General features: G+C 44.3%; 3 protein-coding genes across 4 annotated transcripts; all 3 read right to left on the bottom strand.

Moving 5' to 3' along the window:
* Positions 1 to 7926: 7926 nt before the first annotated feature.
* CSGALNACT2 (chondroitin sulfate N-acetylgalactosaminyltransferase 2) lies at positions 7927 to 80516 on the bottom strand. Its single transcript, XM_081953762.1, has 8 exons — positions 80337 to 80516; positions 46802 to 47971; positions 33127 to 33343; positions 26401 to 26502; positions 24668 to 24846; positions 17720 to 17814; positions 13226 to 13307; positions 7927 to 9773 (listed from the first exon to the last, which is right to left on the bottom strand). Exons 2-8 carry the CDS (start codon positions 47454 to 47456, stop codon positions 9481 to 9483), a joined length of 1623 nt encoding a protein of 540 aa, XP_081809888.1. The 5' UTR covers positions 47457 to 47971; positions 80337 to 80516; the 3' UTR covers positions 7927 to 9480.
* On the bottom strand, positions 56028 to 56444 carry LOC309393952 (metallothionein B-like). The gene has a single exon (XM_081956572.1). It carries the CDS (start codon positions 56364 to 56366, stop codon positions 56175 to 56177), a length of 192 nt encoding a protein of 63 aa, XP_081812698.1. The 5' UTR covers positions 56367 to 56444; the 3' UTR covers positions 56028 to 56174.
* A 10584-nt stretch (positions 80517 to 91100) lies between the features above and the next one.
* Positions 91101 to 237582, bottom strand: RET (ret proto-oncogene). Of its 2 annotated transcripts, XM_081953742.1 has the most exons (20): positions 237105 to 237582; positions 160638 to 160871; positions 150854 to 151141; positions 148774 to 149015; positions 145401 to 145602; positions 143019 to 143218; positions 134056 to 134314; positions 130407 to 130532; positions 128586 to 128696; positions 126404 to 126523; positions 125277 to 125530; positions 118329 to 118476; positions 113559 to 113666; positions 112257 to 112471; positions 111679 to 111801; positions 108535 to 108605; positions 104033 to 104170; positions 101110 to 101209; positions 95552 to 95699; positions 91101 to 93452 (listed from the first exon to the last, which is right to left on the bottom strand). In XM_081953742.1, exons 1-20 carry the CDS (start codon positions 237148 to 237150, stop codon positions 93301 to 93303), a joined length of 3285 nt encoding a protein of 1094 aa, XP_081809868.1. In that variant the 5' UTR covers positions 237151 to 237582; the 3' UTR covers positions 91101 to 93300. The 2 variants fall into 2 exon arrangements, with proteins under 2 accessions (XP_081809868.1, XP_081809869.1); XM_081953743.1 differs by lacking the exon at positions 91101 to 93452 and having other exon boundaries at positions 94215 to 95699.
* Positions 237583 to 247802: the final 10220 nt, after the last annotated feature.

Below are 247802 nucleotides of genomic sequence, written 5' to 3'. Positions count from 1 at the left end.
TTTGGGATGAACACCTGAAGTTGCGATGGCACTGAAAAAAGTGACATTTTTCTGTCAGAGTGCACACAGTGTGACTAGTTTGAGACAACCCAGGAACAAAATACAGTAAACAGAGATTTGTCTTTCAAATAGTGGTTTATCTACAAGGAATATATACATACCTGTATTAGGCAAAGTCAGGCAATCAACCATCAACTATAGCATGGAAGCACACATGGGGGGGAGAGAGAGAGACACCCTCACAGGGCCTCTCTTATGTCTACAACATCAGCCCTCAAAACCTTGATGACTCATTCCCTGCCTTATATAATTGTAGCAGCTATTTCCTCGACATTTTCACAGTTATGACCTTCCCAGCATGGCCATGGTCATGTGTTTGACATTCAGATGCTTGCCAACTGATTCACATTTACGATGGTTGCAACGTCCTGGGATAATGAGATTCCTTTTTGTGACCTTCTGTCAACCAAAGTCAATGATGGGGAACTTTACAGCCATGTTACTCATTGAACAACTGCAGTGATTCGCTTAACGACCGTGTCAAGGAGAACCATAAAGCCTACAAACGTGAAATTTGGTGCGTATGTTCTTGGCTTCTAGGTGCTTGTTAAGGAAGTATTTTTTCAAAATGACCATCAGATCATTAGTATTTCTTATACAGTAATCAACATACTCTGATGCTAAGGAGTTCTACTCTGTTCCCTACTGAAAAGAACTCTCTTCCAATTGCCAGTTGCCTCACATTCCGTTACCTCAGTTCAAACTGGCAGACGTTCCACTCCTTCACTCAGGAGCAGTCTGGGGCTCCTTACAGAACTAAACATCGGTACCTCAATATGTCTACGCCTTCCACCTATGGGAACTGCTTCCAGACTCAAGGCAGTGGGAATGATATTCCCTTATGTGTTTCAATCCCCGACCACCACTAAACCAACAGATTGTGAACCAAATTTCTCCTGCATAGCCTGATCACATAGTTTCGTTGCAAAGCACAGGTATAGTATTTCTTATACAGTAATTAACACACTCTGATGCTAAGGAGTTCTACATTAGAGGAGCAATATTTCCTTATGTGTTTCAATCACCAACCACCATTGAACCAATGGATTGAACCGGATTTCTCTTGCAATACCCAATCACCTAGTTTTGTTGCGAAGCACAGATAGCCAGCTAGTAATACATAAATTATACAATTTTTTTTCATTCCTATAGCAAATTGTTTATAGCAGACCACAACTGTAAAAGAGTTTTTAAGCAACATTTCAAGAATTACTCAGGATTAGCTCAGCGTAAACAAAGGGCATTTGATGGGCGTAATGCAAACACCATGGAGATAACAGTTTGTCCCAGACCATTCAAAAAATCAGTATTAAACTTCTATTACCAAACATCCATGTCCTATAACAGTGTTTCTCAAACTTGGCGACTTTAAGTCCTGTAGACTTCAACTTCCAGAATTCCCCAGCCAGCTATGCTGGCTGGGGGATTCTAGGAGTTGAAGTCCACAGGACTTAAAGTCGCCAAGTTTGAGAAACACTGTCCTATACAGTTAGCAATCCCCCGATATTTAAAAACAAAAAACAAAGTTAGAAGAAATATTAAGAAAACAAACTCACTCTCTGGCATAATCATAGTTTCCTTCCCAACCAGATTTAACTCTCTCTTGCTCTTAGAAGTAGATATAATTGCAGTTCTAAAATACATGGTTTAGAAAATGAACTAAAGCAAGAGCAGAACATTTATTGGACAATAGGTTTTTCAAATCATAAATATTCACTTACTTTTTGTCAAGCAGCGTGTCCCTCAGGCAGACTAAACACACCACTGGTGCTTTTATTGCGGAGCAATAGTTCTTCAAGTTGAATTTCAGGTGCTGCAATTTTTTAAAAAAAGGAGGAATAGGAATAGAATTGAAACAGGAATAGGAATTGGAACAGGAAGAGGAATTGGAATAGAATTGGACCAGGAATTAAAATTGGGAGATTTTAATTGGCTTCGGTCGCTCAGGTCCTCGAATTCCTGCAACATGGGCTGTCCCATAATACGTTGAAGAGACAGACAGCGGCCCTGTCCTCAGTCCTAGCAGGGGAGGGGCCTTGGTCATTAACCCAGTCACCTTTGGTGAAACGCTTCCTCAAGGGCGCAGCTAATCTGTGTCCGCCCCCTGTACATAGGTTTCTCACATGGGATTTGACCCTGGTCCTTAGAGCCCTGACGGGGGCTCCTTTTGAGCCCCTGAGGACGGTGCATCTTAGATTCCTTACCCTGAAAGTGGTTTTCCTTGTGGCTGTCTTCTTCTGTGTTCTATAATATGGAATATTATTTCATGGTATTCTAGGAAAATACCAACAGTCTCCTAAAACATATAAAGAATGGTTGCTTGAATTGGGTACATCTAGTTTAATGAAAAGAAAGACTAGGTGTGAAATGCAGCAGTGTTCCAATATCTCAGGGGTTGCCCCAAAAGAAGAGGGGGTCAACTTACTTCCCAAAGCATTTGAAAGCAGGACAAGAAGCAACAGATGGGAACTAATCAAGGAGAAAGCAACCTAAAACTAAGAAGAAATTTCCTGATAGTTAGAACCATTAAGCAGTGGAACTGCTTAAAAATAGAATTTTGGGGTGGCACAGTGGTTCTGGAGGCTGAGGAGGCAAAAAACGAACCTGTTTTGGAGTGGCACAGTGGTTCTGGGGGCCGAGGAAGCCAAAAATGGCCCCGTTTTTACATGTCAGAGTGGTTTTGGGGGCCGAGAAAGCCAAAAATGGCCCCGTTTTTATATGTCAGAGTGGTTTTGGGGGCCGAGAAAGCCAAAAACGGGCCCGTTTTTGCGTGTTAGTGATTCTGGGGACCGAAAAAGACATAAATGGGCCTGTTTTTGCGTGTCAGTGTGGTTCTGGGCCAGAAGCCCCTCAGACACACCTTAAAGCAGCCACATCCCTTCACTAACCTGCTTTTCATCCCCATAACAAATTAAAGTTTAATTTGTGTGTAGTTTTAATGCACTTCTAAACATCCCCCCAGCCAGTTCCCCCCCCCAACAGTCTGAGGGACCATGAATTGGCCCCTTGTTTCAAAAGTTTGAGGACCCCTGCTCTAGAATTTTAGGTTGAGACAGTCACTATAAACTGTTGTAAGACAAGAGCTGTCTGTAAAGTGTGAAATTCCCTTTTGTTTCATACTTGTTCTACTTCTAGATTAAATAAAAGTCTCTTAAATTAATTATTTTGCCATTATTCCAAGGGCAGACAACAGGGGTCTAGCTTTACATCAAAATATTTCTTTTCGTAAGCAATAGGAAGCTTTGTAAAAGATGCCACAAGAAAAAAAATGGGATCTATTGTGCTAAAATGTACATAATCCCACTTAAATATGCAAGGCAGTTACACCACCTAGTGGGGACTGGGGAAAAATACCATTATTGGAGGTTGTTTTTTTTTCCTGGGTAACAAAAACTGCAACTGTTAACCCTAACTTCCATTGAATTCATTAAAGCAGCAATGTTGGTATCTATTACGCTTCCCTGCAAGGCAGAAAAATGAGGTGGCTACTTTAAGAGTCTCATTAAAATTTCACTCCTTTCATTATTTGATTCTTCTTTGCACAGGAGTCTGGGGGAAAAAACAAAGGCCGTACAGCTAGTCCTTGAGTTACAACATATTTGTTTAGGAACCGAAGTTACAATGGCACTTGGGTGTGTGTGTGTGACTTTTCCATTTCCCTCCCATTTCAGAGACAGGCTTACCTTGTGAGCAAACTGGACAAAACAACAACTGGACTCATGAAGGTCTCCTACAAATTGGAGCAGCTGATTTTGGAGTTTTTCTGTCCAGCAGGACAATGTCCAGTGATGTCCCAGTGGTGCTTGGCTTCTCCTTTCCCATGAAAATCAAGCATATTTTTTTAAGGAAGGGAGTTCAGGAAACAGAAGGTTCCCCCCTGTAGCAGTTTGCTTCCTAGTTGAGATGACTCCCCCCTGTAGGACCTGCAAGGTCCCTTCTAGCCCTGGGGTTCTAGGATTCTATGGTCTCCAGCTGTGGCAACTTATGAGCTGCAGGTGCAACCGCTCTGTAGTTTCCTGGGGAAGGAGGTGGCTGCCAGATTCTTATGGAGAACACTAAGAATAGAATATTCTTTATTGGCCAAGTGTGATAAGGAATGGAATGGAATGGAATGGAATAGAATATTCTTTATTGGCCAAGTATGATAAGGAATGGAATGGAATGGAATAGAATAGGGAATGGGAATAATGGGAATGGAATGGAAATAGAATAGAATATTCTTTATTGGCCAAGTGTAATTGGACACACAAGGAATTTGTCTCCGGGGCAGAAGCTCTCAGTGTACATACAAGCAACAAATGATATCATAAGATACAAGAGTCATGGATAGCCATAGGATACTAAGCAATCAACATAAATCATGAGATACAAACAACAAAATTATAGTCGTAAGAAGTTAAGGAAAGAGGTGATAGGAAAGATGAGAAGGATAATAGTAATACTGCAGCCCTACTAGGTGGTTTGATAGCCTAGGGCATAAGACAGTGTTGTGGAGATTAATTGTTTAGCAGAGTGATGGCATGGGAGGCAAAACTTCCTTTAAAGGGAGCCATTTGCTTCAGATGTGGTATTCAGCAGGTTCTGACCAGTTCTGGAGAATCGGTAGTGGAAATTTTGAGTAGTTGGGAGAACCAGGAAATACCACCTCTGACTGGCCCTGCCCCCATCTATTCTCTGCCTCCCGAGTCCCAGCTGATCGGGAGGAAATGGGGATTTTGCAGTATCCTTCCCCTGCCCCACCCACCGAACCGGCGGTAAAAATAATTTGAATCCCACCACTGATTTGCTTCCTCTGAATTACCACCAAAGCACTTTCAAAACTTTGCGTCAGGCCTTCAAAGATCTCATGAAAACCCAATTTGCCTTAAAGGGTGGGGCATGGTGGGTCTAATCACCCATTCCAGGTAGACATCAATGGCAACAGCTCATTTAACCACCGTTCAACGTTTACGACGACACTGAAAAAAATGACCTACAACCGTTTTTCACACTTATGTCCATTGCAGCAGCCCCGTGATCACATTTTCAGATGCTCATCAACCGATTCATATTAATGACAGTTGCAATGTCCAGGAGGGGAGGGGTGTTTGTTACACGATCCGCTTTTGCAAACTTATGAGAAGCAAAGTCAATGGAGAAGCTGTATTCACTTAACAACCATGTTCCTCACTTCACCAATGCAGCGATTCATTTAACAGTGGCAAGAAAGGTCTTAAAATGGGGCAAAACTCTGTCTCACTCAGTAACATTAAATTTTGGGCTCAATTGTGGTCGCAAGTCAGGAATGCCTGTGTTTTCTACAGAGATGCATATCTCTGTAGACTTCTCTTCAGGATGTTTTCCACGTTATCCTAAGTATTCATGTTATCCATCACGTATCCATTCATAGGGGCTATCCCCACCTTTGGTGACTCAGCTGAGAAGATATAGGTGAATAAAGTGCAGGGGAGGGTGGGCAGGTCCACTTGATCGCCGGAGTGAACCGGTTTGCTCCCAGCTGATCGTCGGAGCTACCGGTTCCGCCAAACCAGTCCAAACCGGCTGAATCCCACCTGTCAATAACCCCAGGAAAGGAAAAGTCTGTCTCAAAACTTCCCTCTACCGAACTGTGAGCTGACAGTCAATTTGTTAAGAAGGCTCCCAACAGGGAGTTCCGGTTCCGGCGGCGGCAGCGACAGGCAGCTCTTTGCCCGCTCCGGCTCCCCGGTGGGCTTCCCCACTCCTTGGGGGGCACAGGACACCCCGCAGAGGGGTCCTGCCGGAGGGGCGGCATCGCGGAGGACTCCTGCAGCGGCGGCGGCCGGCGGGAGGTCTCTTGCGCGCCCAAGGCACCGGGGAGCAAGCTCGGAGGGCGCTTCGCGTTCCTACGCCTCGCGCCTCGCTATAAGCCGACTGTAGAATGCAACAATTGAAGGAAGCAGCTGCAGTGCGGTGAGGTTGCTTCTCTCTTCATCCCATATTCTGCATGAAGATGTACTCAGCCTTTTAAAACTTTAAAATAACTTTCGGAGCATTTTGGAGGTGCGGCTGGAGGGAGGGGGGTTCCCCCCCCCCTTGGACAAGCGGTGAGGAACAATTTTGCTCTCAGCCCCCGGGGAAGGAGGAGGGGGGAGAGCCAACGAATGAAGCCTCACTCAGGCTGAGATGATTTTCTTTTCAATTTAATCCTACATATTACAATGATTTGAGGACTTTTGGAACTTTTTAAAACTTTGTTATGCCTCTGTGCCCAAAACTGGCAGGGCAAGATGGCACACTTCCGTTGTCTTTATGAACTCTGAAACCTGACTCCACCTTTAAAATTCAGGCTTCCGGTCTTTGTCTCCGTGTCTCCCAGAGGAATCTCTTGTGGATTGGTATTTTTTAAACCTTCTAGGGGAAATTTTCTATCTATTGCCAGACTTATTGGAGAGACTCTCTTCTGCCTGGTTCTTCTGCTCCCGGATTCACCTGGCTACCCTTCTTTTCTAACTGTTTACTTCATATTTGGACTGAACTTCTAACGTTATAAAGGATGGCATCCAAAAGACCCCCTCCTGGAAAACCTGGCTTTGCCACTTCTGCTCCAACATCCGCAACATCCAGTCCAGCCACACAGTCAAAGATAACAGAACTGATGCAACATAAGACTACAGAGATGGACTTTCAACAAATGCTTCAACAAATTTTACAGGGCCAGGAGGAAATCAAGAAACAGCTAAGGGAAATGAAAGATGAAATTAAAGAAAATCAAGCCCAAATATATAAGAACTCACAAAGACTGAATCTTGTGGAAGGGGGGGTGGAGGAGGTGAGGGGGGGGGGGTAGAAGCTGTGCAGAAAGGGAACAAAGATCTTGACATCCAACAGATGAAAACAGAATTTGAGAGAATGTCCTATTACCTTAGATTTCAAAATGTTATAGAAGAAGATGGGGAAAACATAAGGGACATCATGATAAACATCCTGGCTGACTACACACATAAAGAAAAACAACAGATGGGGTGGGATATAGACCTGGTTTATAGAGTGAACTCAGCTTATGCTAGAACTCACAATGTACCCAGGGAGGTTCACATTAAATTTCTTAGAAAAAGCACAAGAGATGAAATTCTGGGTGTACAAAGGGGGCAAGCATTGACATACCATGATATGGAGATAACCATTCTGAAGCAGATCCCTAAGAAGATTAGAGAAAAAAGGAAGAATTATTCGCAATTAGCGAATAAATTATACCAGAAAGGGGTGTGGTTTAGATGGTTGATGCCTGAAGGTATGCTGATATTCTGGGAGGAGACAAGAATTAGAATCAATTCACCCATAGAGGCGCAGACCTTTATGGAAAAAAACAGAACACTCCTAGAAAAAACACGAGACACTACAGCGGACACGCAGGACACGGGAGGGGCCAGAGCTCTGCCAGTGGAGGGAGATGGGGCAACAGCAAGAAGACTCAGATCACAAAAATAAACAAGAAAATCATATTATTATAAACTGACCGAAAGTGATAATGGAATTATATCTGGATTTTATATTGTAATGTCTAATCTGATTGAATTTAGTAACAGAACTAATATGCTGATTGTAATCAATTATATACCAATGCATTATATATAAATGTATACTATGAGTATGGAGAGAGGGGCGCCTGTCACACTTTGCAACTGCCATAATTTGTATACCTGTCCATTTACCCTTTTCCCTATAAATGTTGAAAAACCAATAAAAAAATTTTGAAAAAAAAAAAAAAGAAGGCTCCCAACAGACCATTCTCCAAACTGGCCTCACAAACGCCTCACAATTTGAGGTTCTTTGATGTAGCTGTTCCCACTTTTCCTATCCTCTTCTCCCAGGTTGAAACTCCAAGGAAGAGAAACCAGGCAAATATTAAAAGAGAGGAATATTCAATTTATTTATAAAGACACGACAACAGCAAGCCCCGTGACATTCTCTCCAAGTCAGATAAATAATATTTGTTCTCCACAATGTTATATAAAAGCGAACTACATGTTAAAAAGGGATGGGCCCAAATAGTATACGGCGGTTCAGACCGAGAAAAACTCCAACCTGTCCTCCTCCTCCCCCCACCCCCCCTGTTATCCAGGAATTTGTTGGGAGCGTTCTGGCGTCTCTTTGACAAATCCTGTTTGAAATGGTTAGATTAAATTTTTTAAAAAAAGATAGACAGTATAATTCCACTTTTCTGCCACTAGTATTCATTGCAATTCAGCCTGAAAAGACGGACTTGTGCGCCCAACACTAAGAAATATAAAAAGAAGATAGTTAGCAAAGTTGACATCTGTCTAACTTTCAGGACCATTTTCTGATGCTATCCGCCTCAGTCAAGGGACAGAAACATTGCGACTTTCCTCTGAAGAGCCAAGAGGATCAGAATTGAACTATTGAAACCCTTGTTTTATTCTAGGTTCCCAAACATGCAGAAGAAAAAGAAAAATTGGCCAGTAGCTAGGTTAAGCAAATAGCGTATAAAGCTCAACTCATGTACAATCTGCTAAAGTATGGCACGGCGACCGTATTGCAAACTCCTGAAAGGTCTTTTTATTTTTATTTTTTTAGAAACCTGACATCTAGATTTTTTTTTTTTTTTTGCAAGTTGGATGGATGTTCCTGATAAGGCAAACTCAGCGGTTCTAGCTGCAACGATGTGTCAGGCAGCACAATCACACCACCTTTTGTCTCTTTCCATTGAAGCAGGGGTGAAATGCTACCGGTTCGGACTGGTTCGTCCAGTCCGGTAGTAAAAAAAAAATGCTACCGGTTCAGGTGAATCGGCTTTTCTGACGATCAGCTGTGCCATGTGATTTAAATTAGCTAGAAAGCAGGATTTCCTGCTCTCTAGCTAATCTAAATCACGTAGCACAGCGGATTCCCCCCCCTTTGCTGGTTGCTTACTTTGCAGCTCGGTAGCAGGCTCCGCCCACCCCACCCCGGATGTCATTTTGACGCTCTGCGCATGGACGCGCGTGCTCACATTGCTACCCAACTAGTAACAAAGGTAAGTGGGTTTCACCCTGCATTGAAGGGATATGTATCGTGTCCATTCTTAAAAAAAAAGAAGGAAAGGAACAATGCAGAATAACCGCAGAAAACGGAGAGGTGTGATCTACACCTTCGTGGAATGCAGGTTGGAGAACCCAAGGTATGAAAAGTGGAAAGTGGAACAGAGGCGGTCTTCTTCTCTCCACTCCACCTCACGTGTACCGTCCAATTTGTCGAAGTGAAGGGTAAGACACCCCTTTTGGGTGAACGCCTCCTCTGGTGAGGACCTTAGTGACACTTGGCCGCAGAAAGAGATCTTTCGAAAGACAGAGAGAGAGAGGAGAGGCACTGCATGTTTGTAAGCTGAGTTAATTAAGGCTTCCGAACCAAACCTGGTTCATAGCAGCTACGGGGGTCTGAAGGTTGCCCCCGGGGATCGTTCTAGCCAATGGCTTCACTGTCAGTCTTGTAGGCTTGCTTACGCAGATGGGTTTCAATCTCCTCCCGGAAAACAAGCATGCCAAGGTGCGAGTGAGAGGCCTCGTTCATGGCTTTCGACTGGATGCACATGCGGTATTGCTCGGGAGTCAATTCATCGGCACAGTGCTTCTCATGCCAAAGGTGAAAGAGTCCAGGCACAGGGGTCCTGACTACCATCAGGCTGCTGTGCAGGTACTTCCGGTAGAGGTGAACGTCTTCTCCGCCCCACCCTTTGACTTCCAGATCGAAGCCTCCTGTGGGAAATCAGAGAGAGGGGGTCAGGAAGGAACCTTTTGAAGAATCATGGAAGACGGAGGCTGAATCAAAAGGGATGGGCGTCAATCAGTTTATTAAAATAACTAGCTGATAACCCGGCGCTGTCCGGGTATTTATTGATCCTCCTTCCATGAACATCACTGCAATTTCTAATGTTGGCTTTCCCCTCTTACCAGAGGGAGCCCCCTTGTGGAGTACTGTGAAGCTGATACCATGGCAACTTCACGGCGCTGTACAGTAGAAGCCATTTTTAAGGCAGTTCGGTAGAAGTCATTTTAAGGCACAACAGGCTCTTAACAGAACACACACACCAAGGGGTGTTAGGGGTGCCTTGCCCCCACAGAATTTGTTTCCAGAGAGTAAGTAATCTGTGTACCAAGTTTGGTTGAAGTTGCTTGAAGCATTTCAGAGTTATGCTGGAACACACACACACACACATACACACACACAGAGGCAGGCAGACAGATATATTCAGCAGAGTGGGGGAATCTCCAGTTAGATGGCACGTACGTGAGGGGTCAAGGTTAAAGTCCTTGCACTGGAGAAAGCAACACTGACCTGACCTCCCTCCAGAATTCCTGAAGTATTCTGATTGTTCCCAAGGAAATAGAGTCGGCTTGGTGAGATTCTTGCAACATATTGTCAGTGACTTAACAATAAAGCTTCTGATTGAAACTGCTAGCAACTTCAACAATACTATGAGGCCACCATAAAACTTCTAGCAAAACAATTATATTTCAATATTTCATTCGATATCTTAAGTCATTGTTTCTCTTGATAGAGGGGAATATTTGTAGCTCAGGGTTGACATATGAGATCCTTGCCGCTCTCTGAGATTGGTTGTTTTCTTGTGGACGTTTCATGACCCAAGCTGGGTAAAATCATCAGTGCTAGAAGGGAGTGGGATGGTGATGATGATGGAGGAGGAGGAGGAGGGAGGAGGAGGAGGAGGAGGAGGAGGAGGAGGAGGAGGAGGAGGAGGAGGAGGAGGAGGAGGAGGAGGAGGAGGACGACGACGACTGTGGGGTCCTTGGTGCTCTCTGAGCTTGGTTGTTTTCTTGAAGACCTTTCATTATCAAACTAGGAAACATCATCAGTGCTAGAGGGGAGGGGGATGGTGATGGTGGAAGGGGAGGAGTGGAAGGAGGAGGACAAGAAGGAAGATGAAAAGAAGGGGGAAGGAGGAAGAGGAGGAGAAAGACTGGGAGGTCCTTGGTGCTTTCTCATGCTTGGTCGTTTTCTTCCAGGTAGGTAGCACTGATGATGTTACCTAGTTTGTTAATGAAACATCTCCAAGAAAACAACCAAGGTTCAGAGAGTAACAAGATCCCTTCAACTGTTTATTTAAAAAAAGAGGGGGGGGGAGACAAAGATTGAGAACCCTCTTGTGAAGGGATAGAATGCAACAGCTATATTTCTAGGGATTAAAATACTACAGAATTTTTTTTAATACATTGCATGCTAATTTAGATATATCATGTGATAATTTCTCCTAGAGAAAATCAACCCTGACTGCTCCTTAGAAGGCCAGATCCTGAAGAGGAAACTCAAATACTTTGTCCACCTAATGAGAAGGAAGGACTCACTGGAGAAGAGCCTCATGCTGGGAAAGACTGAGGGCAAAAGAAGAAGGGGACGACAGAGAATGAGGTGGCTGGATGGAGTCACCAAAGCAGAAGGCCTGAACTTAAATGGACTCTGGGGGATGGCAGAGGACAGGAAGGCCTGGAGGAACATTGTCCATGTGGTCTCGATGGGTCAGACACAACTTTGCGACTAACAACAACAACAATGCTAATTTACAGTAGATACGCAAGAAAGGCAATTATTCCTGTTACTGAAATAAGATGTTTACATTTTGCTCTAGGATTTGTATACTTTCCATTAATAAATCCTGTACTCAAGAAGGCGTGAAAAATCTGTATTGTGCCATTCTGGAAAAGCAAACATGGACGAACCTCACAGTTTTCACTTAGGATAATTTACCTAGCAAATGAAGTGGTTTCTAGTTTCACCTATTTTACTGCAACGTATTAGAATTTACATGGAGGCATAATCTCTTTTGCTGAAAAATTCTGTTGAGCCATATGATGGCACCAATGTACAAAATGAAAAAATAATAATTTGGGTTGCTCATGCTAGTTTTCCGTTTTTTTTAAAAAAAGTTATGTGCACGGTAATAAATGTTTAACAAAAGTCCAAAATCAGAATATTGCATCCAGGAAATCCCGGCAAGAATTAATTAATTTACACTTGATAAATAACTAATTGAAAGCTCATGCTTGCTCACCCATCCTTTAGATTTAACCACCCACACTTTAGATCAGGGGGTGTCAAACTCAATTTCATTGAAGGGCGCATCAGGCCTGTGGTTGACCTTGGGAGGTCGGACGTGCTGGGTGGATGTGCCCCACTGGGTGGGCATGGCCAGCCTGACACCATTCCCCAAACAGCTGGCATGTTTCCTCTTCACATTGGGCAGACCAGACTGAAGTTACACTGGCCCGATCTTTCCTCTTTGTATTGGGTAGACCAGGGCAGCCCCATGGGCTGGATCTGATCACATCACGGGCTGGATCCAGCCCATGGGCCTTGAGTTTGACACCCTGCTTTACATCAAAAGTTGTGAGCCGTGTATTTCAGCAGAAAATCCATTAGCTACAATAAAACAGCGATAAATAAAAGAGAAAGCATTTGGGCCAGGTGGATAAAAATCGTTTTTTGTAAAAAAAAAAAAAAATCAGATTTTTTTAAAATTTAAATTATATTTTTTATTTAAATCAGATTTTTAATTTTTTTTATCAAATTCATTTTAATAAAATGCTTTTGGAGTAAAAAAAAATCTATCTAAAGATAGTTTTCTATTTAAGATGCATTCATAATTTAGTTTATTCAGCATGAAACGGAGCTTAGTTATGTAGCATCAGGGTGTATATTCTGCAATATTGAGACTGTTGGTGAGTAAAGAGCGGGTCAGAGGAAGAGCCTCTGCGGGACAGAGATGACAGTTGCTCTTTAAAAATTATGATTTAAATATGAATAACTAGAAGATAAGTAATAGAATTTATTGCAATATGTATGTCGAGATTAGAAGTTGGAAGACTATGATTTTATATCTAACCAATTTCGTTGTATTTCTTTTGTACAATGACAATAAAGACTATACTATTTAATTTTATTATTACGGTAAGTACCGTGTACAAAACACATTGACCCAATACATTGTCCACAAAATATGTAAGGATGTTAGAGGAAAATTACAAATAAAACATGTAAAACTATATATGATTTAAACTGAGTCGATTTAAATCAAGCCCTTTCACTAGTGATTTAAATCATGATTTAAATCGTGATTAGATTTAAATCAAATCCACCCTGATTTGGGCACCATCTCAACCAAAATCAGAAGCGAGGCAGTTATACATCTTACCAATGGCCAAGAAATCTGTTCGATACTGACACATCATCCCGAAGCCAAAATCTCTCCAGAATCCGGAATCTTTTTTGTGGACCTGTTACAGAAATAGACACAGAGTTTTAGCTTCAGGAAAGAGCAAAACAACAAGAAATGACCTGAAATGAAACCCACTTCAGCACTGCCTGATTGTAAGGAAAGAAGAAGAAGGGACGTAGACATTAACCATCAACAGAGGGGAGGGGTGTTTAGAAGTAGATTATTAAAGATATTAATAATATATATTATTGAAGGAGAAACAGAATACCACTCAATATGGGAGTTATGGTATAATTGGCTAGACAATAGGTGCAGAGGTTAGAAAATTAATAATGAAAGAAGATTAACAAACTAGAAACAAATACAGGTGCAAAGTTATACAGAAGAATATATATTGCAAGCAATATTATTATCGGACTGTACACAACTATAAATCAAAATGTACAGAGTGATAAATATATAGAGTGTTATGTTATAAATATGGAAATAATGGATACAACTATGATGTACAATATTACGCATTTAAAAATAAACTATATATATGATCAGTGACGTGCGGTGAGGTTTATGTTCTCGTATGTTTTTTTTTTCTTTTCATGATGTGGTGAGGCTGTGTCTCACTTGCCTCACCTGACTGCACATCACTGTAATATGATTAAGAGAAAAAATGTCATGATTAAGGTGCATAACATCATGTACATTTTAAAAGGATTTGATACCACCAGTATACTGCTGTTGCAAAATTGAAATTGTGATGTGGGCGACTGGTCTTTGTTTTTCCTCGAAGATGTTTCACTTCTCATCCAGGAAGCTTCTTCAGTTCAGAACGGAAGAGCTGAAGAAGCTTCTTGGATGAGAAGTGAAACGTCTTCAAGGTAAAACAAAGGAAGTCCAGTTGACTCTTGACTAAACACACATTGACTTGGATGGCTGAGATTCTCCATAGACATTATTGCATCAAGTTCTGTTTGGGCTTCAGGAAGAGATCCTAAACATTCAACAGTGAACTCACTAAGGAAAGGTCCCATCACAGCTTCCAAGATTCTCTCTTTGACCTCTAATTCTGCTCCTTATTGAAATCTGTCTGTAGGCGAACTGTAGGCAGAGGTCAGGGATGGAGCTAAATGCACCATCAGTCTAGGCCCAATTCCAGACCTCCCCCCTTGAATTCCACTGAGCTTTCTCCACTTTTGATTTAATGCTTACTATGAGTGGATCAGATCCTTGTGAATGGGTTTGAATAAATCTTCTATACTGCACTCCAAAGGTTAAATCGTGGTAACTGGACGAAGGTTTACTCATCCAAGTCACTTCTTCAGTCGCAATGAAAAATTTTGGAGAGGCAGAGTGTTGTTGGAATGAACCGTCTCTTGCCATACAGACTGCAGGGCGTTTCTCCCCAAAATGAATTTACATTTCATTTATAGCTATCAATCATCGAATCTATCTATCTATCTATCTATCTATCTATCTATCTATCTATCTATCTATCTATCTATCATCTATCTATCTATTTATCCATCCATCCATCCACACACCCATCATTTATCTTATCTAATTAGTCTGTCTGTACATCCATCCATCCTTTATCTTATATCATTAATTAATCAATCCATCCATTCATCCATCATTTATGTTATCTAATTAGTCTGCCCGTCTGTCCATCCATCCATCATTTATCTTATATCATCAATCTATCTATCTATCTATCAATCATCTATCTACCTACCTACCTACCTACCTACCTACCTACCTACCTACCTACCTACCTACCTATCTATCTATCTATCTATCTATCATCTATCTATCTATCTATCCATCCATCCATCATTTATCCTATCTAATTAGTCTGTTTGTCCGTCCATCCATCCATCCATCCATCATCCTATATCATTAATTAATCAATCAATCCATCTATCCATCCATCCACCCATCTTTTATTTTATCTAATTAGTCTGTCTTTCTGTCCATCCATCCATCCTTTATCATATCATCTATCTATCTATCATCTATCTATCTATCATCTATCTATCTATCTATCTATCTATCTATCTATCTATCTATCTATCATCTATCTATCTATCTATCTATTATCTATCTATCTATCATCATCTATCTATCATCTATCTGTCTGTCTGTCTGTCTGTCTGTCTGTCTATCTATCTATCATCATCTATCTATTTATCTATCTGTATCTCTCTGCCCCATCCATCGTTTATCTTATATCGTCCGTCTGTGTGTCTGTCTGTCTATCTATCTATCTATCTATCTATCTATCTATCTATCTATCTATCTATCTATCTATCATCTGTCTGTTTATCATCTATCTATGTGTCTATTATCTATCTAATTTATTTATTTATTACATATAAATAAACCTTAACCCCTATAAAGTGACTAAAATAAATAAATACCGTGTTTCCCCAAAAATAAGACAGGGGCTTATTTTCTTTTGCCCCACGAAATATGGCCTTGGGTTTATTATAGGGGAGGGCTTATTATTTTCTGGGGCAGGCGAGAAGTGAAGCGCGCCTTTTACCTTTCCAGCTCCGTCGTGTTCCTCGCCATTGTGCTCAGGGAAGCGGCTGGTTTAAAAAAAAAAACCTCCTGAGTTCAATCAAACTTCTTGAACTCGCGAGAGGTTTTTTTTTTTTACCAGGGCTTCCCTGGACACAATGGCGAGGACTGCGACGGACCTGGAAAGGTAAGAGGCGCGCCTCGTGGCCCAACACCGCCCACCTTGCCCCAATGGTAAAGGCAGCCTGCCTAGTTCCCTTCCCTGCCGCCCCTTGAGCGAGGGGTGGCAGGTGGGGGGAGGAGAAGCGAAGAGCGCCTTTTACCTTTCCAGCTCCGTCGCGTTCCTCGCCATTGTGCTCAGGGAAGCGGCTGGTTAAAAAAAAAAAACTTCTCCCGAGTTCAATCAAACTTCAAAAGGAAGAGAAGGGGGGAGGGAGGGAAGGGAAAGGAAGGCAAAGGACAGAGAAAGAAACATTCTCCCCCCCTTCTCTTCCTTTCCTGTTTCTTTCTCTGTCCTTTGCCTTCCTTCCCCCCATTCACTTCCTTTGCTCTTTCTTTCTCTGTCCTTTCCCTTCCTTCCCCTTCCTTCCCCCCCATTCTCTCCCTTTCCTGTTTCATTCTCTGTCCTTTGCCTTCCTTTCCCCCCCTTCTCTTCCTTTCCTGTTTCTTTCTCTGTCCTTTGCCTTCCTTTCCTTCCCCCCCTTCTCTTGCTTTCCTGTTTCTTTCTCTATCCTTTGCCTTCCTTTCCCTTCCCTCCCTCCCCCCTTCTCTTCCTTTTCTGTTTCATTCTCTGTCCTCTGCCTTCGTTCCCCCCCCCCATTCTATCATTTGTTTGGAGTCTCATTTGTAGCAACGTTTACCAATGTAGGGGGGGGAGCCGCCAGGCGCGTGTCCTAGAGCTACCGGAGATTGACAGCTCCGCTGCGTTCTTTCGCCCATTGAAGCCCCTTGTTAAAAAAAACCTCGCTAGTTGAACTCATGTTTTTTTTTTTTACATAGGGCTTCCCTGGACGAAACGGCAAGGAACGCAGCGGAGCTGTCAATCTCTGGTAGCACTAAGATACGCGTCGCTTTCCCCCCCCCACTGCTACCCCCTCCCTAAAGGGAGGTTGGGGAAGGGAAGCAGCCAGGCAGCCGTTATCATTGGGGCTTGGTGGGAGTTGTTCTTTTTGCTTGGGAGGGAATGCGGTGCGAGAGGGATCAGGTGGGGGAGGGGGGGATTGCATTGCTGGACTCTTTTTGCAGCGGACTCTTTTTTTCATGGGACGGAATGGGGCGCGAAGCACTTTGCTTTGCCTGCTGCTCCTTTTGCGCTGGGCTCTTTGCAAGGGAGGGAACAGGTTTTTTTTGAAGTGCATTGCTGCCGCGGGATCGGGACAGAACAGGGTTTTTTTTGAAGCGTATTGCTAGCCTACCGCTCTTTTTGCGGTGGGCCCTCTTTTTGCCCGGCAAACTGTACCCGTAGGTACGGCAAGGGCTGTGGGGTGCGTGGGGCATGTCCCCCCCCTCTTCCCACTCCGGTTTGGGGGGGCTTATTTTGGGGGGAGGGGCTTATTTTGGCGCATGCTCTGAAAAACCCGATTGGGTTTATTAGCAGGGCGTGGCTTATTTTCGGGGAAACACGGTACTAATAAAATTGACTTGAACACCCCCCCCCCCAAATAATAATAATCCCCAGGGTCCAAGAAAAGTAAAACAAATGGAAACTTGCTAAATGTTAATCTGATAAGCTAAGAACAAGTTTCTCTCTTTGGTTCCTGTCATTTGAGGACAACAAGTCCTTTCACTCATGTTGTCTGGGGAAAATTCAATGAAGCCCAGGAAAGGACAGATCCATTGCAACGAGGGAAACTTCATTTTTAAAGAAGTTCCAGGAAATGATACATTGCACGGTGTTGTTGTTACTATGGAGAGTAATGTTTTTTAAAGCTTCTTTGGACCCCAGTCTCTTACCAATTGCTGTTCCACTGGAGGTGGCCCGTCTTGATTAGCGTAGACAATGGCAGGATTATAAAGGCTGAAAACCACCGGATAAAAAACCTTCTTGCCTGCGAAAAAGGGGAAAGTTTCCATGTGAATGACTGATGAAGAAAAGGCAGCCATGTGTCCTGGGTTTTTTTTTAAATTAACCGTTGAACTACCCGTGTTTTTGGACTATAAGACGCACCGGAGTATAAGACGCACCATGATTTTGAAGAGGTAATTTTTTTAAAAAAAGTGTTTGCATTGAGAGGAGGAGCTGAAGTCGCGACGACGTGTGATGTCAATGCTCTGAGATCGCAGTCGATACTTTTGCCGCTGGGTGGTCCAAACGGACCTAAATCGTCCCACAGAGATGGTGAACAGGAAGAATATGTCTTGCTGATCTCAGGAACATCGCAAAGTCCCTGGAGATTAACCTGGTTCCTTCAAAATTAATTTCATGTCCCGTAGCTTTAAGGTACTGCGTTTTGTGTTCTGTGATGCGTGCATTTATTCTCCTGTTCGTTTGTCCTATGTATGTTGCAGGGCAGATTTTGCATAGGACAAACATACAGAGGACAAATGAACAGGAGAATAAATGCACGCATCACAGAACAGAAGAACGCAGTAGGAAAAAAAAGAAAAAAACTTCCTCCCTTTTCCAGCACCTTAAAGCTACAGGACATGAAATTAATTTTAAAGGAACCAGGTTAATCTCCAAAACAGAACACTTCAACAAGAGAATAATTATGGAAGCTATCAACATAGAGAAACACCCCCACAACATGAATAAATGTGACGATACCTCCTGCCTACCAAACATCTGGCAACCAGCCCTAGTCAACAAACAAGCCCCACCCACCACCCAGGCCATTACAACACGAAACAACAATGTACACATAGCCAGCACCAATCAGCACCAATCTACCAATCATGATACAACCACACAACCAATCATTCCACTCACTGAAACAAAGCCAGCACTCCATACCACCACTCCCCAACCAAGATTTATAGAAAGACGGCAGCTCCGATCACACTTTAAGCCCAAAACCCAGCCTGATATGAATCAGTGGTGGGTTCTGGATCCCATTGCAACCAGTACGGTGCAACAGGGCTGGACATCCACCACATGCACGCGTGAAGTGCGCACATGTGTACTTACCACCCGCGACCCTACAGCTGCTCGGCAAAGCATCGCGCAGGCGCCATACGCTCCATGCGCGTAATCCCCGATTGGCTCAAATGCAGATAAGGAGGGCGGAGCACCGTACCAAAACGGCACCTTGTGCTCCCAGCACCAGCTCCCCGCCCGTACCGGGGCGTACCAGTCATATCCCACCACTGCCATGAATGGTGTGTGATGAAGTCTACTCTATGCCATGTTCAGAAGAGAAACCCTCTATATAAATATAATAAATGAAACGAAAACAACCACTGTCTTATGCCCTTTCCCAAGTAATTTTCCCAGATGTCTAGGATTAATTCAGCAGTTTATGAAAGATCAGCTGTTCCCAAGGAAATTATATGACTCTATCAGGACTGAAGAAACCATGAGAAATGAAATGCCTTGGGAAAATTTACAATTCAGGAGGATATATTTTTGCAGTATAAGGCTTCATCATACTGGGAAAAAGGGAATGATCCAAAATGAGGGAAGGGGGAATGGGAAAAGGAAGATGGGGATAATGTTGCAATTAGTAGGACTTATATGTCCACTTTTTAGAAGCATCAGCTACAAAGGTAGGGCAGTTTCTTGGGTTGACAGGTACATTCTGAGAAGATGTGATGGCTACTTCATTCAATTTACTTACTAATGTAATTTTCCACACCAGCTGACAAAGGATTAAAAGAGCAAAATAAGAAGGTTGAAAAACAGTAAAATAGAATAGGAAGGAATAGAATAGAACAGAACAGAACAGAACAAGGAATAGAATAGAATAGGATTGAGCTGGAAGGGACCTTGGGGATCTTCTAGTCCAACCCCCTGCTCAAGCAGGATAAAATATACTATTTCAGAGAAGTGACTGTCCAGTCTCTTCTTAAAAACATCCAGTGACAGAGCATCCACAATTTCTGAAGGCAAGTTGTTCCACTGGTTAATTGTCCTCACTGTTAGGAAGCGCCTTCTTAATTCCAGGCTGCTTCTCTCCTTGATTAGTTTCTATCAAATTGTTTCTTATCCTGCCTATTTGTGCTTTGGAGAAAAATCTGACCCCCTCTTCTTTGTGGCAGCCCCTCAAATACTGGAACACTGTATCATGTCACCCCTAATTCTTCTTTTCTTTAGATTAGCCAAACCCAAATCCTGTAGCCGTTATTCATGTGTTTTAGTCTCTGGGCCTTTGATCATCTTAGTTGCTCTTCTCTGAATTTTTTCCAACGTCTCAACATCTTTTTTTTAGCATGGTGACCAAAATTGGTTGCAGTATTCCGGGTGTGGCCTTATTAAGGATTTATAATTCAGTACTAATGCTTCACGTGATCTTAATTCTATGGCTCTGTTTATACAATCCAGAATTGTATCAACTTTTTTGGCGGTGGCTGCACACAGCTGGCTCAGATTCAAGTGATCAAGAAGACATAGTCCAACTGAATCGAATTCCTAACCCCATACCACTACATAGAAGCTTGTCCAATGACCAGAGCAGGGTGGATAAAAACCAATGATTTTTCTATTTAAATCAGATTTTTTAAAAATTTAAATCGATTCTTTTTTTATCAAATTTTTTTTAATGCAATGCTTTTGGAGTAAAAATCTATCTAAAGATAGTTTTCTAATTAAGATACATTAATAATTTAGCTTATTTAGCATGAAATGGAGCTTAGTTATGTAGCATGAGGGTGTATATTCTGCAATATTTACATTTTTGGTAAACTCGTTCAATAAATCCAAGCTCTGCTTGCTAAATAGGAAACCTTCATTTTGTTTGCAAATAATAATATTAAAGATTCTAACTGCCAGCAACAATGAGTCCTTACATTTAAAGAGTACCTGTCATTTCAGATCCATCATGGCAGCGCATGTTAAGAGGACATTGACTCACCTGTGGCCTGCTACGTCCCTCAACTTGTTGTGTCACTGCCACACACCAGCCGCCCCATTAAAGTGAATGGGACTGTCGGTGAGTCAACAGCGGGCAGAGGAGGAGCCGCTGTGGGACAGAGATGACAGTTGTTCTTTAAAAATTATGATTTAAATTGAGTTGATTTCAACGTGCGGTCTCGACACTCTGAGACCGCCATTGACACTTTTGCCGCTGGACAGTCCAGCTGGACCTAAACCGTCCCTAGAGATGGTGATCAGGAAGACAAAGCCTTGCTGGTCTCAGGGACATCGCAAAGTCCCTGATTGACCCAAGGGAAGTTATTCAAGCCGGCGGTAAACAGGCAGCCCCCAGGCTGATGAAGCAGGATACTCCGGAAGGAAGTGAAAAGAGAAAGTGAGTCCATCTGGTGAGACCTTTTTACTATTTTGGAAAAACTGCCCAAAGAAACCTTTTTTTTAAAAAGCCAAATCAGATCCTCAAGCAAGAATTAAGCTGCAAAATTAATTAATTAATACTGGGCTGCATTGGAAAGTTTTTTTTTCTTTGTAACCATATTTTGTGGATTGAAATGCTCGTAACATTGTTCGTTTCTTCTCTTAAAGTGAACGGATCAACCTTTTTTTTTCCTCTGCTCTTTGTTACTTTATTTTTTGGATTTCTGGAGTAAAACCTTCCTTTTTGTCTTTAACAATCCTTCCTATTACTTGTTGTTAAATTTTATTAAAGAACTTTATTTCATCTAAGCCTGAGATAGTCAAAGTGGAAAGTAGCAACTAGCCACTCGGAAGTCAGAAGCTGAAGTTTTTGAAACAATGTATCTCTCATTTTTTTCTCTTTATTTTCACTGACTTTGTAGCAGAAGGGTTTGTAAATTGTTTATACAAACTGATAAAGCGCCAAGGGCACAAATTGTTTTTACAGGTGCCTGTGAGAACTTTTTTGGCAGGGAAGAGAAAGGGAGAAAAAAACAAAATAAAATAGAACCCTTCTCTTTTGAAGAGCACCAAAAAAACAAAAAACAAAACCCTTGTGCTTAAATCAACCTAAAAATAAAAAATAAAAGAGGCTTCGACGACTAGAGTGGCAGTGGCTATTAGTTTCTCTTTTCTTTTCTTTCTTTTTTTTTGGAAACATGGATCAACATTCAGAGGAGGAAACCTTAAAATTTCAAAATATTTTGGCTGGAATTTTAAATTTATTGGAAGGATACGGGATAATTGAGAAGAAGTTGGAAAAATTAGTATTTCTCCCATAAAAAGATGAAGGGGCTAGAGCCCCAAAAATTAAAGGGAAGAATGAAGATATAAAAGATAAAGACAAGGCAACTGATGATTTTATTAATGGAGCAAATGTGGGTGAAAGTGGAATGAAGGGAACATGGAAGAGGGATTTCGATGAATTGGAGCTCTACCCCAGACTTCAAGATATAGAAGAGGAAAAACGGGTAATGATGATGGACTTAAAAAAAGAAACTCTTCCAGAAGCACAATTGATAACCAAACACAAGCTAATTTTTAAAATAATTGGAGGGCAACGAGATTACCTGAGAGATCCATTAAGCAACAAAGTGCGGAGAGAAATCTATAAAAACCTTATAAAGGAGATAAAAAGAAAACTGACACCACAATTGGCCAGAGAGATAAGACTGTTTTTTAATTGGAAAGATACAGGTTGACAATGAAAGTTCTTAATAAAAAAATAATCAATTTTGGTTGAGCAACAAGTAGGAATTTAGTAACTTTTAGATTGTTTTATATTGTTATTAAATGTTTATTCGTTAACAATTAAATAACTATAATTAACAATAATGGAATGGTAATGGATACAACTTAATGATATATATTATGTACTGCTAAACTAGTAAAAGAAATCTGGATATAGATTGCAAATTGTGACCTGGGAAAAAGACCTATACATTTTACCAACAAACTTCTATTTAGGTTTTGTCATAAAAGTGTAATGTTTTATTATTATTTTGGGTGTGACGAGAGGAATTGGGATATAAATAGTAAAGCACTTTTAGCTAATTATAATAACAACAAGGAAATGTTAATGGATATTGTTTAATAATATATACATGCTCTGGTATTGGTAAAAGCAACTTGGATATAATATTTTAAACAGTGGGGGGGGGAGCTTAGAAACTTTATTAATTGATTTTTACTCAGAATATGTCATAAAAGTGTAATGTTATTAGAGGATTTTTGAAATAGCTAACAAGTGCCATTATATGGTTGTGTTTTTAAGAATGAATAAGTTCAGGCAGAAGCAAGGTCAAATAATTCTAGTCAAATGAGAATTATGATATATTGATGGTAAGATATATAAAGATTTTTGATTTAAAGTGTATAATTTATTATGAACTACAAGTAATGACTATGGAAGAAATGCCCGAAAGCTATTTGTAACCAATCGACATGCTTTCTACAAGATGTATTGAAGGATGATTCTTTGTTTGTGTTTTTGTTCAAATAAAATAAAAAATTCTTTTAAAAAAATGAGTTGATTTAAATCAAGCCTTTTTACTAGTGATTTCAATCGTGATTTTAATTGTGATTTAACTCCACTTGATTTAAATCAAATCCACCCTGGACCTGACCAATGACTGGGGGATACAGGCATTACAGAATGGACTCTTTACCAGTTTACAAAGTGGCTGCTTGCAACCATCAAGCATGCTCATTTTCTGACCTAGGCTTCCCCAGAAGCACGAAGCTAAGTCCTCGTCCTGATAAACATGTTTTATTTAATTTACAGTGAATTCCTCTCCAGCAAAGTCCTGGCCCACAGTCTTTCAAGACAGTTCACAATTACCAACCTTTATCAGGCTTGGAGAGTGGCCAGGCCGATATCTTTCAGATGCCGCAATATTTGGCAAGAATGCAGGAATGAACTAATTGTCTCCTGCAAACGCCCCTCCCCTTTCTCTCCTCTTTTATTCCCTATGGGAGTAGCCATTCACTGTCCACTTGTGGCTTTACTCCCGAGTCGACCATTGTTCCTTAGCTGTTCCCTTCTCCTGACAGCTCTACACATGCGCACACTGGGAATAGGCTCAAGCTGTTTGTCAGCCTCACTGATGTCCGAGTCTGAAGGCAGCTGATAACTGTCAGACAGCTCTGGCCCCCTCTCTGCCTCCAACACAGAGCCCTCATCAGAGCCTTCCCCAGACTCCAGGACTGGCCCATGTTCCTCCCAACCTCCTCACTGTCCGAATCTGCTGCCAGCTCTGCTGGCCACTGGCGGGCCACAACACCAAGTTGAGAGAGGGCTAATGTATCCACAGGAAACCTCGTCAATTAAGAGGGGGCTAAAAGCTATTGATCACTGTAGCAATCACTGGCCTGGATTGAAGCTAGGCCCAAGTACAAGATAAGTTTCGTTCTTCTATAAGTTTCTATTCCTGAACATTTACAAGATTTCCTGTAAATCATATGACCATGAACAAGCTATGTGTAGTATCATGTTTCTGTATATGTGGCAGTAGTTATCTATGCTTATGCTTGGCTCTCTGACCAATAGAATGTTACTTCTTTGTCTAAGCTTGCTAATAAAAGGGGTCGGACGGAGCAATCCATGTGCACCCACCTCGAGGACTTCATGGTGTCGAGTTGTTCTTGAGCCAGGTGCCCCCGTGCTATTTATGGCACGCACCCTCGCGAGGGTCCCCGGAGAAGCAAGCCTCCCCCCGGTCCTTGTAGGTGTCAAGGATCCCCAACACCAGTCCAGCTACGCAGATCACCTCTCTGTAATTATCACCCTAATTTTATTATGTGGGTAAGAAACCTTACTAGGGGCCAAGGAAGTTGGACCCTATCACAAGGATCTCAACGGGGACCATGTTAGCCTAACTCTTCTCCATTCTCTTCAGGATATAAAGGGAACCTACCTGGTTCTGTATTCAGGCGACAGCTGTTCAAGAACTCAGCCGTGAAATAAATATCCACATCGCAGAAGAACATCAAGACTTCCCCTTTCTCCCAAGCCCGGGCACCCACATCCAGTCCTTGGCCACGGTTGAATTCTTCATTCAGAGAAACCAGAGTGTAGTTATGGAAGTCAGCCTCTCTAACGAGAGAAAGAATCAAGAGTTTGGGACAGTCAAGTTCTCGGTTTCACGGCCGGCTCCATGTCTTACATTTCACCCTTACAGAGTTGCTATTGGAAAGAAGATCTGTGATGGGTTCCCTGCGAAGCAAAGTGGCTGACCAGTCTCTTCTTGAAAGCCTCCAGTGATGGAACAGCCACAACATCTGAAGTCATTAGATCAAGCTCAGTTCAAGAGAATTTTTTTTGATGGATGATTAATTGGTATAATTAATTAATAAATTAATGAATCATAAATGAATAAATAATTGAGTCTCAGTGCCACAGTGGTTAGAGTGCAGCACTGCAGGCTACTTCTGCAGACTGCCGGCTGCCTGTAATTTGGCAGTTCAAATCTCATCGGGCTCAAGGTTGACTCAGCCCTTCCTCCTTCTGAGGTGAGTAAAATGAGGACCCAGATTGTTGGGAGCAAATAGGCTCAGAGAGGGCTGCAAAGCACTGTGAAGCGGTATATAAGTCGAAGTGCTATTGCTATCAAATGAAAATTATGTTTTGTCTCCTGCAATGTCACGGAATAATTTTTCTACAGTTTACTGCCTTCGGTCCTGGCAGCTGAGGATTCACTTTGATGAGATGCATTACTCAAAAGAAAATACAATGAATTCCCCCTGGGTGCAGAAGGGCCTCAGTCAAGACCAGAGGGGGTATTCAGCAGGTTCTGACCAGTTCTGGAGAACCGGTAGCGGAAATATGAATATGAAGAGAACCAGTAAATACCATCTCTGACCCCGCCCCTCATCTATTCACTGCCTCCCAAGTCCCAGCTGATCAGGAGCGAATGGGGATTTTGCAATATCCTTCCCCTGGAGTGGGGAGGGAATGGGGATTTTACAGTATCCTTCCCCTGGAGTGTGGAGGGAATGGAGATTTTACAATATCCTTCCCCTGGAGTGGGGAGGGAATGGGGATTTTACAGTATCCTTCCCCTGGAGTGGGGAGGGGGATTTTACAGTATCCTTCCCCTGGAGTGTGGAGGGAATGGAGATTTTACAATATCCTTCCCCTAGAGTGGGGAAGGAATGGGGATTTTACAGTATCCTTCCCCTGGAGTGGGGAGGGGATGGGGATTTTGCAGTAACCTTCCCCTGGAATGGGGAGGGAATGGGTATTTTGCAGTATCCTTCCCCTGCGACGCCCACCAAGCCACGCCAACAGAACCAGTAGTAAAAATTTTGAATCCCACCCCTGGTCAAGACCAAAGGCAGAACTGATCTCTCCGAATGAGAGGTTTTATTACGGGGGAGATTTTTATGTGTGCCAGTGAAGCACTGCATCCATCTGAGAAACTGGGGGCTGTTTTATTTTGCACGGAAAAGGTGAACAGGCCTCTTTCCAAGAGCCACACAAACTAATTGTTTTCAAACTAAACGAAGGACATGACTTTGCCCCTAAAATGAAACCAAAACGTATCACAAATCATTTCAAGAGAATGTCTCTGCAGGGGAGGGATTCAAACCACTTTCCACTTGTGGTTTCCTTCCTATCGTCATGTTCGCATGACTCCTTGAGACTCACCTCGCAACCGATTCTAAGATGCTTTTGACTTCGGAAAGCCCCTTCTGTCCAAAATACACCACGGTGAGATGAATTCGCTTGTCTTGATTAATGCAAACGTCCCTGGGAGCAAAAGAGATTATTAGTGAATCGGTAACTTCCAAGATCCAAGTATCTCCTCTACTGGCCAACAGATGTTTTCAGAGTCAGAATTCTCCAAATGGATTGATCAGCCGAAATCTCGGAAAGATCTAATCTCACTAGGGCTGTTCACAAATCATCTGAGCTACCCATGTTGGCTTTGTTACGAATACACTTCGATTAAAAAACAGCTAGATTTCTTAAAAGGTTTGGCCTCGCCGTAATTGAGTCCATAGCAATTGGAATCAGGGGTTGCCACAAAGAAGAGAGAGTCAAGCTATTCTCCAAAGCACCTGAGGGCAGGACAAGAAGCAATGGGTTGAAACCATCAAGGAGAGAAGCAACCTAGAACTAAGGAGAAATTTCCTGACAGTCAGAACAATTAATCAATGGAACAACTTGCCTGCAGAAGTTGTGAATGCTCCAACACTGGAAGTTTTTAAGAAGATGTTGGATAACCATTTGTCTGAAATCCTTCAGGGTTTCCTTCCTAAGCAGGAGGTTGGACTAGAAGACCTCCAAGATCCCTTCCAACTCTGTTATTCTATTCTATTCATTCTCCAGGGAAAGTTCTTCCTGAGAATTATTGTCTAATTAATTAAGTACTATGAGTCATTGATACAAAAAGCTGCATACCTTGGAATCTTCCAAGATCAGATCGAGTTGGATTTTATTTATTTACTTACTTACTTATTTTACTTACCATGTTTTTCACTCCATGAGACACACTTTTTTGTCTCCCCAAAATGAGTGGGAAAGATCTGTGAGTCTTATGGAGTGAATATTGCCAAAGCCCACCCGCTGTCCCCCACCCTTTGGCCATTTTTGGACTCCATTTGTCCCATTTTTGGCCTCCATGCACCCCGTTTTTGGCCTCTGTGCGTCCCATTTTTTGCCTCCTAAAATGAGATGCACAGAGGCCGAAAACTGAATGCGTGAAGGCCAAAAACGGGCTGCGCGAAAGCCAAAAATGTGGTGTGCAGATGCCAAAAATGGGCTACACAGAGGCAAAAAACTGGGCGCACAGAGGCCAAAAATGGGATGTGCGGAGGCAAAAGACAGGGAGCATGGAGGCTGAAAACAAGGTGAGCAGAGGCCAAAAACAGGACATGCAGAGGCCAAAAACAGGGAGCCAGAAAATGGGATGCGTGGAGGCCAAAAATGGTGCATGTGTAGGCCAAAAATGGGAGTGTGTCTTGTGGTCAGGTGTGTCTTATTGTGTGAAGAATACAGTACTTATTTGTGGATGAATAGATGGAGTGCAGCAGAGCAGGGATTAATGTGCTGAGTAATTTAGAGAAAACGATATAGCAGAATCATGGGAGAAACAAAGATATGATTGCCATGTTCTTATCCTTATCTATTAAATGTGGGATCGGAAGTTTTCTCTTAAGATTAAGTCTGATGCAGCCAGTCAGTTCCTGAATTTGTTTTTACCAGAAGTAGGCTTAAACAAGGCTGTACAATGGCTGTACGGCCATTGAGTCGAAAATTTCTACTGAAACATTTGTTAAACAAGTTTTGCCCCTTTTTGACGATCTTGCTGTCCGCACTCGTTAAGCGAATCACTCCAGTTGTTAAATGAGCAACAAGGTTATTAAGTGAATCTGGCTTCCCCACTGACTTTGCTTGTCAGACGGTCGCAAAAGGGGATCACATAACTCTGGGGATAGTGCAAGGGTCGCATGTGTGAAAAACGGCCATAAGTCACTTTTTCCAGCACCGTTGGACCACTTTGAATGGTCACGGAATGGATTGCTGTTAAATTGAGGACTACTTGGGTTAATTTTTTTTATACGCATTTCACAATCCCATTTACCCCTCAATCAGAATGTCAGTCTCCAAATATCGCAAGCAGATGCACCACAGAGCTATTATAATCTAGAAGATACAGAAAGTCTACCGCTAGCATTGGCAGGATAAAAGAGGAGATTGTGAAAGCTATGCTTTCTTCTACAACAAGGCCTGTCAAACTCAAGGCCTGCGGGTTGCTTAAATCCGTCCTCCGGGGCTGGCCTGGAAATATCAAAAGACCAGCCCGCCGTGCCTCTGCTGACTAAAATGGGCCATGTGCGCCCCCCACCCCCACCCCCGGTGCCTGTTTTCGGCCTCCATGGCCTCCTACAGCACTTTGCTAGCAAAAACAGGCTGAAAACGGTTCAAAAACGGGCCAGGCAGAGGCCCCATGTGGCCTGTTTTTGGCTCTATGTCCTCTAGCAGCACCCTGCCGGCCAAAAATGGGCCATGCAAGGGCCTTGCGAGCCCCCCCCCTCCTCCTCGCAGCCCATTTTCGGCTTCCCTGGCTCCAGCAGCACTCTGACAGCCATTTTCAGACCGTTTTCAGCTGATAAAGTGCTGTTTAGGCCGAAAACGGGATAGAGTTTTGGCTGACAGGATGCTGGCAAGAGGCACCCATTCTGTCTCTCCTCCCCCACTCCACCCCTCCGCCTGCTGGCCCATGGAGAACTACAATGCTGATCCGGCCCTCAAAGAAATCCAGTTTGACACCTCTGTTCTACAACATACACCATTAATAGAAGTTTTTCAAACGTGGTGACTGTAAAAGTCTGCCAGCTCCAAATTCCCAGGATTCCCAAGCTAGCATCCTGGTTGGAGAATTCTGGGAGTTGAAGTCCATTGCAGTCCCTAAGCTGCCACATTTGAAAAAACACTGATTTATAGTTAAACTTCAACAAAAGGAACGGCAGGATGCTTTCAAAGGACACTGACTTGCATAAATGGATAGATTTGAGTTGGGATCTCGTTTAAGAAATGAACTTTCCAAATCTACTGAGAAACAGAAGGCTCATTCTTTCTACGTAGATGAAAGATTTACAACAGCTGTGTATTCTTTGTTCTTTTTCCATTCAAAGGGAACATGATGTATTCCATTTAAACAGAATTAGGATTAATTTAGAACAACAGAGTTGGAAGGGACCTTGGAGGTCTTCTAGTCCAACCCCCTGCTTAGGCAGGAAACCCTACACCACTTCAGACAAAAGGTTATCCAACATCTTCTTAAAAACTTCCAGTGTTGGAACATTCACAACTACTGGAGGAAAGCTGTTCCACTGATTAATTGTTCTAACTATCAGGAAATTCCTCCTTAGTTCTAAGTTGCTTCTCTCCTTAATTAGTTTCCACCCATTGTTTCTTGTTCTGCCCTCAGTGGTTTGGAGAATAGTTTGATTCCCTCTTCTTTGTGACAGCTCCTGAGATGTTGGAACATTGCTATCATGTCTTCCCTAGTCCTTCTTTTAATCAAACTAGACATACCCAGTTCCAGCAACCGTTCTTCATATGTTTTAGCCTCCAGTCCCCTAATTCTCCTTACTGCTCTTCTCTGCACTCTTTCTAGAGTCTCCACATCTATTTTACATCCTGGCGAACAAAATTGAATGCAGTATTCCAAGTGTGGACTTTCCAAGGCATTATAAAGTGGTATTAATACTTCACGTGATCTTGATTCTATACCTCGGTTTATGCAGCCTAGAGCTGTGTTGGCAAAAGACTGACTGGTATTGTAAGAAGCCCACAGAATTGTTCCATGGAGTATGAAGTCTTAGTCAAAGATTCGTTTTTGGATTTTATATTGTTATTCTGAAACTTCAAGTAGGTGATGCCAGTGTTGTGGCGCACCGGTGTCCAGCAGAGCTGGCAGCAGAGTCAGACAATGAGGAGGTTGGGGAGGAATATGGGCCAGTCCTGGGGACTGAGGAAAGCTCAGACAAGGGCTCTGCGTCGGAGCCAGAGAGGGAGCTAGAGAGCAGTGATGCAGAGGAACAGCTGGAGCCTGTTCCCAGTGTGCGCATGCACAGAGCTGCCAGGAGAGAAGAACAACTAAGAAAGCAGGGTCGACTTAGGAGTAAAGCCACACCTTGGAGGTGATTGGCCCTTCCCATAGGAAACAAAAGAGGAGTGAACAGGGAGGGGGCTTTTGCAGGAAACAATTTATTCATTCGGTCGTTTCAAGAGTGGAAAGTTCTTTTCGTGACTATAAGAGACTCTGTGCCACGTTTTGCCTTGCCCTGCGTTTGGAAACTAGTTATCTGGCAGCTCTCCCAACGAGATAAGGTTCGTGTTGATAAATATTCCTCGGAAAGACTGTTTGCTAAGCCTTGCTGACTGTTAATGAAAGAAATTCACAGTTGTGCAAATAAAAGGGGTTTTGCCGAGACCCTGCTTCTTGCTTTTTAAGGACACCTAGGTCAGAACAGCCAGTATGATGCAGATGGTAGTTTTAGCAACAGCCCAGTGGTGGATTAATTCAGGATTTTAGCATCTCAATAATAAAACATACAAGATTCTTTCTAATTGCTAATTCCCTCCATATGTTAGCATGCCGTAGTTTTGAAATAGAATCAGTGATGCTTTTGAGGGTTTTAGCATTTAGCGATCGTATTTACATTCTGCTTTTATTTATTTTATGTAGCTATGTCATTTGTTGAAAGCATTTCTTTTGATTTTCATCTGAATCTCATCGTTTCCCCTGAAACTGAAACAAGATCTAATCTATTATCGCAGTGTTTCTCAAACTACAGGACTTAAAGTCGCCAAGTTTGAGAAACACTGTATTATCGTAACAAATGACAGCATCCGGGGTCTATTGATGGGAGCCGATTAGCAAAGGTCAATTCTCAACCAACTATTTTTGCATTCAGAATTGCTAAATACAAAAACACAGTTTGGGCTGCCTCTATCAATGCTGATTTCTTGCAGTCACCCCGTGTCCGTGCCTGATTTAACAACTTTTTTCTAGCAGTTAAGTGAACGCCAGAGTTGCTAAGTGAACGCATTACCCACGATTGGTACAGTAGAAAATTGTGATTTTCTGGCAAAACAACTGTCAGAAACTGTGGTCACACGACACTGTAAACGGCCATACTTGCAGGCTGGTTGCTAAGCACCCAAAATGCAATCACTTGACTACAGGGCCGCAAAGGAACCAGTCGTAAATTGAGGACTACCATATTTTCTCCAAAATAAGATTGGGTCTTATATTAATTTTTGCTCCAAAAGACGCATTAGGGTAGTGTTGGTGAACATGAGTTAGTGAACATGAGGGCGCCGGGCGGCTTCTCTTCCGGATTCCGGCATGCGCACCAGTCACCTAGTCTTCCAGTTTCTAGCTCGCATGTCACCAGCCAGCTGGTCTTTATGCATGTGGGAGCACCAGAAACCGGAAGAGCAGCAGCCTGGTTGCATGCGCTGGAAGACCAGGTGCCGGTGCGCATTTGTGCTGGAAACCGGAAGATTATCTTCCTGGTGCACGCATGCGCACTGAACGGCTGCTTTTCCTTTATCCAGTGCACATGAAGACCAGCTGGCCAGCGACCTGGGAGAGCAACGGATGATGGCTCATGTGCCCGAAGAGATGGCTCTGCGTGCCACTTCTGGCACACGTGGCATAGGTTCACCATCAGAGTATTAGGGGTTATTTTCCCGTTAGGTCTTGTTTTCAGGGAAATATGGTTCTAAAATGCATGCGTCTGGCTGACTATCTTAACTGAGGCTTATTTTTGGTGTAGGGCTTATATTATGAGCATCCTAAAAAAAATCATGCTAGGGCTCATTTTCCTCTTGGGTCATATTTTCGGGAAAACACGGTACCTGTACTACTACTCTGCTTTCTCCAATTAAAGGCCTATATATCGGAACCTGAAAGAATTTTTATTTTTCTCGCTGTCTTTATTTTTTAACCTCTTCTGTGGATAGCTTTTAGATGTCCTATGGCATTACTGTCTCATTTGGAAGTATTATTGCAGGAAAGCGGTGCAGAGAATACTGAGGATGGCAGAAAAGATTACTGGCAGTTCACGCCCTTCTATCCAGGATACGGCATATAAGCAATACTTAAATAGGGTCTGTAATATCATCCGGGATGCTACACATCCTCTTCATGATGTGTTTTCCTTGTTACCTCCTAGGAGGGGGCTTCGTGGTACCAGAAACAGTACATCCAGATTCAGTCAATTTTGTTCCATATAAAGGAGAATAGAATAGAATAGAATAGAATAGAATAGAATAGAATAGAATAGAATTCTTTATTGGCCAAGTGTGATTGGACACACAAGGAATTTGTCTTTGGTGCATATGCTCTCAGTGTACATAATATCAACCTTGTAAATGCTGAAGTTTCCTCTTTCTACTATGTATTCAAAATGGACTGTGGTTTATATTGTGTGTATGTGTATATGTGCCTGCCTGCCTGCCTGCCTGCCTGCCTCTATCATCTATCTATCTATCTATCTATCTATCTATCTATCTATCTATCTATCTATCTATCTATCTATCATCTATCTATCTATCTATCTATCATCTATCTATCTATCTATCTATCTATCTATCTATCTATCTATCTATCATCTATCTATCATCTCTATCTCTATTTCTCTATCTGGGTGTAAGGGTGTGGTGTGTGTGGGTGTGTGGGTGTGTGTATACATGTATACATATATCATATGTATATGTGCACTATGTATGTGTATTGTTAGATATATTATTTCTTTGGAGAGCAGGCAATAGAATTTGATTTTTAATGTGTGCTCACAGCAAAAAAAAACCATGATAATAAAGGTGATCTTAATTTATCTCTTATGTACTTACCTGAAATTTTGCATGAATTGGGCAAAAACCTCCGTCCTTCCTGCTAGAGGAACTATAATATTGATCATCGACTGGGAGATGTCCACCGTCTCTGTCTTCACTTTCATGAGAGGACCAAACGGACGAAACAACGAAACGTGTCGGTATTCCATTTCGTCTGCTTTCTTGTAGAATAATTCATACTGGGAGCCTTTGTCTCTCTCTGTGCGGTAATAACCTGGTGGAAAATGCAAAAGACGGAATCAACTCAGTCATAGATTTTACAGGCAGCAAGAAAAGGCTGGGAAACACATCCTGGTGCATTTCCTAAGGAAATTTGTCTTTGACTCAATGCTACATTTAATCCGCAACTTACAACCATTTGTGGTGGCGCAGTGGTTGGAGTGAAGTACTGCAGGCTACTTCTGCTGACTGCCAGTTGTCTGCAATTCGGCAGTTCAAATCTCACCAGGCTCAAGGTTGACTCAGCCTTCCATCCTTCCGAGGTGGGTAAAATGAGGACCCAAATTGTTGGGGGGAAATAAGCTGACTCTGTAAATCGCTTAGAGAGGGGCTGTAAAGCACTATGAAGTGGCATATAAGTCTAAGTGCTACTGCTATTTGTTTAGTGACTGTTTGACAGTTAAAACGGCACTGAAAAAATGACTTATGACATTTTTTTTGCATTTATGACTGTTGCAGCATCCCTATGGTCAAATTTGTGTGCTTGGCAAGTGGCTCATATTTATGATGGCTGCAATGTACCTGGGGTCACTAGACCCCCTTTTGCGATCTTCTGACAAGTAAAGTCAACTGGGAAGCCAGATTCATTTAATGATCTGACCGAGGCTTCCCAAGAGCATGAAACAAACTCCTTGTCCCAGCAAAAAACCCTTTTATTAATTGACTGTGAATTCTGCTCATTCACATTCAGGAAAGTTTTTTAAGGGAAGATTTACAGTCACAGACCTTATCTGGCTTGGAGAGCTGCCAGGCCGATATCTGCAAAACTTGGCAAGGAGTCTTGGAGAGTCACGAACCAATTAAGCGAACTAATTGTCTCCTGCAAACTCCACTCCCCTTTCACTCCTCTTTTATTTCCTATGGGAGGGGCCATTCAACGTCCACCTGTGGCCTTACTCCCAAGTCGATCCCTGTTCTTTGTCTAGCAACTCTGTGCATGTGCACACTGGGAACAGGCTCTAGCTGTTTGTCTGCCTCACTGATGTCTGACTCTGAAGGCAGCTGATAACTGGCATACGGCTCTGGCCCCCTCTCTGCCTCTGACACAGAGCCCTCTTCAGAGCCTTCCCCAGACTCCAAGACTGGCCCATGTTCCTCCCCCACCTCCTCACTGTCCAAATCTGCTGGCAACTCTGCTGGCCGCTGGTGGGCCACAACACTTAGCAACCCTTCAACACTGCAATGATTCACTTAACAACGGTGGCAAGAAAGGTCATAAAATGGGGTAAAATTCAACAACTGTCTTACTTGGCAATGGAAATATTGGCTTCAATTGTCATTGAAGTTGAGAACTCTCTATATGCATGAACCCCCTCAACAACTAGCCAACCAATGATGGCTTTAAACATTTGCAACTTAGCGTGACCTATCATTCATACATTAAACTCAGAATTTATAGACTTGGCTTAGAATCCAGCCAGGTCCATATTTTAAAAACTGCCTTAAAACATTAAACAAAAAATGGAAACAGAACCAAAAGAAATATGTCATTCATACATACAAGGATGTCAACTGTTTCAAGGTCTTTATCCAACTAAGCCAAGTTTTTGGTCAAATCTTACTTCCAGCTAAAGTAGGTGAGATATGAATCTACAAAGCAGCTCTTGCAACATCAGTATTAAGGGGAAATTTTTTTCCCCCTTTCCAGAAAACATGACTCTCCCGCTGTAAATTCTGGTATGCAAAAATAACAGTCCAGGAAGGAAAGTTCAGAATGAGATCATCTGGCACATTGGGTAATTTATGGAACGATTTTGGGCGATTTTTAGAGAAACAGGGATGACTTGAGTCAGCTTGTTTTAAGTTGCACATTTGTTCTTACATCGTAAGCAACATTTGTACCAACCAATTTATAAAATTCTGTGGCTGCCACTGCATTATCTATATTAGCAAACATTAAAGAAGAAGAAGAAGAAGAAGAAGAAGAAGAAGAAGAAGAAGAAGAAGAAGAAGAAGAAGAGGAGGAGGAGGAGGAGGAGGAGGAGGAGGAGGAGGAGGAGGAGGAGGAGGAGGAGGAGGAGGAGGAGGAGGAGGAGGAGGAGGAGGAGGAGACAGAGGAGGAGGAGACAGAGGAGGAGGAGACAGAGGAGGAGATAAAGAAGGAATGATACTTCCATTCAATTGGGAGGAGGGGGGCTTTGGAGTCAATTTATTATCAGTGCCTGTGACAACTGATATTTTACAATTGACTCCCTGGTGCTGAAATGCCTGAAATCCCATCATCTTAGTGACCTGGGCTGTGCACCGCCCCGGGGGCTAATGGCAACCGCACCTAGCCCCACCAGGCTTTCTGTGAGTCTCCAGATACTCACTCAGGCAGTTGATGGTAATATTTGCGCTTTTTAAAAAAGTCTCTAGTTTTTTCCTTAGGATTCTCAGGAGTTCCAGGATGGCATAACCGCCCAGTTGAGGGCTGAGTCAATAACTGGGTAGTACCCCGGTGACCAGGGTGTAACCCAAAGAGCTTATCTGACTCAGCCCAATCAATGAGAGGACAAGGTCAACTCATCCTGGATACTCCCCCCCCCCCTATGGAGAAGGTTCCTTTTGAAATACTCCATTTCAAGAGTCTTCACTTTCTTAAGTTAGGAGAGGAGCCCTTACAAGGTGACCACGTTCACTGCCTCCTGCACCTCAAAAATAAGACCTCTCCGAAAATAAGGCCAAGTGCTTATTTTGGGAGGTCAAAAGAAAATAAGACGCTATCTTATTTTTGGGGAAACACGGTATGCTGAATTATATAAAACATGAAAACCCATCACTCTTCAAATTTCTAGGTTCTATCGTATCTCAAGATCTAAAATGGACACCTAACATCAAAAACGTCTTCAAAAAAGCACAACAAAGAATGTTTTTTCTGTGCCAACTCAGGAAGCTCAAACTGCCCAAAGAGCTGCTGATTCTGTTCTACAGAGGAATTATTGAGTCTGTCATCTGCACCTCCATAACTGTCTGGTTTGGCTCTGCAACCCAACAAGACAGACACAGACTCCAACGGATAATTAGAACTGCAGAAAAAACAATTGCTACCAACCTGCCTTCCATTGAGGACCTGTACACTGCAAGAGTCAAAAAGAGGGCTGTGAAAATATCTACAGACCCCTCACATCCTGGACATAAATTGTTTCAACTCCTACCCTCAAAACAATGATATAGAGCACTGCACATCAAGACAACTAGACACAAGGACAGTTTTTCCCCCGAATGCCATCACTCTGCTAAACAAATAATTTCCTCACCACTGTCAAACCATTCACTAAGGCTGCATTACTATTAATCTTCTCATAGTTCCTATCACCCAACTCCTCCCACTTAGGACTGTATGACTGTAACTTTGTTGCTTGTATCCTTACGATTTATATTTATATTGATTGTTTCCTGATTGCTTATTTGTACCCTATGACTATTATTAAGTGTTGTATCTTATGATTCTTGATGAATGTATATTTTTTCCTTTTATGTACACTGAGAGCATATGCACCAAAGACAAATTCCTTGTGTGTCCAATCACACTTGGCCAATAAAGAATTCTATTCTATTCTATTCTATTCTATTCTATTCTATTCTACTCTATTCTACTCTATTCTACTCTATTTGCTATTTCCATTCCATTCCATTCCATTTCCTATTCCATTTCCTATTCCTATTCCTATTCCATTCCATTCCATTCCATTCTATTCTATTTTATTCTATTTCCTATTCCTAGTCTATTCCATTCTATTCTGATTCCATATTCTATTCTATTCTCTTATGCACACCGTGGAGGGTTTATCCTAAGTAAATGCAGTGTGGAGATCAAATTTAACCTCCAACCTAGACAGGAATGCAATACATTCTGTGCGGTTTTTAAAAAATGTATTTTATGATGCATCTTTTGAACAAGAGGGAAAATGAGTAACACAAAACAACAGACAATTGGAACCAGAATGAATTTAAGACTGGCAATGAACTTCAATTGGCTTTCAGATAAGCTGAGGGTTGTTTTTTTGTTCTTGTTTTCCTAGGTTCAAGAATTTAAATTTAATCGCCATCACAAAGGCTGCATAGAATTCCGCGGTAAAAGAATCATATACAGTTTGAGAACAAAAGTTTCAAGGAAGAATTTTATGAAAAGTTCTTTCACATAAGCTAAATGTTCCCCTTGCACATATGTGCTAGTCGTTCCCAACTCTAGAGGGCGGTGCTCATCTCCGTTTGAAAGCCAAAGAGCCAGCGCTGTCTGAAGACGTCTCCGTGGTCATGTGGACAGCATGACTAAACACCGAAGGCACACGGAACGTGGTTACCTTCCCACCAAAGGTGGTTCCTATTTTTCTACTTGCATTTTTATGTGTTTTTGAACTGCTAGGTTGGCAGAAGCTGGGACAAGTAACGGGAGCTCACTCCGTTATGTGGCGCTAGGCTAGGGATTCGAACCGCCAAACTGCCGACCTTTCTGATCAACAAGCTCAGTGTCGTATCCATGAGCCACCGCTTTTCACATACCAATATCAATTACTATTGAAAATGATGAATGAAATCAAGTAATAAAAGAAATACTCCAGACACGGGAAGATGGATACCTAACTTCAACACACAAAGGGAAGCAAAAGTTGAGGTTTCTTCTTTAAAATTCCGTTTACTTCATTACAACAATAGGTTTGTGGTGATTTCTGCTGATTTTGTTCCAGATGTTTTATTGTTTAATAAGTGGAACACACACACAAACAGAGACGGAGAGAGAGAGACCCAAAGGGCTGCATAATTCCCATTGCAGGGTGTATCTGATGTTAATCCTGGCATGTAAAACTTAATGCCAACTGGGCACCTTGAAACAGAATGATGAGGTTTGTTATCTCGCATGTAGAGTAAGCAGAAAATTAAATAAGTTTTGGCTACAGTACTGAGACATGTCCATGACCTTCCACTCCTTATCAAACTCTTCTTCTGTTCCTTCTTTGCAACCTTCAATTTTAACAAACTTTTTTTTCCCTTTTGTGTTACTCTGTTTAGTAAGCCCTCAAAAGCATTAGTTAGGATACAGGATAAAACCCCAAATTTAAGAAGAGAATGATTCTTTCTCCAAAGGGTTATGATTATCTGACCTTTGAGGCAATGGCGAAATTTATTTATTTTTACTATCGGTTCTGTGAGTGTGGCTTGGTGGGCTTGACAGGGGAAGGATACTGCAAAATCTCCATTCCCACCGCACTCTGGGCCCAGCCAGAGGTGGCATTTGCAGGTTCTCCAAACTACTCAAAATTTCTGCTACCGGGTCTTCGAATTACTCAAAATTTCCGCTACCGGTTCTCCAGAACCTGTCAGAAACTGCTGGATTTCACCCCTGCTTTGGGGACCTGGCCAAATTCATCAGAGCCCTAATATCATTTAATTTCTTAAGAGGAATGAGGCTTTCTAATATCTTTAGTTCTGCGGTGAAATGCTACCAGTTCGGACCGGTTCGCTCAAACCAGCAGTAAAAAAAATGATTTTTCGACGATCAGCATGATTTATATTAGCTAGAAAGTAGGATTTCCTGCTCTCTAGCTAATCTAAATCGCGTGGCACAGCAGACTCCCACCCTCGCTGTTCGCTTATCTTTGCAGGTATGCTCTGCACATGAGCAGAAGATCCTGCAAATGCACGGAGGTGGCGAATGCAAGCAAAGGGGGTGTGTGTGCGCTCACATTGCTATCCAACCGGTAGCAAAGGTAAGTGGATTTCACTCCTGTTTTAGTGCTTTAGCAAATCTAGTACGTTTCCCAAATTATCTTTTCCCTCCCAAGGCCCTATTTATGAACTGCTGAGTATTTGGAGTGAGAGGTGTGTGACTGGAGGATCCATATTGATTTTTTTGTTATTGACAGAAAGAGGGAGAGAGAGGGAGAAAGGAAGCAAGGAAGGGAGGGAAGGAGGGAGGGAGGGAGAGAGAAAGAGAGGGAGGGAGGAAGGGAAATAAGAAGGTAAAGAGGAAAATGGATGGAATGAAGAAAGGATGGAATGAAGGGAGGGGAGGAGGGAGGGAGTGAAAGAGAGAGGGAGAGAGAAAGAAAGAAAGAAAGAAAGAAAGAAAGAAAGAAAGAAAGAAAGAAAGAAAGAGGAAGGAAAGGTGAAAGGAAAGTAAGAAGGAGACAGGGAAAAATGGATGGAAGGAAGGAAGGAAGGAAGGAAAGAAGAAAGAAAGAAAGAAAGAAAGAAAGAAAGAAAGAAAGAAAGAAAGAAAGAAAGAAAGAAAGAAAAAAGAAAGAAAGAACCAGTAGCTTACTCTAGTGGTTAAAGCACCCTACTACAAGCCAGGAGACTGTGTGTTCTAGTCTTGCCTGAAAGTCAGCTAGGAGACTTTGGGCCAGTCCCTCTCTCTCTCTCAGTCCAAACCACCTCACAGGGTTGTTGTGAGGGAAAAAGAGGAGGAGGAAGGTATGTTGGATATCTCAAAGATTGGCTGCCTTGAGTTATTTGTAAAAAAATAATAAAGGAGGGATACAAATGAATAAATAAAATTGGAATCCTATTCCATTAAGACCAAACTTTCATTGGTCTTGAACCTTGCTATATTCTTCTGAATGATACATGGGCTGTCTCTGATCCCCCCAGTACTGCTACTCACCCAAACAGGGCCTGAAGTCCAAGCAGACAGAATTTAAAATTCAACCTCCACTAGCAATGTAGGAATTTTATTTCCTCCAATTACATGTTACCGTAAAGCTTGAGAGACTCATTTCAGCAATGATTTCAATGCAACTCAAATCTTTGGAAGGGTTGAAAAGCTGAAGCCAGTCTTTGCTTGGGGTTATTGGATTTTTTGAGCATGATATACTCTGTTCTTTAAGAAAACATTAAGAAAACTAAGATCATAGCTTCCAGCCCTTTCAATTCCTGGCAAATAGTTGGAAAGAGCATGGAAGGAATGACAGATTTTATTTTCCTGGGCTCCAAGATCACCACAGATGGGGACTGCAGCCAAGAAATTAAAAGACGCTTGCTCCTGGGGAGGAAAGCTATGGCAAATCTAGACAGCATCCTAAAATGCAGAGACAGCACCCTGCCAACAAAAGTGCATATAGTCAAGGCTATGGTTTTCCCAGTTGCAATGGATGGCTGTGAAAGTTGGACCATAAGAAAGGCTGAGTGCTAAAGAATGGAGGCCTTTGAACTTATGGTGCTGGAGAAGACTCCTGTGAGTCCCTTGGACTGCAAGGCGATCAGTCCTAGAGGAGATCAACTCTGACTGCTCTTTAGAAGGCCAGATCCTGAAGAGGAAACTCAAATACTTTGGCCACCTAATGAGAAGGAAGGACTCACTGGAGAAGAGCCCAATGCTGGGAATGATTGAGGGCAAAAGAAGAAAGGGACGACAGAGAACGAGGTGGCTGGATGGAGTCACTAAAGCAGTTGGTGTGAGATTAAATGGACTCCAGAGGTCCATTTAGAGGACAGGAAGGCCTGGAGGAACGTTGTCCATGGGATCATGATGGGTCGGACATGACTTCGCGAGTAACAACAACAACACGCTGCTCCTAAAGTTTAAACCGTTGGCATTGGCATTAAAATAGCAGATTGGTCAAAAATAGTTACTTTGTGGGGAACATCTCACCTTGTAGCTAACTGTAACCAGGAACAGGGAATTCCTGTTTCCCCTGAAACAAGTCAGTAGTGCTTCAACTCAATTACAAAACGCCAAACTCATCCTGTTGAAATCTAAAAAGGAGAAGAGAGAAGTACCCGTTGACCCACAAACCATCTCAAGCAAGCTGACCAAAATGGTTTTAAAGGGGGCCCCATTTCTTCACCAAACTAAAAAAAAAACTGACAAAGGAAGGAAGGTTGGAGTTTACAAAAAGAAGCAGTAAGCTCTAAAAATTTACTGCCTGAACTGCTTTCCCCACAAGGATTGCGGAATGGTTCAACAATACCTACAAACTCCAGAGTCTGCAAACATCTGGCTTCGGCTAATTTTCAGTTTAAGGCCTTGTGCAATAGGAAATTACACTAGGAAGACAAAGTCAGAACGCAACAGACATATATTTCATGGCTATTCAAGAGTGCAACTCATGCATGAAAATGTTGTAATTCTGAGGGGAGGTATTCAGAGTGGAGTATGAATCTCAACCATCATTTTAAATAACTGCAGATATTTACTACTAGGGAGCTACGGAGGAACTGATCTCACATCTTGGAAATGTCCCAATGCAATCGCCACCATAAACATTTTTAGTGAGCCAATAAAATCAGGTTTCATGGGTGTGCTTTTGGAATTCAAGTGGGACCCAGAAGAGAATTCCTCAGTTCTGCTGTCTGAAGATCTAGGGATCAAGCGTGGCTATCACTAAGCCCGTGATAGTGAAACTATGTCACACGTGCTACAGGTGGCATGCAGAGCCCTCTCTGAGGGCATGCCAGCCATCACCCCAGCCCAGCTCCACCGCGCATGCGCCCGCACCTCCCACCAGCCAGCTGGTCTTCGTGTCTCTGCTGCACATGTGGGGGGGGCAGGGGTCATGTGGGGGATGCGCGTGTCCATGCATGGGGGGATGGGCCACATGTGCGGGGCACTCGTATTGCATTTTGGGACCTTGCGCAGCCCTGCATCGTGTTTTGGCTTCCAGGTTGGTGTAGGAGGCCTTCCAGGCCCCAAATGAGGCATGGAGGGGCATGTACCCCCTCCCGCTCCCCGTTTTGGGCCTGGAAAGCCTCCTGCACCAACCTGGAAGCCAAAAATGGGCAAAGGGGAGCAGGGTGCATGTGCGGGGCAGCGGGTGGGGGGGTCACGTGCGTATTGCATTATGTGTGTGGGTGCACACATGCACTGTCATACGTATGTGCGCGCACTTTCGACACGCGATGACAAAAAGGTTAGCCATCACTGCACTAAGAGGTCTATGGAGATTCTCAATCATCCAGGTCATGGTTGTCCCAAAGGTGATTTTTTTCCCCAAAAGGCAGCTGGACTTTCTTGGGGGCGTTTTTTCATCTTTGAAAATGTTTCACTTCTCATCCGAGAAGCTTCTTTGGTTCATGGAAAAAAAAAAGACTTTGGAAAAAGTGCGAAGAAGAGCAACTAAGATCATTAAAGACCTGGAGACAAAAACATATGAAGAACAGTTGCAGGATTTGGGTTTGGCTCATCTAGAGAACAGAAGGCCTGGGGAGGGGACAGGGACATGATAGCAGCCTTCGAGGGACTGCCAGAAAGTGGAGGGGGTCAATTATTCTCCAAAGCACCTGAAGGCAGGATAAGAAGCAATGGATGAAAACTAATCAAGGAGAGAAGCAACCTGAAACTAAGGAGAAACTTCCTAACAGTGAGGACAATTAACCAATGGAACAGCTTGCAACCAGAAGTTGTGGAGGTTTTTAAGAAGAGACTGGACAGCCACTTGTCTGAAATGGTATAGGACAGCGATGGCGAACCTTTTTTGGCTCGCGTGCCACAAGTGGGGGGAGTGCAGGGGGGTCGTGTGCAAACGTGCCACACCCATAATGCAATGCGCGACCCCCCCCCGTGCGCATACGCGCACTAGAGGTGTGACCCCCATTTTTGCATGCTTTTTTCGCCCTCCCCAGGCTCCAGAGATAGGAGCCTGGGGAGGGCGAAAAAAGCCTCCCCGCCCCCCCGGAGACCCTCCGGAGGCTTCAGGAACTGTCCGGAGGCTTCAGGGACGGTCCGGAGGCTTCCCTGACGCCTTTGGAGCGCTCAAAACGACCCCCTGAGCAAACCGGTTTTCTTGGAGGATCGTTTTGAGCGCTCCAAAGGCTTCAGGGACAGTCCGGAGGCTTCCCTGATGCCTTCGGAGCGCTCAAAACAACCCTCCGAGCAAACTGGAAGTCACTTCCAGTTTGCTCGGAGGGTCGTTTTAAGCGTTCCGAAGGCTTCAGGGAAGCCTCCGGACCGTCCCTGAAGCCTCCGGAGGGCCTCCGGGGGGGGGCTCTTTTCGCCCTCCCCAGGCTCCTATAAATCCTGGGGAGCCTGGGGAGGGCGAAAAGTGGCTTTTAAAAAGGGTGAACTTGCGTGCCCTGACAAATGGCTCCACAGGCTCCACATGTGGCACGCGCGCCATAGGTTCACCATCACTGGTATAGGATCTCCTGCTTGAGCAGGGGGCTGGACTGGAAGAACTCCAAGGTCCCTTCCAGCTCTATTCTGATTTGCCTTCTTGGAAAAAAATCACCTTTGGGATCACCACTATAAGCTTCTTATAGTTAGGCTTATGGTTAGGCTGTTTCCCATCTCTCTTATGCATTGGTCTTGAATAGTTGTCTTCTCTTTCCATGCATTTCCTATATTAGCTTCTAAACGCCACACCAAGTGAAGAAAATCCAATTTATTCATGGGTCTCGAGTAAAACATTAAAAGCATTCGAATTCACTGACTATTAACATGAATCACTGTCTGGGAAACTAGCAAAGGAACTGGAGGAAGAGAAGCAGCAGATCAGAGAATGAAGACTGGTGTGTTTTGCCAAAGCAAACTCTGTGTTTCATTAATATGTCATCAGCAAGAAATATTTAAGGCTCTAAGTACACCTAGCTTAAGATTCCTAGAATAGATAGCAAACACCGAGCAAGATTTGTCATTAAGTAATAGATAGTTAATGGACCTGCTGGCAGAAACTGTAAAGCATAACCCATGAGCCACGTGTTGTGACCTACTCAGTATTTGATAGTTCATTTGGCATACCAATCTTAGATAGAGTTATGGTGGGCAATCATGTGTGGCAGGTAAGTCACAACCTGTGACGGTGTAGATTTCTAGTTTAGAAAACATTAGATGGCCAACAACAAGAAGAAGAAGAAGATGGAAGAGAATCTTTGTAGCTCGGGATTGAAATGGGGAGTCCTCGGTGCTCTCGGTGGTTTCTTGCAGACGTTTCATTACCAAACTAGGTCACTTCATCAGTGCTGTGATGTTGATGGACATTAATGATGAATCAAGCTCAGAGATTTCCCCCCCTCCCCAAAGAAGTATGAAACTGGATTATTGTTACTTTTTTCAGGTAGTCCTCAATGATCTATGGCTGTGATGGCGAACCTATGACACACATACTACAGGTGACATGCAGAGCTCTCTCTGCAGGCATGGGAGCTGTCGCCCTAGTTCAGCTCCACCGCGCATATGCGCGTGTCTCCTGCTGACCAGCTGGTTTTTGGGTCTCTGTCGCGGATGTGCGGGGGGCAGGAAGGCGGTGCGTGCATGCCTGGGGGCAGGGGGAGCAAAGGGGGATGTGTTGTGTCCCCCCCCACGTGGCCCATTTTTGGTCCCCCACGCCCCGTTTTGAGCCTAGTAGGCCTTCCTGGAGCCTCCTTGGACCCAAAATGAGCCACATGGGGTGGGGAGGAATGCCGCATTCCCCTGTGCTCCCCCCACCCCCAGGCATGCGCACACAGCCTTCCTGGTGTGCAGGGGTGTCACACGGGCATTGTGTAATACACACTCTTTTAGCATGCAACAACAAAAAGGTTAGCTGTCACTGTCCTATATTTTTAATTTAAAAAATAAACTTTAAAAAACATTTCTACCCAATCTTGTGCTTTGGGGGGGAGATGGTTATATATAGTTCTCAATAACTCCTTCAACTCTCCAAGGTGGAGGAAGATTATAAGTGATGACTTGAATTATTGGGAAGGAAAGCCCTAAAAATAACTGTATCTGAAGCTGGCTTAGACTTTAAGATAGCTGAGATTTTCAGGATTAAGGATGGGCTGAAAACAGTATCCATCATCAAGCTGTCGTTAATTCTGCCAATATCACGTATGTTAGAATCTGGACACAATAAAGCTGAACAGACTCTTTAACTGGCCTATTCTCAACACAAAAGCTTACGAACACACCTGCTGTACTGTACATATTATCATATTTCTCAGTGTGACCCCCAACACCTGTTTAAACATTTTTAGCATCCGATCATAATCAAACTCTTTGTAAGCAAGTAAACAGCTCCGTCTTTTGTTTTGTAATCTGTCATACAGGCAGGTCCTTGATTTACAACCGTTCATTTAGTAACCATTCAAAGTTACAATGGTACTGAAAAAAGTGACTTATGACCGTTTGTCACACTTAACAACCGTTGCAACATCCCTGTGGTCAAGTGCCAGCTTAGCAACTGGCAGAAAAAACAATTGCTACCAACCTGCCTTCCATTGAGGACCTGTACACTGCACGAGTCAGAACGAGGGCTGCGAAAATATCTACAGACCCCTCACATCCTGGACATAAATTGTTCCAACTCCTACCCTCACAATGACACTATAGAGCACTGCACATCAGAACAACTAGACACAAGGACAGTTTTTCCCCAAATGCCATCATTCTGCTAAACAAATAATTTCCTCACCACTGTCAAACTATTCACGACTAATATTATTAGTCTTCTCATCGTTCCTGTCACCCATCTCCTCCCACTTACGACTGCAGGACTGTAACTTTGTTGCTTGTATCCTTACGATTTATATTGATATTGATTGTTTCCTGATTGCTTATTTGTACCCTATGACTATCATTAAGTGTTGTACCTTATGATTCTTGACGAATGTATCTTGTCTTTATATGTACGCTGAGAGCTTATGCACCAATGTTAAATTCCTTGTGTGTCCAATCACACTTGGCCAATGAAGAATTCTATTCTGTTCTATTCTATTCATATTTATGTTGGTGGCAGGGTCCCTGGGTGTGTGTGTGGGTGCCACGTTGATCCTTTTTGGACCTTCTGATAAACAAAGTCAACGGGGAAGCCAGATTCACTTAACAACTTCTGTGAGTCACTTAACAACTGTGGCAAGATCAATCGTAACATGGGGAAGAAAACTCACTTAACCATGGTCTCACTTAGCAATGGAAACTTGGGGCCCGATTGTGGTCGTAAGTCGAGGACTACCTGTGCGTGATCGGGGCAGAATGCCTTCCTGCAAACTCTGATTTCCAAGGCTAGTGCTGTGGTCTGTCGGCCACTGGCCCCTCCACCAGCCGAATCAGATGAGGAGGAGAAATGGGAGTCAGGGCCAGCATCAAGGCAACCTGAGATCTCCAAGGTGGAAGAGGGAATGGAGCTGGCAGAGAGAGAGACAGAGGCAGAGCCTGGGCCATCTGTCAGCCCACAGATGGAGAATCAACAGCCCCCAGGTCTGGAAGTGGCTGATGAGGAAGAGTAGAACAGCTGGGTCCAGTGCCTGATACGTGGGTGCGCAGAAGGCAGAGGAGAGCAGAGCAAGGGAAATCTATGGGCCGGTCCTTGGGTTGAAGAGCCACCGCTGCTAGCGAAGCCTCACCCTACTCTGGGGATAAAAGGCAGGGGGCGGAGATGAATAGATGTGTCAGACAACTATTCCTCTCCCTGCCGGATGGACTTATTAGCCTGCGTTGAGAGATAAACTTTTTGCCGGGGCTACCGGGGCTCCTAATAAAGGAATCATAGCTTCAACTACAGAGGATTTGCCGTGTTTGGGGAGCTGGGTCAGAAGGAGCCAGGTGGAAACATACCTTCTACGAAATCACTTTCGCTGTAAAGCTGCCGCTCCCCGATTCCGTCGTCTTCCTCTTGTCCTTCTTCGTCGGGATTATTGATCACCTCCAGGCCCGCCTCAATCACTTCCACCAACTCATCCCGCTTATCTTTCCGGACAGGCTTCTCCTCCGGGTGACGGGTGAGTCCCATCTCCAACTGGTACACCTTCATGGAGGTAAAACTCTCAAAAGGAATCACGGCGTATTCGCTGGGCAGCTTGGCGCCAATGCTCACTTCGGCTTTGTCTATTTGGGAATGCAGGTATTCTAAGAGATCGTTGGACGTTTGTTCCTTGATGCCCGGCGAGCCCATGCTCTGGACTTTGGGGTTTTTCTTATCCTGCAAGAGCTTCAATTTCTCGCTCATCTCTTGAAGTTCCAGCTTCAGTTGGGCGATCTGACGCTTCAGGCTGGCGGCCCTGTCTTGGTAGTGTTCTTCCTGCTCTTGAAGAAGGGCCTGGTAATGCTCTTTACCAAAATGATCCCCGCTGAGGCCAGGAAGCGATCGGTTGCTTTCGGTTGGTGGGGCGCACTCCAGGAGATACATGATCAGTAACAGACTCAGCAGCAAAGCTAACCCGACCAAAAGCCATCGCGTTCTGGCTTGAAATATTAATCCTCTCCTGGGCATCCTTAGAGTGCTACGGTCCTATTCCAAAACACAAAGCTGATCTTTGCAGGTCATTCCTTGCCATCTGAAAAGAGCCATCATTTTGGAGGTGAATCCACTCGGCTGTTACAGCCACATTTCAACAGCCCTCTTCTTCATCTCCAAGCTGAGCTTAAATCCCCAAACGAAGCTCCCTTCCATTCCTGCCAGCCGCTGCCTGCATCCAATTGGCTGACGCGGCTCTCGTTTAAATAAGCGCCGTTTCGCACCAGTAGGGAAAGCTTGCCGTTATAACAAAGTCACCTGCTTTTCGTTTTCCACCGTGAGACCCTTAAGTTTATCGATCAACAAGTATGAAAAAATTAAGAAGAAACCCGTTCTTACTGGCCCTGGAGTAGGTTTGAGCTCCTCCATGAAGGATGAGAGAAGCCAAAAAACAGAAGTTAGTATTTCAACAACACCAGAGAGTCAGCATTCTTCTTCTTGGAAATCCAGGATCTGAGTCAGCAAAATGCAGGAAAAGCCTAATATTAAATCTGGGGGAGGAAAAAAAAATATTTGGTTAGAACTACAAAGCAACCAGACAGATGGAAAGCACATAAAGGCAATGCTTAATATCCTAAAAATCTAAATGTAATGAATTGCATATAAATTTATGGCTAGGCTAGAATAGGGGAAAATGACAATGCTGACATATTTTCTACTTTACTCATCTACAAGCGCCTTCTTGGGCAACAGATTTTTTTTTTAAAATTATAACTGGTCTGTCAAAACTCATTCCATTTTGACTTTTCCAAGAGGCTTTTTTTTTTAATTTGCTAAATAAAATCTGGAAAGGAAAAGAAAAGCCAGCAAATTCTTCATTACCAATTGAAAAGGACTTTTAAATGCAAGAATTTTAGAATGTCGAAAAGTTTCGTAACTTCTACAGCTGCCCCTCCCTCCCCCCAAATAATAATAAAAAGATGCTAGAGAAATATCAACTGCGGTATTGGCTTTCAGATGTTGGTTATTTCAAGAATAGTTGGGGAAAGCACCACAGTTGCTTTAGGAATTAATAAAAAATGTTCCAGAATACGGAATAACAGGGAGATGGAAGGCAACTTGGAGTCTTCTAGTCCAAATCCTCTGCTCAAACAGGAGGCCATATATATACCCGTGATGGTGAATCTATGGCACGCATGCCAGAGGTGGTACATAGAGCCCTCTCTGTGGGCACATGTACTGTCGCCAGCTGCTCTTACTGGTTCCGTCGCAGGCATGCATGTCGGCCAGCTGGTCCGGTGCGCATGCGTGCAACAGCCAGCTGTTCTTCGGGGTTCATGCACATTGGCCAGCTGCTCTTCACATGAAGACCAGCTGGCCGGTGCGCGCAACCCAAAAGAGAGCAACTGGCCAGTGTGCATGCGCACAACAGAACCCGAAAGAGCAGCTGCCACATGCATGCCCACCGCCCAGCTGCTCTCTTCTGGGTTCTGGCGCTCCAGTTTCGGTACTCGGTGTCGAAAAGTTTAGCCATTACTGCCATATACCATTCTGGGCAAATGATTGTCCAGTCTGTTCTTGATAACCTCCAGTGATAAGCTGTCCCACTGATTGTTTTCAGAGTTAGAAACTTTCTTCTTATTTCTGGGTTTGATCTCTCTTTATTAAGCTTCCACTCTTGTTCTGCCTTAGATACTTTGGAGAAGAGATCGGTCCCCTCTTTTCTGTGACAACCCCTCTGTGACTACTATCATGTCATCCGATTATTCCTTTCAGTAGACTAGACATGCCTAGTTCCCACAACTATTCATCATATCTTTTAGCCCTCAGCCCACTAATCATCAATGTTTGCTCTTCTCGGCACTCTTTCTAAAGTCTCAACATCTTTGTAGCATGACCAAAACTGAATGCAGCATTCCAAGTGTGGTCTTACCAGTGTAGTGGTAATTGTTCACATGATCTTAATTGTTCACATGATCTTGATCCTTAATCAAATTGATCTTGAGAACCTTGATCCTTAATCAAATTGGTCTTGAGAACCTTGATCCTTAATCAAATTGGTCTTGAGAACCTTGATCCTTAATCAAATTGGTCTTGAGAACTTTGACAGGCAGGGGTGGTATTCACTCACCTTCCCTACCGGTTCACAAATGTGAGCGCACATGCCCCGTCTGTGCGTGCGCTCAGCCTTCTGCGCATGCGCTTTGACTTTAAAAAGTGCCTAAATGGGAAGGCATAGAGCCTGTGAGGGTGAGAGGGTGAACGGGCATTGGGGGGGCACCAACGATTTCCGCTACCGGTTCGTGCCTGTTGACAGGTAATAACAATCTTCAACTGAATGTCTTAACTCTCCACCACAGGATAGGACTCGAGATGGAATCGCTTCTACGATAAACTTCTAAATCCAGATCAAGATGGAATACAAAGACCAAACTTCCTTCCCATAATACTCTTTGAGTTGTCTGCACTGACATCTGCAAAATTAATTGTACAGTTTTGCTGTATGAACAGCTCAATTGCCCACTTCTTTCTGCGAGTCTCTAAAAACCGTTTCAAACTTGGGCTGAGTCCTGCCATAGTTAGAGTGTCAAGACCTTTACTCTGGACTGCTAACAATTATCACATAATTCCTACCAAAACAAAAACCAAAAACCAACCATGCATGGATTTACACTGTTACCAATTAATAGCATTGACTGCAAATTGTTATATTTGACAAGCAGAAAGGAAAAAAAAAACAAGTTTAATATGTTGACAAAAGAAGAGTTACAAAAATCCAGACTCCTCTTGGTAGAATCCTCCCCATATTAGCTCATGTTCTGAGGGTAATAACATTTCTACAGAAGTGGTCAATTCTGTTGCATTTAACATTTTTATTGAGTTGCTAGCTGATAACCCAGTGTTGCCCGGGTATTTATTTATCCTAATCCTGTATTAGACAGGAAAAACCCTGATTTCGGCAACGATTAGTTACAAATGTTTTTCCTGTGCCCTCAGAAGTCCTCAAAAATAATCAAAGCCTTGTTGAAAATGTCTGGACCAAACGTAATTTCTAATGTTGGATTTCCCCCCTACCAGAGGGAGACCCCTTGTGGAGTACGGTGAAGCCATTACCATGGCAACTCCACTGTGCTGTACAGTAGAAGTCATTTTACAGCAGTACAGTAGAAGCTATTTTAAGGCACAACAGGCTGTATCTTAACAGAACACACACCCTGAGGGGGTATTTTTCCCTCACAGTATTTGTTTCCAGAGATTAATAAGCCATCTGTGTACCAAGTGTATCAAGTTTGGTTGAAATTGCTCAAGGAGTTCCAAAGTTATGCTGGAACACACACACACACACAGAGACATTTTTATGTATATAGATAAAGTACTATAAAATACAAAATCGGTTGCCATCGAGGATTTGGACAGGTTGCGTGGACGTCTGCGACCTACCACATGTTTATTGGACCCGTGTCCCTCCTGGCTTGTACTGGCATCCTGGGAGGTTACGCGCGACTGGCTCCTGGGCCTAGTGAACGCTTCGTTGGGTGAGGGGTTTCTACCGGCCGCCTTGAAAGAGGCGGTGGTGAGGCCCCTGCTCAAGAAGCCTTCCCTGGACCCAACGGATCTAGTCAACTATCGTCCAGTCTCCAACCTTCCTTTTTTAGCGAAGGTTGTAGAGAGTGTGGTGGCACAACAGTTCCCACGTCACCTGGAGGAAAATGATTATCTAGACCCGCGCCAGTCCGGCTTCCGACCCGGGCACAGCACGGAGACGGCCTTGGTCGCATTGGTTGATGATCTCTGGAGGGCCAGAGATAGGGGTTGTTCCTCTATCCTGGTCCTATTAGATCTCTCGGCGGCGTTCGATACCATCGACCATGGTATCCTGTTGCTAGAGGGGCTGGGAGTCAGGGGCACCATTTTACGGTGGTTTGGCTCCTACCTCTCTGACCGGACGCAACGTGTGTTGGCAGGGGAGCAGAGATCGACCCGGAGGCCACTCACATGTGGAGTGCCACAGGGATCGGTGCTCTCGCCTCTCCTGTTCAACACATACATGAAACCGCTGGGCGAGATCATCCGTGGTTTTGGGGTGGGATATCATCTGTATGCTGATGATACTCAGCTATACATTTCCACCCCGAACCACCCCAATGAGGCCGTGGAAATGATGTCCCGGTGTTTGGAGGCCGTACGGGTCTGGATGGATGGCAACCGACTAAAACTCAACCCTTCCAAGACGGAGTGGCTGTGGCTTCCGGCCTCCCGGTTCAACCAGTTGCTTCCATCTCTGGCCATCGGGGGCGTGCAACTGGCCCCCATGGAACAGGTGCGCAATTTGGGCGTCCTCCTAGATGCCCGGCTGTCCATGGATGACCATGTAACAGCCGTGGCAAGGGGGGCGTTCCATCAGGTTCGCCTGATGCGCCAATTGCGCCCCTTATTGGACCGGGATGCCCTACGCACAGTCACCCATGCGCTAGTGACGTCTCGCCTGGACTACTGCAATGCTCTCTACATGGGGCTTCCCTTGAGATGCACTCGGAGACTACAGTTGGTCCAAAAATAAATAGAAAAGCAGTGTGGACGGGAGAGAAGTGAGGAAAGATAAGGGGGGAGGGAAGAAAAAGAAGCATTGACTTCCAACTCTCTCTGTTACAGTAAAATAAGGCATCAAATCACAACTTTTTGCTTTTTCATAATAATATGAAGTATCAAGCCTTTTTCTATAAAGATCTATCAATCTACACGGTAAAACCCAAAGTCAGAATTTCATTCTTCTCCACATCAAGCACGAAGTTCAGAAGCAGTCTCCATGTGGAAACAAAAGTATTTACCATATTTTTCGGTGTATAAGACACACCGGAGTATAAGGCACACTAAGATTTTGAAGAGATAAACTAAAAAAAAAAAAGTTTTTGCACTCTGCAGGGCTTTCAAACCCTCTGCATGCCTCATTTTTGGTGAAAAATGGGGCATGCAGAGAGTTTGAAAGGCCTGCAAAGTGCTCCTAGGGACTGGGGGGACAAAAATGAGCAAAAAAGGGCCCGTTTTTCACGAAAATGGGCCATTTTTTCCCAAAACACAGGGCATGCATGGGCTTTGGGAGGCTTGTAGAGTGCTCCTGGGGGATGGGAGGGGGGAATGAGCAAAAACGCCCCATTGTTTGCTCCTTTTTGCCCTCCCCAGCCCCCAGGGGCACTTTGCAGGCCTCCCAAACCCTCTTCATGTCGATTTTTGCGAAGGGGGGGGGGTTTCGGGAGGTCAAAAATTCAGTGTATAAGACGCACCCAGATTTTCACCCTCTTTTTTGGGGGGATAAAGGTGTGTCTTATACTCTGAAAAATACGGTATGTTCTTTTCTTTCATCAAAGTCGTTCATTTTGCCATTTCAGCCAACTCCATCAACCTCTGCAACCATTTGTCCAAGGTAGGAATTGAAGCGTCCCTCCGTTTTTGTGCATACAATAATAGTCCTGCTCCTGTCAACATATATAATAATAAAGTTCCAGATTTTTTTTCTCCTGTTCTTTTTCCATTAGGCCCAAAAGGAAAAGTTCTGGTTTCATTAGTATCTCCATTTTCAAAAAATTTCTGTATTAAAATATGAATCATACTCCAGAAACTTTTTTGCTTTATCACAGGGGTGTCCAAACTTGGGAACTTTAAGACTTGTGGACTTCAACTCCCAGAATTCCCCAGCCAGCATGTCCACAAGTCTTAAAGTTCCCAAGTTTGGACACCCCTGCTTTATCACATGTCCACTATAGATGATTCAAAAGTCCCCGCTTAATTTACTTTTACACTTCCAACATTCATTTGACGTACCTTCATGCATCTTATCATCAGATAACTTATCTGGTGTTAAATACCAACAATGCATAGAAGCGGCCAATTCTTTTGCAACCAACGCACAGAGGCACATAACTTCAAGGGATCTTAAAAAACTAACAAATGTTATAATCAAAAGCTTTGTGGCCCATCTCATCAGATACCGGAATTCAATTACCAAATGCAGAACAGAGGTGATGGAGAAGAAAGAGATGGAGTGATGGAGGGAGTAAGAAACTTTCCTATCATGCGCATTGGTCTTCAACTACAATAACCCTATACACCAGTGATGGCTAACTTTTTTGCTGCCAAATGGCCAAAGCGCACGCACAAGCCCCAAAAATGCAATGCGAGTGTCCCCCATGCATACGCCCCACCCCCACACATGCACCTGACCCTCTGCATATGCATGCATGTCCGCTGCACATGCGCTCCCCCGCCCGCCCATTTTTAGCTTCCAGGTTAGTGCAGGTGCTTTTCCAGGCCCAAAACAGAGCATGCGGGGGGGGGGGCTTGCGTGGTGCCCCCACACCCTGTTTTGGCTTCCAAATTGGTGGGGGATGCCTTCCAGGCCCAAAATGGGGTGCAGGGGGGGCGCCCACACACGAACCCCCAAAATGCAATGTGAGTGCCCCCCGTGCATGCCCCCCTCCACACATGCGCAGCAGAGAACCGAAAATCAGCTGACCAATGGGAGGCCTGTGCGCATGCACGGTGGAGCTGGGCTGGGGCGATGGCTGGTATGCCCGCAGAGAGGGCTCTGCGTGCCACCTGTGGCACACGTGCCATCGTTTTGTCATCACGGCTATACAACAACGCACAAAGTATTACACATCCACAAAGTACTACACACCAACACACAAAGTACTATACACCGACACACAAAATATGAGGAATAACAGAATAACAGTTGATAATGGGTATGGAAGATACTGCAATGGTTGTTAGTCATAAGTCCCTTTTTTTCAATGCTGTGCAACTTCAATCACTAAATGGACTTCCTGCATTAGAGAACAGTAACGAACATGTAGAACGTAGCTGCTTCTTTTAAAATTTAATTAAATTAATTTAATTTAATTTATTAGATTTCTAGACCGCCCCCTCTCCCCGAAGGGACTCGAAAATTTCTTGACTAAGCTCTCACATTGCAAGTGTGCAAACACTCTGAATCTAATGGTTCATTTTTTACCTCCTTTAACTTCTGACTTCTTAGGCTTGATGGGGTTTTTTTCTGAATTTTTTAGTTTATTCAAAGGAAGTTAAAATACAAAATGCCAAAATATTTTTTAAAAGAGCAATTAAAAACAAACAAACAAAGACGACATTCAAAAATGTCTTAAAAAATAATAAAAAAGACATACACACATAGCTTCCTTCCTGACATTAAAAAGATGGCTATCTTAAGAGCAGAGGAAAGAAATATTTATGCATTCACAAGTCAGGTTGATCTTTATAGTGTGACAAAATGCTTCATTTTAAATCTCCACATTTATTTGCCTTTGTTACTATTCATGGATCTTCCTACAGCCTATGTAGCACCTGCAAACATTAAGTGGTTTGCTTAGCATTTCATTTAAACAAAGTTCCTCTGCTTCAATCATGAAATGTTTTACATAATTCATCATTTGGAACCAACTTAAGTTCCCTTGAAGTAGAATATACATCCCTTCTCCAAAAATCCTGTTCCTAACTCTGTGTTGTGGCCCACAAGCTGCCAGTGGAGCTGGTGGAAGACGTGGACAATGAGGAGGTTGGGAAAGAACTCGGGCAGTTCTGGCATCTGGGGAAAGCTCTGATGGATGTGCTGTGTCGGACACAGAGATAGAGCCAGGGCCGTCCGACATTCCCCAGCCATCGGAGAGGCAGCTGCCTTTGGAGGAGGAAGAACATCTGGGGCCTGCTCCAGATGCACGTATCCCCAAAGCTGTCAGGAGAGGAGAACAACGGAGGACAAGGAATTGACTCTGAAAGCAAAGCACACATGGACACTGAATGGCTCCTCCCTGGATGGGGAATAAATAGAAGGAAAGGGGAGTGTTTGTTGTAGGAGACAACAGTTCGTATTTTTGAAGATTTTGCTCATTGTGTTTCGTGCCTCAGAAACTGCTTACCAGAACTTAATTTGCAGCTTTGTGGCTGGGAGCTCAAGGCTTGGCAATTATCTCAAGGAACTGATAAGGTCTGTACTGCAGTTAACTCTTTGAAGGACTATTGCCTGGACTTTTCGGTGTGTGAATGCAATTAATTCACAAGATGTAAACAAAGAAGGGGTTTTCAGGACAAGGAGTCTGTTTCTTGTTTCTCCTAAGGCTGGGTCAGAACACTGTTGTGAACTTAGGCAGCCTGGGCTGGTAGGTTTACATCCTTCAGCAATTCTTTTGTAATGCTACACAATTTCTGCTAAGGTGGACATGAAACTACTACCAGTAACAACCTTCTTCGGGTATGAAATAAAAACATGAGTGTAAGCTTTCTGCTAATGGCTGATGACGGCCAGCGATATCTTCTTGTTAAATCCTTGAGTAGGAACCATGTGATAAGAAGGCAGACAGATCTACATAGAAAGTTGATAAATAGAAGCCAGATAAATGTCAAGGTTCAGAAAGACATACTAACATTCAAGGAAACAGCTGAATGGGATGGTAACAACAGACATTGGGGCCACTTAGAATTGCCAGATGTCAGATGAGGAAGACAGCAAGGTTGTCTGAACCATGATGCACCCCTGAATTCTCAGACAGGGGATGGTATTTTCTTTTTTTTTTTTTTTTTTTTTTTTTTTTTTTTATTTTTTGTCTGAAGTCAGCTTTATTTTCATGCTCTCAGGCTTTTAAAAAAACAAGGGCAACACACACGTCGCTGTAGCCTGAAAAAATCATTTTGACTGCACAACAGATTTCACCTAATTACAAAAAGAGGAAGGGTGGGGGTTCAGGGGCAGCAGCTGCATTTGTTCAGGGAAGGGTCTTTGCAGACACAGCCTTTTGCGCAGTTGTCACAACTGGCAGGGCAGCAAGAACAACAGCTTTTTTTGCATGAAGTACATTTGCAGTTTTTGCATTTGCACGATCCATTGCAGGAGCAAGAGGTGCCGGTGGCACAGCCGCAATTCTGGGGATCCATCACAAGTCGAGAGAGACGAAAAGAAGCGCAAACAGCCCAAGGCGGAGGAAAGATGCACGGATGCTCAGGGGATGGTATTTTCAAAGCCAGATATCTACACGAGCATTTAGCTCTGGAAACCAGAAATCAGGTTTTATGGACCGAAGAAGACATCCAACTGTAAAGCAGAGGGGAAGATCAGCCCTGTCTAGTACCTGGGATGCAAGACTGTCCTCTCAGGCTAGGTGGCAGAAGAGATAGCGGAGATCTTTGAAAGCCAATCAACTTGAGAAAAATGAACTGTAGCCAGGAAATTGAGATACAGTTTGGTGTAGTAGCAGGGGTGAAATCCAGCAGGTTCTGACAGGTTCTAGAGAACCGGCAGCAGAAATTTTGAGTAGTTCAGAGAACCAGAAAATGCCACCTCTGGCTGGCCCCAGAGTGGGGTGGCAACGGAAATTTTGCAGTATCCTTCCCCTGCCACGCCCACCAAGTTCACGCCCACCAAGCCACAACCACAGAACCAGTAGTAAAAAAAATGAAATTCACCACTGTGTAGTAATCATCATTTTTTAAATCCATCCTGCCTATAGATACAGCAGGGGTGTCCAACCTTGGCAGCTTTAAGACCCGAGGACTTCATCTCCCAGAATTCCTAGCTGGGAATTCTACTCATGGCTGATGACTGCCAGCTGGGAATTCTGGCAGATGTCCAAAGGTCTTAAAGTTGCCAAGGTTAGACACCCCTGCTGTATCTATAGGCAGGATGGATTTAAAAAATGATGATTTTTTTAAAAAATGGATTTTTTAACATTTAAGTCAGATTTTTTTTTTATTTAAATCGGATTTTTTTATGGAGTAAAAATCTATCTAAAGATAGTTTTCTATTAAAGATACATTCATAATTTAGTTCATTCAGCATGAAATGCGAGTTTAATTATGTAGCATGAGGTTGTATATTCTGCAATAGTGGGACTGTCGGTGAGCCAACTGTGGGTCAGAGGAGGAGCTGCTGCAGGACAGAGATGACAGTTGCTCTTTAAAAATTATGATTTAAATCAAGTATTTTTTTACTAGTGATTTAAATCCCGATTTAAATTGTGTTTTTAAACGACTTGATTTTAATCAAATCTACCCTGTCTATAAGGCACCAGGCAAGGAACTGGAAGATCTGAGTTACAGTCTTGCCTTAGGCGTGAAAACAACCACCATCCAACATCTGGGTGACTTTGGGCCAGTGCTTCTCCCTTAGTCCTTGGAATCAGGCAATGGCAAACCACTTCCAAGAAATCTTTCCATCAAAACTGCAGGGATTAGTTAACACTCATTCAAAGTCACAAAATAACGACAACAAAACACATCAGCCAACCACCTGCGCTTCAATTCTTCTCCTTTGAAGACGACTAATTCTATTTAAGATTAAAGATGACCTGGGCTCCATAGTGGCTGAGATCCAACATTCAATACCCATCTCTGTCTAATCAAACTGGATCAAACTTGGGGAATAAAAGCAATTAAAATCAAGCTATGTACAGATAGGCCTCGACCTACGATCACAACTAAGCCCAACATTTCTGCTGTTAAGTGAAACATTTGCCCAGGGAGTTTTGCTCCATTTTATGAACTTTCCTGCCACAGTTGTTAAGTGAATCACTGAAGTGGATAAATTAGTAACACGGTTGTTAAGTGAAACTAGCTTCCACATCGACTTTGCTTGTCAGAAAGTCACAAAAGGAGATCTTAGGACCGTGACCTTGGGACATAGCGACAGTCACAAGTATGAACCAGTTGCCAATCGTCTGAATTTTGATCCCACGATCACGGGGCTGCTACAAAGGTCGTAAGTATGAAAAAGGGTTGTAACTTTGGTTACAATTTAACTAGGCATTCCTAGTTAAAAGCAAAACAGAACGGAGCAGTCATTGGCAATATTCACTTTATTTGAGCTGTCATTCACTTTATTTCATTATTTCAAAACTATTCTATTGTAAAATAAAGCAAATACAGGGAGCCCTCCACTTACAACAGTTCACTCAGTGACGGTTCAAAGTCATGACAGCACTGGAAAAAGTGACCAATGACTGTTTTTCAGACTTATGACCCTTGCAGCATCCCCGTGGTCACGTGATTAAAATCCAGATGCTCGGCAACCGACTCGTATTTATGACGGCTGCTGTGTCCTGGGATCACGTGATCCCCTTTTGCGACCTTCTGACAAGCAAAGTCCCCGGGGAAGCAGGATTCGCTTAAGAACCGTGTTATTAACTTAACAACTGCAGTGCTTTGCTTAGCCAGGGCGGTCATGAAATGAGGCAAAGCTCACTTAACAACGGCCTTGCTTAGCAATGGAAATTTGGGGGCTCAATTGTGGTTGTAAGTCAAGTATTACCTGTATAACAATGAAGGTTTTCCCCTAAGATCGGTATCTTCCAAAAATGCTACTGAATGTTAACGGGATTGACTTTTTAATTCAGCCAAGTGCAGGGGCTGAACAAAGGCCTTCTTAAATCAATACTACACAACTTTCTGAAATCAGATGGCTTTTATTCATGTTCAGAAACCCAGGATCCTCTACCCTATTCTGCAGCTACACTACTAAGCCATTCACAGTTCACAATAACTGGAAACAAAACAGAGAAATCCGACATTTACACATACGTAAGACAGGCCCAGAGTTACCATACAGTGCCATGCTATCCCCTATTCTATTATTTTTGAACATTAAAAAAATCTCTCTCTACATACACACACGGTGTCTGTCTGTCTGCCTCTCTCATCTCTCGTCTGTCTGTCTGTCCATTGATCCATCCATCTTTTACATCCATCATCTCCAGAAGCATTCTGCGGGACAAAAACAGGCAAAAAGGGCTCCTTTTTTTGGCCCAAAACCGGCCGTTTTGCTAGTTTTCTGGCCTTCTGGGGTGTCTGTCCATCCTGTTTTTCACCTCCCCCACCCCCAGAACATCTCTGAAGACCAAAATTGTTGGCCTTACCTTTCAGTTCCAGCCCACGGGGGCCGTGAAGGTAAGTCCTGCACTCGGCCAAAGGGTGGGGCAGGGTGATGTGGGTGGGGTAGCCTTGTGGTCCTGCGCGGGCTGGATTAATGGCCGTAGTTTGATCTATAATCTCTCATTTATATTCCATCCATCCATCCATCCATCCAAAAATGTTATTTACAACCCGGTCTCCAAATTATAACTGCTGCACAGAATGCATTTTGGGCACTTTGCATTTATGACTGGTTGCCACTCACTAATTTGTCACTCGCATTTTGACACCTCTGTGGAAGTCCCGATCAATGCACGAACCAGAATCAAACACTTCTTTGGTATTCATGTATCTCAAAAGGACACATGAATTCAATCACAGAAACATTTTCAAAAAATGCAAGTGAAGTGTGTGGGAGGAATGCTCAATTAAATAAAAAGCAGGAAAGGTAATAAAGGGTTGGCAAATCTCTTTATGTTTATGAAAATGCCAACTTCCTTTTAATACCGCATGAAAAAACAGAGAAGGGATAAAAAGAAGAGAAGGAAGGAAGGCAAAATGAGTAATCAGAACTAAAAGATCCATCCATTTCTAATGGGGAGTTTTCCTTCACTTGCTAATGTTCTAATGAGTCTAGAAATCTGAAAGGGCTGGAAGCTTGTGGCAGAGAGTCTTTGCCAACATATACACTGATTCAAATTCATCACAGTAGGCTATCTTCAGTTGAACAGCAGGGAAGGGAAGGGAAGGGAAGGGAAGGGAAGGGAAGGGAAGGGAAGGGAAGAGAAGAGAAGAGAAGAGAAGAGAAGAGAAGAGAAGAGAAGAGAAGAGAAGAGAAGAGAAGATTCTTTATTGGCCAAGAATGATTGGAGACACAAGGAATTTGTCTCCGTTGCAGAAACTCTCAGTGTACATATAAGCAACAAGTGATAAATTATAATCATAAAATACAGTCATCATAAATCATAAGATACAACACTCAGTAATAGTCGTAGGACATTAAATAAGCAATAAATGTAGAATTATGAGACACAAATAGCAAAGTTATAGTCATAAGAAGTTAAGGAAAGAGGTAATAGGAAAGATGAGAAAGATAATAGTAATAATACAGCCCTACTCGGTGGTTTGATATCCCAGGGCATAAGACCAGGTTGTGGGAATTAGTTGTTTAGCAGAGGGATGGCATGCAGGAAAAAAACTGTCCTTGTGTCTGGTTGTTTTGGCGTGCAATGCCCTATAGCTGTGATGGCAAACCTATGGCAGCCATTGTCCCAGTTCAGCTCCACCACGCATGTGTGTGCGCCTCCCGCCAGCCAGCTGGCCTTCGGGTCTCTGCCATGCATGCGCCAGGGCAGGGCACGTGTGGATGAGCAGGTGACAGGGCATGCACAGGGGCTCATGTCCACATGTGTGGGGGCATGGAGTGCGTGCAGGGGGGGGGTGCATGCATGCTTTGGCCACTCAGTCCGGAAAAAGCTAGCCATCACTGTCCTATAGCATCATCTTAAGGGAAGAGTTGAAACAATTTATGTCTGGGATGTGAGGGGTCTGTAGATATTTTCACAGCCCACTTTTTGACTTGTGTAGTATACAGGTCCTCAATGGGTGGCAAATTGGTAGCAATTGTTTTTTCTGTAGTTCTAATGATCCATTGAAGTTTGTGTCTGTCTTGCTTGGTTGCTGTGCCCTTATAAGACCCCTTCTCTATCACACACATAAAGCCCACCCGTTTTCCAGCCCCCACCAGCCCATGACCTCTGTTGGCTGCCTTTTCACTGCTAAACGTAGAGTGATAAACTGTTCCAGGAGTGTGATGGGACCTCATCTGGTCCAACTCCCTGCTCAGTGCAGGGTCTGAGCTCAGAGACCGCAGAACTGAATAGCATCCCGAAGTCTCCTTCGCTGGAAGAGTTCATTACTGCCAGAGTGAAGCCTGCGGTTGTTGGCGAGTTGCACACAAGAACCTTGGCAAAGCTGGGAATTTTTCACTAGGCCTTCGGAAAGTGACCAGAGAAGAACAAACAGGATCTCTAACCATCAACTCAGAAGACCAAATTCTCCGTCACTTTCTCCTCCTTTGGAACTCTGGGGAAGACTGAAGACAAGGGGGAAGGAGCTTGTCTTTGACTTCCTCTTTCTTTCTTTTTCTTTCCTTCCTTCCTTTTTCTCTCTCTTTCTTTTCTTTCTTCTTTCTTTATTTCTCTCTCTTCCTCCCTCCCCCTTTTTTTCTCACTCTTTTTTCCTTTCTTCCTTTCTCCCTTTTCTTTCTTCTTCTTTTTTCTCTTTCTTTATTCTCTCTCTTCCTCCCTCCCACCCTTCCTCTCTTTCTTTTTCTTTTCTTTCTTTCTCTCTCTTCCTCCCTCCTTCCCCCTCCCTCTTTATCTTTCTTTCTCTCATTTTCTTCCTCTCTGTCTGTCTGTCTCTGTCTCTGTAAATGGGATAAAAGAGAGAGAAGGAACAGTGATGCATGGCATGTGACTCAGCCTGTAAAAACCTTGAGATGGAAACTTGCTTCCTCTGGGATCCATAAATGAAGCCTGTCCATGACACTCTTCCTGTAAACTGCAGATTGCATGCATATCATGGTTTCCTCTATGAATCACCGGTTTCATTTAGAGGGTCAGAGTGGGCCCCACAGCCGCTATGACTCCAGCAGATGCCCCTTGACCTCCAAAGTTATAACCAATACATTAAAAAAATGTATTAATTTCCAGGGTAGGAACACAGATCTTGGAAAATGTAACTGGGTTCTCACACAAGGCCTTATAAAACTCTGACCCTATCAAAGATATAAGTACATATTAGGCAATATAAGTACTGGCTCAAGAACAGTAACTGCGAGAGGGGCATTGGAGTCCTAGTGGACGATCCCTTAAACATGAGCCAGCTGTGTGCGGCGGCAGCCAAAAAAGCCAATACAATCCTTGGTTGTATAAACAGAGGCACAGAATCAAAATCACCAGAAGTATTACTACCGCTTTATAAATCCTTAGTAAAACCACACCTGGAATGCTGCATCCAGTTTTGGTCACCACATTACAAAAAAGACGTTGAGAGTTTGGAAAAAGTGCAAAGAAGAGCAACTAAAATGATCAAAAGCCTGGAGACTAAAACATATGAAGAACGGCTGCAGGATTTGGGTATGGCTGGTCTAGAGAAAAGAAGGCCTGGGGGGACAGCAGTATTCTAGTATTTGAGGGCTGCCACAAAGAAACTAATCAAGGAGCGAAGCAACCTGGAATTAAGGAGAAACTTCCTAACAGTGAGGACAATTAACCAGTGGAACTGCTTGCCACCAGAAATCATGGGTGCTCCATCACTGGAGGTTTTAAAGAAGAGACTGGACAGTCACTTCTCTGAGGTGTATAGGTTCTCCTGCTTGAGCAGGAGGCTGGACTAGAAGACTTCCAAGGTCCCTTCCAACTCTCTTATTCCACTCCACTCCACTCCATTCCATTCCATTCTATTCTATATTCTACATTATTTCTTGCAGCAAAATTTACATCGGCTATCTGTCTCTTGTGCTTCCAAGCCAAAGGCATTTGCAGTTTTCTCTCTTCACCCAGCCATCTCAGTGCCTTTTAACCCTTTACACAACCATATAAAAGAACAATTTGCTCAAAATTGTCTAATGAACTTTGTGATTGCCATTTCAGCCTGGAATTCACACTCGTCTGGCATTTAATCCTGCAACCTAATCTCTCACCGAAACAGCCCTAAACTCTAGTTAGTTTTTAAACTAACTTGCACTTTTTTCCCCAGGCAAGGAAAGCAACTCCCTCTGATAAAAAGCTGGTGAATTCTCAGACTACAGATAATCCTCGTCTTACAAGCGTTCATTTAGCGACCGTCCAACATTACGATGACACGAAAAAAGTGACATGGCCGCTTTTCAGTTACAACCTCTGCAGCATCCCCAAGGGCCATGTGATCCAAATTCAGAGGTTTGGCAACTGGCATGTACTTAGGACAGTTGTAATGTCCCAGGGTCCTGTGATCCAATGGTGAGTTCCTACTGGTTTGGACCGGTTTGGCCAAACTGGTAGTAACTTGGTGGCCTGGGTCGCAGGAACCGGCAGCAACCAAGGCCTGCCACGCCCCTGAACCAGTTTTCTTGGCGGTGCCATAGGCGCCGCCATTTTATTTTTTGCTTCTGTGCATGCGCAGAGCATTTTTTTTGTACTGTGCATGCACGCACAGCACGCATCAAGTGCACGCATGGTGCATCCCTGAGTGAACCGGCAGTAGCGGCTGCCGGAACCCACCCCTGCTGTGATCCTCTTTTACGACCTTCTGACAAGCAAAGTCAACGGGGGAAGCCAGATTCACTTAACAACCGTATTACTAATTTAACACCTGGTGTGATTCACTTAACAACTGTGGCAAGAAAGTTCATAAAATGGAGCAAAATTTACTTAACGACTGTCTTGCCTAGCAACAGAAATGTTGTGGACGTGAGTGACACAGTGAACTATTCTTTTAATATCGTGTTCTGACCTAGGCTTCACCAAATCACAAAACAGACTCCCCATCCTGGGGGGGGGGGGGGAGAACCTTTTTATTTGGCTAATGTGAATTCCTAGCATATACATCCGGCAAAGTCCCGGCAAACAGTCTTTCAAGGGTGAATTGCAAACACAGACCTTATCAATCCTTGGATAACTGCAAGGCCAAGAGCTTCCAGTCGCAAGGTTGTACAAGGAAATATTTGGCAAGGCATCTCTCAGAGAAGCAAATCTTCACACTAACAAATTGTCTCCTACAAGCACCACTCCCCTTTTGCTCCTATTTATTTCCTATGGAAGGGGGCATTCAGCATCTCCTTGTGCCTTTACATCCAAGTCAACCCCTGTTCCTTAATTGTTCCCTTCTCCTGGCAGCTCTGCACATGCGCACACTGGGAACAGGCTCCAGTTGTTCTTCTGCCCCACTGATCTCCGATTCTGAAGGTAGTTGATAACTGTAGGACGGCCCTGGTCCCATCTCTGTCTCAGACACAGAGCCCTCAACAGAGCCTTCCCCAGACTCCAGGACTGGCCCATGTTCCTCCCCAACCTCCTCACTGTCCGACTCTACCGCCTGCTCCACTGGCTGCTGGCAGGCCATAACATATCCTCTCTTAGCTACCGTATTTTTCAGAGTATAAGACGCATCAAGATTTTGAAGAGGTAAATTTTTTAAAAAGGTTTTTGCAATCTGCAGACCTCCCAAACCCCCATTTTTTGTGAAAAATGCTCCTGGGGGCTGGGGGGGGGGGGCAAAAACAAGCAAAATTTGGCCTGTTTTTTTGCGAAAACGAGCCTGGCTTTTGCCAAAAAAAGGGGGGCATGCATAGCTTTTAGGAGACTTGTAGAGTGCTCCTGGGGGCTGAGGGGGGGAAAGAGCAAAAAACGGCCCATTTTTCACTCATTTTTGCGCTCCCCAACCCCCAGGAGCACTCTGGAAGACTTCTAAAGGCTATGCACATCCATTTTTGCAAAGGGGGTGGAATTTCGGGAGGCCAAAAATGCTGTATTCAGCATATAAGACGCACCGAGATTTTCACCCTCTTTTTTGGGGGAAAAAGGTGTGTCTTATATTCCAAAAATTATGGTACTTTCAGCAATCAAGAAACTATACAAAGTTTAGGGAGAACAAGGTTAAGTCCACATAGAAAAAAAATGAGATGACCCCGGGAAATAAGATAACTTTGCTTATTTTTTTTTAATCCCACATTTGCTCTTACAAAACATAAAAAGCAAACTGTTCTTCTCTCAGAGTTTCAGCTCAAAACGACGTTTTTAGCTTTCTATTACCCAAGAGCAGGGAACAGAACTCTAATTTATCCGACTCCAGCCACAAAAAATAGCAATAAAAATAAATAAATGCATTTCTCCAAGCAGAGTCCTGGATCTCACTTTCATTTTATAAAACATTTACCACTCTGCGTTCATCTCCCATTTGGTCTGGGGCTCTTCTTACACGATCTGTGTACTGTTACTTCACACATGACCTACATAACAGGATTCACACAGGCATTTCTTGCAGTTAACTTGCTAATTTTGAGAGCAGAGAGGTAACTTTAGATCTTGTTTTCTCAGCCTCAAAGACACAACATTAGAACATGAGACATGTTGTGATTGTTTCAGCCTTACAAAAGAAAAGTGAAAAGTGAAGGAGAGAAAGAGAGAAAGGAAGAGGAGAGAAGACAAATAAGAGAAAAGAGAAAGAGAGGGAAGGGAAGAGAAGAGAGAGAAAAGAGAACAGAGAATTGCAAGAAAAGATAGAAAAGAGAGAGGGGGGGAGGGAAGGGAAAGAAAATAGAGAAGGGAAGAGAAGAAAGAAAAAGAGAAAAGAGACAGAGGGAGGGAAAGGGAGAAGAGAAGAGAAAAGAAGAGAAGAGAGGGAAGGGGAGAGAAGAGAGAGAAGGAAGGGAAGGGACAGGAAGAGAAGATAAGAGAAAGAAGGAAAGAGAAGTGAAAGAAAAGAGAAAAGAGAGAGGGGAAGGGAAGGAAAAAGAGAAGAGAAAAGAGAGAAAAGAGAGAGGGGAAGGGAAGAGAAAAGAAAGAAAAAAGAGAGGGGGAAGGGAAAAGAGAAGAGAGAAAAAAGAGAGAAAGAAGAGAAGAGAAGAGAAGAAAAGAGAAGAGAAAAGAGAAAAAAGAGAAAAAAGAAAGGGGGGAAGGGAAGGGAAGGGAAGAGAAGAGGAAAAGAATTTCACCCTCTGTAGGTATTGAGGACTGATAACACTGAGCTTTTAAATATGGATTTTAACACAGACAGCAAACTGAGATTTAGACAAACCACTTCAGGTTTCATCAGAGGCACTTGCCGAGGGGTCCCAAAATTCAAGATCGTGGCCATGACTTTGCAATTGGAGCGATGCATTTTATACCTGAGCTTCCCCCCAAAATGTGCATTTCCTATTCTGCACACCCCACATAAACATTAACCATGAAAGCTCAAGAGCAATGTTTGGTCATCACGGTCCAAATTACGAAATTTTGTTTGAGACATTTGCTTCCTCAGTTTTCCTACCTTTGATCTTTGGGGCAAGTTCAATCTTCTTCACAAAGCTTTCTTTTTTTTTTTTTTTTTTTTTGGAATTGGAGGCCCAAATTCAACCCACCACGGAAGCTGACCCCTTCTATCAAAGCAACTCAGCCCCACAGCATTGACCAAACGCAAAATGAAAACATTACTTTGCAAGGCAAAATAGACCTATTCTCAAATACAGCTCATCTGTCTGGAACACGCACTGCATATCGGACATTAATACAATCGAGCGAGTCCAGAGGTATTTCACGAGAAGAGTCCTCCACTTATCTACACACAACAAAATGCCCTATGCCACCAGGTTTGAAATTTTGGGCTTGGACAACCTAGAACAGTGATGGCTAACCTTTTTGCCGTCACGTGCCAAAAGCAGGGGGAGCAGGGGTGGGGGGTCATGCGCATATGTGACCAGACCCATAATTTTATGTGTCCGCCCTCACGCATGTGTGTGTGACCCCCCCCTGCGCTCCCCCACTTTGCACGCAATGGCACGGTGGACCTGTTCACTCTCCCCAGGCTCCAGAACTTTCCCGAGCCTTCCAGAGGCCAAAACCGGCCCGTTTTCTGACTTCCGGTCAGACCAGAAGGTTCGTTTTTTGCTCTCCCCAGGGTCCAGAGCCTTCCTAGGAGCCTGGGGAGGGTGAAAACAGCCTTCCCCACTCCCCTGGAGGCTCACTGGAGGTCAAAAACAGCCTGTTTCCCGACTTCTGCTCGGCCCACAAGGCTTGAAAATCAGCTGGAGCTGAGTTCACGTGCTCACTGATTTGGCTCCGCATGCCACCTCATAGGTTAATACAATAATACAATAATACAATAGTAGAGTTGGAAGGGACCTTGGAGGTCTTCTAGTCCAACCCCCTGCCTAGGCAGGAATTCCTATACCGTTTCAGACAGATGGCTATCCAACATCTTCTTAAAGATTTCCAGTGTTGGGGCATTCACAACTTCAGTTCTAGGTTCGCCATCACGGACCTAGAACTTCGCCATCTTCAATCCAACCTAAGCGTAGTACATAAAATTATCTGCTACAATGTTCTACCTGTCAATGACTACTTCAGCTTCAACCACAACAACAGACAAGCACACAATAGATGCAAAAGTAATGTAAACCGCTCCAAACTCGATTGCAGAAAAGACGACTTCAGCAACAGAGTGGTCAATGCCTGGAATGCTCTACCTGACTCTGTGGCTTCTTCCCCAAACCCTCAAAACTTTAACCTCAGAGTGTCTACTGTGGATCTCACTCCATCCCTAAGAGGTCTGTAAGGGGCGGGCCTACCATCCCTGTCCTAATATTCCTTTGTATTCATTCATTTCAGGTATTCATAATCATGTTTATACTTATATCTGTTATCTAATTCATGCTTGACGAAATAAAAAAATAAACACAGTCTTGACTTCTTCTTCCAACCAGAATAAACAAAGACAGGAAGAACTGTGTGTTGGGGGGGGGGGGGGAGTGTCTGACAGCAATACAATATAAGACCCGTTGGAAAAACTACCTTCAATTTTTATGATGTGTGAGATCGCAAACTCCCAAAAAAGGAGCTGGGGGAGGACAAGAAATAAATTTGATTCCATCTACATTAGGTTCAAGTTAAATTGATTTCATTGCCATAATATAATTCTTCCCAGACATGATTTTAATTGGTTCCTTAAAAATTACAACTTGTTGACAACTAGGAGAAGGCTTCCTGAAGACTGCACTCAAGATTTTGGTGACATGTTTTGCCCTGAGCCTTCAGGTTGGGTGAATTCTGGCTATGGTTCAGAGAAGCAGCAGCTGTCTCCTATTGACTCTCTCAAGCTTCTGGCTTGGACAAGCCCAGGAGAAGGGAAGAGGCCCTGGCTACCCTTGGAAGGATACAATAAAACTGCTGACGGTTAGCAGTGCAGAAGGCTTTTGGGTAATTTAATGAACTGTGGGAATCAGAAGAGAAATATGAAAGGGCATGGAAGGAGAAGAGTGATGGAGGGGAAAGGAGAAAGAGGAGAGGTAGAAGAGCCATAAGAGAAAGAGGAGAAGTTCTAGAGGACGGAAGAGGAGGAGGAGGAGGAGGAGGGGCAGAAGGAAGAGAGAAAGAAATAAGGAGGAAGAGGAGAATGGGTAGAAGGAACAGGAAGAGAGATAGAAACTAGAAGAGGATGAGGAAGAGGAGGAGAAGGGGTAGAAGAAGCAGGAAGAGAAATAGGAACTGGGAAAAGGAAGAGGAGGAGGAGAACAAAGAGGAGAATGGGTGGAAGGAACAGGAAGATGGATAGAAAATAGAAGACGGAAGAAGTGGAGGAAGAGGATGAGAAGGAATAGAAGGAACAGGGGGAAAAATAAACTAGAAGAAAGAGAAGAGGTAGAATGAAAAAGAGGAGAGAGAAACTAGGAGGAGGAGGAGCAGGAGGAAAAGGGGTAGAAGGAAAAGAAAAAGGGGACGACATGGGACTGAATGAGGGAAATAAGGAATAGAAGGAGGAGGAACAAAAGAAGGAGAAGGAAGAAAGACAGAAAACAGTAGAAAAATATTAAAATTATGTTCATATCAGATCCTTGTTACTTTTCCAAGACCGAATCTGTAACCTCACTTCAAAACCTAGTTTTGCACCTACTAAAGAAGATGGGAGCCAAGAGTGGGCCCAGAATTCAATGCAGTGCATCCCTGCCTCCTGCAGGAACAATCATCAGAGAGTCCTGCCATTAAATCAGGTTCATTAAACCAGGTTCGTGATGCTCCGGTTTCCACACTTTGACCCAGGCAAAGGATGACTGCTGAAATTTTGCCAGCCGCTGAGCTCACACATCGCACTACTTCGTGGTGTCTCTTTTGCTCCGTGGTTTGGTGACCAAATCACAGTCAGGCTCCCTCCCCCACAGGCCACTGCAGCCAGCCCACAACTTACAATCATTCACTTAGTGACCGTCTGAAGTTATAACCCCGTGATGGCGAACCTATGGTGAGAAGCAAAACGTCTTCAAAGAAAAACCAGAAAGTCCAGTTGCCTCTTGAAAAAAGCACCTTTGGGATATTATACACTATGCATGTGCTAAGTTCAAGTCTCGTGCTGTTCGAAAAGTAATGAATGGGCCAAGGGCTAAATTAATTTGAAATAAAATAATCTTCCTTCCTTCCTTTCCCTTTATTCTTTCTTTCCTTTCCCTCCCTCCATTCTCCATTTCTTCCTTTACCTTCTTTTCTTCCTTCCTTCTTTTCCCTCCCTTTCCCTTCCTTTCCCTCCTTCCTTCCTTCCCCCTCCTTTCTTCCTTCTTTCCCTTCCTTCCCTCCCTCCTTCTCTCTCTCTCTCCTTCCTTCCTTCCTTCCTCCCTCCATCCTTCCTTCCTTCCTAGCTTGGTACTGCTTGTATCTGTTTTGAAATGCTCTAAAATGACTCTCTGCTTCAAACAAAACCTCTCCGGAAACATAGTTTAGATACGAATCCGCTTCTTTTGACCGACACCCACTCTGATAGATTTCTTAGCCTTGTTAATAAAAACGAGATTACAGAGCTATTGATTGCATCTCTTCCTTCAGGGCATTTCACACTACAGGTAAGGTTCTGCCGTGGCTCATAAGGGAACAACAACAGAGAGACAGTATCAAGGTCTCATGAAATGTTAATACTGCTTTATACTGTTTTGGTAAGACCTCACTTGGAATCCTGCATTCAGTTTTGACCACCAAGAAATAAAAAAGATGTTGAGACTCTTTAGAAAGAGTGCAGAAAAGAGCAACAAAGATGGTCAGCAGACTGAAGGCTAAAACGTGCAATGAACGATTGAGGGAACTAGGTATCTGTAGTCCCATAATGGTAAACCTATGACACGCGTGCTACTGGTAGCACACAGAGCCCTCTCTGCGGGCATGCAAGCCGTCATCCCAGCTCAGCTCCATCACGCATGCGTGAGGGGGGCAGGTGCCCCCCCCGCAGGCTGTTTTTGCTCCCAGGAGGCTGCAGGGAGGCCTACTAGGCCCAAAACGGGGCACAGGGGGAGGGTCGCACATGCATTGCTTTTGGCACACAGCAGCAAAAAGGTTAGCCATCCTTGGTCTAGTCTAATGAAGAGAATAATTAGGGGTGATATGATAGCAGTCTTCCAATATTTGAGGGGCTGCCACAGAGAAGAGAGAATCAATCTTTTCTCCAAAGCACCTGAAGGCAGGACAAGAAGCAATAGATGGAAATTTATCAAAGATAGCTCCAACCTACAATTAAGGAGAAACTTCCTATCAGTAAGAACAATTACCAGTGGAACAGTTTGCCTCTGGAAGTTGTGGGTGCTCCATCACTGGAGGTTTCCAAGAAGAGACTAGATAGCCATTTGCCCAGAATGGTATAAGGGAGGGGTGTCAAACTCGATTTCATTGAGGGCCACATCAGTTGGAACAGAGTTCTTTTCAGGTGAGGAGGGGAGGTAGAATGTTTAATTCCTTGGCATCAGAGCAATCGGATCAGCTACCAGACAGAGCGATCCATCGAAAACCACTCACCTTAATAGCTGTGAGACATATAAACTTTACCGTCTGTTCAAAGGCGCGATGTTCCAACATCCTCTCAAAAAGGAAATGCTGAGAGAACAAAAATGGTGTGCCCAATCTTTGATTAAGCAAACAAGAGGGTCTCCATTCTCTGTTTCCAGTTTTGGAAACATTGCAAGTGGAATGGAATGGAATGGAATGGAATAGGAATAGGAATGGGAATAGGAATGGGAATAGAATAGAATAGAATAGAATAGAATAGAACAGAACAGAATTCTTTATTGGCCAAGTGTGATTGGACACACATGGAACTTGTCTTGGGTGCATATGCTCTCAGTGTACATAAAAAGGAAAAAAATATATTCATCAAGAATCAAAAGATACAACACTTAGTGATAGTCAGAGGTTACTGAACAAGCAATCAAATCATACTAGGAAACCAATAAATCGTAGAGATAAAAGCAACAATCAGCAATCAGCAGAATAAAGTTTGGATGGAATTGTATCTATCGCACTGCCGTTTAGCCGGCGTGACAGACGCCTGTTTAAATCCCCTGAAGGAAGACCAAAACATGCACACTCCCTCACACAAAAACAGATGTTTGGAAAGAACTAGGCTACAATCCAACCTTCCTGAAATGTTTTATTCATGTCTTCTCCTTCGACACTTCAGGGCCATGTAAAAGAAATGTTTTGAATGAAGGAGCCTGCAAAAAAAAAAAAAAAAACAGCCAGATGGACCTCTCCTTGTCTTGACTGAACCAACTCTTTCCTATTCCTGGAGATCATTTCTGCTTTCGTTCCAGCTCTCCTAGCTAACCTCTGCTTCCTTGGCAAAAGCTTGGACTGGCCAAAATGCCTGGGGTTTTGGGATGGCCTCTTATGGTAATCTCAACCAGATCTGTCCTAGCTTAGCTCTTTCAAGATCAGCCAAGCCCAGAGCAAAAAGGAAAGGACAGGACAGAATGCAGAATAGAATGCAGAATAGAGTGGAATGGAATGGAAATAGACTAGAATGGAACAGGATAGGATAGGATAGGGAATAAGGTAGAGAATAAAGTAGGGTATGATAGGATAGGGGATAGGATTGGGGTTTAGGATAGGATAGGGCAATGATGGTGAACCTATGGCATGCGTGCCACAGGTGGTATGCAGAGCCATTTGTCAGGGCACGCGAGGCGCTGCCCTGTCAGCTGTTCACCTTTTTTTAAAGCCATTTTTCGCCCTCCCCAGGCTCCAGAGGCTTTATAGGAGCCTGGGGAGGCCGAAAAGAACCTTCCCCCCCCCCCCCCGGAGGCCCTCCGGAGGCTTCATGAGCTTCCCTGAAGCCTCCGGAGTGCAAAAAACCAGCCCTACGGGAAAACCGGAAGTTTGGAAATTGACTTCCTGTTTGCTCGGAGGGTCATTTTGACTGCTCCCGAGGCTTCAGGGAAGCCTCCTGAAGGTCCCTGAAGCCTTCGGAGCACTTAAAACGACCCTCCGAGCAAACCAAAAGTCACTTCCAGTTTGCTCGGAGGGTCGTTTTGACTGCTTTGGAGGCTTCAGGGAAGCCTCCTGAAGGTCCCTGAAGCCACCAGAGGGCTTCCAGGCGGGCGAGGGAGGCTGTTTTCACCCTCCCCATGCTCCTATAAAGCCTCCGGGGAGGGCAAAAAAAGCATGCAAAAATTGGGGGGTCGCCCCTGTAGTATGCGCATGTACGCACTAGGGGGAGTTTGCGCATTGCATTATGGGTGCGGCACGCCTACACACGCCCCACCTGCGCTCCCCCCACTTATGACACATGAGCCAAAAAAGGTTTGCCATCGCTGGGATAGGGGATAGGGGATAGGACAGGACAGAATAGAAAGAGCTGGAAGGGACCTTGGAAGTCTTCTAGTCCAGCTTCCACCTATACCAGTGATGGCTAACCTTTTTTTCGTCTTGTGCTGTAATAATGCAGTGCATGCCCCCTGCGCTCCCCCTATGCATGCGTGCACAACCCCCCGTGTCCCCCCGCACATGTGTTCGTGACCTTCCCCCATGCCCCGTTTTGGGCCTAGTAGGCCTCCTTGCAGCCTCCTGGGACCAAAAGCGGGCCCACTTCACATGAGTGGCAGAGCCCCCCGTTTTGGGCCTAATAGGCCTCCCTGCAGCCTCCTGGGACCAAAAACGGGCCCACTTCACATGAGTGGCAGAGCCCCCAAAATCAGCTGGCCAGCAGGAGGCAAGTGCGCATGTATGGTGGAGCTAAGCTGGGGCAACAGCTCGCATGTCTGCAGAGGGCTCTGCATGCCATCTGTGGCATGCGTGCCATAGGTTCACCATCACGGACCTATACTATTTCAGTTAACTGACTGTCCAGTCTCTTCTTAAAAACCTGCAGTAATGGAGCACTCACAATTGCTGGTGGCAAGCTGTTCTATTGGTTAATTGTCTGCTAGGAAGTTTCTCCTTAATTCCAGGTTGTTTCTCTCCCTGATTAGTTTCCAACCATTGTTTCTTGTCATGCCTTCTGGTGCTTTGGAGAATAATTTGACCTCGACTTACGGCCGCCATTGAGCCCAAAATTCCTGTTGCTACGCAAGTCAGTTGAGAAATGAGCTCTGGCCCTCTTTACAACCTTTCTTGCCGCAGTGGTTAAGTGAATCACTGCACTTGTTTAGTCAGTCACACGGTTGTTAAGCAAATCTGGCTTCCACACTGACTTTGCTTTACAGAAGGTTGAAAAAAGTGATTTCATGCCCGCAGGCCTCTGCAACCATCATCAATGGTCGTAAGTGTGAAAAACGGTCACGTGTCCATTTTTCAGGGCCTTCATAACTTCAAACCATCCCTAAATGAATGGTTGCAAGCCCTGGAAAATTGGCAATGACAAACTTATTTTTGAAAAAAACTGCAGGGACTTATCCAGACTTGAGCGAATGGAAGAAAAAATAATAATTCCAGAGAATATTACAATGCCATAGACCAGCGATGGCGAACCTTTTTTGGCTTGCGTGCCATAAGTGGGGGGAGCGCAGGGGGGTCGTGTGCAGGCATGCCACAGCCATAATGCAATGTGCGACCCCCCCAGTGCGCATGCGCGCACTACAGGTGCAACCCCCCCCCATTTTTGCATGCTTTGTTCGCCCTCCCCAGGCTCCAGAGGCTTTATAGGAGCATGGGGAGGGTGAAAACAGCCTCCCCCACCCCCTCTGGAAGCCCTCTGGAGGCTTCTGGGACCTTCAGGAGGCTTCCCTGAAGCCTCCGAAGCAGTCAAAACGACCCTCTGAGCAAACCAGAAGTCACTTGCGTGCATGCCCACTTGGCAGGTTGTCTTCTGGGGAGCATCCCAAACAAGCGCACATGCGCTCCCTTTTCGGCACTTGGTGCCAAAAAAGGTTTGCCATCACTGCCCTAGATAGATTTTCATTCAAAACCTCAGCCATAGCAATTTCGGCCATCAACTTTCCTTGAACACATTCATTTCATTTTTTTATTATAACAATGATCCAAGAAGGCACCTTCTAAAATAAATGCTGGGTGTTCTGAATGAATGAATGAATGAAATTTAATTTGTTAGCCGCACCCTCTCCAAAAGGACTCGGGGTGGCGTACAATAAAACACATACAATATACATAAATATACAATACATATACAAATACAAATAAACACATACACATACATGTACCTGGAGGAGGTAACACTCATAAAATATATATAAAAATAAAATTAAAATAGCCATTTAAAACACCCTCAGTTAAAATTATAAAAATTTAAAAAACCCGTCAGGAGCAATAGGATAAAACTATGGTTGAGCCAGGCCAGCTAATTGGAAGAGGTGGGTCTTGAGCTTTACACGGAAGGAGCGGAGATCAGAGGTAATCCTGATATCAGGGGGGAGGTCATTCCACAGGGCTGGGCCCGCCACAGAGAAGGCTCTGCTCCTAAGCGCCGCCCCCCAACACTGTTTGGTGGACGGCACCTGGAGAAGTCCCTCTCTGTGTGAGCGAATTGGTCGTAGGGATGTATGGGGCAGGACGCGATCCCGCATTCTAATTTGAGGACTACCTGTACTGTATCCCAAGCATTTTTAATTCAGCGCAAACGGATCTTTCCATAAGACAAGAGCCCCTCTCCTAAATAGATCTCTTTCTTTACTCTTGGGGAGAACAGCCCACTTCTGATGGAGAAGGGATTAAACTTTTAACTCTTCTATGTTTTTCTTTTTTTAAAAGAAAATTGTTTACCAGAGGCAGCACTGTGGCCTCTGCTTAGCTCCAAACAACAACACAGCTGGAAGGAAGGTTGTGGGAAGGAGATTTCAGGCACAAAACTATGTTAATTACTATTATTGCATTTTCAAAATACAGACATCTTGCCGAGGTAGGCCTGGCTACAGCCTATTGTATTGTGGCCGTACACTTCTCCGAACAGCAAAGAAAATGTTGCATCCAGTGCAGCCTCTTGTGATAGAAAAGGCTTGGAGAAAGAAAGAAAGAAAGAAAGAAAGAAAGAAAGAAAGAAAGAAAGAAAGAAAGAAAGAAAGAAAGAAAGAAAGAAAGAAAGAAAGAAAGAAAGAGAGGGGGGGAGCGAGAAAGGGGGAGAAAGGGGGAGAGAGAGAGAAGAAAAAAAGAAAGAAAGAAAGAAAGAAAGAAAGAAAGAGGAAGGAAGGAAGGAAGGAAAGGAAGGAAGGGCAAAGGGAAGGGGAAGGAAAGGAAATGAAAAGGACAGGGAAGGGAAGGAAGTAAATGGATAAAGAAGGAAAAGAAAGGAAAAGGAAAGGAAAAGGAAGGGAGTAAATGGATAAAGAAGGAAAAGAAAGGAAAGGAAAGGAAAAGGAAGGGAGTAAATGGATAAAGAAGGAAAGGAAAATGAAAGAAATCAAATTTTGACCCAGTCCCATTATTCTACACACCTTCCAGATGACAGGAGACTTTTCAGGCATAGCACAAGAGGAAGTGAGAATGTTTCCTACTTCCTTCGGCTTCCCAAATCCTCCGTCCATACAAGAACTGTTTGCTAACAGAGACAATTGGCTCCAATCCTTCACTTTCATTTTTATGGTGCAGGATAATTAGCAGCTGGCATTTATCTAAGGCTTCAGTCTCTTTGCAAATTTCACATTAAATATTTACAACAACCCTCTGATGGTTAAGGGAATAGTGAAAGCAGGCCCAAGGCAATTGAAGGAGCTCACGTCCACTGGGACAGGCAAGAATTCCCTAGAATCAAGAGTTCAAAGGATCAAGCAATCCCAGTTCAACTGGGCCACCTTTGAAAGTTTCACATAATGCAACAAGACGAGGAATAATCAGAGAGAGAGAGAGACAGAGGGGGAGAGGGAGACAGAGACAGAGAGGGAGAAAGAGAGAGACAGAGAGAGACAGAGAGAGAGACAGAGAGGGAGAGAGAGACAGAGACAGAGAGTGAGAAAGAGAGAGACAGAGAGAGATAGAGACAGAGACAGAGAGAAACAGAGACAGAAAGAGACAGACAAAGACAGAGACAGAGCGAGACAGGCAGAAACACAGAGAGAGAGGGAGAGAGAGAGACAGAGACAGAGACAAAGAGAGAGAGACAGAGACATGTTAGAGAGAGAGAGATAAAGATTGATAAATAGATAGATAGACAAGACAGACAGACAGAGAAAGAGAGGGGGGGTAGGGAGAGAGAGAGATAGGTAGATAGTAGGTAGCGAGAACAAGAGAGATGTTAGAGAGATAGAGAGATAAAAGAGATAGAGATGGATGGATGGATGGATGGATGGATGGATAGATAGATAGATAGAACAGAGAGAGAGAGAGAGAGAGAGAGAGAGAGAGAGAGAGAGAGAGAGAGAGCTTTATCTGCAATGGTCATTAAGTGTGAAAAACGGTCACAGCTACTTTTTTTCAGGGCCGTTACAAGTGCGAACGGTTGCTAAACGAACTGTTGTAAGGAAAGAACTGTTGTAAGAGAGAAAATCTGCTCAGAAGAAAAAGCTATTTGAAGGGGCAGAACAAAAGGCAAAGGAGAAATATGTTCTAACTTCCATAAATACAGATAGTCCTTGGCTTACAATTGTTCTTGACCATTCAAAGTTACAACAGCACTAAGATTTATTAATATGGATAAGCAAATATTATTATGGGATTATTATCAATGCTATGAACATTATTGTTGTTATTACTATTATTTCTCAAAATTAACTGTACCCAGACAACACACTGTTTATGTAGATACTGAATTTTTATGTTTATGAAATAAAAAAGTATCAATAAAATACATATATAAAAAAACAAAAGCAAAGTTACAATGGCACAGAAAAAACTGACTTATAGCGGTTTTTCACAGTTACGACCTTTGCAATGTCCCTGTGATCATGTGATCCAAATTCAGACGCTTGGCAACTGGTTCGTATTTACGACGATTGCTATGTCCCGGGGTCACGTGACACTCCCCCCCCCCTTTTGCAACCTTCGGACAAGCCAAGTCGATGAGGAACCTAGATTCATTTAACAACCGTGTTAATTGCTGTGATTCACTTAATGACTACGGAAAGAAAAAGGGGGAGAAAAACAAATGTCTTCCTTTGCAACAGAAACGTTGGGCTCTGCTGCGGTCACAAGTCGAGGACTACCTGCATAACTGTCACCCCCCAAAAAGGCAGGAAGAGAACATGTGGATTACAAGGATCTAGCAGAGTAATGGCTAACCTTTTCTGGACGGAGTGCCCAAAATGCATGGGTGCGCGCACGAATGTGCATGTGCATGCCCGAATTCCCAAATGTGCAATGTACATGTGGCCCCTGGGAATGCACACACCCCGTGCCCTGCTTCCCTGCACATGCACATATGGCCCCCTCATATACGCCCCGCGTATGTGCACGCGTCCTATCGCTTCCCGCTCCCCTGCACACGTACGTGTGGCTCAGAGGTGTGTTGCTCCTGGTTCGGGCAAACTGGCAGTAGTGGCCAGGGGAGGCTCCACCCACACACCCGGATGCTTCTGTGTATGTGCAGAAGTGTTGCACGCGCAAGTGCGCTCGAACCAGTCATAAAAAATTGGCAACCCACCACTGGTACAGCCCCCTCACATGTGCCCCTGTGTTTGTGTATGTGGCCCATAGCACACGCCCCACTCCCCTGTGCATGCACATGCACCCCCCTGTATGTGCCTCGCCCCTGAGCATGCACAGCAGAGACCCGATGACCAACTGGCCGGTGCGCACGCATGCGTGGTGGAACTGAAGTAGGGCGACGGCTCGTGTGCCCAGAGAGAGGGTGCTGCGTGCCACAGGTTCGCCATCACAGATCTAGCAGAATGAGTGACAATGTTTCCTTAAAGGTTTACAGGGTCTGGCCCCTACAACAGCGATCCCACTCAGGAATAATGCAAATTATTTCACTTGGGGCTAAGGCTGGGCTAGAAATAATAAGACCTTATAATTCACATTAACTCCTGAATCATGCCTCCAAGATTGCAATATTGTCCACTTGGGAATTTTGGGAAGGAGCTTTAAAAAAAAAAACTCAAGCCAAATTTTGACAGACTTCCCACTTCGCCAGCGTAAACCTTATTTCGTTTTTTTAAAATTGTGACACCCCCCTTCACGCCACCCTTAGGCTCCCCCCTGGTAAGAAAGGCAAGACTACTAGGAGTTGCAACCTACAATTTAGCAAAGAAAAAAAACAAGACAAGCAACTTTCAGCTGGTTATGGGAAATCTGCGCCTTGCGAGATTTTGTTTTGAAAAACTATATCTATCTATCTATCTATCTATCTATCTATCTATCTATCCATCATCTATCTATCTATCTATCATCTATCTATCTATCTATCATCTATCTATCTATCCATCATCTATCTATCTATCATCTATCTATCTATATATCATCTATCTATCTATGTACGTATGTATGTGTGTGTATATATATGTGTGCGTTTGTGTATATCTATCTATCATCTATCTATCTATCTATCTATCTATCTATCTATCTATCTATCTATCTATCTATCTATCTATCTATCTATCTATCTATCATCTATCTTATCTATCTATAAAATCCAATGTTTAAAATAAACACCCAAGTGATGACCCACAAGCAGCCCAGACAAAATTTGCAGGGAAGAAACAAAACATGTCTTTTTGCTGCACCGGCTTCACAAAACGCAACCGGTTTCACACAACATTGCCGCTTAATTAATCGGGTTAGAGCTTCGTTGCCACAGGTTCAGCTGGGTATTAATCTGGGTGACTTACAGGGATGGTTCAGAGGCAGCACAAAACCCAACCCGCCCTTCACAATTTGTGTCTACCCACCACTCCATGTCAAACCCAGGCTTGTCTCTTGCCTCCCCTGTGCACACCAAAGTCCGGGAAAGTCCCTTCCTCTGCAAAGTGGGACCGGGCAATTGCATCCATTCCAAATTCAGACATCTCCAGCTGGCCACCTTTTTAGGGAAAGCTTGTTTTCAAAAAGCTCTCCCAGCAAGAAAAGCTTCAAGGGAAATGAAAGAACACCTCGAGAGCAAAAAGGAGGAGGGGAACGAATCAGTGAGCTTGGAGGGAGTGAGAGAAGGAAGGAAGGAAAGGAGGGGGGAAAGGAAGGAAGGAAAGGGGGGAGGGAGAGAGGGAGGGAGGAGAAAGGAAGGAAGGAAATGAGTGACGAAAGGAAGGAGGGAGGGAGGAAAGGAAGGAGGGAGGGAGGGAGGAAAGGAGGGATGAAAGGAAGGAAGGAGGAATGGAAGGAGGGAGGGAGGAAGTAAAGGAGGGAGGAAAGGAAGGAGATAGGGAGGAAGAAGAGAGGGAGGAAAGGAAGGAGAAGGGGTTATTTGTGGTTGGGACATGGGCCATTCACCTACATGTGCAAGGCTAGGTTCAAGCCTCCCCACCCAGCAAACACAGGGGAGGGGAAGATGAGACACCTCTTTCTAATGCACCAAGCCCCATTGGGGAAGGGGACAGGGTTAGGGTTTGGGGCAGGGAAGGGAAGGATGGGGAGGGGAGGGAGGAAGGGAAGAAGGAGAGAGGGGGAAAGAAAGGAAGGAAGGAAAGAAGGAGAAGGAAGGAAGGAAGGAGAGAGAGAAGGGGAGAAAGGAAGGGAAGAGAGGGAGGGAGGGAAGAAAGAAGGAAGGACAAAGAGAGGAAAGAAAGCAGAGAGAGGAGGGAGGAAGAAAGAAAGAGGAGAGAGAAAGGGAGGGAGGAGAGGACGGACGGAAGCAGAGGAAGAGAGGAAGGAAGGAAGAAGGAGGAAGGAGAGAGAGAAGGGGGGGAAGGAAGCAGAGAGAGGGAGGAAGGAAGGAAAGAGGAGAGAGAGAGGGAGGGAGGGAGGGGAAGATGGAAAGAAAGAAGCAGAGGAAGAGAGGAAGGAAGGAAGAAGGAGGAAGGAAGGAAGGAGAGAGAGAAGGGGGGAAAGGAGAGAGAGAGAGAGAAAGGGAGGCAGGGAATGGAAGGACGAAAGGAAGGAAGCAGAGAGAGGGAGGGAGGGAAGGAAGGAAGGGATTGCAAGGGACTCCCCCCTCCTCCCAATCCCTCGCCCAGTCCCAAAGGAGCCCCCTTACCTCAGTCTCGCTGCAACCCCGCCGCGCAGCCGGCAAGCACCGTTTCCTGCGCGCCCAGCCAGCCAGCCCGCCCGCCCGGCATCCAGCGGGGCCCGGCCTGGCCTGGCCTCGCAGCGGGGCCGCCCCTCTTCTAGCGGCGGCGCCCAGGAGGCGGGCGAGGCTTCGGCAGCGCCCCGCCCGCCCGGCTGGGCTGCGGAGGCGGGCGGGGGCTGCGGGGTGGGCAGGGGAGGCGGACGACGCCGGAGCTTCAGGCTGCGGGCGGCGCGAGTGACATCATTCCCCGGTCGAAGCTCTTCCTGGCCGGCCCCGCGGAGCGCTGGCAGGCGGAGAGTGGCCCGCCGAGTCCCCGCTGCTTTGAGGCGGCTTTCCCGGAGGAATTACAGCCAAACCTATGTTGCTAAGCGAGACATTTCGCTCAGGGCGGTTTGCCGTTTGGCTTGTCCCGCCTGCAGCGGTTAGTCAAGACGGTCGTTAAGTGAATCGGGCTCCTCCCCCCCCCCAATTGGCTGCCCGGATGGTTGCAGAAGGGGAATCACACGACAGGCACACACACTCACACATACTGCAAATCGTCATAACTATGAGTCAGTGGCCAAGCGTCTACATCTGGATTGCATGACCGAAAGAGGAATCTCTCTCACACACAAACACACAAAACCCTGCAAATTGTCATGGGGGGGGGGGGGAATGCTGCAATGGTCATAAAGTGTGAAAAGTGGTAATAAGTCTCTTTTCAGCGCTGTTGTAACTTTGGTCACTAAATGAACCGTTGTAAGCCAAGGACTGTTTGCCCTTACACCCTCACCAGGGGTCGGTTTTGTGTGGGGACTGCGTGATGACTAATATTTCTCTCTCCTTGCTTGTGTCCGTCTCCAAGTCAGGATCGCACACAGCCCCTCCTCCCTCTCCGGACTTGTAACTTTCTGTCGCTAAGCGAGTTTTGCCCCTTCTGGTCAAAAAATCCTCTTCTATGTGGAGTAAACTGTCTGTTAGATACAATAGAATGTAGGATTGTTGTTTTTTTCTCTCCTTTGATTTAATTTCATTCAAAGATCTTGCTTAGAAAGATCACACTTCTGCTCCAGATAAGAACAATAGTGTACAGGAAATAAAATTTCTGCAAGGCAGGTAGTCCTCAATTTACAACCACAACGGAGCCCCACATTTCTGTTGCTATGTGAAACATGTGTTAAGTGAGTTTCGCCCCATCTTATGTACCTTCCGTGCTTTAAGCGTTGTTAAACGAATCACTGCGGTCGTTACATTAATATTTAGCTGTTAAACACTGGCTTCTCCATTGATTTTGCTTGTCACCCCAGCACCCTGCAACCATCCTAAGTACACGCCAGTTGCCAAAGGATCTGAATTTTGATGGCGTGACCATGATTGTTAAGTGTGAAAAACGGTCATAAGTCACATTTTTCCAGTGCTGTTGTAACTTTGGACATTTGTTAAATGAATGGCTTTTCAGTTGAGGACTGCCTGTATATGCCTGGTTGGGAAGGTCTGCTCATTTTTCATCACAGCCACCAGTTGGAGTCTGTAAATCGCTACTCCTGGGTTTTATTTATTTATTTAGTTTATTTAGTGTGTCAAACATGTATGAGATAAGTTATAAGTATAAACATGGACATGAACACAGGAAATGGGGACAAATCAATGGGGACAATAGGACAGGGATGGTAGGCACGCTGGTGCGCTTATGCACGCCCCTTAAGACCTGTTAGGAATGGGGTGAGGTCCACGGTAGACACTTTAAGGCTGAAGTTATGGGTGTTTGAGGATATTACAACAGAGTCAGGTAGTGCATTCCAGGCGTTGACCACTCTGTTGCTGAAGTCATATTTTCTGCAATCAAGTTTGGAGCGGTTTACCTTGAGTTTGTATCTATTGTTTGCTCGAGTATTGCTGCGGTTGAAGCTGAAGTAGTTGTTGATAGATAGGATGTTGTAGCAGTTAATTTTGTGTACTATGCTTGGGGGAAACCATAGGCGGTGTAGATTGTCCAAGCCCAAAATTTGAAGGCTGGTGGAATAAGGGATTCTGTTGTGAGCAGAGGAGTAGAGGAGTCTTCTCGTGAAATACTTCTGGACTCGCTCAATTGTATTAATGTCTGATATACAGTGTGGCATCGAGGCAGATGAACTGTATTTGAGAATTGGTCTAGCAAAGGTTTTGTATGCCCTAGTTTGCAGTACAATGTTACCGGAGGAGAAGCTTTGCAAGATTAGGTTAACAACTCTCAATGTTTTTCCACATTCTGGGTGTGCAACCATGCATTTCTTGAAGTACTACTGCAGTACGTCTTCGTAAGACCTTTTGCACTCACTGCCCCATGCGAGGTTGTACATTTATATTGCCGAGGGCAGCTGCAATCAACTTCTTCCTGCTTGAGTAGGGGGCTGGACTAGAAGACCTCCAAGGTCCCTTCCAGCTCTATTCTACACCTTTCTGGGAAGTATCTGTGGTAAGTAGTTGGAATACCGCACCCAGTTTTGGTCACCACATTTCAAAAAAGGTGTTGAGACTTTGGAAAAAGTACAGAGAAGAGCAACTAAAATGATTTAAGGCCCAGAGATTAAAGCATGTGAAGAATAGTTGGAGGATATGGGTTTGGCTAGTCTAGAGAAAAGAAGGACTAGGGGAGGATATGACAGCAGTCTTCCAATATTTGAGGGGCTGCTACAAAGAAGAGGGGGCCAAATTATTCTCCAAAGCACTGGAGAGCAGGACAAGAAACAATGGATGCAAACTAATCAAGGAGAGAAGCAACCTAGAATTAAGGAGCAGGGGGCTGGACTAGACCTCCGAAGTCCCTTCCAGCTCTATTCTAAGTCAGAGACCCCACCTATCTGATAGGCCTTGGAGCGTGACCACTTTGCTAGTCCTGGTGAGGCATGAAGAGATAGCTGGTCCAGAAGATAACTTTGCCCTGTGCCATGCAGGGGCTTATCCAGTATTTTTTTGCTGAGGGGCAGGTCCACCACATGTGATAGTATGTTCCATTTATCTGTTTGCATTCCCAGCATTCTGGTGATGTGTTTGGAAACATGTTTGCTAGTCTTGCTGGTTGCTTCTCTTCTTGATTGGTTTCCATCCAGAAATCCAGCTGGGTGGATGAAAACCTAGCTTGTGCGGGTATCTAGGCTTCGTTCCAATATGACATCTGAACTCAGAAAATGAGTTAATTCACTAAACAAGGAAGTGGTTTGCAATGCCATCATAGGCATAGTAACATGGTTGTGTTGTAAGTAGATGGGTGTAATAACTGAACCAAACATCAGGGAAATCAGTTAAATTCCTGCTTTGAATAGGTACATAAATAATCAACTTCCTTATACTGAACTATAGGGATTGATGGAATATTGACACGATTTGGGCTTGCCCTTCCATAGTCAAATTTTTGCCTGTTATTTTATTCTCTCTTATTTTCTTTCTCACGTTCACTCTTATTTTCTTTGCTTCTTTCTTAATATTTGCCCTGCTTTTTATCCCATTGCAATTTCTTAAATAAAAATTATATAGTTTTATTATACAAACACTGATCAATATTAACGGTGCACTTAAGGTTTAATAGTATATTCAAAATCTCAATTGTTTTCTATCAGAGAGGAGGTGTATTTCCTTTTGCTTTTATTTCTTGTATTTTGTAGGTGTAAATATGTATACTTGTGTATGTATTTGTATATGCGTGTGTGCACATATATGTATGTATATAAAAGGAACATGGTGGCTCAGTGGCTAAGACGCTGAGCTTGTTGATCAGAAAGGTTGGCAGTTTGGCGGTTCGAATCCCTAGTGCCGGGTAACAGAGTGAGTTCCCGTTACTTGTCCCAGCTTCTACCAACCTATCAGTTCAAAAGCATGTAAAAATGCAAGTAGAAAAATAGGAACCACCTTTGGTGGGAAGGTAACAATGTTCCATGTGCCTTTGGTGTTTAGTCATGCTGGCCACAACCACAGAAATGTCTTCGGACAGAGCTGGCTCTTTGGCTTTGAAACGGAGATGAGCACCGTCCCATAGTCGGGAACAACTAGCACATATGTGCAAGGGGAACCTTTACCTGTGTGTGTGTGTGTGTGTGTGTGTGTGTGTGTGTGTGTGTTTATGTCTTTAGTTTATTCTGATAATTTTACTTGAAAATTAACAGGGCTATCCAAAGTAGTAGGTGCTGTCCATCCTAATGAATCATGACGATAACAGTTGGGTAGCAGAATAAATTGCTAGTGTGCAAACCCTTTCTGGAAGTGCAAACAATGATAATCCCATTAATAGCTTTAGTCATTCTTGGAAAGTTGTTGCTGATAATCTGACAAAGGAGAACGTGTTTCACAGTTATTCTGCGTGGGAATTTTCTGCCCCCCCCCCTTCTGTTAAGACTTTGTCAGGAAATCATATGTTGGTCTATCATGCTAGGGGATTTTTGTATGGATACAAAGCATGGACAACTGTCAAAAGCGACAATCAATCGAAACTTGAGCCTTTGAAATGTGGATATAGAGCATTAGTCACAATGGCACAAGTTGAATGCGTACAAAAGGAGTCCTCCAAAGAACAGGTGAAAAAAGAGGGAAATTGTAATTTCATAAATCAAAAATGAGAATGAGACTGTTTAGGACATGTAACACCCAGTGACAAACAGCAACTACTTAGATTAATTACAGAAGGAAATATTCAGAGGAAATATATCCTGGTTGGGGGGGGGGGAACTAAGTGCACGGTTTGGCAAAAATGCAACATCCTTGTTTTTGTACGTCATCAAAAGAACAAAGAACAAGTGATGGCTTCCAAGCTTCAGGAAGAGATGGTGCTTCAAGGTGAAATTTGCAAACAATATAATAAAATCCCACCAGGCGTCAAAAGCAGAGGAGCAGCATTCCATGATAATTATTTGTGGCATCGTTCAGCCTTATATGAGCATATGATGTCCAAGATCTTACTTGCTCAGGATTGCAGTACAAGTATTTTGGTTGACTTTGTGTCGATAGAATTGCCACCATATCACAGGCTAAAAGGGCAGAGAAGCAATATGCAGCTACTCCATGTTCGTTTTACTCTTGGGCAGTGTTGTGGCCCACCAGCGGCCAGCGGAGCTGGCAGCAGATTCGGACAGTGAGGAGGTTGGGGAGGAACATGGGCCAGTCCTGGAGTCTGGGGAAGGCTCTGATGAGGGCTCTGTGTTGGAGGCAGAGGGGGGGACAGAGCTGTATGTCAGTTATCAGCTGCCTTCAGAGTCAGACATCAGTAAGGCAGACAAACAGCTGGAGCCTGCTCCCAATGTGCGCATGCACAGAGTTGCCAGATGAAGGGAACAAATAAAGAACGGGGGTCGACTTGGGAGTGAGGCCACAGGTGGACGATGAATGGCTCCTCGCAGAGGAAATAAAAGAGGAGCAAAAGGGGAGGGAAGTTTGCAGGAGACAATTAGTTATATATTAGATAGATGATAGATAGATAGATGATAGATAGTTAGATAGATAGATAGATAGATAGATAGATAGATAGATAGATGATAGATGATAGATGATATAGATGATAGATAGATGATAGATAGATATAGATAGATAGATAGATAGATGATAGATAGATAGATGATATCTCTAACATCTCTGTCGCTTGCTACCTACCCCCCCCCCCCGTAGGTAGCAAGCGACAGAGATGTTAGAGATAAAGAGATAGAGATAGATAGAGGTGTTAGATAGATAGATAGATAGATAGATAGATAGATAGATAGATAGATAGATAGATAGATGATAGATAGATAGATGATAGATAGATAGATGATAGATAGATAGATAGATAGATAGATAGATAGATAGATAGGTAGGTAGGTAGGTAGGTAGATAGGTAGATGATAGATAATGTTAGATGATAGATAGATGGAGGGAGAGATGTTAGAGAGGGGGAGATTTTAGATAGATGAGAGAGGGAGGGAGGGAGAGAGGGAGGTAGGTAGCAAATGAGATAGAGATATTAGAGAGAGATAGAGAGATGTTAGATGATAGAGATAGATGGAGGGAGAGATGTTAGAAATAAACAGTGAGATTTTAGATAGATGAGAGAGAGGGGTAGGTAGATAGTAAGTGAGATAGAGATATTAGAGATAAAGAGATAGAGATGTTAGATAGATAGATGATGGAGGGGGAGAGATGTTGGATAAAGAAATATAGATGATAGATATATAGATAGATATGTTAAGTAGATAGATTATAGAGATGGAGGGAGTAAGAGAGAGAATGAAGTAGCCAAGATATATGGTCTTAGGATTTGCCAAGTTGTATTGAAACGGAGCATCTGGAGGCTACAGATCTGACTGAAAACACGAACATTTACAGATTGTTGTTGTTGTTGTTATTATTATTAATAATAATAATAATAATAATAATAATAATAATAATAATAATAATAATAATAATAATAATAATAATAATAATAATAATAAACCTCTAGCTTTTAGAACATGGCTGAGATTCAAGTCTCAAACCTTCCATATGGGAGGAACTTCAAGAAGAAACTCTTTGCTTCATGTTCTCTTGGGACACGCACGTACCTGCTTACGAGGCTATCCATCACAAGACTTTAGAAATTCATTTCCAGGCTATTTTGGGGAGAATTGCTTTCTCCTTTTGGAGAACATTTCTTAACCTTAGCATCTTGAATAATCAAAGGGATGAATACAATTATGATCTCTTGGAACTTGTAAGAGGATAAATCCAGGCTCCCAATTTTTGAGTTGATTAGTCATTTTATCAGTGACCTTATCAATCCTTGTGGGCCACATCACTTCAGGTAAAGTATCTGTGTAAATTGGTTATAAATCAGAATATCCTCTCTCTGATGAGCCTCACAGTATATATCAACTCCTTCAGAAGGACAATCGGCCACTGTTCAGATCTCTCTCATTCTCGCTCTACCATCTTGCCCCCTTAATTAGCATTGTGCAGCAGCTGCCAAAAAAACCCACACAGTTCTTGGCTGCATCAACAGAGGGATAGAATCAAGATCACGTGAAGTGTTAATACCACCTTATAATGCCTTGGTAAAGCCACACGTGGAATACTGCATCCAGTGTTGGTCACCATGATGTAGAAAAGATGTGGAGACTTAGAAAGAGTGAAGAGAAGAGCAACCAAAATGATTAGGGACTGGGTGCTAAAATAAATAAAGAATGCTTTCTGGAATTGGGTATGGCTAGTTTAATGAAAAGAAGGACTAGAGGAGACATCATAGCAGTGTTCCAATATCTCAGGGTTTGCCATAAAGAAGAGGGGGTCAAGCTATTCTCCAAAGCACCTGAGGGCAGGACAAGAAGCAATGGGTGGAAACTAATCAAGGAGAGAAGCAACCTAGAACTAAGGAGAAATTTCCTGACAGTTAGAACAATTTATCAGTGGAACGACTTGCCTCCAGAAGTTGTGAATGGAAGTTTTAAAGATGTTGGATATCCATTTGTCTGAAGTGGTGTAGGGTTTCCTGCCTAAGCAGGAGTTGGACTAGAAGACACTCAAGGTCCCTTCCAACTCTGTTATTCTATTCTATTCTCTATTCTCTTTATTCTATTCTATTTTCATCTCGAGCTGCAACCTATCAGCAGACAACTAACCTTTCTCTGTTCTGTTAGCTTTCCTTCCTTTCTTTCCCCATTTCTTAGCACTGTAGCCTCAAAAAAAAAGACCAATTCTACAAAACTGCCTTCTTCTCTGGACTCAAATTCACTCCGATTCTGCTATCTGAGCATGGGGATAGAAAAGATCCCCTTACGCCTACTTCCATATGGCGAAATATTTTTGCAGTCATGCCACATGCTACCCGCAGCTGTTTCTATGGTAGTGGGGTTTGTTTTGGACGAGGCTCCTCCGAAAATGTGAGGCGACCTGACTGAAAACAAGGCTACAATTTTTAATTTACAACTGATGCTATGGTAACCGAACACATCTTGTCTGTTTACAAACACAAGACTCCAGGCCTGGGAAAGTTCAGCTGTTGTTTTTTTTTAAATGTAGGAGCTTCTCTTTTGAATATTTTACGAGTCGCACTGAAAAAAATGAATCAAGCTGAAGAAAGGGAATAGAGACATGTTTCAAAACCAGAAATATTATCCATCCTAAAATGGAGTTAAGCAGGAGAGCAATATTTCTACAGACCTCGATGAGAGGAGGGAAAAGAAACCACTGTATGAGTAGGGGAAAACACCATAATTCCAAAAAGCCAGCAAATTTATTTAAGAGTGCAAAAGTATATTTATAACCTACAGCAAATCAGAAACCCCTTTTGCAGAAATTAATAATTTTGACAATGATGCTTTTTATTCTCACCAAGCCAAAACGGGGAGAGCAATTTGGAACATTCTCAATGGGCCTGCTCCAAAATGCTCAAAAAAAAAGTTTTTAAAATTTGTAATTCTACTGAAATAGGAGAGAAAACCCAGATAGCTGACAAGCCTCCCTGTGAAATGGTTATTTTATCAAGGCTTTTATTGTGTTCTTAAATGTTTGTTTAAACGAAGGCAGGGAAATGACAGTTCACCCACTTTTGTCGTTGTATCTGTGGTTCCCCATTTGTGCTTTATTTGTGGTTGTGGTTTCGCCTGGGTGTGCAGGTGTGTAATTGTTTCATCTACATATCTTCTTTTGTGTGTGTGTGTGTGTGTGTGTGTGTTTGCGCACCCTGTGGTAACATTTACTGTTGAATCTTTCAACGTTACTTACGTCCCTCTGTTCATTTTATTGCCAAATTGTCTTTAACTTCTTCAGTTGGCAGTACTTCCTGTAAACTGAACCCTGAACCAAAAATTTTTAAAAAATGATTATTTAAGAGTGGTTTTATAGTTTGGGCATGACCTTTTACCATGGATTTTGATTCTTACACAAACTGCTTTCTTTCTAGTCTTCTAGCAAATTCTTGTTTAGTTATGGCCCACAGATAATCAGACAACCCCTGTCAGATAGCATCCGTGACATGTTCAAACTCTCCATGTAGCTGCCAATAGCAAATGTTTGGGAATGTTCTAAGACAAATGGTTTAATCCAGGGGTGTCCAAACTTGGGAACTTTTAAGACTTGTGGACTTCAACTCCCAGAATTCCCCAGCCAGCATGGCTGGCTGGAGAATTCTAGGAGTTGAAGTTGGCTGGGGAATTCTGGGAGTTGAAGTGCACAAGTCTTAAAGTTCCCAAGTTTGGACACCCCTGGTTTAATCTATAGGTTTTTCAGTTACGGCACTGTTCACATTAAAATTTGTGGATGGGATGGGGGAGACATGGCTTCTTGGTGGCTATTTTTGAGTATAGAAAAGACACACATCCCTACGACCTATTCGCTCGCACAGAGAGGGACTTCTCCAGGTGCCGTCCACTAGACAATGTCATGGGGCGGCGCCTAGGAGCAGAGCCTTCTCTGTGGCGGGCCCAGCCCTGTGGAATGACCTCCCCCCGGATATTAGGACCACTACAGACCTCCGCTCCTTCCGTGTTAAGCTCAAGACCCACCTTTTTCAAATATCTGGCCTGGCTCAACCATAACTTCGTTACGCTCCTGAGGGGTTTTTAATTTAGCAATTTTATTTAAGGGGATTTTAAACTGTGTTTTAATTGTGTTTTTAGCTGTGTTTATTGTCCTTCACTTACAAGTCTACTCTCCTCATGCACAAATGTAATTGTCCTTGTTTTTTCGTATGTATGTGTGTCCTATGTGTATTTTATCCTTTTGATTGTACGCCGCCCCGAGTCCTTCGGGAGAGGGTTGCGGCTAATCAAATAAAATTTATTATTATTATTATTATTATTATTATTATTATTATTATTATTATTATTATTATTATTATTATTATTATCTTGAATTAAAGATTTGAACTAGAAAAAGACAGTGGGTCAATGGCAGAAAGACCAGCTATTTTTGGTCAATAATTGTTGGTCAGTCACCTTTACTGTTGCTCCACAGCTAATAACAGAAAAGCTGTGTAAAAGGCCTGGATTGATCTGCTTTTTAGAAGGTACTTAAGGGAAAATAATTGGTGTTTCCTCATTCTCAATCCTTTTATCTTTTCTTGGCTTTATACGGACTAATATTGGAAGCCAACATTGCTGGCTTGTTAGAAACAGGGTATGATTGCCACCCACCAGAGCATAATTTCATGCATTGTGTAGAACAGCCAACCGTGATGAAAACTACTCAACACTGTGATCCAGTTGGATCCAATTGGTTTCTAATCAAATTCTGCTGATGGGACTTTTATTGTTTTGACCTGCCGCTTACAGGTAGTCCTCAACCTACAGCCACAACGGAGCCCCAAAATTTCTGCTCTTAAGTGAGACATCTGTTAAGTGAGTTTTGCTCCCTTTTTTTACGACCTTCCGTGCAGCCATTGTTAAGTGAATCCCCACAGTCGACAAGGTAGTCACCCGGTTGTTAAGTGAATCTGGCGTCCCCGCTGACTTTGCTTGTCGCAAAACGGGATTGCATGACCTCGGGATGCAGTGACCATCGTAAGTATGAACCGGTTGCTAAGTTGGATGAATTTTGATCACATGATCATGGGGAATGCTGCAAAGGTAACTATGAAAAACAGCCACAGGTCACATGTTTCAGTGCTATTGTTAACTTTGAACAGTGACTAAATGAAATGTTGTGAGTCAGGGACTACTATACTGCACAATTTCTTCCTTTGGCCCAAACTGGACAATCCTCAAGGGCTCCATTTTATGATGGGTACATTTCAGTCATTGCAGAACTTCTGGCTGAAGTCCAAAGAATTATTAAAACTCCAACATTTACATATTTTATTATTATTATTTGAGATGACTCTTTGTTACAGGATACTGACAGCTGTTGGACATCTGTGTACACAGATACATTTTTTTCCTTGTAAACACAAATGCATAATATCATAATTTACAGAACAGAAATTGTCCTCCTGTTCTTTCATCAGAAAAGTAGCTTATTTGGAAACCAAGTTATCCTAAGGAGGTGTTCAGCCCTCTGGTGTGGTTGTGTTTTTGGCAATCTGACTCATGATTTCTGAAATAATTGGACCACGTAAAGGAGATGCACAAAATTACTCAGCTGAAACCTAAGAGATGAGATGAGCAATGCTTTGGTATATTTTCAATATGCAGGAGTATCCCAAAAGGATAAAAATGTTGGATTAACATTCCAGCATTCTTTAGAAATTGTTGAAACAACGAACAAAAAAAACCCCAACACAATCATGTAATGCACTTTCTGCTACGCGTTGCAAGAAAGCTCTGTAAAAGTCAGCCCGCTTCCAAAAACACTGTGCCAAAATTGAAAACATCACATCTGGTTTCAGCTTTAACTTTTTGGAAAAAGACAACAACCTTAGACATTTTTTTTCTCTACACTGACGGGAGGAGGAAAAAACACAAACACAGAGAATAAAGATTAAATATGAGACAAGGAGTGTGTACCGTATTCACACATTTCACATATATAAATTAAAATGTCTGTTGGGGCTAAAAGCAGATCTAACATTCATTTTCTGTTACCTTTGGTTTTCTCAAAGTTACTGGGAATGCCACCTTCCCCTCTCCAACTATGTGTCTTCATCACAACTGAACAATTTGTGGTTACTAATGAAGAACTGTGGTTAACGTAACCAAGATTTCTGCTTTAACATGGTTCGGACTATAGAATAGGAAGAGAATGATGGTGTAGCATCAAGTCAGTATCAATTCTTCATGACCAACAAGATTGCCTCTGGGAGTATCTATCCTGGTGTTTCAACAGTGAGTTTTGAAAAATCCTTGTTAATATTAACTAAAGACAGAGAACTGTAACAGTTTAAATGGAATTAAAAGTGGAAGGCAGAAATTTGGTCTAAGGAATGGAAAGACTTGGAGGTACAAATGATGCGTTTGAAGTTTATTCACCACGGTTAAGAGGGAATCCGTCCCGGATGTGGGTGGCGGAAATAAAATTTTTGATGAAAGAAGTAAAAATTATGGAATAAAATTAAACTGGTTCTTTTTGTGTCAGTTTGCTTGTTTCAAAACATCTGGAGCCCACGTTAAGATAACCACAGAAGGAATGTGATGGAAAACAAATTATATTGGGTGGGTATTCTGAGATTAAGTCTCTATTCTAGTTTCTAAGATATCAAAGTTTTCTATTGTGCTAACGGTAAGAACAATTTAACCCTGATTTTTTTTGTTTTTCTTTTCTTTTTTTAAAAAAAGAACTTATTTTCCCCATAACCACAGTACATTACTACAGGTTTCCAAAATGTTGTTTTTTGTTCCATTATCCCAAACCAATTTCCTACTGCCAATTCAATGCAAATGCTTAACGTGAGATTAAGCTGATGCGGGGTGTTTTGGGGGGAAAAATAGACAAGTGCTTTCCCACTTTGTGCTTCTTGCTTTAATTTGCCTTTTTCTTAGCAACGACCACAGGGAACTGAAGTCACTAGTGAAACCAAAGGCTTTCGCTCCCCATGCCCATAAAACAGCCGTTCCAGGAATGCGACATTATTCGGAACAAGAAATCCAGCGGCTGCATCAAATCTAAACGAAATTCTTAGAGAACACTTTGAGGCAAAAAGAAAGAAAGAAAAGAAAAAAGTCTAAAATAGTTACGGGCGTCTGCCAGAGAGGAGATCAAGGGGACTCAAAATGGCAGCCTTTGGATCATGTCATCGTGGCAACCATCTTACCCTGTTTCACCCCTCTTTTAATGCCACGTTTAGGACTTTAGAGAGTTGGGACCAAAGTGTTCATGATCAGAGTAGGGAAACGGGGAGGACGCATTTTAGAAACCAAAAAGCAGATTGAAATTTAAGTAAATTTCAAAAGTAAAGGGAACATTTTCCCCATCCTTGACATTCCTGTTTGCTTCAACCAGTTGTTGCTACTCAAAGAACGAGCTGAGGGGGGAAAGTCAACTCTTTGGACACGGGGAGGGGGCTCCTTCCTGCATCGGTTACCTTCCACCAAGTAACTGTTAACTATCAAACTCTGTCCATAAATTTGGTCGCTGAGGGTGAAACCATCCAGTTAGCATAAACACTATCATTTGCATATCTTGAAAACACAGCCTTAGGCCCATCGCTTCTGGCAAGTGGAACAGGGCTCTCTTCGGGCCAGTTCGGGTATGACATGCCTAAAAATGAAAACAGATAATTTTTTCTGCACTGAAGAACCAACACTTCATGTGCAGACAGTAAGGCCCTTGGCAAAACTCCCTTTGCAAATTGAAAGCCAAATGACAAGACGAGCCCTCGCCTCCCCAAGGAACTCCCAATGTGTTTCCCAGGGAACTGGGACCCAAAGCTAAAACTCACAAAAAAAATAGGAACTTCGCTGCAGCCTGCTCAAAAGTTTGCTCTTTTTACAATTTGAGAATGTTATGTTTTTAAAGGTAAAGGTTCCCCTTGCACATATGTGCTAGTCATTCCCAATTCTAGGGGGCAGTGCTCATCTCTGTTTCAAAGCTGAAGAGCCAGCGCTGTCTGAAGACATCTCCGTGGTCATGTGGCCAGCATGACTAAATGCCGAAGGCACACAGAACGCTGTTACCTTCCCACCAAAGGTGGTTCCTATTTTTCTACTTGCATTTTTATGTGCTTTCGAACTGCTAGGTTGGCAGAAGCTGGGACAAGTAACGGGAGCTCACTCCGTTACGCGGCGCTAGGGATTTGAACCGCCGAACTGCCAACCTTTCTGATTGACAAACTCAGTGTCTTAGCCACTGAGCCACCGCGTCCCGCGTTACATTTTTAGGGGAATGCAAAAAAAAAAAAAAGAGAGAGAGAGAGAGGTTCTTGTAAGTGTGGATTCCTGTGGCAAACAACAATAAATCTCACAATTTGAAAAAAAGGTTGAAAGTTTCGGCATGCATTGTTTTCAATCAAAGACACTGATGGACGGAGGAAGGAAGATTTATTTGTGTGTTTACAGGCACACATGTCAAGGTATATAAATATGTCTGAGAGCCTGGAACATAATCCAGAAGGCCACTGAAATGGATATAAACCAAAACTTGATTCTGGCTTTTCGTAAATGGCTTAATTTGAGGTTTGTCTTTTAAAAAAAAATATTTAACTTGTAAGGTGCTTCGAGTGGTTTTGGAATTGGGCAGCAGCAATAATAATGCCCAGCCCAATTCCTTGAACCCATCAAGTCTAAGTTTCTTGCAAATGAAATACTAAATCAAGATTCTTATAGGGAATCTAATCATGCCCGTTGGAGAGAGTCACCCACTTCCCCCAAAAAAGTTCCTGGATTTAAAAAAGACGATTAACTTGGCATGAAAACTATTTTAAGAGCCCGGCTACGAATTTAGGAACTGGGGCTCGTGACAAATGAATGGAAAGGCATGGCTTGAATTAAAGTCATTTCAAGGCCTTGATGGCATGTGCAACGTTTAATTAGGAGACCAAAAATGAAGGAGTTTTGGCAAGATTTGTCTTTACTGTCTATCTCACCACCACAATATCAAAGCACATTCCTTCTAAGACACTTGCAACCACATTCAAAACAAGGGTGTAGAGGCTAACATTTTCATGGAAAAAAAACAAACAAACCCCAAAGCATGTGAAAACAGCAATGGTTGTTTTCGTGGGATCGGAGTCTTTCAGCTCTCCCCCCCCCCCCCCCCGGACTCATCTGAAAAATCCCATTACTCAGTAAGCAGGCGTGGCTGTAGAGAAACATAATATATATACTCTACAAATGGTGAAAAGAAGAGGACGACCCAAACTTTTAAGCCGTAAAAAAGTGATGCTGTTTTTGACAGAAGACACCACCTCCAAAAAACAAAAATGGGATTTAAATTCTCCAACCCCAGATATACACAAAAAGGATAATTTTAATTGGATAATGGCTAGCATTTTTTTAAACTTCCCCTGAGAATGCTTCCCTGATTCTAGGATATTTGTCTTTCTTAGGCTACATATCTATATCCAGATATATAGATATAGAAGGATAGGTTGCACGTTTTCACATCCTTTAAATGTTTTTGTTATTGTTAAACACAGCTGTAGAAGACGGCTAAAGGAACAGAGCTTGACAAGAAATGAAGAGGGAAAAAAGGAGGGGGGGGGTTGTTAAAAACTTGCCAAGCAAAGTTTGATTGGTTTCATACCAACAAATAATACTCAGAAGGGCATTACAGAGAGCGTGAGGACAGTGCAGAAGAGAAATCAGTTTTGGGAGGTTGTGTGTGTGGCTAGAATCTAGTAAATGCATGTGAAATTCTACCATAGAGTTTGTTTTCAATCCATGTGGAAGGAAGTGTTCGAGGGAGGGGAACATTATTACAATCCACAAGGGGCATCTCTTCTTCCGAGAGTCCATCATCGTAAAGCAGAGAGTCCGAAGGAGTGGAAGCGGCCAGATCTAAATAGTCCTAAGCCAATAAAAGAGAAAGAGGGTTAAGGACAGAGGCCTTTGGGTCTCCGTTCAAGTCAAGTCGATCATCCCGAAGGACCCAAAATGTCAAAATTCAAACAACCAGATCCACACGGGTAGAGTTCAAGCTAACGACTTCATTGTATTCTGCCTATAATACAGGAATCTCCCAAAAACTGATTGCCTTCCCTTGGGAATGGATAGATAAAAGTTCCACGAAGGTACTAGCTCTCTTGCAGCTGCACAACAATTCAAGACTAATTCCCTGCTTGAGCCCTCTTCCCTGTGTGGCTGGGCATTTTTCCATAAAAACTCAGTTTGGAGGGATTTAGAATATTTTTATCATCTGGAAAACTAGCAGCCCTGGAGATATTTTTCCTTGGAATCAGCCCAATTCATGTTTCCTTAGATATCTGCTGAAGTTCTCCATTTCTCCTCAACTTAAGTAGAGTTCCTTGACAACACGTTAACATTGTGGGTCTGGCAAGGAACCCCTTTAGAAATCCACAGCCTTCTCATCCAGCATTATGTATCTCTTTCAGGAGACTGGCTCATCAATTGGCTACAGAAGCCTCTCTGAATAATCCTTTGTCTGAAATTATGGACATTTTTTTTTCAGAAGGACTGAATTCATGCACATCTGGTACTGCTGAATATGGAAGGAAAAAAACACTTCTTCCCAAGCAAATAATGTGCTTTGCGTTCATTTGAACTTTCACTAAACAGCTCTGGTGCAAATTCAACGGCTATCGTGTGATCCCATTACAGCTCAACATCATGTGGATTTAATCTTATTGCAAGATACAGTCTTCTAATAAAATTGCACCGCATTTAAAAAACAGCAACGCAAGGATTTGTGTACTTACACAACCTACGGAAAGGAGAAAGCCCTTTGCAAGTTTTGGGGGATCCCAAGATCAGCAGAATTGCACCAACCCTTGCAAAATATGTCCTGCAATTTCTCAATTTTTCTTCCCCAGGGAGACGAGTTCATTTAAATTTTATTCCAAAGGTTCCTAAGAACTTTTTTTTTTCATTTATGTTGATTCTGTTTGGGGATTTATTTTCTTGTAGTAGGTAGTGGTGGCTTTATTATCTTCTAGGACAGTGGTCACCAACTGGTGGTCCGTGGACTTCTAGTGGTCCACAAGAAAATTTTGGTGGTCCACAGAAAAATTATGTGCATTTTTTAAATTGTGCTAAATTAGGGGGCCTTAAATTACAGCCCCTGGGACGGATATGTGCAATGAACACTAGTGTTGCTGCAGTGTCTCCCCCTTTGGGGTCTTTTTTTGTGGGTCGGGGAGGGGCAGAAATTTCAACTTGGGGTCTGTTTTAGCTTCCTGGTGCGGAGCCTTGGACGAAAGCTGGAGGGAAGCGCCACAGGTGGCAAAGAGCCGGAGGGCCTTGTTCCAGTTGAACTGCATCATGGCCTGGAACTGGCTGACCATCTCAGCCTGCTGAGACTCCAGGCACCAGTACCTGGCCTTGCACCCCCACAGGTCTTCCCTCTGCTTGGAAAGCCTATGCTCATAGTCCTCAGTGAGGTGCTTCTATTGAGCCTCCTTCTCAGTCACATCCAATTTGAACTGAGCCAGCTGTTTTGCCAACTCTTTCTCACGGTGGCTGCTTATCTCCAACAACTGCTTCCTGTTGGGGCCCTAAGGAGCCCAGGTAGGTGAGGAGTGGCTGGGAGGGGAGGGGCAAGTAGAGGCCGGTGAGGCGCCCCTCAATGTGGGTGATATCAAGTTGGCCACACCCACCCAGTCACATGACTACCTAGCCACACCCATCCAGCCGATCATTAGGCAGATCATATTAGTCGTCCGTAGGATTTAAAAATTATGAATTTAGTGGTCCCTGAGGTCCGAAAGGTTGATGATCCCGGTCATAGCAGGTGCAGATGGGCGATACTAATTTCCTTTTATGATATCCTCTTTCCTTTATTTTTAACCTCCCCGATTCCCCACTTCCTGATCTGAGAAAGCCTGGTGTTCAAAGAGATATGATGAAACAGAGCATTCACCCCTTGTACACTTCATAACAATGCTCATACTCCATCTACAGATAGTCCTCAACTTACGACCACAATTGAGCCATTTTGTTCCTAAGCAAGATGGTTGTTACCTGAGCTTTGCCCCATGGCTCGTGTGATGTTGTTGTTGCCAGAGTGGGGGGGGGGAGTGGGGTTTATTATATTATTTTATTAATTCATTATGTGTCAAAACTTGATTTCATTGAGGGCTGCATCAGGGTTGTGCCTGATGTCAGGAGGGCCGGGGTAGGCGGGGCCAGCTCAACATCATTCGTGTCAGGGGCGCCTTTGGTGGCCCAAGCGCTCTGCCAGTGAAAACGGGTTCCCAAGCTCCGTTTTCAGCTGCGATGACCTCCTGCAGGGAAAATGGAGTTCGGGAAGGCTGCACACAACTCTCCCAACCTCCATTTTTGCTGGCAGAGGCATTGTGGGTCGCTCCTTCACTGTTTCCAGGGGAGCCCCACGGGCCAGATCTAAGAATCTCATGGGCCGGATCCAGCCTCCGGGCCTTGTGTTTGACACCCCTGAAATATATGATCTCTCTTTTATTTAAACCAATACAGGTATAGTCCTCATTTAGTGATGTTCAAAGTTGCAACGGCACTGTGAAAAAATGACTGTTTTTCACATAAACAGGCTGTTGCGGCATCCCCACAATCGCGTATATCGAAATTCAGAAGCACGATCCCATTTTGTGACCTTCTGACAAGCAATGCCAACCAGAAAGCCAGGAGTCACTTAACGACCACGTGTCTATCTTAACAACTGCAGGGATTCCCTTAACAACTCTGACAAGGAAAATCTTAAAATGGGGCGAAATTTCCGTGACAAACGTCTCATTTAGCAACAGAGGTTTTGGGCTCGGTTGTGGCCGTTTAAGTCGAGGAATTACCTATACTGACTTCTCGGGATCTTGCGGCCCTGTTGACCTAACCAAAGCTGCTGCCTCCATCCAGCTTTGTTTTTCTAGAACTACCAAATCCATCCATGTTAGGATGAAGAGAAGCATCGGATTGGCTTTAGAATCTGGATCTAACTGGGACCAGCAGCTGCCAGGAGAAAGCTGTTTCAAGACTGTCACTGTGTTAATTTGTTTGTCAACTTGAGCTTATATTCTGAGTTATACAGTAGAATGGATTGTTTCTTATCTGACAATGATTAATGTGCATGTCTCATAATACGTCACACATTCTTTTACTTTTTTTCTGATCTTCCGTTCGCCTGCCGAGGGAGGTGGGCAACATAACTCTTGCCAAAATGTAAGATTTAGATAGTAAGATTTGTATTATTATTTTATTTTATATTAAAGTTGTTTATTAGAATATGTTCTCGGGTTTTATTTTCTGTTTATCTGGAAATATGCTGCTTGGAAAGCCGACGATTCACACCTCATTAATTCGGGGGGGGGGGACTCTCCCTCCTTCACAAAGACAACTCCAGATTTTGCAAAATAATATTCAAGCGCTCATGTGCCTTTTCAGAAATGCATCATTCACGGAAAGAGGTGTCCAGAATCTCTCTCTCTATATATATATAATGCATGCATGTGTGTGTTTGTGGATGTGTGTGTTCCAGCATAACTCTGGAATGCCTTGAGCAATTTCAACCAAACTTGGTACACAGATGACTTACTCTCTGGAAACAAATACTGTGTGGGTAAGACACCCCTAACACCCCTCAGGGCTATGCCTTAAAATGGCTTCTGCTGTACCGCACTGTGGAGTTGCCATGGTAATGGCTTCACAGTACTCCACAAGGAGGCTCCCTCTGGTAAGGGGGGAAATTAGAAATTGCAGCAATGTTCATGGAAGGAGGGTACATAAATACATACCTGGGCAGCACCAGCTTATCAGCCAGTAAATTCTAAACTTGAGACGTCAGATTACATTATTAAATGTGTTTTTCTTTCCAAGAGCTACCCATTGGCTCTTTAAATATCTGTTGATTTACTTTTACTTATCCATTTCCTAAGTGGGGAAAATTTTTTAGAGGGAATTCTACTTCCTCTATTAATGAATTTAATTTTCTTTCAAAGCAAGGAACATAGCTTTGCCTCAAAAGGGAATGCTTTCTAATGCATGATTAGAAGGAGTTCGAACTTGACCGGCCTCAAGGTTGACTCAGCCTTCTGTCCTTCCAAGGTCGGTAAAATGAGGATCAAGATTGTTGGGGGCGATACTGCTGACTCTGTAAACCGCTTAGAGAGGACTATAAAGCAGGGGTGAAATCCACTTAACTTTGCTACCGGTTCGGCTCACTTCGCTCACGCGCACCACCTTCGTGCATGTGCAGCACCTTCCGCGCATGCGAAGAGCATCAAAATGATGTTCAGGTGGGTGGGCGGAGCCTGCTACCGAATGCACCTGCAAAGGTAAGCGAACAGCGAGTGGGAGAATCTGCTGTGCCACGCGATTTAGATGAACTAGAAAGCAGGAAATCCTGCTTTCTAGCTAAGATAAATCACACGTCATAGCTGATCGTCGGAAAAACCGGTTCGCCCGAACTGGTAGCATTTTTTTTACTGCTGGTTCGGGAGAACCGCTGGCATCTTTACTACCGGTTCCGGCGAACCGGTCCAAACCGGTAGCATTTCACTACTGCTATAAAGCACCAAGAAGCGGTATATAAGTCTAAGTCCTATTGCTATTGACTCAGACTCCTATCCTTCCGAGGTGGGTAAAATGAGGAGCCAGATTGTTGGAAAAAAATGTGCTGAATCTCTAAACGGTTTAGAGAGGGCTGTAAAAATACAGTGAAGAGGTATATAACTCTAAGTGCTATTGCTATAGCTATTGACTCAGCCTTCCATCCTTCCGAGGTGGGTAAAATGAGGACCCAGATTGTTGGAGAGAAATATGCCGACACTCTAAACCGCTTAGAGAGGGCTGTAAAGCGGTATATAAGTACTATTGCTATGATGCAGGCATTTTCAAACACCTGTTGAAATGAATTCCCATTTCATACTTCCGAAAGATGCCCAAAGAGATGATAAGATAGGTTGTGCGAAATGGCCTTTGTTTAGTGAACTTGTGTTTACAATTACGCTGCTTCCTTTAAATTAAATGGCAGTAGTTGATTGCTATAATCAGAGCTGCCCCGTGCATGTGTACACAAAAGCATTTTGCACTCTGCAATTTTTATCTGACCTCAAATGTTTTCTTAATCTAAGTAACTGTGGCACGTCTGATCCCAGGTGATTAACTAGGATTTTCTCCCTTCCTGCCTTTCAAATATCCTTTCTTTAAATCTCTCCTTGAACAAGTTCTCTTTAAATGTGACCAAAGGTGAATAAAGACTCCAAAGAGAAACCAAGTACCAATCACCTCCACCACGCATACCTATGTAGCTGTAATGAATTTTGTAAGGTTCTTACCCGGCTTTTGACCATCATTTTTTCTAATTCTTTACTGATCTCAGCAAACATTGGCCTCTTATCTGGTTCCTGTTTCCAGCAGTGAATCATCAAATTGTACCTTGAAGAAAACAAGCACACTTTTAATCTTCAAATGAAAAGGAGGAAGGGCAGGAGGAGGGAGGGGAGGGAGGGGAGGGGAAGGAGAAGGAGGAGGAAGAGGAGGAGGAGAAAGGAGAAGAAGAGGAGGAGGAGGAGGAGGAGGAGGAAGAGGAGAAGAAGAAGAAGAAGAAGAAGAAGGAGGAGGAGGAGGAGGAGGAGGAGGAGGAGAAGAAGAAGAGGAGGGGGAGGAAGAGGAGGAAGAAGAAGAGGAGGAGGAGGGGAAGGAAGAGAAGAAGAAGAGGAGGAGGAAGAGGAGGAAGAAGAAGAAAAGAAGAAGAAGAGGAGGAGGAGGAGAAATAATTCCCGGATTCCAACATTTCTGTATTGTGAAGGTGATATTGGAATCTACTGGAATGGGGCACCCTATAAAATAAGCAATCACAAGTCTCTGTTCTGACCCCCTCCCAAAAAAAAGCTTTAGGGAGAAAGCCAATAGATTTCTCCAACCTATGCATATCCATGCATGAAGATTGATGATAGGACTTTGGCTTAAATGCATTAATTCAACAAATTCATACCCAACTTTTCAACAGGCTGAAATCTTAAAATATTGCAAAGAATAGAAAAACAATGAAAAGAGCTTCCTCTCTCATCAACCCTGTAGCTATTCTTTTTTCATCTCAGGTAAAGCCTGGTGGCCTTCAAGAAAACTCCAAGGGAGAGTCAAAGCGTATTTATTTTCCTGCAAAAGGACCATATATCTGGGCTGCAAAATCCTGGATGACCATTTCTGCGTCAGACCTGGAAGCCATCTTTTATGTTGGGCCTTCAGGCCTGCCACAATTTCTACTGTAGGAAAATAGGAAGGGGGATTATTATGGAGTAGGGGAGATATATAGTCAAAATAACATTCCTTTCTCAGAGAGTCAAGGACTTCTGGCCCTGCAGCTGTGAAGGTGTGACTGGGAGGCATCTCCAGTTTTGGATGGTGCCTGACTGGACCATGTGATGGACATGTGGGTGCTGGGCAGGGACTTGGACTTTCACTTGGGTGGGGAAAAGCTGGGAGCTTTCAGATTCGGGTTTTCCCAGATGTGCCAATATGACATCTCTAATGAAATGGAGCTTTGAGGAAACTCAAGCCTCGGAGTCTTCTTTCCTTGGGGGTCTTACTTGGAACCCTGACATTCTGTATTTCTTTTTTGTCAACCTAGTATTTCTCCTAATTTTGCAAGCTGGATGTTGCAGACTTTTCAATGCAAGCAATAGCAAGTCCTAGTTCTCACTGAAGAAGAGACTGGATAATATAATTAGGGGTCAGGGTCTTAAGGATTAGACCAGGGTTTCCCAACCATGAAATATGCACACCTGTTGGCCTGAACCATTAAAATTCTCAACCATGGCCATCTTCAATAACGGAATTCAAGTTCATCTTTAGAACTACCAACAGAAGACAATGTTTGTAGCTCGGGACTGAACTGTGGACTTCTGAGCTTGGTTGTTTTCTTGAAGACATTTCATTACCAAACCAGGTAACGTCTTCAGTGCACATCTTCAACCTAACCTTTGCCAGACCAATTCTTGAATACAACTCGTCCGCCTTGAATCCACATTGTACATCAGACATTAATATGATTGAGAGGGTCCAGAGGTATTTCACGAGAAGAGTCCCCCACTCCACTGCTCACAATAGAATCCCTTATGTCAACAGGCGTGAAATTTTGAGCTTGGACAATCTGGAACTGCGCCGCTTGCGGTCCGATCTAAGCATAGTACACAAAATTGTCTGCTACAACATCTTGCCTGTCAAGGACTACTTCAGTTTCAACCACAATAATACACGGATAAATAATTGATACAAACTCAAGGTGAACCGCTTCAAACTCGATTGCAGAAAATACGACTTCAGCAACAGAGTGGTCAACACCTGGAATGCTCTGCCCGACTCCCTTGCTACAGCCTCAAACCCCCCACAGCTTCAACCTCAAACTGTCTACCGTGGACCTCACCCCATTCCTAAGAGGTCCCTAAAGGGGGCGTGCATAAGTGCACTAGCGTGCCTACCGCCCCTGTCTTGCTGTCCCCATGTATCTGTACTTACTTCCTTTGTTCATGTTTATGTTCATAAACATACCTGTTATCTTGTGCTTGTTTCACAAATATATAAATAAATAAACAAGATATTACGTAATTGTGGAATAAAATGTCTGCAAGAGAACAACCGAGCAGAGAGAGCATCAAGGACTCCACATCTAGGAAGTTGCTAAGATGAGGAAACTGAATTCGATGAGCCACTTCATCGTCCTTCCTGTGCTCCACCAGACCTTCATCCTTTTGGGATGATGGTTAAAAGTTTAAAGGCTCTCAATGGGGAGGAAACAATAACTCCTAGACAATAACTCCTAGACACCACCCCACCACTCCCAGGAGTCCCCACGTGGCCTGTTTTGGATGCAGGTAAGTGCAGGGTGCACACGGAGGCTTGAGGAGGGTGAGAAACGGGCCTACCGAAAGTTCAGGAAGGACAGAAACAGTCCCGTATCCAGCCTCCAGAGCCTGGGAAGACCATTTTCGCCCTCCCGGAGGCTCAAAAAAAAAAGCCTCTGGGGCCCAGGGAGGGCAAAAACGCCCCCCCCCCCCACACATACCCCATGGTGTAGGAGGCTGACTAAACCACGCCCACCATCACCACGCCCACCCAGCAACAAGGCAGAAAACCTCTTGCTAAAATATTTGAAGTCCACCCCTGATCGTATTCATCCAATTTGCAGAAATCTAAGAGAAAATAGCTGATTGTAATCCTTGGGCTTGGATGTGATCCTTCTGATCTGAGGTTACTTACATCTCCTCACTGCAGTTTTCCGGTTTCTCCATTCTATAACCAGTTTTTAAGAGGTTAAACAGCCTCTCTGGAGCAATTCCTGGATATGGATTACCTCCGAGGGTCACAATTTCCCATAACAGCACTCCAAATGACCATCTAAGGGGGAATTTTTTTTAAAAAAAAAATCAGAAGCAGTTATTTCTGCAGACAGAGAAACCTTGCACAATACCCCAAAAGAACTGAGGACAGATACATTTGAAGAGAAATTCTGTTTTTCTGGCCAGCTTTCCCAATATTCTTTCTTACAATCAAATATCAAGTGGCAAAGAACCGGCTATAGCAAAATTACCAAAAAAGAGTTTTTGCAAGTCTGCTAAGCTGTTATAGAATCACAAACATAAGAAACTTTTTTACAAAAGTATATAATTTTGGTTCTCAGATAAACTTAAATTTGGTGATCACCAAGAGCAGGGGTGAAAAACTGGATTTCTTCGAGGACAGGATCAGCATTGTCATTCTCTGCCAGTGGGGGGGGGGGCGTGGCAGGCGGGGGGAGACAGGATGGACATCTCCTGCAGCAGCATCCTGCTGGCCAAAATGGGTGCTGCAGCACTTTACCAGCCAAAACGGGGCACAGGGGACCGTGCCCCTCTGTACCTTGTTTTTGCCCCCCATGGCATCCAGCAGCACTATGCCAGCTAACAATGGGCCGTGCAGGGGCCGCCCAGGGTCCGTTTTGCCCGGCAGAGGCATTATGGGCTGGTCCTTTGATATTTCCAGCACCCCACAGGCCAGATCCGGCACATGGGCCTTGAGTTTGACACCCTTGATCTACCGTATTTTCCCGAAAATAAGACAGGATCTTATTTTCTTTTGACTCCTGAAATAAGCACTTGGCCTTATTTTCGGGAAGGTCTTATTATTTTTGAAGTGCAGGAGTCAGCAAGTGTGGTCACCTCATGGCTGCTGCTGTGTTGCAATATTTTCAGGGAGGGCTTATTTTGGGGGAAGGGCTTATTTTAGTGCGTGCGCTCAAAAGCCCGATTGGGCTTATTATCTGGAAGGTCTTTTTTTCAGGGAAACAAGGTAGAGGATTGTATATGGCCCTTGGTGCTCTCTGAACGTACTGCAGGGAAGCTTGATTCTACCACTACTCCATGTACACCTTAAACGTATTTGCAGCAGCCTTATATATTTTGTCAGGCAGTACTGAACAAGAGCGGAGTTGTTTTGCTGGATCAAACCTAAGGTTTATCTATTGCAGCTAAAGAATTTCATAATTGCAGACCATAAAGGAATCTATCCTTCATCCAGGGTCAGTCTTCTTCAGTGGGTGCAGATTCTACAGAAGATCACAGAGCTCTTTTTTTTTAATGCATGGGTTTTGTAGATAGAAGTACTTGGTATGTCTAGTTTAATGAAAAGAAGAACCACGGGTGACATGATAGCAGTCTTGCAATATCTATGAGGCAGGGGTGGGTTGCTCCCAGCATTACTACCGGTTTGGTGAGCAGATGTTTTTGCTCCGCACATGTGTGCATTTGCACCTAAAAAAATCTGCGCATGCGCAAAATGTTAAAAAAGGGGGAAAAAACCCTTACACTTCTGCAATGAAAATTGTTCTGCGTATGCGCAGAACCAAAAATCAAGATGGCGGCACCGTAGGAGAACCGGTTTGGGGGCATGGAAGGACTGGCCAAACCGGTCCAAACCGGTAGAAAGCTACCTCTGCTATGGGGCTACGGCAAAGCAGAGGCGGGGGTTGGGGGTGTCAACCTATTTTCCAAAGCATCGGAAGGCAGGAGAAGCAGCAATGGATGGAAACTAATCAAGGGGAGAACCAACCTAGAAATCAGGAGAAATTTCCTGATAGTTAGAACAATTAATCAACAATTAACTTGCCTCCAGAAATTGTGGGTGCTCCGTCACTGGAGGTTTTCAAGACGAGATTGGACAACCTTTTGCTGAAATGGTATAGGGTCTCCTGCTTGAGCAGGGATTAGAAGGCCTCCAAAGTCCCTTCCAGTTCTGTTATTCTGGTGCTAACTATTCTAAATCATCAATTTTATTTAATACCTTTATCACTGCGTCCTGCTCTTTACTGCTAGACATACAGAAATATGGACATATTAACATTTGCTGGAGGTAAATGTAAAGGTTTCCCTCGCACATGTGTTTTACTTGTTCCTGACTCTAAGGGGCGGTGCTCATTTCAAAGCCAAAGAGCCAGCGCTCTCCGAAGACGTCTCCATGGCATGACTAAACGCTGAAGGAACACTGTTACCTTCCCACCAAAGGTGGTCCCTATTTTTCTACTTGCATTTTTACATACTTTCAAACTGCTAGGTTGGCAGAAGCTGCGAAAAGTAATGGGAGCTCACTCTGTTATGCGGCGCTAGGGATTCGAACCACTGAACTGATCAACATTATATAACATTTGCTGGAGAGCGGTGTCTAAATAAATGCTTATTAAATAACCCAGTTAGACTAAATTTGTAAAGCTTCTGTCATCACTTTAGGAATGTTTTTTTTTTCTTTTCTTTTTGGCTGTTACAGTCAAAGTTGGCTACTTCCCAGCGTTCTGTGGTTTCTTCATCCCCCGCTTATTGAAATATGAGCACAAGTCTTCACTGCTCAGCATCCTTCGTTTTTCTTTTGTCTGAGGACTCTCCAGAAGCACATGAGATCCTCCAGCCGAGATGTTGTGGCTTCTCAAAGGAATTGTAGCGGGTGGGAAGAGACTCAAAGGTTGTAGCCAGCAAACAAAAAACGGATAAAGGTTGTAATTTCTGAAAGAAGAACTGGACAGTTGTCGCGGAAAGTTATTTTTCTCATTTGAGATGTCTAGCACAAAGAATCAGCACCATATGTTGACGTTAAGATTCATTGTTCAAGTTTATGCACAAGAAGGGACGCAGTGGCTCAGTGGCTAAGACGCTGAGCTTGTTGATCAGAAAGGTCGCCAGTTCAGTAGTTCGAATCCCTAGCGCCGCGTAACGGAGTGAGCTCCTGTTAACTTGTTCCCAGCTTCTGCCAACTTAGCAGTTCGAAAGCATGTAAAAATGCAAGTACAAAAACACCTTTGGTGGGAAGGTAACAGTGTTCCGTGCGCCTTCAACATTTAGTCATGCCAGCTACATGACCACAGAGACGTCTTCAGACAGCGCTGGCTCTTCGGCTTTGAAACGGAGATGAGCACCACCCCTAGAGTCGGGAACAACTACCACATACTATATGTGCAAGGGGAAACTTTATCTTTACTTTTATGCACAAGAATATAGCCACTTAACGTTCAATACTAAATTGGCGCTAGATAAAGTCAATGGAATGCACGAGAGGCTCAAATTAGACCATTTATGGGAACGCAAAGATTCTAGGTTAATGACTTGCTTAACTCCATCTACCGGTGCTTCCTGCTCTTCACCTACACTAGCTGCCCAAATGAGTGAATGCTATAAGGAGCTGAGCCTTTTTAGAAAAAAAACAGAACAAGAGAGAATAACTTGGAAAGGATCTTGGAGATCTTCTAGGCCAACCTCTTCCCCAGGCAGGAAGCCCAGGGTGTGAAACTCAAGGCGCGGGTGCTGGATCCAGCCAGTGGGGTGCTTAAATCTGGCACACCAGGCCGCCCTGGAAACAGCGAAAGTCCAGCCTGCAGTGCCTCTGCCAGCAAAACCCCGGGGAGCTCCGTTTTTGCTGGCAGAGGGCTGCAGGAGGCTGTCAAACCGAAAACAGAGCTTGGGAGTCTGTTTTTGCTGGCAGAGTACTCGGGCCGCCACAGGCGCCCCTGATACAAGTGATGTCAAGCTGGCCACACCCAACCTGGCCAGCCCCAGCCCCCCCACCCCCCGAAGTCAAACACAACCCTGATGCAGCCCTCAATGAAATCAACATTGACACCCCTGCCCTATACTATTTCAGAGAGAGAGTTATTCTAAGTTGGAAACATATCCTCTTTCTCCAAGTTTCAACTTCCTTTTTTTTTAAACAAAAAAAGCCAGGATATTACAAAATCTGAACAGCTAAAAGAGCTACTTTGTTCCTCTGTTGGATCAACATTGGGTCAGCGGCTATCAGTTGAAAAAAAATCAGATTAATAGTGAATGGTCTATCAGTCAGTGTTGTTTTAGGGCTGCCATTTTCAAAATGCATGGGTTTGTTCCCTATTTTGAAATAAACCTGACTTGTTCCCTATTTTGAAATGACATCATACAAGTCTGAAACAACATCATACACGCCTGACATCATAACCTAAACAACACAAATTGTGTCATTTGCCTAATTCAGAACACAGTGCAAATATTCCACATCTGCAAATGTTCTCGGGATGACGTGACACAAATGACATATTTTTGAGCCCTTTATGCCATGATTCCAGGGCATGCATGCCTCCCTCCTCCCCCCTCCCCCTTTTGCCCTAAGGATACTGCAAAGTCTCTCTTGCACAAACACCATCGATATGCATAAAGATACTGTTTGGATTTAAGCATACAAATTTCCAATAGCATAAATCAACTTACACATCACTCTGGCTCGTGTAGATGTGATCAAAGAGGGACTCTATGGCCATCCATTTTACAGGTATTCGACCCTGTTGGAAGAAAAATATAAATATGTGTGTGTGTGTGCGTGCGTGTGTGCGTATGTATGTATGCATGCATGCATGCATGTTCTGTCCCGTGATTCTAATGAATATGTAGACACAGGCTTGGCTGTCTGCCACAACTAATTACAGAGATAAAACCACCCCTTGGCTAGGAGCCTAGAACGCTATCTTCAAGAAACCAAGATTAGACTTATGGAATGCTTTCTCAACGGCTAGTAAAATGGACTGTTGTTTCCTGCAAAGATTCCCCTCCCGTCGCTCCACCTATAAACTCTTTGGGAGGGGCCACAACAGTAGCCAGCTATCCCTATTTCCTTTTATGACGTCTTCTCCACAGCTGCTCCCCTCTCCTCTCAGCTCTACACACACGGAAATCAGGGATAACCTCCCTCTGTTCCTCCTCACTGCTCCCTGACTCAGATGCCACCTGGTGACCAACAGGCCTCTCTAGTCCCTGCTCTGACTCCAAACACCCTCCAGAGTCTTCCACATCCTCCAGAGCAGTCCCACAATGGTCATCGCTGTCAGAATCCACCAACAGCTCAGCCGGCCGCTGCTGGGCAAGCCTATCTGAACATTACTTCAACAGTTCTTTTTTTTTTAATCCCTCGTTTTCCTTTTCTTCATTGCTTTTTCTCAGAGGCAAGTAAGTTGACTTTTAGGCAGCGGATATTCCAATTAGACTAACTTGGCCCAGCAAAAATTCAAATGTTACGATATGCAGAATTAGCTTAGTTATCTAGTTATAAGAATTGATATAAACATTCTATCTATCTAATCTATCTGTCCGTCTGTCCTACATCTATCTGTCTGTCTGTCTATCTCTCTCTCATCTTCCATCTATCCATCAATTCATCTATCTATCCATCCATCACTATCTTCCATCCATCCATCCATCCTCCTTCTACTGTGACTGTCTGTCTGTCTGTATCTATGTATGTTCCATCTATTTATCCATTCATCTATCTATCTATCTATCTATCTATCTATCTATCTATCTATCTATCTATCTATCTATCTATCTATCTATCTGTCTGTCTGTCTATCTACCCACACACTCACCCATCCATCCATCTCTATCTTCCATCCATCCATCCATCCATTCATTATCTATCTATCTATCTATCTATCTATCTATCTATCTATCTATCTATCTACCATCCATCCATCCATCCATCCATCTTCCTTCTAGTCTGTCTGTCTGTCCGTCTGTCTATTTATTATTTATCTATTTATCTATCTATCTATCTATCTATCTATCTATCTATCTATCTATCTACCATCCATCCATCCATCCATCCATCCATCCATCCATCCATCCATCCATCTTCCTTCTACTCTGTCTGTCTGCCGGCCTGCCTACCTGTCTGTCTATCTATCTATCATCCATCCATCCATCCATCCATCCATCCATCCATCTTCCTTCTAGTCTGTCTGTCTGTCCGTCTGTCTATTTATTATTTATCTATTTATCTATTTATCTATTTATCTATTTATCTATTTATCTATCTATCTATCTATCTATCTATCATCTATCTATCTATCTATCTATCTATCTATCTATCTATCTATCTATCATCTATCTATCTATCTATCTATCTATCTATCTATCTATCTATCTATCTATCTATCTGTCTGTCTGTCTGTCTATCTACCCACACACTCACCCATCCATCCATCTCTATCTTCCATCCATCCATCCATCCATTCATTATCTATCTATCTATCTATCTATCTATCTATCTATCTATCTATCTATCTATCTATCTATCTATCTATCATCTATCTATCTATCTATCATCTATCTATCTATCTATCTATCTATCTATCTATCTATCATCTATCTATCTATCTATCTATCTATCTATCTATCTATCTATCTATCTATCTATCTATCTATCTGTCTGTCTGTCTGTCTATCTACCCACACACTCACCCATCCATCCATCTCTATCTTCCATCCATCCATCCATCCATCCATTCATTATCTATCTATCTATCTATCTATCTATCTATCTATCTATCTATCTATCTATCTATCTACCATCCATCCATCCATCCATCCATCCATCCATCTTCCTTCTAGTCTGTCTGTCTGTCCGTCTGTCTATTTATTATTTATCTATTTATCTATCTATCTATCTATCTATCATCTATCTATCTATCTATCTATCTATCTATCTATCTACCATCCATCCATCCATCCATCCATCCATCCATCTTCCTTCTACTCTGTCTGTCTGCCGGCCTGCCTACCTGTCTGTCTATCTATCTATCATCCATCCATCCATCCATCCATCCATCCATCCATCCATCTTCCTTCTAGTCTGTCTGTCTGTCCGTCTGTCTATTTATTATTTATCTATTTATCTATTTATCTATTTATCTATTTATCTATTTATCTATCTATCTATCTATCTATCTATCATCTATCTATCTATCTATCTATCTATCTATCTATCTATCTATCTATCTATCTATCTAGCACATTTGTTAACCGTGGCAGAGGGACTTATTTTATTGACTTTTCTTGAGTGAGCAACATTTCGAAGCACCTTGTGTTTCCCCACACTGACACTAGTTACAGTATGAAGACTCTGATCCTCTTCCAAAAGCTATCCAAATAGTTACGTCCTAATGGCATCTGAGGGCAAAAAATCCCATTTTAATTTACCCGGTCTATAAAGTACTTACTTTTATTGGCTCTGAATTTTCCAGGATTCAGGTTTTGATGGATAACCTCAAATTCTTAACATTGTACGGGTGGCATTAAAAAAATAATTCTCATGCTACATTACCTTACCTGTCTCCTATTTTTTCCCCCAGGTTAAAAAACAACAACCCAAAACTCTCAGGCTATCATCTTCCCTCTATCATTTTCCCTAAGAACAGTTCTAGAACCCTTTTTTCCCCTCAGATTTCCCAAATGTGCAAAATCCTCTTGAGGGTTACAGTGATGCCCCTTCAAACTCCAATGTTCTAAGTCCCTCGCAGCTGTTCACGGATTATCCTTTAAATAAACAGATCATTGTGGCGAATAAACAATTGTCTTCCTCACCTTGCTCCTCTTGACATAAGAGTCCTCTTCATAAACGTCGCGAGACAAACCAAAGTCAGAAATCTTCATTTTACGCCCTTCGGCTACTAAGACATTCCTGGCTGCTAAATCACGATGAACAAGCTTGGGAGAAACACACACACACACACACAAGAAATTAACAGATGAGCCCCACCCTGGAAAAACTCTGGGGGTGGGCTGCTACCGGTTCACCCAGGTTTGGGAAAACCCATAGCTAACGTTATGGCTGGTTCTGAGAACCTCCAAATCCCACCCCTGGCTGGCCCCTCCCACCCTGCCCCACCCCTCCCCTCCCAGCAGTCTCCACGTGGCCCATTTTGGATGTGAGGTAAGTGCAGGGCCCGTGCAGAGTCTTGGGGAGGGAGAAAAATGGGCCTCTCGGAAGTTCCCGACCCGTTTCTGGCTTACGGAGGGCCTCCAGAGCCTAAGGATGACGAAAATGTCCCGTCTCCCCCCCCCACCCAGCAACCAGGCAGAGAACCTGTTGCTGAAATTTTTGAAGCCCACCCCTGAAAAGTTCATGGAAATAGGTTGGGCAGGAAAGTGGAAGTCCATACCTTCATCTCGGCAAGGTATTGCATGCCACGGGAGATCTGCCACGCAAAGGAGATCAGGTCGCCCATAGTGAGAGCCCGCTCATCTGGATTGTCCAAGTAGCTGGAATTTCTGTTGGTATCGCTTCCCACGTAGCTGGTTCCCACTTTCCGGCTTTCCCTTAGGAAACTCCGCAAGGAGCCGTATTTCGCATACTCCACAATTAAGTATAAAGGCCCTGAGGTCAAACAAAGGGGGGGAGGGGAATGCAGTTGTTCAATCAACTTGCCCTCAAAAAAATGGGCAAGGTCCTTATTTTTTTTTTTTAATTGGACCAGTGAACTTCATGTCCGTTTCACACATCAGAAATGTTATCATCTCAGTTGGGGGATTACTCTCCAGGATGAGATTTTGGGAATTCAGACTTCCTTCCTCCCTCCCTCCCTTCTTCCTCTAATCTAAAAAGATTATTTCTTTTTAAAAGAAATGGACCATGTCTCCCAACCTTTTCCTTCTTCTTCTTTTTCCCTATGAACACCCACCATTGGTGAGGACAATCAACCAGTGGAACAGAAGTTGCCTTCAGAAATCATGGATGGCTCCATCACTGGAGGTTTTCGAGAAGAGACTGGATAGCCATTTGTCTCGAATGCTATAGGATCACCTGCTCAAGCAGGAGGTTGGACTAGAAGACCTCCAAGGACCCCTTCCAAACTCTGTCCTTCTATGTTCTATTGTGGCCCTTCCCTCATTCTTCCACTGCTGCACTTAAGATTACCATATTTTTCAGAGTATAAGACGCACCAAGGTTTTGAAGAGGCAAATTTTTTAAAAAGGTTTTTGCACTCTGCAGACCTCCCCAAAATGGCCCGTTTTTTGCGAAAATGGCCCTGTGTTTTTTTTCTTCAAAAAAGGCCATGAATAGCCTTAGGAGGCTTGTAGACTGTTCCTGGGGGGGGGGGGCAAAAACAAGCAAAAAAGGGGCATGCATAGCCTTTAGGAGCCTTGCAGAGTGCTCCTGAAGGGCTGAGGGGGCAAAATTGAACCAAAAACAGCCTGTTGTTTCCTCATTTCTGCCCTCCCCAGCCCCCAGGAGCACTCTATAAGCCTCCTAAAGGCTATGCAAGGCCATTTTGGTGAAGGGGGCGGGGTTTCGGGAAGCCAAAAATGCTGTATTCAGTGTATAAGATGCACCCAGATTTTCACCCTCTTTTTGAGGGAAAAAGGTGCGTCTTATACTCCGAAAAATACGGTACTTGTTCTCTCTTGCTCATCCTTTTGCTCCAGGAATCAAAATTCTCTAGAAGTCAAAATTAAATACTTACCGTCCTGGCTACAAGCACCATACAGCCTGATGACGTGAGGATGGTTCACCTGTTTTAAAAGGTTGAACTCAGAATGTAAATCTCGAAGCTCGCTTGATGAAGCATTTTCTGTGGAACAGAGCAGGAAGAGACCTCTTATTAAGCCACCCCGACTATGACTTAAGGCAGGATTTACCAATGATACATTAGAGTCTTATGTAAATAGTGGAGAAATGGCTCTCCTTTTCATGATACGATGGCAAATATAAGCTATATTTTATATTACACTAGCTGATAATCTGGCGTTGCCTGAGTATTTATTTATAGGGGGGAAATGTCCGGACCAAACGTAATTTCTAATGTTGGATTTTCCCTCTTACCAGGGAGCCCCCTTGTGGAGTACTGTGAAGCCGTTACCATGGCAACTCCACTGCACTGTACAGTAGAAGCCATTTTATGGCAGTACAGTAGAAGCCATTTGAAGGCACAACAGGCTGTATCATAACCAAAAAAAAAAAAAACCGAGGGGTGTTAGGGGTGTCTTACTCCCACAGTGTTTGTCTCCAGAGAGTAAATCAGCTGTGTACCAGTGTGTGTGCTAGAACACACACACACACACATATTCATGTGTGTGTATGTGTATATGTATAATTACACACATATACACAAACACACACATATGTATACACACACACATACATACATATGTACATATGTACATATGTAGATATAGATAGATAGATAGATAGATAGATAGATAGAGAGAGAGAGAGAGAGAGAGAGAGAGAGAGAGAGAGAGAGAGAGAGAGAGAGAGAGATACTATACTATAAACCTTGTACAATAGCCCCAAAATTAAGGCGATGCAATATCTTAATGTGGGGAAAGTCGAATATAATTAGCTCCACGGTGTCCTTGTGCTTCTCGGCCACTTGAAAATGCTGGTTGTGGTCTTGAAATCCTTAAATGGGTAGTTTTTTTAACTTGGCAACTTGGTAGATGGGTGGGATTCAACTCCCAGAGTTCCGCTTCTGGAGCCGGAATTAAATTCAACTCCAATTCTGGGAGCAGAAATCCACACATCGTATGCCAAGTTTGAAAAACACTGTCCTAAAACTGCTGATCCAGTCCAATGATCAAACTTACACGGATAATTTTGCAAACCAGAGTTGCTGGAATTGGGCAGCATATAAAATTTAAGGGATCACAATCCCAGCTATGTAAAAAGCACCTTTGTTTGTCTTGGTGCTCTCTGAATTTGGTTGTTGTTGGGTTGTTGTTGTTTTTTGCAGATGTTTCATTACCCAAACTAGATAACATCATCAGCACTAGTGAGGAATGGGGTTTGCTCTCACTTTATAGACTCTCTGTGAGGGTTCTGACAGATGCCCTAATTAATTATGAGCCTTGAGCCAAGCTTCAAAAGAAATCCAGTTATTTATTAGGAGCTTCATGTTGGCACATTCCAAATGAAGAAAACTCTGACCCCATGTAATTTACGGCCCAGGCTTGACCCTGTTTCCCCCCTTCCCTCAGGGTGTGTCATCAGTCACATTCACCAATGAAGCAATTTTGCGGGTTGAAGAGATCACTCCCCTCCGGCCACAGTGGGTAACCCCGAGAGACAGCCTTGACAGAGATATGTCTGGAATGTGCTTTTGTTTTTGGCTGCCATGCTCTCCAAGTTTGTTTTCCCGTCCCCCTTGCCTATGGCAACTCGAGAGCAGGCCAGGGATGCTTTCCGAGTTAACACTCTCATCAATATTGACAGAACAAGCCAATAGACTATAGGCAGCAACCCCACTCCTTACTAGCACTGATGATGTTACCTAGTTGGGTAATGAAACATCTGCAAGAAAAAACCCAAGTTCAGAGAGCACCAAGGACCCCTCAGTTCATCCCTATAAATACTCTTCTTTATTGCATCTTTGGTTTTTTTTTATTCTTCCAAGGTACATCATATAGATAGCCCATTTTTACTACTGATCTCCCTGTTGACTAGATAGCAATAGCACTTATATACTTATATACCATTTCATAGTGCTTTTACAGCCCTCTCTAGGGATTCAAACCACCGAACTGCTGGCCTTTCTGATCGACAAGCTCAGCATCTTAGCCACTGAGCCAAAACGTCCCCTAGCCACTAGACTATAGTCAGCCTATTGCCCCCAACCATCTGGATCTTTGTTTTACCGACCTCGGAAGGATAGAAGGACGAGTCAACCTTGAGAACCGAGTTTCTGGCAGTCGGCAGTCAGCAGAATTAGCCTGCAATACTGCATTCTAACCACTGCGCCACCATGGCTCATAACTCCACTTTCTACAACAATCTTCAAGGGACAATCGTTTTTATTATAGTTTTATGTGCCCCCCCCCCCCCCCACTTTGAGCCATGTCAGCCTGACAGATAATTCAGCCAACGAGGCCATCCATCCCTGGCAGATGTAGAGGTGAACAATTCCTGAGCATTACACAATCTTTAACTGTTTTCCAAACGCCAGTGAAGGATGACTAACTCACCGTAATTACAAGGGGGAAAAAGTACCGACACATTTGGGTGAAAAGTGACACATCTATTTAAACTTTTTTTCCAGGGAAGCTGCATTGGTGATTATACTTATTAGAGATTAAAGAAAGAAGACACACGGGGAAGTGATACGGGGGAGTTCAGAAAGGACAACTGGGAAGAATTGGAAAGCACAATTTTGACTTGGATAGAAATCAAACTTGTTTAAGCCCAAGGATTGGGATCAACAGACATATTTGCTTAGATTTTACACTCCTATTAATTAGCTGGGATTCATAGTAAAAGATACATATTTTATTCCATTAAAGTATGAAAAGGAACAATGTAAAAAAAAACATTGACAGTAAACCAGGGAAATCAAAACCTTATTATGAGATTGGTTGAAGAGAAAAGGGCCCATTAGATTCCTCAAATGACGCGCTACTGTTGTGACCTAAGCTTCCCCCAAACCACCAAGCAAATTCCTTGTCCCAACAAAAAGACCTTATTATTAAATTACTGTGAATTCCTCTCATTCGCATCCAGCAAAGTCTTTCAAGGGTGAATTTACACTCATAGACCTTATCTGGCTTGGAGAACTGAAAGGCCGATATCTGTAAAACTTGGCAAGGAGTCTCGGAGTGTCATGAACCAATTAAGCGAACTTATTGTCTCCTGCAAACTCCCCTCCCCTCTCGCTCCTCTTTTATTCCCTATGGAAGGAGCTATTCACCATCCACTTGTGGATTTACTCCCAATTCAACCCTTGTTCTTTAGCTGTTCCCTTCGTCTGGCAACTCTGCGCATGCGCACACCGAGAACAGGCTCCAGCTGTTCATCTGCCTCACTGATGTCTGACTCTGAAAGCAGCTGATAACTGTCAGACGGCCCTGGCCCCCTCTCTGCCTCCAACAGAGCCCTCATCAGAGCCTTCCCCAGACTCCAGGACTGGCCCATGTTCCTCCCCAACCTCCTCACTGTCTGAATCTGCTGCCAGCTCTGCTAGCCGCTGGCAGGGCACAACAGCTACTTCAGTCACACTAGGTTGTGATTTCATACAATATCTAATGTTTTCAGGGCACACAGAACACTGTAAAGGAAAGCACAGCAATGTACGCCTTAAGATGGGACCTGCCAAAGGGAAACCGGAGTCAGGGTAGAGTATGCAAAACTTGGTGTCAGATATTCAAAGATGATTATGGACAGAGGACATCAAATGGGAAGATGCTGAAGATGCCACCAGGGATAGGATTCATTGGAAGAAGCTAGCTTCCCTATGCACTTTGTGAGAAAGGAACTAATGACGATGATGCTATCTCTCAGCCTCACATGGTTAGGGAACACGGTGGCTCATGTTGTTAGAGCGCTGGCTTTACAATTAGCAAGCCTATGTTCGAGACCCAAGGGCTGCTGTGAGGCAGGATGAGCTTCTGTCATTGGCTCCTGCCAATCTAGCTGTCATGCCCCTGTCAGAGCCTGATTCCATGGAGGAGGATGGGCCGGAGCTGGGGCCGATGGAGGTTGATTGGGGCAGCCTCATTGGCTTCAGAGGAACACAGGGAAGAGCAGGACCAGGCAGCCCCAGACCCCTCAGGCTTGGGATGGCTTGTCCTTGGGGAAGAATGGGGGCACGACGACCCAGAGAGGGCAGGCAGTGGAGATGAAGAATGACGGAGGTCAGGCGATGAGCTTGTTCCTTTGCCTTCCTGGACTTCTCGCTTTGAAGCCGTTGTGCTAACAGCATTTTGCTGGACTTCTCACAGCCAGAGGCTTCTCTCTCTCTCTCTCTCTCTCTCTCTCTCTCTCTGTCTCTCTCTCTCTCTCTCTCTGTCTCTCTCTGTCTCTCTTTCTCTCTCTCTCTCATAGTTTGTTTTTTTCTGAATAAAATTAGGGATGAATCTCAAACATGCCACATTGAGTTCCCACATTAAAGGTGAGATATATGTACTCTATAGTAAGTAGCTAGTATGGAACAGAAATAGATGGCTGTTTTCATTACCAAACTATTCTATAAGAGCTGTGGCGCCCTAGTGGTTAGAGTGCAGTACTGCAGGCTACTTCGGCTGACTGCCGGCTGACTGCAATTTGGCAGTTCGAATCTCACCAGGCTCAAGGTTGACTCAGCCTTCCATCCTTCCAAGGTGGGTTAAAATGAGAACCCAGATTGTTGGGGGGCAATAAGCTGACTCTGTAAACTGCTTAGAGAGGGCTGTAAAAGCACTGTGAAGCAGTATTTAAGTCTAAGGGCTATTGCTATTCTCAGAATTTCCCAGGGAGAAGAACCTACCTTTTAACATTTTCACTGCCACCGTGGTGTAGCCAGCTTTGCCCTTGAGTCGGAAGGCTGTCGCTTTGACAACTTTTCCAAATTCTCCCTCGCCGAGAGTCTTGCCGAGCACCAGGTTCTTCCGAGGAAACTCCCACTTGGGATCTTCCTATAAAGGAGAGGAAGAGGAGAAAGATGAACAGAAACAAAACTGAGCCACATCTTGTAGGTGCATCTCATAGGTGTATCTTTCACTCTTTCAGACCACAGGATTAGTACTGTTGAAGGGTCCTTGTTGCGCTGAAGGTATTACATAGTTGGATAATGAAACTTCAATTGGAATAGAGCTGGAAGGGACCTTGGAGGTCTTCTAGTCCAACCCACTGCTAAAACAGGAGACTCTACACCAGTGATGCTAACTGGTGTAGGGTCCTTGTGTGCCGAAATTGCATGTGCCCACACCCATAATGCAATGCGCCTCACCCCTCCTGCACACGCACACACAACCCCCTGCGCTCCCCCAGCCCCATGCATGGGTGCGACACTCCCCCTCCCTGAAGCCTCCTTGGACCAAAAATGGGCTGTGAAGGGGCACTATACCCTCCCCCTGTCACTGCGTTAATTGGTTTGCTAGCTGTGTTGAGATTTATTGGACAGGTCACAGTTCTAATCTGCAATGATTTACTGCGCATGCACTTTCACATTCTTTCTTAACTTTCACTTCTGATCTTTTGTTCGCCTGCCAAGAGAGGTAGGCACAGAGCTCTGCCAAGATGTAATTAATTCAGTTAGCAAGTTTGTATTTTTATTTTCTTTTATATTAAAATGTTTTTTATTAGAACATGCTTCGGGTTTATTTTTGTTTATTCAAGAAGTATACTTCGAGGAGAAGCCACGATCCATCATCATTAATTACAAAGGTTATCCTTGTCACCCCCGTACCCCATTTCGGGCCTAGCCGGCCTCCCTCAAGCCTCCTGGAACCAAAAACACCCCAGTGCTCTCCCCACCCCCTGTGCATGTGCCCCCTTCCTCCCCCCCACGCATACGCGTGCTTCTCCCACATGTGCGGCAGAGACCCAAAAATCAGCTGGCCAGTGGGAGGTGCGCGCACATGGGCAGTGGAGCTGAGCTGGGACATGGCTTGTGTGCGCGCAGAGAGGGCTCCGCGTGACACAGGTTCGCCATCATGGCCCTCTACCATTTGAGACAGGTAGCTGTCCAATCTCTTCTTAAAAACCTCCAGTGATGGAGCACCCACAACTTCTGGTGGCAAGCAGTTCCACTGGTTTATTGTGCTGTTAGGAAGTTTCTCCTTAATTCCAGGTTACTTCTGCTACTATAATTACTGAATGTTTTCTGAATGTAGGCAGAAGATAGCAGTCAAACACCAGAATAATGCTCATGGTTAGTGATTGAAAAGAAAATGAGAACCAGGGCCGTTTTATACAGGCCAAATATAAGTGAGTGAGGATCTGATACACACATCCCCACTATCGTACTGACATTAAATATAAACCAGTCAACCACACATATCAAAGGATCTTTTAAATGCAGATGTTTAAAAGCTGCAAAAGAACATTGCAATTTTTAAACCAAAAAAGAGCTTTCCCCTGTCTAGACTGGATAGTTTAGTTTTCCTAGAGAAGGTAGAAGAGAGAAGAAAAAAAAATAGAACATAGAAGAACAGAGTTGGAAGGGATCTTGGAGATCTTCTAGCCCAACCCCCTGCTCAAGCAGGAGAGTCTATACCAGGGGTGTCAAGCTCAATTTCATTGAGGGCTGTATCAGGGTTGTGTTTGATCTCAGGGGCGGGGGGGGGGGTTGGTCGGGGGCGTGGCCAGGATGGGCATGACCAACTCGACATGGCTCCGTTTTCAACTGTGATGGCCTCCTGCAAACTAAAAGGTAAAGGTTAGGATATGTGCTAATCATTCCCGACTCTAGGTGGCGGTGCTCATCTCCGTTTCAAAGCCGAAGAGCCAGCGCTGTGCGAAGATGTCTCTGTGGTCATGTGGCCGGCATGACTAAACGACGAAGGCGCACGGAACGCTGTTACCTTCCCACCAAAGGTGGTCCCTATTTTTCTACTTGCATTTTTTCCCTGCTTTCGAACTGCTAGGTTGGCAGAAGCTGGGACACGTAAAGGGAGCTCACTCAGCATCGTGTGCTGAGACCTTACAACACACCGTCCACGGTGGCTGATTAGAAGAGTTCCCAGGTTTACATTTTGCAACTGCAGGCGGCTTGACAGCTACCCCATACAACCGGGAGAACTTAGCATTTATAAATAGTAGGTGACAATTACGCTGGAATCTGCCTAAACCCTCTCAGTATTCTTGGTGCCAGGAAAAAAGGGAGTACAGGGTGTTTGTAAAGATAGTTTGTGCTGATTTATGGAACTCGAAGGGGAAGGGCAGGGTTTTCATTTTTGAGAAGCCACCTTATTCATCCTAGACAATTGGTTTTCTGTTCTGGGAAGCTACTGATGAATACAAACAAATAACATAAGTCTTCCATGGAAAACATCTGCTCTTAATGACTAAATACTCATGGTTTGCACTTTGGGGCTGCTTATGTTTTCTTTTTCACTTTTTTTCAGTTCTTAACTGAGTTGGGTACAGTTCTTATTGCTCCTAAAACCTTGAATGAGTCCTGGACTAACGACCACGATTGGGCACAACATTTGTGTTGCCAAGCGAGAGAGTGGCTAAGGGAGTTTTGCCTTGTTTTACGATCTTTCTTGACATTGTTCAGTGACTCACTGCCGTTGTTAAGGTAGCCACACGGGGTTGTTAAACGAATCTGGCTGTCCCCGTGGATTTTGCGTGTCAGAAAATCACAAAAGGGGATCACAGGACCCCGGGGGACATTGCAACTGTCCTAAATACGAGTCAGTTGCCAAGTGTTCTGGCCTAGGCTTCCCAAAAACACAAAGCAGACTCCTCATCCCGATAAAACCCCTTTTATTTAGTTCAAAGGCAATTCCTCTCCAGCAAAGCCTCAGCAAATGGTCTTTCAAGAGATTTCACAACTACAGACCTTTATCAGTCTTGGAGAGCTGCCAGGCCAATATCTTCCAAATGCCACTCTGTAGCAGACAATACTTGGCAAGAAGTCAGGAACAGATCTTCATCCTAATTGAACTAAATGAACTTGTCTCCTGCAAACTCCCCTCCCTTTCGCTCCTCTTTATTCCCTACGGGAGGGGCCTTTCACCATCCACCTGTGGCTTTACTGCTGAGTCAGCCCTTGTTCCTTAGCTGTTCCCTTCTCCTGGCAGCTCTGCGCATGCACACATTGGGAACAGGCTCCAACAGTTCTTCTGCCCCACTGATATCCGACTCTGAAGGCAGCTGATAACCGTCATATGGGCCTGGCCCCATCTCTGCCTCTGATGCAGAGCACTCATCAAAGCCTTCTCCACTCTACAGGACTGGCCCATCTTCCTCCCCAACCTCCTCACTGCCTGAATCTTCTGCCAGTTCCGCTGGCGGGTCACAACACCAAGTGTCTGAATTTTGATCACGTAACCATGGGGATGCTGCCACGGTGGTAAGTGTGAAAAACGATTATAAATCACTTTTTTCAATGACTACGCCAACACTGATGATGTTACCTAGTTTGGGAATGAAACGTCCGCAAGAAAACAAGCAAGTTCAGAGAGGACCCCTTGTGTCAACTCCAAATATGTCCTTTATCGGTCATGCAGTTGTACCACCAACCCCTTGGAAAATCAAGGAAGATTGAGAAGATGAACAAGTAACAAGTGTGCAAACTTAACATCTAATACAGTCTGGAAATGAAGTTGGAGGCAAGTCCTTCACCATTTGGGGGCTATTTAAAGAGCTAAGTATTGTAAAGCAAATTTGTGTGTGTGCGTGCGTGTGCGCTCTTTCTCTCTTTCTCTGTGTGTCATTCAGGACACAAATGGGTGACTATGACAACCGGCTCTCAATTTGCTTCTTAAAAAAACAAATCAAAACTTGCTTTCATTTAAACAATGACATTTCTTCTCCTGCGAAGAACTAAATTTGATATATCGCACTGGCACAGTTGTTAGCAGCTGCCACGGGAAATTGCTGGCTGAGGTTGCTAGGAAACATTAAAATAATTGATTGCAGGCTTCAGGAAAAAAAACTAGTTAACTGTAATCCAATTGCTCCTTCCTGTAGAACAAGCAATCATGTGTTGTGCTCTCTATCAAAAAGCACATAACTAACAAATAAACTGTTGTAAGGAACAGAAACATGTGGAATGTTTGCTGCTCATGCAGGCTTCATATGGTCAGATCGCAAAATGCACGTGGAAACCCGTGATTTGCAAATAGAATAAACTAACAGAATTGGAAGGGACCTTCGAGGTCTTCTAGTCCAACCCTCTGCCTAGGCAGGAAACCCTACACCACTTCAGACAAATGGTTATCCAACATCTTCTTAAAAACTTCCAGTGATGGAGCATTCACAACTTCTGGAGGCAAACTGTTCCACTGATTAATTGTTCTCACTGTCAGGAAATTTCTCCTTAGTTTTAGGTTGCTTCTTTCCTTGATTAGTTTCCACCCATTGCTAAAGTTGGGTGCTAAATAATAACACCCAACTTTACTTTCTAGAGTATTTCTGTCTTCTGCCTTACATCTAATTGCAATCTATAAACATTCTGTTTAACCAGCTAGTATATCAATGCATTAACTCTAGGCCATGTTAGTTTTAAAGTTCCTAACTTCTTAATCCATTCCACATTTTTCTAATGTTTGTTTTTAAGCCACCCACGAGGAAAATAATTCTATTTATTAATCAGAAATAGAGGGGGGGGGAGATAAATAAAACCTGTTATCTATTACATGCACACCTCCATTATATATTGAATTTTTAACCAATAGAAGAGATTATTTGTATCTGAGGGTTGCACTGATGATGTTACCTAGTTTGGTAATGAAACGTCTGCAAGAAAATGCAAGACTCAGAGCACCAAACACATTGAATTTTTATATGCAGCTTTCTTTAAGGTACAGTTTTTTTAAAAAAGAATGAAAATACCCTGATATACTGTATGTATCTTTTAGAAACACAAACAGCTTTTATACTTGTTTTATTTAAAAAATGTGAATGCAGCCAGAAATTATGTTTTCCCCACCCACCCCCTCTGCATGTGCCTATATTTTAAGATTAACATTGTTGGAAGGGACCTTATAGGTCATCTAGTCCAACACACACACACACACACGCCTCCCCGCGCTCAAGCAGGAGACCCTACACCTCTCTCAAGAAAATGCTTTATTGTATAAAATGTTGGCATGGAACACAATGGCAAATAAAGTTGAAGGAGTTGTTTGATTAAAGCTCAGTAGAATGCTTGGGAAAAATTAAAACTACAACTAAGATGCAGGTAGATGGATCATTGCTGGAAAAAACCTTTTCAGGTGAAAAGGCTTTTTTTGAATCAAGCTGACTATCCAGCCTCATTAGCTCTCAAGAGTCCAAGGTAGTTTTTGCTAGCTTTACCTTTCTATAATAGCTTTCTATAATGATTGAAGCAGGCAGACACAGACAGATGATAGATAGATACTCTAGATAGGTAGATAGATATAGTGGGTGGGTGGGTGGATGGATGGATGGATAGGTAGGCAGGCAGACAGATACACACACACACACACACACACATATATTGTGGGTGGGTGGGTGGGTAGATGGGTAGGTAGCTAAGGTGAGTGGGGGATGGGTGGGTGGGTGGGTGGGTGGGTGGATGGATGGATGCATGGATGCATGGATGGGTGGACGGACGGACAGACAGACAATTTTTACCAAGGGAATATAAATGAAGATACACATGCCAAAGCTTTCCTAATGCATTTTGCACTTTAGTTTTTAAAAGTAACATTTAAATAAATTTGCCTGTTTGAAACTAGGGATTATTTTTGCTAAAAAGAACAAGAACTTGAATCTTTCCTTAGAGAATCATGGTTGTTTAAAAAGAAGAAATAGAAAAGGCATGAGTGAAGAGTTAGACTAAGTATACGTTAACATCAGGCAACATGCACGCAAACACACACACACACATGCGCCAACATGCTTGAGAATAAACCCAGGAACTGCCCCTGTTTCACAAGCCAAAAATGTCTAGAAAAGTACTTCATCTGTTTTTATCCCCAAATAGTAAGCTGAGATTATCCAGTGATCTTTCTGAAACTTGGTTAGTGTGTTTTACTTCGTACTGAGCAGTGGTGTGCCAGGACTAAGTTTAAGTTTACTTTACTGTCATTGCACCTTGTACAACGAAATTAAATGCCATCTTCAGTGTACATCATACATAAAAAAAAACTATAACACACACACACACATCCTTCAGTTCTATACAATTGAATTGAAAACCCCTGATATTGCATTAATATTGCACTATGCAGTAGAATTCAATATAGTTACTGCCCTGGGATAGAAGCTGTTTTTCAGCCTATTTGTCCTTGTTTTTATTATCCGGTACCGTCTGCCAGATGGTAATAGTTCAAAAAAAAAAGGGTGCCCAGGATGAGATGGATCTTTGAGAATGTTTTGAAGTTTCTTAAAGGCAGCGGGAGCTATAAAGCTCTTCCAAAGAGGGGAGAGGGCAACCAGTGATGCTCTGGGCAATGATGTTAACCCTCTGGAGCCCTGTCCTATCTGCCACTGTGCGATCGGCAAACCATACACAGGTGCAGTAAGATAAAATACTTTCTATGCCGCAGCGATAGAAGGTCACCAGCAATTGGTCACCAGCAGTGGAATGTCACCAGCAAAAAAAATAAGGGGGTAAAGAGCCAGTTAATGAATCCTTCCAAAAATCCCATTAAAACCTTTTTTTTCTTTACATTCCTTTTCCCCTCCACCTTGTAGTCCCTCAGGGACATGCTTGTCTCGCAATGAAGCAAAGCATCAGATAAAACCTGGGCAAGATATCTTCCTCATTAAGCAGCTGAAAACGAGAAGAACTTACAGGTATTTTAAATGCATCTACTGACATTTGGTTCTCGGAGTCCATCGATGGTCGACGGACATTATTGGATGAGTAGTTGATGGGATAGGCCTGAGCCGGCCGCCGGAAGGTCATCTCTGCCGAGGCGATGGGTGCTTTTGGCGCATTCTTGTGGTAACGATGAATGAAGTAGGAAGAAAGGACAACTGAGATAATGAAGGAGAGCAGGACTCCACCCGCAATCACCATTTTGCACATGTCATCACAAAAAGGTTCTGCAAAGAAAGAAGAAATATCTGAGACTCTTCTCTTCACTCCTGATCTTGCTCTCCATTTTTATGATCCTGTAATCCCTTAATTTGGGGTAGGGTGGAGCTGAGCATTTATTGGCTGGATGCCCTTCCTGATGCCTACATGGAATTCACAGCAGATAGATAGATAGATAGATATGTATGTATGTATGTATGTATGTATGCATGTATGTATGTATGCTATGTCAAAGCACCTGGTATGCCCAAATATGGGAGGGAGCATACTGTTTCCCTTTTGCCTTTCAGCTCCACCCTTGGCTCAGCTGATAAGGGAGGAGAGCTCGTGGCTTAGAGGTTAATATGACTGCCTAATATGTAAAAACAGCCTAGATTTGAATCCCAGTAAGGGTATGGCTAGCTGATGACAGCTAAATAGCTTGTGATAGATCTATACTAGTCTCCCTTCATTTATTTATCAGCAAAAATGCAATAGAAACATCTGCCGCTACCTAGGATTAAACTCTCAACCTTCCGAGTGGGAGGCAAGTATCTTACCCAGTAGGCCACCATACTGCTGTCACTCCTAATCTTGTTAACTGTGGGTAATCCTTAATTTATCACCAAAATTGAGCCCGAAATTTCTGTTACTAAGCAGGACAGTGATTATTGTCCCATTTTACGACCTTCCTTGCCGCAGTTGTATATATATAATATATAAAAACAATTAGCGGGCTTTCAAAAATTCAGTTAATAGCTCATTTTTGAATTGCCCCCATTAAAAATCAAATTGCCCCCCCCATGGGGTGCGGGCCCCACATTGGGAACCACTGATTTAAGAGCCACCAAAATGCTAGAGCATCCAGCGATACAGTGAGAGACACACAACTTGAGACATACCCCTGATATCATCTTTCGCACAGTAGCAGCTTATTCCTGGAAAGCAGTGACAAACTCCGTGTCCTGCCTTGATTCCAGTTCCAAGGCTCCCTTTCTGATGACCTCCAATAATGTTGGTTCCTAAATCGAAGACAGATCGAGGTACGTTTAACCGAGGCACACAGCGCTCAGTACCAAAATGGCGTTTCCCAAATGAATATTGGAAACGTTGGCTTATCAAAACAGCTGAAGCAAGTCTGAGTGAGAAAAACTGACCCCTAACAGATTAACGGAATCGGAAGGGACCTTGTAGGTCATCTAGTCCAACCCACCCTGCCCCAGCAGGAGACCCTACACCAGTGATGGCTAAGCTTTTTGGTGTTGGGTGTCAAAAATGTGAGCACGAGTGCACGATAGCGCATGTGCTGACACCCATAATGCAAAGCGCCCCCCACATGCGCATGCACGCACAACCCCCCCATGCTCACACACACACACTCCCACACACACACGTGCCGCACTGCTCACCTCCAAGCTGAGCTTGGTATTTCATCCAGAGGGCCGGGGGAGGCTGTTTTCCCCCTCCTCAGGCTTCAGGAAAGCCTCCAGAGCCTGGGGAGGGCACAAAAACAGGCCTAACGGGCCTACTGGAAGTTCGTTTCTAAACTTGGGGCTTGGTTCTGTTGTATTCCTCGACCTACGACCGGGGAATCCCTGTCTGACAGCTAGCAACAGCCAAGCCGCGTCTGATTGGCTAAGACGCGGCTTGGCTGAAGAGCGGGCTGTTTCTCTTCCCTTATTGGTTCCCCTGCTTGACAGCTCCATATAAATAGCTATCAAGCAGGGGGACGGCGCTTCTCTCCTGTATTGCTGTTCTGCTGTGTTTTTCAATAAACTGTTTGGCGTTACCTCAGCTGTGTCCAGCCTCGTATATCGCCCACCATTCAACAGGTTCGTTTCCTTCCCGTTGGGCCTGTTTTCCACCCTCCCCAGGCTCCAGAAGCTTTCCTGAAGCCTGGGGAGGGTGAAAACGGCCTCCCCCGGCCCTCTGGATGCCCAAAAATCAGTTGGCTGGTGCGTGCATGTGCACTGGAGCTGATAGCTCGTGTGCCGGCATATATGGCTTCACGTGCTACCTGTGGCATGCGTGCCATAGGTTCACCATCACTGTTCTACACCATTTCTGGCAGATGGCTGTCAAGTCTCTCTTCTCGAAAGCTCCCAGGGATGAAGCTCCCACAACTTTTGAAGGCAACTTCTATTCCATGGGTTGATTGTTCTCACTGTCAGAAAATTTCTCATTTCTAGGTTGAATCTTTCCTTGCCCGCTCCTTGCTTTCCCCCCCCCCCCAAGAGCAACCAAACTAAAACAATACAGCAGTAAATCTCTGAAACACTCGAACTAAGCCTGTTGTTAGTTCCTCTAACCCCCATACCTTTTACCTTTAGCCATGGACCTTACGTGTTTCTTAAGAGGTCCGTAAAGGGGGCATGCATAAGCGCACCAGCGTGCCTACCGTCCCTGTCCTACTGTCCCCATTTATCTGTACTCATTTTATGTGTTTATGGCTATGATTCGCTTATTTATATCCATTTATTTGTGCCACTTTTTCATGTGTCCATGTCTATGTCAATACGGATACCGTGTTTCCCCAAAAATAAGACAGGATCTTATTTTCTTTTGATCCCCCGATGTAAGCGCTTGGCCTTTTTTTTTTGAGGAGGTCTTATTATTTTTGGGGTGCAGGAGGCGGCGAGCTTGGTCACCTCATGGCTGCTGCTGGGTTGCAATATTTTCAGGGGAGGGCTTATTTTAGCACATGCGCTCAAAAGCCCCATTGGGCTTATTATCCGGGGAGGTCTTATTTTCGGGGAAGCAGGGTACTTGTTTCTTTGTACTTGTTGACAATAAATAAATAAAGAAATAAATAAATAAACAAATAATAAATAAATAAATAAATAAATAAATAAATAATAAACTTTCTGGTTTTTTCTGTGAAGACGTTTTGCTTCTCATCCAAGAAGCTTCTTCAGCTCTTCCAGCAATTGTCCATCAAAGCATTCCTCTGGCCTGATCCGTCTTACCTCCCTGAGCTCAGACAAAGTCATCCCACCAGATGCTATCAACTGTTGACTTAGGGACAGAAAGAAACCAAACAGGCATCAAAGCCAATTGTAATTAAAAGAAAAAAGAAGTTCATACTTGTGCAATCTTGAGGGCAGATTCTCTTATCTCTGCTTTCTACAGCATCGCAAATGCCGTCTGGACATGTCTTGATGCTTGGAGTACAGGTGGAGTAGTTGGTGGTTATTCCTAAAAATCAGAACATGGTCTCTGAATGCTCGGCAATGCATAGACAATTCAAACCTATTCTTGAACATGTGTGCTAGTCACGACTCTAGTGGGTGGTACTTCTTGAGGGAGTTTAATAAGAGTTTCTTTCTCTTTATTTTGTATTCCTAAATTGCTTGTGTGGTATAATACTTTAGGTTTCTTTGTCAAATACGCAGCATCTTTTGCAATGATAAAGCTAAAGGTTGCCCTCACACATGCGTCATTCCCGACTCTAGGGGGTGGTACTCATCTCCTTTTCTAAGTCAAAGAGCCAGTGAAGTCTCCGTGGTCACGTGGCCGGCATGACTAAATGCCGAAGGCACACTGAATGCTGTTACCTTCCCACCAAAGGTGGTCCCTATTTTTCTACTTGCATTTTTATGTATTATAATATAATCATGGTCTTATTTAGTTTCTTATGCACTGATGACGTTATCTCTAGTTGGGTAATGAAACCACCGCGCTCAGAGAGCACCAAGGATCCCAGAGTTTATATACCTTACAATGCTGGGTGACACTGGGCCAATCCAGGAGACTGTGAGTTCTAGTCCCAACTTAGGCATGGAAGCCAGCCAGGTGACTGTGAGCCAATTCCCAGGGAGACTGGGAGTTCTAGTCCCGCCTTAAATGTAAAAGCTGGCTGGGTGACTGTGGGCCAACCCTCAGGGTGAGTTCTAGTCCCACCTTAGCAGGAGTGAAATGCTACCATTTTGGACTGGTTTGCCCGAATCGGTAGGAAAAAATGCTACCAGTTCACCTGAACCAGTAGTAAAAAAATGCTATCGGTTCGGGCAAACTGGTATTTCTGACAATCAGTTGTGACGCACGATTTATATTAGCTAGAACCGTTGGATTTCCTGCTAATCGGTATCGCCTGGCACAGTGGATTCCCCCCCCCCCCGCTGTTCTACTTACCTTTCCAGGCAGGCTCAATAGCAGGCTCCACCCACCCGCCTGGATGTCGTCATGTCCCGTTTTTGACGCTCTGCTCATGCATGTAAGATCCTGTGCATGCACGGAGGTGGTGCATGCACAGAGGTGGCGCATGCTTACATTTGCAAACCAGTAGCAAAGGTAGGTTGATTTCACCCCTGCACCTTAGGCATAAAAGCTGGTTTGATGACTGTGGGCCAATCCCCAGGGAGACTGTGAGTTCTAGTCCCGCCTTGGACATAAAAGCCAGTTGGTGACTGTCAGCCAATCCCCAGGGAGACTGTGAGTTCTAGTCCCGCCTTGGACATAAAAGCCAGTTGGGCGACTATCAGCCAATCCCCAGGGAGACTGTGAGTTCTAGTCCCGCCTTGGATATAAAAGCCAGTTGGGTGACTGTCAGCCAATCCCCAGGGAGACTGTGAGTTCTAGTCCCGCCTTGGATATAAAAGCCAGTTGGGTGACTGTCAGCCAATCCCCAGGGAGACTGTGAGTTCTAGTCCCGCCTTGGGCATAAAAGCCAGCTGGGTGACTGAGTTCTAGTTCCGCCTTAGGCATGGAGAAGCTGGCTGGGTGACTTTAGACAAGTTTCTCTCAACCTATATTAGGCTTTCGTGACACCCTGGTCGGCCAATTCTTGTCACAACCAACAGTCAGTTGATCTGGAAAAAAAAATGTCGGTCGCACACATTCCACAAAGCTGCATTTGCTACCCATGTGGTTTAGCCCTAAGGCGGATTTTCCAATATGCAAACATACCTCTCCCGCTTCCCTGCCTCCACTGGCATTTTCCCATCAGTGCTCCAAAACCTCCACATTCTTCACACTCAGGTCGCCTTTTGCTCATTGCACAGGAGTCTGGGCAGTTCTTATCATTCTGTATAACTGAGAAGAGAAAGAACATCAGGGGTATTGCTGTCACCCCCGTGTTGCAGAAATCCTTCTTACAACCTACTAATGTCAGGCATGAAAAATAAGGGTCACGCAAAACGTTCCAGTTCAGAAGATTTATTGCTCGAGTCCAAAATAAAATACCTAGTTAACTAATGGTCAGCACTACATTGCTGTTGTGGTCCACTGGTGGCCTGCGGAGCTGGCAGCAGAGTCTGACAGTGAGGAGGAGGTTGGGCCAGTCCTAGAGTTTGTGGAAGGCTTGGACGAGGGCTCTCCGTTGGAGGCAGAGAGGGGGCCAGGGCCATCTGGGAGTTATGTGCTGCCTCCAGAGCCTCTGGAGTCTGACATCAGTGAGGCAGATGAACAGGGGGAACCTGTTCCCAGTGCGCACATGCGCAGAGCTGCCAGAAAGCAAGAACAGTTAAGACAAAAGGAGCAACTCGGGAGTAAGTCTTAGAGATGATTGACCCCTCCCATAAGATATAAAAGAGGAGCAAACAGATGTGAGCTTTTGCAGGAAGCAACTTTGTTCGTTCTGGTCTGTTTAAACTCTGAAGCTCCGTTTTGATTCTGTGCTCCATTTGGGCTTGCAAAACTAATTGGCAATTAGGTCTCTGGCATCGTTTCAAGGGAGATAAAGGTAGGTGCTTATCAGCCTGATCCCGAAAGACTGTGGCAGACTTCTGTCGGACTATCCACAAAGTGTTTATGACTCATTATGGGCTGTGAATGAACATAGTTCACAGCCGTTTAAATAAAAAGTGGGTTTTTGGGACTAAGCGTGTGATTTTTACTGTCTCAGGAAGCCTAGGTCAGAACAATTGCTGACTAGGTGCTTAGGTATGAGTTAGTGGATTAACTCTTACCTAACTCTTGCCCTTCTCCTACATAGAAAAGGCTTCAGCTAGTGATTGACTTCATGGGGCATGTGATACAACTTCTTTGGTGACTTCTTTCCTTCTTCTGGGATGTTTTAATGACTTCCTAGTCTAGCCTTCAGCCCTGGGTGAAGCTGGTGTTCACCCACTCAAGTGTTCCCCAGGAATTATTCTGCTTCGCTTCTTCTGAGATCAGCCAAGGCTGGCTGGGTAATCCCCGATGAATATATGGATGCATCCAGTGGTGGGATTCAACCGGTTTGGGGGAACCAGTTGTTAAATTGCTCTTCCTGTCCCGCCCCTTCCAGGAGCCGCCCCCCCCCCCAGCGGCCCATTTTTGCTCCCAGGAGGCTGCAGGAGGCCGAGTGCTGCCTGTCACATACTCCTGGCCATGCCCACCTTGGCCACGCCCACCCAGCCAGTCAGTAGAGCAGAGAACTGGTTGTTAAATTATTGGAATCCCATCACTGGATGCATCCATTCATGTTTCTATATCTGGTATGGCACCTGAGTCATGGCCACTGGACTTCTTTTCTTTTTTGGGTTCAAAACTTTTCGATGCTTATCCAAGTAGCTTCTTCGGTCTGAACTAAGAAGCTCCTTGGATAAGCACCAAAATATTTCAAACCAAAAGAAGTCCAGGGACCATGATTCAACTTCCAGACAATTCTACCTGGGAGACTGAGAAGCTTCACTGACGCCCAGTATGGAAATGTCTTACTTGTGCCTTTTCTCTGAAATGCTATAGGGTTTCCTGCCTAAGCAGGGGGTTGGATTGGAAGACCTCCAAGGTCCCTTCCAATTATTCTATTTTATTCTATTCTATTCCATTCCATCTCATAATCTATTCTATTCTATTCTATTCCATACTATACCATACCATACCATAATCTATTCCATTCCATTCCATATTCTATTCCATTCCATTCCATATTCTATTCCATCCCATCCCATACTCTATTCCATTCCATTCCATAATCTATTCCATTCCATCCCATACCAGAATCTATTCCATTCCATATTCTATTCTATTCTATTCCATTCCATAATCTAGTCCATTCCATAATCTATTCCATTGCATTGCATTCCATATTCTATTCCATTCCATTCCATAATCTATTCCATTGCATTGCATTGCATTCCATTCCATAATCTATTCCATTGCATTGCATTCCATATTCTATTCCATTCCATTCCATAATCTATTCCATTGCATTGCATTGCATTCCATATTCTATTCCATTCCATTCCATATTCCATTCCATTCCCAGGTTCCCCCCCCCCCCTTTCGATCTTGTTATTTTCTGTGCCAGACCTTCTGGAGATCTCCCGTTCAAGGTCTAACTCTACTTTTTAGAGACCAGCTAAAATGTGTTAGGTACTGCCACTTGCTTGAACTTTCATCCAGGAACCTATCAGACATCGCACAATTGTGAGTGAACTGATACTTCTTTTCTAAACTGAGGCTCTACAATCCAGGATTCTGTGCCCCTCTAGCAGTTAAATGGTTTTGGTGCTTCCCTGTCTAACAATACAGCTGTGGTGGCAGAACAGTTAGAAGGCTAATTCTGCCCACTGCCAGAAGTTTGATCCTGAACGGCTTAAGGTTAACTCAGCCCTCTGTCCTTCCAAGGTCGGTAAAATGAGGACCCAGAATTGTTGGGGCAGTATGTTGACACTGTAAACTGCTTAAAGAGGGCTGTAAAGCACTGTAAAGTGGAATATAAGTCTCAGGGCTATCACTATCATGTAATTATCATCTATCCATCCATCCATCCATCCATCCATCCATCCATCCATCCATCCATCCATCCATCCATGGTAGCACAGTGGTTAGAATGCAGTACAGCGGGCTAATTCTGCCCACTGCCAGGAGTTCAATCCTGAACAGCTCAATGTTAACTCACCCTTCCGTTCTTCCGAGATTGGTAAATGAGGACCCAGAATTGTTGGGGGCAAGATGCTGACTCTGTAAACTGCTTAGAGAGGGTTGGAAAGCACTGAAATGGGATATAACTCTAAGGGATATTGCTATCTATCATGTAACTATCATCTGTCTGTCTGTTCATCCATCCATCCGTCCGTCCATCCATTCATCCATGGTGGCACAATGGTTAGAATGCAATATAGCGGGCTAACTTTGCCCACTGCCAGGAGTTCGATCCTGACCGGCTCAAAGTTCACTCAGCCTTCCATCCTTCCAAAGTGGATAAAATGAGGACCCAGAATTGTTGGGGGCAAATAGGCTGACTCTGTAAACCGCTTAGAGAGGGCTGTAAAAGCACTGTAAAGTCTAAGTCTATATAAGTCTGAGTGCTATTGCTATCTCTGTATTCCCTCTTGTGTAAAAGCCTAAACAAAGTTGACTTATTTAACTGACTGAACAATAAAAAGAAGTGGTAGGAGAGTCTCGTCCTTAGGAACTTCAATGATTAATTTGTTTCACAAGTGAAAGGGAACAAGTGGTTTAGAGCAGGGGAAAATTTCATCACGAAAATCTCTGTCGCAATACCAGCAAGAACTGGGCAAACATCCCTTTGTTCTTTACTTGCAGGGTCTGTTGTATATCAACTAACTCCACCCTCCTGTTCAAGGCTAACCAAACTGCAGCTTTCCAGAAGCATCAAAAGTCTTACGTGATCCTTCAAGTATGACAGTCAGATGAGCGTAAGCTTCCTTCCTGCTCCACTCCTCTTTAGCTAGCACAGGGTAGTGGATTTCTCTGCACTCGGGGCTCTGCAGCACGGCTGAGTTGTTCACGTAGAGAATCCCGTACTTGTCATCGTGGCTTGGAGCCACCTCCACCGCGTAGCAGCTGACATTTGGACTCTCTAAGCTGTAGGTGATGCTGACACCGTAAAACTTCATGCAGTTGTCAATGCAGAGTTTTCCTATCTAGGCTCAAATGAGAGAGAGAAAGAGAGAGAATGGGAACAAGGAAAGAGAAGCTGTCAAACTGTCGAGTTCCTGAAGAACAGGAGAGGAGAGAAGAGAGGATTGGATTGGATTGGATTGATTAGATTTATATGCCGCCCTTCTCCCAAGGACTCAGGGCTGCGTACAATATTAAAAAACACATAGTACAAAAGTTAAAAGGAAATTAGAAACAGTCCAAAAAACAAACCCAATTTATATAACACTCACATTTAAAAAATTAGATAAAATTAACAGGCCAGGCCGGCTTGCTGGAAAAGCCAACTTTTTAGGGCGCGTCGGAAGGACCGGAGGTCAGGGATTATGCGAAGCTCTGTGGGCAGCTCATTCCAGAGGGAAGGCGCTCCCACAGAGAAGGCTCTCCCCCTGGGGGTCACCAGCCGACACTGTCTGGCCGACGGCACCCTGAGGAGGTCAACTCTGTGGGATCGTACTGGACGGTGGGAGGCTATTGGTGGCAGTAGGTGGTCTCGCAGGTACCCTGGGCCTAAGCCATGGAGCGCTTTAAAGGTCATAATTAGTACCTTGAATCGGGGAGAGGTGAGGGGAGAAGAAGAGAGGAGAAAAGAGAGGAAAGAGAAAGAGAGGGAAGAGAAAGGAAAGGAAAGGAAGGGAAGAGAAGAGAGAGAAGGAAGAGAAAGAGAGGGGTGGAAGGGACAGAAAGGGGAGGAGAGAAGAGAAGAAGAGAGGAGAAAAGAGAGAAAAGAAAGAGGGGGAAGGGAAGAGAGCGGGGGGAAGGGAGAAGAGTTGAGAGGGGAGAAGAGGAAAAGAGTGGAGAAAAGAGAGAAAAGAGAATCGAAGGGAGGGGAAGAGAAAAGAGAGAGAGGGAAGGGAGAGGAGGGGAGGGGAAAGGAGAAGAGGAGAGAAAAAGACTTTGGAGGTCTTCTAATCCAGGGGTCTCCAACCCCCAGTTCATGGACTGGCACCGGTCCGTGGCATGCCAGAAACCAGCCCATGGAAACAAACGTAGCTCCATCCACAGGATGCTGTCAGCACGTGAAACCATCACCACCCCTTCAGTCCACAGAAAAACCTCTCTCCATGGAACCGGTCCCTGGTGCCCAAAGGTTTGGGGAGCACTGTATCTAGTCCAATCCCCTGCTGGAGCAGGAGACCCTCTACCATTCCAGACAAATAGCTGTCCAATCTCTACTTAAAAGCCTCCAGTGATGGAGCACCCATCATGTCTGGAGGCAAGTCGTTCCACTGACGAATTGTTCTCTCTGTCAGGAAATTCCTCCTTAGTTCCAGGTTGCTTCTCTCCTTGTTTAGTTTCCATCCGTTGCTTCTTGTCCTGCCTTCAGATGCTTTGGAGAATAAGTTGACCCCTCCCCCTCTCTTCTTTGTGGCAGCCCCTCAAATATTGAAAGACTGCCATCATGTCCTAGTCCTTCTCTTCATTAAACTAGACATACCCAGTTCCAGCAATCCCTTTGCAAAAGGTATAAAATAAGTAGATCATCAAGCAATACATTCAAAGCCATTACAGGTTGGGGGAAACTATTATTATTTAAAATGCAGCACAATGTTTTCTTCTGCAGTCATGTCATGCCCCCGTCGGAGTCGGAGTCTGACTCTGCGGGGGAAGATGAGCTGCAACAAGAACTGACAGCGAGTGAGAGGGCAGCTCCATTGGCCTTGGAGGAAACTGGGGAAGGGCAGAGTCAGTCCAGGGAAGGCTTTTTGGAATTAGTAAGGCCTGCAGGCAGGGAGGAACAGAGGCAGGTTGGAGAGACAGAGCTCAGACGAGCAGCAAGAACCACCCCCTCCTGTTCCAAGGGCTTGGAGAGTGCAGAGAAGGCGTGATCAGCGGAAACAGAGCAGGTTACTCAGGTGCCCGGCCCATCTTCATCGACAGCGCTGGACTGGACTAATTGCAGCCAGAGGCTGCATGAGGTTTGTGGGTGTGGGTGTGTGTTGTTAGCACTCTGTTCTGGGACTTGCCAGAAATGTGGGAGCATTTGGGGAGATTTGGAGCAATAAGGAGGCTGTTTGAACTGCCAGCTGTGTGTGTTATTGTTGAAAAAAGATACCCCAGTTCCCTTTTTAACGCATCTCTAACTTTTCATCGTAATACTGGTGATTCAAATAGAGAAGCCTCCAAAAAGTCACAACAACTGCCTTGCAATGTTTGTTGTAAGCCATTCAATGATATTTCAGACACATTGCAGGAAATCCCTGCTGCTCTATCCATTTGTTGCATTGCTAAAATGGCCTCAACTCCTCTTCACCTTTGCAGAATTTATTTGCGGAGGACATTTGGGCCTTCGCGCATCTTGTATTGGGTCATGTCTCCAAATTGGATCATTTTTTTTCCTACAGATTATGGGCCAAAAAGTTGGATTAGAAATGGAGAAACCCAGGATCAAGTTAGCTGTGGAAACTCACGTAGCTGATTTTGGACCGCTCCTTCTCATTCCAAACAGAAGTCAAAACACTTGCTATATCAGGAGAAAATGAAAATAAATTGCTATAGAAACCCCCTTCCTTCACTTCTTGGAAGAAAAGCAAGCTATGAATCTTAAGTGAAAACAGGGTCCTTTCCCCCTCGTTGGTCCAACAAAGATATGGAAAGGCTCAAATTCATAACCATGGAAATGTAATGACTAAATTCCCTGGAATAATAAGGGACAGGATGACAAGTTATCTAAAATGCCAGATCATTTGCATTAAAGTAGTAAATAAGAAAACGCATATTACATCTTAATGTTCTAGTCCCGTGATGGCGAACCTGTGGCAGACATGCCGGAAGTGGCATCACAGAGCCATCTATCTGGGCACACCAGCCGTTGCCAGTTGCTCTTCTGGGTTTTGGAGTACACATGCGTGCCAGTCAGCTGGTCTTGCACATGCATGCATGCCAGAAACCAGAAGACCAGGTGACCGGCATGCATGCACAGGCCGGAAACTGGAAATTCAGTCGATGAAATGATCTGCGTTTGTAATTTAGAAGGAGGCAATTAATTTATAGTTAATTTGGACTGGTGATTTTTGTCGTTGCAAACAGAGGACTTTACGCTATGATGCAAATGTTTGAGTAAATTCATGTTACGACATGAATACTAATCTTTTCCACCGTATAAACACCCATGTTTCTTCCTTTATTTGTTTCCCATGTGCTGAGTTACCTTTACATTTAATCTCCAGCACGTCCAGGGAGCTGCTCTTCTTTTTTCCAGTCGTCTCCCCCCCCCCCCCCCACGCTCCCATTTTGGCACTCAGTGCCAAAAAGGTTCACCAAGACTGTTCTAGCCTCCTCCCTAGGCACAGTAAAATGGTTTATAAACTGAGCAGATGCAAATAAAGCAAATGAAAAAAGTAATCAAAACATTAGTAAATGGAAAAAGCACATTAGATTCAGCCATTAACAGGCCTTGACCCGAGCATCAAACATTTTAACAAAAAATATCCCTTCCTTTATGCAATCCTTCCAATGTTGTCTTCGTATGTGACAAATGTCCACAAAGACTGACATTTCCTGAATCACTTGGCTTCAAACAAATTCATTTCTTTTCTCTGTTCCTCAATTGGAGTTATTTCTCCTTCCTGTTTTTAGTGCTGACCTTTGCAAGCGGAACTCTTTGCTTTCTTGTATATTCAGCCCAACTTCTCAAACCCCAGAAAATGAATCGGTGGTTGTTCATGATAGAGAGCTGAAATTATAGATGGTCATCATTTTGGATTTGCTGCTCATTAAAGGTAAAGGTTCCCGTTGCACACATGTGCTAGTCGTTCCTGACTCTAGGGGGCGGTGCTCATCTCCGTTTCAAAGCTGAAGAGCCAGTGCTGTCCGAAGATGTCTCCGTGCACATGTGGCCGGCATGACTAAATGCCGAAGGTGCCCGGAACGCTGTTAGGGACGCGGTGGCTCAGTGGCTAAGACGCTGAGATGTCGATCGAAAGGTCGGAAGTTCGGCGGTTCGAATCCCTAGCGCCGCGTAACGGAGTGAGCTCCCGTTACTTGTCCCAGCTTCTGCCAACCTAGCAGTTCGAAAGCATGCAAAAACGCAAGTAGAAAAATTGGGACTACCTTAGATGGGAAGGTAACAGCGTTGCTGCTCATTACAAGTCTCTAAGAGCGGATGTCATATGTTTTTGATGATTATTTTCTCCGGCTATATGAATGACTGCTATCATTCATGTCACCCATGGCTCTTGATAGCAATCTTCTAGGAACTGGGTATGTCTAGTTTAAAAAGAAGGACCAGGGGTGACATGATAGCAGTCTTCCAATATCTCAGGGGCTGCTACAAAGAAGAAGGAGTCAAACTATTCTCCAAAACCCCAAAAGGCGAGATAAAAACCAATAGATGGAAACAAATCAAGGAGAGAAGCAACCTAGAACTAAGGAGAAATTTCCTGACAGTGAGAACAATTAACCAGTGGAACAGTTTGCCTTCAGAAGTTGTGAGTGGAGGTTTTTAAAAAGAGATTGGACTGCCATTTGTCTGAAATGGCATAGGGTCTCCCGCTTGAGCAGTGGGTTGGACTAGAAGACCTCCAAGGTCCCTTCCAACTCTTGTTATTCTGTTATTCCTGTGTAATTAATATCTGGTCTGCTGAAAACCAACTCAAAGACATAATTTACTCCTTGCTGTGTTATTCTTTCTTGATGGATTATATTCCTCCTTCTTTTCCTTTCCTTGCCGAGTTAAATTTGCTGACGTCTTACCAGAACTGCTTCATTGGATAGAAACAAAAAGTCCATCTCTGCTAAAAGGGACATAAAGATGCAGATAGTTTTTTTTTTTAATTTTCATTGATTTAGAAAAACTGAATTGAAAGACTAGTAACAATTCCTTCCTAAACTGTTTCTCAATCTCATTGGTGATACTCTTACCATAGGCTGGGATTACAGGGGTGGGCTGATCGAGGTTCGCATGGGTTCGGGAGATCCTCTAGCTAAGATTCTGCCCAGTTCGGCAAACCCCCAAATGCCACCCCTGGCTGGCCATGCCCACCCAGCCCCTCCCCTCCCCTCCCAGGAGTCTCCACGCGGCCCATTCATCATGCCAGGTAAGTGCCAGGTACGCCCTCGCGGAGGCTCGGGGAGGAGGGAAAATGAACCTACCGGACGTTATGGAAGTCCGGAAATGGGCCTGTTTCCAGCCTCCAGAACCTGGGGGAAGCAGTTTTCGCCATCCCAAAGGCTCAAGGAAAGCCTCCGAAGTCTGGGGAGGGCGAAAAACATCCCCCCTTCCGCCGTGGTGGAGCCCAACAAAATCACGCCCACCATGGCCACGCCCACCCAGCAACGGGGCAGCGAACTCATTGTTGCAATTTTTGAAGCCCTTCCCTGGTTGGGAACTATTCTTTTCCACTGTTTTAAAGACTTCTGGGGAGTTTCAGAATTTTTGCCAATAAACTTTCAAAATGCTACTTTTACTCATGAATTAAAGGCATCTTAAATGCAACTTTTGGAATGAGTCATCTTTACTTTAGAACTTCCAAGAAAGCAAGTAGGAAGATAATGGCCTTTTAATGTGCTGCTATTCTTATTTCAATAAACGGAGGGGAAATACTACGCCTGGAATTAAAGCGGATGGGTTTAAGACAATTAACGTTTTGGAATCGTTTTTCTTCAGCGCAACCTTGGTAACAAAAGCACATATTTTTCCTCCTCTCCAGAAGTTAAGACAAAATCTCCATGCTTTAATTTTATTATCTTCTTGGAATGTGATTTATTTATTTTTTTGAGGGGGGAAATGTAGTTAAGATAACTTACCTGCAACAACGGTTGTGAATGGTTGGAATTGTGTGCTCATTAGAGCTGCATAGCGTGTTTCCCCGAAAATAAGTCAGGGTCTTATTTTCTTTTGACCCTCAAAATAAGCGCTTGGCCTTATTTTCGGAGAGGCCTTATTATTTTTGAGGTGCAGGAGGCGGCGAGCGTGGTCACCTCATGGCTGCTGTTGTGTTGCAATATTTTCTGGGAGGGTTTATTTTTGGGGGTAAGGCTTATTTTAACGCATACACTCAAAACCCCAAATGGACTTATTATCCAGGGAGGTCTTATTTTCGGGAAAACAGGGTACATATAAATTGAATTTATCCATTAACAAATGTGAACAATCTACAGATGAAGCCTCGAAAAAGGAGCTAAACATTGATTTCAAACAACGAAGGATGAATTAGTTCCTATTGTAGGAAGTTTGCACCCACCCCTCTCCTAGAAAAATGAGATATTTTAGGAAATATTAAAAGGGCAGAATATTTCCTCTAAAAGGGAGGCAGAAACTCAGCCCCCACCACCTTTGTCAACGGGCCATTAAGGCCTGAGCCAGGCTATTCCACATAACAAAAATCTACCTCCTTCAGGCACAGCCATAGTAGGAATTGCCCAAAGACCTCTACCCATCTCACCACATGGCACCTGGGAAGATTACATCACCCAGAAAGGCTCAACCAAGCCTGGGACTCAGGACAGCCTGCAGAGTTGCCCCTGCATGGCCCCATGGGAGTCTGACAACCAATCAGAATACAAGCTCAAATTCAAAAGCCCAGCGAGGGCATAAAACCCAGGTGCTCTCAGCACCTCTTCCCTTTTGAACCCAGGACCTCAAACCATGTGGTCCTGTCCATCATCAATAAACCTTCTTTCCAAGCAACTTCCATGAATCCAGTGTCTTTTCCCCCCACTTGGAACTGAACCCAAATGGAGTTAACGTAAAACACTATCGTCTTTTATGAAATCCAGTTCTAAAACAGGACAGCCATTCACCAGCATATGGTTTCATTTTTAGGATTATCCTCATTTTTTTTGTCCTTCTCTTTTCCTTCACTGCTTTCTTTTGCTCTGCTGCTTGGAATATCTGCATTTTTTACTCAAATTGCACGAACTACTTAAGACGTTATCTCTAACACAGGTAAACTATGAGCAAATTTGGATCCATAGGGATTGAAAAGCTACATTTTTCCAGCCCTGGAAACAGGCTTACAGCACAGCCTAACAATAAACTAGATTAAATGTAAAGGTAACTCAGCAAATGAGAAACAAATAAATGAAGATACATGTGTGCTTATACGGTGGAAAAGATTAGTATTCATGTCGTAACATGAATTTACTCAAATACTTGCGTCATAGCGTAAAGTCTGCTGTTTGCAACGACAAAAATCACCAGTCCAAATTAACTATAAATCAATTGCCTCCTTCTAAATTACAAACGCAGATCATTTCATCGACTAAACACTTCCTCTATAGCTTAATCATCCTTAAGCAGTTAATTATTTTGTCTCTGCAACCGCTTTAAACATTTTATTAATTATAATTTACTGTTTTAATGCATGTCTTAATAAATGCACTCCTGTTAGGTATGAAAGACCAAGTCCATATGTGAAGGTTCAATTAAGTAGATTTATTGCTCAAATTGTCTACATCCTAACCAGAAGTGGTATTCAGCAGATTCTGACCGGTTCTGGATAACCCATAGTGGAAAGTTTGAGTAGTTCAGAGAACCATTAAATACCACCTCTGACTGGCCCTGCCCCCATCTATTCTCTGCCTCCTAAGTCCCAGCTGATCAGGAGGGAATGGGGATTTTGCAGTAACCTTCCCCTGGAGTGGGGAGGGAATGGAGATTTTACAGTATCCTTCCATTGCCATGCCCACCAAGCCATGCCCACAGAACCGGTAGTAAAAAAATTTGAATCCCACCTAACCAGTGGTGGGATTCAATTTTTTTTACTACCGGTTCTGTGGGCATGGCTTGGTGGATGTGGCCAGGTTGTCATGTGACTGGGAAGGCATGGCCAATTTAGCAGTCCATTTTACCAATTTAGCAGTCTATTAAACAATATACAGCAGCCCCCTTTTCTATTCTTCTTTTTAATACTGCATGAAGTTTTTGCTCTAGTTTTTTGTTTTTTTTGCTAGGTGGGAGTGGTTGGCAATGCCTGGGGATTTCTGGGAATTTTTCCTCTGTGTTAGAGGAACCAAAATAACCAAGCTGATATAAGTTATCCTGCTAGAGCAGGGGGTTGGACTAGATGACCTCAGTAGTCCCTTCCAGACCTGAATTGCTGTGTTGTTTCAAAGCATCCTCCGAAGCTGCATCTAGTGCCCGGGTTTGTGGTCCTTCCTTCTTCTCCTTTTTCTCTCCCTCCCTCCCTCCCTGCATATCTCATTCACTTTCCCTTCCCTTCCCTCTTATCCCCTTCCCTTTCTTTCTTTCTTTCTTTCTTTCTTTCTTTCTTTCTTTTTCTCTACTTTCTTTCTTTCTCCTTTCCCTCTCTTCCTCTTTTTCTTTTTTTCTTTCTTTCTTTTTTTCTCTGTCTGTCTCTTTCTCCCTTGAAGCCCTCCCCCACTCCTCCTGCAGCCTCCTGGGAGCCAAAAAGGGGTACAGGGAGGGCGGTGCCTCACCCCCTGCCCCGCCCAGTTTTGGGCCTAGCAAGCCTCCCTGAAGCCTCCTGGGAGCCAAAACCCCGCAACCCTTTTTCGGCCTAGCAAGCTTTCCTGGAAAGGGCAGGGCGGGGCCAGTCAGAGAGGGTATTTGCCAGTTCTCTGAATGGGTTAAAACTTCCGCTGCCAGTTCGCCTGAACCGGTCTGAACCGGCTGAATACCACCTCTGATCCTAACCATCTTTTCATTCGTGCATATGTTTCCCTGCCTGATGATTGAATTCTAAGACATTCATGTGTAAAAAAGAAGAGAGGCGCCATCCTCACTCGTGAAAAGTTGGAGGCATTTCTGTTCACCGTGAACCGATAGGTCGGGTTTGAGAACTGGATGGAGACCGGAAGGATGGAGATGTTGAAGTGAAGGGTTAAGGATTTGTCGGGCCCCTGATACGTTGTGTCGTTCACAATGACATCCAAAAGGACAGAGCGGCTTTCCGTAATGGAAACAGTCCTGTTTAGTATCAACTCTGCAAAAAAAAGAAAAGAAAACCAGTTTAGCTTCCCTATACTTTAGCACTTGGGAGAAGGAAATACACAACAAAGAGAGACATCCAGTGGATGAAGAATGGACAGGCACTGGACCCTATGAAAAATAGTACTTTATGGGGAAATCTGGCCACAGACATACTGAAATGCAGAGTTCTGTCCCATAATACAACCCCAAAATCTTTTCAAGGAAACAGAATACAGAATAACAAGAGTTGGAAGGGATCTTGGAGGTCTTCTAGTCCAACCCCCTGCTGAGGCAGGAAACCCTACACCATTTCAAACAAATGGTTATCCAACATCTTCTTAAAAACTTCCAGCGTTGGAGCATTCACAACTTCTGGAGGCAAATTGTTCCTCTGATGAATTGTTCTAACTGTCAGGAAATTTCTGATTTCTGAAAAGTCGCTTCGCTCCTTGATTAGTTTCCACCCATTGCTTCTTGTCCTGCCCTCAGGTGCTTTGGAGAACCGATTGACTCCCTCTTCTTTGTGGCAACCCCTGAGATATTGGAACACTGCCATCATCTCACTCCTAGTCCTTTTCATCAAACTAGACATACCCAACTCCAGCAACCATTCTTCATATGTTTTAGCCTCCAGTCCCCTAATCATCTTTGTTGCTCTTCCCTGCACTCTTTCTAGAGTCTCCACATCTGTCCCCAACTGGGCAGGGTAAACGGTTACCTTTATTATATGTTTAATTTAGAACATGGGTGAATTTGCATTTGAGGGATATATTTTAGTTTAAATGAAATATAAGATTATTCAATGTGGTTATTACTAAGCTAAAGTAAGTTTCGCTGGAATTGAACTTTAGTCCAAGTGATTTACAAAGATGTAATCGTATTATTTTCTTTGTCATGATTTGCCATTGCTTTTGTCTAGGACAGAGGTGTCAAACTGGCAGCCCACAGGGCACATGTCACACATGCAGGCCACGCCCACCCCAGCTCCACGAATGAGAAAAACATTGTGAAACATCACCTGATGGCAACGAGACGAGGCAAGTTTGACACCTGTGGTCTAGAATGTCTTCTCCACTTGTCTATATTGAGATTTTTCCTGGCCATCTTTCATCCAATACTAACCAGGTTTAACACCGCTTACCATTCTGGGATCAACCAAACTCAAGCTCAGTTAGATGCTGTTATCTGCTATGCCAGGAGTCTGCAACCCCCGCGTTGTAGCCCTTTGGGAACCGGGCCGCACAAGGAGCACATGCGTGTGCAAAACATGTTCTGACCTAGGCTTCCCCAAAACGTACAAAGTAGATTTCTGGTCCTGACAAAACCCCTTTTATTAAACAAATATGAATTCCTCTCATTCACATTCAGCAAAGGCCTGGTACTTAGTCTTTCAAAGGAATATTTATGAGTACAGACCTTATCTATCTTGGAAAGCTGCCATGTAAATATTTCCCAAATGAGGTGCTGTGCAAGAAAAGATTGGGCACAGAGTCTCTGAGATTCATGGACACGAACTAATGAACGAACAAACAAACAGTTTCCTGCAAAAGCCCACTCCCCTTTCGCTCCTCTTTTATTTCCTATGGGAGGGGGCATTCACCGTCCACCTGTGGCTTTACTCCCAAATCGACCCTGATTTCTGAATTGTTCTTTTCTTTTGGCAGCTCTGTGCATGCGCACACTGGGAACAGGCTCCAGATGTTCCTCTGCCTCACTGCTGTCCAGCTCTGTAGGCACCTGATCACTGCCAGATGGCCTTGGCCCCGTCTCTGCCTCCAATACATAGCCTTCGTCCAAGCCTTCTCCAGACTCCAGGACTGACCCATGCTCCTCCCCAACCTCCTCACTGTCCGACTCTGCTGCCAGCTCCGCTGGCGGGCCACAATAAAACCATTCCTTCTAGCCACGGCTGGTCTGCAGAGCCAGAAAGGTTCTATGCCACTGTTAATATTATTTCCTACTTATTTAATAATTTATATCATACCTAATTTATTAAAGCCCAATAAAGGTTTCACCTAACGCTTTAGAAGGGAGGCACCTACACAGATGCACATACAGAAATACAGGTGTGTGTTTGTGCATGTGTGTATGTCTCCAAGATTTTAAAAAAAACCTTTCCAAATCATCTTGAATTCTAACCACTATCTTTTTAACAGAAGGTGCAGTTGCAATAATAAAGACGTGCGTAAAATTACTATATTCGTGTTGAGTGCCCCGCACTTGGCTGCCGTTTGGGTGGAAATAGATCTCGTGGAAGAGATGGTCCACACGAAACGTTTCCTGTATCCACGGATCTGATGAATTTATGGTGCCCGTATATTTCTTCCTGCTGGTATCGACAGGGTAGATAGGAGTTGTGTCTGTATCCAGGACTGATAGTGCTGCTAAGACGGTACCCTGGAAAAGAAGAGAGGTAGATTAAAGTAGCAGTCACCAACTGGTGGTCCACAAGAAAATTTTGATGGTCTGCAGAAAAATTATTTGCATTTTCTATATTGCACCAAATTAGGGGTCCTCAAACTATGGCCCCTGGGCCGGATACATACAATGAATGTTTGTGGTTGCTGCAGTCTCCCTGTTTGGTTTTTTTTTTTTTTTTTTGTAGGGGTCAGAGGAGGGCAAAAATTCCGACTTGGGGTTTGCTTCAGCCTCCTGGTGCAGGGCTTTGGACGAAGGCTGGAGGGAAGCACCGCTGGTGGTAAAGAGCCAGGGGGCCTCATTCCAGTGGGAGTTCATCATGGCCTGGAACTGGCTGACCATCTCAGCTCGCTGAGCCTCCAGGAGCCAGTACCTGGCCTTGCACTCCTGCAGGTCTTCCCTCTGCTTGGAAAGCCTATGCTTGTAGTCCTCGGTGAGGTGCTTCTGTTGAGCCTCCTTCTCGGTCAGATCCAATTTGAACTGAGCTGTTTTGCCAATGCTTTCTCATGGTGGCTGCTTAGCTCCAACAACAGCTCCCTATTGGGACCCTAAGGAGCCCAGGCGGGCAGGCGAGGAGGGGCTGGGAGGGGAGGGGCGAGGAGAGGCTGTTGAGACACCCCTTGACATGAATGGCATTGAGTTGGCCATGCCCAGCGAGTCACATGACCGCCTAGCCATGCCCACCTAGCTGTTCATTAGGCAGATCATATTAGTAATCTGCGGGATCCCACGCATGCATGACAGAGACCCCAAAAGAGCTGGCTGGTGGAAGGCAGCTGCACATGCGTGGTGGAGCTGTGCTGGCCGAGGGCTCATGTGCTCCCAGGGAGGGCTCTGCATGCCACCTGCAGCACCCATGCCATAGATTCCCCATCATGGGCATAGTGCATTCGTGTTTCCAAACTTAAGACAGCAGCGGTCGGTGGAAACACGTTTCAGTCATGAACTAAATGAATGAAACATTTCTGATTCAATTATTTACAACAAACCCTCCCCTGCTCACTCTCTGCGAGAGGATACAGAAGGGAGAGCATCCAAACAACAACAACACCACAATATGTAGCAGGTATAAATGCAAAGGATGGAAAGAGGGAGGGGTGCTTGGTGCTCTCTGAGCTCAGTTGCTTTCTTGCAGACATTTTATTACCCAAACTAGGTAACATCATCAGTGCTAGCAAGGACTTTTAGACTGGTCTATGGCTGTAATAAACTGAATTGATTGACTGTTAGATTGTTTGGGAGTTAATCATCAGCATAGATTAACCCCAGGCCAACGGTCAAGCAGGCGACCATTTCAGACACGTGATTTTTCAGTCTTTTTTTAAGCACCCACAACTTCTGGTGGCAAGCTGTTCCACTGGTTAATTGTCCTCACTGTTAGGAAATTTCTCCTTAATTCCAGGTTGTTTCTCTCCTTCATTAGTTTCCATCCATTGTTTCTCGTCTTGCCTTCTGGTGCTTTGGAAAATAAATGGACTCCCCCCCCCCTTCTTTGTGGCAGCCTCCCAAATACTGGGATACTGCTATCATGTCACCCTTAGTTCTTTTCTCTAGACTGGCCATACCCAATTCCTGCAAGAGTTCTTAGCATAGATGTCAATAAGGCTTCAAAAGATGCATTTTAGACCAAGACGAGGATCGAAGCTGGGGAAAATGTGTACTTGTTTCAAGAGATTGTATGAAACATCAGCATAATGTATCCAACCATGATTAATCAGAGCTAAACAAGCTTCTCAGATCAATATGATCACACCCATAATCTTCAACCCAGCAGTCAAGAAGAGCCGAGACTAAAGAAAAGTAGCAATGATAATTCTGGACTGATGGTGGCAGCAAACACCCAAAAATGGAACTTTTTTTCTTTCCAAAAGAAAACAACTTACTGGATGAAGAAGGATAACTTCATATGCAAAGTAGAGGTCAGGAGAGGCACTTCTGTTTTTAGAAGTCCATTTCAGTATTAAATTTGGATCCCTTTCTCCAAACTACCCTTACAGAATAATATTTGTTTTCTTTTATAGAAATCCTTTTTAAATATCTCTCTGTGTGTGTGTGTGTGTGTGTGTGTGTGTGTGTCTGTCTGTCTGTCTGTCTGTCTGTCTGTCTGTCTGTCTGTCTGTCTATCATTGTTGTTGTTAATTGTGAAATTGTGTCCGACCCATCGCGAACCCATGGCAATCTTCTTCCAGGCCTTCCTCTACTATCCTCTGGAGTCCATTTAAACTCACACCGACTGCTTCAGTGACTCCATCCAGCCTCTTCATTCTCTGCTGTCCCCTTCTTCTTTTGCCCTCAATCTTTCCCGGCATTAGGCTCTTCTCCAGGGAGTCCTTCCTTCTCATTAGGTGGCCAAAGTATTTGAGTTTCCTCTTCAGGATCTGTCCTTGTAAACAGCAGTCAGGGTTGATCTCCTCTAGGACTGACCGGTTTGATCGCCTTGCAGTCCAAGGGACTCACAGGAGTCTTCTCCAGCACCATAGTTCAAAGGCCTCCATTCTTTGGCGCTCAGCCTTTCTTATGGTCCAACTTTCACAGCCATCCATTGCAACTGGGAAAACCATAGCCTTGACTATACGCACTTTTGTTGGCAGGGTGATGTCTCTGCTTTTTAGTACGCTGTCTAGATTTGCCATATCTTTCCTCCCCAGGAGCAAGCGTCTTTTAATTTCTATATTTACTGTACTTTTCAGACTGTAAGATGCACTTTATGTCTCCCAAAAGTGAGTGAAAATGCCTGTGTGTCTTATAGACCAAATATTGCTGAAGCCCTGCCTACCCGCTGGTCATTTTTTGGCTTCTGCATGCCCCCTTTTCAGGCCTTTTTTCATCCCATTTTTGAGGCTTTTTTCGGCTTGTTTATCAAAAAAAAAAGGGCCAAAAAAAGGCTCAAAAACAGGCCAAGAAAAGCCTTGAAAATGGGTCGAAAAAGCCTCAAAATGGGTAGAAAAAAGGCTGGAAAAGGACCCCCAAAAGGGCTGAAAATGAGGCACGCAGAGGCCCAAAACCTTTCTTTATTGTTGTTTTACTCTTCTAAATTTAGGTGCATCTTATAGTCAGGTGTGTCTTATAACCCCCAAAATACGGTAACTATTACAACCCAGCTATCTCAACACAAGGCCTAAGGACAAAATTCTCCTTGTTCCAGCTTACCTCTTCTCTTTTGAACTCCACTATGGCGTCCGTTGTGCTGGTCCCATTGGACAGGAAAGGAGGCATGTCATCTTCATCCAGAATATGGATGAGCAGAGGGACCTCCCTGAGCGTCTCCTGGAAACCTTCCTTCAAGGTGCACTGAGCCAACATCTCGTACTTTTCTCGTTCTTCTCGGTCGAGGGGTTTGGACACTCCTACAGTGGTGGTCTCCTCATTATAATAAAAGGGCAGGTTCTCATCTGGAACACGGTAGAAAGAAAAACCTTATTTTATCATGAAACCTGGAGCGATTCGTGACATCGTTTGGTCCTAAAAGTCCATCATATACACCTTGCAACTCAACATTCAGACAAGTCGCATATCCTGGTTTTTTTAATCCAGAGACTGGGAAAGGGGGATTAGATCATTGGGACTTGTGATTTGAAGTATGAAAAGACAGTAATCGTCAATGGAAGACAGCTGGAAGGGACATTAGAAGTCTTCTAATCCAGGAGTCCCCAACCTTTTGGACTTCAGGGACCACTGAATTCATAATTTTAAATCCCACAGATCACTAATATGATCTGCCTAATGACTGTTTGGGTGGGTGTGGCTAGGTGGTCATGTGACTGGGTAGGTGTGACCAATTTGATGTTACTCATGTAGAAGGGCGCCTCGCCAGCCTCTGTTCACCCCTCCCCTGCCAGCCACTCCTCGTCTGCCTGCCTGGGATCCTTAGGGCCCCAACAGGAAGCAATTGTTGGAGCTAAGCAGCACTGGCTTGTGCGCGTCGGAGTTGACGGCTGGTGTTCCAGCAAATATGGCTCCACGTGCCACCTGTAGCACGTGTGCCATAGGTTCGCCACCACGGTGCTAGTTGTTCCCGAATCTAGGGGGCGGTGCTCATCTCCGTTTCAAAGCCAAAGAGCCAGCGCTGTCCTAAGACATCTCCGTGGTCATGTGGCTGGCATGACTCAATGCCAAAGGCGCACGGAATGCTGTTATCTTCCCACCAAAGGTGGTTCCTACTTTTTCTATTTGCATTTTTTATACGCTTTCGAACTGCTAGATTGGCAGAAACTGGGACAAGTAACGGGAGCTCACTCTGTTACTCGGTGCTAGGGATTTGGACCTTTCTGATCGACAAGCTCAGCGTCTTAGCCATTGAGCCACTATGTCCCTTATAGTAAAGGGAATATGTACTTAATGCTACATATGTTAACAGTGGCTAGAATTGTATTTGCACAACACTGGAAGAGCATAGATTTCCCTACAGAGGAGAAAGTAATAACAAAATACTGGAATGTGCAGAAATGGACAGATTAACACCTAAAATTAAAGTCAAGGAAGACACTGAATATTTCTTAATATGGGATTTGTTCTATCAATGGCTAATGAGCAGAAACCGAAGTTAGATTTCAAAAAATACAAGAGAATGACTAATTTTGTAAAAATGGTTTACCAAATGGATAAGTAAGCACTATTGCCATTATATGTTTATTAGCAATGTTATGATGAGACATCATTGTTACTATATGATTATTACTACTGTTATTAATGTGATTGTTATGATGATGATTGCTCAAACCAACTATACCCAGACAACACACTGTTTATACAGACATTGAAATGTTTGCTCTTTCTATATTTAATAAAGGGACGCAGTGGCTCAGTGGCTAAGGCGCTGAGCTTGTCGATCAGAAAGGTCGGCCGTTTGGCGGTTAGAATCCCTAGTGCCGCGTAACGGAATGAGCTCCCATTACTTGTCCCAGCTTCTGCCAACCTAGCAGTTCGAAAGCACGTAAAAATGCAAGTAGAAAAATAGGAACCACCTTTGGTGGGAAGATAATAGTATTTTGTGCGCCTCTGGCATTGAGTCATGCCAGCCACATGACCACGGAGAGGTCTTCGGACAGCGTTGGCTCTTCGGCTTTGAAACGGAGATTAGCACTGCCCCCCAGAGTCAGGAATAACTAGCACATATGTGCGAGGGGAAAATTTACCTTTTAACTTTATACAATAAAAAATAATAACGGGGGGGGGGGGGGGGGACCTACCACCATCACCCAAAAGGCAATTGAGTAAATGGAGAGGTCACCTGCGATAAGCTTGTAGGAAATGCTGACGTTGTGACACTGGTATTGCAGGGCAAAAGACTGGAGCTGATGAAAGATTCCAGGGGGCTTGTTCTCCATGATGTGAAAAGAGAGGTCCATGGCAGGAAAGCAAAGCCGGCTGGAGATTGCAGAGCTGCATGCCGGCACGGTGCCATTGATGACCGAGAGTTTGACCAAAGTCATAGCCGAGCCGAGACAGGTTTTGGCTTGGAAAGGTTTGGCAGAGAGGAAAACGCGGAGCACGACTTTGGCCACTGGATTTCCCGAAGCTAAAAGGAGAGGGAGAAAAAAATTGACAACAGAACGCAAAGGGAGCACTTAGTCGAGTCATTCTCCAATGGAACATCAAGACGATCGATATTAATTATCACTTATGTCAATTTAAGGGACTTCGGAAGCAGACCTGGACAAAACCACGAAGCTAAGACTTTCAGCGGATTCTGAATTTTAAAAAAAATACAGGGACAAAATGAGGTGAAAAGCCTCCAAGGATGTCAGTGAGAATAATCAATCACTTGGAATCAGTGGTGGGATTCAAATTTTTTTACTACTGGTTCTGTGAGTGTGGCTTGGTGGGCGTGGTAGGGGAAGGATATTGCAAAAACTCCATTCCCTCTCCACTCCAGGGAAAGGATACTGCAAAATCTCCATTCCCTCCTTACTCCAGGGGAAGGATACTGTAAAATTTCCATTCCCTCTCCACTCCAGGGAAAGGATACTGCAAAATCTCCATTCCCACCTCACTCCAGGGAAAGGATACTGCAAAATCTCCATTCCCACCTCACTCCAGGGGAAGGATACTGTAAAATTTCCATTCCCTCTCCACTCCAGGGAAAGGATACTGCAAAATCTCCATTCCCACCTCACTCCAGGGAAAGGATACTGCAAAATCTCCATTCCCACCTCACTCCAGGGGAAGGATACTGTAAAATTTCCATTCCCTCTCCACTCCAGGGAAAGGATACTGCAAAATCTCCATTCCCTCCTTACTCCAGGGCAAGGATACTGTAAAATCTCCATTCCCAACTTACTCCAGGGGAAGGATACTGCAAAATCTCCATTCCCTCCCGATCAGCTGGGACTCAGGAGGCAGCGAATAGATGGGGGGGGGGCAGTCAGAGGTAGTATTTACCGGTTCTCTCTATCTATGGCGATTCTCAAGTCATCCAGGTCAAAAAAAAAAAAGGCAGCTGAACTTTTTTGGTTGTTTTTCTTGAAAACATTTTGCTTCTCATCCATTCAGCTTCTTGGAAGAGAAGCAAAACGTTCCGACTCAACCGGTATCGAGCAGCTTGAAACACCTCCCATCCCTCATTAATTTCCAACATTTCTTTCATTCAGAATATCTAGCGAAGCAAAAGAATGCAATTGGTCTAAGCGCATTGACACTTTGTGGTGTCTTTTTGTCCAGCTAGGCTCGCCTTATCATTTTAAAAAATATTTTACTATTGGCAATATGCAGGATGTCTTCATTTATCATGGCCTTGTCTCCATGCAATGGATTTCATTTTTGATAGATAGGAAAGAAATAAAACCTAGACTTACCGAAGCAATAATTTGCTTCCCCCCCCCCCCCCTTACAGCAGTTTGCAATACTCCAATAGCATTGGTCACCTTAACCCAATCCCCCCCTTTTTCAAATAAATGCCTGAAAGATGGGGGCTCAATCATTTAATCATACAAGCCCTCTTTGAAAATAGGACTCCAGGTTTGGGAGTGAATATATAGAGTTGTAATGTTCAGAATAGCACTAGCAATAGTACTTAGACCTGTATACAGCTTCACAGTGTTTCACAGCCTCCTCTAATGGAGGGAGGGAGGGAGGGAGGGAGGGAGGGAGGGAGGGAGGGAGGGACGGGAGGAAGGAAGGAAGGAAGGAAGGAAGGAAGGAAGGAAGGAAGGAAGGAAGGGGCAATAGCATATATCACTTCACAGGGCTTCACAGCCTCCTCTAATGGAGGGAGGGAGGGAGGGAGGGAGGGAAGGAAGGAAGGAAGGAAGGAAGGAAGGAAGGAAGGAAGGAAGGAAGGAAGGAAGGAAGGAAGGAAGGAAGAGGCAATAGCATATATCACTTCACAGGGCTTCACAACCTTCTCTAAGGGAGGGAGGGAAGGAAGGAAGGAAGGAAGGAAGGAAGGAAGGAAGGAAGGAAGGAAGGAAGGAAGGAAGGAAAGAAGGAAGGAAGGAAGAAAGGAAGGAAGGATGGGGCAATAGCATATATCACTTCACAGGGCTTCACAACCTTCTCTAAGGGAGGGAGGGAAGGAAGGAAGGAAGGAAGGAAGGAAGGAAGGAAGGAAGGAAGGAAGGAAGGAAGGAAGAGGCAATAGCATATATCACTTCACAGGGCTTCACAACCTTCTCTAAGGGAGGGAGGGAAGGAAGGAAGGAAGGAAGGAAGGAAGGAAGGAAGGAAGGAAGGAAGGAAGGAAGGAAGGAAGGAAGGGGCAATAGCATATACCACTTCACAGGGCTTCACAGCCTTCTCGGAGGGAGGGAGGGAGGGAGGGAGGGAAGGAAGGAAGGAAGGAAGGAAGGAAGGAAGGAAGGAAGGAAGGAAGGGGCAATAGCATATATCACTTCACAGGGCTTCACAGCCTCCTCTAATGGAGGGAGGGAGGGAGGGAGGGAGGGAGGGAGGGAGGGACGGGAGGAAGGAAGGAAGGAAGGAAGGAAGGAAGGAAGGAAGGAAGGAAGGAAGGAAGGAAGGAAGGAAGGAAGGGGCAATAGCATATATCACTTCACAGGGCTTCACAGCCTCCTCTAATGGAGGGAGGGAGGGAGGGAGGGAGGGAGGGAAGGAAGGAAGGAAGGAAGGAAGGAAGGAAGAGGCAATAGCATATATCACTTCACAGGGCTTCACAACCTTCTCTAAGGGAGGGAGGGAAGGAAGGAAGGAAGGAAGGAAGGAAGGAAGGAAGGAAGGAAGGAAGGAAGGAAGGAAGGAAGGAAGGAAGGAAGGAAGGGGCAATAGCATATACCACTTCACAGGGCTTCACAGCCTTCTCGGAGGGAGGGAGGGAGGGAGGGAGGGAAGGAAGGAAGGAAGGAAGGAAGGAAGGAAGGAAGGAAGGGGCAATAGCATATATCACTTCACAGGGCTTCACAGCCTCCTCTAATGGAGGGAGGGAGGGAGGGAGGGAGGGAGGGAAGGAAGGAAGGAAGGAAGGAAGGAAGGAAGGAAGGAAGGAAGGAAGGAAGGAAGGAAGGAAGAGGCAATAGCATATATCACTTCACAGGGCTTCACAACCTTCTCTAAGGGAGGGAGGGAAGGAAGGAAGGAAGGAAGGAAGGAAGGAAGGAAGGAAGGAAGGAAGGAAGGAAGGAAGGGGCAATAGCATATATCACTTCACAGTGTTTCACAGCCTCCTCTAATGGAGGGAGGGAGGGAGGGAGGGAGGGAGGGACGGGAGGAAGGAAGGAAGGAAGGAAGGAAGGAAGGAAGGAAGGAAGGAAGGAAGGAAGGGGCAATAGCATATATCACTTCACAGGGCTTCACAGCCTCCTCTAATGGAGGGAGGGAGGGAAGGAAGGAAGGAAGGAAGGAAGGAAGGAAGGAAGGAAGGAAGGAAGGAAGGAAGGAAGGAAGGAAGGAAGAGGCAATAGCATATATCACTTCACAGGGCTTCACAACCTTCTCTAAGGGAGGGAGGGAAGGAAGGAAGGAAGGAAGGAAGGAAGGAAGGAAGGAAGGAAGGAAGGAAGGAAGGAAGGAAGGAAGGAAGGGGCAATAGCATATACCACTTCACAGGGCTTCACAGCCTTCTCGGAGGGAGGGAGGGAGGGAGGGAGGGAGGGAAGGAAGGAAGGAAGGAAGGAAGGAAGGAAGGAAGGAAGGAAGGAAGGAAGGAAGGAAGGGGCAATAGCATATATCACTTCACAGGGCTTCACAGCCTCCTCTAATGGAGGGAGGGAGGGAGGGAGGGAGGGAAGGAAGGAAGGAAGGAAGGAAGGAAGGAAGGAAGGAAGGAAGGAAGGAAGGAAGGAAGGAAGGAAGGAAGGAAGAGGCAATAGCATATATCACTTCACAGGGCTTCACAACCTTCTCTAAGGGAGGGAGGGAAGGAAGGAAGGAAGGAAGGAAGGAAGGAAGGAAGGAAGGAAGGAAGGAAGGAAGGAAGGAAGGAAGGAAGGGCAATAGCATATATCACTTCACAGGGCTTCACAGCCTCCTCTAATGGAGGGAGGGAGGGAGGGAGGGAGGGACGGGAGGAAGGAAGGAAGGAAGGAAGGAAGGAAGGAAGGAAGGAAGGAAGGAAGGGGCAATAGCATATATCACTTCACAGGGCTTCACAGCCTCCTCTAATGGAGGGAGGGAGGGAGGGAAGGAAGGAAGGAAGGAAGGAAGGAAGGAAGGAAGGAAGGAAGGAAGAGGCAATAGCATATATCACTTCACAGGGCTTCACAACCTTCTCTAAGGGAGGGAGGGAAGGAAGGAAGGAAGGAAGGAAGGAAGGAAGGAAGGAAGGAAGGAAGGAAGGGGCAATAGCATATACCACTTCACAGGGCTTCACAGCCTTCTCGGAGGGAGGGAGGGAGGGAGGGAGGGAAGGAAGGAAGGAAGGAAGGAAGGAAGGAAGGAAGGAAGGAAGGAAGGAAGGAAGGGGCAATAGCATATATCACTTCACAGGGCTTCACAGCCTCCTCTAATGGAGGGAGGGAGGGAGGGAGGGAGGGAAGGAAGGAAGGAAGGAAGGAAGGAAGGAAGGAAGGAAGGAAGGAAGGAAGGAAGGAAGGAAGGAAGGAAGAGGCAATAGCATATATCACTTCACAGGGCTTCACAACCTTCTCTAAGGGAGGGAGGGAAGGAAGGAAGGAAGGAAGGAAGGAAGGAAGGAAGGAAGGAAGGAAGGAAGGAAGGGGCAATAGCATATACCACTTCACAGGGCTTCACAGCCTTCTCGGAGGGAGGGAGGGAGGGAGGGAGGGAGGGAGGGAAGGAAGGAAGGAAGGAAGGAAGGAAGGAAGGAAGGAAGGGGCAATAGCATATACCACTTCACAGGGCTTCACAGCCTTCTCTAAGGGAGGGAGGGAAGGAAGGAAGGAAGGAAGGAAGGAAGGAAGGAAGGAAGGAAGGGGCAATAGCATATATCACTTCACAGGGCTTCACAGCCTTCTCTAAGGGAGGGAGGGAGGGAGGGAGGGAGGGAGGGAGGGAAGGAAGGAAGGAAGGAAGGAAGGAAGGAAGGAAGGAAGGAAGGAAGGGGCAATAGCAATAGCATATATCACTTCACAGTGTTTCACAGCCTCCTCTAATGGAGGGAGGGAGGGAGGGAGGGAGGGAAGGAAGGAAGGAAGGAAGGAAGGAAGGAAGGAAGGAAGGAAGGAGGGGGCAATAGCAATAGCATATATCACTTCACAGTGTTTCACAGCCTCCTCTAATGGAGGGAGGGAGGGAGGGAGGGAGGGAAGGAAGGAAGGAAGGAAGGAAGGAAGGAAGGAAGGAAGGAAGGAGGGGGCAATAGCATATACCACTTCACAGGGCTTCACAGCCTTCTCTAAGGGAGGGAGGGAAGGAAGGAAGGAAGGAAGGAAGGAAGGAAGGAAGGAAGGAAGGAAGGAAGGAAGGAAGGAAGGAAGGAAGGAAGGAAGGAAGGGGCAATAGCATATATCACTTCACAGGGCTTCACAACCTTCTCTAAGGGAGGGAGGGAAGGAAGGAAGGAAGGAAGGAAGGAAGGAAGGAAGGAAGGAAGGAAGGAAGGAAGGAAGGAAGGAAGGAAGGAAGGAAGGGGCAATAGCATATATCACTTCACAGGGCTTCACAACCTTCTCTAAGGGAGGGAGGGAAGGAAGGAAGGAAGGAAGGAAGGAAGGAAGGAAGGAAGGAAGGAAGGAAGGAAGGAAGGAAGGGGCAATAGCATATATCACTTCACAGGGCTTCACAACCTTCTCTAAGGGAGGGAGGGAAGGAAGGAAGGAAGGAAGGAAGGAAGGAAGGAAGGAAGGAAGGAAGGAAGGAAGGAAGGGGCAATAGCATATATCACTTCACAGGGCTTCACAACCTTCTCTAAGGGAGGGAGGGAAGGAAGGAAGGAAGGAAGGAAGGAAGGAAGGAAGGAAGGAAGGAAGGAAGGAAGGAAGGAAGGAAGGAAGGAAGGAAGGAAGGGGCAATAGCATATACCACTTCACAGGGCTTCACAGCCTTCTCGGAGGGAGGGAGGGAGGGAGGGAGGGAGGGAGGGAGGGAAGGAAGGAAGGAAGGAAGGAAGGAAGGAAGGAAGGAAGGAAGGGGCAACAGCAATAGCATATACCACTTCACAGTGTTTCACAGCCTCCTCTAATGAAGGGAGGGAGGGAGGGAGGGAGGGAGGGAGGGAGGGAGGGAGGGAGGGAAGGAGGGAAGGAAGGAAGGAAGGAAGGAAGGGGCAATAGCAATAGCATATATCACTTCACAGTGTTTCACAGCCTCCTCTAATGGAGGGAGGGAGGGAGGGAGGGAGGGAGGGAAGGAAGGAAGGAAGGAAGGAAGGAAGGAAGGAAGGAAGGGGCAATAGCAATAGCATATATCACTTCACAGTGTTTCACAGCCTCCTCTAATGGAGGGAGGGAGGGAGGGAGGGAGGGAAGGAAGGAAGGAAGGAAGGAAGGAAGGAAGGAAGGAAGGAAGGAAGGAAGGAGGGGGCAATAGCATATACCACTTCACAGGGCTTCACAGCCTTCTCTAAGGGAGGGAGGGAAGGAAGGAAGGAAGGAAGGAAGGAAGGAAGGAAGGAAGGAAGGAAAGAAGGAAGGAAGGAAGAAAGGAAGGAAGGATGGGGCAATAGCATATATCACTTCACAGGGCTTCACAACCTTCTCTAAGGGAGGGAGGGAAGGAAGGAAGGAAGGAAGGAAGGAAGGAAGGAAGGAAGGAAGGAAGGAAGGAAGGAAGGGGCAATAGCATATACCACTTCACAGGGCTTCACAGCCTTCTCGGAGGGAGGGAGGGAGGGAGGGAGGGAAGGAAGGAAGGAAGGAAGGAAGGAAGGAAGGAAGGAAGGAAGGAAGGGGCAATAGCAATAGCATATACCACTTCACAGTGTTTCACAGCCTCCTCTAATGAAGGGAGGGAGGGAGGGAGGGAGGGAGGGAGGGAGGGAAGGAAGGAAGGAAGGAAGGAAGGAAGGAAGGAAGGAAGGGGCAACAGCAATAGCATATACCACTTCACAGTGTTTCACAGCCTCCTCTAATGAAGGGAGGGAGGGAGGGAGGGAGGGAGGGAGGGAGGGAGGGAAGGAAGGAAGGAAGGAAGGAAGGAAGGAAGGAAGGAAGGGGCAATAGCAATAGCATATACCACTTCACAGTGTTTCACAGCCTCCTCTAATGAAGGGAGGGAGGGAGGGAGGGAGGGAGGGAGGGAGGGAAGGAAGGAAGGAAGGAAGGAAGGAAGGAAGGAAGGAAGGAAGGAAGGAAGGAAGGAAGGAAGGAAGGAAGGGGCAATAGCAATAGCATATACCACTTCACAGTGCTTCGTAGCCTTCTCTAAGGGAGGGACAGAGGGACAATAGCAATAGCACTTACTTATATACCACTTTACAGTGCTTTACACCTCTCTCTAAGCGGTTTACAGAGTCAGCCTATCGCCCCCAACAACCTCGGAAGGATGGAAGGTTGAGTCAACCTTGAGCCAGTGAGAATCGAACTGCTGGCAGTCGGCAGAATTAGCCTGCAATACTGCGTTCTAACCACCGATCCATCAAGGCTCAGTGAATGTGAATTTTACCTGCAAATCTTGGACAGATTTAAGTTATAAGCCTATCTAACCAGTAGTTCATTAATAGTTCATTTTAAAAAAGCCAATGTATTATCTTATTTATCTGTATCAAACCAATCTAAGGTTGAAATGCAAAATCTAAGGTTGGCTGCAGAAATGCAACACAAGGGAGCATGCAACTAACTCCTGAAGCTCACGGGAAGCAGCCGTTTCAGCTACAGGTAGTCCTTGACTTACGACCGAGCACACGGAGCCCCAAATTTCCATTACTAAGCAAGACAGCTGTTAAGTGGGTTTGCCCCATGTCACAAACTTTCTTGCCACTGTTGCTGAGTGAATCACTGCAGTCGTTAAGTGGGTAACCCGAGTTGTTAAGTGAATCTGGTTCTCTTCACTGACTTGCTTGGGAGAAGGTCATAAGAGGGGATCACCTGGGACACTGCAACTGTCAGACGTACATACCAGTGTAGGGGTGCTACAATGGTTGTTGGTGATGAGAAACGGTCATAAGACCCTTTTTTTCCAGTGCTGTCGTAACTTTGAACAGTCAGTAAATGAATGGTCGTAAGTCAAGGACCACTTGTACTTTCATTCCAGATGTCACATAAAGAACAGAGAGTAAAATCTTGAGTAAATTCTTCCAGCCAACATACCAAAGTAGGATACTGTTCAAAATGTCAGAGTTCCGCTTTTCGTACACCAAACAGCTATTTTTAAGTGCCAGTGGGGCATTAGTCTAGTGTCGGTTTTTGGCTACATTTCAAACTTAAATGTCTCATGCAGATCAGAATTATTCAGTTACCAAGACGTCCTTTCTGGTTCAGGGCAGATTTACAATGTCCGCTAATATTACTAATGGATGCCTTGGTACTGCAGGAATGTTCAGAAAATATTGGGCACCTCAATAAGAACATCTTTTTTTGCAATCAAATATAGCCATAGCACTTAAGACTTATATACTGCTTTACAACCCTCTCTAAGCGGTTTTGCAGAGTCAGCCTATTGCCCCCAACAATCTGGGTCCTCGTTTTACCCACCTCGGAAGGATGGAAGGCTGAGTCAACCTGGAGCCTGGTGAGATTTGAACTGCCAAACTGAAGGCAGCCAGCAGTCAGCAGAAGTAGCCTGCAATACTGCACTCTAACCACTGCGCCACCAAGGCTCATTTTTTGAGATCCACTTTCCTTCCCCAAAACGCCCCACTTAGTAACTGAATAAGTCTCTCTAGATAGAAATCGGAGTCACCATCACCTTTTCGCCAACGAGGGGCACTCAAGGTCGCTAACAAATTAAAATGATAGGATGAAAACACAATTAGAACCACAACACACAAACAACACTCAATGTGTCCTACTTTTTTAGCCATGATGTTGAACATCAGAAACCTGTTCATATAAATCTGATTTTGCCTCCTAAAGCAGAGGTGTCAAACTCGATTTCATTGAGGGCTGTATCAGGATGGTGTTTGATCTCAGGGGGCTGGGGGGGGGCGTGGCAGAGGTGGACACCGCCAGCATAACATCACTTGTGTCGGGTTGGGGGGGGGCACCTGTGGTGTTACAAATGCTGTGCCAGCAAAACGGGCTCCCGAGTTCCGTTTTCAGCTGGGACAGCCTCCTGCAATCTTCTGCCAGTGAAAATGGAGCTAGGGAGGCCACGTGCATCCTTTGTGAACTCCATTTTGACTGGCAGAGGCATCGCGGGTTAGTCCTTTGGTGTTTCCGAGGTGGCCCTGTGGGCCAGATCTAAGCACACACACACACACACCCGGGCCGGATGTGGCCCCCGGGCCTCGAGTTTGACACCCCTGAAGGAACATATTTCCTAACCCTCTCCCTTGTCTTCAGAGATTCTCCATCATCCAGGTCATGGGTAACCGGACATCTTTTGTTTTTCCTTGAAAACTTTTCGCTTCTCATCCAAGAAGCTTCCTCAGTTCAGTTCAAAGAAGCTTCTTGGGTGAGAATTAAAATGTTTTCAAAGGGGGGGAAAAAAAACCAAGGTAAGAAAAAAACCGGGACAACCCTTTCCTTCTTCCCACCCATTGGCAAAGAATTCCAGAGACTTACAAAGGACAATGAAGTCTTCTCTATCCAGACTCTTGTTGAGGTATAGGAGTCCCGTTCTCTCGCCGATCTGAAACCAGATGTTTTTGGATCCCGAATCTGGGAGTAAACAATAGAAAGCTTCTTCCTCTTCTGAATCTTTTAAGGCATGGAGTTGTAATAAAGGTGTCCCTTCCGGTTGTTCCAGGTAAACGTTTTCATGATACGTCTTCCGGGGAAAGTACAGGCCAAAGGCAACTGAAAAAGAAATGGGGAGGGGGAGAATAAGACAAAAACACTGACTATTTAAGATTCCTGGCGTGAGAGCGGGTCCTTTAAAAAAAATCTCAGCTTGTCAGATAAAGGGGGAGATCCCCCAAAAAATAAACCACAAAATAGTAAGGAAAGGAGGAGAACAGGGAAAACCCTGGGGAAAGTTACTAGAATAATAAAAGGAAATACCCTGAAGAAAAGATACAACTATCACAAAAACAAGGAAAAGAAAAAGAAGAAGTTAGGGGAAAGGGGGAGAAGAAGAAAAAGAATTAAAAGTGGAATTTTTGAGAGCCTAAGAGAAAATGCCTAAAAAGAGTTACTTTAGTAGACTAAAGAGAATAGTAGTAAGAATGTTATGGTTATCTAACTAATTAAGAAATAAGAAAATTATAGTATATTGTTAAATATAGAAAAAAAAAACTGAAAGAGATGCTCTCTGGGTTTAAATTGAATTAGAGGATATACGCTGTTTGTAGGAAAATACTGTATATCAATGGAGAAAATAAGAATTGAAAATTTGGTGAAACTGTGAAGGGGCAATTGAAGGCACTCTTTATGTAGTAATAAAAAATAATTATAAAGATGAAAAATAATGGAGGAGAATAATTTGGCTGAAAGTGAAAACAAGACTATGATGCAAAATGGACTATGTAAATGAGAGGAGGTAAAAGAAAAAGACAACACTTTGTTCCTATAATATGTAGAATTTGTATTAAGAAATAAAAAAACTTGAATTGGAAAAAAAAACCCTGCTTATTACAAGTTATCCTACGCTTACAATCGTTTGTTTCATGACCACTGGATGTTATAACAGCTCTGAAAAAAGTGATTTATGGTCATTTTTCACACAAATGTTGCAGCATCCTTAGATTGGTCACATGATCAAAATTCAGACACTTGGCAACTGGCGTGTACTTACGATGGTTGCAGCGTCGTGCAATCCCTTTCGCGACTTCCTGACAAGCAAAGTCAGTGGGGAAGCCGGATGGACTTCATCACCATGTGACTAACTTAACAACTGCAATGGTTCACTTAACAACAGTGGCAAAAAAGGCCATTTAATAACTGTCTCGCTTAGCAATGGAATTCTGGGGCTCAATTGTTATAAGCGGAGAACTATTTGTTCCTTGTGAATTTACCTCCTTGTAATCTTGCCTACTAGGGACGTGGTGGCTCAATGGCAAAGATGCTGAGTTTATCGATCAGAAAGGTTGCCACTTCAGCAGTTCGAATCTCTAGCGCCATGTAAAGGAGTGAGCTCCTGTTACTTATCCCAGCTTCTGCCAACCTAGCAGTTTGAAAGCATGTAAAAATGCAAGTAGAAAAATAGGAACCACCTTTGGTGGGAAGGTAAAAGCGTTCCTGGTGCCTTTGGCATTTAGTCATGTTGGCTACATGACCACAGAGACGTCTTCGGACAGCGCTGGCTCTTCGGCTTTGAAATGGACATGAGCACCGCCACCTAGAGTCAGGAACAACTAGCACATATGTGCGAGAGGAACCTTTACCTAATCTTGCCTAATAGCTAAAGCACGAAATCTTAACATATAAAAACACCTTTTTAAAAAATCTATTTTTAAAATAAAATATTTTTATAAGTCTCACTTGTAGAGTTAATGGGGAACCCAATAACACAGTCTATAAATTTTCTGATCAAGCTGCCGCTGATTTGTATTCTTTAAATGAATCTCTACACCTTAGTATTAGTATTATATTTCTTATTCCAAGTTGATATTTCTTTGTTGAATTGTATGCAGTGAAATGCATCTGTCAGGGTTTCAAAGAACATCCAAAAGTAAATCAGAATCCAAGGCAAAGTATTGCTCAAAGTTCCTATTTATTAAGAAAGCCATGTTGGCACATCTGGGAAAACCCGAATCTGAAAGCTTCCCGGTTTTCCCCACCTAGTTGAAAGTTCAAGATCTTGCCCCCACACCCACAAGTCCATCACATGGTCCAATCTCCCACTGCCATGCTGGCAGTTCCAGCCATCCAGTTCTCGTCAGGTGCAGAGGTGCAAAGACAAAGGATGACCTTGGCTTTCTAGAAAGAATTTTGTTATGGCTGCATATCATCTAACTCCATACAATCCCCCTCCCATTTTCCCACAATAGAAAATGCATAGTAGTATAATAGAAAATGTGGCAGACCAAAGATCCAAACGAGAAGATGGCTGCAGGCCTGACAGCATCTTTTAATGGGTCTATACTTTCGTTTAAACTTTTATATAATAATATACTGTATAGCAATATTTGGAAGGAGAGGGAATGAAACTATGTAATTATGAAACTATGTAAATGTAATATCAAAAGCCAGCCAGAAGATATGGATAATTCCTTCTTGGTCCTTAAAATGGAAGGACATAGGAATAAGGTGAGACTTCAAACTACCTAGAAGTTTGTGGGGAAATCAACTTGTTCAAGTTTACGAGATCCACAGATTTTTTTTTCCAATTCATTTTACGGAATCTTTAATTTCACAGGTCACAAAAGAACAAAACAATTTGGCTTTCTAGGGAAAAAGAGAGTTGAAGAGTTGAAACTGTAGGCACTTTTGAAGGAAATGACCACATCACCTTGGGAGTTTAAAATAATGCAAAAGGAGAAAGTGGAACAGACAAAATTTCAATGGCTTAGAGCAGGGGTGTCAAACTCAATTTCCTTGAGGGTCACATCAGGATTGGGTTTGACCTCGGAGGCCCAGGTGGGGGGCTGGACGTGGCCATGGTGGGCATGGGCATGGTTGGCATGACAAAGGACCACACCTCTGCAGATATGGTCTTCTAAACCTATAAAAATAGGGAGGCGTACATTTCTGTGATTTTATTTCTTTAATACTTACTTGATCTACTTGATCACCATACAAGGGAGAGACCAGATCAAGAAACTGACTCTGCAGGAAGACTAGATCTATAAATTATTGACATAGGCTATAGCAGCAGAATCCTGGAAGCCTGAAAAGTAAAGCATTTTACTTTTCCTCCCTTTTATAAACTTCTGAGTTGAGGACGTCCTCCTGGAGCACTCTGGAGGCCAAAAGTGATTGCGGGGAGATGCCCCCCTCCTATGCTGCATCTTATAGCTACTATGACTACCCCCTGCCCTTGCATTTTGGCAACTGGGTCACATTGCAACTGGGATTTGCAACATTTTTATTATTTCCAGCAGGATTAGGGGCAAAAAACCCAAATTGGATATGCTCGGTTCACTTAATGACCACATAGTACACTTAACAAACTCATAATTCATTTAATGATCATGGTGACTTGCTTGACAAAATTGAATTGGGCCAAGCAGTGAATTCCTTAATGACCACAATGACTTAATGCCCAAAACTCTGAGCTCAATTGTGTCATAAATTGAGAACATACCTGTAAAGAAATTGGGAGGACCCAAATGGCTGGGATAATTTGGGGAAGCTACAGGATAGAGTGAAAGGAATTATCCATCTCTCTTTCTCTTCTTGGGGTTTTTGTTGGATGCTTTCCTTTTGCGTGTATTTTGCCTACTGATTTCTAACTTTGTATGCAAAGGCAAAGGGAAGCAAGGGGTATTAAGCTTATAGTACACATGTGTTTCCTTGTCAGAAGTTTTTAAAATGTGTGCAAGTAATCCTCGCTTTAGGAACACAATGTAGGAGATGACCAGGCTGAGTCCGAGGGAGGAGTCAAATGCATCATCAGTCTTGAGTCCCTTCATGCTCACAAGAGATCTCAGTCCAGTCCTCCTTGAATTCTTCTCCCCAGCTAATTTCCCTTGACTGTTAGTAGTTCAGATTCTTGTAGCGGGCTCAACCTTACTGCCATTTGAACTGTCTATCTCTCCTGATTTTCCTGGTGCTTGACACGTACAATGGGACCAGCAAAATCACGAGATTGTGACAGATGCACAACCTCACTTCTGCTGCTTTATGTGAGAACAAAGTCATATGATCCCGACTTGCGGTACCCCTGCCAGCTTCTCCACCGACTCTGCTTGCCAGAAGCTGGCTGTGAAGCATTCAAATGGCGATCGACTCCCGCAAATGCGCACCGCTTGAGAAGCACACCTGAATCTCAATCACATAAAGGCAACCAGCTTAGAGCTGAAATTGTTGACTTCAGACGGTAGCTCCTTTTTTTACCATTATTTAAACCAAGATCTGATTTGAAACCAGATCCCACTCCCACTTAAACCCTCTTTTATACAAAACGGTTGCCACTTGGCTAACTCTTTCTAGCCCCTACTTGCTTTTTTTTAATATATATACTTCCTGCGTGGGTATTTTCCGATACTTGCTTGCTAAGAAACTCAGGGTAGGCCTGAGTTGTAATTTATAGTTGATCCACGAACAAGAGTTTGAGCTATGAACATAGCTCTGGTCTGCAACTCATTAAAACAGCTGCATCTCTTCCTGGGAATATTTCTTATCCGTTCATCCAGGGCTAACTAAGTATGAACGTCAAATAGCTTTATTGCAGCATCTCTTTGTTCATTCTGACAACTCATGGAAGGGGGGTGTAACTTCTGTTTAAGCAGACTCTCCTCCAGGATCTAAGTGCCAGAGCCCACTGTAATAACATTGCCAAAAAGGCATTAAGAGTTGTTAACTTAATATTGTGTAGCTTCTTCTCTGGTAATACTGTACTGCTAACCAGAGCATACAAAACTTTTGCTAGACCAATTCTTGAATACAGCTCATCTGTCTGGAACCCGCACTACATATCAGATATTAATACAATTGAGCGAGTCCAGAAATAATTCACGAGAAGAGTCCTCCACTCCTCTGCTCACAAGAGAACACCTTATGCCACCAGACTTGAAATTTTGGGCTTGGACAACCTAGAACTACGCCGCCTACAGTCTGACCTAAGTGTAGTACACAAAATTATCTGCTACAATGTCCTACCTGTCAACGACTACTTCAACTTCAACCACAACAATACACGAGCACACAATAGATACAAACTTAAGGTAAACTGCTCCAAACCCGATTGCAGAAAATACAAGTTCAGCAATAGAGTGGTCAATGCCTAGAATGCACTGCCTGATTCTCTGATTTCTTCCCCAAACCCCCCACAACTTTAACCTTAGACTGTCTACTGTTGACCTCACCCAATTCCTAAGAGGTCTGTAAGGGGCGTGCATAAGCGCACCAGCATGCCTACCACCCCTGTCCTAATGTTCCCTTTTATTCGTATCCATTTCATGTATTCAAAATCATGTTTATACGTATATATGTTATCTAACATATGCTTGATGAAATAAATAAATAAATAAATAAAATAAAAATAAGGAAGAGGCAGCGGCAGGCATCACAATATTGTCGTCAGTTAGGCCGCAGGGTTGCCTAATTCCACCAGAGGGGCAAACTCAAGCGAGAGATCATTGACTGATGGCGCTCTTATAAATCATCCAACAGCTTCCATCCCATCCCACACAGTTTGGGCTTCATATTTGAGAGCTGCGAGACAGCTAACAGCCACCCCTTTACCAACCATCTGTTGATGATAGATAGATAGATAGATAGATAGATAGATAGATAGATAGATAGATAGATAGATGATAGATAGATAGATAGATAGATAGATAGATGATAGATAGATAGATAGATATAGAGATATGATAGATGATAGATAGATAGATAGATAGATAGATAGATAGATAGATGATAGATAGATAGATAGATATAGAGATATGATAGATGATAGATAGATAGATAGATAGATAGATAGATAGATAGATGATAGACAGACAGACAGACAGACAGACAGACAGACAGACAGACAGACATAGATATGTACGTACGTACGTACGGAGAGAGAGAGATGGATATGGATACATCCAAAGAAAGGGGGAAAGAGCGCCAGCCAGCGCTGATCAAAAAGGAAAAGAATCATCTCCCCATAAAAGAAGAATTGTTCCATATGTAGATGGTGGGAGACCGAAGCTTTCGTTCAGCAAACATCAAAGGAAAGAATGAGCAGAAGTTGTTCCAAGTTCTCCTTGATGTGAGAAGATGATGGCCGTGTTACTTTTTTCTGATGCAATGAAAACCCAAAGCTCAGAACTTCCCCGCCAGTGAAGGATAATTAAAATTACCCTCCACTTGAGCATCTTACTAGCTAGGCTACTCATACCAACCTTTCCTGCCACATTCACAGTATCAGAAAATGCTGTGCGGTGCTTATTAAGAGGTTTGCAAATTATTGGGAGCCTTAAAGATGTAGCAGCCTAAAAACTGGGTAGGATAGGACAGAATGCAGGGTAGAATGCAGAATAGAATAGAGCAGAGCAGAGCAGAACAGGACAAGAATAGAACAGGATGAGAAGAGAACAGAGCAGAACAGAACAAGGATAGAACAGGATGAGAACAAAGCAGAGCAGAACAGAATAAGAATAGAACAGAACCAGAGCAGAGCAGACAGAACAAGAACAGAACAGGATCAGAGCAGAACAGAAGATTTTTTTATTGGCCCAGTGTGATTGGACACACAAGGAATTTCTCTCCAATGCAAAAGCTCTCATTGTGCAGAAAAGGAACAAATGATAAATCATGATCATAATCATAAAGTGCAGTCATCATAAAGATACATAAGATACAACACTCAGTGATGCTACCAAATAAGATACAGATTAACAGAGTTGGAAGGGAGCTTATAGGTCATCTAGTCCAACTAGTCCCCACTAAGCACGAGTGCCAGAGGTGGCACGCAGAACCTTCTCTGCTGACAGGCGCGGTGTTGCCCCAGTTCAGATCTCCGTGTACCTGTTCACGCATGTGCACCTTTTAGTTTGGGCATGCGGGCGTGCATTTTGGGCACTCAGTGTCTAAAAGGTTCACCAGCACTGCCCTATACTATTAAGCAATCAACATAAATAATAAGATACAAACCACAAACCTATAGTCAAAAGAAGCTAAGTAAATAGGTAATAGGAAAGATGTGAAGGATAATAGTAATACAGCCCTATTTGCCCATTTGACATCCTAGGGCATAAGACCGTGTTGTGGAAAGTAGTTGTTTAGCAGAGTGATGGCATGGTGTGGGGGAAGGGGGCACCGTTCTTGTGTCTAATTGTTTTGGCATGCAAAATAATCAAAATGTTGATAAATAATTCAGAAGTTGCTTGCAGCCTGATCCTCATTTAAATGGAACGGACCATCACTGTAAAGTATTTCTTATGATAGATGGAGAGAGAGAAAGACAGAGATGGAGTGACAGAGAGGGAAAGAGAGAGGGAGAGGGAGGGAGGAAGAGGGGGGAGAGAGAGATAGACCATCACAAGATCATTGGAAAAATACTTTTGAAAAAAATGACACTCATATGTTGAACAGAAAGTTTAGCCGAAAGATTAAAGTTAGCCTAAGCTAGCAACAGAAATGACAACTGCCAGAAAAATTATAGTTTCGGCAAACAATTTTTTAAAAGTTGAGAGAAATTCTCTTTTGCAGTTTGTTTTCAGGTTTAACTTTAGATGGTACTGTAACATATTAAATCAAAGCAGATCTGTTTTTACACGAACAGGCCAGTGGGTCTCCATGGTGATGGGTGGTCGGAAGCAGCAGTGCCTCCTCCAGCCCAGCTAAGGCCTTGGGGCTCCCGGAGAGGCCCGTATGCAGAGGGCACTTGGCTGGCTATGGCTGTGCCCGGGCTGGAGGAGGTGGCGCCACGTCCGACTGTCCATCGCCGGTGCCAAGAGCCTCCTGGTGCAAGTGAGCCATGCCTGGCCGGGCAGGAGGGTCGCAAGGCTTCAGGCCAGGAGTGGGCGAGCTGCGGGAACAGCCGCCCCACCGAGAGGAGTGCTTGCCTCCGTTGGGTCTGTTGCCTCTGAAGGGCTCCCAGGCAGATCTCCAGTTGGCGGGAATGCTGGATGGGACTGCATGAACAGCTGTTTTCTTCCTCCCCGGGCTCCATCTCCCGGGCCGATGTAGCAGGCAGAGCATCCCAGGCAGACAGAGCAAGAGCCCAGGGCCAAGGCCGTTGTCCACAGCCTTCATTTCAAGAGCAGGCTGCTTGCTCGCCCTCAGTGTCATCCGGGAAACAGCAAAGAGTCCCGTTTCAGTGGCTGTGGCTTGGGGGGTTGGGTCATATGACTGAGTGTGCATGAGTGATGACAGGTTGGCCATGCCCACTCAGTCACATGCCTCCCCACCTAGCCACGCCAACCAAGCTGGTAGTAAAAAAATTTGAAACCCACCCCTGATTTTACATAACAAAGATCTATCTCCTTCAGGCAAAGCCATAACAGGAATCCCAAAGCCCTTTCATTACATCATCACCCAGCAAAAGTCAACCAAGCTTGGGACTTAGTACAGGCTACAGAGTTGCTCCTGCCTGGTCCCATGGGAGTCTGACAACCAATCAGAATACAAGCTCAAATTCAAAAGCCCAGAGAGGGCATAAATCTCTCTCACACACACAACCATGTGCCTTTTTGCCCAGCATCTCAAGTCATGGGGTCCTGTCCACCATTAAACCATCTTTCCAAACAGCCACCATTGTTTCCAGTGTCTTTCTCCCCACCTGGAACTGAACCCAGATGGAGATTTGTTCCAAGAGAATACATGCCATTTCCCATCCTTCGCAACATGCTACATCTTCCTGTTAAAAAGCAGTCATGTACGTTATTAAGACAATTACACTCCCTAATGCCAAAGTCTTTACTGCTTTAATACAGCACTAACAAAGTTAGCAGGCACCATAGATGATTGCTATTAACAGCTCACTAATTTCTGGCAAGGCCTTGGTTTCAGCAATCAATCAAAGTAGCTACAGGCAGACCTTTATATAGGCTGACTGTTATTAACTGTAACTGACAGCTGTGCTCAACTGCAGATATTTCACTGTTTGGTATTTTAACAGTTTAGCTAGAAATCAGGGACAGGATAGGCACAGAACCTCTACATTCAAATTCAGAATAGAGCTGGAAGGGACCTTGGAGGTCTTCTACTCCACCTCCATGCTCAAGAAGGAGACCCTGTACCCGTGATAGCGAACCTATGGCACAAGTAGCACAGGCGGCACGCAAGCCGTCGCCCCAGCTCAGCTCCACCACGCATGTGTGCGTGCCCCTGGCTGGCCAGCTGATTTTGGGGTATCTGCTGCACATGTGGGAGATGCATATGCACCCACAAGGGAGCGGGAGGTTGCATGTGCATGCACGGGGGCAGGGGGACCACCGGGGAAAGCACCCCCATGGCCCGTTTTGGGCCTAGGAGGCCTAGGCTGGAACCCCTCCCTGCACCCCGTTTTTGGTCCTAGGGGGCTTCCGGGAGGCTTGCTAGGCCCAAAGCTAGCCATGGTGGGGGTTGCGCATGCATGAGTGAGTGACAGGAGGAACACAGGGGGGTAATGCGCACATGCGCAGGGGGAGCGTGGGGGCATTGCACGCCCATATGCAGGGGGGCATTGCATTATGGGTGTGGGCACACGCATGCACACTATCGCGTCCAGTCTCTCCTCAAGAATTAAGAAGAAATTTTCTGACAGTGACAACAATCAACCCATGGAACAGAAATTGCCTTCAGAAGTTGTGGGAGCTTCATCCCTGGAAGCTTCCAAGAAGAGATTGGACTGCCACTTGTCAGAAATGGTGTAGGGTCTCCTGCTTGGGGTGGGGGTTGGACTGAATGACCTATAAGGTCCCTTCCAACTCTGTTAATCTAAACCTCTGTCTGCTTTCTAATGACAGCTGTCTTTCTCAAAGATATTCTCCACCATCTTTGTCGGTAAATAAAGCAGTCGTTTATCCATCTGAGATTTCATAGGCCCTGATAGGGAATGTCTAAAGTGTAAAAAATGATGAGCTACTTATATGGCATTGCAATTAGCTTAAAAGGATTAGGATCTTTATCCTTTAGAAACATCTTCCGGTACGATCAGAGGCTCTATTTAATATTAATGGCAATGCTATTAGTTGTCTGCCTTAGCTTAAATAAAAATAGTAAACTGAAAAGTAACCTGTTGAACAAAGGCATGCAAAGAACTCGGCTCAACTTGGACTGAATTTTCTTGTCTACCAAACTAGCCAAGGGTAATCCTTGACTTACGACCATGGGTCTATGACAATTTGCCACGGCCAACTCGCCACAACCAACTTGCTGTATCCAACTTGCTATGGACAACTCGCTATGGAGTATGAATTTATTCTCAAGAACCCATTGTTTCAACTCTACGGAAGCCCTCTGAATACCTGTTGTGGCCCGCCAGTGGCCAGTGGAGCTGGTGGCAGACTCCAACAGTGAGGAGGTTGGGGAGGAACATGGGCCAGTCTTGGAGTCTGGGGAATGGCTCTGATGAGGGCTCTGTGTCAGAGGCAGAGATGGGGCCAGAGCCATCCAACAGTTATCAGCTGCCTTCGAAATCGGATATCAGTGGAGCAGAAGAAGAGCTGGAGCCTGTTCCCAGTGTGGGCATGCACGGGGCTGCCAGGAGAAGGGAACAGCTAAGGAACAAGGGCCAACTCAGGAGTAAAGCAGGGGTGGGTTTCAGCTGGTATGCACTGGTACGCGCCTACCGGGTCGTAGAATTTAGCGTGCCTTCCTGTACCGCAGCTTTCGGAGTCCCCGTACCGGAACGGTCCCTTACCTGGTCTGCCCCCAACCCCACTTGTTCCCCCCACCCGCCACCTGGTCGCCATCGCTCGCTCGCCCCGCCCGTCCACACCCTGCTTGCCCCGCCCACCCACTTCCTTTGCCTGCCCAGCTGAGGCTGCAGGCGGCCAGAGAAGTGGGGAGGGATGCTGCCCGTCTGCCTGCCCCCTCCAGAAACAACTAGACAGGCCCTGGGATGGTCAGCAGCCCACACGCCACTGCCATGTGACCGCTCTGGGGGTGCAGCACCTGCCCGGACATGGCTGCAGCTGGCAACAGGATGCAAAGGAAAGGCCATCCAGCAGAGTGTTCCGAGATCAGTGGGTTGACGGGGAGGTTGCACGAGGCTGGAGGCGGCAAGGAGGCGGGTGCCAAGGCTGCCCTGGGTGCCTGCAATAGGACATGGCAGCTGCTAAGCGGCCCCTCCTTTGCGTCCCATTGCTCCTTCGCATCCCATTGCAGTTGGCTTTCTTCTGGCATTCCTTCCTCTCTGGGGCAGAAGGTCTCTCCCAGCCAGGAAGGGTCTCCAGGAGAAAGCCAACTGCAAGGGGATGCGAAGGAGCAACGGGATCTAAAGGAGCAATGGGACGCAAAGGAGCGGCCACCCAGCAGAACCGGGGGTTTCCCGAGGGTATGTTGCATGGGGCTGGAGGTGGCAGGGAGGCAGGACATTGAGGCCACCCTGGCCGCCCACAATGGGACGTGGCAGCTGCTGGGCGGCTGCTCCTTTGTGCTCCATTGCTGGCAACAGTTGGCTTTCTCCTACCGATCCTTCCTCTCCAGGCTTCTGGGCGGGCCCTGGGTTGGTCAGCAGCCGCGTACCACTGCCATGTAACCGCTCTGGGAGTGCAGCCAGGAAGGATCGCTAGAAGAATGCCAACTGCAGCCGGCTATGGGACACAAAGGAGCTCTGGAGGTGGCAGGATCGAGGTCGAGGCCGCCCTGGGTGCCTGCAATGTGATGTGGCAGCTGCCAGGGTGGGAGGTCATCAGAGGCCACCCACCCTCCCCATGGCTGGTTCAGGCCCTGCTTGAAGGGACCACCGCTTGAAGGAACAGGTGCCCGGTCTTCCTGCCGCTGAGCACACTGCCGCTGGGAGCGTCCACACAGAAATCCTCATTGCAGTTGATTTGGCTGGGAGAACAGACCCCCGAAGGCAGAGTGTGCTCTGCCACCGCTACTACAGCTGCTGCTGTCAGGTGCATCCACATAGGATAACTCCCCAGTGCAGCCCAGTTCCAGGATGGCGGAGAGCCAAGGCAAGCTCACCCCCCCCTGGCTGCTATTGCCGCTGCTGCCAGGCACATCCGCACAGAACTCCCCGGTGGGGGCGCAGTTCTGGGATGGCGGAGAGCTAAAACAAGCTCTATCCCCACCGCCACCGTCTATGTGCCCAGATCAGCTGTGTGTGTGTGTGTGTGAGAGAGAGAGAGAGAGGAGGGGGGGAGGGAGGGAAGGATAGACTCTTTGGGGAAATATAATTGATCTTAGGATCCTTTCTGGATATAAGATGATGGACTATAACAACTAATTTTTCTATAATGTTGACATATTAAAGATTGTGAAAGGTGTCCATCCTGTAAATATCAAAGGCATTTTTCGGTACATCTGGATTCATTACAAAATTTCAAAGAATATTTCCCATGCTGGAAAATGGATTCAGAAGATGGAACTTCCTCCCTCCCTCCTCTATATCCATCCATCCATCCATCCATCCATCCATCATTATCAATCTCTATTTACCCAGCTAGCTAGCTAGCTAATCTCTGTCCAAACAGTATTAAATCTGATAGGGTAGCTGAGTTGATGAAATGTCTGTTCCTCTCAAGCTGTTCTTTTCATCCAGACAAATAAGGCACCTGCAATAATGACTTTATATTGCGTGGATACAAGAGACAAAAATAGTGGCCCCTCACTACATCCTTTTCCGCCACCAGTTCAGAATAACTACTATTTCACCAGTTTTGGATGAAAAGGGAAGATAAAGCTGGTTGTCCCCTCAGATTAACAATGAGGGCCACTTCTGCCAGCTGATCTCTCTCTTCTCTTATGGAAATAAATATGTTTATAAAGCCTATAAAAGGTGGAATATTATGTAAATACAAGGAATATTTTTTTCACAGCAGTGAAGTGTCTGTTGCTCAGTTGGTGGGTCAGCTTTGTAAGGTGCCATATATTTTATGGTGCATAACATCTGTGTCCCTTTGAAAAGAAAGAGAGAGAGAGAAGGAAAGAGAAAGAAAGAGGAAGGGAGAGAGAGACAAGAAAGGAAAGAAAGAAAGAAAGAAAGAAAGAAAGAAAGAAAGAAAGAAAGAAAGAAAGGAAAGAAAGAGAACTCATGACTACAATTGAGCCCAAAATTTTGGTTGCTAAGCAAGAGCGTTGTTTAGTGAGTTTCGCATTTTACAAGTTGGCCATGCCCAGCCAGTCACATGACCGCCAAGCCACTCCCAGCCAGTCACATGACCGCCAAGCCACTCTCAGGAAGCCACATGTCCGCCGAGCCACTCCCACCTGGTCACATGACTGCCAAGCCACTCCCACCCAGTCACATGACTGCCAAGCCACTCCCACCCAGTCAAAAGGGCATTGAGCCACTCCCACAAAACAGGTCACACCTACAGAATAGGTTCTAAAAATTTTTGAAACCCACCACTGGAGTAAAGGTACGAGTGGACATTGAATGGCCCCTCCCATAAGGAATAAAGAGGAGCGAAAGGGAAGAGGAGTTTGCAGGAGACAATTAGTTCAATTCATTAGAGTGAAAATCTGTTCCTGACTTCTTGCCAAGTATTGTCTGCTACAGAGTGGCGTTTGGAAGATATTGGCCTGGCAGCTCTCCACACCTGATAAAGTTCTGTAGTTGTAAAATCTCTTGAAAGACTGTTTGCTGGAACTTTGCTGGAGAGGAATTGCCTTTAAACTAAATAAAAGGGGTTTTATCAGGACGAGGAGTCGGCTTTGTGCTTTTGGGAAGCCTAGGTCAGAACACAGTAATAAAATGGATTTCTGTCAATCTCTCTTCAACCATCCATCCTGCTATACTTTGAACATTTGTTGAAAAAAAATCAGCCAAGTAGCAAGTAATAATTGAGTCTTGCAAGCAATCCAGCTTCAATGGGAAAAAGTGATTTAGGGAACATGTGGGTGCACAAGTTATACTTGCTAGCATCTTCTTAAACCAAATGCTTCACTGCGCTAAATCAACTTGATTTAAATCATAATTTTTTAAAGTGCAACAGTCACCTCTGCCACGCAGCAGCTCTTTCTCTGATCTGTTGTTGACTCACCGCCATCCCAATATTGCAGCATATACAGGCTCGTACATAACTAAGCTGCATTTCATACTGAATAAACTAAATTATTAATGTATCTTAAATAGAAAACTATCTTTAGATAGATTTTTACTCCAAAAGCATTTTATTAAAATAAATTTGATTAAAATAAAAAAATTCCATTAAAATTTTTAAAAATCATCGATTTTTATCCACCCTGAGCACTGATGATGTTACCGAGTTGGGTAATGAAACGTCTGCAAGAAAGCTCAGAGAGCATCAAGGTCTCCGTACCTTCATTTGATTTAGAGAAAACCCACTGATTTCCAGGAAGTGACGGTGTGAGAGAAATCTTTTCACAGAAAACAAGAGCAGCATTGGTGATCCATCTTTCTCCTCTACAATAAGAGGAAAATACTCGGACGTTGCTTCAAATCCACTTGACTTCCAGAAAGGAAAGTGTCATGCACCATTCAGCCCCTTGAAGATTCATTGACCACAACTGATTCCACAATTTCTGCAGCTAAACGAGACAGTGGTTAAGTGAGCTTTGCCCAATTGTACGACGTGGTAGTCCAGTTGTTAAGTGAAAGCTAGCTCCCCCACTAACCGGGCTTGTAAAAAGATTGCAAAAGGAGACAACGTGACTATTATAAATGCGAACTGGCTTCCAGCCATCTAATTTTGAACACATGACCATGGGGAGGCTGCCAGGGTCGTTAAGTGTGAAAAACGGCCGTAAGTCGCTTTTTTTCAGTGCCATTGTAACTTTGAACAATCACACAACACGAACGATTGTCAGTTGTAAACAGGAGTGGGTTTACTACCCGTGCGTGCGTGCGCTGTTCAACGGAAATTGTTCTGCACACATGCGCAGAACAATTTTACATAATTAGCAAACTGAGTTGATAATTGATTGAATAACAAGGATGATAATGAAAAGATAATTAAATATAAGTTAAAGTATTAGGAATATGGATACATATAGAACCTTTAAGAAGATGAATACAAGTGAGGTGCATATTGCCTGCCATGTTATATAGCAGATTAATGGAATTGTAATAAACATTGAATAGCAAGGATTGTAACTAAAAGATAATTAAATGTAAGCTAAGTAAAGATATGATACGTAACAGTGGTGGGTTCCGGATCCTGGTGCAACGGGTATGGTGCAATTGGGCCCGGCGGCCACCACATGCAGTGCATGCACATGCGTCCTTACCTCCTGCGATGCTCTGTGACACCTCCGCAATGCGCCAGCTGCTTGGTGGAGCATCGCAAAGGCACAGTTCGCTCCATGCACGGAAGGGACGAAGAGCTCAGACACAGGTAAGGACAGCTGAGGGGTGGGTGGGCCCTCCAGAGCACCATACCAGAACGGTACCCGGTGCTCCCGGCAGGCACCAGTATTCCTGTACCGGGGTGTACTGCCTGCAACCCACCACTGATGTGGAACTGCGCATGCGCAGTCACTAAAGTCCAACATGGCAGCGACATCAGCGGCAGTGAGGGAACCCGACTGGGGGCATATGGTGTGGGTCACTGCTGGTTCTGCAACCCAGGCCTGAATTCCACTACTGATTCAGCCAAACCAGGCCGAACCAGCAGCAACCCATTCCTGGTTGTAAACTTATCCTTTCTGCAACCTCTGCACTCACCCCAGCAGGTAAATGCCACCGCTCGGTCCCTTTCAACAGATCCATTTAAACCAGAGAGATTAAAATTAATGGTCACTTGAGATAGCATCCATCTCTTCTCTTCTCCCCCACCCCTTTGGTTAAACCATGTATTTAAAATAGCCCATTTTGAGGCAGGAGGAGGGTATGATATTACATAGCAGAAGAACACTCTTAAGTTGGGTGTAGAGAACTACCAAGTCTGGCATTAAAATCCCCAGGCATTACGATAATGGCATTAGGGTGCAATAAAAATTAAACCCGGAGTATAATCCTCCAGTTTATCTCGGTTACCTTAACTTGATACAGAAAGCACCAGAGAGAAAAGTAGACACCGGTTATCTAAAATTTATAGCCAATAGGTTTCAGGTTTAAGGAGAGAAACTGTTGTGATCCAGCTGCCCAAACATGACAAACCCTCTGAAGTGAACTCAAAGATTCTGTTATTAGGATTCTGTTATTAGCAGCCCCATCAAATAGTTTATCTCTCAATGCAGGATAACAAGTCTATCTGCCCAGAAGATGAATATTTGTCATCTTCTTCTTGTGCTATATCTGTCATCTGACGTTAGCGACCATGTTGGCAATCCTAAAACTATGAATATTTGTCTACCCCATCTATTCATCTTGGCCCCCTGCCTTTTATCTCCAGAGCTAGGGTGGGGCTTCGCTAGCAGCGGTGACTCTTTTGTCCCAAGGATCAGTCCATGAATTTCCACTGCTCTCCTCTCCTCTACCTTCTGTGCATACACGCGTCAGGCACTGGACCCAGCTGTTCCTCCTCTTCTTCATCAGCCACCTCCAGACCTGGGAGCTATTGACTGAGGGCTGATGGACGGCCCAGGCTCAGTCTCTGTCTCTCTCTTCCTGCCAGATCCGCTCCCCTCCTCTCCCTCAGAGCTCTCAGATTGCCTTGATGCTGACCCTGACTCCCACACCTCCTCATCTGATTCGGCTGCTGGAGAGGCGGGCGGCCAACAGAGATAAGCCTCTATAATTCCTTATTTCCTGGTTTCTTTAATGGTATTGCTCACAAGCCCCAATTCTCTGGACAGCATGCAATCCTCAACTTACAATACTTCATTTAGTGGCCGCTCAAAGTTAATATGACACTGAAAAAAGTGACGGAGAGAAGCAACCTAGAACTAAGGAGAAAATTTCCGACAGCGAGAACAATTAACCATTGGAATGGCTTGTCTCCAAAATTGTGTGTGCTCAAACACTGGAGGGTTTTAAGAAGAGGGTTTTAAGAAGGATTTTAAAAGCCAACACAGTTCTAGGCTACATAAACAGAGGGATAGAATCAAGATCACATGAAGTGTTAATATCACTTTATAAGGCCTTGGAAAGTCCACACTTGGAATACCGCATTCAGTTTTGTTCGCCAGGATGTAAAATAGATGTGGAGACTCTAGAAAGAGTGCAGAGAAGAGCAACAAAGATGATTAGGGACTGGAGACTAAAACATATGAAGAACGGTTGCAGGAACTGGGTATGTCTAGTTTAATAGAAAGAAGGATTAGAGGAGACATTGTTATCATGTTCCAATATCTCAGGGGTTGCCACAAAGAAGAGGAAGTCAAACTATTCTCCAAGGCACCTGAGGGTAGAACAAGAAGCAATGGGTGGAAACTAATCAAGGAGGGAATCAATTTAGAACTGAGGAGAAATTTCCTGACAGTTAGAACAATTAATCAGTGGAACAGCTTGCCTCCAGAAGTTGTGAATGCCCCAACACTGGAAATCTTTAAGAAGATGTTGGATAGCCATTTGTCTGAAACAGTATAGGGTTTCCTGCCTAGGCAGGGGGTTGGACTAGAAGACCTCCAAGGTCCCTTCCAATTCTTGTTATTCTGTTATTCCTGTGTAATTAATATCTGGTCTGCTGAAAACCAACTCAGAAAGAAAAAGAGGAAGAGAGGGAAGGGAGAAAGAAAAAGAGAAAGTAGAGAAAGAAAGAAAGAAAGAAAGAAAGAAAGAAAGAAAGAAAGAAAGAAAGAGAAAGAAAGAGGGAAAGGGAAGGGGGAAAGGTCCCTTCCAACTCTGCTATTGTATTGTATTGTATTGTATTAAGAGATCGGGCAGCAATTTGTCCAGAATGGTATAGCGCAAGGGTGTCAAATTCAAGGCCTGGGGGATGGATCTGACCCACGGGATGATTAGATCTGGACCGCAGGGCCACCCTGGAAACAGTAAAAGATCAGTCCGCAGTGCCTCTACCAGTGAAAATGGAGCTCAGGAAGAGCTATGTGCGGCACTCCCAAGCTCCATTTTTACTGGCAGAGGGTTGCAGGAGGCCATCACAGCTGAAAACGGAGCTCAGGAGCCAGTTTTTGCTGGAAGAGCACTTAGGTCATCACAGGCGTCCCCACACAAGTGATGTTGAGGTAGCCACACCCAACCTGGCCACACCCACCCATGTCAAACACAACCCTGATGAGGCCCTCAAGGAAATTGAGTTTGACATCCTGGTATAGGGTCTCCTGCTTGAGCAGGGGGTTGGACTAGAAGACCTCCGAGATCCCTTCCAACTCCAATTATTCTATTATGGAAGAAGCAAGACAATATGTCATGTCCAAGAGGCTTCCTAGTTCCTACAATCAACCAGAGAAAAGTAAGAAAGTGGGACATGAAGATCTGCCAAATTACAACGTTCAGATGGTGATGACTCATGGCCTCGCTAGAGCTAGATAGATGCAGCTAGGCTCTGATGACTCCGCCAGATGCTTCCCCGGTTATCTCTCCAGATGTCCGCTTGGAGGAAGATGAACCAATTCCAGGCAAGTCTGGAGGAGAGTTGGTTAATGGCTCCGAGCAGCTGTATGAGAAGGATTTGGATGAAGCACAGCTGCAGCAGGACAGCCCTGAGGCTCCAGGTGGGGAAAGCATGCAGCTGCAGCTGATCAGCGATGAGGAAGAGGAACTGCCTTCTGCCCTGATCCAAGAACACGCAGGGCAGAGAAAAGGCAGGAACAGAGAAGGTCAGCCCAATTACTCTCAAGGAGGCATCTTCTCCCTTCTTGATGGGCTGCACCAGAAGCTGCCTATTTAGCACAGCAGACAGATAGGGATGATGCTGGGAACAACATATTCATGTCCTAATTGTGCATTCTCTGGTCATTGTGCTCCCTGCCTTGCTTTGGATTGACACCAACTTGCATTGTGCCTTGTGAACTCTGGACCCTTCTTGCCTCGTGCACCCTCTTGTATTGTGGAATTAATTTTGCCTGATGGGTTTATCTTGTTTGGGAAACTTTCAAGTGCCTTGTGGACTCACTGGCCATTGCTCTCTGGACTAGAATCGGCCTGCTTGTGGCTGGACTTAATTGGGACAGTTCTGAGTTTTTGGTGAAGGGAGGGAATATTAATAAATCCACTGAGCCACAATTATGTGTCTTGGCGGGACTGCACATAGGCAGAGTAAGAAACCACTGAAAATCTTCAGTTTTACTACGCACTGCCCACAATCCAGTCCAAAGGCTCTTGAGAGTGACTTACAGCTAACCACAGCAGTTTCAATGCCAAATTCCCGATTGGAAACCGGGCTGAAATGGATCCAAGCAATTAACATTATTCAAAATTATCTGGATTTGAAGCCTTTGAAGTCCAGACATGAACGGCGAGCATTCCAGTTCTTATCCTTAATACAGAAAAATGATGGCTGTTTGTGCCAGATGTCACATTACAGTATGGGCCATGTTTCATTATGCGGCATTAATACTGAAGGAGAAATCCTTGCGTATTTAATTAGGGAAGAAGCGAGTCATAATAAACTATCGTTACAAAAAGCCACAGACAGCTTTTCCCTCAAACCCCAGAAAGTTATTTCACGGCGGCACCCTTTCCTCCTTTCGTCTGCAAAAGGTTTTCCTCCATGGGAGGAGAGGAAAACAGGATTTCTCATGCCAACAGTACTTGCGATACTTTCCATGAAATATAGCTTTTGTTCCTTTTTTTTTTTTAATTAACCGATGTTCAGCATTTATAGCTGAACGTCACTGTTCAAGTATTTCTGGGAAAAGGTAACTCTTGGCCACTTGGGTGAAACACAAGATACTTTCAAAAAAAGAAGCCAAAACCATTTTTACTGTCGTTAATCTTGAATATTGATTTCGTGCGTGTGAGTTGAATGAGGTTTCTTCTTATGCTTACCGTCTCTAAAGGAAAGTAATCACCGACTAATTCAAGGGTGAGCAAATCCATGATATCCATATAATTTGTCCATCCATTCTTCCAGATGGTGGTCCTATTTCTGCATTAATTTTATTTACAGTAAAACTAGCTGATAACCCAGTGTTGCCCTGGTATTTATTTATCCTAATCCTGTATTAGACAGGAAAAGGAATGAATTATACCTATAGTGTCGTGTAACAGCACCCCCCCCTGGCGCTCACCCCTGTATATGCGGGCATGATGGCTCCCATGCCCAATTTTGGGCCTAGTAGGCGTCCCTGCAGCCTCCTGGGAGGAAAAACAGGTTGTGGGGGATCGTACTGCACCCCCCCTGGACTGCCCTCACACCCTGCACATACGTGCATGACCCCACACATGTGTGCACCCCCTGTGCATGCACATGCATCTCCCAAATTCATCCCGCCCCCCCGAACATGCGTGGCAGAGACCCAAAAATCAGTTGGACGTCAGGAGGCACACACTTGGATGACGGCTCGCATGCCCACAGAGGGCTACACACACACACACACACACACACACACACACACCAAAGTGTGTTTGGGATGTCTTACCGCCAAAGTATTTTTTTCCAGAGACTAAGTCATCTGTGTACCGAGTTTGGTTGAAATTGTTCAAGGTGTTCCAGAGTTATACTGGAACATACATGCATACACACACACATACATATATACAATAGATAATAGATAGATAGATAGATAGATAGATAGATAGATAGATAGATAGATAGATAGATAGATAGATAGATAGATGATAGATTGATAGATAGATAGATAGATAGATAGATAGATAGATAGATAGATAGATAGATAAGATAGATTAGATAGATGATAGATGATAGATAGATGATATAGATGATAGATTAGATAGATAGATAGATAGATAGATAGATAGATAGATAGATAGATAGATGATTAGATGATAGATAGATAGATAGATAGATAGATAGATAGATAGATAGATAGATAGATAGATAGATGATAGATAGATTAGATGGATAAGATAGATTGGATGGATGGATGGATGGATGGATGGATGGATGGATGGATGGATGGATGGATGGATGGATGGATAGATAGATAATTAGATAGATTAGATAGATGATAGATAGATAGATTAGATAGATGATAGATAGATAGATAGATAGATAGATAGATAGATAGATCTACCAAAAATCCTCAGTGATAATAGATGCATCATTCCCATCCACCATATTGTTTCCTGAGTGCTGTAGCATAGAGATGCAGAATCTAACGTTTGCACCAAACTTTCTACACACAAGAAGGATTTACAATATCCCAAGGCATGTAGAATGCACAGACAATAGTAGAGAGCGGTTCACCCCATCAGCTATTCTATAGGATAAAACCATCATCCATCAGAATGGAAGACTACTGTATCTATGGTGCAATGTCACCTGGGAAGAGGCCTCGAGGTCAACCACACAAGTGCTACGAAGATGATGAAGGGTCAGGACAAAAAGGTACGGATGGAAACTCATCAAGGAGAGATCAAACCTAGAAATAAGGAGAAATATCCTAACAGTGACAACAATCAGCCAGTGGAACAAACTTGCCTCCAGAAGTAGTGGGTGCTCCATCACTGGAGATTTTTAAGAAGAGATTGGACAACCCTTTGTCTACAAAAGTCTAGAGTTTCCTCCTTGACGTTTCAGAGGATAAGAGGCACCAAGGTTTCGAAGAGGCAAGCAAAAAACAAGTTTTTGCACTCTGCAAACATCCCCAAAACCGCCCGTTTTTCACAAAAACAGGCCCTTTTTTTTCACAAAAACAGGCCCTTTTTTTCACAAAAACAGGCCCTTTTTTCACAAAAATGCCCCCCTTTTTTCACAAATGGGCATGAATAACCCTTAGGAGACTTGTAGAGTGTTCCCGGGGGGAGGGGGGACAAGCCAAAAATGGCCCGTTTTTTTGTCAAAAAAAAAAGGGCATTAGGAAGCTTATAGAGTGCTCCTGTGGCGCTGGGGGGGGGGGCAAAATTGAGTAAAAAATGGCCTGTATTTTGTTCATTTCTGCTCTCCCCATCCCCCAGGACTTCTCTAAGAGCCCCCTACAAGCTATGCATGGCCATTTTGGTGAAGGGGACAGTGTTTCAAGAGGCAAAAAATGCTGTATTCAGTGTATGACACACCAAGATTTTCAGCCTATTTTTTGAGGGGAAAAGGTGCGTCTTATACTCCGGAAAATATGGTAGTTAATGGATAATTTAATAAAAACTACTAAGTGTTCTCAAATTGGGTACAGTGGTTCTCTGTCTGAATCAATTACAATTACAATAGCAGAGTTGGAAGGGACCTTGGAGGTCTTCTAGTCCAACCCCCTGCCTAGGCAGGAAACCCTATACTGTTTCAGACAAATGGCTATCCAACATCTTCTTAAAGACTTCCAGTGTTGGGGCATTTACAACTTCTGGAGGCAAGCTGTTCCACTGATTAATTGTTCTAACTGTCAGGAAGTTTCTCCTCAGTTCTAAGTTGCTTCTCTCCTTGATTAGTTTCCACCCATTGCTTCTTGTTCTACCCTCAGGTGCCTTGGAGAACAGTTTGACTCCCTCTTCTTTGTGGCAATCCATGAGATATTGGAACACTGCTCTCATGTCTCCCCTAGTCCTTCTTTTCATTAAACTAGACATACCCAGTTCCTGCAACCATTCTTCATATGTTTTGGTCTCCAGTCCCCTAAGTTAAATCAGGTAATATTTACTAAAGGGCCTTCAAGTGAGGCCCAAATGAACGCTCTGTATACCTCTCCTTCAAGCAACAGGAAGCAAAGTTGAAGTACACCAAGGGACAGTGACGTACAGTCAGGTGAGGCAAGTGAGGCATAGTCTCACCACTCTCATCATGAAAAAAAAAAAAGGAAAAGGAAAAAGCTGAGCTAGTTACTGCCTCACCGTGGATGACTCTGCTTAACTGTTAAAAAAAGCTGGAAAAGGTATGTGTGGGTTGGAGGGAGGGGGAGGAATTCAAACTTCATCCTCCTGGTGCTGTGCAGGACTTTGGCCAAAGGCTGGAGGGAAGGACCCTGGCTCGCTTGTGCTCTCCTTCCCCAAGAGTAGTTTGATTGCAAGCAGAGCCATGTTGTGGGGCCAGTGTGTGTGCTACAGCATGGCTCTTTGCCTGGCTTCCTGCCTCCTCCTGTGGTCTCCTCACTGGTGCTCTCCCTCCCCAAGTGTAGTGACTTCCTCCCCAGGCCCCCATTCATTTCTCTCTCACACACACACAGCTGGATAAAACTATATAAAAATCTAGCCCAGCTTCACTGATTACAAGTTTGAAAAGGCAACGTGGCTCCGCCTGCAATCAAACTACACTTGGGGAGGGAGAGCACAAGCGAGCACTGAGGAGACCACAGGAGGAGGCAGGAAGCCAGGCAAAGAGCCATGCTGTAGTACACACACTTCCCCCCAGCCTCTTTCTTTTGGAACGCTCAGATCGGCTCCCCTCCGGCTTCTCTGCCTCTCCTCTCACCCCAGCCTGCCAGCAGGAGGTGGTGGGTGGGCTTTATTGTGTTCCAGGCATTTCCCACCCAGACAGCAGGCTGCATTTGCAATGGTGGAGGTGTTTGGGAAAGGCAGCAGGGGAATGGGGGGGATGGCAGAGGAGCTGCTTTCAAGCCACTGGAAAAGATATCCAATCCAACTTTTGTTTGTGGGGGGGTTTGTTTGAGAGTGAGTGAGAGAGGGAAGGGGTAGGAGAGATAGTCCAATCCAACTTCTCTCTGTGTGTGTGTGTGCATGTGTGTGTGTGTGTGTGTGTGTGTGTGTGTGTTTGAGAGAGGGGAGGAAGGGAGAGAGGGAGGAAGGAGGGGAAGGAAAAGAAAAAGAAAAAGAAAGGAGGAGCAAAGGAGAAAAACAAATGCTGTCGCTTTAAATTGGAACTGAGCATGCCTGGCTGTGGAATTCTGGGAGTTGAAGTCCACAAGTCTAAAAATATTTGAAACCCAGCACTGTGTCAGTGCCTCACCAGTCATAAACCTCACCGCACGTCACTGCCAAGGACATTGCAACATATCGAGAGCAAAGAGGTTGACATTGACAGAAAACAGGACAATTTGTTACCAAAGCAACAAGAAGGGAAACACTGAGCTAAATCCAAATGATGGAGAAGAATTATGAAAACAGACACACAGCCCTCCCAATTCACCTGAATAGAAAAGAGGAAACAGGAAACACAATCAAACTTGATAGGCTCTGTTACTGTAAAGGTTAAAGTTAAAGTTAAAGGTTCAACTCGCACATATGTGCTAGTCGTTCCTGACTCTAGGGGGCGGTGCTCATCTCCATTTCAAAGCCGAAGAGCCAACACTGCCCAAAGACATTCTCCATGGTCATGTGGCCAGCATGACTCAACACCGAAGGCACACGGAGTAGTTACCTTCCCACCAAAGGTGGTTCCTATTGTTCTACTTGCATTTTTTATGTCTGGAAGATACATCTCCCTATTATTTTGTAAGTATAGTAGTGGCCAAAATTGTGGAAATCTTTTGGGAAAAGTGTATTTTTGAGGTTTGATGGCAAATAACACCACTTCCTTTTGAAGTTTCAAGATACCGTATTTTTCAGTGTATAAGATGCACCAAGATTTTAAAGAGGCAAATTTTTTTAAAAATGTTTTTGCACTGTAGATCTCCCCAAAACGGTCTATTTTTCATGAAAACGGGCCCAGGTTTTCCCCCCCAAAAAGAGCATGAATAGCCTTTAGGAGGCTTGTAGAGTGCTTTTGGAGGGGGGGCAAAAACAAGCAAAAAATGGCTCTTTTCCGTGAAAATGGGCCCATTTTTTGTCAAAAACAGGGCATGCTTAGCCTTTAGGAGGCTTATAGAGTGCTCCTGAGGGCTGGGGGGGGGGCAAAAATCAGCAAAAACTGCCCATTTGTTGCTCATTTCTGCCCTCTCCAGCCTCCTGGAGCACTCTGGAAGCCTCCTAAAGGCTATGCACGGACATTTTGGTGACAGGGGCGGGGTTTTGGGAGGCAAAAAATACTGTATTCAGCATATAAGACGCACCCAGATTTTCAGCCTCTTTTGGGGGGGGGGAAGGTGCGCCTTATATTCTGAAAAATATAGTAATCATATTCCACTGCTGGAATGGCCTGGGAATAGCTCAAACCTTAACTACCCAATTGAAAATCTATGGAGCTGTCTAAAGAAACTTGTTAGTCAGAAGCAACCCAGCAATAAAACCCAGTTAAAAAAACAATCATTCAATCTTACCTTCCCACCAAAGGTGGTTCCTATTGTTCTACTTGCATTTTTTACATGCTTTCAAACTGCTATGTTGGCAAAAGCTGGGACAAGTAACGGGAGCTCACTCCATTACACGGCGGTAGGGATTTAAACTGCCGAACTGCCGACGTTTCTGGTCGACAAGCTCAGCCTTTTAGCCCCTGAGCCGCCGGGTCCCCATTTCTGTTACTCTACTCCATCTTAATACATAGATTTAGCTTTTGTAGAGTCTGTATCTTAGATCAGTTGTCTTCTGGGGCTGAAAGAACAGGTGTCAACTGACCTTTTCTGATGAGGATTTCCTCCCCCTCAAACTTTAAGGGTGCACTGTTCTGCTCACTCACACGCAACAATGGTTTAGTGGGTTTATTCCCAGCCATTCCCTTCACCAAAAAACCAGAACAGTCCCAATTAAGTCCAGCCAAAAGCAGACTGATGCTAGTCTACAGATTAATGGTCAGTGAGTCCCCACAAAGCCCTTGAGATAACAAGATAAACCCACCAGACAAAATTAATTCCACAATAGAGGAACAAATAAAAGAGACAATGATAGCATGAGTGAAAGATTTTGGCTATAAGACAGAATTGGATAAATGGCAGAAATTGTGGGATAGGAATTACAAATTAACGATGTCAACTGCATACAAAGAGAATTTGTATAAGATGTTTTACAGATGGCATCTACCCCTGACGAGGTTGGCAAAGATGTTTAAAGACAACTCAGCTAAATGTTGAAAGTGCCACCAAATACCTGGATCTTATTATCATATGTGGCGGACATGTGGAGAGGCAAAGAAGTATTGGACAAAAATTAAGACATGGTTGGAAGAGATGATACAACAATGTATTGAGCTGAAGCCAGACACATTTCTGCTAGGAATTCCACCTGAAATTTATAATAAAGAGAATGTATATTTAATCATTCATGTATTAACCGCAGCTAGAATTGTATTTGCACAACATTGGAAAACTGTAGAGATTCCTGTGGAAGAGAAGGTGATAAGGAAAATATTAGAATGTGCAGAAATGAACAGATTAACATTAGCAATTAAGCAATTAACATAAGCAAACTGAATATTATATGATCTGGGAAGTATTTTTCCAATGGTTGAAGAATAAAAAAGGAGTTTGGAAAGCTAAATAATAAGACAATACACTTAGAAAGAGATATAAATAAGATGAAAACTGTATGTGTATGAGAATAATGATGTTTAATGTTAATACGATATTATTACTAGAAGATATTAAGAAGAAAAATGAAGCATTTTATAATGTTTAAATGCTCAATATATTATAATAATAAACTTAGGGAAATAATGTTAATATGAATGCGAAAGATGTGGCAAAAGAGGAATGATGTTGCAGGGAGAGGTTTGTACCCAGATGACACACTGCATAAGGAAAGATGGAATGTTTATTTTTGTAATTGAAAAATAATAAAACTCTTTATTAAAAAAAATAATTCCACAATACAAGAGGGTGCATGAGGCAAGAAAGGTCCAGAGTTCACAAGGCATGATCCAAGTTAAGACACGGTGTCAATCCAAAGGGAGGCAGGGGTCACAACAACCAGAAAACACACAGCTAGGATAGGAACACCTCATTCCCAGCGTCACTTCCCTTTCTCTGCTGTGCTAAATAGGCAACTTCTGGTGCAGTCCATCAAGAAAGGAGAGGATGCCTCCTTGCAAGTAGTCCGGCTGACCTTCTCCACTTCTGCCTTTTCTCTGCACTTCCTGTTCTTGGATCAACTGCGGAAGGCAGTTCCTCTTCCTCGTAGTTGTCTGGCTGCAGCTGCGTGTTTTCCCCACCTAGAACCTCAGGGCTGTCCTGCTGCAGTTGTGCTTCAGCCAAATCCCTCTCAGATGGCTGCTTGGAGCCATTGTCCAACTCCCCTTCAGATGTGTCTGGAACTGGTTTGATCCTCCTCAAAACTGACCTCTAGACTGGTTTCTGGGGAAGCATCCAGTGGAGCCATCACAACAGAGGTAACTTCACCAATAGCGGAGGACTAAACTTTCCAGATTCGTGCACTTTTTAGATTGGGAGAGTGAAGTGCAATGGATGTGCTCAGCAGAACAAACGTTTAAAGCACCCATGTTGCTTATTACCTCGTCACACCGAGATTACGTCTCATCGAATTTCAACCACACAAATTTCAGGGGCTCTGCAGCCCACCAAAACTGGATTTGGGAACGCTAGACGGCTTAACCAAGCAACACTGCCCATATTCTTGCTCTACAAGTAGGCGGCGTTGTGTTTGTATAAAATTTCCTTTCGCTTTGTAAAACACTTTTCATATTAGGTGATGAGAAATAGTTTAATCTGCCGAATAACCGCTTGTGGAGCAGCCCAGTTTGATGGGTTTTGAGTCAAGATTTTGTGATTTTTCTCTCCTGAATTGACTTTCTGTTCAATCACAAAGTAGACAGGATCAATAACAGCATCCAAAGTGGTGGCACACCAGCAACAGAATTTATAGGAAGGGATGTGAAGCTCACTCTAATAGGGGCATGGTGGCTCAGTGGCTAAGATGCTGAGTTTGTCAATCAGAAAGGGGCAGCAGTTCGGAAAGTTCGAATCCCTAGTGCCGCTTAACGGAGTGAGCTCCCGTTACTTATCCCAGCTTCTACCAACCAAGCAGTTCGAAAGCATGTAAAAGTGCAAGTAGAAAATTAGGGACCACCTTTAGTGGGAATGTAACTGTGTTCCGTGCTCCTTTGGCATTTAGTCATGCTGGCCACATGACCACGGAGAACGTCTTCGGATAGCGCTGGCTCTTTGGCTTTGAAATGGAGATGAGCACTGCCCCCTAGAGTTGGGAACGACTAGCACATATGTGGGAGGGGAACCTTTTCCTTTACCTTATTTATTTTGTCCTGTTTATGTAGTGTATATTGGAGGTGGAGACCCTTTGAGAGCTGTATGCAATGAAATTTCATTTTAATGTATGCCAATTAGTGTACATTCAAAGTGACAATAAAGTTATTGTTCTGTTCTGTTCTGTTCTGTTCATATTCCATTCCATTCTGTTCCCTATTCCAGAGGTGGCTAACCTTTTTGTTGTCACATGCCAAAAGTGTGCGCACACCCACAATGCAATGCGCCTTGCCCCCCGCGAATGAATATGACCCACCATGTGCAGCCTGCCCCCACACATGCATGCGGGACCCCCTGCATTCCCCCCTCCCCACACACATGCACTCCAGCCCCATGCGCACGCGCGTGCATCTCCCACATGCGCCCTGCCCCCCCGCGTATGTGAGGCAGAGACTCGAAAACCAGATGGCCTGCGGGCAGCATGTGCACATATACTGTGGAGCTGAGCTGTGGTGATGGCACGTGTGCCCCCAAAGAGGGCTCTGCATGCCACTTGTGGCACATGTACCATAGGTTCACCATCACTACTCCACTCCACTCCACTCCTATTCCTATTCCTATTCCATCTTTCAGAAAAATCTCCTTTGCAACACATCTGGAATCGGAAGACTTTACTTCAAAAATAGTGTTTTGAGAGGATTGGATTTTTAAAAGAAACTTACTAAAAAAGAAAACATTGTCCAGTTTACGGGCATAAATAAATAAATAAATAAATGCAGGCAGACATTCAGGCTGCTTCTAGAGAGCATCTGATCTCCTTTAGAGATATGGAAAGCTAAAATGCACAACAACGTTAATTTTGCACTGATTTGAAGTGACTCCTTTACTTTTTAACTAATATTCATGACTAGACACAGCTGGGAGTTACTTTCATTTTTCTTGAGTAAAAAGTCAATGATTTACAAAATCCAGGGAATTACAGCCTGCCCCCCCCCCCACTCTGTCTGTGCGTATCTCTCTTTCTCTAATCTCCCTCTCTCCATCTCTCTCTAATCTCTCCATGTATCTCTTTCTCTAATCTCTCTGTATCTCTCTCATTCTCTAATTGCTCTCTCTCTCTGTATCTCTTTCTCTAATCTCTCTCTGCATCTTTCTTTCTCTAAAGTCTCTTATCGCTTTCTCTAATCTCTCTCTCTAATCTCTCTCTCTGTATCTCTCCCTTTCTCTAATCTCTCTCTCTAATCTCTCCCTAATCTCTCTCTCATCTCTTTCTCCCTTTCTCTAATATCTCTCTCTTGGTATTTCTCTCTTTCTCTAATCTCTCTGTATCGTTCTTTCTCTAATCTCTCTCGTATCTCTCTCTCTGTGTATCTCTCCCTTTCTCTAATCTGTCTCTGTATGTGTGTGTGTGTGTGTGTGTGTATATGTATGTATCAGTATACATCTCTCTCTCTGTATTTCTCTCTCTCTCTCCCTCTTTCTCTCTCTCTCTCTCTCAGTGTCAGGTAAAGAGAAGTTCATATTTACACACATTCAGCAGGTGGGAAAAAGGGACTACTTAAGCCCTAATGTCTTTCCTAGGTAGCTTTTAAGTGCTTATTTCAGAATTAAACTTTGAGTGAGCATTAAATGCAAACCTTGGCAGGGTTCCATTTTAAAGGGAGTGGGGAAAACAAGGCCTGAATTTTATTCTCTGTACATGGGTGGATTTTTTGTTGTTTTTTGCCTCCAACATTTAAATCAAAAGCTTTCTTTCCATGCTTCTTTTGTCTTAATTGTTTTGTTTTTCCTTGTTTTGCAATTACTCTGATGGCATTCTGTGCGGTGGAAGAGATTTCAATTAGCTGCAGAGTTGGGTGTTTTCAACCCCGCCCGCTAAGAAGTTGCCAAGTTTATGATTATCATTTACTGGCAAGTTGAAAGACCCCCGAGAAGTGTAGAAAAATCAAAGCAGGCTAGGACAGAACTTAACTTTCCATAAATGAGATGGATTGCCCACTGATTTTTCTCTTAGCAATTAAGAAAACACTTAGTGGTATCAGGAAGAAATTCAAATATAATTGCTATCTAAACACTAGCAAGACAAAGGAGATGGTGTTGGACTTCTAGAAGCAGAGAGAGGAACCTTCCTCACCATAGGTGATTATTCAGCCAGTTTTCTAGGGGTCAGGCGAACCGGTAGTGGTGGCTGCAGAAGGCTCCGCCCACCTGCCCTGATGGAATGCGCGAGCACTGTGCATGCACAGAAGGCGGTACACATGGGCGGATAAGGTGCGTGTGAGTGAAGCGAGGGAGCGTGCAACTGACACGAAGGCGCATGTCAGTGAAAGGAGGGCCCGTGTGAGTGAAGGGAGGACGCGTGCGAGTGAAGGGAGGGCTCATGCGGGCGCGCTCACATTTGTGAACAGTAGGGAAGGTAAGTGAATCCCACCTCTGTTCCACAATCTACATCAAGGGGGGCTGTGTGGAGAGGATCCCCTCCTTCAAATTCCTGGGAGTGCACCTTAGCCAAGATCTCAGCTGGAAAAATAACACGCCCCAAGGTGGTCAGAAAGGCTCAACAGAGCTCCATTTCCTCGGGGTCTTGCGGAAAAATCAGGTGGAACAGAGGCTGGTGACTTCCTTCTACCAGTCCATGATAGAAAGCGCCCTCACATATTGTGTCACGGTATGGTACAGCCACAGACAGGAAGGCATTTGAGAGGGTGATGAGCACAGCCCCCAAAATCATGGGCTGCCCCCTGACCCCCCTGGATGAAATCGCCAGGTCCCGCTATCTCAGCAGAGTGAGGAAAATCCTCAGGGGCTCGCCATGCGCAGGGCAGAGCAAGCAAGAAAATCTCATAGAATTTCCAGACCTGAAGCTAATGAAAGTAAAGGAGGTAGAATTAACATCTCCCAAATGTTGAGATCTAAGGAGCTGCCTTCGCAGAAGACGTTCAACTCATTGCTGAACTAACCCATTCTGGGCTTCATCCCAAGCAATGGAAATAAATTAACCAAACAGAACAGGCCCAAAGCACCAAGCTAATCAAGAAAACACAAACCAAACTTAGGATCTTCTTCCAGCAGAGATGCTAAGACTTTAACATTGCCTTTAACAAGATGCCAGTGGACCACAACAGGACACATACTTGACGCAGCTGGAAGGTGCCTGGAGATGTCCTGTCTCTGAGATAACCACATGTCTGGAAGATAGATCTCCCTATTATTTTGTAAGTATAGTAATGGCCAAAATTGTGGAAATCTTTTGGGAAAAGTGTATTTTTGAGGTTTGATGGCTAATAACACCACTTCCTTTTGAAGTTTCAAGGTACCGTATTTTTCAGTGTATAAGACGCACCAAGATTTTAAAGAGGCAATTTTTTTAAAAAAAAATGTTTTTGCACTCTGCAGATCTCCCCAAAACGGTCCATTTTTCATGAAAACGGGTCCAGGTTCCCCCCCCAAAAGAGCATGAATAGCCTTTAGGAGGCTTGTAGAGTGCTTTTGGGGGGGGGGCAAAAACAAGCAAAAAATGGCTCTTTTCCGTGAAAATGGGCCCATTTTTTGTCAAAAACAGGGCATGCTTAGCCTTTAGGAGGCTTATAGAGTGCTCCTGGGGGCTGGGGGGGGGGCAAAAATCAGCAAAAGACTGCCCATCTTTTGCTCATTTCTGCCCTCTCCAGCCTCCTGGAGCACTCTGGAAGCCTCCTAAAGGCTATGCACGGACATTTTGGTGACAGGGGCGGGGTTTTGGGAGGCAAAAAATACTGTATTCAGCGTATAAGACGCACCCAGATTTTCAGCCTCTTTTGGGGGGGGGGGCGCCTTATATTCTGAAAAATACGGTAATCATATTCCACTGCTGGAATGGCCTGGGAATAGCTCAAACCTTAACTACCCAATTGAAAATCTATGGAGCTGTCTAAAGAAACTTATTAGTCAGAAGCAACCCAGCAATAAAACCCAGTTAAAAAAAACAATCATTCAATCTTGGTTTCATGTTATAACAGCTGCCGAACCAAGCAGAACTTGGTTCACTCCATAGGAAGACGCTGTAAGGCCGTACTTCACGCTAAAGGTTACCCAACTAAGTATTATCTCACATGGCAATAATTTTTGTATATCTCGTTTCACTTTTCTTCTTTAAAACTGCTATTCTAATAGCAAATCCTTCATAAAAATTATTGCATTACATTCGTGATTAAATTATCTTTCCATTGATATATAATTGTATGGCACTACTCCAAAAAACAAGTGGTGGTTTTAGCTAGTTTTAGAAAATATACTTTTCTGCAACTTTGGCCACTATGGTAGATGAATGTTCAAAGCATCTGGGAAAATCTGTTGCTAGGGGGGAAAAACTGTGGATGGTACAAAGAGGTGGGAATTGCTAATCACGATCTAATAATATTTAATTTTCGTTTGCATTAATTAACAGATGTTTGCAGGCATGCCGAGACTTGGACAAGGTCTACGCTTAGTCCCAATGCACTCTTGTATGCAGAAGGATTCCAGAAAGTATGTTGAGAAAGAGCCAACGTATAGCATTTCAGAACAGGACTCTCTCAAAAACACCTTTCCGGCACAATCGATCAGCTCTTGACCGTGATTCTCAAGTATAAAGCTGACACAATGAAACAAGAATTCCCTAAATTTCACGTTCTGTACGAAGAAAGTACCTTTTCTCATAATGGGGTCACCTGAGAAGAAGAATCTGCATTTAAAGACAGAGAAGAATTTGGCCAAACTTCCATTTCTCTACGGACAGCTTCATTATTGGAGAAAATCCCCAAATCAAAAAGGCTGAAAAAGCTCCCAACTCCAACTTTGTCCTTTAAAACTGGCTGGAATAAGACCAAATGTTTATCACCTCCAAGTTCAGTCTATAAAACCCTAGTAAAGCCACACCTAAAGTACTGCATCCAATTTTGGTCACCACACTATAAAAAAGATGTTGAGACTCTAGAAAAATGATTAGGGACTGGAGGCTAAAACATACTATGAACTGTTGCAGGAACCGGGCATGGCTAGTCTAGTGAAGAGAAGGACCAGGGGAGACATGATAGCAGGCTTCCAATATTTGAGGGGCTACCACAGAGAGGAGGGGTTTTCCAAAGTGATTTTCCAAAGCACCTGAAGGCCAGACAAGGAATAATGGATGGAAACTGAACAAGGAGAGATTCAACCTAGAAATAAGGAGAAATTTTCTGACAGTGAGAACAATCAACCAATGGAACAGAAGTTGCCTTCGGAAGTTGTGTGATGAACACTTGAGACTTTCAAAAAAAGATTGGACTGCCATTTGGCAGAAATGGTGTAGGGTTTCCTGCTTGAGTGGGGGAGGTTGGACTAGATGGCCTATAAGGTCCCTTCCAACTCTGTTAATCTGTTAAATCTGTTCAGTATATGGCCCAGCATATTTTCATACAGTTACTACAGTACTTCCTAGTTATCTCATTAATTGATTTAAAGTTTAAAGCAGTGAATTAATTCTCTTCCCAATTCATCCACAGGAGTTCTCAGCAGGACCTCAGAGAGTCCTCGACTTATAACTGAAAAAAAAGTGACTTATGACCAGTCACTGAACCAAGAAAAATGTATAGATTCAGATTATGGTTTAATTTAACCAATCCTTGGTATTTGGATTCTCAGAAGCAAATTCTTTATCCGCGGTAGAGAAATAGTAAACCCTTGTTAAAGTACGGTACTATAAATACAGACTCCAGTTGCTTTAAACCAGGAACACAGAACACAGAGTCATAGGGCTGGATGGGACCTCAGAGGCCTTCTAGTCCAACCACTGCTCAAGGCAGCATCCCAGTGAAATGGTTGTCCAGTCTCCAAAAATTCCCGTGATGGAGCACCCACAATTCCAGGAGGCAAGCTATTCTATTGATAAATTGTTCTCACCATCAGGAAATTCTTTTCCCCAATTTTAGGTTAGATCTCTTTTCAATCAATCTTCAATCTTCCACCCATTACTCCTTGTCCTGCCCTCTGGTGCTTTGGAGAACAAGAGAATAAGTCAACCCCCTCTTCTCTGTGACAGCCCCTCAAGTACTAAGGTAAAGGTAAAGGTTCACCTTGCACATATGTACTAGTTGTTCCTGACTCTAGGGGGCGGTGCTCATCTCCGTTTCAAAGCCAAAGAGCCAGCGCTGTCCGAAGATGTCTCCATGGTCATGTGGCCGGCATGACTAAACACCAAAGGCGCATGGAGCGCTGTTACCTTCCCACCAAAGGTGGTTCCTATTTTTCTACTTGCATTTTTACGTGCTTTTGAACTGCTAGGTTGGCAGAAGCCGGGACAAGTAACGGGAGCTCACTCCGTTACGTGGCGCTATATGATTCGAACTGCCGAACTGCCAACTTTTCTGATTGACAAGCTCAGCCATTGAGCTACCGTGTCCATCAAGTACTAGACAACTGCTATCCTATCACCCCTAGTTCTTCTCTTCAAAAGGCTGGACATACCTACCTCTCCCAACCGTTCATCACACAATTGACCCTCCAGTCTGCTGGTCGTTTTTTTGTTTTTCTCTTCATTCTTTCTAAGGTCCCAACAACTTTTTTGTATTGTGCTGATCAGAACTGGACACAAAATAGTTCTGGGATATAATTATATACTACAGTAAAGACATAGAGTGCATATATTTACTTCAAAAGGGAAAGGTTATTTAAATTTTGATTTTCTGGGCAGCGGAAATGTGACTAGAGTTTTTACAGGTTATACAAACATTCAATTTTTGACCTATGGGGGATTTATTGGGTTTTAAGGAGCAAACCGGATAAGCATCTTGGTGGCCTAGTGGTGAAGATGCTCAACTCCCATTCAGAAGATTGAGAGTTCAACCCTAGGTAACAGTAGATCTTTCTCTCTCAGGGCACAAAGAATATCTGTTGTGAACCCGCTGTAGGCATCAGGAAGGGCATCTGGCCAGTAAATGCTCAGCTCTATCTAGTCAACACGAGTCCTCTTTCATCATATGCACACAGTAAGCAATACTGATAGGATCTTATATGTTGTGTGCATGTAACACATAAATCCAAATGTTTCCATTCAGTCTCTAGATCCCTGGGAAATATTTGAAAATTCGCTTATATCTATTTCTCCAAGCTTTCCCCACTGTGCGTTTCGGAAAGATTTTAGAGAGTCCAAAAAGGACAAAATCCTGCCACATGTGCTCAGTAACATAAAATAGGGAGAAGGTGCCCTCTGAGATATGAATCCTGGCATCCATTTCACAACCAGGAAAACATTTCTATCAACTAAGCCGAGTCTCCTACAATCTTTTAAAGAGAATATTACATATGACATCACCCATCAGAGATTACACTGACTTGGGGCCAATTACTGCTAATCAATTTAAGACTACATCTGTATAGCTATTTTTAGATGTTTTATTGACATTTATCAGCAAAGCACATAGGGACATACTGTATCTTTTAACCTAGATTCCTTGATGGTCAATTATTTGCCAGATCCGGACCTTGTTCTGGAAATGCCATGTTATTTTATTCACCATTGAATCCTCTAACATCTTTTTTTAACAGAATAGAATAACAGAGTAAAAGAGTTGGAAGGGACCTTGGAGGTCTTCTAGACCAACCCCCTGCTCAAGCAGGAAACCCTATACCATTTCAGGCAAGTAGCTGTCCAATCTGCAGAAAAAACAATTACTGCCAACCTGCCTTCCATTGAGGACATGTACACTTCATGAGTCAGAAAGAGAGCCGTGAAAATATGTACAGACCCCTTGCATCCTGGACATAAATTGTTTCAACTTCTACCCTCAAAATGACGCTATGGAGCACTGCACACCAAGACAACTAGACACAAGAACAGTTTTTTTCCCGAACGCCATCACTCTGCTAAACAAATAATTCCCTCACCATTGTCACACTATTCATTACGGCTGAATTACTATTACTATTAGTCTTCTTATCGTTCCTTTCATTCATCTCCTCCCAATTATGACTGCAGGACTGTAACTTTGTTGCTTGTATCCTTACAATTTATATTCATATTGAGTGTTTCCTGATTGCTTATTTGATATGACTATCAGTAAGTGTTGTATCTTATGATTCTTGACTAATGTATCTTGTCTTTTTATGTACACTGAGAGCATATGCACCAAAGACAAATTCCTTGTGTGTCCAATCACACTTGGCCAATGAAGAATTCAATTCTATTCTATTCTATTCTATTCTATTCTATTCTTTAAAACTTCCAGTATTGGAGCATTTTCAACTTCTGGAGGCAAGTTGTTCCACTGATCAATTGTTTTAACTGCCTGGAAATTTCTCCTTAGTTCTGTTTCTCTCCTTAATTTCCATCCATTGCTTCTCGTTTTGCCTTCAGGTCTTTGGAGAACAGGTTGACCCCCTCTTCTTTGTGGCAGCCCCTCAGATACTGGAACAGTGCTATCCTATTACCCCTTGTCCTCCTTTTCACTAGAGTCAACTATACACAATTCCAGCAACCCATTCTTCATATGTTTTAGCCTTCCGTCCCCTAATCATTTTTGTTGTTCTTCTCTGCACTCTTTGCAGAGTCTCAACATCTTTTTTATTTTTACATCGTGGTGACAAAAACTGGATACAGTATTCTAAATATAGTTTTACCAAGGCATTATAAACTGGTATTACACTTTATTTAAGACAGACTTAACCCATCACTGATCTGCGCATGTTCTGGTTTGATTGTCTATGGAGATTCTCAGTCATGCAGGTCACGGTTTTCCCAAAGGTGCTTTTTCAAGAGGCAACTGGACTTTATTTCTTGGAAGACGTTTCACTTCTGATCCAAGAGGTTTCTGGGAATGAGAGTGAAGAAGCTTCTTGGATGAGAAGCAAAACATCTTCAAAGAAAAACCAGAAAGTCCAGTCGCCTCTTGAAAAAGCACTTCGGTTTTGATTGTAAGGCAAGGCACCTATGATTTGCTCCTAACTTAACTTGGAGACCAGAAACTGTGTGCCCTAGACAACCAAACTGTTCACTCAACATACCTGTAGGTTGTGCTATGATTTACTTTCCATGGAATGTAAGGCGGTCATAGAATGGATCCCACTTGATCAAAACCGGTCACAAAAGAGAGCTAAAACAAGATGGATGGACGACATCAGCAAGTATGGTGGTCCCAATTGGCAAAAGGAAACTCAGGACCAATATGGTTGGAAATATCCTGCAGTGGCTAGACAATGGCTAAAATGATGATGATGATGATGATGATGATGATGATGATGATGATGATGATGTCGTCAATTTGGGAGACTGTGGGTGACTTATGTATATGATTGCTCTGATCAGATTCAAAATGTGCTTAGGCTGTAGAACCAAAGGCGAAAAAAACACATCTTGTTTTCTACTGCTTAGTAGAAGAATTATAAGCATATAAAGCAGGGGTGGAAAACTCAAGGCCTGTGGGCCGGATGCGGGGCCAGCCTGGAAATATGAAAGGACCACCCTACGGTGCCTCTAATGGCCAAAATGGGCTGCGTGTATCCCTTGCCCCACAGCCCATTTTCGGCTTCCTCGGCCTCTTGCAACACTCTGCCAGCCAAAAACGGGCTGCGTTGAGGCCTCTGCGCTGCCCATTTTTGTCTGGCAGAGTGCTGCTGGAGGCTGGGGAGAGCAAAAACAAGGTGCAGGGGCATTAACAGAGCTGCATGTTGCCCCCTGTGCCCTGTTTTGCCCGGTAAAGTGCTGCAGGAGGGGTCCATTCCATTTCCCCCGTCAACTACAATGCTGATCTGACTCTCAAAGGAATCCAGTTTGACACCTAGCTTTCAGTTTAACAATGGTAGTTGGGTAATTAAATGTCTGCAAGAAAACAACCAAGCTCAGGGAGCATCAAGGACTCCTCTTATCTTAAAATTATCTATATTAATTTTTAAAAAGTTTTTAAAAAAGAGTCTGTTGGAAGAAGAACCTTGTGTTTTTCTGACACTATATTCTAATCCATGTAAAAGGTAAAAAAGGTAAAAGTTCCCCTCCCACATATGTGCTAGTCGTTCCCGACTCTAGGGGGCGGTGCTCATCTCCGTTTCAAAGCCGAAGAGCTAGCGCTGTCCGAAGACATCTCCGTGGTCATGTGGCTGGCATGACTCAATGCCAAAGGCGCACAGAACGCTGTTACCCTCCCACCAAAGGTGGTTCATATTTTTCTACTTCCATTCTTACATGCTTTTGAACTGCTAGGTTGGCAGAAGCTGTGACAAGTACCAGGAACTCACTTCGTTAAGTGGCACTAGGGATTCGAACCACCGAACTGCCGACCTTTCTGATCAACAAGCTCAGCGTCTTAGCCACTGAGCCACCAAGTCCCTTAATGTAATCCATTGTATCCCTTAACTCCTTTTTAAGAAAAGGTTGTTACATATAAAATCCAGCTACCGTATTTTTCAGAGTATAAGACGCATCTTTTTTCCTCAAAAAAGAGGCTGAGAATCTGGTTGTGTCTTATACATCGAATACAGCATTTTTTTTGCCTCCCGAAGCCCTGTCCCCTTCACCAAAATGGCTGTGAATACCCTTATGGAGGCTTTCAGAGGGCTCCTGGGGGCTGGGGAGGGCAGAAATGAGAAGAAACAGGCCATTTTTGCCACCCCCAGCCCCCAGCAACACTCTATACGCCTCCATAAGGCTATGCATGCAATTTTTTTGACAAAAAAACGGTCCCATTTTCATGAAAAACAGGCTATTTTTTGCCTTCCCCCCCCAGGAATATTCTGCAAGCCCCCCCAAGGTTATTCATGCCTTTTTAAAAAAAGAAACAGGCCCATTTTCGCCAAAAACAGGCCATTTTGGGAGGTTTGCAGAGTGCAAAAACTTTTTTTTCCTTTTGGAAAACTCTTTAACTGATTGATGAGAATTACATTGATCAAGTGCTGTGCCAGCAGAAACAAAGTCTTAGGTGCTGCAGATTGTCAGCGATTTCCTTCTCCATCACATGGATAAACACACCTGGAAACATCTACCTACCTACCTACCCTCTCTCTCTCTATCCCTCTCTATCTACCTACTCTCTCTCTCCCTACCTATCTACTGTATTTCTCTCTCTCTCTATTTCTTTCTCTCTATCCCTCTACCTACCAACCTACCTACTCTCTCTCTTCCTACCTATCTACTGTATTTCTCTCTCTCTCTCTCTCTTTCTATTTCTCTTTCTATTCCTCTACCTACCTACACACACACACTCTCTCTGTACCTACCTACCTACTGTATTTCTATCTATCTATCTATCTATCTATCTATCTATCTATCTATCTATCTATCTATCTATCATCTATCTATCTATCTATCTATCTATCTATCTATCTATCTATCATCTACCTATCTATCTATCATCTATCATCTATCTCTCTCTCTCTCTCTCTCCCTTTATCTACCTACCTTCTGGTTTCCGGCGCACACTTTCAATTTCCAGTTTCCGGCACGCATGCACGCACAAGACAATCAGAAAACAGAACTCCAGCTCTTCAGTTTCTAGCACTATGACATGCACGAAGGCCAGCTGACATGCTTGCCAGAAACCCGGAAGAAGAACGGGTGAGGTCACGTGGGCCAGGTGACATGGCTCTGTGTGCCACTTTGGGCACGCATGCCACAGGTTCACCATCACAGTTCTAGAACAAGCAATGTTTCTCTTATTGCTACAGGAACTACACGCACACAAGCGTCCGATCATCAAAGAATCAAAAATAGTCCAAGAGCCCATATAAATGTCCCGAAAGATAAATATCCCAAAGGAAAGAGATCAACATGGCCTTCTCCCCCCAATCCTTCAACAAGCCCAGCCTGGTTGGGTTTGATGTTGGAATGCTTTTAAGAAAGCAATTGGATTTTGCAGCCCAGAGCATTACATCCTTTTCATTAGTTAAGTTAATGTTCCAAGATAAGTGAACATGGAATGAAACCGCAAAACCACATAGCAAGGACATGTGGTATGCACATTAAAGGCAGGGCTGCCAAAATGTCTCTTGCAACATATGGTATCTTTTTCTCAGCAACAAGCACCCAAAAAAGAGAACTGGGGGGGGGGGGGAAGCATTTGGTTTTCCATTCTGCAACATGCGTTGTGGTCTCGATGCTGAAGACTCATGCTCCACTTTTCACGATAGAATCTCATAGAAACAAAATCGTCTGGAAAGTCACTAATTCTGAAAGGGATACACTAGCTACACACATGTACCCAAAGGTGTTTTATATGGAAGCATGAGGAAGTAAAGCTTTCTGCGCATTGGTATAAACTAGCTGGATGTATATGTAACATGAGGCATTGTAGAATTCTCGATACATCTATGGAGATACTCAATCATCCAGATCAGGGATGTCAAACTCGATTTCAATTGAGGGCCTCAAAAAGGTTGTGTTAGACCTCTGGGGGCTGGAGTGCTGGTGGCCGTAGCTGGGTTGTGCATGGCCAAGGTGGGGATAGTCAGCTTGACGTCACTCATCGAGGCTCCGTTTTTGGCTGTGATGGCTTCCTGCAGCCCTCTGCCAGCAAAAAGGGAAGCCGGGAGGCCGCAAGTGGTCCACCCAGGTTCTGTTTTTGACCATGATGGCCTCCTGCAGCCGTCTACCAGAGAAAACAGAGGCCAGGGAGGCTGTAAGTGGCCCACATGGGCTCTGTTTTCAAATGTAACGGCCTCCTGCAGCCCGCTGCCAGCAAAAATGGAGACCAGGGAGGCCGCAAATGGCCCAGCCGGGCTTTGTAACGGCCTCCTGCAGCCCTCTGCAAGAGAAAAACGGAGCCCGCGTGGGCCACTTATGGCCTCCCCAAGTTCCATTTTCACTGGCAGAGAGCTGCAGGAGGGCCTCATGGCTGAAAACAGCCCTCCCAAGCTCCTTTTTCACTGGCAGAGGCACCACGGGCCAGTCCTCCGCTGTTTCCAGGGCGGCCCCACGAGCCAGCTCTGAGCATCCTGTGGGCCGGATCAGGCCCTCAAGCCTTGAGTTTGATACCCCTGATTTGGGTTATTGAGTTCTGAACCCAAGAAACTTCTCGATTGAGGAAAGAATGCAGAGAAGACCAACTAAGCTGATTAAGAGCCTGGAGGTTAAAACATAGGAAAAAACGGTTGCAGGATTTGGGTATGGTCAGTCTAGAGAAAAGAAGAATTAGGGGTGACATCCCAGTATTTGAGGGGCTGCCATAAAGAAGATGGAGTCAACTTATTTGCCAAAGCACCATAAGATCAAACAAGAAACAATGGATGGAAATTCATCCAGGAGAGAAGCAACCTGTAATTAAGGAGAAACTCCTACTGTGTTTCCCTGAAAATAAGACAGGGCCTTATTTTCTTTTGACCCTCAAAATAAGCACTTGGCCTTCTTTTGGGGAGGTCTTATTATTTTTGAGGTGCAGGAGGTGGTTGAGTATGGTCACCTTATGGCTGCTGCTGTGTTGCAATATTTGCAGGGAGGATTTATTTTCAGGGGAGGGCTTAGTTTAGCGCATGCGCTCAAAAGCCTGATTGGGCTTATTATCCGGGGAGGTCTTATTTTCAGGGAAACTTGAGTGGCATCCACAGAGGTTTCAAAAGCCATGAGAGCTGCCATCAAAGCCCTGCCCCCTTCCTTACCTGTGTTGGAGCGGGATTTCGACCATAACTGTCACCTTGACCTTTCTTGACTCCGGGTAAATCTGCAGTTCCTAGATGCTTTAACCCAGTTCTTGACACAGAACAGCATCCTAAATACTCCATATAGTTAGGACAGCATGTTCCAATACTGACACTATATTGCAGTGCTGGCAAATCTTTTTGGCAACGAGTGCGCGTGCGCTCATCGGGGACACGCCCCGGAAGACAAGCTGCCAAGTAGGCATGCACGTTCCGGGAAATGAACTTCTGTTTTCCAGTGCGCGTATGCACCCCAGCCGGTTTGTCTTCCAGTTACTGATGTGCATGTGCGCGTGATGATCAGCTGGCCAGCGCACATGTGCACAATGGAAGACCAGCTCTTCTGGTTTCCAGCACTGCCGCATGAGCAAAAAACAGCTGATTGTCATGCACCAGAAACCCGGAAGAGGAACGGGTGATGCCGTGCGTGCCAGCTGACAGGACTCCACAGCCACTTCAGTCACACGTGCCATAGGTTCACCATCAGGGCTATATTGGATTTAATATTACAGACAGTCCTGACTTACGACAGTTCATTTAGTGACCGTTCAAAGTTACAGCAGCACTGAAAAAACAGACTTAAGACTTCACAGCATCTCCCATGATCATGTGATCAAACTTTAGACCCTTGGCAAGTGACTCATATTTATGACAGTCGCAGTGTCCCGGGGTCACATGACCTTCTGACAAGCAAAGTCATAAAGGAAGCCAGATTCACTTAACAACCTTGTTACTAATTTAACAATGGCAGGGATTCACTTAACAATAGTGGCAAGAAAGGTCGTAAAATGGGGCAAAAGTCAAGAAATGCCTTGCTTAGCCATATAAATGTTAGGCTTGATTGTGGTTGTACTGTAAGTCAAGGACTACTTTTATAAGGCTATAAATGAAATACTGGTGAAAGGATTTTAAGGACTAAAGATGTAAATGGGGGGAAACTATTGAAGGAGAGAAGCAACTTAGAACTAAGGAGAAATTTCCTGACAGTTAGAACAATTAATCAGTGGAACAACTTGCCTCCAGAAGTTGTGAATGCTCCAACACTGGAAGTTTTAAAGAAGAGATTGGACAACCACTTGACTGAAGTGGTGTAGGGTTTTCTGCCTAGGCAGGGGGTTGGAGTAGAAGACCTCCAAGGTCTCTTCCAACTCTTTCATTCTGTTTTGTTAAATGTATTGTTAAATACCGGTAGTATCTGCAGGATTTGAAACTTAGCAAACTATGAACTAATTCTTGGGAGAAACACTTAAGAAGAGTGTTTCCATCAGTGGGAAAAACTGAGTGTAGCTGATTTAAAACCGTTACAGATGACTCACAATTTGAATGGAACTTTTTATCAATGTCATGAGAGGCTTAATCAATATGATTGCATTTCGTCAAGCTTTAATTTACTGTTCAAGACTTGAGATACACTCAAATATGCACTATGGGGAGCCTTCATTTTTAGTGACCACAATTGGGAGAAGCCACTCATTGGTTGAGTCAAGAGGTTGTTAAGTAAACCTGCAACTGAGTCTCCTTGGGACGAGATGGATAGCAAGCAAAGCAAAGCAAAGTAATAAAATTAAATTAAAAGTAATATAAAATCATGAAATGAAATAGCAAAGTAATAAAATTAAATTAAAAATAATATAAAATAATAAAATAACATAGTAAAGTAATAAAATAAAATAAGAAAGTAAATTAATATAAAATAATAAAATGAAATAAAATAATAAAATGAAATAAAATAATAAATAAAATAAAACTGCTCCTATGACCCAACTTCAGTTTTTCTTTGCTTTAGAAGCCTGCGAAGGTCATAAATATGAAATAGGTCACACAATTAGTTTTTCATCCTTGTCGTAACTGTGAACAGTTGCTAAACAAGGCAGTCACTAAAGGCGAACAACCTGTGCCTTCTTTTCCATTTTTTACCTTATTGGGGGGTGGGGGTGGAATTTTGAATGTTTAATTAATCTGTATTTGGTTCTTGTTTTTTTTTCCTTTTCGTTTCCAAATGATGGACAGGATACTTACTCACCATAATATTCTGTTTAGAATAGCAACATTCTGCAAAGTGCAGAAACAGCGAGACCAAAGAAATCAAAAACATAAAATAAGTGTTAAGGAAATATCTACTTCATACCAACAACATTCATTATACAGTGGAACCGCTGGTCACAAATCCTTCTGACCAAAAAATTAACTTTTTTTTTTTTTGCGGCCAATCTCCACTTCCATGCCATTTTTTTTGTAAGTGCCAAATTTCCAAAATTAGGTTTGGATCACGACCAAATCGGGTTGCGACCAAAGTTATGGAACGGTGTATGGCCGTGACTGTATGTGGTCGTTCTACTGTATACCTATTCTCCAAACCACCTGAAGGCAGGACAAGAAGCAAATGGATGGAAACTCATCAATGAGAGAAGCAACCTAGAAATCAGGAGAAACTTCCTAACAGTGAGAACAATTAACCTGTGGAATGGCTCCCCACCAGAAATTGTGGGTCCCCAACACTGGAGGTTTTTAAGAAGAGATTGAACAACCGTTTGTCTGAAATGATACAGGGTTTCCTGCCTGAGCAGGGGATTGGACTACAACCTGGTGGTACAGGTGGATTTCTCTTCAAACAATCGTACACTTTGTAGTGTACATATACATAGATTTGCAAAACAATGGGATAAAGGAATATTCCTGAACTTTGTTTTATGATTTATATCTCATGGTTACTGTGAAATTGTGGGATTGCATCAATGCAGTGCATGTTCTCTCCGCTTGCAGAGCTTGGATTCAGAAATGCAAAGATTGCAGAATATACAGCCTCATGCTACATAACTAAGCTCCATTTCATGCTGAATAAACTAAATTATGAATGTCCCTTAAACAGCAAACTATCTTTAGATAGATTTTACTCCAAAAGCACTTTATTAAAATAAATTTAATGCAAATAGAAAAAATCTAATTTACATTTAAAAATCTAATTTAAATTTTAAAAAATCTAATTTAAATTTTAAAAAATCTAATTTAAATTTTAAAAAATCTAATTTAAATTTTAAAAATCTGATTTAAAATTTTAAAATCCGATTGTTTTTATTTTTTATTTTTTTAAAAATCATTGATCTTTTTCCACCCTGTTCTTGCTGGAACATTCCGGAATTAAATAAGGAAGTCTTTAATGAAGAACAGTATCCGACTCCCATGAAAGGAGAAGGTTTTTGCTGAAGTGAAAAGTTAAAGCTGGCAGAGAAATGCACGCTTGGGAGTTCTGCTCATGACACAGAAGATGAGTTACAAATGCTCCAAGGATGTGAGATAGGATTTTAAATAAAAATAAACTAAACTAAACTTAAATAAAATAAAAAATAAAATAAAAAATAATAAACTAAACTAAACTAATAAAAACTAAACTAAAATAATATAAAATAAAATAATAAACTAAACTAAAATAATAAACTAAACTAAACTAATAAAATAAAATAAGTAAAATAAAAAATAATAAACTAAACTAAACTAATAAAAACTAAACTAAAATAATATAAAATAAAATAATAAACTAAACTAAACTAAACTAATAAAATAATAAAATAAAATAAGCTAAAATAAAATAAAATAAAATAAATAAAATAAAAAATAATAAACTAAACTAAACTAAACTAATAAAAACTAAACTAAAATAAAATAATAAAATAAAATAAATAAAAAATAAAAAATAAAAAAATAAAAAAATAAAAAATAAAAAAAATAAAAAATAAAATAATATTAAATAAAATAATAAAATAAAATAAAAATAAAATAGCAGCCCTGGTGCCCAAGAGGTTGAGGGCTGCTGGTATAGGATTTTCTGCTTGAGAAGGGGTTCGGCTAGAAGATCTCCAAGGTCTCTTCCAATATAGATGAACTGGCAGAAGGACAACAGAACAGCAGTCATGAAATCTTTGAAAGGCTGTCATTTTTATTATTTTTTATTTACCTATATTTCCTATTTCCAAACCCATCTAGCTCCTCAGAGATTGAAGAGATTTATTTTCTACTAGCTGATAACCCGGCGCTGCCCTGGTATTTACTGATCCCAACCTTCCTTCCATGAACGTCGCCACAATTTCTAATGTTGGATTTTCTCCTTATCAGAGGGAGCCCCCTTGTGGAGTACCGTGGAGCCATTACCATGGCAATCCACAGCGCTGTACAGTAGAAGTCATTTTACGGCAGTATGGTAGAATCAATTTTAAGGCACAACAGGATCTATCTTAACAGAACACACACCCTGAGGGTTGTTAGGGATGTCTTACCCCCACAGTATTTGCTTCCTGAGAGTAAGTCATCTGTGTACCAAGTTTGGTTAAAATTGTTCGAAGTGTTCCAGAGTTATGCTGGAACATACAGACACACATAGAGCCATTTATATATAGAATAGAATAGAATAGAATAGAATAGAATAGAATAGAATAGAATAGAGAGAGGGAGGGAGGGAGGGAGGGAGGGAGAGAGAGAGAGAGAGAGAGAGAGAGAAGCTATAAGATTTACTTTCCATTAGCTAAAAGACAGAACTGGTAGGTTAAAATGATGAAGAAGATTACATTTAGATCTCCCAAGGAGTTTCTTGGCTTTATGAGATGATCATCAGTGGAACAGACTGTAATATGAAGCGGTGAGATCCCCAGCATTAGAGATTTTCAGACTGAAGGTGGCTTGTCATCTGCCAGAGATGCTCTTAATGAAACTTGCAATAAGTAGAACATTGGACTAGATGACCTCTAGGTTCCCTTCCCGCTCTTGGATTCTGAATCCATCAGGCTGAAATGGATGGAAAAGTCCAGATCTTCTGAAAGGGCAATACAGGGGTGAAATTCAACAGGTCCTGGAGAACCAGCAGCGGAAATTTTGAGTAGTTCAGAGAACTGGCAAATACCACCTCTAGCTGGGCCCAGAGTGGGGTGGAAATGGAGATTTTGCAATATCTTTTCCCAGAAGTGGGGAGGGAATGGAGATTTTTCAGTATCCTTCTCCTGCAACTCCCACCAAGCCACACCACACCCACCAAGCCACGCCCAGAGAACTGGTAGTAAAAAAAATGAATTTCATCATTGTGGCAATACCACTGAGAGGAACACTGACTGCCTAGGAATTTTCCTTCTCACCTCAAGGTTGCCCTTGGGCAAAAGAAAGACAAAGTGGATTTCCTATTGAAACCACTAAATTTAATTTATTAGAAGGTCTCACACCATTTCCCGGGGATTAAATAGAGAACAGGAGTTCTGCTTTATCACAGGACAAATCAGCCTTCTGACAACTTCGTGAATAGCTCCAAAGCGTGCTTTGACACCCCCCCCCCATTAAAAAAAGGAATGAAAAGAAAAGACTAACTGAATTGGATTATTCATCATTTCCTTACTGAAGCTGTAGCTCACATCATTTCAAGACTCTTGGTAACATACTGGATTTTTAAACAAAATCCATAGTCCGATTAAAATACAAACAATGTATCCTCTACTGTGATGACAAAAAAAAATCAAAGATAACACAGCAGATGAAGCCCTCGGCAAAATTTTGACTTTTAAGTTACAATCTTCTGTACCCTGTCAAAAAAGTCTCTCTCTGGATAGCGGACAGCCACTTGTTAGAAATGGTATTTATTTTTATTTATTTCGTTTAGTTTGTCAAACATGTAAAAGATAACAGGCATAAGTATAAACATGGATATGAAAACAGGAATAAATGGAGACAGTAGGACAGGGATGGTAGGCATGCTGGTGCCCTTATGCACCCCTTACAGACCTCTTAGGAATAGAGTGAGGTCAACAGTAGACAATTTTAGGTTAAAATTATGGGGGTTTGGGGATGTAACAACGGAGTCAGGTAGAGCATTCCAGGAGTTGACCACTCTGTCGCTGAAGTCCTATTTTCTGCAATCGAGTTTGCAGCGGTGTACCTTAAGTTTGTATCTATTGTTTGCCCGTGTATTATTGTGGTTTACGCTGAAGTAGTCATTGACAGGTAGGACATTGTAGCAGATAATTTTGCGTACTACAGTTAGGACAGACCGTAGGCGGCGTAGTTCTAGGTTCTCCAAGCCCAAAGTTTCAACCATGGTGGCATAAGGTATTCTGTTGCGAGCAGTGGAGCGGAGGACTCTTCTTGTGAAATACCTCTGGCTCTCTCAATTGTATAAATATACAGTGCGGATTCTAGGCAGACGAGCTATATTCGAGAATTGGTCTAGCAAAGGTTTTTTATGCCCTAGTTTGCAGTACAATATTACCAGAAAAGAAGCTTTGCAAGATTAGGTTAACAACTCTTTATGCCTTTTTGACAATGATGGGGTCTCCTGCTTGAGCAGAGGGTTGGACTAGATGGCCTACAAGGTCCCTTCCAGCTCTGTTATTCTGTATTCTCATCTCTATGGAGAGCACATACCATAACACCAGGGCCTGCAGCCTTGGTTCTCCTCAACTCCTGGAAATTTGGAACCGTCCAGTTTCTTTGAAATGAACTTAATATTATGAACGAGGCATAATATAAAAAAAGAACATGAAGCAGTCCCAGAAGAGGAGGGAAAGACAACATCGAAGACTCTCTACAGCAGCTCAATGGTTGAGGCCACCAGAAGAGCAAAAACCAAGAACTAACAAAGGAGGGAAGGGCGAGGGGGAGGATGAGAAGGAGAAGGAGGAGGAGGAGGAGGAGGAGGAGAAAAAGAAGAAGAAGAAGAAGAAGAAGAAGAAGAAGAAGAAGAAGAAGAAGAAGAAGAAGAAGAAGAAGAAGAAGAAGAGTTTATCCATTGAAGATCTGGTAGTTCTGATACACATTGATGGAGAAGGATCCTGTCTAAGTTAATTATTGCCAAACTCTACAATAAGCTTCCCAGTCGAGCCAATAAATGTATTTTGCTAGACTGAAAACCAAACTATTAGCCTCCCTATTATCTCCTTTGTAAGATCATCTATAATGGGTTTCTGAAAGGGATGCATTGCACAATGAATTTTTAAACTATCTACTAAATATAATGTTTAATTACTTTTCTAAGTGCACATGCCATTAAGTAGCCATTAAGACTAATGTCCCAATTTACCTCAGCCAAATCAGAGAAAATGCTGATTGAGTTATCCAAATTCCTCAAGATAATTCTGCTGAATAAGAGCATGTGTATCCTTATTAGCTCAGTAAACTTTTCTAAATTTAATTTCGGCCTGTGGCAAGACTTCCTTTTCCCCCCAAAGAGATTCTCTATTCTTCCTTTTTCAGATGCTTTAATCTGTAACTGAATTGAAGAGATTTTGGAAATTCTTCTTGATTCCATGAAAAGCCCAACAATTGAAAACAGCCACTCTTTGGGAAGATCAAAATGGGAAATCACAATTTATTTTCAAGCATGTCACACCATCAATATATCGATCAGGATAACGTATCACCCCGTCCTTCCATAAACCTTCTCTCACAAATTGTCACATTTGAGGCATGTTATATGAAATCCTGGATTTCTTGAAAAGTTCATAATGGATGAATGGATGGATGGAAGGGAGGGAGGGAGGAAGGAAAAAAGGGATTAGAGGGAGGGAGGGAGGGAGGAAAAGGAAGGAAGGAAAAAGAAGGGAGGGAGGGAGGGAAGGAAGAAAGGGGATGGGAGGGAGAGAGGGAAAGAGGGAGGGAGTAAAGCAGAGAGAAGAGAAAGGGAGGGTGGGAGGAAAGCAGAGGGAAGAGGGAGGAAGGAAGGAAGGGATGGGAGGGAGGGAGGGAAGGAGGGAGCAGAGAGAAGAGGAAGAAAGGGAGGGATAGATGGAGGAAGGGAGTAGAGAGAAGAGGAAGGGAATGGATGGATGGAGGGAAGAAGGAAAGCAGAAAGAAAAGGAAGGGAGGGAGAGAGACAGAAAGGAAGGAAGGAAGGAAGGAAGAGGAAGGGAAAGGGAGAAAAGAAGAATACCTTGCAGCAAGGCAGATTGACTCAGTTACAGGAATGATGTAAAACCTGAAAGTGCAGGTCACTCACCCTGGAGAAAATCTATCTGTATGGTCACTAAGAATGGGCACTCACTTGATGGCACATAATCAATCAAAGAAAAAGACAGAAAATGACCTCTCTCTCTTTTTCTGGATCCCCTTTAGAAACAACATGAGGTATATTCCCTTAAAGAGACGGAATGAGGAGTTGTCAGCCTGTGCGAACAATACAGACAGAAGCCCTGCGTGCAGCGTACAACAGATAGAAAATAAGGACTCCAGAATGCAAACTTTTCCAGAAGGAGGAGAAGGGGGAAGAAGATGAGGAAGAAGATGATGATGAAGATGATGATGATAATCTTTTCCAAGTCTAATGGCTGCAAAGTTATGTGAGGAAATCTGTAGGCAGAGCGCTGTGAAGTCCCAAAGGGCAGAATATGGATTTCCATTAATGAAGGGAAGCTGCAATTACTTTGAATGAGTCCTGCTTCCTTCACGTGACTCTCAAACAGGATATATGAAAATCGTCCGGTATGTTAAAGAGACCACGGGGGCTAATCATACCATTAATGAATAATTTCATATACAGGCAGTCCTCCACTTACGACCACAATGGAGCTCACAATTTCTCTTGCTTAGTGAGAAATTGGTTAAGTGACTTTTGCTCCGTTTCTCAACTTTTCTTGCCGAAGTGAATCAAGGAACCATCTCATCAGATCACCAACCCCACAATAATTTGGGGGGCTTCTAGAAAGGTGGCAGAAAAAGCTGCTCATTTTTTCTTCATCTTCTAAACTTTTTGGTCTACTTTAAAATTAGATGCCCTGGCAGGTTGTGTGTGTGTGTGTTTTCTTACAAGGTCTACCTGTTTCAAAAATAAAGGCCAAAGGAAAATGGCTCTGCGGGTATTTAAAAATTGTGTAGATGGTGGTGTCAAGGTTCCAAATAGCATCCAAAAGTTAATCAGAGTCCAAGGCAAAGTATTGCTCAAAGTTCCAATTTATTAAGAGAGCCATGTTGGCACACCTGGGAAAACCTGAATCTGAAAGTTTCCCGGTTTTCCCCACCCAGTTGAAAGTTCAAGATCTTGCCCCCACACCCACAAGTCCATCACATGGTCCAATCTCCCACTACCAACCTGGCAGTTCCACCCATTCTGTTCTGGCCAGGTGCAGAGGTGAAAAGACAAAGGGTGACCTTGGCTTTCCAGAAAGAATTTTGTTATGGCTACATATCACCCAACTCTGTATAATCCCCCCTCCTATTTCCCTACAATAGAAAATGAATAGTAGAAAGTGTGGCAGGCCTAAAACCTAAAAGGATGGCTTGCAAGTCTGACAGACGGGTTGTGTTGTGACATTTTCAACGAGCCACATCTACTTCAATCCGTGCTCCTATTTTCATAGGTAAAAGTGAATCTAGGGTGGGAATGGGGGGTATGGAATTGCCCTACTACCTACTTTCGGACAGTTGTAGCCAGGCCTCGCGCACCTTTCTGCAGCTGGCAAGGCTTTCCTGAAGGTCTCTGTAAGCGATAGCTTTGGATCAATCCAGAGCTGTATTATCAGCTACAGAGGCCTTAAGGAAAGCCTTGCCTGTGTTCTGACTCAGGCTTCCTCAGAAGGCAAAACCAACATCTCAGTCCCAACAAAACCTCTTTTATTTACACGACTGTGAATTACTTTCATTCACAGTCAGGGAGGCTTATCAGTCTTTTAGAGGAATGTTTATCCACACGAACCTTATCTCATGAGGAGCGCTGCCAGATAATTAGTGTCCACACACAGAGCAAAGCAAAACTTGGCACAGAGACTCTTATAGTCACAAACAGAACTTTCCGGACCGAATGAACGATTTTTTTTTCTGCAAAAGCCCACTCCCCGTTCGTTCCTCTTTTGTTTCCTATGGGAGGGGCCAATCGCCTTCAAGGTGTGGCTTTACTCTTGAGTCGACCCTGCTTTCTAAGTTGTTCTCGTCTTCTGGCAGCTCTGCGCATGCGCACACTGGGAACAGGCTCCAGCTGTTCCTCTGCCACACTGCTGTCTAGCTCCCTCTCTGCCTCTGATGCAGAGCCCTCGTCTGAGCTTTCCTCAGCTCTCGGGACTGGCCCATGTTCCTCCCCAGCCTCCCCACTGTCTGACTCTGCTGCCAGCTCCACAGGCCGCCAGCAGACCACAATAGCCTGCTGCAGAAGAAATGGGCGAGGTGCGCGAGGCCTGGCTGCAAGTATCTGAAGCAAAGAAGTTCCTGAAGGCCTCTGACAGCAAAAAGGAGGCTGGGGGTGATGTATGCACATGAGCCGAGTCAGTGGACATTCCCTCCCCCCAAGTAAGACCTGGTGCCTTTTTTGGTGGCAAAAAAATAAGACAAGGTCTTATTTTCAGGGAAATATGTTATATATTGCCCATACTCAAGCAAAGCCCTTTGCAATTGTAAAGTTAAAGGTTTCCCTTGTACATATGTGCTAGTCGTTCCCAACTCTAGGGGGCAGTGCTCATCTCTGTTTCAAAGTCGAAGAGCCAGCACTGTCCGAAGATGTGTCTGTGGTCATATGGCCAGTATGACTAAATGCGGAAGGCACATGGAACGCTGTTACCTTCGCCACCAAAGGTGGTCCCTATTTTTCTACTTGCATTTTTTACCTGCTTTCGAACTGTTAGGTTGGCAGAAGCTGGGACAAGTAACAGAAGCTCCCTCCGTTACACGGCACTAGGGATTCGAACTGCTGAACTGCTGACTTTTCTGATTGACAGGCTCAGCGTCTTAGCCACTGAGCCACCATGTCCCTCAATTGTATGGCATGGTTAATCCTGAAAGGCTCCACAAAGTGGTGTAAATCTTCCATAATCCCATATGTCAACAAGTGTTTGCCTGTCTCCCACTCAACTCTATTCTTTTCCCTTTCAATCACAGGACCCCTGGGTACGTTGGCTTTCAATCAGTGTTAATGCCAGGAATTATCCTTCTGCTTGGGCAGAAAGTTCAAGGTGGGTGGCTGAAGGGCAGAAGTTTGTAGAATTCGGTCGGATGAGTACATACCCTGAAGTGTTGGGGGGAGCAGTACCTTGTCATTAAGCCAGATCTGTTTATCAAACTGTGTATGCCTCTCTGTTACATGCAGAAGGTGTTATCCTTTCTCACAACCAAGTGCGAATTGTTAAAAAATAAATAAACAACAAATAAACGGGAGAAAAGGAGAAGGAGGGGGAGGAAATGGTGGATGAGAAGGGTAAGGGGGAGGAGGAGGAAGAGGCGGAGTGGTGGATGAGAAAGGGAAGAGGAAGGGGGAGGAGGAGGGGGGGAGGAAGTGGTGGATGTGAAGGGGAAGGGGGAGGAGGAGGAAGAGGGGGAGTGGTGGATGAGAAAGGGAAGAGGAAGGGGGAGGAGGAGGAGGAGGGCCCCCGTGGAGCGGGCGCGCAATTTGGGCGTCCTCCTGGATGCCCGGCTGTCGATGGATGACCATGTGGCAGCCGCGGCGAGGGGGGGCGTTCCACCAGGTTCGCCTGGTGCACCAATTGCATCCCCTATTGGACCGGGACGCCCTTCGCACAGTCACTCATGCACTGGTGACGTCCCGTCTGGACTACTGCAACGCTCTCTACATGGGGCTCCCCTTGAGATACACCCGAAGACTGCAGCTGGTCCAGAATGCGGCCGCGCGGGCAATCATGGGGAGTACTAGGTACTCCCACATAACACATCTCCTGCGCGAGCTGCACTGGCTACCTGTGGTTTTTCAGGTGCGTTTCAAGGTGCTGATTACCATCTTTAAAGCGCTCCATGGCACAGGACCTAGTTACCTGCGGGATCGCATCCTACCCCATACATCCCTGCGACCAATTCGCTCTCACAGGGAGGGACTCCTCCGGGTGCCATCCACTAAGCAATACCAGCGGGCGGCACCCAGGAGTAGGGCCTTCTCTGTGATGGGCCCAACCCTCTAGAATGACCTCCCCGCCGATATTAGAACCACAACTGATCTCCGCTCCTTCCGCAAGAAACTCAAGACCCACCTGTTCCAATTAGCTGGCCTGGCCCAATTATAGTCCTATTCTTCAATCCTCCTGGCAGTTATTTTAAATTTTTGGGGTAGATTTTAATGTTGTTTTAATTTTATTATTATTGTACAGTTTTTATATAATTCGTTTTTACCGGGTTTGATGCCTCCTCTATGTATATGTATATGGTGTTTTAACTTTTGACTGTACACCGCCCCGAGTCCCTTTGGGGAGAGGGAGCGGTTTATAAATTTAAATAAAGGTAAATAAAGGGGCAGGAAGTGGTGGATGTGAAGTGGAAGGGGGAGGAGGGGGAGGGGGAGGAAATGGTGGATGTGAAGGGGAAGGGGGAGGAGGAGGAAGAGGGGGAGTGGTGGATGAGAAAGGGAAGAGGAAGGGGGAGGAGGAGGAGGGGGAGGAAATGGTGGATGTGAAGGGGAAGGGAGAGGAGGAAGAGGCAGGGGGTTGGACTAGGTAGGGGGTTGGACTAGAAGACCTCCAAGGTCCCTTCCAACTCTGCTATTGTATTAATTGTATTGCATTAAGAGGAGGAAAATCCATTTTGAAATGTTGTGAAGGAAACTTCATGGAGGGGATCTGCAACATGCCAGCTTCCCAGTCAAAAGGATCCATAAAAATATTAAACTCTGGTGAAACTGAGTCAATGAAACACTGGGGAGATACTAATTTCTTTGGTAGACTGCCTAGTAGCCATCCACTTTAAGCAGGAGTGGGTTTCTGCCAGCATTGTGGCCATTTCGGGGCGTGTGCGATTTTGCGCACACGAGTGAGCGAAGCAAGCATGCGCAGTTGCCTATATATAGGTCTGAGCATCCACAAAACATTTTAAAACATCAAAAATACATGCCACGGCAATTAGGGAACCAGTTCGGGGGGGTGAGCATGTCAGCAGAACCCACCTCTGACTTTAAGGCTACTTTTTGGGGAAAAAAAGTATATGAAACTCATTGCTGGTCCTAACCAAAACATATACCTAGCTTAACTTGCAATGACGATTGATACGGCTGGGTTTAAATCAGTCTCCCAGTTCTATGTTCCCCCTACGGCCCAACCGCTAGCAAAAGTCACCCCGTGTTCTGAGCTTCATCTTTGATTTCATGAAGGACCTAGCATTCCATTTCATTCTTAGTTCCAGAAATGAAATAAAAAATGTAGCTACTCTACCAGTTAAACAAATTAAGCTTCTCCTGTCGCAAGTGGTTTTTTTTCAAGAGATAACTGTGAGACCACCTACTGCCACCAGTAGCCTCCCACCGTCCAGGGCGATCCCACAGAGTTGGCCTCCTCAGGGTGCCGTCGGCCAAACAGTGTCGGCTAGCGACCCCTAGGGGGAGAGCCTTCTCTATGGAAGCACCTTCCCTCTGGAATGAGCTGCCCCCGGAGCTTCGCATAATCCCTGACCTCCGGTCCTTCCGACGCGCCCTAAAAAGTTGGCTTTTCCAGCAAGCTGGCCTGGCCTATTAATTTTATCTAATTTTTAAAATGTTAGTGTTATATTAATTGGCTTTGTTTTTTTTGGATTGTTTCTAATTTCCTTTTAACTTTTGTAATATGTGTTTTTTAATGCTGTACGCCGCCCTGAGACCTTTGGGAGAAGGGCGGCATATAAATCCAATAAAACAAACAAAACAAAAAACTGGACTTTCTGGTTTTTTCTTTGAAGATGTTTCCTTTCTCATCCAAGAAGCCTAAATATGGGAGGAAGTTCACACTCCCTCTTTCTAAGACTCCTGCCTGAGATATATAACAGCACAGGTTCAAATCCCAGTAAGGGTAAGCCCACAGCTTGAAGATGGCAGGTGTGATCCTGCCGAAACGTTGCAAAGACAATCTCAACCTTACACGGGAAAAGACCCGAATACAACAAAACCAGCATACCTACACCCGTGAAAATCTACGAAAACAAATATATATATATATATATGTGTGTGTGTGTGTGTGTGTGTGTGTGTGTGTGTTTGTGTTACAACCCCTGGTATGCCCATATACACACACACATACAAACATACATACATACATACATACATACACACACACACACACATATACATATACATATTACTGGGATACAAGGAATCCTTGTGTAATTGCATTGCTTTTGAATGTTCTGGAAAACAACAGAAAGGTATTGTTCAATAACATGAAGCTAACTTCTATCATCTTAAAACTGATTAATATAACAGCAGCAGCAGCATGTTCAATTCTTTGTGGTCCCTTGAACCATAGGTGTTCTGACCCAGCCTTAACAGAAACAAGAAACAGACTCCTTCTCACGAAAAAACCCTCTTTATTTATCTCCTCTGAATTAATGGCATTCACACACTGAAGAGTCCAGGCAATAGTCCTTCAAGGAGTTAAGTGTAGTAACAGACCTTATCAGTTCCTTGCAATAATTGCTCCCAGGCGAAAGGTTGAAAATTAAGTTCCGGCAAGGAGTCTCTGTGGCACGTAACACAATGAGCAAAATCTTCAGAAATATGAACTGTTGTCTCCTACGACAACCACTCCCCTTTCCTTCTATTTATTCCCCAGCCAGAGAGGGGCAATTCAGCATCCACATGTTCCTTGCTTCCCAAGTCGACTCCTTGTCCTCCATTGTTCTCCTCTCCTAACTGCTCTGTGCAAACGTGCATCTGGAACAGGCCCCAGCTGTTCTTCCTCCTCATTCATCTCAGCCTCCAAAGGCAGCAGCCACTCCAGTGGCTGGGAAATGTCGGATAGCCATGGCTCTATCTCTGTGTCCGAGGCAGAGCATCCATCAAAGCCTTCCCCAGACTCCAGAATTGGCCCAAGTTCCTCCCCAGCCTCATCATCCGAGTTGGTGGGCCATAACAATAGGACTATAACTTGCCATTCCCCCTTGTCCTCCACGGTCCCCCAGTGTTTTCCCGAATTCAGGTTCATTGCGTCGATGACTAACCGTCTCTTCCTCTGCCGTCCCCTTCTCCCTTCTCCTTTCACCTTTCCCACCATCAGGGCCTTCTCCAAGGAGTCCTCTCTTCTCATTTGGTGGCCAAAGTATTTGAGCTTCAGCATCTGTCCTTCTAAAGGACAGTCAAGGTTGATGATCTAGGCGCTGTATATAACATCATGTTCCAAGTCTTCCCTCCCTCTTTCTCTGCCTTTTTCCACTCACATTCCAAATTGCATTAGTTCGGAAATTGCATTATATTAATCAGGTCCCATGCATCTATATTTTTTCTTCTGCTGTTCTGCAACATCATCACGGCCATCATTTCCCTTTTCAGTTTCCTTGCAGTGGTTAACAAACTAGGAATGCAGAACAGGAGAGGCAACAATCCCTAAAACCCAGGAGCCACCTGTTCTTTGGATATTCTTCTAAAGTGGTTGAAAAGCTACAATAATCATAGATTCGGTTTAACTCACATCTCCCCTGTGTGGCGGGTGAGAGATGTATTTTTTTTTAAAAAAAACAAATCACCTGAAATAAAGAAATAAGCCCCATTCACACAGATATTCCACAACCTGGGTGTGATGCATGTTTGCAGGATTTAAGGATGTTTGGAAGAAATTTCCCTGGTTTGTTCCCAGCTGGGAAGCAGGCACCAATGCTGAGAAGAAATAGACATGGAAGCCAGCTGCCAGAAAGGGGATCCTTTAATTCAGTGGTGAAATGCAAATTTTTTTACTACTGGTTCCTGTGGGTGTGGCTTGGTGGGTGTGGCAGGGAAAGAATACTGCAAAATCTCCATTTTTTAAATTGTGAAGCTGATCCTTTTATGCTTAATTCCACTTTAAAGCTACTGCAGCTTGATGGGTTTGTTTGTGTGCCTCTAGTTAAAGCAATTGCCCTGGATCCTGTCTTCCTGCCTTAATGGGATAAACCTGTTCCTTGGGCTTTGTCTTTCCTATCCTGGGGGTTAATTTTGCTAGGAAAGAGGAAAAGGGAATTTCCAGGTGAGTTGTGTTTAGCCCGATTCCCCTGATCTTAATGTCCCTATCTAAGTGTTTCTGTTGCCAGCTCTGTTACCTTTGCAGGGCTGCTCGGAGTTTTTCTTTCAGCTGGTGCAACTTGGTTTTCTTAAAGTGGAAAGGGCTGATTTGAGTCTCTTGGCACTGTTTTCTGAGCATTAATCATCCATTAATCAGTGGAACAACTTGCCTCCAGAAGTTGTGAATGCTCCAACACTGGAAGTTTTTAAGAAGATGTTGGATAACCATTTGTCTGAAGTGGTGTAGGTTTCCTGCCTAAGCAGGGGGTTAGACTAGAAGACCTCCAAGGTCCCTTCCAACTGTTATTCTATAATCTAATCTAAATGCTGATTTTTCTGCCAAAAGGACCTCTCCCTTCTTACTCCATCCTTCCTCTTTCTCCCATTCTTCTCTTCTCTTCTTTTCTTTCCTTCTCTTCCTTCCCTCTCTGGGACCGTTCTGCCCCCGAAAGCTCATGTAGGACGTTAGCACCCACTCCTCTCCTAGAAAAATATCCTGGGAAATATTAAAAAGGCAGAATATATTTCCCTGGATGTGAAAAGGGAAAGAGACATGTTTTTGAAAACAAAGTAGCTCCCTGCAGCTTCCTCCCCCCACCCACCTTTGTCAATGAGCCATTAAAGCCTGAGCTATTCTACTCTACATAACAAAGGTATGATTAGCCTTCTACAGAAACTCACCACAAGGCACCTGGGAAAATTACATCAGCCAGCAAGGCAATTGAACTTGGACTCAAAGCACAGCCTAAAGAGTTGCCCCTGCATGGCCCCATGGGAGTCTGACAACCAATCAGAATACAAGTTCAAGATCAAAGGCCAAAGAGGGCATAAAGCCAGGACCTTTCAGCATCTCGGTCTCTTTTTTCTTCTTCACCCAACATTTGGAAGCATGTGATCCCCCTTTTCTGTTCAGGAGCTCAAGCCACGTGATCCTGTTCACCATTAAACCATCTTTCCAAGCAGCCTCCATGTTTCCAGTGTCTTTTTCCCCACTTGGAACTGAACCCAGAAGGACATTTCTTCCAACATACAACATTTTCACATATTACAATCTGTAGTGACCCAGAGAAGCAGACTCTGCAAAGGTTGGGATTTTGGCAATCTTTGTTGCCAGCTAGAAGATCCAATGGCAAGGGGCCGTGGGCAGCCTATGCCAGATACCCCGGCCATGCGGTAATGCAATCTGAATACGTTTTGGCCTGGCTTGCTTCATTGAGCAACAAATGTCTCTTTGGCAGTTAGGCGTCCCAAATTTGAACAAGCAAGAGAAAGAGCCAGAGGTATTTTGATCACGAAGAGAGAAAAAGTTGCACGTTCTTTTGAAACGGAGGTCTGGAAATAAAACGCCCCACGCTGTACCTAGTTTTTGGAAACCAAAATGAGCGGCGCTAGAATTAGTCCGATAGGACGAAGCAAGTAAACCTAGAACTATGAAAAAACAATTGAAAAAGCAAGAAAGACAGTATAACAAAGAGCGTGTTTGGACCTATTATTAATGGTGCCTTGTTTTTGTCCCCTTCAATTTCCCTTCTGTTTAAAACCTGAATTTCCTGTAGCAGTTCTGTTTACGGGGAAATTGAAAAGCATGCGTTACAAAAGCAATTCAGGTCAACAGAGAAAGGGACACATTGTAGGAAGTTAGCATCTACTCCTCTCCTAGAAAAATGAAATCCTGGGAAATATTGAAAAATCAGCCTATTATATATCCCTGGATCAGAAATGGAGAAACATGTTTTAGGCAGGAAACAGAGTAACTCTTAATAGCCCGCACCTTTCTCAATGGGCCATAGGCTGAGCTAGCCTACTCTACATAACAAAGGTAGGATTATACTTCTACAGAAAGTCGCCACATGGTATCTGGGACCTCAACCGAGCTTGGGACACAAAAGACACACAACCTACAAAGTTAGCTAACAAACACACACACAGACACTTGGAACTTTCAGCATCTTGCTCTCTTTTCTTCTTCACCCAACATCTGGAAGCATGTGATCCCCCTTTTCTCTTCAGGAGCTCAAGCCATGTGATCCTGTCCACCATTAAACCATCTTTCCAAGCAGCCTCCATATTTCCAGTGTCTTTTTCCCCACTTGGAACTGAACCCAAAAGGACATTTCTTCCAACAACCGGTTAGATACATTCGCTCATATATCTGTAAAATCCAGCATAGGTCCAGCAACAGTGAAAGGGCTCATTCCCACAACACGTATTTCACTCCCAGGTGACACGTCCCAGGTCATATTTACAAGCTATAGTTAGAGTCTTGGAGCCTGCGATCATGAATAACCGGCAAAAATATTTTTCTTCATCAAGGTTGAAGGAATGGTTAGCACAATTGCTCTCTGAATGTGTCACTATGAATCATTCTTTTCATTTAATGGAAAAGTCCCTCCCGAATTATTCCAACTGAATTCCGCTTCTGTCTAGACAGCTGGCCTTTGAACCATTCCTTCACACCACTTGTGAAAAAGAAAAGGGAACAGGAGAAGAAGAGGGGCTTCCTTTAACAAATCTACAAAGAGGAAGAGATGTACCTATGTACATGTACCGATGCAGGATCTAGACTTTTTCTTCTTCTCACTGTAGCAGGAGAAGAGAACGTTGGTCTTACCTGAACGTGTCTTTTCAGTGGGGGAGAGGGAGCGGTCACATGTGGGCATTCTCAAAGCCTGATTGGTCCGAAGACTGAGAGTAAATTTCTTAAATACTCCTTCCTTCCATTCCTGCCCAGTTTCCTCGAAGATGAACAATCCAACTGAAAACAAAACACAACAACAAAAACCTCCCGGGAAAACTCCCAGCCCTCCCCTTGGCCCCATACCCCAATTAGGGCGGGTCGTGACCACACCCTTTTCCCCACTGAAAAGACACCTTCAGGTAAGACCAATGTCCTTTTTCCAGTGGGAGAGAGGGAATGGTCACGTGTGGGACATACCCAGACTTAGTCCCAGGGAGGGATAAAATTCACCAACTAAGGCCCAAGGGGAGTCTCAGCCGCCACCCTCTGCAGGACCCTCCGCCCAAAGGAAGCATCCGCCGAAGCGAACACATCCAGGCGATAATGACGGATGAAGGGCATCGGCGACACCCAAGTCGCTGCCCGATATATGTCCTCAAAGGGGGCCCTAGTGTCCCATGCGGCCGTGGTCGCGGCACTCCTAATGGAGTGGGCTGTTATTCCTGACGGGGCAGGCCGATCGCCTGCCGAATCCAACAGCCAATGGTGGCTGAGGAAACCCTGGCCCCTAACGTCCCAGGCTGGAAAGAGACGAACAAGGCCTCTGACCTACGGAACTCCACCGTCCGACGGAGGTAAATGCGTAAGGCGCGAAGGACATCCAAACGGTGCCAAAACCTCTCCCTATCCCCAGATGGGCCCAGGCAAAAATCAGGCAGAATGATTTCCTGGGCCCTATGGAAAGGGGTGTTCACCTTAGGGAGAAAGGTCGGGTCAAGACGGAGAACCACCCTATCCTGGTGGAAGTGGCAAAGATCATCCTTGGATGACAGGGCACCTAGTTCCGAAATGCAAAGGGCCGAGGTAATTGCTACCAGAAAGACTACCTTGATAGACAACAACCTCAAATGAACTGACTGGATAGGTTCAAACGGGGATCCCGTTAAAGCCCTGAGAACCAGGGGCAGATCCCATGTGGGAAACCTGTGTATGGGGGGAGGCCTGAGGTTGGCCGCTCCCTTAAGGAAACATTTTATCAAGGGAACGTGGGAGAGGGAGGAAGACCTCACGTACCCCAAGACCGAGGACAGAGCCGCCACCTAACGCCACAGAGTGTTGAGCGACAGACCCTTCTGCAGAAAGTCTAAGACATCGGGAATCGTGGCCCTGGCCAGTGCGATACCAAGAGGGGAACACCATCTAACGAAGGCAGCCCAGGTGGAGTTGTAAATCCATGTCGTCGACGGGCGTCTAGAAGCCTTGATGGTGCGGATGACCCCAGAGGATAGTTTGGCCTCCCTGAGGAGTCGCCGTTCAAGAGCTAGGCGGTCAGATGGAGCCACTGGGGCTCTGGGTGAACCAGGACCCCCTGGTGCAACACCACTTCCTCCCGCGGAATCCTCCACGGAGGGGCTACCGACAGCTGAACGAGATCTGTGAACCAAGGCTTTCTGAGCCAAAAAAGGGCTACTACTATGACTAGTGCCTTCTCCACTACCACCTTCCTGAGGGTCCCCGGGATGAGGGGAATGGGAGGGAAGGTGTAGAGCAAGCCCGCAGGCCACCTGCTCCTGAGGGCATCTGTGCCCTCCACCATCCATGACTGAAAGCGTGTGAAGAACTGGGGCAGTTGCACATTTGTCGGAGAAGCGAAGAGGTCTACCAGAGGGGTGCCTAGCCTCAGGCAGATCTTCCGGAAAATTGTCAGATGGAGTTGCCATTCGCCATTGTCTAGGGTTGCCCGACTCAACCAATCCGCCTAGTGGTTGGAGAGGCCGGAGATGTGCTCCGACACCAAGGACAACAGGTGCCTCTCCACCCAGGCGCCCAGTCTCAGGGCCTCTAGCCAGAGGGCCCGAGAGTGAGTCCCCCGCTGACGATTTATGTGGGCCTTGGTGGCCACGTTGTCCATCAGGAGAAGTGCGTGGCGGCCCCCCACCGAAGTCCAGAAGTGTTGGAGAGTGAGACGGGCGGCCTTCAGTTCCAGCCAATTTATATTGTGCCAGAGATCCGAAGGCGTCCACCTGCCCTGAGCTAAGCGAGAGCCCACCAGAGCCCCCCAACCGAACAGACTTGCGTCCGTGGTCACGGTCACCCTGTTGGGTTCCCAGAAGGAGCATCCCTGCTGAATGGCTAGGGAGATCCACCACCTGAGGGAAGCTTGGACCCCCGCTGGGAGGCGTAGGGTTCAAAGAGAGTTGCTCATCCGTACCCTCTGGAACGGAATGAGCTCCCACTGGAGAGGCCAGAGGTGAAGCCTGGCCCACGGGACTATCCCTATGCAAGACACCATCCTGCCTAGTAACTGTGACAACGTGAGAACTGAAACGAACCGACTTCTGAGGACCTTTCCTGCTAGCTGTTGTAGGCTGGTTTGTCGATCCCGGGACAGACGGACTACTCCCGACACGGAGTCTATGACCGTCCCCAGGTGAAGAATGCGCATGGAAGGGGACAGATGACTCTTGGGAAAGTTGACCAAAAACCACAGGGACTGAAGACTCTGAATGGTAAGATGAAGCTCCGCGACTGCCTGAGGGAGGGATCCCGCCTGAACTAAGACGTCGCCCAGGTAGCATTGAAGTCTTACTGGGACAGACCGGAGATGGGCCGCCAGTGCCGCTAGCACTTTCGTAAATACGCAGGGAGCCGAAGCCAACGCAAACGCAAGAGCCCTGTATTGGTAATGGTGGTCCCCGTGGGAGAACCTTAGGAACCTGCGATGAGCTGGGAAGATTGGGATGTGAAGGTATGCCTCTGTGAGGTCTACCGATGCCAAGAAGTCCCCTTTCCGGATGCCCTGAAGGATAGATTTGAGGGAAGACATTTTGAATCGTCTGTACACTAAGAAGCAATTTAGGCGTTTGAAGTCCAGAATCGCCCTCCAGCCCCCCGAACTCTTCAGGACCACAAACAGGTTGGAGTATTGGCCCAGTCCTCATTCCAGCTGGGGAACTGTCTCCACCACCTGAATGTCGAGAAGGTGTCTGATCGCCTGATCCATCAGGTGGCGGCGCTCCAGACTCCGAGACGGAGGGAACGACCTGAAGGAATTCGGGGGTGGGGGTGGGTGGAGAGAAACTCTAACCTGAGACCCTGACGAACTGTGGACGTGACTCAAGCATCTGACGTGATTTCGTCCCAACGATCCGCATAGAGGGACAGGCGGCCGCCTATGGGACGACTCGGGTTCGAGTCACTTCCCTCTGCGGTACGGACTGCCGCCCCCTCGAAAGGGCCACCGGGACTGATGCTGGAACCTATTCCAGTCCTCATAGGGCGGCCGAGAAAACTGTCTCTCGGACCTGAAGGAAGAGAAGCACTGTTGATGGTCAAACTCAGAGGCCCTATAAGATTTCCTACAGTAAGGATGAGACCGAGCTTCGGGCTTTTTAGTGTTAGACGGGAGCACCTTCTTCTTGTCTTTATTCTCAACAAGAATGGGGTCGAGGGCCTCCCCAAAGAGGTTAGGACCCTTGAATGGGGCAGCCACCAGATTCCACATGGCCTTTTTATCCATCTGCCAGTTAGGAAGCCATAACAGATGGTGGGAGGTAACAGAGGTGGCCAAGGCGCTCGACGCAAATTTCACTGTGTCTAAAATTGCATCAGTGGAAAATTGGGAAGTCGCAATAATTTTTGTCAGGTCTTGATGTAACTGCTCATCCTGGATCGGGATGCGATCCTGGAGCTGGCGGAGCCCCATGACTGTAGCACGGTTCAAATATGAGGCCGCGGCTGCAGACTTTATGGCCCATGCAATGGCACTGAAATTCTTCCGCAAAGTAAGCTCTGCCCGCTTATCCTCAGGTTTCAACTTATCTGCCGCATCCCCGGACACCACTGGGGAAGATGAGACTAGAGTAGCCACCGGGGTGTCAATGGAGGGCAATTGGATGGCCTGAGCAAAGGTTTGCTCTACATTGTAGAAGCGGCAGTCATTACTCCCAGGGTTAGAAAAATTAGAGGGGTGGGACCACTGGTTGGTCAGGACCTCCATGAACAAGGGTGGTGCTGGAATCTCCTCCTTGTTCGTGGCCGTGTTCAAAAACATGGCCATTTCTGGGTCCCTAGGTGGGGGGACCGTGGGATCCCCCGTCCCCATCTTGGTGGTCTTCCTCGCCTTGTTCAGGAGAACCTTGAACATGGTCGGAGGAAACAGACCCGAGGAAGAAGGAGGATCGGGCTGGGTCTTCCGAGAACCCCATATCCTGGAGATTCTCTTCCCCCATGGCAGAAGCCTCGCTAACCATGGAAGGAGATGACACCCTATACTGATGACGGCCCGTTCCCCCTTGAGACCTAGCTGAGTGGGAGCTTCTGTCTCGCTGGGTGATGCCCCTTGAGATGGCTGCAGAAATAAGCCTTTTAATGCCTTCAGTTCTAAATCCTCCATGTCCCTATAAGTATCGCCAAAATCCTGAGGCGCCAACCTGTGTGAGGTTATAATGTCCCCTGGATGTCCCTTCCAAAGGGTCCGCCTGACTCCCCCCCCTAGCCAAACCTGGAGAGACCGAAGGGGAAGGGGAGGGGGACCCCCTCCACCTGGACTACCTGCGGGACCTGGCAGGAGAGAGTGAAGGGGAGGAAGGGCGGAATCCCCGAGGCGAGGATTGCTTAGAAGGTGGCCTGATGGGAGATTGTGACCTGCTGGCAGAATCAGGCTCTGTAGATTTGGCCTGCCTCTCGGCTCTGGCAAATGTCTTTTCCAGGGCCTTATGCCTCCTGGCCTCCTCCCTGGTGGAGGCTATAGAGGGATGCTGAGCCGCCACTGGACTTACTGGGGGATCCCCAGGTCAAAACCCCTGCCCCCAATCCTCTTCCCCCCTCACCGGGCCCTCTGCCTGGCCCTGGGGAATCTCCGAGCCCCCCTACATAGCCCCACTCACATGTCCCGATGTGTGGAGGCAGAAGAATTCAGGCCGCTATAGGCCCTTCCGGAACCTGGGCCTGGGCTAGTACTGGTAGCCGGTAGAACAGGCTAAACGCCTCAGCCTGGGCCTCCCAAGCAGCCCTGCAGGTCGATCAAGGCCCCACGCATGTGGCGCTATTAAAAAAAGCCGCCAGGACCCGCGCGAGGCCAAAGGAGGCCAAATTAGCACGTTCCGGCTCTCCTGGCCTCTTGCGGCAAAAGGAACGGCCTGGCGGCACTGGGAAACTCACGGCAGGCCTGTGCACACTCCCCCCTTCGCACCGCTTGCTCGCACTCCAAAAACGTTTTCCGAAGCGTGCAGCTGCCGCCCGAATCAAGTGGCGGCTTCCCCGGCAGCTTGTGTGCACCTCATGGTGCCGATGCTGCCTTTTCTAGCCTCCAGGAGCAATCGCCGAGCCTGCAGCTGTCTGGAAGCTGGCACCCCCGCAATCCCGGGGGTAGGGCTAAGGCTCCGCGCCCACGGAGGGAAGGATGGATGCCCCACAGGGCCCTCCCCAACCGCCCCGAGGCAAAAGAACTGTCCCCTGGGCCACAGCTGCAAATTTAGAATTTAGTATATTTTAAAATGTTCAATTAGCCCAGTGCTTCTCAATTATTTTCTGTCATGCCCCCCCTAGGAAGAAGAAAACATTTCGCCCCCCCCCCCCCCCCGCGCGACTGTAAATAGTATAATTTGTCTATAAAATTGTTATAAGTACACCTCTGCATAACATAGCACACCGGTCTTTCCTCGTCTCCCACCGTAGTCACATGCTTTCTTTCCTCTTTCCCTCTTACTTGTCTATCCTTCCTTCCACCCTCCCTTCCTCCTTCCCTTCCTTCCTGCCTCCCTTCCAGTTCCCTCCTTCCTCTTTCCCCCTGCCTGCCTTCTTTCCTCTTTCCCTATCCTCCTATCCTTCCTTTCTCCCTCCCTCCTTCCCTGCCTCCCTTCCAGTTCCATTCTTCCCTCCTTCCTTCTGCCTCCTTCCTGCCTGCTTGCCTTCTTTCCTCTTTCCCTCTTGCTTGTCTATCCTTCCTTCCACCCTCCCTTCCTCCTCCCCTCCCTGCCAGCAGCTCCTCCAGCATCCCAGCTGGAAGCAGCAGCACAACAGTCGCCGTTACCAGGGGCGAAGGGGTGGCGGTGGCAAGATCGGGCGACCGCCGCCCCTTTGTCCCTTCCCCAACAGCGGCTGTTGCGCTTCCGCTTCCAGACGGAATGCTGGCGGTGGAGCTGCTGGCGGGGAGGCGAGCTACCTGCATAAAGACGCCGCTGAGGGCATGGCAGAATATATCCCGGCTTGAAGTGGCAGCGCTGGGGACTGCTCAGAGACTCATCAGAGCCGCGGGCTGGAGCTGTGCAAAAAGTCTGCTTGGGCTGGGGGGGGGGAAGGGAGGGAAGCCTGGGACAGCCGTGCTTCCCTCCCTCCCACCCCCACCCGAGCAGGCTTCTTGCACAGCTCCAGCCCGCAGCTCCAATGAAAATCCACAGTCCGAAGTGCTGCCACTTCCAGGCGGGATATATTATGCCTCGCCCATGCCGCCGCCGTTGCACCCAGATGGAAAGGGAGCCTTCGCGCCCCCCTTTACGGAGCCTCGCGCCCCCCCAGGGGGGCGCGCCCCACTATTTGAGAATCGCTGAATTAGCCAAATCCGAAACCAGATTGAATTAAAAAAAAGTTATTTCCAATAATTTCCTACCTATCACAATTCTCAACAGTGCTTGGACCAAGAGACTGAGAGGAAACTGGGCAGGAATGGAAGGAAGGAGTATTTAAGAAATTTACTCTCAGTCTTTGGACCAATCAGGCTTTGAGAATATCCACACGTGACCACTCCCTCTCTCCCACTGGAAAACTTTTCTCCATTCATGGGAAGGGTGGATTAGCAGACAGGTGATCATGCAAGAGTGGAGTGATCAGGTAATCATTCTCAGAAGCAGCCACTGAATGTCACAGACAAGAGAGGAGAAAAGAGAGAGAGACACACAAACAGAGAGAGACACATACAGAGAGTGACAGAGAGAGATGAAGAGGAAAGGAGAAAGAGAAAAAAAGAAAAAAAGAGAGGGGGGAAGGGGAAGAGAGAGGGGAAGTAAGGGGGGGAGACAGAGAAAGACAGAGACAGATGAAGAGGAAAGGAGAAAGAGAAAGAGAAAAGAAAGAGGGGGAAGGGGAAGGGAAAGAGAGAGAGAAGAAGTGAGGCAGGGAGGGGGGAGAGAGAGAAGACAGAGAAAGAGAAAATGAAAGAGAAAGACAGAAGGACAGAGAAAGGGAGGGAGGACCTCCTCTGCAGCTATTAGCCCTCTTTCCAAGGTAGAGAAACTTCCTTCTAGTATTTTTACCCATAAAGAGGCAAACAAGAAAAACACACTCTTTTTACAAAAGGAGTAAGAAAAACATTAAAAAGGAAAGATCAGAATTCTAGACTAATTAAACCAAACCAATGAGACAAGCTCCCTTCAGAAAGAAGGGAAAAGGAATGCATTCTTCTCTGAAATGATCACCATGTCTGCCTGTCCAGCCATCGTCTATCTAATATCTATCTATCTATCTATCTATCTATCTATCTATCTATCTATCTATCTATCTATCTATCTATCTATCTATCTATCTATCATCTATCTATCTATCTATCATCTATCTATCTATCTATCTATCTATCTATCTATCATCTATCTATCTATCTATCATCTATCTAATATCCATCCATCATCTATCTATCATCTATCTATCATCTATCTATCTATCTATCTATCTATCATCTATCTATCTATCTATCTATCTATCTATCATCTATCTATCTACGGTATCTATCATCTATCTATCTATCTATCTATCTCTAATATCCATCCATCCATCCATCCATCCATCCATCCATCATCTATCCAATATCTATCTAATATCTATCCATTTATCCATCCATTCATCATCTATCTATCTAATATATATCCATCCATCCATCATCTATCTAATGTCTATCTATCTATCTATCCATCCATCCATCATTTATCTAATATCTATCTAATACCAATCTAATATCTATCTAATATTTATCTAATATCTAATATCTATCTATCCATCCATCCACCCATCATCTAGCTAATGTATCTAATACCTATCTAATACCTATCTAATACCTATCTAATATCTATCTAATATCTATCTAATATCTATCTAATATCTATCTGTCCATCCATCCATCATCTATCTAATATTTATCTAATATCTATCTATCTATCTATCTATCTATCCATCCATTCATCATCTATCTATCTAATATCTATCCATCTTTCCTCATCTAATATCTATCTATCTATCTATCTATCTATCTATCTATCATCTATCTATCTATCTATCTATCTATCTATCATCTATCTATCTATCAATCATGTATCTATCTAATATATCTAATATCTATCTATCTATCTATCTTATCTATCTATCTATCTCTGAAAAAAACCAAAGGGGCTCATACCGCCTCTCAAGCATGAACAGTGTTCAGTTTATTTTTCACTGAAATGGTCACAATCAAATTGCAGGCGGCATCATAAGCACCATCGACTGTATCACAAAACAAACAGGTGAAATGAAAGACTCTATCTTGTGTTTCTTCTTACATCAAGATTTATACGCAGGCAGCTAATTCAACCACCTGAACCCAACTACAATTGAGATTGTATTCTCAAAAGAAAATTTCACCAAGGTGAATGAAACATCAAAACTCTGCTAGAATATGAGCATAAGAATGTATCTTTTTGCGTTTGGACCAAGATGAATAAAGCCATTCAGGTTAGTGATAGTAACACTATGGTTCTTCCGATAAAATAAACTTTTGAGAAGACCCTTAACATTAATCATTAAATACCCCAAGGATTGATGATTGTCATGGAACGACCACAGATCTTGGTAACAGAGAGGGCTGCAAGAAATTTCAACTACTTAAGCTGTGTAGACACTAAATGTTAACAAAATCCCTCAGCATGAAAGGCTATCCACAAAACAATGTCAAAATGAACACTTCCACAATTATTTTGGAGACAATTAAGGAGAAGGTCTGAAGCTCGGGGTCAGAATGGTGGTTCAGATGAGTTTACTAAGCTCAACTCAACCAGCGAGGTTGGCAAAGATGATTAAAGACAACTCAGCTAAATGTTGAAAGTGCCACCAAATACCTGGATCTTATTATCATATGTGGTGGACATGTGGAGAAGCAAAGATGTATTGGAGAAAAATTAAGACATGGTTGGAAGAGATGATACAACAACGTATTGCGCTGAAGCCAGAAACATTTCTGCTAGGAATTCCACCTGAAATTTATAATAAAGAGAATGTATATTTAATCATTCATGTATTAACCGCAGCTAGAATTGTATTTGCACAACATTGGAAAAGTGTAGAGATTCCTATGGAAGAGAAGGTGATAAGGAAAATATTAGAATGTGCAGAAATGAACAGATTAACATCAGCAATTAAGGAGAAAGAGCAAACTGAATATTATATGATTTAGGAAGTATTTTACCAATGGTTGGAGAATGAAAAAGGAGTTTAGAAATGAAGAAAGCTAAAAAATAAGTAGATAGGACACTTAGATAAAGATATAAAACTGTTAGTATGTGTATGATGAGAATAAGGATATTTAATGTTGATATATTATTACTAGAAGATATTAAAAAGAAAAATGGAGAGTTTTATAGCGTTTAAATGCTCAATATATTATAATAATAAACTTAGGGAAATAATGTTATTATGATCGTGAAAGATGTGGCAAAAGAGGAACAATGTTGCACAGAGATGTTTGTACCCAGACAATACACTGCATAAGGAAAGATGGAATGTTTATTTTTGTAACTGAAAAATAATAAAACTCTAAAAAAAAAAACCCATACCCAACACTTGAACATTTAAAGGGCTTGAACATTTAAAAGAAGCCCTTGTTCACCTTGTACAAGCATTTCTTTCTGCTTATCAGCTGCTTGTTCCAAAGGCTTACTTTACTAAATTAAGCAAAAGACGTAAGAATTTACAATAGCGCATTAATTAATATGCTTCAGTTGGAGGCTAAAATATAATGAAGAAAGGTTGCAGGGTATGTCTGCATTGGGTATGTCTAGTTTAATGGAAAGAAGGACTAGGGGTGACATGATAGTGGTCTTCTGATATCTCAGGAGTTGCCACAAAGAAGAGGGAGTCAAGCTATTCTCCAAAGCACCCGAGGGCAGGACAAGAAGCAATGGGTGGAAACTAATCAAGAAGAGAAGCAACCTGGAAGGAAGGGGAAAATTTCCTGACCATGAGAACAATCAACCAGTGGAACAAATTGCCTCCAGAAGTTGTAGGTGCTTCATCATTGGAGGCCTTTAAGAAGAGTCTGGACAGCCACTTCTCTGGAATGGTTTGGGTCTCCTGTGCTTGAGCAGAGGTCTGGACTAGAAGGTCCCTTCCAACTCTGTATTATTCTCTTCTGTTAATGGTTGGATACTGTTCCATGATGACTTTGTAAAGGGAAAAAGTAAAATTAGAGAGTTGGAGAGGAACTACTGCTCAACACAACCAATGAAAGTAGCCCAACATAATTTATACTCCCGTAAGAATGGATGCCAACACAAGACCTATCATACTTGTTAAAGTTCCATCAGAAGAACAGCCCCTCCACAAAACTGCATGTGTGAGTTTCACTCAAAGAAAGCACACAAAACAAGATCTCAACTTAGAGAGGAGTTTGTGCCCCAAACTCTGGTGAACCATACCAAGATAGTTGAAGCTACTGTGATCCTAAGGTCATTCCCATCTCCATATCACCTCTGTTCAAGCCACAGCCATTATAGGAGCCTTTTCTTAATTGGATTCCTGTCCAGAATAAAGGGTGGATGTGAGCCGTTCTGTGACCCTTCCAATTCTAGCATTTTTTGTTTCACCATCACCATCAATTAAATATATGTAGTCCTCCCTTAATTACTTTTTTGAAATGGGTGCTCAACATGAATGCTTGCAGGGCGTGGTTTTAAAAAAAAGGACATTTATGTGTTGCATGCGTGATCCACAATTGGAGCTCCCCTTGTTTCTTTGTGGGTCACACACGCAATAAACATTTTTAAAAAAAGATGGAACCAAAATCACTGCAGGCATCCCACAGTCACAGTTGTGACTCATTCTCTTACATGTAGATCAAGGGTGTCAAACTCAAGGCCTGGGGGCCAGATCTAGCCTGTGGGGTGCTGCGGGGCCTCTGCAGGCGAAAACAGCTTGGGAGGGCAGCCGGCGGCCCTCTAACCCTAACCCTGGCCACACCCCTTCCCCTGCCACACACCCCGGTCCCCCAACAGTCTGAGGGGCAGTGAATTGGCCCCCTGTTTAAAAAGCTTGAGGACTCCCATCTTGGATTCTAAATGCACCTTCAAATCACTCCTAAATTTCTTACTCCTGGGAGGGTTAGCGCCAAATTTTTATGCTCCATTAAGTCAATATTTACATTCAACACTCGGTCATCAACAGAAACAAAAAGAGGAATAACATTTGCACACCATTCAATAGATGCAAGTAAAAGCAAAAAGGAAACAAAAAGGACCATACTATCTCCTTGCCTGCAATCAACACCCAGATAAGCAGAGGGTTGCAGGAAGCCATTGCAGCCGAAAACAGAGCTCGGGAGCCCGATTTCACTGGCAGAGTACTCGGCTCACCACTGGCGCCCCGCAACATGAGTGATGTCGAACTGGCCATGCCTCCTCTGTCCACACCCCCTGACCCCGCCCCCCAAGGTCAAACACAACCCTGATGTGGCCTTCAATGAAATGGTGTTTGACACCCCTGATGTAGAAGGTCCCGCTCATAAGGGAGAATGTGCTAAGCACACAGCTACAATTTTCTCTTATTTGTACATCCGCAGCAAGCATAGAAAAATAACCCTTTTATACAAGTGCGCTCGTCCAGGTCCAGCAATTCAAACCAATGGAATACACACTAAGATTATCCATGCAGTTTAGCCAAAGGGAAACTCAGGGAGTCTTTGAACTGTATCAGTCCTGAAGTTTTCACACGCTTCACTGGTGATCTGGAATTTGGACGCCGTAGCCAAGGCGTCTGCAAAAGCAAATTCTTTTTCTTCCAAGTTTTCCAGAAAAAAAAATCCAAGAGAGTATTAAGAGGCAAAAGTTTGTGACTGACAGCTCTGGTTTCTAAGCACAATTTTATCAGGATTCTTGAAAGAACCAGGGGAGACACGATAGCCGTGATCCAATATTTCAGAGGTTGCCATAAGGAAGGGAGTGGGATCAGCCTATTCTCTAAAGCGCCAGAAGGCAAGACAAGAAGCAATGGATGGAAGGCAATCAAGGAGAGAAGCAACCTAGAAATAAGGAGGAATTTCCTGACAGTGAGAACAATTAGCCAGTGGAACAACTGGCATCCAGAAATTGTGAATGCTCCAACACTGGAAGTTTTTTAAGAAGAGAGACTGGCAGCCATTTGTCTGAAATGGTATAGTGTCTCCTTTCTGGGCAAGAGGGTTGGACTAGAAGACCTCCAAGGACCCTCCCAACTCTGTTATTCTGTTAAAGCAATTTGGAGGAAGATGTTGAACGATGGTGTTCTTGGTGCTGCCTGAGCTTCGTTCTTTTCTTGAAGACGTTTCATTACCTGACTAGGTAACATCTTCAGTGTTAGAAGAGTGAGGGATTTGCTCTCTGTTTATATGCATTGGCTTGCTCTGGTCTGGTGGAAGTCTATTTTTCTCTTTGATAATTGCTTGTTTAGGCTGTCCTTCGTTGCTTGTTTGTCTGAGTGAGTTGTTTTAAATAATTAAATGGAATTGTTAAATTTTCCTGCAGCAACTTGTTTCGACTTGGTGAGTCTACCATGGCAACTTCTCAAGAGTCTCAGGGGTTTTTCAAACCATCATCAGATAAAAGTCTTAATGGGAATTTGTGGTTGACATACACTACAGGTGGTCTTTGAGGTAGGACCACAATGGAGCCCAACATTTAAGTGAACATTTACTAAGCGTTTGCCCCATTTTACGACTTTTCTTGTCACTGTTGTTAAGCAAATCGTTGCCTTTGTTAAGTTAGTGAATCTGGCTCCCCGGGGGCTTTTGCTTGTCAGAAGGTCACAAAAGGGGGTTCACGTGACTCCGGGGACACACTGTGACCGTCACAAATACGAGCCAGTTGCATTTTTAATTTCCCGATGTACAACCTCATAGCAGGCAATGCTACAGGCGCACCTTTCACTCATTTCAATGTGGGATAATTTTTCTTCCAATTTGTGTGCAAGAGTTTTTTTCCCCCATCTACAATAAATGCAATCCTTCCTTCGTTCCTCCCTTCCTCCCACTCTTTTTTCCCTTCCCTCCCTCCCTTCCTTCCCTCCTCCCTTCCTCTCTCTTTCCCTTCCCTCCTCCCCTCCCTACCTCCATCTCTCTTTCCCTTCCCTTTTTCCTCTTTCTTTCCCTTCCCTCCCTCCCTCTTTCCCTTCCCTCTTTCCTTCCCTTCTTTCTTTCCCTTCCTTCCCTCCCTCCCTTCCATCTTTCCCTCCTCCCTCTCTTCCTTCCTCTCTCTTTCCCTTCCTTCCCTCCTCCCTTCCTTCCTCTCTCCTTCCCTTCTCCTTCCTTCCCTCCTCTCTCTTTCGTTCCCTTCCCTCCCCCTTCCTTCCTCCCTCCCTCTTTTTCCCTTCCCTCCTTCCTTCCCTCTTTCTTTCCCTTCCATCCCTCCCTTCTCTCTCTCCCTCCTCCCTCCCTCTTCCCCTTCCCTCCTTCCCTCCCTCCTCTCTCTTTGTTTCCCTTCCTTCCCTCCCTGCTTCCTTCCTTCCCTCCTCCCTCCCTTCCTCTCTCTCCTTCCCTTCTCTCCTTCCTTCCCTCCTCTCTCTCTTTCTTTCCCTTCCCTCCCTCACTGCTTCCTTCCTTCTTTCCTTTCCTCCTTCCTTCCTTCCTTCCTTCCTTCCTTCCTTCCTTCCTTTTTCTTTATCAAACCTGGAGCATCCACTGTTCCCACCTAAAAGCCACATGGCTGCTCTTTCTACATTAATCACTTTGCCCCCCTTTCCATCCAGACCTTCAAAGTCATTAAAGATTATTGCCGGGAATGGTATTTTCCCAGCATGACTGAGCCCCTGATCCATTTGCTGAACTGGACAACAGAATCCACACCATTAAAAAAAAAACCCACACAAAACACTCCCAAAACATTTGCACTGTATACCAGCCCTAATCAGACGTGGCAGGGCTCAGATTTTAAAGTACTTTTAGAGACACAATTTATGAAGCAGTGTTCCTAGTACTTCCCCCCACCATCAAAACAAAAAGGTCTTGCAATTCCTACTCAGCTAATCCTTTGCACGCGTGCTAAGAAATTACCAGTGAATAAAATAAACCAGAATCAGTCCCAGTTAAGCAGACCACAGATCAAGGTTAAAACAAAGAAAGCAACGGAAATTCCGAGAGAATTTTGGTCTCTCAGAAAGTTGGCAATAGTTGTCAACTTTCCAAGAGACCGAAATTCATAAAGTCAAATCTAGAACTGCAAACATTGAAAAAGTAGGAAACTCATTTCTGCTTATTAAACAGCTCACTAATCATGCAATGAAACTGAGCAAAAACCATTTTGAAATCTCACTCTGCTTTCTGCACTCAAGTTCTGCATTTCTCCTTAGAGTCGGCCTCTGCCAAAGACGCAGAAGTAACGGCATAGTAAACATGAATCCGAATATTAAAATTAAGGAGATTCAGAATGTATTATATTAAGAATACCTGGGAGGGAAGTACATTCCTGACTGTGAACAGGTGTATCCAAAGTACAAATTTGTTGGATGTGTGTGTGTGAGTATTATGATTAATAAAGTAGAAGATTATGAGAAGTAAATTGCCTCCTATTCTTCACTAACTCAGGCCTCCTGGTGTCAAACATTGAAATGCAAGATTAATATTATGCAGCATAACCAGAATGAAAGCAAAGAGGGGAGACATCGTTATAATATTATTATTATGTCTCTTCATATAATTATTATAATCCACTGGCAGAAGGGTTCTGGTTTTATGCTTTGGCCAATCTGAGACACAAAAAGAACACAATCTATTGGGAGTCCTCCCTAATATTCTAGAAATAAATGTGGAGATCCATTGAGCCAGCAAAGGTGGCTCCTTTGTCTGGACAACTGGGACAAAATTTGTGCAAAGACAACAGGCAAGCTAGTGTGAGTCCATCTGCACTTTCAAAAGAACGGATTCCAACCTTCAGTGTTAAACCTTTAACTGGTGGCAATCCGAGCTGAACAAAGTTTAAAAAAGAATAATTTTAACCTAACAGGGGAGAGAGAGAAAGAGGGAGAGAAAAAGAGAGGGAAAGAGAAGGAGGAAAAGAGAGGGAGGGAAAGAGAAAGAGGAGGAAAGAGAGAAAGAGAGAGGGTGAGAGAGAAAGAGGGAGAGGGAAAGAGAGGGAGAGAGGGAAAGAGAAAGGGAAAAGAGAGAGAGGAGGGAAAGAGTAAAAGTAAAAGAAAAAAGAAAGAAAAAGAGGCGGCTAGTTATACACGTATCATCCTAAATCGAATTTTTGTTGTGTCTTTGTTGAGTTCTTTTTAATGAATCGAATGAGATGCCACTACCAGAGACGGCAAGTTATTATTATTATTTTTCGTACAACACCCCAACTGATTTATTCCTACAAACATCATCAGGAGCTCTGGCAAACAATGCCAGATGGAAGAGAAGCAGATAATGGATTTTTCTTTTTTTCTTTTTTTTTACTGTTTGCCTTAGAAACAAAACAGCTGCGGTAGCATCATCTGCCCGGCCAGCCAATAACTTTTCATCTTGTCGGCTTCTATCAACCTGAAGCCAATTTAATCCCATAATGGCAAAGAAGAGGAGGAAAAAAAGGGAATATGCATATAAAAAGTTGGTTCGAAAGCCAGGAACTCACTCTCATTCTCTCCCCCCCCCCCCAACACACATACACCCCTGCCTTTTTTTTTAAACGCACTTTGTTGGAAATGACGAATTTATGGAGCGAGCACATATTGTTTGCAAACAGTTTGCATGGATAAGTTAAGCCTTTTAAAAACTACCTATCCTAAACTTAAATTCCTTGGGCGTTGGGTCTCAAGATGGGACTCATTCGGGGTGGGCGAACTATCGGGATCAAGGATGCGCCCACTCCCACAAAAAAAAATATGGAAAAAAATTCCACGCAGGGATTTTCCTTTTACTCCGAATTTTCTTTCTTTACGCGGCGCCGGCTGCCACGCTCAAGTCTGCATCAAAGTCCACGGAACTTCTCTGCGTGGGATGGGCTCAAAATCTCAATCCTGTCCTCATGGCTTTTTCCTGGTTCCCCCCCCCCTTCTCCACGCATCTTACCTTCGCACAAGACGGCGAGACTCAGGGCCCATCCGGTGAACGGCATCTTCCCGCGTGGCAGTAAATCCGCACGATTTTCGGCGAGGGGGGAAAAGGCTGGGTGGAGAAAACTCGCGTGGGGGTTTTTCTTTTCCTTCTGCCCGTCCTAGGCTGCCTCTCGCGCGGGTTGGGGAGACCCCCCCACTCCCCCTGATTTGTTGCCTCAATCCGGGAGCCCCATCATCGGAGCAGGAGCTTGTTAACCAAAAGGAGCCGGGTTAAACTCGGGTCGCGCGTGTGTGTCCTGCCTCCGGTCGTGAGAACCGTTTCCCGGCTGGGCTTCTCCGCATAGATCGGCCGGGGGAGCGATGAAGAACTGCGGAGGCGCGGCGGGGGCAGAAAAAGCGCGCAAGGAGAGCCGCCTGTCGCGGGGCGATGGGGCTCCGCGTGGCTCTCCGGCTCCGGACGCGCGAGCGAGCGAGCGAACTAGCAAGCCAGCCAGCCGAGCGTCGGGCTGGAAAGAGGCAAGGCGAGGGCGGCTGCCGGCCGCCCAGTGCGGGGACCCCCCGCTTGAGCGCTGCGCTCCGCCCGGCTGCCGCCTGGGGCGCTCCGATGCTAGCGGATCCCCCGGCTCGGATGCTGCGCTGGTGCGCACAGGGCGAGGAATGGCTAAGGAGGCTCCTCTTGCCTCCGCCTCCTCCCGGCAAGTGGGGGAAGGAAGCTCCGAGCAGGGTGCTGGGAAGGAGGGCGGGGGCGCCCGGTTGCAACTCGGAGTCTCGCTTGCGGTCCGGGGTGGGTGGGTGTTTAAAGGAGAAATGGAAGGCGGAGTCCTCTCCAAGCCGAAGGGCGGGAGGGGGGGATAATGAGGACCTCGCCTTGCCTAGCCTGGGTGTTTTATGTATCTATGTATGTGTATGTATATAGATAGAACGAGAGATTATATATATATAATAATCATATATATGCCTAATATGTAATACAGCCCAGGTTCAAATCCCAGTAAGGGTATGGCTAGCTGATGAGAGCTAAATAGCTTGAAATAGATCTATACTAGTCTCCCTTTATTTATCAGCACAAATATAACACACACACATACACACACATATATATACACACACACATATAATTTATTTTTGTTAAACACAAATAATACAAACAGTACATATATAACTGAATACAAAATAAAAAGACAAAAGAAAAGGGGAAAACTCATATTACAGTGCACCCCCCCCACTGCCTGGAGACCTCCCCCCCTTATATTTCTTAAGATATACAATATATTCCAATTGTGCCCATATCCTTTCCAAAACAACATACATTCTTGAGCAGGTTTATTCCTACCAACACTAATTTTACAAAAAAAACAACCGTTTCATTATAATGATTTACTTTAATTACCCCCCTTTTAAAGTTTAATTTCTGTTGTTAATTTCTCACTTGTTGCCATACTCCAAATTTCATTATACCACTCATTTCTTTGAATACCCTGAGTGTTTTAAAACAACAACAACAATCCAGGTCTCTTCCAGGAACTCCGGGGCTGCATTCAGACGAAATGCTTCCGCTTGGCTGATGCATTTCATCCGATCCCTTTTCCCCCAAAGCCAAGCTAAGGCTAATATTAGCAGGTGCAAATGCAGCAGCCTTATCCACGGATGCGCGCGCTTGTACCTCGCCCTTTCCTGGAAGCCGGCTTGGTGCCAGTCGTGGGAACCCCACCCTCCTCCACCGTGCAATGGCAGAGAGTACTAGTCCCGAAGCAAAGAGTTTCACCCAAGGCCTGAAGACCACGCTGCAGTACACACACACACACTCCCGCTCCCGAGCTTGCAAAGTCTAGGTGCAGACACCCATCACCCTGGCTGGCTGGGGAGGGGAAAGCTTGGGTAGGAAAGAGACACCGCTATCAGGGTCTGGAAGAGGGGAAGGCGAAAAGGTTGAGTCAACGGGGCAACCCCTCCTTCCCCGTGCTACACTTTGGATTTTCGTCCCCCATTTGCTCAATCAATCAATCAAAATTGAACTGGAAGGGAACTTGGAGGTCTTCTAGTCCCACCCCCTGCTCATGCAGGAGACCCTATAGCACCATTTCAGACAAGTGGTTGTCCAATCCCTTCTTTAAATGCTCCAGTGATGGGGCAGCACCCACCACTTCTGCTGGAAAGCTATTTCATTGGTTAATTGTTCTGTCAAGAAATTTCTCCTTCGTTGCAGGTTGCTTCTCTCCTTGATTAGTTTCCACCCATTGCTTCTTGTTCTACCCTCAGGTGCCTTGGAGAATAGTTTGACTCCCTCTTCTTTGTGGCAACCCCTGAGATATTGGAACACTGATAACATGTCTCCCCTAGTCCTTCTTTCTCTTAAGCTAAACATACCCACTTCCTGCAACCGTTCTTCACATGTTTTAGTCTCCAGTCCCCTAATCATCTTTGTTGCTCTTCTCTGCACTCTTTCTAGAGTCTCCACATCTTTTTTGTAGTCCTCTGACCAAAACTGGATGCAGTATTCTAGGTGTGGCCTTATTAAGGCTGTGATGGTGAACCTATGGCATGCCTGCCACAGGTGGCACGTGGAGCCCTCTCTATGGGCACATGAGCTGTCGCCCCAGCCCTGCTCCACTGCGCATGTGTGCATACCTCCCACCTGCCAATTGATTTTTGGGTCTCTGCTGAGCATGCCTGGGGGCAGGGGGCATGCGAGAGACGCACATGCATATGTGGGGGGTGGCGGGATCACGCACGCATGCATGGAGGCGGAGGAAGCGTGGGGGTGCAGCGTTCCCCCCTCCCCGGGGCCCATTTTTTTCCCCAGGAGCTTCAGGGAGGCCTGCTAAACCCAAATGGGGCACAGGGTGTGTGTGGTGCCCCCCCCAGCCTGTTTCTGGTCCCAGGAGGCTTCAGGAAGGCCTACTGAGCCCAAAAAGGGGCACGAGGGGGTCACGCTCACAAACGTGGGGGGTGGAACACGGGGGTTGCGCACACATTGCATTGTGGGTGTGGCTGACATGCACATGCGCTGACATGCACGCGCTTTCGGCCCTCAACAACAAAAAGGTTAGCCATCACTGGTGTAAGTAGTTCAACACGCTGGAAATGTCCCTTTTCCTGGAAGGATACAGTTAGTCCTTGACTTGCAACAGTTTATTTAGTGACCTTTTGAAGTTATAACAGCACTGAAAAAAGTGACTTCCAGTTTGTAGGAAGTTAAAACCCAACCCTCTCCTAGAAAAATGAAATATCCTGGGAAATATTGAAAAGGCAGAATATTATATTTCCCTGGATCAGAAATGGAGAAACATATTTTTAGGCAGGAAACGGACTCACTCTTAATAGAACCCCACCTTTGTCAATGGGCCATTAAAAGCCTGCGTCCGTCTATTCTACATAACAAAGATATCCCCCTTCAGCTCCAAGGTGGTGGGATTAAGGCATGATAGTATTAGCCTTTTACCCATTTCACCACAGGGCACCTGGGAAAAAGCAATGCTCAACCAAAGGTGGATTCAAAGCACAGCCTAGAGAGTTGCCCCTGCATGGCCCCATGGGAGTCTGACAACAATCAGAATACAAGATCAAGATCAAAGCCCAGAGAGGGCATAAAACCAGGGACTTTCAGCATCTCTGCCTCTTTTTCTCTTCTTTATGCAACATCTGGAAGCATGGGATCCTTACTTTTCTCTTCAGGAGCTCAAGCCATGTGATCCTGTCCACCATTAAACCAACTTTCCAAGCAGCCTCCATGTTTCCAGTGTCTTTTTCCCCCACTTGGAACTGAACCCAGAAGGACATTTCCTTCCAACAGGTTGTTTCTCACACTTACGATGGTTGCATCGCCCATGTAATGTGATCAAAATGCAGACCCCCCTGCAACGGAGTCATATTTATGATGGTGGCAGTGTCCCCAGATCATGTGATCCCCTTTTGTGACTTTCTGACAAACAAAAACAATTGGAGAAGCCGGATTCAATTCACAAACTAACTTTGAAAAGTGCAGTGATTCAGTTCACAGCCATGGCAAAAAAATAAATAAATCATAAAATGAGGCAAAGCTGACTTAGCAACTGTTTAGTTGAACAACAGAAACTTGGGTTCAATTGTTCTTGTAAGTCAAGCGCCTAGGTCAGGGGTGTCCAAACTTGGCAACAGTTTGGACACCCCTGGCCTAGGTAGTTTCTCCAGTCCTAGAGATTGCAGGCAAGGTTCAAATTTTGCCCCCAAACCCTCATGTACACACAGTGCCACAAGCCAAGCCAGCAAAACAAAGCTATAATCAAGCATGTAACTTGCAAAACAAGACCGAAAGCAAAGTGGTAATTTGCAAACTGAAACTGAAACCCAATGTGTAACTTGCAAAACGAAAATGAAACCAAACTGGTAACTTGCAAAACAAAACCCCAATCAAACCGGTAACTTACAAAACAAAACTGGTAACTTGCAAAACAAATCCGAAACCAAACTCATAACTTGCAAAATGAAACTGAAATCAAACTGGTAACTTGCAAAACGAAATGAAAATCGAACTTGTGAACCTGCTGAATCATAAACAAGCTGGGAGGGAATATGATTGCCAAGCACTCCCCATGTAATAATGCTGGAGAATAGTTTTAGCTGATTTGTTTTGAAGAAATCAATAGAAGCGCGGTTTTCTTCAGAAAGAGCTGCCGATTTAAGGGATGAGGACAGGCTGTTCAGCATTTTGTAATCACTGACTCAGGCAATAGAGGAACATCATCTGATGTTTTTTTTCTGAGCAAATGAGGGCATTCCTTTGCTTGCGCTATCCTAGGTGGTTTCCAAGAATCGAGGGATGGAAAAATGTAAGAGTGTTTGATCCAAGCGGTGTCAGTAATTTTTCTGACTTCATTGGGCTGATTCCTCATCAGCAGCCAAGATGGTGTTGGAAGAAATGTCCTTCTGGGTTCAGTTCCAAGTGGGGAAAAAGACACTGGAAACATGGAGGCTGCTTGGAAAGATGGTTTAATGGTGGACAGGATCACATGGCTTGAGTTCCTGAAGAGAAAAGGAGGATTACATGCTTCAAGATGTTGGGCGAAGAAGAAGAGAGTGAGATGCTGAAAGTTCCTGGATTTATACTCTCTGTTCGGCCCCACCTCTCTGTTTCCTGTTCCTATGTAAGAAATGCATTCTGACTGATTGTCAGACTCCCATGAGGCCATGCAGGGGCAACTTTCTAGGCTGGGTTTTGAGTCCAAGTTTGGTTGAGCATTGTTTCTTTCCAGATGCCATGTGGTGAGTTTCTGAAGAAGGTTAATCCTATCTTTGTTATGTAGAGTAGACCAGCTCGGGGCCTCTAATGGCCCATTGAGAACGGTTATTAAGAATGAGTCTGTTTCCTGCCTAAAAACATGTTTCTCCATTTCTGATCTAGGGAAATATAATATTCTGCCTTTTCAATATTTCCCAGGATATTTCGTTTTTTCTAGGAGAGGGGTGGAATTTAACTTCCTACAGTGGTTCAAGGAGGGTTTGGGGTTTGTTTGTTTGTTTGGAAATGACACACACTTTTCCCCTACTTCTGTCACCAACCTGGAGAGCCAGTTGGGTCAGAAACTTGATGGGAAAGAAGTGAGACGTTAAGAAGGAACAGCTTCTTTGGAGGTTCAGCAAATGGATGATTCTTTGGTGGGTACAGAAAAGGTGAATTGTGTGTTTATTTGTCAGATGATGCAAAGATATTGCAGAGTTAGCCATCTGGAGGCTCATGGAAAGGTTAGGGAGTCCTCGACCTGCAACCACAATTGTGAACCCAATATTTATGCTAGTGAGACATTTGTTGAGTTTACCCCTATTTTATGACTTTTCCTGCTGCAGTTAAGTGAACCACTGCAACTGTTCAGTTAGTAACACAAATGTTAAGTGGATCGGGCTTCCCCCATCGACTTTGCTTGTCAGAAGGTCGCAAAAGGGGATCACATGACCCTGGGACACTGCAACTGTCATAAATACGAGTCAGTGGCCAAGTGCCTGAATTTCGATCACTTGACCATGGAGATGCTGCAAAGGTCGTAAGTGTGAAAAATGGTCATAAGTCACATTTTTCAGTTGCCGTTGTAACTTTGAACAATCACTAAACAATCTGTTGTAAGTTGCGGACTACCTGTGTGTAACCAGATCTGGGCTGCAGAAAATGATCAGATCACTAGAGGGCAGGAAAGAGATACCTAGAATTCTTGTTTTGCTGCCTCCTGGTGGTCATGTAGATTTTTCTACTCAAATCTGGTCGCCCTAACATAAGGCATGGAGCAAGAGATCTTGAAGAAATATAGGCATACAATCAGATGTCTAGATACAGTTAGTCCTCAGCTTACAACCGTTCATTTAAGGACGGCTCAATTAAAAAAAGGAGGGAGGACTCAAAGTTACAACTGTCACAATATGCCCACAATCATATGATCCACAAAATGGGTCCAGTCATATGATGACCCACTTAGTGGCTGAAATTCCAGGCCCAGTTGTATTTGTAAGTCGAGGACTAGCTATAGGTGGGTTTAGCATGCGTGCTTTTAATTTCTTACTTAGAGCATGGAGGTTGGGAATTCCTTGACTGAAGATTTGCTGATATTCAGACTCCTTAAAGTTGGGCGTATTTAAATTCATTTAAATGCAAAGAGAGGAACTCAATCAAGGTCATGTGTGGTACTAATTCCACTCTATAAAGCCTTAGTACAGGGATGGCTAACCTTTTTGTGGCCCCAAAAAGCCTCAAAAGTGGGCTGAAAAAGCCTTGAAAATGACCCCAAAAAGCCTCAAAAATTGTGCTGAGAAAGGTCTCAAAAATGGGCTGAAAATAGCCTCAAAAATGGCCCCAAAAGCCTCAAAAGTGGACTGAAAAAGCCTTGTTAATGGCCAAAAACAAAAGCCTAAAAATGTGCTGAAAAAAGCCTCAAAAATGGCACAAAAAACCACGTAAGTGAGCAAAAAAAGCCTTGAAAACAGGCGAAAAAAGCCTCAAAATGGGCTGAAAAAGCCTCAAAACTGGGCTGAAAAAAGCCTCAAAACTGGGCTGAAAAAGCCTTGTTAATGGCCAAAAAAGCCTTAAAAATGCCCCCCCCCAAAACCTCAAAAGTGGGCCAAAAAAGCCTTGAAAACAGGCCCAAAAGCCTTTAAAATGAGTCAAAAATGCCTTGAAAATGGGGCCAAAAACGTCTCAAAAATGGGATGAAAAAAGCCTAAAAACGAGCTGAAAAAAGGCCTGAAAAAGGGGGCATGCAGGGGCCAAAAAATGGCTGGCGGGCGGGCAGGGCTTCGGCAATATTCAGTCTATAAGACGCACAAACATTTTCACTCCCTTTTGGGAGACAAAAAAGTGTGTCTTATAGTCCGAAAACTACGGTAAGTGTATTTGCTGGCCGATAATATTTTCCTTCCTTCCCTCTCTAAACACTTTCCAGTACTGCAGATCAGGTATTTTTCAGCTTTCTTCATTTATGAAAAAAAAAGAGAAAAAACTGAAGATCATTTCCACTAATAGAAAATATTGGCTCATCATACAGCACTTACCTAAATAGCAGAAACATTAAACTTTGGAAGCATAAAATATAAATGACCCGTATTGAGCCATGAGGTCAGCGCTGAATCATACCCCTAGGTAAACCTGGGTCATATAATGGAAGTACTCTTAAAGAGTTTTGGCATTCACACATGCCTCGTTAAGGAGCCCAGGGGGTGTTTTTCAACACTAAACGTAACAAACTAGAATGGTGGAACCTAGGGAGGGCGACTGAAGGATTTTTTTTTGGCATGGCAACTATTTTATCAATGAAAATAATACTGTATTCGTGTAACATTTTGCTTTATAAACTGTGGGGAGAAATGTCCTTCTGGGTTCAGTTCCAAGTGGGGAGAAAGACACTGGAAACATGGAGACTGCTTGGAAAGATGGTTTAATGGTGGACAAGATCACATGGTTTGAGATCCTGGGCAAAAGTGGGGGGGGGGATGCTGAGAGTTCCTGGGTTTAAGCCATCTCCGGCCTTTTGAATTTGAGCTTGTATTCTGATTGGCTGTCAGACTCCCATGGGGCCATGCAGGGCTAACTTTGTAGGTTGTTTTTTGAGTCCCAAGTCTGGTTGAGCCTTGCTGGGTGATGATGTAATGAAAGGGCTTTGGGCGATTCCTATTATGGCTCTGCCTGAAGGAGGTAGATCTTTGTTATGTAGAATACACTGACCCAGTCCTTAATGGCCCATTAACAAAGGTGGAGCAGCTGAGTTTCTGCCTCCATTTTAGGGGAAATATTCTGCCCTTTTAATATTTCCTAAAATATTTCAATTTTTTAAGGAGAGGTGCTAATTTCCTACAATACTGCATCCAAATTTGGTCACCACAAGATGTTGAGACATTGGAAAGAGTGCAGGGAAGAGCAAACAGGATGATTAGGGGACTGGAGGCTAAAACCTGCAAACAACAATTGCAGGAATTGTGTCTAGTCTAGTGAAAAGAAGGACTGGTTGTGACATGCTGATTTGGCCCTCAAATTTACTTTGTAAAAGAGGTAGAGAAATGTCTGCATTGAAGTTTGTCCCCGCATCCCTGCTATTTTTATTTCATCCCCTGATGAACTGATGAACTAAATCAGTTACATTTATTTTTGTGAAATTTACTCCCAGGTATGCCAGACTGCCTCACAAAATTACAACCAAATGCTGTTATATCCATTTAAGAGATAAAAAGATCCATGAAAGATGATACAAAAAAGCCCTACATTATTTATGTATTTGTGTATATATTATATTAAACATCTTCCACCACTGACTACTCGCGTCTCTGGGTGATTTACAATAGAATACATTTAAAACCAAAGTTAAAAATTAGAAATTAAAATAAATTAAAGCCATCAAATATATCAAAAGTTAAAAGCCTGTTTGTTGGGGTGTGTACAGGGGTGGGTTCCTGCCAGTTCTAACCTCTTCTATAGAAGAGGTTTCACAAATCTACAGTGCGTTTAGAACCGGTTCCAGCTCCCTCCCCTCTCCCATCCGCACATCATCAAGATGGAGAGCGAGAGGAGGAATTCTGGGAGTTGATGTCCACAAGTGTTAAAGCTGTCAAGTTTGAACACCCCTGGGGTTGTTTTTCTAAAGGGTTAGGGGTGCAAGGGTCTTGTAACTTGACAGCTTTAAGACTTGCACGCTTCAAATGCCGGAGTTTCTGAGCCAACATTTTGGTTGGAAAGCAAGAGCGTTGTTAAGTGAGTTTCATCACATTTTATAAGTTGGCCACGCCCACCCAGTCACATGGCTGGCAAGCCACTCCCTCCCAATCACATGGCCAGCAAGCCACTCCCACAAAGCAGGCCACACCTATATAAGAGGTTCTAAAAAAAATTGAAACCCACCACTGGTGTATATGTATGTGTTCAGTAGGGGTGGGGAGAAGTGGATTTGAAGGGCAAGAAGTGATGTGGGCCATCCAGAGGAGCGTGTATAGTCACAAACAGCAGCTTAAAGCAGCCATATCATCTCCTGGAGTTATACAGCTGCTACCACACCTGATCCATACTCCCGAGAAGTGATACCTCTGATTTAAATTCTTCTTGATAGATGCTCAGTGCTCACTTACACATGGTCCAAATCACATTTCAAATTTGGATTGTATTAAGGCCTAGATTTTAAACTCTGTTAAAAAGACAAAGAAGACAACCCTCGATTTAGATGGGACTGTTATTCAAAGAACCATGATACCTACAGAGGAAGGTGGATGTGAATCTCTCAAATAGCAGCTCAGGCACAGGTGGGTTCTGGCAGGTGCTACTGCCAGTTTCTTTGTGTGCGGCTGTGCGTGCGTGCTTTGCGTGCGTGCGCAGTGCAATAAAAAATTTTATTCGCATGTGCAGAAGCGAAAAACAAGATGGCGGCACCTATGGAGCTGCCCAGAGAACCAATTTGGGGGCGTGGCAAGCCTGGGTCACTGCCGGTTCCGGGCTCAGTGGTCATGTGACTGGGTGGGTGTGGCCAGCTCAACATCACTCAGGTCGATGGGCACTTCGCCTTAGTTGTTACAATGTAGTAACGGTTAACCGGAGAGGCAGTTTCTGGAAGCAGGGCAATAAAGATTAGGCTAGAAACAACACCAGAATGTCTCCTTCCTGCCTTCCTTACAGGATTAGCTCTGTAAAGTGGGGAAAAAAACAAAAGGAAATTTATTCCAACAACTGGTTCTCTGAACTGCTTAGAAAGTTAACAACCAGTTCTCCTGAATAGGCATGAACTAGATGAATCCCACCACTGGATGGGAGACTGAGTCAACCTTGAGCCAGTGAGAATCAAATTTCTGGCAGTGGGCCGAAAAGGCCTGAAATACTGCCTTCTGGTAAAGGGAAGGGAAGAGGGAGGAGGAAAGGAAAGGATAGCCCTTAGACTTATATACCACTACACAGTGCTTCACAGCCCTCTCTAAGCGGTTTACAGAGTCAGCCTATTGCCCCTAAAATCTGAGTCCTCATTTTACCAATCTCTTTCTATCCTGTACCTAAACTCCATGGTCTCTAAAAGTCACAACAAGTTGTATTTATCACCTTGAAACTACATTGGTAGGCTATGCAATATTTTCATCATAGGCCTCTTTCCAGAGATAGACGGAACTTTCCAGGTTTCTGGATGTATGAGATTTTGTTAGATGCATCCTGCAGAATCAGCAACATTTGCAGAAACCTCTTCTGCGTATCAAATTAAAGGTTTCCCCTATCTAGTCATGTTCG

This window comes from Natrix helvetica, assembly GCF_964273705.1.
Source record: "Natrix helvetica genome assembly, chromosome: 5".
NCBI lineage: Eukaryota > Metazoa > Chordata > Lepidosauria > Squamata > Natricidae > Natrix > Natrix helvetica.
This window is presented reverse-complemented; position numbering and strand designations above follow the sequence as displayed.

Excerpts from the sequence above, each read along its gene's own strand:
- CSGALNACT2 (XM_081953762.1), bottom strand. The coding sequence starts at position 47,456 with ATGCCCAGGAGAGGATTAATATTTCAAGCCAGAACGCGATGGCTTTTG. Across the intron at positions 24,847-26,400 it reads ATCTTAGAATCGGTTGCGAG|AGAGGCTGACTTCCATAACT; the intron begins GTGAGTCTCAAG and ends TTCTCTCGTTAG. Across the intron at positions 9,774-13,225 it reads AACAGATTTCTTGGCCATTG|GAGGCTTCGATCTGGAAGTC; the intron begins GTAAGATGTATA and ends GATTTCCCACAG.
- LOC309393952 (XM_081956572.1), bottom strand. The coding sequence starts at position 56,366 with ATGGATCCCCAGAATTGCGGCTGTGCCACCGGCACCTCTTGCTCCTGC.
- RET (XM_081953742.1), bottom strand. The coding sequence starts at position 237,150 with ATGCCGTTCACCGGATGGGCCCTGAGTCTCGCCGTCTTGTGCGAAG. Across the intron at positions 143,219-145,400 it reads GGGCACTCAACACGAATATA|AGTTGATACTAAACAGGACT; the intron begins GTAATTTTACGC and ends TTTTTTTTGCAG. Across the intron at positions 126,524-128,585 it reads CTGCCCTCAAGATTGCACAA|GAACCAACATTATTGGAGGT; the intron begins GTATGAACTTCT and ends TCTTCGATTTAG.